Source organism: Acomys minous (genome assembly GCF_964271855.1).
Source record: "Acomys minous genome assembly, chromosome: 13".
Lineage (NCBI taxonomy): Eukaryota > Metazoa > Chordata > Mammalia > Rodentia > Muridae > Acomys > Acomys minous.
This window is the reverse complement of record NC_140495.1, coordinates 108,993,623-109,258,425: the sequence shown is the minus strand read 5'-3', so window position 1 is coordinate 109,258,425 and position 264,803 is coordinate 108,993,623. Positions and strand designations below refer to the sequence as shown.

At 51.8% G+C, this 264,803-nt stretch overlaps 5 protein-coding genes and 1 long non-coding RNA gene across 19 annotated transcripts; 3 read left to right on the top strand and 3 right to left on the bottom strand.

Moving 5' to 3' along the window:
* The first annotated feature begins 16,322 nt into the window (after positions 1-16,322).
* Positions 16,323-27,451, top strand: SNRPC (small nuclear ribonucleoprotein polypeptide C). 2 transcript variants are annotated; one of them, XM_084752143.1, is made up of 6 exons: positions 16,323-16,467; positions 16,762-16,804; positions 18,628-18,736; positions 21,704-21,793; positions 22,996-23,100; positions 27,123-27,451. In XM_084752143.1, exons 1-6 carry the CDS (start codon positions 16,460-16,462, stop codon positions 27,245-27,247), a joined length of 480 nt encoding a protein of 159 aa, XP_084608269.1. In that variant the 5' UTR covers positions 16,323-16,459; the 3' UTR covers positions 27,248-27,451. The 2 variants fall into 2 exon arrangements, with proteins under 2 accessions (XP_084608269.1, XP_084608270.1); XM_084752144.1 differs by lacking the exon at positions 16,323-16,467 and adding an exon at positions 16,491-16,579.
* Positions 27,452-31,287: 3,836 nt separating this feature from the next.
* On the top strand, positions 31,288-74,067 carry BLTP3A (bridge-like lipid transfer protein family member 3A). Of its 2 annotated transcripts, XM_084754169.1 has the most exons (21): positions 31,288-31,600; positions 51,356-51,518; positions 51,614-51,652; positions 52,164-52,255; positions 54,849-55,038; positions 55,298-55,438; positions 55,898-56,068; positions 56,865-57,057; positions 59,142-59,228; positions 59,755-59,925; positions 60,335-60,474; positions 60,924-61,065; positions 61,528-61,721; positions 61,876-63,326; positions 64,484-64,680; positions 66,848-66,999; positions 67,093-67,243; positions 67,896-68,155; positions 69,590-69,698; positions 69,819-69,919; positions 70,272-74,067. In XM_084754169.1, exons 1-21 carry the CDS (start codon positions 31,557-31,559, stop codon positions 70,395-70,397), a joined length of 4,314 nt encoding a protein of 1,437 aa, XP_084610295.1. In that variant the 5' UTR covers positions 31,288-31,556; the 3' UTR covers positions 70,398-74,067. The 2 variants fall into 2 exon arrangements, with proteins under 2 accessions (XP_084610295.1, XP_084610296.1); XM_084754170.1 differs by lacking the exons at positions 31,288-31,600; positions 51,356-51,518; positions 51,614-51,652; positions 52,164-52,255 and adding an exon at positions 52,262-53,754.
* An 876-nt stretch (positions 74,068-74,943) lies between these two features.
* TAF11 (TATA-box binding protein associated factor 11) lies at positions 74,944-81,858 on the bottom strand. Its single transcript, XM_084754186.1, has 5 exons — positions 81,391-81,858; positions 79,345-79,493; positions 76,923-77,010; positions 76,324-76,420; positions 74,944-75,450 (listed from the first exon to the last, which is right to left on the bottom strand). The coding sequence occupies exons 1-5, from the start codon at positions 81,700-81,702 to the stop codon at positions 75,320-75,322; spliced, it is 777 nt and encodes a 258-aa protein (XP_084610312.1). The 5' UTR covers positions 81,703-81,858; the 3' UTR covers positions 74,944-75,319.
* A 1,309-nt stretch (positions 81,859-83,167) lies between these two features.
* On the top strand, positions 83,168-238,225 carry ANKS1A (ankyrin repeat and sterile alpha motif domain containing 1A). 8 transcript variants are annotated; one of them, XM_084754171.1, is made up of 26 exons: positions 83,168-83,494; positions 143,121-143,201; positions 144,815-144,971; positions 146,919-146,981; positions 153,204-153,500; positions 154,168-154,243; positions 154,461-154,562; positions 154,657-154,758; positions 157,756-157,952; positions 160,923-161,015; positions 165,523-165,643; positions 180,811-181,382; positions 213,023-213,089; positions 217,766-217,872; positions 225,764-225,862; positions 226,207-226,359; positions 226,970-227,077; positions 227,988-228,152; positions 229,292-229,417; positions 229,671-229,742; positions 230,067-230,153; positions 233,332-233,469; positions 233,901-234,071; positions 234,334-234,432; positions 234,848-234,945; positions 236,132-238,225. In XM_084754171.1, exons 1-26 carry the CDS (start codon positions 83,298-83,300, stop codon positions 236,133-236,135), a joined length of 3,552 nt encoding a protein of 1,183 aa, XP_084610297.1. In that variant the 5' UTR covers positions 83,168-83,297; the 3' UTR covers positions 236,136-238,225. The 8 variants fall into 8 exon arrangements, with proteins under 8 accessions (XP_084610297.1, XP_084610298.1, XP_084610299.1 ...); XM_084754174.1 differs by lacking the exon at positions 234,334-234,432 and having other exon boundaries at positions 83,169-83,494; XM_084754177.1 differs by lacking the exon at positions 236,132-238,225 and having other exon boundaries at positions 83,175-83,494; positions 234,848-236,123.
* Positions 121,542-132,109, bottom strand: LOC311581693. The gene is made up of 3 exons (XR_014773849.1): positions 130,823-132,109; positions 130,198-130,724; positions 121,542-127,426 (listed from the first exon to the last, which is right to left on the bottom strand). It is a non-coding gene; the product is annotated as an uncharacterized lncRNA (long non-coding RNA).
* An 8,940-nt stretch (positions 238,226-247,165) lies between the features above and the next one.
* Positions 247,166-258,108, bottom strand: TCP11 (t-complex 11). Of its 5 annotated transcripts, none has more exons than XM_084752318.1 (10): positions 257,814-258,108; positions 256,473-256,661; positions 254,080-254,152; positions 252,502-252,622; positions 251,341-251,561; positions 250,413-250,549; positions 249,675-249,889; positions 249,404-249,585; positions 248,217-248,380; positions 247,166-247,577 (listed from the first exon to the last, which is right to left on the bottom strand). In XM_084752318.1, the coding sequence occupies exons 2-10, from the start codon at positions 256,645-256,647 to the stop codon at positions 247,345-247,347; spliced, it is 1,521 nt and encodes a 506-aa protein (XP_084608444.1). In that variant the 5' UTR covers positions 256,648-256,661; positions 257,814-258,108; the 3' UTR covers positions 247,166-247,344. The 5 variants fall into 5 exon arrangements, with proteins under 5 accessions (XP_084608444.1, XP_084608443.1, XP_084608441.1 ...); XM_084752317.1 differs by having other exon boundaries at positions 257,836-258,108; XM_084752315.1 differs by lacking the exon at positions 257,814-258,108 and adding an exon at positions 257,494-257,662.
* Positions 258,109-264,803: the final 6,695 nt, after the last annotated feature.

The following is a 264,803-nucleotide window of genomic DNA, read 5'->3' as shown; positions in this document are numbered from 1 at the left end:
TTGTGCTTCTGTGACGAGCAACCCCACCCCTGCTTCGATTGGAAACCAGAAGTCGCCTCAGGGACAGAGAGCGGGGCAAGGTCAAAGTGCAAAGGGCAGCACAGAGGGGGCTCTTGCTGCTCGAGTCTGAGAGGACTTCTTCAAACCAAACCAAACCAAACCAAACACTTTGCCAAAGGGGCGCGGCCGTGAAGGCGTCGTCCAAGGCCTCAGACTTGAGCTTCTCATGACTGCTTATGTTATTACGCAACCTTAGCGTGGCGTCTTCCGAAAATAAAGGCGGCCTCAGGCAAGCAGCATCTGTCCCCGGTCCAGAGGAACACTCCCCTGGCTGCCCGAACCGACCCTCGGCAAAGGCAGGTCAGCACCTGACAACTGAGAGAATCTCGTTCTGTCGTTAAAATGCTAGACGAGGGTGGTGGCGCACGCCATTAATCCCAGCACTCGTGAGTTCGAGGCCAGCCTGGTCTACAGTGTGAGAGTGTGAGTCTGGGACAACCAAGGCTAAACCAAAAAAAAAAAAAAATCAAGACAAAACACGAGCCGGGCGTCGTGGCGCACGCCTTTAATCCCAGCACTCGGGAGGCAGAGGCAGGTGGATCGCTGTGAGTTCGAGGCCAGCCTGGTCTACAAAGCGAGTCCAGGACAGTCAAGGCTACACAGAGAAACCCTGCCTCGAAAAACCAAAAAAAAAAAAAAAAAAGACAAAACACGAATGTCTACTGTATGTATCTCCTTTGAGGTCCCATTTGAAGAAGGATTAGAAAGCTGTGAAGTGACTCATCTGTTCATTCTTGTCACCACATTTTGTTTTTGATTTGTGTTGTTTCTCTCAGTATCACCTGTTACCAGATACAACTAGGTCTGGAGATGGGGGTGGGTAAGAGCCGATCTGCACCCGTTTGCCAGCAAGCGTGAGGACCCCAGATCCAGAAATCAAATACAAGACCTGCTTGACAGCCTACGGCAGGTGGCACAAGTCTCACCCATTTTTACTCATGAGAAGGCAGAGGCAGGCAGATCTCTGTGAGTTCAAGGACAGCCTGTTCTACACAGGGAGGGCCAGGTCAACCACACTTGTATAGGGAGATACTTTAAAAAATAAATAAATAAAATGTCTTAACTGAATGAGACAGTACCACAGAGGAAGTCACTGGACTGAACACCATCCGCTGGCCCTAACATACTTGGCTCTTGTGAGCCCAGGTTTCATTCCCAGCATGGAAAGTACCTGCAGTGAGATGGCAGCGGGTAGAGGCACAAGCCACCAAGGCTGACCACGTGCAGTGAGATGGCAGCGGGTAGAGGCACAAGCCACCAAGGCTGACCACGTGCAGTGAGACAGCAGCGGGTAGAGGCACTAGCCACCAAGGCTGACCACCTGCAGTGAGACGGCAGCGGGTAGAGGCACAAGTCACCAAGGCTGACCACCTGCAGTGAGACGGCAGCGGGTAGAGGCACAAGCCACCAAGGCTGACCACCTGCAGTGAGACGGCAGCGGGTACAGGCACTAGCCACCAAGGCTGACCACCTGCAGTGAGATGGCAGCGGGTAGAGGCACTAGCCACCAAGGCTGACCACCTGCAGTGAGATGGCAGCGGGTAGAGGCACAAGTCACCAAGGATGACCACCTGCAGTGAGATGGCAGCGGGTAGAGGCACAAGCCACCAAGGCTGACCACCTGCAGTGAGATGGCAGCGGGTAGAGGCACAAGCCACCAAGGCTGACCACCTGCAGTGAGATGGCAGCGGGTAGAGGCACAAGCCACCAAGGCTGACCACCTGCAGTGAGATGGCAGCGGGTAGAGGCACTAGCCACCAAGGCTGACCACCTGAGTCTAGTCCTGACGGAGTGGAAGGAGAACACTGACTCCCACCTATTCATCCACCCACACAAATAGATGACGATGGTGGTGGTGTGTGTGTGTGTGTGTGTGTGTGTGTGTGTGTGTGTGTGTGTGTGTAGCAGGCAACAGTGGATGACAACATGTATTCAAATGCTGGCTGTAGGACCTGTAAAGAGCAAACAGGCAAGGATGGGATTTCCTGAGGCTACTAGAAGACCTGGCCCCGGCTGGCTGGTTGTCCAGAGGGTTTGAGGCAGTGAGCTTTGAGAAGCGTACAGCTGTGAGGGCTTGCCTGGTCTTTGAAGCCTTTTAAATTTTATTTTCCCCATCCTGATGACTATTAAAAATAAAAATAAAAACTCAGATAAGGGGCTGGAGAGAAGTCTCAGTAGCTAAGTGCACTTTGTGGTCTTGCAGAGGACCCAAGGTCGGTTCCCAGCACCCACATCAGCCCTCTCACAGATGCCTGTAGCTGTTAGCTCTAGGGAACCCAATATCATCTTCGGGACTCTGCAGGCCCCTCCCCTCTACACAGGTACACACACACACACACACACACACACACACACACACGAATAAAAATAAATCGTAACAAAAACATACATAATTTTAAAATAATCTTAAAACATTATCAATTTAGCCAGGCGTGGTGGCCCACGCCTTTAATCCCAGTACTGAGGAGGCAGAGGCAGGTGGATCACTGAGTCAACTAAAGCGAGTCCAGGACAGCCAGGGCTACACAGAGAAACCCTGTCTCAAAAAAAAAAAAAAGTCACCAACTTTTCTTATTTTCTTATCTAACAAACGCCAAAAAGAAGAAAACCAAAATTCAAATCAAAAAAGGCAAAAACAAAATCCCCAAGGAAGCTCTGATTTATTATGATTGCTGGGATTACAGGGGTTTGTCACTATGGCTGCTGAAAGGAGACTCTTGTTTAAAACCCCTTTAATCCCAGTACTCAGGAGGCAGAGGCAGGGGCATCACCTGAGTTTGAGGGCAGCCTGGTCTACAAAGTGAGTCCAGGGCACCAAGGCTGCACAGAGAAACCCTGTCTTGAAAAACAAAACAAACAAAACCCCCGTGTCCAGGGGCCCACTGAAGTCAGCATGTCCGGGGTGACGCTCAGGCATCACCTGGCTATTTGCACCATATTCGGATTTGAAGATCTGTACCTTAAGCAAACTCAGTTTGCTCAGTGGTTCAACCTCATTAAAGATTAACAAGTTACACTCTGGTTCCACTGGTGTGTTGAATTGCATCTATCTCACACAAGGCAACTGTGAGATGACAAGGAGCAAAACTCAGGGTGATCAAAATGAAACTCTGTGTATTTCTAACATTGGCAGTGCATTAAGATCCTTCAAAAGGCCGGGCGGTGGTGGTGGCACATGTCTTTAATCCCAGCACTCAGGAGGCAGAGGCAGGTGGATCGCTCTGAGTTTGAGGCCAGCCTGGTCTACAAAGTCAGTCCAGGACAGCCAAGGCTACACAGAGAAACCCTGTCTCGAAAAACCAACAACAAAACAAAACAAAGATCCTTCAAAACCATCTACTCCAGATTGTCCATTCCTCAGTTGTGTTTTCTTGGGAGATAAAACACCGAGTCGGTACACAGATGATGACTTGGCATCACACCACACGCAGAGGATCAGGGTGTAGGCCAACCTTAAATGCTTAGCAAGGTCTAGGTGAGCCTGGGTTACATAAGAACTTGTCTCAAAAAAAAAAAGCCAAAAGAGAAGCCGGGCATGGTCGCGCATGCCTTTAATCCCAGCACTCGGGAGGCAGAGGCAGGTGGATCTCTGTGAATTTGAGGCCAGCCTGGTCTACAAAGCAAGTCCAGGACAGTCAAGGCTACACAGAGAAACCCTGTCATCAAAAACAAAAACAATCCGGGTGTGGTGGCGCTCGCCTTTAATCCCAGCACTAGGGAGGCAGAGGCAGGTGGATCACTGTGAGTTCGAGACCAGCCTGACCTACAAAGCAGGTCTAGGACAGCCAAGGCTACACAGGGAAACCCCGTCTCAAAAAACCAAAAACAAAGGCCGGGCGTGGTGGCGCACACCTTTAATCCCAGCACTCGGGAGGCAGAGGCGGGCGGATCGCTGTGAGTTTGAGGCCAGCCTGGTCTACAAAGTGAGTCCAGGACAGCCCAGGCTAACACAGACCCTGTCTCGAAAAACCAAAAAAATCAAAAACAAAAACAAAAGAGAGCCCCATAAAGTGACACACGTGTAACCTGAAAGGCTGGAGAGTCTGGGATTATAGGCTAGCCTCAGCTACACAGTGAATATGAAATTAGCCTGGGTGGCATGAGACTCTGCCTCAAACAAAACCAAACTTAACTAAAGCATATCACTGGAGCCAGACAGGGGAGCTGACACCTGCAATCCCGGTGCTAGGGGCTGAGGTAGGAGCACTGCTATTGTTCAAGGCCAGTCTGGCTGCAGAATGACCTGGAAGACAGTGTGAGCAACACAGGACTATCTCAGTAACTGGAAACAAGGGGCGGGGAAAACCCGAGCTCCAGGATGACAGAGAGAATTGGGAGGACAAACAATAAAAGAGAGCACCCATGACCTCTGACCTCTGAGCACCTTGCACAGGCACATGCCCCCTTGTACACACGCATGAGCAGGTGCGTGTGTACACCAATACATAACACACACACATACACCACAGACTTTTTCACTGTGCTGTGTGATTGTGTGTGTGCACATGAGTGCGTGTCTGGATGTCAGAGGAAGACTTTTGGGAGTTGGTTTCCCCTTCCCACTGTGGACTCTGAGGCTCGGGCTGTAAGGCTAGTACAGAAAATGCTTTTACCTCCCGAGCCATCCCACTGGCCCTGGAAATTAATCTTTAAATGGGAGAAATGAAGAGATTTGGAAGGATAGATTACAAAATGTTAACGGTACCTCTTTCCAGGCGGTGAGATTAGAGGGCATGTGCATGCGCACGTGTGGTTTTGAGGCAGGGTCTCACTGTGTAACCCTGGCTGGCCTGGGTCTCTTCATGTAGACTATACTGGCCAAACACTCACTGTGCGGCCAAGGATTTATAGGCATGAACCACACATGATTTATTATATCCTTTTGTTTTGTTTTAGTTTTGTGGCAGGGTTTCTCTGTGTAGCCTTGGCTGTCCTGGACTCGCTCTGTAGACCAGGCTGGCCTCAAACTCATAGCGATCTGCCTGCCTCTGCCTCCCGAGTGCTGGGATTAAAGGCGTGGGTCACTACACCTGACTATTATATCCTTTTTATTGAAGGTTCATTTCTCCTCATTTTTGAGAGTTAAATATAGCAACACACACATATACTTAACTTTCCAAATTATTTTTCTCATAATAAATATAGTTTGAAAGCCAGATGTGGAAGCACAAGCCTTTAATCCCAGCACTCAGGAAGAAGAGGCAGGAAAATTCAAGGCCAGCCTGGCCTACAGAGCTAGGCCAGGCCAGCCAGGACCACAAGAGAAACCCTGTCTCAAAAAACAAACAAACAAACAAACAAACAAACAAAAAGAGTTTGACCTCTCCAGGAAAGTCCCCGAGGTCTGCTGGCTTTTAGCAAGGCTGTGTGTACAACCCCTGTAGTCACTCGGCTCCAAGAACACATTCTGCTTGCCACAGAGTTCCCCAGGGGTTTTCTCTGACCTCAAGGTCCTTTGGGTCACAAGCAAGTGAACAGAGAGATCACAGATGGGGAGGGAGCACCAACACATGTGGGTGAGCCCCCAGATGCAGAGTCGGGACCAGTTCCAGCGTCTCTCTGTTCTGCTGTTCTTTCTAAATTGGAGAAGTCCAGGTTGAGAGCTACTCACCGACTCTCCCCCATCCTGGAAACCAGAGAGAAATCTGAATCTAAAATTCTAGCACTATAGACACTATACCATTGCCTGGGTAAGCAGACCCGTGGAGTTTTACTTACTAGTACTTATATTGCTTTTTTTTTTCTTCTTTCTTTCTTTCTTTTTTTTCTTTTTTTGGTTTTCAAGACAGGGTGTAGTCTTGGCTGTCCTGGACTCACTCTGTACACCAGGCTGGCCTCGGACTCACAGAGATCCACCTGTCTCTGCCTCCCAAGTGCTGGGATGAAAGGCGTGCGTCGCCACCACCCAGCAAATTTACTTTTTAAAAAGTATTGATTAACATTTTACTTCAAATTGTTCACATCCTAGTGTATGAAGGTACCTGTTGCCAAACCTTGATGACGAGTTAATTCTCTGGATCCAAATGACTCCTGAAACACACACAATAAATAAGTTTTATTTATATATTTATTTGTTTCTGAAGCAGAGTTTCACTGTTTGGCCCAGATTAGCGTCAAATGCTAACTCTTCTGCCTCAGCTGTCTGAGTGCGGGGATGACTGGTATGCCTCCATACTTGGCTAGTTAAGAGCAGAATAAATTGTATTTATTTGGAACTATTTAGGATTATAATCCAGAAAAACCCAGATTCAAGCAATCTTGAGAACATGCTCTAAGCTTTTACAAAATGTATGGGGTTTTGTTTGTTTGTTTGTTTGTTTGTTTTTTAAGCTTTTGCCACTTTAAACCCCAAAGGCTTTGGAAATGGCAGCACTTGTCAGTCAGTAATGATTGGTGCTGAGGAGGAGGCTGTTTGCAGGAAAGGGACTGGGTGTGCTTCGAGTGTCCCGGACGATCGGGGATCAAGTCCATGCTACAGGAGCTCATCAGAGGGCAGTGATGCTTAAAGCTTCTGTCTGTGCATGCTCGTGTCCGTGTGGGAACAGATATCGGAAGAGCTCATAAGAGAGTATTAGGTCCCCTGGAGCTGGACTTACAGGCACTTGTGAGCTACCTGGTGTGGTGCGGGGAGCTGAACTCTGGCCCTCTGCATGAGGACAGGAAGTGAGAACTCTTATGACTGAGCCACCTGCTCCGATTTTCTGAGACAGTCTTTTGTTTTGTTTTGTTTTTTTGAGACAGGGTTTCTCTGTGTAGCCTTGGCTGTCCTGGACTCGCTTTGTAGACCAGGCTGGCCTCGAACTCACAGCGATCCACCTGCCTCTGCCTCTCGAGAGCTGGGATTAAAGGCGTGCGCCACCACGCCTGGCTTCTGAGACAGTTTTATGTGGCCCAGGCTGGCCTGAATCCTTCTCAGTCAGGATTCTTCTTGATCCTCCTAATTGCTGGGGTTCCACGTGTGTACCCGACCACGTCAAGGGTGACGCTGGAAACTGAGCCCAGAGCATGCTAGGCAAGCACGCCTATGGAGTCTCCAGACTCCATACACCAGCACACATACATGCTGTGAAGAATAAATGGGGAAGTTAGAACAAAACCAAATCTGGTTCGTTTGGAATGATTCGTCAGGTTCCCCCAAAATTTTAGAGGAAATTCCAAAATATAAAACGCCTCTGCAAAGCCGTCCCTGCTGTCACTGATGTCAGGCTGTGGCAGTGCGAGCGCCAGGAGCTCCTCTCACACCAAGAGGAAGGCAGGCAATTTCACAGTGTCTGCAGCTGCAGGGACAGCTAGGTCACCCAGCTGAGGGCCTTGTCTTCGATAAGGTGTGCTGAGTCACCAACCCCCAGAGTCTGGGGTGGGGTGGGAGGTGGGGTGGGGGGGAGCTGCCTATGCTCGTAGATCTGATTCAGGAACATTCTCCCCTCCCTGTTACCTTCTCCAGCTTCGGTCTCACTTTTGCTCTGTCGAGGCAGTTTTTAGAAGATGCTGGTGACAACTTTGAACTGTTATTGTCTTTTGTTAGAAAAGGGAAAGGAAGCCGGATGGTGGTGACGCATGCCTTTAATCCCAGCACTTAGGAGGCAGAGGCAGGCGGATTGCTGTGAGTTCGAGGCCAGCCTGGTCTACAGAGTTAGTTCCAGGTCACAGAAAAACCCTGTCTGGAAAAATCAGAGAGAGAGAGAGAGAGAGAGAGAGAGAGAGAGAGAGAGAGAGAGAGAGAGAGAGATGGCATCCTGGATGGTGTGAGGGGCAGGGCTGTGGGGAGGCAAGGAGAAGGGGCTCAGGAGAAAGAGGTTTCAGAGAACTCTCCAGTCAAAGGGAAGTCTCAGACCTTGACTTTTATAGTCTTTCAGCGAGTGTCAGGAAGTTCCCCACCGTGTGAGAGAAGCATGGAGGAGCCAGGTACGGGGTAGGACAAATTAGAGGGTGTAAAAATCAGCCTGCCACAGTTCCCTTGCTCTGGGTGGGAGGGGGCAGCAGGGGTGGGGGGAGGGGGCAACAGGGGTTGGGGGGGAATGGTTGATTTCTTCAGGCTGAGATCTGACTGCTTACCTTACATAGTACTCCTGTGATCTAACACATTTTGGTTTTGCTTGTCTTAGGTTTTAAATAATAGCTTTATGCAAATAAGTTCAATAGATAGCTTCTTCCTATACCAAACACATCACTGCAGTCACTTTTATTATTATTTTTTGTTTTTGTTTTTTTAAAGATTTATTTATTTACTTTATGTATATAAGTGTTCTATTTGCATATGCACCTGCAGGCCAGAAGAGGGCACCAGTCACATTATAGATGGTCGTGAGCCACCATGTGGTTGCTGGGAATTGAACTCAGGACCTCTGGGAGAGCAGTCAGTGCTCTTAACCGCTGAGCCATCTCTCCAGCCCCCTTTTTTAGTTTTTTTTTTTAAATATTTATTTATTTATTATGTGTACAATGCTCTGCCTGCATGTACACCTGCAGGCCAGAAGAGGGCACCAGGTCACATTATAGATGGTTGTGAGCCACCATGTGGATGCTGGGAATTGAACTCAGGACCTTTGGAGGAGCAGTCAGTGCCCTTAACCTCCGAGCCATCTCTCCAGCCCCTTTTTTAGTTTTTCTTTTCTTTTCTTTTCTTTCTTTTTTTTTTTTTTTTTTTTTTTTTGGTTTTTCGAGACAGAGTCTCTCTGTGTAGCCTTGGCTGTCCTGGACCCACTTTGTAGACCAGGCTGGCCTCGAACTCACAGCGATCCGCCTGCCTCTGCCTCCCGAGTGCTGGGATTAAAGGCGTGCGCCACCACGCCCGGCCCCCTTTTTTAGTTTTTCAAGACAGGGTTTCTCTGTGTAGCCTTGCCTGTCCTGGAGTCACTCTGTAGACCAGGCTGGCCTCAAACTCAGAGACCCACCCACTTCTGCCTCTGGAGTGCTGGGATTAAAGGCGTGTGCCACCATGCCTGGCTTCCTCTTTCTTTTTAAAATTTTATTTTCTTTCCTTTATTATTTTTGGTTTTTCGAGACAGGGTTTTTCTGTGTAGCCTTGGCTGTCTTGGAACTCACTCTGTAGACCAGGCTGGCCTCAAATTCACAATGATCTACCTGCCTCTGCCTCCTGAGTTCTGGGATTAAAGGTTTGTGCTAACACCATGCTGAAAGCTTTTTTAAAGGACACAAAAGAAGGAAGTCTAGTTCTTTCCCTGCTTGCTCTGGCCCTCGCCAGCAGGGCTGTTCCTTCCCCACTGGTGTTAGAGCCCACATGGAGAGTCCAGTGTACACTAAAGAAGACAGAGACACCCGGAGACAGCCATCCTCCTGGACTGAACCACTACTTGGTTCTTGGAGCCATTGTTGGATTAGCTGAACCACAGTCTGTAAGTCATCCTAGTAAGTCTCAGAGAGACAGACAGACAAAGACAGAGAGAGATCCTATATGTTCTATGCCCCACAAAACCATGACTAATGCATCTGAGAAGAGGGAACTGCAGGGGAGGAATTACCAAATCCAACAAGTCAGAGCGCCCTGTGAGCATGTCTGCCAGAAATGGCTTCAACTGATGGTTGATATGGGCAGGGCCAGCCCGCTGTGTACAGCACCATGCTCAGGCGGCTGTGCCTGGGCTGGTATAAAGGCCAGCAGCTAGCTGAGCATGGCCAAAAGGAGGGAGGAGGCCCAGGAGCAGTGTCCCTCCATGGTTTCTGCTCCAGGTTCTCACCCTGAGCTCCTGCCCTGACTTCCCTCCATAGATTGATCTGGAAGCATGTTTGAAATAAAGCCTTTCCTTCCTAACCCTGCCAATGGGAGATGTTTTCATGTTCAGCCATAACACCTAGTGATGGTGGTATATATTGTTGTTGTTTGTTTGTTTGTTTGTTTGTTTGTTTTCGAGACAGAGTTTCCCTGTGTAGCCTTGCCTGTTGTGGACTCCCTCTGTAGACCAGGCTGGCCTCAAACTCACATCGATCCACCTGCCTCTGCCTCCTGAGTGCTGGAAATCAACATGTGCACCACTGTGCCCGGCTGGAACTCACTCTTTAGACCAGGCTGGCCTCGAACTCAGTGTTCCACCTGCCTCTGCCTCCTGAGTGCTTCGATGAAAGGCGTGCGCCACTACCCCCGGCAGCCTTGCCTCCTTTTATGTAGCCTATCTGTTGACCAAAATTTTAGAACATGCTCAAATTGCCACTGCCTCAGCAGTTTTCCTACAGTTCATTTCCAACTGACATCTCATGTACACATTTTCCATTTTATTACATCACAAATTTTTTTCTTCATTTCATTTGATTTTTTTTTTTTGAGACAGAGTTTTGCATAGGTCAGGCTGGCCTCAAACTTGCTATATATAGCTAAGATAAGTTTGAAGTCCAGAGCCTCATGCCGCAGCCTACCATGTTGTGGAAGAACAGTCATCACCTTGCTGGCTGAAATACTTCTTACATGTGTGGATGGCGCGGGGGTGGGGGTGGGGGGTTGGATAGCGATCCTGACTGTAATCTCTTTCCTTTTGCTTCTCCTCTGAGCAAGACTACTAACAAACCCCCAAAATACCAACCCCACCTCTTGGGGCCATAGCATTTATGTGCCCTCTGAAAATTTCCCGGAATTCCAAATGTCACACAATCACAGAAAACTATCTGCAGCTGGCAAGACCACGCCTCTGCTAAAGTATGAGGCAAATCATAGTCAGCTGCCGGGAAGCAGCTCCATGTTCCACACCTGGGATTAAAACAAAAGATATTCTCATAATATTTCTCTGTGTATGTGGGGGGGGTTGTTTTGTCTTGCTTTGGTTTGGTTTGGTTTGAGACAGGGTCTCTCTGTCTAACAGCCCTGGCTGTCCTAGACTCTATCTGTAGACCAGGCTGGCCTCAAATTCACAGAGATTCGCCTGCCTCTGCCTCCCGAGTGATGGGATTAAAGGCGTGTGCCACTACGCCTGGTTTATTTCTATGTTTTTGTTTAAAGAAACCAAAATTCCAGATTTGTCACTACACCTGGCACCATTTTGTTTTAGTTTTCCTTGGGAGGGCACAAATGTCACTGTCAGTTATCACAGAATATGGGGGCGAGTTTCCCACATCTCAGGAAATCTGAGCGATCAGCCTGCCGGGAGAGCAGTCATTAAGCCCCGCTGTGGGAACACTGCGTTTGTGATCCTGGTGTCTTCCCTGCCCAGTAATTACCACTGTGTTTGCCTCAGATCTGCCCATAATTGGAAGAACACTCTGCACACTCTCCTGCCTGGGTTCTTTCATCTAGCTTGTTTACAGAAGTTCATCCGTGAGAGCTGTGCAGGATACCCCACACTTGTGATCCCAGCACTTGGGAGGTGGAGGCAGATCAGGAGGAGTTGAGGCCAGTTTGGGCTACCTAGGAAGCTTGAGACCAGCCTGGGTTACATGAGACCCTATCTCAAAAATAAATTCAATGAAGCCGGCCGTGGTGCTGAATGTCTTTAATCCCACACTAGGAGGCAGAGACAAGAGGATCTCTGAGTCCGAGGCCAGCCTGGTCTACAGAGTGAGTTTCAGGACAGCCAAGTCTACACAGAGAAACCCTGCATCAAAAACAACAAGAGAGCTGGGCATGGTGGCACACACCTTTAATCCCAGCACTCAGGAGGCAGAGGCAGGTAGATCGCTGTGAGTTCGAGGCCAGCCTGGTCTACAAAGTGAGTCCAAGACAGCCAAGGCTAACACAGAGAGACCCTGTCTCAGAAAAAAAATCTACTTTTAATTTATGTGTATCTGCTGGGCACAGTGGCTCATGCCTGTAGTCCCAGCACTCAGGAGGCAGAGGCAGGCAGAACTCTGTGAGTTCGAGGTCAGCTTGTGCCCAAGCTGGCCTGTAACTTATTATGTAGACCAGTTGGGCTTTGAATTTACAGCAGTCTTCCTGCCTCAGACTCCCAAGGGCTGGAATTACAAGCGTGAGTCACCATGCCTGTTTTTGTGTTTCTTAGGGTTAAAGTTCCAGGCTGGTTTTAGTACTTCCTTTCCCCAACAAAATAAGCCCCAGGTGTCATCTGTAGAGCCTGCGTTACAGGTGACGGCCCATCCTGGCTTGCCCTGTAGCATGTGTCCACACAGTAAGGCAGCCCTGCGGATTCCCACGTGGCAAAGGTTCGGTGGTAGTAGTGGACAGGGTTCAAGGAGCCAGCCTAGGAGAGCTGCTGTGCTGCAGGATGAGGTGGCAGTCGGCCGAGCCGTGTGTGTGATGCAACTACTCAACAGCCTCACAGTCACGACCAGGCACGTGCGGTGTCTCTCCCACCATTTCCTTTTCTTAGCTTTTAAATTGTCTCTTCACATTTTTTGCCCTTTAAATTTTTTTTCTTAAAGATTTATTTATTATGTGTACAGTACATGTATACCTGCAGGCCAGAAGAGGGCACCAGATCTCATTATAGATGGCTGTGAGCCACCATGTGGTTGCTGGGAATTGAACTCTGGACCTCTGGATGAGCAGACAGTGCCCTTAACCTCTGAGCCATCTCTCCAGCCCCCCTTTGATCTTTAATTTTTGTGTACATGTCTGTGTTTGTTTGTGTGTACACCACTGAGTGCTGGGGTGTGTTTAGGCCTGAGGTCAACCTTGTGCCATTTCGTGGTTGGTATCCACCTAGGCTTTTGAGGCAGGGTATCTCACTCTGGCCTGGGCCTCACTGACTCAGAGTGGCTGGCTACTGGACTTCAAGGATCTGCCTGTTCTGTCCTGGAACAGGGAGCACACTGTCATGCTTGGCTCTTCACGTGAGTGCTGGGGACAGAGCTCAGGTCATCCTGTCTGCATGGAATCACAGGGCCACAGATGCCTCACACTCCCTGCTCCTTTTTGTTTGGAGACAGGGCCTGTAGCCTAGGCTGGCCTTGAACTCCTGCCTCAGGAACTGCCCAGTCACTTAGCAAGCACTCATCCACGTTAGGCCCGTGGTCTCATCCGTGAGGGAGGCAGTGTGTCTGCGGCTACCCCTCGGGGCTTTGAAGGCCCCACCCGAAAGACCAATGCTCTCCAGCTGCAGCAGAGGCGGTGTGAGGCCACATGCAGGCTGGGATTTGGGAAGCTCTCTAACACCAGCTGTTGTGTGCTCCAGGGAAAGGTTAATGCTGGACTCTGGCTATCTGAGCTCATGTCCTGGCATTTTATTAACTTTGTAGGGGTTTTTGTTTTTTGTTTTGTTTGCAGATTATGTCACCTCTTTGGTGCTCAGTTTTGTTACCAATGAAACCTTCAAAGTCCCATCAGATAAAAATGAAAGCTCCTTGTCTTGTTCTGATGCCAACTAGGGGCTTAATAATTGGTTTCTTTTTTCCCAAGAGCCAAGACCCCAGGGCCACAGAGTGAGTGTGTGAGTGTGTGTGTGTGTGTGTGTGTGTGTGTGTTTCCATCTAACACTCCCAGGTCTTGCTGGAGTGCTACCCCACAACAAGGCTGTTCCTGTTCCTGCCTTAGCTTTCCAGCAGGGCACCCCTTGAGCTAGACTGAAAATATCCCGGGCTAGTAAAATCAGCTCCGTATCTAAAAAGAGACATCCCATCAGTGAATAACAAGTTCTTTTCAGTAGGCCATTACTCAGAAGCTCCTGCTAAACCCGTTCTTCTGCTTTGGACATTAGCTGCTGCCCGGCTTCCTCCTGCTGTCAAAACCTGTTGCTCTGATAGCTTTAGATTAATAAAGAGGTTCAAAGGACAACTCACTCTCCAGGCCCCGCGACTTCAGCCTTTTCTGGTCTTAGCTGTAAGCTCTCTGCTTACCAGGATGGAGGCAGGACACATACGTCTTTATCTTCTTCTCGCTGCCACTCAGTAGCCACCACGTGGACACGGTAATTGTGGTACTAGTTTCCCTCCCCTCCCCCACAATCTCATGGATCTTGGGCTGCCTTTAATATTTGTTTGTTTGTTTACATGTATGGATGTTTTGTCAACATGTATGTCTGTGCACATGTGTGCCTAGTGCCCAGAGGCCGGAAAAGGGTTTGGGATCTCCTGGTATTGGAGTTATATACTGTCTTGTTGTTGTTGTTGTTGTTGAGACAGGGTCTCTCTGTGTAGCCTTGGCTGTCCTGGACTCTCTTTGTAGACGAGGCTGGTCTCGAACTCAGTGATACGCATGCTTCTGCCTCCGAGTGCTGGGATTAAAGGCGTGTGCCACCATGCCCTGCTACAAACTGCTTTTTTTTTTTTTTTTTTTTTTTTTTTGGTTTTTCGAGTCAGGGTCTCTTTGTAGCCTTGGCTGTTCTGGACTCACTTTGTAGACCAGGCTGGCCTCGAACTCACAGCGATCCACCCAACTCTGCCTCCCGAGTGCTGGGATTAAAGGCGTGCGCCACCACGCCCGTCTAAACTGCTTTTTTTTTAAAAAAAAATTATTTATTTATATATACAGTGCTCTGCCTGCTTATACCCCTGCAGGCCAGAAGAGGGCACCAAATCACATTATAGATGGTTGTGAGCCACCATGTGGATGCTGGGAATTGAACTCAGAACCTCTGGAAGAGCAGTCAGTGCTATTCACCACTGAGCCATCTCTGCAACTCTACAAACTGTTTTTAAACTGCCACATAAGCTCTGGGAATTGAACCTGGATTGTCTTGAAGAGCTGCCAGTGCCCATAACTGCTGACTCTTATTTTGGCTTTTTGTCTGTCTGTTTGTTTTTAAGACATGGTTTCTCTGTGTAGCCTGAGCTATCCTGGAACTCTCTTTATAGACCAGGCTGGCCTTGAACTCACAGTGATCTGCCTGCCTCTGCCTCCTGAATGCTAGGATTACAGGCATGTGCCACTGCACCTGACTTTATTTTGTCTTTTGGAGCCAGAGTTTCAGGATGTAATTTCCACCTCTGGCTGACCTGGATCTTGCTATGTAAACCAGGCTGTTCCCAAAGTTGAGGCAATACTCCTGTTTCTACCCAGGATGCTGAGGCTACAGCTGTGTTACACACCAGGCACTACATTCCGTAATTTAGGATTGGGGAGAGATATAGGAGATTGAGGTTAGGTCCAGGTTATTTTGTTATTGCTTTTCAGGGTTTTTTTTCTTTTTCTTTTCTTTTCTCTGTGTAGCCTTGGCTGTCCTGGAACTCACTTTGTAGACCAGGCTGGCCTTGAACTCACAGCGATCCACCTGCTTCTCCCTCCCAAGTGCTGGGATTAAAGGTGTGTGTCACCACCGCCTGGCTTGTTATTGTTTTTCGAAACAGGTTCTCACTATGTAGCCAAAGCCACACAGAGAAACCCGGTCGCAAAAAACAAACAACCAAACAACCCCCCCAAAATAAAATAAAATATAATAAATAAAAAACAAATACATAAGTAAATAAATTGTAATACTTGGACTTATTACCTGTACTCTTCAGACGAGGGAACTAAAGCTCAGAGGGAGTAGCACAGCTAGGAAGCAGTGAGACAGGTTTTAAAACTCGGCATCCTACTATAAAGAGAGAGATTTTACAGGCACGAGTATTTTGCTTGCATGTACACTGGTGCCTGCGGAAGTCCTGCGAAGTCTGAGGAAGGTGTCGGAGCCCTGGCAACTGGGTTTTGGATGGTTGTATGCCTTCCTGAGGGCGCTGGGAGAGCAGCTAGTGCTTAACCTCCTGAGTAGTTTCTCCAGCAAGAGTCGGTGACGAAAAGCAGGTGACGTTTGGTTATATTGCTTGAAAACCACTAGCGTCTGTCTTCCTTAAAGCTGAGCTGCCCTCTTCCCCGCTGCATTTCCCTAGCACAGGACTTTGATCCACTACCCGCTGATTTGATCGAGTTCACCTTAGTGCTAATAAGGTCTTTGAGATCGAGAACTTTTACCTGACTTGGTTCTACTGTTTTCATACAAAGGCAGCGGTTCTCAGCTTGTGGCAGTCAAACCCTTTCACGAGGGTCACCTAAGGCCACCAGGAAACACAGATATTTACACTAGCATTCACAACCGTGGCGAAATTACAGTTATGAAGTAGCAACAGAAAATTTCCCCCCTTGGTTTTTCGAGACACGGTTTCTCTGTGTAGCCTTGGCTGTCATGGACTCGCGTTGTAGACCAGGCTGGCCTTGAACTCACAGCGATCCTCCTGCCTCTGCCTCCCGAATGCTGGGATTCAAGGCGTGCCTACCACGCCCGGCTTGGGAGTCACCACAACAGGAAGAACTGTATTAAAGGACCGCAGCATCTGCAACGTTGAGAGCCAATGGCCTACGGTGATAGAACCTTTTGTTGAAAGACCAAAATAGCGCAGTTCCGAGAGCGAATAAACAGTGAGTGTGGATTGAACCTTATGGGGACCCGTCCACAGGAAAGCGGAGACCCGTAAGCAGAAGCCCCGCCCCCTCGTCTTTCCGTCTTCCGCCCTTGTCGGCGCGGGCTGTGTGCGTCATTTCCAGGCGGCTCGGAACTGGGCTGCCAACGGCCCGCGGAGCAACATGCCGAAGTGAGTGTGGGCCTGAGATCGGGCGGGCTAGCGGGGGCCAGTCGCGGCCTCGCGAAGGTGGCGGGCCGCGGGCTCTGGCTCCTGAAGCTTCGAGGGGAAAGCGAGCGCCTTGGTGAGGTGCCGGGTGGGAGACGGGGCTCTCCGGGCGCCCCCTTCAACCAAGTCCCGGGTTCTGTCAGAACGCTTTGTTTGACTTGGAGGCTGAGTAGTTTGGGTTTTTTGTTTGTTTGTTTGTTTGTTTTCTGTTTTTGTTTGGTCATCTGCTAACTGTTGACATTTCCCTTATCGTTTCAGGTTTTATTGTGACTACTGTGATACGTATCTTACCCATGATTCTGTAAGTGGCGCGTCTTTTCATAGTCTTCAAACGCCTGTGTGAAAAATAAGATTTTTTTTTTCCCTCTTTAGGTCCGGGTATATGCTTTATAGCCTGCTGGAAATTTTATGACAACTGTTTGTAGAAAGTAATTAGGAGGCATGTATTTTTTTATTTTTTTTTACACCCTTCCAGTCTTTGTAATAGGAAGATATTTTCAGAATGGTAAAACTTTAGCAAGTTTGAAGGTGGAAACATTTGCATGTGCAGAAACTGCGTGTGCTGTAATCTCAGTACTTGAGAGGCTGAGCCAGGAAGGTGCCAAATTCCAGGTCAGTCTAGGATACGTATAGAGGGCTTGCCAAATAACCCCCCAAAATCCAGGAATGTATCCCTAAAACTCGGATACTTGATTATATCACATTATTCAAATATTTGGTTAAAATAGAAAGAAATATCTTTTTTTGTTTTTTTGTTTTGTGTTTTGAGACAGGGTTTCTCTGTGTAGCCTTGGCTGTCCTGGACTCACTTTGGAGGCCAGCCTGGCCTTGAACTCACAGTGATCCACCAACCTCTGCCTCCCAAGTGCTGGGATTAGAGGTGTGCGCCACCACCCCCGGCGGAAAGAAATATCTTAGTTTATATTAGCGCAGCTCCACCCTCAGCTTCAGTAGGATCCCTGTTTACCATTGATCAGCAAGAGCAATAGCTGCAAGAATCCAGTGACATGTGGGAAAGAGAAAAACAAGCCAGCAACAAAACTAGGTGTGGTCAGTGGCTGGCTCAGGCCTGTTTCCCCAGCGTCCTGAGATGGGTATGGTTGTGAGCTTAAGGCTGTGGTGGGAGACCCTACCTCAAAAAAGTAAACTCAAACCAACTTTTTAGCTTCAACAAAAGTTGGTGTTACGGTTTTAATAGTTTGAATGAAAATAAATCATTTGTTTGTTTGTTTTTAGAGACAAAACAAGGCAGCTCTGGCTGTCTTGGAACTTGATTTGTAACACAGGCTGGCCTGGAACTCTTAGAGATCCACCCGCCTCTGCTGAGTGCTGGGATTAAAGGTGTGCGCCACCACTGCTTCCTGGAGTCTTTACTCATTTTTGGACAGTGCCTCATTATGTAGCTGTGGCCGGCCTAGAACTTGTGATGTAGAGCAAGCAATTGTATCTCTGTGCCTGAGTGCTGTGTGGAAGCCATCCATCACTGAGCCTGGGTCTGAAGTCCTCTGTTCTCATAAGTCATGTTGCTTAAGTGCAGTTAAGCTGCTCCTTTCCCATAGTGCAGTTAGGCTGTTCCTTTCCCATAGAGAAACCCGAGCTGTACAGTAGCTCTATGATTCAGACCAAGGCTGTGCACACTTTTTCTTACGGCAGAATGTTGTGTTTTAGATTGTTAAATGTGGGGTCTTTATAATATTCAAAGTCTGTCATTGTAGAGAGATGCTCTAGACAGTCAGGAAATGCATTTGTTGGGCTGCTGGGCTGCTGGTTGGTACGCTGGCCTCTGCTGTAGGCAGTAAATCCAGTAAAGCTGTACACTAAGGACAGTGTTTAAAAGGCACATTAGCATCTTAGCCAGGCTACCCACAAAAAGGCAAAGCCACAGCGGGGCAGAGCAGGGCGCAGTGCACATGCCTTTAGTCCCAGCAGAGGCAGAGGCAGGTGGGACTCTGTGAGTTTCAGGCCAGCCTGGTCTGCAAACTGAGTCCAGGGCAGCCAAGAGCCAAGGCTACATAGAGAAACCCTATCTCGAAAAACTTAAAAAGAGAAAAAAACAACAACAAAAAGCAGCTTTTAATTTTGGGCTTTTGTTTCGGTGTCTGATGTGACTTTTCTGTTTTACAGCCGTCTGTGAGGAAGACACACTGCAGTGGCAGGAAACACAAGGAGAATGTGAAAGACTACTACCAGAAATGGATGGAGGAGCAGGCCCAGAGCCTGATTGACAAAACAAGTATGGCTCAGCCCTGCTCCTGACGGGATGCAGTGCTCCCGTCGCTTTCATCCTGCCTCTGTTTTCCACAGCGGCCGCTCTGTGGATCCACGGGGCTGTGGGCTTGTGCTGAGTGAGCAGAGTGGGAGGCAGGCGCCTGGTTCTGCAGGGATGAGACCAGTCAGGTGCAGCCTGGTTAGGCCGAGAGGTGGGGACAGAAGATGGTGCTGCCCAGGCTTTTCCTATTACTGGCAGCATTTGTAGCACATTTATGTGAACATGCCTTTTCTTTGAAAAATTGTGATCCACAATTCTGAGAAGACTTTTCCATAATGATTGCAAAGGGTAGGGATGGGTTTGCCTCTGGCAAAGAGAAGTACATATCTGGCAAAGCCCGATGTGTTCTAGACTGTTGATTGGGATAGTCTGTGTTTTGTATCCAAAACCCTGGCAAGACTTTATATTTACTTTAAATCATGGAGGTGTGTTTCAAACATGGCTTTTTCTAAAAACTCTTCAAGTTTCATGTGGCACAGATGGGCCTTCAACTCGCTAGCTGTGATGGAGAGGGACTGGGCTCCAGGTCCTCTTGTCCTGGCATTATAGACACGTGCCTGGTCTGTCTGTCTGTTTAGATGGTTGGTGTCTCTGTCTGTTTCTTTGCATGTGTGGGTTTCTGCCCACGCATGTCCAAGTAGAAGTCAGAAAAGGTGTCCTGGGTCACATTCTCTATTTTTCCTGTTGGAGAAAGCATCTCTAATGGAGCCGTGGCTGCCCTGGGGTGTCTTACTTAGACCAGGCTGACTGTGAACTCTGATCCTGACTGCTGGAACTAAAGGCACTGTCCCCGTGCCTGGCCTCCGCTCTACCTGTCCCCGTGCCTGGCCTCTGCTCTACCTCTCTCGGCCTTATTCCCATGAGACAGGGTCTTCCATTGAACCTAGAGCTCGCCATCTCAGCAAGCTGCCTGGCCAGTGAGCTGCAGTGCACCTTTGTCTGCTCACCTCACTGGAGTTACAGGCAGGCAGGCATGGGGTGTCAGGATTTGAACTCTGGTCCTTATGCTTGAGCAAGAACTCTCATGCACTGAACCATCTTTCCAGCCTTGTTTGCATATTTTGGAACTTCTGTCAACCATCTTGTCTCACATTAGAGGTGACAAATCCAATAATGCCACATACCGGGCTAAGAGAATTCTTTAATGGTAGTCACGTGGAGCAGGGGGCGCCAACGGAAATGAACTGGCCTTGTCACGTCCATAGTTCAGTAGACATGAGTTTGCTGCTCACTGTACCCTTCACTTTTTACAGGCGACTGTTCTGTGTAGGCTGTGGACAGTGCTGTTCTGTGTAGGCTGTGGACAGTGCTGTTCTGTGTAGGGTGTGGACAGTGCTGTTCCATATAGGATGTGGACAGTGCTGTTCTGTGTAGGCTGTGGACAGTGCTGTTCTGTGTAGGGTGTGGACAGTGCTGTTCCATATAGGATGTGGACAGTGCTGTTCTGTGTAGGCTGTGGACAGTGCTGTTCTGTGTAGGGTGTGGACAGTGCTGTTCCGTATAGGATGTGGACAGTGCTGTTCTGTGTAGGGTGTGGACAGTGCTGTTCCCTATAGGATGTGGACAGTGCTGTTCTGTGTAGGATGTGGACAGTGCTGTTCCGTATAGGATGTGGACAGTGCTGTTCTGTGTAGGGTGTGGACAGTGTTCTTCCGTATAGGATGTGGACAGTGCTGTTCTGTGTAGGCTGTGGACAGTGCTGTTCTAAGTGGAAAAGCCCTGCACAGAGAGAGACCCCAAGGGCCAAGGCTCTAGCCATAGTCTGGCCTCCATTGCTTTAGTGGATGAGGTGGGTGGGTACAGGCAGCACTGAGCTGGGTACTGGTTTCCTGAGAGTGGGGTTTGTTTGCTTGTTTATTTAGGGTGGTTTTGGGGTTTGGGGCCAGGTCTTATTTGGTCATCTAGGCTGGCTTTGAACTCCTAAGCCTCCTGCCACCACCTCCCCAGAGCTGGGTGACAGGCTTTTGCCACTGTCCTATTTATTTGACTCTTATTTTCACTTTCTTTTGTTCTGCATCCTGTGGTCTGAAGGAAAAGGTTGATTGTGGTAGACTTCTGCCGAGGTGATAATCTCCTTCAGTGTAGTCTTTTGTTGTCAAATATTTGTTTCTTCCTCATCTCCTGGCTTAGTGCATTTGTTTGCAGAGGTATACAAGGAACGTGTACTGTTTTCACTCAGGATGCAGGGAGAGGCATGTTTTAAAGCCTGGCCTTTGGGCATGGATTGTACATTTTCCATGGCTTGAATTGGTTATAAGTTAAGTTTTTAAATGTAAAGACTGGCCTCATTATATGCCTGTGTTGTTCTCCAGCTGCTGTGCACGGGCCCTCCAGCTGCTGGGCACGGGCCCTCCGGCTGCTGTGCACGGGCCCTCCGGCTGCTGTGCACGGGCCCTCCGGCTGCTGTGCACGGGCCCTCCGGCTGCTGGGCACGGGCCCTCTGGCTGCTGGGCACGGGCCCTCCGGCTGCTGGGCACGGGCCCTCCAGCAGCATCTCCTACATGCTGGGCTCAGGGGAGCCCCACGGTCCTTGCTCACACAGTTATTTTAGCCATAGAAGTGGAAGTGCAGCTGGGCGTGGTGGTGCACGCCTTTAATCCCAGCACTCAGGAGACAGAGGCAGGCGGATCACTGTGAGTTCGAGGCCAGCCTGGTCTACAAAGTGAGTCCAGGATGGCCAAGGCTACACAGAGAAACCCTGTCTCGAAAAACAACAACAACAACAACAACAAGAAATAAAAAATAAAAAGTGGAAGTGCAAGTAGCTAGTGTAACCATTGAATATCACAGTGATTTTAAAGTTGTAGGCCAGTTAGTGACTTTAGAATAGTTGGTGGAGTGAAGCAAATATATTTAAAGATTTCAAAGAAAGAAGGTGGTTATTTTAATAAACTAGTTGCTGCATCTCACCCATTATTTTGTTTTCTTAAGCCGCTGCGTTTCAACAAGGAAAGATCCCCCCAGCTCCGTTCTCTGCTCCTCCTCCGGCAGGGGCCATGATCCCACCTCCCCCCAGCCTCCGTAAGTTTGAGACTTTGTGTTAAGGTGTGAAACTGGTCAGATTATCCCTCGATTAGATTAATTAGCTTGCCGCGTGGTTGGCTTCTAAACACCTGCTGACTGACTAGGTAGTAACTAATTGAAAAATGCAACTTCATTTTTCTCTGTTGTTTGAGTGTAAAGAGTGCACATTTTATTGTGTTTTGGTTTTGGTGTTTTATTTTTCAGGACAGGGTTTCTCTGTGTAGTCCTGGCTGTCCTTGGATTCGATCCGTAGACCAGCCTCACCTAGAAGTCACAGAGGTCTGCCTGCCTTTGCCTCCTGAGAACTGGGATTAAAGTCCTTTGCCAGTGCACCCAGCTGCTTTACTGTGTAGCACAGGCTGTTGTTTTAAAAGCCATTTTTTCCCCCTGCCCTATCCTTTATTGATGAGTTTGAAGCCAGCCTGGTCTACAGAGTGAGTTCCATGAGAGCCAGCATTACACAGAACAAAAGACAGAAAAACAAATTCTCTGAGACTTGAGTGAAAGAAGGCTGTGAGCTGCCGTGTGGCTGTGGGATTTGAACTCAGGACCTCTGGGATCAGCCAGTGCTCTTATTGCCCACGTCATAGTTCTAGCCCATGGGATTTGTTTTTCTGTTTTCTGTTTTTGTGTGTTTTGTTCTGTTTTTTGAGAGATTGCTCTGGGTGTCCTGGCGGTCTTCGACTCGCTTTGTGGACCAGTCTGGCCTTGATCCACCTGCCTCTGCCTCCTTAAGCGCTGGGGTTATAGGCGTGTGCCACCATGCCCCGCTTATTTGTACATTTTTGTCTAGCTTGGCTTGTTATTTCTTTTTTCTTTTTTCTTTTTGGTTTTTCGAGGCAGGGTTTCTCTGTGAAGCCTTGACTGTCCCGGACTCACTTTGTAGACCAGGCTGGCCTTGAACTCACAGTGATCCGCCTGCCTCTGCCTCCCGAGTGCTGGGATTAAAGGCGTGTGCCACCACGCCCGGCTGGCTTGTTATTTCTTTTACATTTTGTTTTGTTATTGGTGACAGGGTTTCTCTGTGTAGTCTTGTAGCCTGCTAAGTACACCACGACATGTTATGTTTGTGAATAAAGGACCCTAGGAAGTTTATTATTTAAGAGTTTGGACCATTAGTGAGAGCCCCCTAGCTTCACTGAGGAGATGAAGTGTCAGCATGCGAATCTTTTAACCACAGCTTCTTTCGTGTGTTTCAGCGGGCCCTCCTCGTCCTGGCATGATGCCTGCGCCCCACATGGGTGGCCCTCCCATGATGCCCATGATGGGCCCTCCTCCTCCTGGGATGATGCCTGTGGGACCTGGTGAGTGTCACAGTTCACTGTGCAGTAAGTTATGTGATTAAGGGGCATTCATCATTGTAAGTATTGCAACTGTGAATTTGGTCAATCTTTTTCCCGCAAGACAAGATTTCTCTGTGTAGCTTTGGCTGTCTTGCACTCACTTTGTAGATCAGGCTGGCCTCAAACTCAGAAGATCAACCTGCCTCTGCCTCCCTGAGTGCTGAGATTAAAGGTGTGCGCCACCACCACCTGGCTGGTCAATTTTTAATGATAAAGCTTTGGTTTGTGCTACGGAAAGCAGGACGAGGCTGCCCTTCCTGTCCCTGCCTTGTGTTTCCTTGCCTTGGTCCGACCCTGGTCATCTTGGAGGTAGAGGAAAAGGTTTCTCTGTTTTGACTTGGTGCAGCGCTGCCTCTTGTTGATTTACCCTCAAGGATGGCCTATACCTTATCAGTATACTAGAAATCATTGTCTTAATAGTTTTCTTTGCTTGTTTGTCTGTTTTTGTCTGAGACAGGGTTTCTCTGTGTAGCCTTGGCTGTCCTAGATTCACTTTGTAGACCAGGCTGGCCTCGAACTCACAGCAATCCACCTGCCTCTCCCTCCCTGAGTGCTGGGATTAAAGGTGTGAACCACCACTACACCTGGCTTCTTTCTGTTTTTGAGACAAGGTCTCCCTTTGCATCCTGCCAGTCTGTCCTTGGTCTACAGATCCTCCTGCCTCTGCCTCCTTCTGCCCAGAGTTCTTTTATTTTTTATTTTTATTTATTTATTTTTTAGAGATTTTATTTATTTATTAAATATACAATGTTTTGCTTGCATGTAACACCTGTAGGCCGAAGAGGGCACCAGATCTCATTATAGATGGTTGTGAGCCACCATGTGGTTGCTGGGAATTGAACTCAGGACCTCTTGAAGAACAGTCAGTGCTCTTGACCTCTGAGCCATCTCTCTAGCCCTTATTTTGTTTTTCTTTTTTCTTTTTCTTTTCTTCTGCTTTTTTTTTGGAGACAAGGTTTCTCTGTGTAACAGCTCTGGCTGTCCTGGAACTCACTCTGTAGGCTGGCATCGAACTCACGGAGATCCACCTGCCTCTGCCTCCTGAGTGCTGGGATTAAAGATCTTTTAATATTAAAAGGAAATTTCTTTGTGTGCTCGTGGGCACCCACACACCATAGTGTGTGTGGAAGTCAAAGGGCAGGTCATGGTGCTGGTCCTCTTCTGCCACCTATGGGTGGAAGGGCCCATTTCAGACACATGCAGGCTCTGCTGCTGGCTGGGCCAGCTTACTCTTGCCTGAGTGGGGCAGGATGCGGGTGGGGGCTTTGTTTTTCTGGTGTTGAAGTCTTATTGTTGTATCCTTGGCTAGCCTTGGGCTCAGCAGGGACCTTCCTGCTCCTGCCCCCGCAGTGCTCACACAGCTTGAGTTCCAGTTTCCTTGAGGTGGATGGAGACTGCAGTGTGATCTGCTCCCGGTGGTCGGTCTCCTTGGCAGGGAGGGAGTTCTGCTCTGGGGACCTGCCCCGGCCCTCTCCTGCTGCTTCTGCACGTGGCTGAGCATGTGGGAGTCCTTCCGACGCTGTCAGCTCTCAAATGTGTAATTACAGCAATAAAGATGGCAGGCATCACTAGCTAGGTTTGGAAATAATGAGTGACGCCTCCAGCTCACCTGGAGAAACAAGGTGCATAAATTAAAGCAGCTTTCTAGCCAGGAGTGCTAATCACAGGATGGTATAGATATTATTTAGAGGTCTGGGAGAAAATAGAAATGCAGATTTACCAGCAGTCTTAGTAAAGTTTTTTTGTTTTTGTTTTTTTTAGATTTTATTTGTTTATTGTGTATAGTGTTTTTGCCTGCCTGTTTTCCTGCACTCCAGAAGAGGGCACCAGATCTCATAGATGGCTGTGAGCCACCATGTGGTTGCTGGGAATTGAACTCAGGACCTCTGGAAGAGTAGACAGTGCTCTTAACTTCTGAGCCATTTCCCCAGCCCCGAGCATGGCAGCTCTTAAAAAGGGAAATATTTAATTAGGGCTGGCTTACAGTCTCAGAGGTTTAGTCCGTTATTATCATGGTGGTAAGCGTGCAGTCAGACATGGCACTGGAGAAGGAGCTGATGGTTCCACATCTTGATCTGCAGGCGGAGGAAGAAGGGGATTCTCTTCCTCAGATAGCAGGAGGAGACTGTGTCACACTGAGTGTAGTGTGAGCATAGGAGAGAAGCCTACCCCACAGAGGCACACTTCCTCCAACAAGGCCAACACCTCCCAATGGGGCCACTCTCAGTGTGCCAGGCATTCCCACATAGTCACATCACCACACGGGCTGAGGAACTCAAGACCCAGCCAGGCGATGTCGATGGGGACACAGTCTCACTGTGTAGACCAGGCTGGCCTGCAACTCACAGACATCCACCTGCCTCAGCCTTCCAAATCCTGGAAGTAATGCCATGTGCCACTATGACCTGCCTATTCTCTAAGTCAGTGTCACAAAACAACTTATTTAGAGAGTTTAAAGATGTTGGAAACTGCTGGTTGGTGGTAGTGCACGCCTTTAATCCCAGCACTCTGGAAACAAAAGCAGGTGGATCTCTGTGTTTGAGGCCAGCCTCTGAGTTCCAGGGCAGCCAGGGCTACACAGAGAAACCCTGTCTTCAAAAACCAAAAATCAACAACAACAACAACAACAAAAAGTTGGGAAGCAGGGTTGAGTGAGATCTTGGAACGAAGTCTCATGGTAGGCATGGCGGCCTGTGCCTGGAGTCCTTCCTGAGTGACCTCCTTACTCTCCAGGAGGGCTGTGTGAGGCACGCCAGGCAGCACAGCAGGGCCTGTTTTATTTCCATGAAACAGTACCAACATAATCAAATAATAGGAAGAGGGAAAGAAGCTTCCAGAGGCCTACCCTGCTGTGTTTGTTTAGAGGCGGAATCTGAAGATATGGATGGCCACCACACACATTTTTACCACTCTACATATTTTTCCTTTTTTCTAAGACAGGATTTCTCTGTGTAACAGCTCTGACTGTCCTAGACTTACAGACCAGGCTGGCCTCAAACCCACAGTGACCCCTCTGCTGCTTTCTGCCTTCCGAGTGCCGGGATTAAAGGCGTGCGCCACCATGCCTGGTGATAACATTTTTATTTAATTTTATTTGCATTGGTGTGAGGGTGTCAGATCTCTTGGAACAGGAATTACAGATAGTGAGCTGCCATGTGGGTGCTGGGAAGTGAACCCAGGGCCTTTGAAGAGCAGGCCGTGCTCTAACCACTGAGCCGCCTCTTCAGCCACACACACGCTTTTGGTTTTTTCTAAGACTTTATATAGTAAAGCTAAAAGGCAAGCGGAACCTAAAACTTAATTAGCAAATCTGAATTAAATCCACTGTGGAGAGAAAAGAGAATATTCAGTCGTCCAGTTTCCTGTAAACACACTTAACAAGTGTGAACCCATGTGTGTACTTCAGAGTGCTGTTGACACTGGCCCTTACTGCTTCTGTGCCTGTTGTGGTCTCTCATATTATCTGATTGCTGAGTGTTTGTGTGATACAGCTTTCCATACATCAGCCATCTTCCTGTGGTGGGGAGGGGTATGTAGGATTTAGAAAAATCTTGTAACCCAGGAACCCTCTGTCTCCTCAGAGTGCCAGCATTGTAGCTTGTCCTCCACAACACTGAATATGGTTATATCTTGAGCTTCTATATCATAGGCCTTTAATCAAAATAAGTTAAGAAGAAACACTTTGGAATACTGTGATGCATCTAAATTTCTGTGTACTGCACCCCCAACTTATTTTTTAAAAAATTGTTAAAAATGTTTTGGTTTTTCTAGACGGGGTTTCTCTGTTTAGACTTAGCTGTCCTGGACCCACTTTGTAGACCGGGCTGGCCTCGAACTCACAGAGATCTGCCTGCCTCTGCCTCCCGAGTGCTGGGATTATAGTCATGAACCACCATGCCACACTTTTTAGGTTTTAATTGAAGTCCTATACTCCTGTGTCATGAACGTTGCTTCTCACTCCTTTTCCCCTTGTTTCTCTGCAGCTCCTGGAATGCGGCCGCCCATGGGAGGCCACATGCCCATGATGCCTGGGCCTCCAATGATGAGACCTCCTGCTCGCCCCATGATGGTGCCCACCCGGCCTGGCATGACTCGGCCAGACAGATAAGAGCAGAAGGGCCCTTTATCAGTTGTGTCTTTCTTGTTCTGTTTCCCCAGGAGATCAAGGTGCTGAGCCTGAGTGTTTTCTAGCTGCATGACAAGTAAACTTCCCCTTCCCAACAGAATAGTTTTGCAGGGGAGAAGTGGTATAAAAAAGGACAGTTTTCACTCATTGTGAATGTGAAAATAAAGTTGTCAACTGTTTTGGTTACCAGTGTGTCCTGTCCCTTTTCCTTCCTTCCAGCTGTGTTGTGCTCGCCTGTCCTCCAGCGCGTCCCGCATGGGACATGTGTGAGTGATGGTGTGAGTCCTGAGCTCTCCTGCCTTTGTTCACTGCAACAGGACTTTGCATTCTCAGATAGGATTTTCTCTTTCTTTTAGGACAAGGTTTCTCTTAGTAGCTTTGGCTGTTCCTGAACTCAATCTGTAGATCGGCAGGCCCTGGACTGACTGCTTTTGCCTCTTGGGTTCCGGGATTGAAGTGTGTACCACCACTGCCTGACTTTACCGGTTTGAGACAGATTTTTCTTTTTTCTTTTTTTTTTTAGTTTTTCGAGACAGGGTTTCTCTGTGTAGCCTTGGCTGTCCTGGACTCACTTTGTAGACCAGGCTGGCCTCGAACTCAGCAATCCGCCTGCCTCTGCCTCCCTAGTTCTGTGATTAAAGGTGTGCGCCACCATGCCTGGTGTTGAGACAGATTTTTCAAGTGGCCCAAGCTGATCTCAGCCTGTGTCATGGAGGACAAAGCTGACATCATCATACTTGCCTCGGACAGGATTTTGTAAAGCCCAGGCTAGCCTTGATACTAGGATTATGGGTGTGTACTACTTTGTGTGGGTTGAACATTAAATTTTTAGAAATTCCATATAATAGCCAAACAGTGGTGGTGCACACCTTTAACCCAGCACTGAGGAGGCAATGGCAGTTGGATCTCCTGTGTTTGAGGCTAGCCTGGTCTACAGAGTGAGGTCTGTTCTTTGTTTCCTGAGGTGGGGTGTCTTGCTAAACTCAGAGCTCAATGGTCTGGTTAGGCTACCTAGTCCGCTTGGAGTTCATTTCCAACGAACAGGCACAGTCGGCCGTTACACCTGTCCTGCTTTTGTGTGGGTGTTGGAGATCCAAATTCTGTCGTGCTTACAAGGCCACCACCACCTAGCTCTGGCACTACTTTTAGGCTAGGCCACCCACACTCCGGACACTTCTTTGCCAATTATGCAGTTTTTTGCAGCGCAGAAGGCACCTTGAGATCAGCCTGCTTCAGAAGCCAGCTGTCATTCCCCAACGCTGAGAGTCAAGGGCACTATTTATACTCCGCACAGTACACTATCTGTGCAGCGCCTTCTCACACCTGTAGTGTGCTGTATGTCATCAGTGCAGTGCTTTCTCACACCTGTAGTGTGCTGTATGTCATCAGTGCAGTGCCTGCAGCGCCTTCTCACACCTGTAGTGTGCTGTACGTCATCAGTGCAGCGCCTTCTCACACCTGTAGTGTGCTGTACGTCATCAGTGCAGTGCTTTCTCACACCTGTAGTGTGCTGTACGTCCTCTGTGCAGTGCCTTCTCACACCTGTAGTGTGCTGTACATCATCAGGCAGCGCCTTCCCGCATCTGTAGTGTGTGCTGTCTTGGTCTGGTGTTATGTGCTGTCTAGGCTTGCTGGGACTCTGCCGCTGCCTGGTTACTCATCTGCAGAGTTTCATAACCATGGATGAAATACAGAGTACAGACAGCTGGTTGTGATGGTGTGTGCCTGTAGCCCAGCACTTCATGGTCTGGAGTGTGAGGCCAGCCTGAGCTACAGACTAAATTGTATTTGGTTTGGATTTATTTACTTGGAGACAGTCTCACTATGTAGCTCTGGTTGGCCTGGAACTTAGAGAAGTCTGTTTGCTTCTGCCTCCTGAGTGCTGGTATTAAAGGCACATAGTGCCATGCCTGGCTTTAAATGTGTGTGTGTGTGCATGTGTGTGTGTGTGTGTGTGTGTGTGTGTGTGTGTGTGTGTGTGTGTGTGTAAGGCACACTGCTCTCAACTTTCTCATCTCCCTGTTCCAGCTTCTGAATGACAGCTCTCGATTTGGGATTAATAGATCTGGGACTTGGGACATTTGTAGTTTAGAAATGCTGTTAAACATTTTAATATAAGTTTTTAATTTTTTCATATTATTAATTTTATGCCCATTAGTGCTTTTGCCTACATGTATGTCTGTGTGAGAGTGTCAGAAGCCTTGGAGTTACAGATGGTTGTGAGCTGCCATGTGAGTGCTGGGATTTGAACCCAGGTCCTCTGTAAACAGCCAATGGGGCTTGGGGATTTAGCTCAGTGTGTTCAGGCCTCAGCTCTGGGGGGGCAGGGGAAGAGCAGCCAATGGTCTTAATCTCTGAACTATGGCTCCAGCCTTTTTTCTTATTTTTTAAGATAGTGAGCTTGTCCTTGAGTTTGCTATATCGCCGAGGATGACCTTGAGTTTCTAATAGTCAGCTTCTGCCCCCAGGTGCTGGGATTGCAGAGTGTGCGACCACGCCCAGCCACTTAGGGCTCTTAAACGCTTCTCCCTCCCCCCCCCCCTCGCAGAGGTAGAGGGAGATTAATAGGGAAAGGGGTTGTGGACCTTTTCACAAGTAGTTCCTTGGATTCCATTGGATACCCAGCCATCCAGTCAAATAGCAAACACCAAACAGCAGCACACATCGGCAGACACATCAACAAGACACCGCTGAATTGGCAGGAGTCAGAGGAAGCTGCCAGAATCAGCCAGAGTACCACAGAGATCCACCTGCCTCTGCCTCCCAGAGTGCTGGGATACAGGAACGTGCCACCACTCCCGCCACCACGCCTTGCGGGCACTGTCCTTGCTCTTCAGGCTTTGAGGCTTTCCTTTGGTACTGCAGACGGAGCTCAGCCTTACACAGGGTGCCTCCTTTAGTACTGCAGAGGGAGCTCAGCCTTACACAGGGTGCCTCCTTTGGTACTGCAGAGGGAGCTCAGCCTTACACAGGGTGCTTCCTTTGGTACTGCAGAGGGAGCTCAGCCTTACACAGGGTGCCTCCTTTGGTACTGCAGACGGAGCTCAGCCTTACACAGGGTGCTTCCTTTGGTACTGCAGATGACGGAGCTCAGCCTTACACAGGGTGCCTCCTTTGGTACTGCAGAGGGAGCTCAGCCTTACACAGGGTGCCTCCTTTGGTACTGCAGACGGAGCTCAGCCTTACACAGGGTGCTTCCTTTGGTACTGCAGATGACGGAGCTCAGCCTTACACAGGGTGCCCGAGCCCTAACTCTGAGCCATGGCCTTCAGCTTGAGATTTCAATTTACAAGTTGCAGAGCCATCCAGAGGTTGCTTAGGCTGACACCTGCATGTTTTTATTTTTAAAATATATTTTATTAATTTATTCATATTACATCTAAGTTGTCATCCCATCCCTTGTATCCTCCCATTCCTCCCTCCCTTCCTCCCATTTTCCCCTTCCTCCCCTCCCCTATGACTGTGACTGAGGGGGACCTCCTCCCCCTGTATATGCTCATAGGGTATCAAGTCTCCTCTTGGTCATATTTTTATTTTTATTTATTTATTTTTAAAGAGAGATGCTGTTTTAAAAAAGATTTATTATTTATTGTTATGTATACAGAGCTCTGCCTGCAAATACACCTGCAGGCCAGAGGAGGGTATCAGATCACATTATAGATGGTTGTGAGCCACCATGTGGGTGCTGGGAATTGAACGCATGACCTCTGAAAGAGCAGTCAGCGCTCTTAACCGCTGAGCCATCTCTCTAGCCCCCATATTTTTATTTTTAATTTATTTTTTGTAGACACGGTCTCTCAATGTAATCCTGCCTGCCCTGTTATATACTCCCTATATTGACCAGGATGGTCTCAAACTCAGATTTAGCTGCCTCTGCCTCCTGAGAGTTTGTGCCTTCACCCAGCTCCTCGCACGGAGAACCCACCCGTCATCGCGCAGGCCCCGCCCCTCGCCGCCCCGACTTTCGCCTCGTGAGCCTCCGCCGCCCCGCCCTCACCCGGTGCGCCTGTGCCGCCGCGCGCGTCCCCGCCCCTCGCCGCGCGCTTCGCCACGGGGAAGCCGGGAGGGCGGCGTGCGGTCGCGGTGGTCCTCCGCGGGAGGCGGCGCCGTGCGCGCGGGTGGGTGGGAGCGTGGCGGAGCTCCGGACGCTGCGGCAGGGGCGACAGAGTGCCATGGCGGCCGCGGGGACTACGGTCGTCGGTGCCCGCGCCGCGGGGAGGTGATCCTTTCCAGCACTGAGGAGGCCACGGCTGCCCGGCCGCCTGCCGTCCTCGCGGGCCGCGGCTGCGGCATGGCCGGGATCATTAAGAAGCAGATCTTGAAGCACCTGTCCCGGTGAGAGCGCCACCCCGCGTACCGGGTTCCTTCCCGAGCCCCCGGGCTCCCCTCAGGCCGCGCTCGCTCGGCCGGGCGGGCGGCTCCGGTGCAACTCTCGCCGGCCGTTGTGAGCGCTGCGTCGCGCCCGCGCCCGGGCCCGGTCTCCCCCCGTCCCTGCGCGCTGGTCACCCGGCCCTTTCCCTCCCTGACCGGCGCGGAGCCCAGCCAGGCCAGCCGGTTCCTCCGGAACACCGCTGCGCAGCCCTCCGGGCCTCTTCCCGCCACCCGAGCCGCGCCCGGGGCTGCGTCTCCCACGTCCCCCTTAGCTAGCAGCGCCGACCCTGGCTTTCTTCTTCTTCTTCTGTGGAGCCAGCTCCTCCTCCTCTCCTGGCTGACCCTGTTGCATCACCCTTGAAAAGATGTTAGCCCTTCACCCAGGGCTCGCCTTGCGTTGTCCTTTCGGACCTCCCTCCTTTATCTATCCGCTTTCTTCGCATTACACGGACTAACTGGAGAAAGGTCAGTGGAGGTGGGGATAAAGTTTCAGCAAGCTTCCCTTTAAGATGTCATGGAGGGTTTTTTTTTTTTTTTTTTTTTTTTTTTTTTTTTTTTTTTAAATCAGCCAGTGTCCGCTTGTGCGCTGTAGTCTTCTGTTAAGCCAGTTCTGTCGGCTTGGTGTTTGGGACCTGAGAGATTGGTTGGCCAGACCAGACAACTTTCAGTTATACTTGAAGGATTCCTGCTCACTGCTCACTACGGGATGATGGAATTTGCTAGAACTGGTGGCTGCAAAAATTGGAGCTAGCATGCAATTCGTTTTCTCTCCTTTTTCTTTTCTTTTTTCTTTTTCTTTTTTTTTTTTTTTGGTTTCGAGACGGGGTTTCTCTGTGTATCCCTGGCTGTTCGTTACTCTCTTTGTAGACCAGGCGATCCTCCTGCCTCCCAAGTGCTGGAATTAATGGCGAGAGCCACCACGGCCGGACTTTCTCTCCTGGGACTGGTGGTGGTTGTTAGTTGAGGTGGTCTCAGTAGCTATAGTGATCCAGGGTTTGACTGCACAGTGCCTAGTCGTGTTCAAGAGGGATGGGTGGGCAGGTGTGAGTTGCCTGCGCGGGTGCGGATGGGTAGGTGGCCAGCCCACGTCGTGGAAGCCCAAGGCTTGGGTTGAGGCGTCCTTTCACCTTCTCATTGTATGTGGCAAAAGCGTGTGAGACACTATTCCCCACCAGGTGTTCGGCATTTCCTGGGCGACACTGGCTTCTGTGATCTTAGGCTTTTCCAGCTGGATTCGCAGGTACGGCTTTGGTTAGGCACCTTACACACTCCTGGGCCTGAGGGCTGCTCCTAGAGCAGTTACTTTAGGCATCTTCAAACAGGGTGGAACTAGTCTATGCTGCAAAGGTTATTGTAGACTGTTGTGGGGGCCGGTGCCTGCGGTCCTAGCATTCTGGGAGGAGAAGTGAGGTTCTGGGGCCAGTGGGACTACAGAGTTGCCAGCCGACTTTCACTGCTCGGTGCGACAGTCTAAAGAAGTTAGTGGGACGATCACATGATTTGCTGTGTGTAAAGACTTGAGAGCCTCACAGAAAGTAAGCACTCGGTAGGACACAGGGTATTTTTATTTTGGGTCAAAACTTGTGTGACAGTTTAGTACCATTCGTAGACCTGTCTAGAAAAACATCATATATCTGACAGTTTGTCATTTGCTTTTTTTTGGTTTGTTTCTGTTTTTGTTGTTGTTGTTGTTGTTGTTTGGGGGGCAGGGTCTCTCTGTGTAGCCCTGGCTGCCCTGGAACTCCCTTTGTAGACCAGGCTGGCCTTGAACTCACAGAGATCTGCCTATCTCTCGAGTGCTGGGATTAGAGGCATGCGCCACCACGTCCTGCTATTTTTTTGTTTTTCCAGACAAAGTTTGTCTGTGTAGCCTTGGCTATCCTGGACTTGCTTTGTAGACCAAGATGGCTTTGAATTCATGAAAATCTGCCTGCCTGCGCCTCCCAGGTGCTGGGATTACAGCTTGCCACCATGCCCGGTTTATATTGACAGTTTAAAGAAATGATTATTTCACAGCTGGTGTGATAGTACACGCCTTTAATCCCAGTACTTGGGAGGCAGAGGCAGGTGGATCTCTGAGTTCGAGTCCAACCTTGTCTACAATGTTCAGGACAACCAAGGGATACATGAAGAAACCCTGTCTTGCTGGGCAGTAGTGGCGCACGCCTTTAATCCCAGCACTCGGGAGGCAGAGGCAGGCGGATCGCAGTGAGTTCCAGGCCAGCCTGATCTACGAAGCGAGTCCAGGACAGCCAAGGCTACAGAGAGAGACCCTGTCTCAAAAAAAAAAAAGAAAGAAAGAAAGAAAGAAGAACAAGAAGAAGAAGTTATTTGTTATTGAGTATGTGTGTCTTGTGGGTATGCAGGAAGGTGCAGGAGAACCAGTGTTTATGTGGAGGTTTCGGGACAACTTTGGGGAGTCAGTTCTCTAATTCCAGTTTTACGTGGGTCCTACGGGTCAGACTTGGGTGACGCGCGGCAAACACTTTTACCTGCTGAGCCTTCCTTTCTTTCTCGTCTGTGTCTTGAGACAGTGCTTCCCTCACTTTGTAGCCCAGGGTGGCCTGGAGTTAATGAACTTCTTGTCTTAACCTCTCGAGTGCTTGAATAATTGGCTCTTGCCACCATGCCTAGCTTCAGGTAGTGTCCGTTCGTCCTTCCTTCCTGCCCCCCACCCCCCCTTCTGTAGAGGAATGTCAATTTAGAACATGGCTGCTCTGGGAAGAGATCACATTCAAAGACCTCCTAGGTCTATTTAATGGGTCTGGAATACAAACACGCCTTTAATCCAGGAGACAGAGGCAAACAGATCTGAGTTCAAGGCCAGCCTGGTATAGAACAAGTATCGGGTAAAGAAAAGCTTAGGTCCGGGCATGGTGGCACATGATTTTAATGCCAAACGAATGTAAAGATAGTTTGTAGAAGGAAGCACCCATGTTTGAAAGTGATGTTGAGTTGAGAGGCAGAAAAGGTGACGAATCAGAAAAGATTTGACAGATTAGGATACGCCTAACTCTTCCAAGAAGAGAGGGGAAAAGGAAGCTACTTAAGAGGCAGTTTTACCAGGACAGAAATAGAGAGAGAGCTGGCTAGCAGAGAGAGAACTCAGGTGAAGACTGAAGGAGCCAGAAGATTAGAGCAGATTGCTGAGTTAGTTTGAGGCAAAGCAGAGCAATTCCAGGCTGAGAGAGAAGCCAGATTGGATAAAGAGTTTGAGTCAGAACAGCTGAGTCAAACCAGCCAGCCCAGAGCTCAGAAAGAACAAGAAAGAGTGAGCTCATTAAGCAGTAAGTCTCAGAGGCTGAAACAGTCTAGGCCTAGGTTAGACTGTACAGAGGCAAGAAGCTTCCAGAACTAGGCCTAGGTTAGCAGGAGGAGGCAGTGAGCCTCCCAGATAACAATTGAGCCAGGAGAATAAAATTGCTTTTACACCTTTCTTTTCTTTTTTCTATCTCCCCCCCCCCCCATTTTCAAGACAGGGTTTCTCTGTGTAGCCTTGGCTGGCCTGGACTCGCTTTGTAGACCAGGCTGGCCTCGAACTCACAGCGATCCCTCTGATACTTACCTCCTGTGTGCTGGCAGGTAATTTCTTTCAGAAGTTTTTGTGAGAGTTGTGATTGCCTAGCGCACACACCTGAGTCTCTCACAGCATCCTGGGATAAATGACTAATCCTTGCTGTAGCCCAGTTCTTGGCCTCGCCTCTCCTTTTCTCTTCCCTCTTCCCTTCCCCCCTCTTTTTTCCCCCTTTTCTTTTCTTTTCCTTCTTTTCTTTGGGCACAAGGTCTCAGTATGTGTAGCCTTGGCTGTCCTGAAACTTGATATATAGACCCGGCTGGCCTCAAAGTCACAGCGATTCCCCTGCCTCTGCTTCCCAGGTGAGGATTAAAGGCGGCACCACTATACCTGGCTGCAGCCCCTCGCTTTGTCCTGAGCAGGCGAGCCTAGCAGGGCTGTGTGACTTGTCCAGAGGATAAAGGCGTGTGACAGCCTGCTTTCTAACCCTGGGTCACTTCCCCTATGCACACACGTGTTCTGTGCACCTTCTGTGAACATGAGCTTTTAGTGATATGATACATGCTGAAGCCGTTGTTATTTTTCCAGACATGGTGTCATGTAACCCAAGCTGGCAACAAACTCTGTCTTCAAGTTCTGGGAGAAGAAAGCCTTTTTTGTTTTAAGTACAGTAGGAGTAGTATGCCGTTTCTGATTTCCTGGGGGTCAGGGTGAGGAGGAAGAGGTCATGTTTAGGCTGTGACTTCAGGCCCCCCACGGAGGAGTAGGCTGTAGATCTGGCTGGAAAGGCCGGATTACCAGGGCCTTTGTTTACCCTGGACTCAGTGCTCAGTCGCACGTGACCTTGATATGTTTTGTTTTCACCACCACAAGCAAGAAAGGAGCTGCAGCTGTGTGGCCTGTGAGGCTGATGTGAAGGAGGAAAGCTGGGAAGTGTGCAAGGCTCCTGCGTGAACCGTGCTGGGTGTGTGCCACTGGCTCTCTACGCTGGGTGCCGCTCTGGCATTGGCTCTCTACGCTGGGTGCCGCTCTGGCACTGGCTCTCTATGCTGGGTGCTGCCCTGGCACTGGCTCTCTACGCTGGGTGCTGCCCTGGCATTGGCTCTCTACGCTGGGTGCCGCCCTGGCACTGGCTCTCTACGCTGGGTGCCGCCCTGGCACTGGCTCTCTATGCTGGGTGCCGCTCTGGCACTGGCTCTCTACGCTGGGTGCCGCTCTGGCACTGGAAAGGTGGCTGGGATTTAGTGTCTATCAGGGGTTTCACCCACGGTTTGGATGACTTGTCCAGTATGCATATCTTTAATGCCCCAGTAAATGTTCATTTAAATGGACCCATTAAAAGAGCCTTACTTAGCAAGTGAAGTAATTATTTATCTAAAACATTGTCAGAATTATGTAGGTGTGGTGGTGTGTGCCCAGAATCCCAGCATCCCAGCACTTGTGACATTGGGGCCAGAAGGTCTTGGATTTAGGGCCAGTGTGGGCCATCTATTGTTTCATAAATAAATGCTAAATTAAATTTGTCACTAAATTAGGCTCTTAGTGTTTGTTTTTGTTTTGTTTTGGTTTTTTCTCCCTCTTCTTGGGAACCCTGCCTGTTCAGCCTTTGGAGCATTGGCACTACCTGCGTAACACCACTCCTTTACTAATGGCCTTGAATCATGCAGGTAGGAAGATGTGTGACAGGATGTGATGTCAGTCAGGGCTCTGCAATGGAGAGGGGGAGAGCGGACAGGACAGCTCCATCCAGCTCTGCCACTGTTGATCAGGCATAAGAATACAGAAGAGGGGGCAGGAGAGATGGCTCAGAGGTTAAGAGCGCTATCTGCTCTTCCAGAGGTCCTGAGTTCAATTCCCAGCAACCACATGATGGCTCACAACCATCTATAATGAGATCTGGTGCCCTCTTCTGGTGTGCAGGTGTACATGCAGGCAGAACACTGTATATGTAATAAATGTTTAAAAAACGAATACGGGAAAGTAATAGGAGCTAGCAAAATATGTCTGAGGATGAGGTTGTCACAGTGCCTGACATGTAAGTAGCTTAATAAAGAGTAGTTGTACCAGGTGGTGGTGCACCCCTTTAACCCCAGCACTTGGGAGGCAGAGGCAGGTGGATCACTGTGAGTTCGAGGCCAGCCTGCTGAGATAGTTCTAGGAGAGTTCCAGGACAGCCAGGGTTATTACACAGAGAAACCCTGTCTCAAAAAGACCAAAATAGTAACAACAACAATAATAAAATAAGGACTAGTTGTAAAATAAGCTCAGAGGAGTTGGGGATAGGGTCGTAGCATAGATGGCAGAATGCCAGCTGCCGCTTTCAGAAACTCATTGAAAACTTTAGTTATTTACTCTGAGTGACTACAAAACGTCAGTCTGGCTTTTTAGAAGTAAGTGCTGGAATTCAGAGGTGTAGGAAGTGTCCGAATTACTTTTGGAGACAAGAAAGCCTGACTGGGTTGAGCTGTTGCTGTTCCTGGTCATGCCTGGCAGTGCTCCAGAGTGTCAAAGCACTGCAGGGTCTTAGTGATCACCGGGGCCACCCAGCCCACCGCTGAGCCCCTGAGCGGTGCAGGCCCAGGTCTCAGAGGCCGCCGGGCAGGCAGTGAGTCCGCTTCCTGTGCTAGACTCGTGGTAACACTCACGCCCTGTCCGTCTCCTTCCTCACCGTCTAATGCTGCTTTAGAATAAACCACTTGTGTTTACTCAGCGAATTTAAAGAGTCGTCCGTAATAAGCATCTTGCAGTCTTGTGATAACGGTTTGGTTACTAGTCTGGGCTTTAAGCTCACTGTATAGAGGAAGCATAGAGTTGGCCAAAGTCACAGCTTGGAGCCGCTGTGACGCTCCGCGGGGGTTGCTTGGTTCAGACTGAACGCAGCACCCCGAAAGGCCCCTGGTGGGGAGCAGGTCCTCACACTGGCCCAGCAGCTCCCGAGCCCTCATCTGCCTGCTTTGTTACGTCATCTTGCTTGTGTCACATGGCAGACTGCACCAGTGTATGTTACTCTGGTAATGGGGATATAATTTAATTTCCTTACGCTTGCTGTTGCTGAATATTATGTGTTTTCCTAGTTAGAGCCATTATGAATAATAGTGTGTGCCTGTAGGAAAGTTCTAGGACACGTCTTCTGGTGACAGATGAGCACACACCTGTTAGGAGTCTCTTTAAGAGCAGGGTTTTGGCCTTTTGGGTTGTAGACCATGTGTGGGTTTTCCTGAGTGCATCCTACATGACGTGCTAACTGGCACACGCCCACGATGGAAGAGTGTGGGGATTTGGTTCTAGGTTCTGTGGTAACACTCGCTTATTTCTGTTTTTCACTGGGGCCGTTCCTGAGGATGCATTAATTTCATTTTGAAGAGCTGGATGTGATGGCTCCCAACAATTAGGAGGCTGAGGCAGGAGGATTGCCTGCAGTTTCAAAGGCCAGGCTGGATTACAGTGTGGGGCCTTGTCTCAAAACCCACAGGAAACAAAAAGAAAAAGAAAAAAAAAAAGACCAAAACCAAAACCCTTACTTGTGGTAAAGCCAGATGTGCTCTTTGTTCTCAGGCTCTGTGTGTGATGCCAAGGACGGAGCTCTGCATGGAGTAGCACATGCTGCCAGCGAGCTGGGCTCCCTCGGCTCTGTTCAGTTTCAGAGAACATGTGATGCCATCAGAATGTCAACTTAGAAAGGGACAGTGAGTTAGGGGCATTTCTAACCATTACACGAAACATGTCTGACTAGGATTGGATGCGACAGATCTTTGAGCAGGGTTTCTCTGTGTAACTCTGACTGTCCTGGACTCACTTTGTAGACCTGGGCTGTTCTTGAACTCACAGAGATCCGCCTGCCTCTGCCTCCTGAGTGCTGGGATTAAAGGCGTGCGCCACTGCTGCTGCCACCGCTGCAGCCACCACCACCCAGCCCAGGCTTTTGCTTCTTTTAAAAAGTACGTTATTTGCTGGCCAAGGCGGCGCACACCTTTAATCCCAGCACTCGGGAGGCAGAGGCAGGTGGATCCCTGTGAGTTCAAGGCCAGCTTGATCTATAATGAGAGTCTAGGACAGCCAAGGCTACACAGAGAAATCCTGTCTTGAAAAACAAAACAAACAAAAAAATGTACTTATTTTAATTTTTTAAAAAAGTTATTTTTTTTTAAATCGTATTTCTTTATTATGTGTAAGGTGTTCTGCCTGCAGGTACAACTGCACACCAGAAGAGGGCACCAGATCTCATTATAGATGGTTGTGAGCCACCATGTGGTTGCTGGGAATTGAACTCTTGACCTCCGGAAGGCGAGCCAATGCTCGTAACCTCTGAGCCATCTCTCCAGCCCAATTATTTTAATTTTTAAGATAAATTATAATTTTAAATTGTAATTATGTCATTTCCCCCCTCTCAACTCTTCTGGATACCCCCAGCCTCTTCATATGTTTTTTCTGCGGAGACAGGGTTTCTCTGTGTCGTCCCTGCTGTCCAGGAACTCAGGCTTTAGACCAGGCTGGCCTCAAACTCACAGAGATCCGCCTGCCTCTGCCTCCAGAGTTCTGGGACTAAAGGCATGCACCACCACGCCTGGCTGCTTAAACTTTTCTTTTGATGGCTGTTTCTTTGAGACAGGGTCTTGCTATGAGGCTGAAGCTTGCATAGAACTCTTATATAAGACACACACACACACACACACACACATATTCTTATTTATAATATATGTTATGTGTATATAAGGTTCTTATATTTCTGCCTCTGTTCTCCACCCTCTGGACTACTAGCTGATTAGGGAGATTGAATCCTTGGGGCAGGGTTGGCCTTCACTGACAGGAGAGCCAGTTTCTCTTACTTGACTCTTTCTTGGAGACCACTTGACCAACTGAAACAACAGTAACCAGGAGCAGGAAGAGCAGCAGCCTTCCTCCTCCTCTTCTTTGGAGTGTCCCTTGGTGCCGCCCCCCCCCCCCCCCCAGGGAGAATTCCAAACTAAACTATCTGCAGCTGGCAACGTTCGGGCCCCTGAGAGTGCATAATCACAGTCACCTGCTGAGAGCTAGCCTCGTACCCTGCACCAGGGATTGGAACAAAAACATGCTCACAGAATTGAATTGGTTTTTTTGTTTGTTTGTTTTTTTGAGACAGGGTCTCTCTGTGTAGCCTTGGCTGCCCTGGACTCGCTTTGTAGACCAGGCTGGCCTCGAACTCACAGCGATCTGCCTGCCTCTGCCTCCCAAGTGCTGGAATTAAAGGCGTGCGCCACCACGCCCGGCCTTAGAATTGGGGTTTTAAAGAACCTTACACTCTGACTACACACAAATCTTGGCATAGGGGCCTCGCTGCTTTTTTCTGGAACATTTCCTCCTAAAGCAGACAGATTTCTGGGTTCAAGGCCAGGCTGGTCTAGAGAGCGAGTTCCAGGACAGCTGGGGCCACACAGAGAAACCCTGTCTTAAAAAACCCAATATGTTTATTGTAGAGAGTGTGTGCTCACCAGCATGTATGTGGAGATCGGAGGACAAATGTGCGGACTCAGTTTTCTCCTACTTAATTTGGATTCTGTCATCATCCTTGTGTGACCAGTATTTGACAGAAGAGCCGTTCCTCCTGCCCCAATCATATCTGCTTTCCCTTTTTCATGTTCCTGTGTGTGTTGTGTCCCTGTGAGTGCATGACTTTGCATGTGTGTGGCAGGGATATGTACTGTGTGTGATTATGCGTTGATATTGACGATGATTCTTCATTGTTATTCAGACTTACTCCTGGAGGCGGAATCTGTCAGTCAAACTCAGACCCCCAAGTACAGCAAGTCCCAGTGGCCAGCTTGTCTGAGGCTGCCCTGCTTCCACCTTCCGAGGCTGGAATTACAGGCAGCCTGCCACTCTGCCTGGTGTTTACATGGATTTCGGTGTAGTAGTAAAAGGGCTATTAATATCTACCACTAATGCATATAATACATAATTTTGACAGTTTTTTTTAAGCCACTGTCATATCAACAAAAGACACAGACACCTGTTAGATTTTGAATATGCTCATACACTGGAACTGGGCGGGCTGACCCCTCAGCTCACACAGGAACTGGGCGGGCTGACCCCTCAGCTCACACAGGAACTGGGCGGGCTGACCCCTCAGCTCACACAGGAACTGGGCGGGCTGACCCCTCAGCTCACACAGGAACTGGGCGGGCTGACCCCTCAGCTCACACAGGAACTGGGCGGGCTGACCCCTCAGCTCACACAGGAACTGGGCGGGCTGACCCCTCAGCTCACACAGGAACTGGGCGGGCTGACCCCTCAGCAGTCTTGCTGTCTCCCAGCCTCACACCCAGGCCATTTGCTCTAATCATTCCTAATTGTGCTACTTTCCATCTGAAATCAACTCAACACTCGCGCGCGCGTGCTTTCCATCTGCTGCGTCCCTCCAGCCATGGGAGGCAGGCTCCTCCTGGCCACTTGCTTCTCCCTGCACTGACCCCTGGTGACTCTGCTTTCTTCCTCTCCTCTCTCTCCCCTCTTCCTCCTCCTGTGGTCCACTGTCCTCCTCCAAGCCCTCAAACCTTTGCTCTGCCTTCCTCAGTTCTGCCCAACCCAGGTATGTGGGCAACTTTATTTAGCCAGTCAGGGATAATTTGGGAGGCAAAGTTACACAGCATCACTTTGGTTATGTGAGGATTTGCCCGTAGAACAGTAAAGAACCCTGGGTGAGTGAGTGAGTGAGTGTGTGTGTGTGTGTGTGTGTGTGTGTGTGTGTACACGTACGTGTGCACTCGTGCACAGTTAACATCTGAATACATGGTGGCTCCAGATTACCCACCACCATCTGTGCTCTGGCCATTCTGCTTGTGTGGCGAGAACTTTAACCACTGGGTAACCTCCCAACATTACGTTTCTAGACATTTAATACAGAGTGTGGACGAGCGCTTTCTCAGTGTGCTTAAAGATGGCCGGCAGCCGTGGCAGGAGCCGTGGGGGAGACACCTTAGCACAGGTGCATCTTAGTCCCTGTGCTGTTGCTGTGAGGAGACATTATGACTGAGGCAATGTTTTAAAAAACAAAATCCCAAATCATTCAATTTTACCAATAAAGACTCAGGAGTCAGATGTTGAGGTGAAAACCTGCTAGTTCAGAGAGGCAGAGAAAGCACCAGCTGACCTTCCTCCTCAGCTCACGTCCCAAAGGAAAAACTAAAAACCAAAAGCTTGCTAGCTTAGTTGACAGCCCAGGAGGAAAAGCCAAAAGTTAAAGACCAAAGAGCTAAAAAGCTCTTTCTTCTCCATGCTGTCTTAAATACCCCTCTCTCAGAGCCCCTCCTTTCTACTTAACCCCTGTCAGCTGGTTTCTTGTTCTGCCTCTTAACCTCAGGTTAACTTTATTTTATTTTAAAGATTTATTTATTTATTATTATGTATACAGTGCTCTGCCTGCATGTACATCTGCAAACAAAGGAGGGCATCAGATCACATTATAGATGGTTGTGAACCACCATGTGGTTGCTGGGAATTGAACTCATGACCTCTGGAGGAGCAGTCAGTGATCTTAACTGCTGAGCCATCTCTCCAGCCCCCTGAGCCATCTCTCCAGCCCCAACTTTATTTTAAAAGATTTATTTATTTAATGTATGAGTGCTTCATCTGCATGTACACCTGCAGGCCAGAAGAGGGCACCAGATCTCATTATAGTTATGATCCACCATGTGGTTGCTGGGAATTGAACTCAGGACCTCTGGAAGAGCAGTCAGTGCTCTTAACCTCTGAGCCATCTCTCCAGCCCCCAGGTTAACTTTATGAAATCCTGTGTACAGAAAGTTCTGGGATTAAAGGTGTGTGCTAAGGCTGAACCACACCAAGCAAGAAACAGGTTTTTACAGTTCACAGTCTCTGAGTACATAGTGGGATCACCTATCCTGCAACAAGGCAACTCTTATAAAAGAATACAATTTAATCGGAGTCTTGGCTTACAGTTTCAGAGAAGTAGTCTGTTATCATGGCGGAAGCAGATGGGCTGTAGCTACCTGTAATTGACAGCTTAACATCCTGATCCAGCTAGCAGACAGAGAGAGACAGAGCAAGACAGACACACACACACACACACACACACACACACACACACACAGAGAGAGAGAGAGAGAGAGAGAGAGAGAGAGAGAGAGAGAGAGAGAGACAGAGGGAGAGGGAGAGGGAGAGGGAGAGCTCGTGCGTGAGACAGAGAGACACTTGAACCTTGCCTGGCACTCCCCAGAGACATAGCTTGTTCTGTAAGAACACACCTCCTAATCCTTCCTCAACAGTTTTGTCAACTGGGACCAAACATTCAAACATATGAGCCTATAGGGACCGTTTTCATTCAACACCACAGGGTGAAACAGCCAGACTGTATACACTTGCTTGGTCCCTTAGAGAATTTCCTTAAGCATTAGAGGGCGTTTAGTTACCGTCACTTCACAGAGCCTGGTTAAAGAGTCATCACTGAGAATGGTTTTAATCTAGCCCAGCTCCTTCTGCCATCTGGGTAGTGGTCCCCTCAGCAGAGGGGACCCTGGGAGATAAAATGGCTTAGTAGATAAAAGTACTGACTTGCCACCAAGCCCGGGGACCTGGTTTTGGTGGGAGGAAAAACAAAAACAAACAAACAAAAAGAAAAAAAAGCCTCACAGAAATAATATGTTTTGTTTTAATTTGAGGTGTGGGGGCATGGGCCTGCTTTGGCCTGTCCGCCACAGCTGACGATGCTTTGCCTTGTGCACTGGCAGAGCTGTGGTTTTGCCAGCTGCAGATAGTTGCTGTGAACTTTTGGGAGGATACATAAATGCTAGGCCCCCGGAGGCGGGCTTGGCTGTGGTTTATTACTTGTGCTCAAAGAGGAAACAAGAAGAAAGAAATTAGATTCAGGGATTTCCCCCGCCCCCAACTTCTTTCTCTTCTAACTAGTGATAAAGGGGTAAAACCTGGGATGGGAAGAAAAGAACCCACACAGGCAAGCTCTGGAAGGCTGAGTGTGTGCCCGATATGTGCATGTGGAGGCCGAGCGCAGTGCTGGCTGTAGCTCTCCCACCTTATCTTTTGGGAAAGGGTCTCTTCTGAAGCTGGACACCTGTTTGTAGCCTGTCTGCCGGCTAGCCCCCAGGATCAGTTCCTCCCCGCTTCCCCCAGGTGCTGGGGGTCCAGGTGCCACGGCAGTGCTTCGCCTTTCTGTGGTCCTGGGGAATCTAACTTGGCTTCTTCTTCTTCTTCTTTTTTTAATTTAAAGATTTTATTTATTATGTATACAGTATGATCAGATCATATTACAGATGGTTGTGAGCCACCATGTGGTTGCTGGGAATTGAACTCAGGACCTGTGGAAGAGCAGTCAGTGCTCTTAACCACTGAGCCATCTCTCCAGCCCCTAACTTGGCTTCTTACATGTGAACAACAAGTACTTTACCAAATGAGCCCCCTCCTTGAACAAAATTATAGCACATGGAGTCCGTGAATTTAATATCACACATGCATGGAGAGATTTGCTGCACAGCAGCAGATAATAAAGCAAGACAGAAAAATCTTTGAAGAAGTAATGGCATTGGGGATACGGCCCAGTTGATAGAGACTTTGCCTAACATACATGACGCTCTGAGCCCCATCCTTACCATCACATGCCAGTGACCTTAGCACTCAAGGAAGGAGGTTCAGAGCCCAGTGTGGTGGCGCACATCTGTAATCCCAGCACTCAGGGGAGGCAGAGGCAGGCGGATCTCTGAGTTGAAAGCCAGCCTTGTCTACAGAGTGAGTCTAGGACAGCCAAGGCTACACAGAGAAACCCTCTGTCTTGTGGGGGGGCACAGGGTGGGGGAGCAACCAAATTTAAATTTGGACAAAGGCTCTCAATAGGCATTTCTGCAAAGAAGACATGCGTATGACCAATAAGCACAGGAAGGATAGACCAGGCTGGCCTCGAACTCACAACTGTTTGTTTGCCTCTGCCTCCCAAGTGCTGGGATTAAAGGCGTATGCCACCACTGCCCTAATCCCAGCCCTTGGGAGGCAGAGGCAGGCAGATTGCTGTGAGTTCAAGGCCAGCCTGGTCTACCAAGTGAGTCCAGGACAGTCAAGGCTACACAGAGAAACCCTGTTTCGAAAACCAAATGGGGGGAAAAACAACCCAAAACCCTTCGGTTTCCTAACATTCTGTTAGAGTTTTGCAAGGATGGTTGACAGCCTTTCTATTGCCTCTTTGGCAGATTGCATTTCTCTGGCAGAGATGAAGGTGATCAGTCTGTTTTCCAACTTGGTTTCCTCTCAGCCTCTGTGTTCAGTAACAGTAACAGATGGCCTGAAAGTGTTTCCTTGCACACTTGACCGGAACAGACTCCAGGCTGCGTAATACTGTGTTCAGTTAGAACACAAGTGCTGGATCAGGTCAGCCAGGGGCTATGGAGGACGGAGATGTACACGGCAAGGCTCCGCTCAAGAATTCAAATTCCTGTTGTTCCTGGAGCGTTCTGTTGGCTCCTGAGGCTGGCGCGGGACTCTTCGCCTGTCTAGTCTAGCCGACTCTGTGAAGGGCCTGGAGTTTGCCGTGAACGTTTCCGTGTCAATACTGAGAGAGCCCCTTGGACTTCTCATTGCATTCTTGAGGCCTCAGTTCAGCAAACCTCTGGCACCCCCACCAGCCCCCCCATCACATAACATAACATAACAGCTGTCTCCATAGATCAACTTTTAAAACCTATTCTTTTTTGTTTGTTTGTTTGTTTTTTTGAGACAGGGTTTCTCTGTGTAGCCCTAGCTGTCCTGGACTCACTTTGTAGACCAGGCTGGCCTCGAACTCACAGCGATCCGCCTGCCTCTGCCTCCCAAGTGCTGGGATTAAAGGCGTGCGCCACCACGCCCGGCTTTTAAAACCTATTCTTTATCATTGCTAAAAGGTCCAGGAAATACCAGTTTAGAGAATTTTTTTCATTCGTTTGTTTTAATGATAGTACCATTGTGTAGCCCTGGCTGGGCTGGAACTCACTATGTAGACCAGCCTGCCCCTGAATCTGTCTGTGTCTGCTCCCCGGTTCTGGGATTAAAGGTAGCACTGTGTTCTGGCCCTAAGGGTCCAGCCTGGGGCTCCATGTTTGCTGGGCATGTGCCTTACTTGTAAGGAATTCTCGCTGCCTCTTTGGAGAAACTTCTAAGATGGGATCTGTTTACTATTGGTGAGGAAGATGAGGTTCTGCATTGCGTACAATATTTCGGTCAGTGCCAGACTAGCCATGTAGTGTGCTTATATCCTCCAGCCTAGGTGTGCAAGGTGCTGGTCTACCTAGATTCTTGTAAGTGCACTCAGTGAGGAACTTGCCTGGGAGCACATCACTCAGCAAGTGCTGCACGCTGCACAGCCACCACTGCGGTCTGCTGATGTGCTCGAAGACTGCTGAGGAGGTCAGGGCCCAGCATCTTACACCCGCGAAGCAAGCACTCTGCCGCTGAGCTAAAGCCCACTCCCAACTTGAAGAACTTAGAGAAGCAGAGTCCACTTCTGATGTGCGATGCGTGCTGTTTGCTTTCTACTGCGTTAGCCGGCTGAAAACATGGCACCTGCGCGGTCACCAGCCAGCACCATGGTGGGGACTGGGGGCTGCTGCTGGCAGGGACATGAAGACGTTCTCAAGAAGAGTCTTGCTAATTCCACTGGGTTGGTGAAGTTCAGAAATGTTTCTGATGATACTATACCATAACTTTCCATAAAAATTGGAATTTGGGCTGGAGAGATGGCTCAGAGGTTAAGCATACTGACTGCTCTTCCAGAGGTCCTGAGTTCAATTCCCAGCAACCACATGGTGGCTCACAGCCATCTATAATGAGATCTGGTGCCCTCTTCTGGCGTGCAGGTGTACATGCAGGCAGAACACTGTATACATGATAATAAATAAATATATGTTTTAAAATTGGAATTTATTCCACTTACACAAGCTCCACAGGCTATGGTGACTGCAAACGGGGAGATCCTAACCCTTTAGGGTTTGTTGTTGTTGATTTTTAAATTGAGTTCTGGGGGTTGAACTCAGGGCCTTGGGTATGCTTGGGAGGTTGTTTCTGACTAGCTACACCCCCAAGCATCCTCTAACCGTTTCTGAGAGAGGCTTCTAAGTTCATACTGTGCCGGGAACTGAGTGTGGAGGTGCACTCCTGTGATCCCAGCACTTGTTGGGCTGAGGCCGTAGGGTCATGAGTTCAAGGCAAGCCTGGACTTTATAGCAAGACCCACTTTCTGGAGCCCAAATATGTGGGAGGATGTGTAACTGTTAGAGACAAGTGTGTCCTTGTGTTTAAGGATGAGCACCCACAGGTCGTGGTGCTTGTGTGGTGGGTTAGTAAAGGAGTCCAGCGTAAAGCTAGGAAGACCTGACGTGAGATATACACGACTTCAGCAGACTCGTTATAAGCCGTGAGATTGAAGCTGCTCTTAAAATATGTATGTGTGTGTGTTTGTGTTTGTCCATGTATGTGAGTACCCATGGAAGCCAGCAGTGGGTGCGGGGTCCCCCTGAAGATATACAAGCAGTTGTGAGCTGCCTGACACAGATGCTGGGAACCGAAATTGGTCCTCCATACAAGTATTCTTACAAACGGAGGCATCTTTCCAGCCAGCTCCAGGAAATGTCTTGTCTTGTTTTCTTTTCTTTCTTTCTTTCTTTTTTTTTTTAAAGATTTCTTTATTCGATATACAGTATTCTGCCTGCATGTTACACCTGCAGGCCAGAAGAGAGCACCAGATTTAATCGTAGATGGTTGTGAACCATTATGTGGTTGCTGGGAATTGAACTCAGGACCTTCAGAAGAGCTGGCAGTGTTCTTAACCTCTGAGCCATCTCTCCAGCCCTTGTTTTTTTTTCTAGACACGGTTTCTCTGTGTAGCCTTGACTGTCCTGGACTTCGAAGACCAGGCAAGCCTGGAACTCACAGAGATCCGCCTGCCTCTGCCTCCCGAGAGCGCTGGGATTACAGGCGTGCACATTTATTTTATCTCAAACAGATGTTTTGGAAAGAACACAATGTAGAAATTAGGTCTTTAGTCACCTCCCGCGGCCTCCTCCTCACTGTCTTCTTTATAAAAGGTCTTCCTACGTGGGCACGGCAGCACACACCTGCCGTCCCAGGACTCAGGAAGCCAAGGCAGGATTGCCACTGTAAGAGGGACAACCTGTCCTGCTGGCCGTCATCCTGATTTTGTCGGTGCTGAGAAAGGTGGCTAGAGGAGGGAACTTGGTCCTGTGAATCCCTTGCCGTGTGTGGCGTGGAGGAAGCGTGCAGGGCCGCGTGATGGCAGGCACGCTGCGCTTCCTGGTCTGCCTGCTCTCCCTGGCAGCCTCCTCCCTCAGAGGGACCCGCTGTCCTCCCCTGCTTTCTCTTGTTCTGTTCTTTAGGAAGTGTTCAAGTAGACGGGCCTTTTCTCACTCCATTTTTGTTTGCTTGTGGCTAGGCCATCATTTCAGGGAAAGAAGGAATCCTTTTCCCACTGTGGCAAGCTGGTTTTCAGAGGAAAGGATCCATTAGTAGAAAGCTGGTCTCTGGTTTAAAGAACAAAGCTGGTTCATACTTTGTTGGTTTTAAAGAACTGTTTTGTTTTGTTGATTTTGGTTTTTTATTTGACAGGGTTTTGGTTTTTTTTTTTTTTTTGTTTAACTCTGGCTGTCCTGGAACTCACTCTTTAGATCAGGCTCGCCTTGAACTCACAGAGATCTGCCTGCTTCTGCCTCCCAAGTGCTGGGATTACAGGTGTGCGTGCATGCCTGCACACACACATGAGGTTTAAATAAATTAAAATCGTCCTGAGACTTTCTTTTTCTTTTATTCTGTTCTGGAACTAAAGGGAAAAGCTGCCCTTGGCCCTCTGAAGCTTTGCTGGGAGGCTGTAGCTGTGGTGAGAACGGTTCTCCCATGTGTTTACACCGTCAGTGGCAGTCCCAGACGTAGGACCAGCCTGTGACCTTCTTCATGAGTGGGGGATTTTGGCAGGTGGTGAAGGTCATGAAGGGCCCAGGGCCTGGCAGTGCACTAGGAAATGATTCTCTTAGGAATTAAGTTGGTTTTGGAGACAAAGGCTGCCGAAGTGTGCCGACCTGCTCGGGTCTTCTCTTTAGATGTGAGGTTAGCTAATGGCTCCTCGGAGAGGGGACCAGGTGTAATCCCCCTTTGCGTGTCTGTTCTCGAAGCAGGTGGCGGAGTGTCAGATAAAGCCTGTCTGGGCATGCACTGCCCTCCCTCCGGGCTTCACCTAGCAGTGGTCAGCATGGCAGTAGTCATAGTTTGGGATATCATTTTCCTCAACTTCAACGTTATTTAGAAGCTAACACAGGCTGCCACAGTTAGATGGATGCTTGCAGACGTAAGACACAGAGTGAACGCAATGGTTGAAACACTTCCATGCCCAGGGCCCACAGGAGTGTGTGCCGTGCCTAGTTGGGTCCTTTCATGAGTGGTTGATGCACTCTGAGCTTGGGGACTGTAACTTCTGAAGTCCGTGGCAGACAAGCCTGCTTTCCGTCCTGGAGGGAGACCCTGCTTCATCCCTCGCATCTGCTCTGCACACACGGTCCTGACAAGTGGCTTGAGTGAGCACTGAGTAGGGCTACATACTCTTGGAAGCACAGAATAGTACCAGGGACCCTAGGGGACTAGCTTCTCCAGCGCCGTGCGCACATAGCGGGAGCTGGTGGGGGCTTTAGAAGCCTCCTGAGCAGCTGTCTGTGGTGAGCAGCAGGCCTGAGGCTCCGTGCAGCTGGAGCCTCCTGCGGCCCCCTTGCCTCGGCCCCTTTGCTTTGCTCATCATGCCAGTTTGTCCCTGTGAATTCCTTTATGTCCTGTGGTACTGTTCAAACCTCAGATCAATAGTATTCTACTGTGTCACCATTTGACCCAGTTGCTTGCTTGACTCTAGTAGGTCAGTAGCTCTTCACTACTTGAGCCTAGCAGATCCTGGTTCTGGAAAGTCGTTGGTTGAGTCTAATTTGCTATAAGTGGTTGGGTCTGCCGGATAATTGATTGTAATAGGTGGTTGACTTCTCCTTCTCCTCCTTCTTTTTCTTCCTCTTCGTCCTCCTCCTTTTTGTTTTTGCTGTTGTTGTTGTTGTTTTGTTTTTGAGGAAGGGTTTCTCTGTGTATCCTTGGCTGTCCTGGACTCGCTTTGTAGACCAGGCTGGCCTCGAACTCACAGTGATCCACTTGCCTCTGCCTCCCGAGTGCTGGCAGTGGGTCTTTACTGGTGGGTTCTAACAGGTCAGTAGTGGAGACTGTAGCCTGGGGAAAACCACAGCCTTAGCACACAGTCAGCGTGGTGCCCCAGTGAGGGTGGCACAGCTGGTGAGCAGGGGGAATTCTGGTTTTCTTTTTTTTTAAAGATGTATTTCATTATTTGTGTGTGTTGGTATGTGCATGTGTTTGTGGGTGCTCTTCACGTAGGAAGAGGGAAATAACGGGTAGTTGTGAGCATTTTGATGTGGGTGCAGGGAACTAAACTCCAGTTCTCTGAAAGCATTTTATTTTATTTTTAAAAAATATTTATTTACTTGGTATACAATGTTCTGCCTGCGTGTAACACCTGCAGGCCAAAAGAGGGCACCATATCTTATTGTAGATGGTTGCAAGCCATCATGTGGTTGATGGGAATTGAACTCAGGACCTTTGGAAGAGCCACCTCTCCAGCCAAGCCAGTTCTCTTCCTGTGTGAGCTGTGTGAGGCCACTGGAGGGGAAAGATGCTTTCCTTGGAGCCTGGTGACCCATGCATGATAAACTGACCCCCGACCTTCATATGTGTATCATGGCATACTTGCCCAAACACATGACTTATGTGCACACATGCTAATAAATAAACTAGAAGAGAAAAGCGCTAAAGTGTCATCCACAGTTGTTTCGTGTTTCTATTTAGTTGCCCCCTTTTGTCTTCTGTCGTCTGGGGCTGGGTGGTGTGCATCCCAGGCTGGCTTCAAGCTCTTCATGGCCTTGATCGTCACCAACACTCCTCAAGTGATGGGGTCACAGCTGTACACATGCATCTGGCCTGGCCGCTCTGTCTTTGGGGACTTGGATGTGGGGAAGCCGTATTGCTACCCCTCCAGCAGTTTCCTCAGACTCCCCACAACATTGTCAGTAGGACGGGGACGGGGACTGTCACAAGGAGTCTCATCTCATGCCTCCATGGTGGAGACCGTGCGGTGACTGACAGTTGCTGTGGAAACAAGGGTGTTTTACTCTCACCCTTTGCAGGTTCACGAAGAATCTTTCTCCAGACAAAATCAACTTGAGCACCCTGAAGGGAGAGGGCCAGCTGAGCAACCTGGAGCTGGATGAAGAGGCTCTGCAGAACGTGCTGGAACTGCCCACCTGGCTAGCCATCACCAGGGTCTACTGCAACCGGGCCTCCATCCGCGTGAGCGTGGGTCCCGGTGCTGTGGCTGCCGTGAGCCTGAGGCTTGTTTACTTGAGGGGAGGCGTCACAGGCCTGTCTTTGCTTTCTTCTTTCAGATCCAGTGGACCAAGTTGAAGACACATCCGATCTGCTTGGTAAGGGCCTTTTCTACTTGAAAGTCATCTTGTTCTCTTGTTTTGTGAGACAAATGGCCTCACTGTGTAGACGAGGCTGCTTCAGACTCCCAAGATATCCCTGCTTCTGCCTCCAAAGCTCTGGGATTAAAAGAGCATGCCCAACCGCCTGGTGTTTGTTTGTTTTTTTAATAATTAAAAAAAAAATTGTCTATTTTGTGTTATGTGAGTGTATACCTGCAGGCCAGAAGAGGGCATCAGATCTCATTATAGATGGCTGTGAGCTGGGAATTGAACTCAGGACCTCTGGAAGAGCAGCCAGTGCTCTTAACTGCTGAGCCATCTCTGCAGCCCTAAATAATTTTTTTTTTTTTTAAACTGCTTAAGCTCTATCCTTAAATTTCCTTTGGGATCCAGACAGGAAAGCAGCAGTGCGGGCTGTGTTGGTTCTGGTGGCTTGTAGCGCTGCTGTCTTGCTGATGGTCTGTGATTTCTGTGTGGAGACACTCAGTTCTCTGTATTTTTTCTTCAGTGTCTGGATAAGGTGGAGGTGGAGATGAAAACCTGTGAGGACCCGCGCCCCCCCAATGGGCAGTCCCCCATCGCCCTTGCTTCAGGACAGAGGTTAGTTCTGTCAGCCCAGGTGGAGAGGAAGGATTGATTGATTGTCATGCACTGCAGCCCAGGCTGGTTTCAAACTTAATGATCTTCCTAATTCAGCCTTTGAATGCTGGAGTTAAAAGTGTGCCTCACTTTTCCTGAATTAAAATAAAACGTTCGTTACTGAAAAGTTCAAACATAACAACTAAAAGCAGATAGACTAGGATATCAAACCTCATGTTTCAAGTATCAAACCTCAACAATTACCAAAATTTTGCCAACTTGTTTTTCCTCTGTACCCCAGGATTTGAAAGCAAATCCCAGATGCCATATTGTACCCATGTTACTTACAGCACTATTTACATTGGGGGCACAGAGCTTAGCACTGAGACTCATCTGTTATATGGTGTGATACAACCCTCCCCCAAGCCCCCGAAACGTCTTAGGTAGTCCAGGCTGCCTTTGAATTCACGGTTGTAATTCAGGCTAGCCTTGAACTCCTGATCCTTCTGCCTCTCCCTCCCAAGAGCTGGGATTACAGGCTGTGCCACCATGCCCGCCCAGGTTTCCACTCATCTGAAGGTCATTTCATTTGTCCTTTTTGGCCTATGGGACTATCCAGATGTGCTTGTGTGTGGTGTGCTGTTCCTCTGGATAAACACTAGATGATAATGGTATGGGAAAGTTCAACTTTGGAAGAAAGGGTCAACTTCTGAGTGGCTTACGGAAGCTTATGTGCTTTTAACGTGTTGTATGCTTTTTTCATGTCCTATATTCACATTCTTTTGTGGGTGGGGACAGGGGCTGCTTCTTCCCTTTCTAAAGGAATATAACCTCTCAATTTTTTTTAATTTTTTTATTAATTTATTCTTGTTACATTTCAATGGTTATCCCATCCCTTGTATCCTCCCCTTCTTCCCTCCCTCCCATTTCCCCCTTATTTCCCTCCCCTATGACTGTTCCTGAGGGGAATTACCTCCCCCTGTATACGCTCATAGGGTATCAAGTCTCTTCTCGGTAACCTGCTGTCCTTTCTCTGAGTGCCACCAGGTCTCCCCCTCCAGGGGACATGGTCAAATGTGAGGCACCAGAGTACGTGAGAAAGTCATATCCCACTCTCCACTCAACTGTGGAGACTGTTCTGACCATTGGCTAGATCTGGGTAGGGGTTCCTCTCACTTTTTTTCTTCTCTTTTTTTTTTTTTTTTTTTTTTTTTTTTTTTTGAGACAGGGTCTCTCTGTGTAGCCTTGGCTGTCCTGGATTCACTTTGTAGACCAGGCTGGCCTCGAACTCACAGAGATCTGCCTGCCTCTGCCTCCGGAGTGCTGAGATTAAAGGTGTGCGCTACCATGCCTGGGTTTTTTTTTTTTTCTGTTTTCTCTTTTTTTGAGGCATGTTTTCACTATGCAACTGGCCTAGAACTTGCTGTCCTCAAACTTGCCGAGACCACGCCTGTCTTACCTCTTGAATTCTGAAATTAAAGCTGTGCTGCGCTGGTGCATCTCCCCTTGAAGAGCTGCTTGTAGGTGCTGGGGATGCTCAGGGGTGAAGTGCCTACTTTGACGTGTGAGGCCTGGGTTCCCATCACCGGAACCAGAAATGCTAGAGGGTTGGGGGAGCCGGTGTGTCCCAGACCAGGCTGGCCTTGAACTCTCAGCTATCCCCCTGCCTTTGCCTCCCCAGTGCTGGGATTAAAGCTGTGTGCCACCCCTGCCTGGCTCTAGATTTTTTTTTTTTTATTGTTATGAGGAAAACTGATTCCAGAATTGGTTGTACTCAACAGTCCCTTGGCCAAGGCAGCAATGCAGTTTACTACCAAACCCTTGTGGATGGATTGAGGTCCTTGGATGCCTTCCGGTCCTTAAAAAATAAAAATAAGAAAGACAAAAGAAAAGAAATTCTGCTTTGAAGACTGTCTGTTTCATTGAAGTAGGAGGAAGACTTCTTGGGAAGAAGGGTTCAGAGGAGGGGAGTAGCGGGGAGAAGAGAAATACATTCAGCACAGGGATGAGATTTCCAGGCGTCTCTCTCTTTGTCTCTGTCTCTCTGTCTGTCCGTCTCTCTCTCTCTCGCTCTCTCTCTCCCTCCCTCCCTCCCTCCCTCCCTCCCTCCCTCCCCTTCTTTCTCCTTTCTTTCTCTTTGCCATTTCTGGCTTCTCAGGGAAGGGCTCTCGTGCCTTCATGAGGCAGCGTGGAGGTGGGAGCATTCTTGAGCAGAGGTGATGCTATTACCCCCACCTGCCCGTATTTCTTTTATCTTCCGGTTCCCTTTTTATAGTCTTCTGTGTCTTTGAAGATTTTAGAGAAACTTAGAGGCTGAAGAGTTGGCTCTGAGGTTAAGAGCTCTGGCTGCTCGTAGCAGATCTGAGTTCTGTCTTTAGCACCCTTAGTAGTTGTTACCGCCTGTAACACCAGTTTGAGGAGCCAACTCCCTCTTTTGGACTCTGGGGCATGGCAAGCATGTGATGTACACACATACATGTAGGCAGTGCACTTACATAAACGGAGTAAAGAAAAACACCAGCCAAACAATTTAGAGGCAAAGAGCAAGAAGGAGAGAAGAAGGAAAAACAAGCAGTCGTGTTCATTGTGGTCACTGTCCCCTCGCTCGTTGCAGTGAGTACGGCTTTGCCGAGAAGGTGGTGGAGGGGATGTTCATCGTTGTTAACTCCATCACCATCAAGATCCACTCCAGGGCCTTCCACGCCTCTTTTGAACTGTGGCAGCTCCAGGGTTATAGTGTCAACCCCAGCTGGCAGCAGAGTGACCTGCGTCTGACCCGCATCACTGATCCCCTCCGAGGAGAGGTGACAGCCTTAGCATTCTAAGTGGGGTGAATAAGGGGAGGGGGAATACGGAGTAGGAGAAACCCCTAAAGGACGCTGTTCCTGGTTGGAGCTGTCCCCACTCTTGGGAAACCCGGGATCCTTTTCCGTTGCTGTTGCCGCTCAGTTACGGACCCACTGCCTTCTGTCGTTAGCCGAGAGCAGTGGCTCGGCCCATAGCTCTCCTGTCTCCTGTCATCTTGCCCGCAGAATCAAGGGATTGTACGTTCCTTCCTTCCAGGTTTTGACGTTTAAGGAAATAACTTGGCAGACGCTTCGAGTTGAGGCAGATGCCACAGAGAATGGCGAGCAGGACCCAGTCACCACTCCGTTGAGGCTCATCACCAACCAAGGCCGGATCCGGATAGCCCTCAAGAGAAGAGTGAGTGTGTGCTCCCTGCCGTGAAAACTCAGGGTAGCACTGGTGCTCTGCCACTGTCCTCAGTGTTGCTGGCCCCAGCCGTGGGAGAGCAGCTTCTCATCGTCCTGTTTGGTGCTTTTTTGTAGTCACGGAAACCTGAGTTAGTCTGTAAGAAATAGGCTTTCCACATGCTTGATAGTTCTTTCTCACTTCCTGGAAGGCAAAGATCTGCCTGGGAAGCCAGGCCACAGTGTCTTTGAGGCCTTGAGAGACGCAAGGTGCTAAACTGTGTTCTCTGAGCCGGGTGTGGTGGCACATGACTGTAATCCCAGTACTTGGGAGGCAGAGGCAGGAGGATCTCTGTGAGTTCAAGGCCAGCCTGGTCTACCAAGTGAGTCCAGGACAGCCAAGGCTACACAGAGAAACCCTGTCTTGAAAAACTAAAAAGCCAAACCACGACTATGCTCTCTGTGCCCTCAGACCAAGGATTGCAATGTGGTTGCCTCCAAGTTGACCTTCCTGCTGGATGACCTGCTCTGGGTGCTGACTGACTCCCAGCTCAAGGCGATGATGAAGTATGCAGAGTCGCTGAGCGAGGCCATGGAGAAGTCGGCCCAGCAGAGAAAGAGCCTGGCGCCTGAGCCTGTGCAGGTTAGAGCTGAGCTGTGCCAGCGATGCCGGCGGCGGCGGCACTCAAGGCTTCTGGGCGGCTTGCGGGGCTCACCACATGTGGAGGCTTGTGCCTGGCTCTCTCACTGGCTCCCTCCTGTACATCAGATGGAGTGCTAGCCTCTGGACAAGGGAGTGGCGTGAGCCTTTCCTTCCAGCCCTTGAGACTTACTGTCTTAGAGGACAGACAGTTGACAAGTTGTTCATGTGTGGTGTGCCAGGTGCTGTACCAGGCAAACCCTGTATCAAGAGCACAGAGAAGGGGCGCTGCCCACCCAGCAGGACAGTGCACTTAACTCAGGGAGGACGTTCTAGACGAGGTGGCCCAGGTCAGTCCTGTCCTGGTAGGCAAGAGCGAGGAGGGCATCTGAGCCTGAGGACACACTTGGATACTTCCTAGACTTGTTATGGGCGGGCTCCACGGAGATTGAGTTGCTTTCTTGGGGTGGTGCTAAGTGAGAGGCCGGGCAGCAGTTAGGAGATAGAAGGGACGCTCTCAAGTTGTAGACCTAGGCTTACAGAAAGCATCAGGAGGAGCCTCTCCTTGATATCTGTCTTTATTTTTCACTTTAAAGAAAATTATTTTATGTTCACTGGTGGTTTTGCCTGCTTGTATGTCTGTATGAGGGTGTTGGGTCCCTGGGATGGGAGTTACAGACAGGTGTCAGCTGCCGTGTGGGTGCTGGGAATTGAACCAGGGTAAAGCACCCAGGGCCCTCAACACTGAGCCATCATCTTTCCAGCCCCTGACTGACATTTCTCTCTCTGTCGCATGTAGATCACCCCTCCTGCTCCCAGTGCCCAGCAGACCTGGGCCCAGGCATTTGGTGGCAGCCAGGGGGGCAGCAGCAGCAGCAGCAGCCGCCTCAGCCAGTATTTTGAGAAGTTTGATGTAAAGGAGTCTTCCTACCACCTGCTCATCTCCCGCCTGGACCTGCACATTTGTGATGACAGCCAGGCCCGAGAGCCAGGTACCACGAGGCCTCAGCCCGCTGGCTGTACGTCACTGTCTACCTGCGCAGAGCTTAGGATGAAGGTTTTTCTGCAGATGCTGTGGCACTCAGCCTTCAGTTAGCTCCCGTCGTCTCAGGATTGCATGGGAGCCAGCCCTCCTGTGCTGTGGTAGCTCTGTCGGCAGGAGGCAGTGCTCTCCAGCCTGCAGAGTGTGATGGGGCCACTGGTACACAGTACCCACTTGGTACACAGTACCCACCTGGTACACAGTACCCACCTGCTAATGCGGATCTTCAAGGACTGAGCCCAACTAGACTACACTTTGCCTATCCAAGTCTCTAGAGACATGCTGGTGGAGGCCAGAGGCTGAGAACCACTGGTAGAGGGCTCTAGGGACCTCAGAGTTTTCAGGTTCTTGCCTCCTTTGGAGGTGAGGGGACTCCAGACCTTGTATGTATACTAAACAGCCCCCAGCCCACCCAGAGCCAGAGTGTTCACAGCTTTGAGTTGTTTTAATGCTCTTGTGATAGTCAGATGTGGTGGTGCACACCTGTGCTCCCGGCACTCAGGAGGCAGAGGCAGCCGGATCTCTGAGTTCGAGGCCAGCCTGGTCTACAGAGTGAGTTCTAATACAGCTTGGGCTACACAGAGAGACCGTCTCAATCCTTCCTTCGATTATATGTATTGTACTTAGATGTGTACGGAGGTTATGTTAGTGGCATACTTAAAATAGCCTCACACATGCATATTTATATTTATTCAGAATGATTGACTTTGTTTTTATGATCCCTGCAGAAGCCAGTAACCTTTGGCTTAACTTCTTTGAATATTCTCATTATGAAATTGAGTGGCGTCATTTTTGCTCATTCATCTCAAGGCCGTTGCCAGGCTCAAGTGTGATGAAAGTCGGCTTCGGGGCCGCAGGCAGCCGCTGGTTTGATTTTGGCTCACTGCTCACTCCTGAGCACTGTCCTTGCCTTTTACTTGCTTACACTTCCTCTTGCTCACGTGCGGCAGCTCTTCCTCTTGTGTTGGCTTTTTCCGCAGCCTGGGTTTGTTGCTCCCTCTTATTTCCTGACTTGTTTTGGTAGTGTTGGGGTTGAACCCAGGGCCTCATGAGTGCTGTGCGTGTGCTGCTGTGTGTTAGCTCCTGTAATGAGACCAGGGTTCAGTTTCAGGGGAACACACTTTTTGTCGTTTTCTTCCCGGGCCACCAGGTAGCGCTGCCTCTCCTGTTTGCTCTTCCTTGGTCTTTAACTGACTCCACTTCCATTTTAAGAGGAGACATGAGCAGTGACAGTGGACATGGCTTTCCCCGAGAGGAGATGACTGTTAAAACAGTCATCTTGTGTGGTCAGTCATTTCTTTCCAGTGTTGTTTAGGGGCTTGGAGTGTGGCTGTGGCCTTTGAGCCCGGGCGAGGCCACGCAGTGCGCATTTGTGTGATCCCAGTGCTCTGGAGGCTATGGCAGAAGCAGCGCCATGAGTTTGAGGCCAGCTTGTGGCACCACCCTGTCTCAAGAGCACCCTCCCCAAATAAAAAGAGCGCACTAGGGTAGTTGTGCGCCTCAGCCTTCTAGCGTGGAAGCTGGGCGGCAGGGTCTGCAGTTCAAGGTCACTCTTAGCTATGGATAGGAAGCTTGAGATTAGTCTGCGTTTCATGAGACCTTGCCCAAAACTCAACACAGATCCCCAAAACATTATTAGTATTTATAGGGTTAAATTTAAGTTAAATACTAATAGCTTCAAAACAACTAATTTAAAACAATTACTCTTTCTTTCTTTTCTTTCTTTCTTTCTTTTTTTTTTTTTGGTTTTTCAAGACAGAGTTTCTCTGTGTAGACCAGGCTGGCCTCGAACTCACAGTGATCCACCTGCCTCTGCCTCCTGAGTGCTGGGATTAAAGGCGTGCGCCACCGCGCCTGGCTCAATTACTGTTTCTTATCAACACATTGTATTCCTGTTGGCATGTGAAGCCCAGACAAGGGCGCCTCAGTGAAGAGCACTGGTTACTCCTGCGCGAGGTGGGCTCCCTAGGGCTCACGTGCTGCTTCCGAGTCTTTGTTCCTCCAGAGCTGCTCAGCTGTGTCTTTCTTTCATAGGCGTCTCTGCAAACAGACTGACGGGTGGCGCCATGCAGCTTACGTTCCACAAGATGGCGTTCGACTACTACCCTTTCCACCGGGCAGGTCAGAGAGCTTTAATATGCTCTGGCATGGTCCTGGATGCCGAGGGTGGATTTCTCCATTCATATCCTGACCAACCAGCAAAAGGGTCCTAGTACTGCTGCAGGTGCTCAGAAGGGTGCCGGAGTGTCTTCATAAGACGGCACCTGCGAGTCCCTCAAGATCACTAGGTCTAAAACCTTTCTAGGGGCTGGAGAGATGGCTCAGAGGTTAAGAGCACTGGCTGCTCTTCCAAAGGTCCTGAGTTCAATTCCCAGCAACCACATGGTAGCTCCCAACCATCTATAATGTCATCTAATGCCCTCTTCTGGCATGCTAATATGTACATGCATTAATAAATAAATCTTTAAAAAAAAAAAAACCTTTCTGGAAGCCCATCACCGTAACTTAGGGATGAGAGCCGCAGGCCACCTCAGAAGCACATGGCATCCTCAGTGGGCACTTCTTACCCTGGGAAGGTCTAGGAGAAAACACTGGACCTCTGGACAGTGGTCTTGTGCAGAAAAATCTTTTTCTTCTTTATCCCAAGGTGACAGCTGTAAACACTGGGTGCGGCACTGTGAGGCCATGGAGACCCGCAGCCAGTGGGCCCAGAAACTGGTGACAGAGTTTCAGAGTAAGATGGAGAAGTGGCAGGAGGAGACCCGTGTGAGAGCACCGTGGCATCTGGGGGTGGAGTCTCCCTTCCGGAAGAAAGCAGGTGGGTTTTGGGGACCTGGAGGATTCTGGCTGACAGGGTGTGACTAGCTGATGGAGGTGACGTGCTGGAGTGCTTTTCACTGTATCTCACGGGCTGATGCCAATGGCAGGTTTTTGTTTTTTCTAGTCAAGGTTTCTCTGTGTAGCCTTGGCCGTCCTGGACTCACTTTGTAGACCAGGCTGGCCTTGAACTCACATCGATCCACCTGCCTCTGTCTCCTGAGTGCTGGGATTACAGGCGTGCGTCACCATGTGGCCATTGTTTGCAGTGACAGCTGCAGCTAGAAGGCAGTCGTTAGCAGGTGGCGACTGTCACCAAGTCCCACCGAGAGAGTTGAGCGCTTTGCTGCTTCATGGCATTGATAATCTTGGGTTTTACTTCCTGAACTTGTTTAATACTTTTCATTTAGACTCTTTCTCTGGTCCTGGAAAGATCCCTCTTGACAAAAGCGCTGCTCAGGGCCGGCAGGCTGCCTCTGGGCCTCCATCGTGGAATCGCTTACGTTCTAGCTGCCTGGTCGTACGAGTCGATGACCTGGACATCCACCAGGTGAGGACACAGGGTGACATTCCGGAGGGGGTGGGGTAATTAGGAACAGCACGAACCAAGATGTAGCCTGGTGGCCTCACTTCTGAGGAGATGGACAGTTTGGTCAGTTTCTGTTGGGCAGGGCCTCTGAGAAAGGCCTTGGCATGTTCTCAGAGTGCTGCATACAACCCCTGCTGAAAACAAGGTGGACTGGCTCAGGTCCCCCATTGCTTTGGAGGTGGACGAAAGAACTCAAGGCCACACTATGCTACCAGCCCATGCCACCTGAGACCCCTCCCCCAGCCAAAACAGACCAGCAACTGCCTGAAAGTGCCTGGAGTGTGTGTGGAAAGCAAGCTCTGTCCTCCCCTCAGGGAAGGATGTGGGAGCAAGGCAGGGGATGTGCTCCTCAGAGCACAGTCTGTTCCAGGGGCCGGGCCATGGGCTCACGGCGACTTGTGGTTACTTAGGTCTCCACAGCTGGACAGCCAAGTAAGAAACCATCCACTCTGCTCTCCTGCAGCCGCAAACGCCACCGCCTCCCAGCTCAGGCGGCTGCCGTCCACGTGCAGTTCACGGAGTATTACTTCCCGGATAATCAGGCTCTTCCAGGTGAGGTCTGGGCTGGCCGGTCTTTCTGTTGATGCCCTCCATCCCTGTCAGCACTGAGGCCACTGAGCAGTCTGCTTGTGGCTAGGGCTTGCCTGTGTTAAAGTTAATTTGCATGTCTAAGTTAAAAACTCCGCCCTGAGGCTGGGGCTCAGTTGCTGGACTCTTGCCTGAGATGCACACCTAAAAATCTCAGCACTCCAGGAGGTGGAGGCAGGGGGATCAGGAGTTGATCGTCTTTTGAGGCCATCCAAGGCTACTTGGTGAGTTTGAGGTCAGCCTGGAAGATGTGAGATTCTGTCTCAAAAACAAAACAAGTAGAGCTGTGCGTGTGCAAGGCTGTGTCTGCCGTGCCGAGTACGAGGCTGTGTCTTTGCTGTGGTGATAGTGAGACATTAGCTGGTGAGTGAGCGCCCGGCTGCCGCTGCGCTTTTACATGGCAATCCCTGTTTTCTCTGCTTCCAGTCCCCTGTCCCAACCTCTACATCCAGCTGAACGGTCTGACGTTTACTGTGGATCCTGCCAGCTTGCTCTGGGGAAACCTCTTTTGTTTAGATTTATACCGCAGCTTGGAGCAGTTCAAAGCTATCTATAAGCTGGAAGGTTCAAGGCAAAAAGATGAGCATCTGGACATTCGACTGGATGCCTTCTGGCTGAAGGTAGGGACGGAGAGGCCCTTGTCACTTGGTGGACACAGCGACATTTCCTCCTTGGCTGTGATCTGCATCCTGCTGTGTCCATGGTAGAAGAAAATCAGCGACAGGTGCCGCAGGTGCTCCGACGTCCTTAATGTGTTCCACTTTCTCTCTGAAGGTGAGCTTCCCGCTGCAGAAGAGAGAGCAGGCAGAGCCACATCGTCCCCAGGCTCTCGTCCTCTCCACGTCGGGCATGGTTGCCACCAACACGCGGCAGGCCCCGCACTGCGGCTGTCCTGACCTGCAGAGGCTCTTCCGGGCCTTTGCTGCTGCCGAGTTCTTTCGCTCTAGTTATGGCCACTTCCCCAAGGTTCCTGGGGGCTTCAGCCTTCTGCACATGCTCTTCCTGCACCACGCTTTCCAGACGGAGTCCCTCCCAGCCCAGCCCAGCTCCCTCCATCCTCAGAGACCGGCAGCATCCCAGGATCTCTGGTCCTTGCACTTTACCCAGATCTCCTTGGACTTTGAAGGCACAGAAAACTTCAAAGGCCATACCTTGAATTTTGTGGCCCCCTTCCCCTTGTCTATTTGGGTTTGCCTTCCTCTCCGCTGGCAGCAGGCCCAGGCACGGCGGCTCCTTTCGGCCTCAGAGGGGAGGCTAAAACCGTCGGCCAGTTTTGGCAGTCCTGTGCGCTCTGAAGCTCTTGCTCCCGAGTCTGTGTCCCAGCAGAGGTCAAAGACTGAACGGGATTTGAGAAGCCTCTCAGGTTCTACAGAAGAAGCCCCAGAGGTTCTGAGAGACTGCGATGCTGGCGTTGACCACAAAGGGCGTGTGGCCGAGCTGGAGGACGTGGCAGACGTTCATATGCTTGTTCACTCGCCTGTGCATGTCAGGGTGAGGCTGGACCACTACCAGTACCTGGCCCTGCTCCGCCTCAAGGAGGGGCTTCAGGGGCTTCAGGAGCAGCTGACCAAGGACACAGAAGCAGTGACTGGCTCTGCCTTGCGTGACCAGACAGCTTGCATCGGTGTTCTTTTCCCCAGTGCTGAGGTGGCCCTCCTCATGCATCCTTCCCCTGGGTCCGCGGATGCTGACGCTGCGGGCTCGGATACCACCAGCCTCATAGACTCAGAGCTGTCTCCGTCAGAGGACCGCGAATTGAAGTCTGATGCCTCCTCAGACCAGGGCCCAGTAAGCCCTGAGAAGGTCCTGAGGGACAGCAGTGTGGAAAGTGTAGCAGCGTCCCAGGAGAGGCTGCATGGCGACGGAGAGCCACAGGACTTGGGTCCACCTGCCCAGCAGCCGGCAGGGAAGAACCACGAGGCAGTGGAGGCTCTACAGGCCAAGAAGCTGAGCAGAGCGCAAACTGCCAGCTCTCCAGCTGCCGTGAAATCCCCGGCTGACAGGGATGCTGCTCTGAATGGACAAGGCGAGCCCATACCTTTGAGAAACATTGAGGGGGAATTGTCCAGTGCTATTCACATGACCAAGGATGCCACCAAGGAGGCCCTACATGCTACCATGGACCTCACCAAGGAAGCCGTGTCCCTGACTAGGGATGCCTTCAGTTTAGGTAGAGATCGAATGACCTCTACCATGCACAAAATGCTGTCCCTGCCTCCTGCCAAGTGAGTCATCCTCAGCCGCCTTTTCCTGGCCTCCCTGTTGCTTTTTTCTTTTCTTTTACTTTTGTTAGTTTGTTTGTTTTGTTTTTCTCCTTAATTTATTTTATTTTCTTTTAATTTTATTAATTTATTCAGATTACAACTCAATAGTTATCCCATCCTCCATCCATCCTACTTTCACCCTATTTCCCTCCCCTAGGTCTATGGCCGAGCGGGACCTCCTCCCCCACTGTATGGTCATAGGCTATCAAGTCTCATCTTGGTAGCCTGCTTATTCTTTCTTTGAGTGCCACCAGGCCTCCCCACCAAGGGGAGGTGGTCAAATATGGAGCACCAGAGTTCATATCAAAGTCAGTCCCCGCTTTCCACGTAACTGTGGAGAATGTCCTGTCCATTGGGTACATCAGAGTAGGGGTTCGATGTTTACTATTGTATTGTCCTTAGTTAGTGCAATAGTTTGAGCAGAGCCCCCTGGGCCCCAATCCACCCATCATGATGTTCTTCTTGTAGGTTTCTAGGACCTTCTGGGTCCTTCTATTTCCCTATCTCCTATATTTCTCTTACCTCTTTTTTTTTTTTTTTTTCAAGACAGGGTTTCTCTGTGTATCCTTGGCTGTCCTGGACTCACTTTGTAGACCAGGCTGGCCTCGAACTCACAGTGATCCACCTGCCTCTGCCTCCCAAGTACTGGGATTAAAGGCATGCGCCACCACTCCCAGGTGCTTCTTTACTTTTTAAAGATTTATTATGCCCAGCGCTTATTTTATCTTAATTTTAATATTGAGTGCTTTGTGTGCATTTGTGTCTGTGCACCATGTGGGGACAGCATCTGAAGAGGCCAGAAGGTGTTGGGCCTCTTGAAACTGGCTTGAGCCGCTGCATGGGTGCTAGGAACTGAACCCAGGTCCTCTGGAAGAACAGCCAGTGTTCTTGACCACCGTGCTGTCTCTCCGCTCACTTCTGCAATCCCGGCACGCTGGCAGTCGAGAATATTGACATGAGTTTGAGACCCTGTCTCAAAAAGACTCCACGCCCCCCACCAAGTTGTGAAAAATTTGGTTGCAACCCACATGGTCTGCTAGCTGGAGCCGGCTGGGTGGAGAGCAGACAGGTCTTCACCGCTGAGTTCGTGGGGCTTGTTGATTCCCTTTTAAATACAGGGAAGCCATGTTGAAGCCAGATGAGGCGGTGGGGACGCCGGTGAGTGGGGGCGCGGCCCGGCTCCGGTTTTTCTCCATGAGGAGGACAGTCTCTCAGCAGTCATTTGATGGTGTCTCGGTGGACAGCAGTGGCCCTGAAGACCGGATTTCGGTGGACAGCGACGGCAGTGACAGCTTTGTGATGCTCTTGGAGGCTGGTATGTGGGTGTCAAGCCGCATTAGTGCAGAGAGGGCTCCCTGGGGCTGATGCTCACAGCAGCGGGGCTCCAGTGGGCGGGGCTCCAGTGGGCGGGGCTCCCTGGGGCTGATGCTCACAGCAGCGGGACTCCAGTGGGGCTGGGGAGGAGGGAATAGGCATTTCCTCACCAAGACAACAGAGAGATTTAGCACATTTGTGGTGATGGATTTAGTTTCACATTTCCTAGGTTATTTTTATATTTAATTTTTTGAGTTTTAACAGGGGTGGGGGGTGGAGCGTCCAGGGTGTCTCATGAAATCCACGGTAGCCTTGAACTCCCTAAGTGCTGGGATTGCACACATGTGCCATCTCTCCTATAGGCTATCATTTAATACTTAACATTTTTCACAGAAAAACACTCAAGTAAAGAGGTGTTTAGTCCCAGGTCAGCTGACCAGGGCTGACTGTGACTGCGGTCAGTAGCACACGCTCGCTGTCTGGGCTTGCTTTCTTCTGCCTGCATATTTTTCTTTAGTCTTGAAAGATTTATTTATGATGCTTAATTTATTTCTATTAATTTTTATATTCACTTACGTGTATGAGTGTTTGTCTGCGTGTGTGAAGGTATTCCGTGTGCATGCCTGGTGCCCTGGGGAGCCGGAGAGAGTGCGGGATCCTCTGGAGCGAGAGTCAGGGGCCACTGTAAGCTGCTGGGTGGTGCTGGGATTCGAGCTCAGGTCGTCGGCAAAAGCAGCAAGTGCTCTTTTCCAGACAAGGTTTCTCTGTGCAGTCCTGGCTGTCCTGGACTCACTGTGTAGACCAGGCTGGCCTCGAACTCACAGACATCCTCCTACCGCTGCCTCCCTGAGTGCTGGGATTACAGGTGTGCGCCACTGCGCCAGGTTTGCCTGTGTATTGTTAGAAAATAACCTGAAGTTTTTGGTCTGTTGATATGATTAACTTAAATTTTAATTATATATATATAACTATATGTAGAATTATATATTTAAACAATATATAATCATATATATTAAGTGTCATATTGTCTCAGGTGGCAGGTGTTCTGTACACGGGCACACGTATGATCTTTATTCACTGGACGATGGGCACGAGTTGGTTGTGTGACTTGATAATGGTGGCTAGGCTGTTATAAACATGGCACAGATCCTTGACGACACGGCTGGAGTTCTTTTAACATGCTGATACCTTGTGGGCGCTCTTACTTTGGAGAGTTGCTGTGTCCATGTGCCTGGACTGGTGCACTTTGTTCTGGGATGGAGTCGCTCTTCTCCACACTCTTCTTTCTTCCCTTCTTCCTTCTCTCCCATCCTCCCTCCCTCCGTTCCTCCCGCCCTCCCTCCCTTCCTTCCCCTCTCCCTTCCTCCCTCTCTTCCTCTCTTCCTTCCTTTCTTCCTTCCATTTTTGAGACAGAGTTATGTTTGTGTTGTAGCCCTGACTGTCCTGAAACTCACTCTGTAGACCACACTGGCCTCAAACTCACAGAGATCCGCCTGCCTCTGCCTCCCAGCCAAGGGCTGGGGTTACAGGCGTGCGCCACCACGCCCAGCAGTATTGGCTTTAAAAAAATGTTTATTCATTTTTAATTTTGTGGCTGTGTGCAAACTGGTGCCCTCAGAAGCCAGAAGAGGGCATTAGATCCCCTAGAGCTGAAGTTACACGGTTGTTAGCGGTGGGTTTGAGTCACAGTCTCACTGTGTGGGCCAGGGTGGTCTCCAGCCCATGGTCCTTCCTTGGGCTCCTGTGGGTTTGGATTCTAGGCATGTGCTACTGTACTGCTTGCTCCTCTGTTTATGATTTGTTTACTGCTTAGTACAGTGAACCCCAGACCCTGGGTTTTGGTGTGTGTAGTGTAGACTTTCCTTTCCTTTCTAGTCCAGGTATTGTTCTTGTCCGTCTATACCATACACTGGTTATCTGTTGACCACCAGTGGACACACAGGTCGCTTCTATTCATAGCTTGTATTAAATTTGACCAAATACAGTCTTAAATTTTTTTCCTAAATACAGTATTGTACTTAAAAAAAAAAAAAAACAAAAACAAACCAGAGTCCTTAAATCCGTCAGCTCTCCAGTTTTCAGACCTTCAGTTGTCTTTGTTTCTATAGTTGTTGCTGGTCTTAGAGGTTGGATGTGAACTGAGTTGTTTCATTGCTTTCTTCATGCAGAGTCTGGCCCAGAGTCCGTCCCACTAGGATCTGTGACAAGTGTCTTGGATGAGAGTGGTGCTCCAGGGAGCCCTGTTACGGATAGCTGTGGCCAGGGGCTTCCCGACAGCAGCAGCTCAGCGTCAGCCAGCGGTGACCTCGCTGTTCACTCGGTCAGCTGCCATGCTTTCTTCTCTGCAGAGGGGAGGCTCTTGGCCAGGCACAAAGCTTGGGACTTAAAACTAAGGGAACCTTTTTTTTGACAGGTGTCAGTTCTGGTCCTGAAGGTGAAGGAAGTGTCCTTTGGGATTGAGGTTCGTGGTGAGGACCTGACAGTCGCCTTGCAAGCAGAGGAACTGGCCCTGCAGCAGCTGGGCACCATGGGACTCTGGCAGTTTCTACATGGACAGTGCCCAGGTACTGACGACAGCGGGAGAGGTCAGCCCCTGCCCCTGGCGCTGCGCCATGAGGACCACTGCTCTAGTGCCGAGCACCTCTCTTCTCTAGCAGCTCTTGGGAGTATTTACTCTGTGACATCCTTGTCTCTGGAGGCTCCGGAGCTCTTCCTGGACATCACACTCCCTGTGGAGTGTCTCTCCTCACCTCCAGGCCCCGCCAGGCTTAAACAGGAGGAGTGGCCTCTCCTTGGAGGAACTTCTGCTATTCAAGATCACTCTCTTTCTTTCTTTCTTTTTTTCTAGACAGGGTCTCTGTGTAGCCTTGGCTGTCCTGGAACTCACCAGGCTGGCCTCAAACTCACAGAGATCCGCCTGCCTCTGCCTCCTGGGTGCTGGGATTGGAGGGTGCTGGGCCAACACCTCAGTTCTTTCCTATAAACGATCATTTATACTTTACGAGATGGCAGGAAAAATCTGGCTTATGTTACAGGCTTCATTTAATATTTTAGAAGATCTCAAGTAGATACAGAGAATAACAGCACTGTGGCAGTTGCTTGCTGTGGGGTTGCATGTGCTAGCGCTCGCTGGCACAGGTTATCATGAGTGTTGAGCGTGGCTGAGGTGTTTGCCTTTGTCCTGTGCTAATGCTGTCATCGCCTCTTTCCCCAAAGGAACAAGCTTTCAGGAGCCCTCCATGAACAGCGGCCGCTCCAGGCCTGCCGTGGGGCTGCGCTTTGAGGTGGGGCCTGGTGCAGCTGTTCACTCCCCGCTGGCCACACAGAATGGCTTCCTGCGGTGCTTGCTTCGGGGCTGTGACCTGGAGCTCTTCGCCTCGGTGCTCAACGGTCTGGGGCCTTTCTGGGAGGACGAGGAAGCCCCAGTGGTGGTCCCGATGCAGATCGAGCTCCTCAACTCCAGTGTTACTCTCAAGGTGAGAGGGACTCTGTAGTGACAGTGTCTTCCTAAGCGAAGAAAGGTGGCTTGGTGCTCTCTGCCAGTATTTCAGTAGCATGGAAATGGGTGCACGGAAAAGCCTAAGGTGGAGCAGGAAAATGGCTCTGCTGTTAAGGTGGAGCAGGAAGATGGCTCTGCTGTTAAGGTGGAGCAGGAAGATGGCTCTGCTGTTAAGCGCTTGCTGTTGGAGTGTAAGGGCTCCAGTTTAAGTTGTTCCTCATAAGTTAAAAGCCCCTTCTGGCAGGGAGGAGACATTTCAAGGACTTCATGGTCAGTGAGCTTCAGGTTCAGTGAGAGACCATCTCAGAAGTAGGGCTGACCGGGCCTAGAGTGGTACCTCAGTGGTTAAGAGCACTGGCTGCTCTTGCAGAGGACCTGAGTTTCTTTCCCAGCATCCACATGGTGGCTCATAGTCACCTATTACTGCAGTTCCAGGGGATCTGACACCATCTTCTGACCTCTGCAGGCACCAGGCATGCATGTGGTACATATGCATACATGTATGTAAAACATTTATACACTTTAAAAAAGTAAGGAGGAACATGATTGAGGTACGCCTTGGCGTCCACATGCCTGCACACACGTGAGCACATGAGTGTGAACACAGACATTCACAAAGCCTAGGTTATCTGTAACCCTCGTTCTGTCCTTTTAAAACAAGATGTATTTATTTATTATGTATACGGTGCTCTGTCTGCATGTACACCTACAGGCCAGAAGAGGGCGCCAGATCCCATTATAGATGGTTGTGAGCCACCATGTGGGTGCTGGGGATTGAACTGGAAGAGCAGTCAATGTTCTTAACCTCTGAGCCATCTCTCCAGCCCTCCCCACCACCCCTAATTCTGTCTTTGACATGTAATGTAACCATGCCAGGCTCCTGGTTTGTCTGCCTCTCAGTTTCACCATCTCTAGGATGAGTGAGGCTTGGTTATGCCTCTTGTACCTTCCAAGAATGTATGGGTGAGTTAGCAGAGTGGTTCAGAGTTGGTAAACAGAGTTGCTTCCAGCCTGAGGACCCTGTTTCATACCTGGGACTCACATGCTGGGAAGAGACCCTCTTCCCACGAATTGTCCTCTGACCTCCACATGAGAGCCTTGGCATGCATGTGTGTACACACACACACACACTCACACACACACTCACACACATACACACACACCCTCACACCCACCCACCCACCCTCACACACACCACACCCCCCCCCACGCGTACCCTCACACACACCCACACACCCTGACACACCCACACACCCTCACACACACACGCACACACACACACGCACACTCACACACAATAAAGCATGTCTGGAGAGTCAGTGGCATCCAGCTGCCTGTGCTGAGTGGTAGAAACATGGGCATGTCGCTCTGAGCTGCGTAGGTCAGTCACATGGTTCCTCCTGTCCCTCAGGATGATATCCCTCCCATCTATCCAACGTCCCCCGGCCCTGTCCCCATCACTTTGGCGATGGAGCATCTTGTGCTGAAGCGGAGTGATGATGGCGTGTTTCATCTTGGCGGTGAGTTGGGCCTCTTGGCTTCTCTGCTCTGCCTCCTCCAATAAGTCAGGAAGCTAACCAGCAGGAACTGTCTGGCTAGTGGCAGGTATTTTCCACTTAAAATGGTTATTTTTTCTCCAGCTCCTGCTCAGGACAGACCATTGACTGAAGTATGTGAGAAGCAGCAGCTCCCAAAGGAACAGCTGCTCCCGGTGCCCACAGGACAGGGTGTGGTAGGCCAGGTGAGGCCCTGACTAAAGGAACCTGTCTTCAACACCTCGGGGCTGTACTTGTGGGAGGTCTAAAAGGTCAGCAGGTGTGAACAGGTGTGAGCAGGTGTGCAGCAGGTGGTTTGGGCTCCTGTCACCAGCAGCAGCTTCTGGCGGAGACGGAAAAGGCTATAGGCAGGAGCAGGCAGGGAGTGGCCATGCTGTGCCTGGCTCTGCAGCGGATGAGCTCTGCAGAGGGAGTTGGGCCTGTGGGAGCCGCTTGAGCCTTTCTGATCATTGTCCCATTGGCGCTTGGTTCTGTTGAACTCTCCCTCCCCGCTGAGCTTTTGCTGTGTTCCCTGATGCTGAGCTGTTTATCCGTCAGGGAGAAGAGCTGCCCACCCTGCAGCAAGAACTTAAGGACACCAAACAAGCGCTGGCCGCTGCCAACCAGGACAAAGAAAAACTTCTCCAGGAGATTAGGAAGTACAATCCTCTCTTTGAGCTTTGACATCAGCTCAGCTGGCTGTGCCATGGAGAGACCATATCACCAGCAACAGCGCCACCTAGGACAGAGGTGCCGAGGAGCAGCGGGCTGGGAGCCTGCTTCCTGAGCTGCTGGCCTGGGTGGAGGACAGGGCAGAGCATGGCCGCCTCCAGGAAGTGGGATGGCTGTGTCCCTAGCACTGCGCATGCCTTGACTTTCCGCAGCCTTGTAGCCTTCTGCATACTACGCTGTGGGGCAGGTCACCTCCTGGTTTCATGAGAGTGGTGGTTGCTGCCTTCATGGTCACCTGAGTCATGCACACAGCCACCAAAGATCCTGTGTCCCAGCGCTTCCTATGGCATAGGTCCTCGGCCTTTGGAGTAGATGAGGAACCACCCAGCCTCGGCGGTTGGGGCGGAGGAAGCGCGTCATCAGGGAGACATGGACTAGCCTGTCTTGGAATGGGAGCTAGGCTCATATCGCTTGGCTGATATTCCCGGGTCACGCTTTCCTGTTGATTCTTCCTTGTGATGCTTTGACTGCCTTGGCCAGAGCATACTTCCCCGAATGACAGGTCGTCTGAGATAAATCAAAGAAAGCCAGTGTTCGGCTGCTCCTGAGGGCATGGTGGGGTTAGGGTTCTGCCTGTCTCCACAGCTGTACCTGACAGGCCCTTTCCTGTCTGTTCCTGCAGTTCCTGGGCATCTGCTTTCCCAGCACTGCCCTCTGCCTGGGCTGACATCAGCACCTGGTAGTTGGGGAGCTAAGCGTCAGTCTAACGACCCCGCTGAGTCGTAAGCACCTCAGTCGCTGCCTCGTGCCCCTCTGTTACTATGGCTTTTAAAATCATGTGATTTCAACTTACATGAAAACAGAACCAGAGTCCTTGAGTCTGTCTAGGTCTCCTTCTGACTGTCCCACTGTGTGCTGTTGATGCCACTGAAGCACCCTCCCCTGCCTCCTCCCCAGTGCTCTGAGGGTAAGAAGAAAAAGGGACGAGGCTGCATTTGTTCAGTCCTGCAGGACTCAGGCAGCTTTCAGAACACAGCTTCTCACAGGAGTGCAGTTTGTTACACTGAAGAGCTACAGTGCGGACTCGGGAATAGCATCTTCTGAGACTGTTAACAGGCCAGTCTCCCGTATTTCAGATTTTAATAAATGACCTAGAGCTTTAAATGAAGTCAAATGTTGCAGCTTCTAGGCCAGAAGAGAGAAGGAACCAACCACAAAGCCACAGAAGTCACGGTGGGCAGGGCTGTGAGTAACCAGCATGACAGTCAGGGGCTGGGGTGTGAGTGGCTTTGGCGAGGGCCCGGGCTCATCCCCAGCATCAGCACCACAGGACAGAAGTAAAGACTGTGCTTGGGCTGATAATAGTACCAAGAATTACTCAGGAACGAATGCAGAGCCTTGCAGAGGGAGGGGTCAGCGCCATGCTGCAGCCTGAAGCCTGGCCATGCTGCCAGCATCGTTAGGGCAGCCATGGCGCCATGCAGCTCCATGGCAGTGACTGATGCAGCCATTGGGCAGGGTATGGAAAAGGGGACGGGGATTCAGAACAGCGAGAGTAACCAAAGGTGGCTGCAAGGACAAAAGCTGAGGGGAGCAGCTGGCTGCATGCTCAGTCACAATGGAGACCCAGTCTTGAAACATTAGCTCTTGGGCTTTGTCACTGCCTCAGGGAAAAAGGAAGCACCTTTAGCAAAGTCAGAAACTTGAAGTGCTTGGAGAAGTGACCGTGTTTCTAACAGTCTTGGAGAAGGGAGTGTCAGTAACTAGAAAATAGAATTATGCAGCTTCAGAATCATTTGATTTTTTTGTTGTTGTTGTTTTTGTTTGTTCCTTTTTTGGGGGGGTTTGTTTTTGTTTTTCAAGACAGGGTTTCTCTGTGTATCCGTGGCTGTCTTGGACTCACTCTGTAGACCAGGCTGGCCCTGAACTCACAGAGATCCACCTGCCCTCTGCCTCCTGAGTGCTGTGATTAAAAGCTTGAGCCACCATGTCTGGTTTTGAATTGGTTTAAAATCACATCCCTTCCTATTTTGCTCACCACATCCCTCTGGCATCTCCCAGTACTCATGAGATGTCTAGCAAACACGTGGTGCACTTTTCTATAAAGCTTGCAGGAGAAACACTTTGTCAAGGATAATGCCTTAATGGCCGGAATGCCAGATATTTGAGCTGAGGTTGTCTGGGGTTCTGGTCTGTGTGCAAATGGAAACAGTTTGGCTTCCTTTATGTGGTAGTGGCTTTGGCCTTTTGTGCCTTGAAGCCATCCCTCAGGAAACACGGTTAGATTATTATCCCATGGGATTTCGATAATGCCATCTTTTGTAATTCCATTCCTCTGTTCATTGGGGGATGACTAGGAGAGACTTTGCCATAATAAAACTGGCCGTGTGAATCTTCAGGATTAGGGTAAAATAGGATGAAGAGTCGGGCAGTCCTTTTGGAGCTTTGTTGTGAAGTTGTAACACGAAATAATACCTCAACAAAACTTCTGGGGGGACCGCAACAGTGCGCCTCGGAGGCTACAGCCGCTGCTCATCGTCCTGTCTGCGTGAAGCCCTCGATATAGCTGCGTCATCTGTGATTGTCTGGACTTCCTGTTTACATGCATGTGCTGGGAGTATGCGCTGGAGTCCTCTCCTTGGTCCACAGAAGTGGCTGTCAACCTCTCTAACCTGTTTTCGGTTTGCTGGAGCGATTAATGGAGTCTCTCCTGACGGAAAGCCAGCATGGGTTCTCTTGCCTCCAAGAGCAGCAGTCATGAAGTTTTACTTCTCTGCCCAGTATGCTGTAAGCTTCACTTCTGTGTTCTAGAAGACCGTTCCTGTGGGACAGAGCGGGCTGATAGCACACCTCACAGACCCTGTAACTCCCTATCTATGTTACTTCATGTTAGCTTTTCCTTAGGGGCTCAAGAGATTGAGCACTGCAAAGGCAGTGTGACTTCTCCTGGGTGGGAACTTCACATTTCAAACCTGTTTCTAACATGAGTGATGACAAGCCACAATGAAAACTGTTTACTTCCCAAGCTAGCATAGTAAACATCTAGTTAGGACTCTACAACTGTGGCTCTGTCACTCCTGGAGGCAACACACAAGCCTTTGGGTGATGAGGCCTTGCCCAGGTGCCACCACATTTTCTACCAGGCTGTTGAGGAAGAGGCATTTGTCCTCATGGCAAGGGAAATGCTCTTAACCTAGAGCAGGGAGGCCTTGCTAAGTGGCTAGACTTGGGATCTGGGCTCCCTGTCGTGCTGCTGTGTCCTGCCTCATCCTGTACCCTTTATCAGCGTAGGTGCAGCTCCTCTGCGGTAAGACTTTCCTATTAAGAGTTGAGAAGAAAATGTTTTGTCAGTTTACTAGTTCTTGGTGGAGATTTAACTTGGTGGGTTGCTCCACTTCAGTGTCTTCTGCATTGGCAAAGCCAATCAGCTTTAATGTGAGCTACTACAAGTCAGATCTTTCCAGTTCCGTCTGAGCTATTTCCCTAACTCAGGGTGCTAAAAACAAGAGACTTGCTCCTCAGGGAAGCTTGAGGAGAGAAGAGCTTCTGATGTTTCTCCCCGCCGCAGCCAGCTGGAGTCCTGGTCAGCACTGGGGAATCTCAAGATTGCAATATCTAATCACACCCTGAGCGTACTGGTTCTGTGAACCAACTAAAAAGCAAATTAAACATCATTACTAAACAGCATTGGTCCTCGTGTGTACTTACAGGAACTGAAGCAGATGAGTTTCTATATGTTCTTGTTTTGTTGTTCTTTTTTTGCTATGTACCCAACTTGACCTCAAACTCAATTCTCCAAGCCAAATGTGGGGTTTATTACATAGCTGGAAATTGTGCTGCATGCTGGGGATGTGCCGTGGTCGTGCGCACGCTCGCCTGGTGTGCATGCATGGAGACCCTCAGCCCCGGTGATCGCAGTACTGCATAAGCAGCCGAGCATGGGCACACCATATGATTCCAGTACTGCGGAGTGAAATTGTTCCTTGGCTTCATAAACACATTTTTGGTTTTCTGCACGTGTGTGGAGATGTGTCATGGGAGTCTGTGTCTGTGAAGGTCAGAAGAGGTCCTGCCTCCACTAGAGCTATGTCACAGGAAGTTGTGATGGCCTGATGACAGGGCTGGAAACCTAACATGGATCCTCTGCTCTGAACTGCTGAGCCTTTTTTTCCAGGTCCAAGTTTAGGGTTTTTGTGGATATGGGAAAGGTTCACTTTTAGTAAAAGGGGCCAGGTGTGGTGGCCACCCCCAGCACTCTGAACTCAAGGCCAGCCTAGTCCACCTAGCAAGTTCTAGACCAGCCAGGGCTAAATAATGAGACCTTATCTCAAAAACATTTTCCTGCATGAAAAAGCTTAGTGCTAGACATAGCAGCGCTTTGTGAGTTTGAGGCCAGCCTGGTCTAGGACAGTTAAGTTCCTGGAGAGCCAGAGCTAGAGATTCTAAGATGCTGGGCGGTGGTGGCATAGGCCTTTAATCCCAGCACTCAGGAGGCAGAGGCAGGCAGGATCTCAGAGGCCAGCTTGGGTTACACACAGAAACTGTCTTGGAACAAACAAAAAACCAAGGCAAGTTTTATTTGGACACTGGAAGAATGACGACTTTTGTCTGCAACAAAATAAACTTTTCCATACATGTTGGAAAAGCTGTGGTATGACTGTCCTCGCGGTAGGTAATCACAAGCCAGGCTTCATGGTGAAGTCGCAGAGCCGTCTGTCTGGTTTCTCTGTGAAAGCATCTCGCTCTCCAGAAGATGCTAAAGGCCTTGTATCTTTCTTCTTCAAACTAGCCAAGACACAGTGGAGACAGTCTAGGATTGAGTGAAGGCAAGTCTGAGCCACACTGTATGCCTTGTAGATGTGACACTAAAATCAGCCTCATGCGTCCTTGGAGCCGCAACAACTGGGAGAAGTCTGGGACCTTTTCAGTTAGAGTTAGAAGAAGATGATTTTCTTGTGCTTTGAGTTGGGGATTTGCCCCTTGGACTTCAACCTCCGCACAGCCTCCCTCATGTGCTTGGGCTGCAGGGGAGGGGTTTCTCCCCACTTTTCGCACACATCCAGGGCTAGCGTGGGGAAAGAAGAAAACAACATCTCATAAGATTTTACTAATCACAAGAGTATTTGTTCTGGCTGTTGTGAAATTTGCCCAAGAAACAAACCAAGATGTTTTCCCTTAAGAGAATACTATAAAGTCAGGCGTGATGGCGCACGCCTTTAATCCTGGCAGAGGCAGAGGTAGGAGGATCTTTGAGTTCGAGGCCAGCGCAGTCTACAGAAAGTCCAGGACAGTCAGGGCTGCAAGAGAAACCCTGTCTTGCAAGAAAGAAAGAAAGACTCACACACACATACACAAAACAAAGTAAGGAAAGAAAGCTAGCTAGCTATAAGCCAGGTGAGGTGGTGCACACCTTTAATCCCAGCACTCAGGAGGACCTCTGAGTTCAAGGCCAGCCTGGTCTACAGAGTGAGTTCTAGGACAGCCTGGTCTACACAGAGAAACCCTGTCTCAAAACAACAAAGCAAAAAGAATCCAATAAAGCACATCACGCTGGCTTTGGTTATATCCCAAGGGTCTGGATGACGACAGTTTAAGAACAAATGGCACCACAGGACAGATGATCAGTGAGCAGCGGCCAGCTTTCCTCCCTGACCGCACTCTCAGTGGGACACTGCTGTCAGACCAGTGAGCAGCAGAGGCACAGCTGGTTTTGCCACCCTGGGCTAAGGAAAGGGATTTCCTAAATGGTCTCACCTCATCCTCCCCAGCCCCACCCACCCAGCAACAAAAATGACAGGAATAGCCACGCTCCCCTGCAGACAAGGCTCATCAACCTCCAGTGCAGTCGGGACTCCCCACGGACTCTTGAATGCCTTCATACAGACATTCTTGACAGGAGACCCCGTGAGAGCAATGCGGAAGAACCAACGCTACTCACCTTCTTCTACCACCTCCCCGACAAAAACTTTAGAAATACCAGACATGGCAATCACGACATTCTGAGACACAGAGGTGCCAGTGATGGACTGGATTAGCTTGGAAGAGAAAGAAAAGACAGCCTGTGTTAAAACAGTCAGTAGCCGGCTCTGGAGTGCTGTCGCAGTGAGTGAGCGCCACACTGAAGGCTGAGTGCTAAAATTGAGACTATTAAAATGATGGCCTGGGTCTGGAGAGGTGGCTCAGTGGTTAAGGAAGCTTGCTGCTCTTTGAGAGGACCAGAGTTCAGTTCTCAGCACCCATATTGGGAGGGTCACAACCACTTATAACTCCAGTCATGGGGAACTGATGCTCTCTTCTGGCTTTAATGGGCACCCACACACATGTGGTATACACTCACAGACACATCAGTAAAAAACAAAAGTGCAATCATTCTAAAACCCCAAGGGTTAATGTGTGTTATGACTCGCTGTACATGACATAGAAGGCAGGTGTTAGCCAGACAGTGAGAGGGTTCTCTCCCTCCTAGCAATCTCGGGTGCCTCACTTGAGAATGCTGAAACAACAGGGGAAGCCAGCGCACACACAGTCCATCCTTACCCTTTTAATGGCTGCCTTGGGGAACGCTGACCGGCGGTACATCTCATAACGGTTCAGCTGCTCCTCAGAGAAAGAAGAGACCAGGATTCTAGACAAAGATGAGTGAGTAAGTTGGTTAATGAGAATAAATGCTAAAGGAGTAAATCAATAAAAACAAGCCAACGACAGGGCGTGTTTGAAGGAGTCAATGCTTTATGCTGAGTGTTCATGAGGATGTCATCACATGTCCACTCCTGAGGAACTTTGGAAATCCAGAGGAAGAGGAAACCCAACTTCCTTTCATTAAAGACAGAAGCAGCTGGATGTGGTGATGCCTGCCCTCTCAGGAGGTGGGCCACCTTGCTCCTCCTAAAAGACAGCAATGTGTGGAGAAACATTCTATGCTGACTGTACGTCACACAGAAGCTTATGTTCAAATCAGAGTTCTTCAGTATTCAGCTTAGAGGGAAATATTAAAAATATGTAAAGTCTTTAGAAAGTTTTTGAGACATGATATACCGCAGGCTAACCTCTCAAATGACGTTATCAAGGATAAATTTGAACTTCTGATCCTCCTGGCTCCACTTTCCAGAGAATGGGACTACAGACGTGTTACCAAATCTGGTTTTACTCAGAGCTCTAGCCTCAGCCCTAATACTTTTTATTTAAATCATTGAATTTGGCCTAGCATAGTGGCACAGGCCTTTAATCCCAGCACTCAGGAGGTGAGGCAGGTGGATTGCTGTGTGTTGGAGGCCAGCCTGTCCAGGACAGCCAAGGCTACACAGAGAAACCTTGTCTTGAAAACAACAAAAAACAAAAATACAAAATTATTGAATCTGTGTGGTGTGTGTGTGTAAGGGGACACCATGAGGAACACAGAGTCTGTGTGGTCTGTGTGTGTAGAGGGGACACCATGAGGACAGACAACGTGAAGTAGTCAGTGTCCTCCCATCATGTGGGGATTGACCTCAGGTTGTCACACTTGATGGCAAGTACACTTACCTGCTGGGCCACATCACTAGCCCTAAATTCCTCAACAACAACAACCTTCTCATGTGAGTGCTTGCTTGTGTGTCTGTCTCTGCACATATGTGTGCAGGTGCCCATGGAAGCAGAGGGGCGGGCCAGGTCCCCCGCACTGGAGTTAGAGCATTTTAAAGCAGCCTGATGTGAGTGCTAGGACCTGGCTGGTCCTCTCTCAACCCCGAGCAGTCTCTCAAGCCCTCTGTATTCTTTATAGTTAATTCTTTTAAATAAATAAAAGATGGCTGAACCAGTTTTAGAAGATGAAGCAAGGTCTTAATAGGAAATTCACAAAAATACCAATGGCCAATCGGGCTGGAGAAACAAACAAACAAACATTACATATTACCAAGGAACTTGAAATGATTAACTACAACAGGATCACAGACAGGACTACAAGAGAAACAAAACAAAAAAAAATCACACCTTCCATAAATCTGGAAGTATGTTGAAAAGCCTTAGAAAGCACGCATACTAGTGTTTATACAACTAGTTCCAGCACTTGGGGGGCAGAGGCAGGTTGATCACTGTGAGTTCGAGGCCAGCCTGGTCTACAAAGTTTGTCCAGGACAGCCAAGGCTACACAGAGAGACCCTGTCTGGGGGTGGGGTGGGGGGGACCCACCACCACTACCACCACCACAACAAATACAACTAGTTTATCTTAGAAAGAAATGGATAAGATGTAAAGATGTGCCCAAACATGTAACTCAACATTGTTAAAAGAAACAAAAATGTAAAAACCCTGACCAGAATAGAGGGCTTCACAGTGTAATTCAAGAACAGGTGCGATGCAGTGCAGCCAGGAAGCACTAATATTTATGCGATTCTGTCTGCACAAGCACATCCCAATAGCTTCTCTTCCTCCACCCCCTTTGGGGCAGGATATTCTGCGTTATTTGCAATGAGCCCATATTATTGAAACCAGAAAATAAAATCAAGCTTTTTGAAGAAAATAATGAGTTTGTTGTATTATTATTGATAAGGGAAACACTGACCAAATGTAATATAAAGACAGCATTTTGAAAAAGAAATTATTTAATACCCTTACATTTATGTATTTATTGTGTAAGGAGCATGCCTGTGTCAGAGGACAAATTCCAGGAACTTGTTCTCTCCTTCATGAACTCCATGTGGTATCCCAGGATGAAACTCAGGTCATTAGGCTTGGTGGTAAGCCCTTTCACCTGGCATCTTGCTGGCCTGAAATTCTATGCAGGCATAGTGGTTCATGCCTGTGATCTCAGCACCAAGGAGGCTGAGGCAGAAGGATCAGAAGTTCAAGACTAACTTAAGCCTCAGGAGACTCTATCTCAAAAGCAAATGAGCAAAAAAGGTAAGCAAGAGTGGATGTGCACCTGAGTTAGAGCCCTGACATGGGGACAATTAGTGACTCATAGGGACAATTAGTGACTCACTGCATCTTCTGAATCTCATCTTCGTCCACTTTCTGCTTCTTCTCCTTTTTTTCCTTTGTGTCTAGTTTGAGTTTTTTGGCTGCAGGAGTAAGTAGTGATGAGTCTTCCCTCTCAGCGGCTGTTAAATCTGAGACGTCCTGACTCTTGAGCTGGGAGGAAGAGGGATACAAATTCTCATTACATATTTCGTACACTTTTCAGGCTTGGGCAAGGCCAGCCCAGCAAACCTGTCTATGCAGTAGCTGTCTGGTTCTAGGCACTGCCTACACCACCAGCATATGAAGCCATCTAGCTCTCCTTTAGAGTCCAGCCAGGAGAGAAAATGAATAATCCTGCTTTCCAGTTTAGCCATGATCACATAGAGGTCCTGTATCTGCTTACCACAGTGAGGGGAAAATGCCAACGATCCAAATAGCCGCTCTCGTTTGGGCCCGCGCTCTGCCCTCGCTGCAGGTGTCAGGGCAGCCTTCCTCATACGGCAGCATGTCTGTTCTTGTTTTCTCTACTGGTTCATGACGTCTTTCCCGTTGCTAGATTGGAGACTTTTTTTTTTTTTTGAGACAGAGTGAGTCTCTCTACCTTGTTGTCCTGAAACTCTCTATGTAGAACAGGCTGCCTCCACCTCCTGAGTGCTAGGAGCAAAGGCTTGCACCACCACGCCCAGTTTGGGAACTTCTTTTTCTTTTGTAATTGAAGACAACATCTCGCTTTGTAGCCTAACCTGGTGGCGGCCCAACACTCCCTGGTCTCCAGTTTGTGAATTGTCCTGCCTCAGCCTCCTTGCTGGGATTATCGATTTGTACCACCATACCGAGTTTAAACTAAGAACCGAGAGATGGCTCAGAGGTTAAGAGCATCGGCTGCTCTTACAGAGGACCCGGGTTTCAGTACCAACACCCATATGGCAGTTCACAACCACTAGTAACTTCAGTTTCAGAGGATGTGATGCCCTCTTCTGATTTCCACAGGGACCAGTCACATACATGGCAAACAAATACACCCAGGCACCAGCACTCGGGAGGCAGAGGCAGGCGGATCGCTGTGAGTTCGAGGCCAGCCTGGTCTACAGAGCGAGTCCAGGACAGCCAATGCTACACAGAGAAACCCTGTCTCAAAAAACCAAAAAAAAAAAAAAAACAAAAAAAAAAAAAAACCCAAAAAAAACCCAAAAAAAAAAACAACCAAACAAACAAACAAAAAAAAAACAACCCAAAAACAAAAAACAAAACAAAACAAAAAACCTCATATAATAAAAAAATTTAAGTTATGCATGCATCGTGTGTGTGGATTTGCAAGTGGAAACCACAGGGCAGCTTTGTGGAGATGGTTCTCATCTCCCTTCATGTGGGCTCTGGGCTCAAACTCCAGTTCCTCGGCTTTCACAGCAAGCGCCTTTACCTGCCGAGCCATCCTGCTTGACCTAAGCTAAAAACTTTCTGAAGATGTTTATTACTTACATTTCTCTTCACATAAGCACCTATATGTATTGTATTCATGACAAGTGTAATCCAAACTGTGTCCTGACCAACTTGCTGTAAAATCTTAATAACATCAAAACTCATTAATAAGATTTAATGGTTCCTTTAAAAAGAAATTCATGCCAGGCAGTGGCGGCACAGGCCTTTAATCCGAGCATTTGGTAGTCAAGCGGATGTCTGAGGAGGCCAGCCTGGTCTACAGAGTGACTTCTACGACAGCCAGGGCCACACAGAGTGAACCGTGCGGAAACGGAGCCTGAAGAACAGAGGCTCAACTAGGCTACGATGCTTAGCTTTTTGAAACGGCACTGCCGATGGTTTTGATCAGGCTCCGAAAGCCCTGGAATTTAACCCCCAGGACACTGGTTCGACGTACCACAACTGAGCTCGGTGCTTGGCGGCCAGGACTAAGCGCCACCTACAACATCTTCCTGTCCCCTCCACGGCCCCTCAAGGTTGCACACTAACAAAGAGTCGTAACGAATCCTGGTTCTCCTAGCTTTGGAATCCGGGAAGCAGTCAGAAACGCAACCCGGGAATCCTTCAGCCTGGCCAAGCTCGCACCTACCTCGCTGTCCTCTGCCGCGGCTTCTTTCAAGTCCGCGTCTCCATCCCGGTCCGTTTCCTCCGGGATCCCCTCAGTGTCGGCAGCCGCCGGGGCCCCAGGAGTAGCCCTCATCTCCTCTGACTCCCCTGGCTCTCCGCCTTTGTCTGTGGGCGACTCCCCAGTGTTGTCCATCGCGGTAGAAGCGGCCCAGAGGCGATGGCAGCACCGCCAGACTGAGGAGTGAAGGACGACTAGCTGGTCCGTAGAGCTGGTGCTTATGTCTTGTCGTCGCGCCGAGATGACGTCACTCCCACCGGTCCTCGGATGGGTCATTTTCAGAAGTGCGTTGACAACTCAAGGGATTCATTTAAATTGAATTTGATTTAGCGAGAAAGCAATGTAGAAACGTGGATCTTCTGCTTTAGTGAAGAAGCGTCCTTGAAAGAGCGCATATCCGTTTGCTGAGAGGCCTCTTTTCCTTCTCCTTTCTAGAAATGCAAGGAAATTAATTCTCCCTTAACTTGACTCTTTCAGCGCAAAGTCTGGGACACGAGAAAACTTAGCCTGACTGTTAGCTGCTGCTTTGTACTGAACAACTTCCAGCAGGGACCCAACCTCGTATTTTCCAATTCACCAGGGAGTCGCTACGGCTTCCCTTCTGTTCCGCAGGCATCTCTAGCTGCAGCAGAACGTATCCAACGCTTTCAGTCAGCGCCTCAACCATTGGCTACCTGCCTCGAGTCAGAACAGGGTTAGTAATATCCGGAGAAAAACCAGAAAAAAAAAAAAAAACAGTCGCCCCTTCCCAATTACATCCCCCGCCCAGTCCACTAATACTCAAAATTGGGACTGGTTTCCCAGAGCTGACTTTTAAAATATGTTTGTTGAATCTCACGACAACTAAGAGGAAGGTCTCTTCTGACCATTTATTTCACTTGAAGAACGAGGACACTGCTTTAAATTTTTTTCTTAAAAAAATGTATTTCATGTGTATGGGCGTCTTGGCTGCATGTATGTCTGTGCACCGCACGCTTCCTCGGTGTCCTGGAAGGACAGGAGGGGGTGTTGGTTCCGCTGTTGTGACAGCGTCGTGTGGGTGCTGAGAATCAAACCCAGATCCTCTGACAAAGCAGCCAGTGCTCTTAACCCACCTCTCCAGCCATTCTCGGCCCCTCCTTTTGAGATAGTGTGTCACTATGTAGCCTTGGCTAGCCTGTAACTTGCTTTGTAGACCAGGCTGGCCCTTAGACTCACAGAGCCGCACCAACTTCTGCTTCCCGAGTGCTGGGATAAATGGCGTGTGTAGTACCGCCCGGCCAACTGCTGTTTCAAAACTCTCCGGTCTTCCCACACGGAGGCACCAGGGGGCGGGATTTTTCATGTCTGCGTATTCCGTGTTTAATCTAGGCGTCTTGAACAGAATTGAAAACACAGGTAAACGTTACCAAATTTCTTTTTGTTTCTACAGCGCCTGGACAAATCACAGTATTTCCAGTCCCATGAGGTCCCACACCTTTGGGAAGGAGAGCACTTGAGGAGGCTCCGACAGGTGGGGCGCGTGTGTTCTCTCCCACCTGCTGAAAGGGCGGGTGCTCTGGGCGGGGACCCCATCTCCGCCGCAGGTCTCCGCTTCGCGAGCCTTGGCTAAGCTCCTAAACCTTCAGTCACCTGCACGGCGGCACGGAGCCCCGCCCACTAGGTGGGCAAGGGGGCGGGGCGCGGGGGCGCGGTGACGCGTGACGCCGGATCCCGGAAGTGACGCGCCGCGGGGGGGGTAGGGAGGCCAAGGAGGCGGGGGGGCGGGGGGGAGAGGGGGTGGCGTCCCCGGCTGGTTTGAGGGGTTCGTTGCCCGGAGACGGAAAGTTTGGGAGCCGGAGCGGGCTCTGCGCGGCCCCGGGTGGGGTTTCCGAGGGGTGGCGGTCCTGGGGATGGGGAAGGAGCAGGAGCTGCTGGAGGCGGCCCGCACCGGGCACCTCCCGGCCGTGGAGAAGCTGCTGTCCGGGAAGCGGCTCTCCTCCGGCTTCGGCGGCAGCGGCGGCGGCGGCGGCGGCGGCTCCGGTAGCGGCGGCGGCTCCGGGGGCGGCGGCCTCGGATCTTCCAGCCACCCGCTCTCCAGTCTGCTGAGGTGAGTGCGCACGGCGGGGCTCGCAGCCTGGACGGCGCGGGATCCCTGGAGAGGTCGCGGCTCCCGAGGCGCGCGCGGCGCAGGCCGGGCTCTCGCGTCTGGCGTCGCCCGCTGCGGAGAATGGGGGGAGTGCCCAGGTGGCAGCCCGCGCCGCATGGCACAGCTCGGCATCACCCTCGCCTGCCGTGGGGTGCCAGCTGCCGCTTCTCACAAAAGCCACTTGAGAGCAGACCGAATTCGCGGAATCCCTCTCACACCCTGCAGGAACTCCCACGCCGTGTAGAGCCTCGCGACTCCCCTGCCGGAGCACGTTCTCGTTTCCTTCTCATAGGAACTTGGAACGTTTCGCCGGGGTGTGTTGGGACCCGGCTTTTGTTTGTTTTTTAAATTGCTTCTGCATTGAGCGCGCACGAGGTGTTCAGTCTTTGAGCCCCCCTTGCGCCTGAAGCTCAGTGTTCCGTTTCCGTGTAGTCATTCTCGCTGCGTTCGTCCAAAAGGCATATGCTCGTTTCCCCTGGGGACTTAATCGGTAAGAAACCAAGGGTTGGAAATACTTTCTTGGGGGAACTGAGGTGCGTTCAACTTTCTGAGATCTGTGAGACACTTGGATCTGGGGCTGCAAGGCTTCGGTGGTGGTGGTTGGGGGGGACGACGACGGTCTTTGTAGCTTACAGGGGAGATTGGAATGCTCTGTCAGAGAGCCCAAAATGTGTTGGTTCAGCAGCGCTTTCGTAGCTGTTTTCTTTTCCTTCCTTGTTCTTTTGAGGTTTTTAAGAAGTGGAAGTTCACTTAGAAGTGACTGCGTTAGCTTTTGTTCCCTATCAGTTCATGTACCTCGGTGTGAGTGAGCTTGGTGAGCTTCGACCCAGGAAGCCCAAGTGTTCAGTACTGAATCTCAACCCTCAACTCTTCGGGGAGATTTTAAAAAGCACTCTGGAGTCCCCCTTCCTCTGCCCTCCCCAGGACTCAGGGTTACAGCCACTGTCGTTGGCTTTTTTTCTTTTTTCCTCCTTTAAACGTGGATGCTACCTCAACTTCAGGGGTTCCTGTTTGCTGAACAAGCACTTTTCGGACAGAGCCATCTTCTTAGGGGATGGTCAGTTTCTAAATAAATTGGTGATCCTCACTGTCAGTGGTTGGAACTTCAGAGTACAGATGTCGCCCTGGCATGGTTAGAGGTCAGAGCCCTCAGGGGAAGGTGCTGTGAAGGTTTGGGGGTAGGTCACTTATAGTGGGGGATGTTCCAGGGCAGCACACCCTCATCAGGGGCAGAGAAAGGAGACCTATTTGCTGCTCATGGCCTTCTCGGGGAACTTCTCGCTTGGGGGCTCGAGTAGTGGGGCGGTGGGGGGGGGCGCTTAGAGGTAAATAAGAATGTATCCACTAGGTCTCCCCTAGTGACAGTCTTTCTCATGCTGTGTTAATGCCTGGAGACAGTGTCACAGGGTCTCCTAGTTAAGGTCACCGTTGCTTCAATGAAACACCATGACCAAAAGCAACTGGGGGAGGAAAGGGTTTATTTGGCTTGCACTGTCACTGTCACACCACAGTGCACCACTGAAGGAAGTCAGGACAGGAACTCAAACAAGGCAGGAACTTGGAGGGAAGAGCTGATGCAGAGGCCGTGGAGGAGTGCTGCTCACTGGCTTGCTCCTCATGGCTTGTTCAGCGAACCCAGGACCACCAGCCCAGGGATGGCCCCACCCACAGTGGGCTGGGCCCTCCCCCATCGATCACTAATTAGGGAAATGCCCTACAGCCAGATCTTATGGAGGCATTTTCTGAATTGAGGCTCCCTCCTTTCAGGAGGCTCTAGTTTGTGTCAAGTTGGTCTAAAACTAGGCTGCACACAGGTGTTCAGTAAATAAACACGGAACACATTGTTTTCTTTTTCTCTTTTTTATTCAGTGCCTCACTATGTAGCCATGGCTTGCAACTCATTATGTAGACCAGGCTGGCCTTTAACTAGCAGAGGACCCCCCCCCCCCCACCTCCCAGGTGCGTCACTAGACCTGGCCACTTTTCTTTTTCTTTTTTTCTTTTAAATTCCACCTGTACTCTTTTAGCGTCCTGTAGTTTTTTTTTTCTCGAGACAGGGTTTCTCTGTGTAGTCTTGGCTGTCCTAGACTCGCTTTGTAGTCCAGGCTGGCCTCGAACTCACAGCGATCCGCCTATCTCTGCCTCCCGAGTGCTGGGATTAAAGGCGTGCGCCACCACGCCCGGCCTACGTCCTGTAGTTTTGCTGTCTGAGAGGTGGGGAAAAGCTACCCACATTTGGAAGTCCCTCTCACTGGGGGACCTAGACTGTCCAGCATCCTTACTGGTACTCCCTCAGGCAGAGGAAACACTGCCCAGAGCGAGCTGCTGTCTAGGTAAGCGCGGTGGTGAGGTCTGTGGAACACACTGGTTTTACTTTGGTGTGTGGATCGGTGTGTCCATTCCCGAGGGTCACAGAGCTGCTGGACCTGCCCCCCCCCCATGGCTACAGATGCCAATGGGCGTCCCAGTCTCCCAGGCCCCTGCGGCCCTTGTTGCAGTGGGTGTGTGTCATCAGTTGAGGATGACCAATGACCCTACTGGAAGGCTGGGGCCTCGTGGTCAGCGTGTGCCCTCTCTAGGGTTGGTGAGTGAGTCCTTCATGTGCTGAGTTACTGTTGCAGCCTGTGGGCCCGTAGCTGGGCGTGCTGACCGCGTCTCAGCAGATGTACCCTCACCTGTAGCTTCAGTGAGCCCAGATAGATGTACCCTCACTTATAGCTAAGTGCAGTAAACTGTAGCCTACCTTTCTCCTGAAGCCTAAGGATCTTACAGCTGCAGTGAGCATAGATAGATGTTGCATACTGCTTCTGTGTTTGTTTCCTCATGTGTTTATGACCCCCTTCCCTGATCATTACACAAAGGGTTTGTATGTATTCTGTGTGTGTGCATGCATGTGTATGTGGTCAGACAGTCTCTGGATCCCTCCTGTTTGCTTCTCCCCCGGCCCTGGGGTGACAAGCAGACTCCACCACTCCCGGCATTTTTATAATGGTTCTGGGGATTGAACTTGAGTCCTCATGCCTACAGGGCCGGCACTTTCCCAGCTAAGCGATCTCCCTCGTGTGTGTGCTGGAGTTACAAAATGCTCCCTTCTCTCCCCGCACGCCTGGTCTCTCAGAACCATCTTCTACTCGGGTCTTAGCCTCACACGGCCGGTGATGGCCCTCATACACAAAGATCTTGCCAGCTTTTAGGGTGTACATGCTGCCTGTAGTGGACAGCAGTTCACTGTCCCATCCTTTGTTTGCCTGCCTTTCACAGCTCATCTCTTCGGTCTGTTTGCTGGCTTGGTTGTTACTGCTGTTTGTTTGTTTGTTTGTTTTGTCAACTGACACAAGCTAGAGTCATCTAAAAGGAGGGAACCTCAATTGAGAAAAGGCCTCCTGATTGAAGGGCACGGGCCCCGTCCATTGTGAGTGGTGCCACCCTGGGCGGCGTGAGAAAGCAGGCTGAGCAGGCCACATGGGACTGGCCGGTAGGCAGTGTTCCTCATGGCTTCTGCTCCAGTTTTCCTCCATGTCCATTGCCTTGACTTCCCTCGGGTGCAAATGTGACCTGAGAGTTCGGAGCTGAAGTAAACCCTTTCCTCGCCAAGTTGCTGTTGATTATGGTGCCTGTCATCTGTCACCCTGAGGTTTTTCCTGTTGCAGTCCTCGTCCATTGAGAGTACATCTGAGTCATAATGTCAGCCAAGAAGACCCCCCACTAGAAAAGTGTTTTCAGACACCGTGTACTTACTGTCTCCCCATGCAGCACAGAGCACTAGATAGGTCCTGAATTCACAGTCTGCTGCCATCAGTGACCACCACTTAACGTGTAGACATTAACTACTTTGACCCTTACTCTCCGTAAGATAAGGGTACTGTTACCTGCCATATAGATTCTGCCCATATAGATAATAAATGCGGTGAACACACTGCACCCACTGTGAGCTGGCCTCGGGTCGTCACGGCCTGTCATGGTACACTTGCTATGTGCAAATACTGTTTCATTCTAAGCTTATTCATTTATTTTAGAGACAGGATCTAATGTAGTCCAGGCTGGCTTTGAACTCATCTGTAGCCAAGGATGACTTTGAACTTCTGATTCTTGGTCTTCCAAGTCCCGAGTGCTTTGATTTCAGGTATATTCCACTTAGACACATTTTAAATGGTGTCCTTTCATGTTTGGTGATCTCTTCTTTGAGCAGTGGCAGGTTAGAAACAGTCAGCAAGGGACAGGCCCTGATCAGGCAGACATGGGAATGCCATTCGTTGACTGGGTGCCCATCGTCTGCTTTGTTCAGGCCAAGAGATTGTGCACTGTGAAATTATCTCATCTAGCGTGTAGTAGGTGCCATGTGAGAATTAACCCTCCTGACGCGTGCGCAGTTCGCTAGTAGAGTTTATAGTAGTATAGTATGCATGTGACAAACTGACAAAGTGGAGTGTGCTCCTGCCTGCCCCTGGTTGTTTGAAGCTGTGGAAATGGACGTTTGCAGCTCTGCACACCTGAGTGGGCCCACAGCGCTGTCCTGCTCTGTCTTAGTGCTGTCTGTTAGGAATTTCAGCTAGTAAATAGAGATTATGTACATAGATGTTTAATCTTTCTATCCAAAATGGTGCAAATATAATTTTTGTTACTTTACGAATACTCAGTAGGTTAGCTCGTTCTCCAGAGTGTCCAGTGCTACAGAGATCCTGCTCTGCACGGTCTCTTCTTTGTGTGGTACGCGTTTTCTGTTTCATGGATCCACACCAAGGCCTTCGAGCAAGGGACAAGAAACCTTTAAACTTTTTATTGGGTGTGTTTAGCCCTAAGCACATAGCAGACATGAAAATTTCCTGTAACAGCTGTCTGTGTTTAGGCTTATAGTGAAACTACTGATGTCCAGGAAAGTGATTTATGTCTGAGAATACAGTAAGATTTAGGTTAAAAGGCCAAAAGGTCAGTGATGAAAAGAAACTTACCAGGTAGTTGCTTAAAACTGTAAGTTAGTCCCATGCCGTGGGTTGACGTATGTGAAAGGGACAGCTAAGCGAGGTCCATGGCAGTCAGACAGGGCCAGTCAGAGGTGCTGGTCACGAAGGAGGCTCTATCTCGGCTCTGGGCAGTTCTGTGGTCACAGAGGCTTGCTGAGGAAGTCCAGGAATCTATGGGCAGTATCTCTGGATATGATTTTAAGCTCCTTTTTACTCTACTATCTTGTGAAAAAATAAAAACAAACAAAGGGGAAAATCCCACAAAGGACATGAAATGTTTCCCAGGGGAGGCCAGAAGAGGGGGCTGGATCCCCCAGAATTGAGTCACAGGTGGTTGTGAGCCACTCTGTGGGTGCCAGGCACTGAACTCAGGTTCTCTGCAAGAGCAGCCAGTGCTCTGAATGACTGAGCGGCCTTTCTGTTCCTAAGAACTTCGTGCATACTTTTTTTTAAAGTGTGGTTTTGTTGTCTGGCAGCCCTCTTCCCTAATTTTGTAGTTGCTGTAGGGTATGGCCTTCTCTAAAGGAGAATGGCTACTTTGTTCAAAACGACAAAGAAAAAAGAAAACAAAGTAGCAATTCTGGCGCTGTGTGCTACTTTACCTCTAGGATCTCGGCTTGGGAACGCAGGGCAAGGCTGGAGTTGGCTTCTGCCTGTCCCGCCCGGGCTTGACTTGGATCTTTCCTAGGAGAAAAAACAATTTAGCAAGTGCCACTCTTTCTTTTTTCTTTTTCTTTCTTTTATTGAGACAGGGTTTTTCTGTGTAGCCCTGGCTGTGCTGAAACTCACTCTGTAGAATAGGCAGGGCTCAAACTCACAGAGATCCACCTGCCTCTGCCTCCCAAGTGCTGGGATTAAAGGCGTGTGCCACCAGTGCCCTGCTGAGAGTACAGCTCTTACACGGAGGAGGACAGTTTGCAGCAGAAGACAGTTTGTTTTTAGTTAAGGCTGTGCTCCCCCTTTCTCCAAATCCTCCAGTGGAGCTCAGTTTTCCCTGCACTAGCCTCAGAGGGTGAAGAGCTGTGTGAAGTGTGACCTGTGTCCGGGTCAGCCCCTGTGTCCGGGTCAGCCTCGGCTGTTCACTGTCAGGAGATAGCAGGGACCAGAACCAGCAGAAAGGGAGTGGCCCTCTCCAGATTATTTTCTCTCCCAGCAAAGATCCAAGCCCAAGATCCTCGGCCTGGCGGGGGCAGGCAGACCCTAGCCCCGCACTCCACTCCCAAGCCCAAGATCCTCGGCCTGGCGGGGGCAGGCAGACCCTAGCCCCGCACTCTACTCCCGAGTCTAAGATCCTCGGCCTGGCGGGGGCAGGCAGACCCTAGCCCCGCACTCTACTCCCGAGTCTAAGATCCTCGGCCTGGCGGGGGCAAGCAGACCCTAGCCCCGCACTCCACTCCCAAGTCCAAGATCCTCCATATGAAGTAGATAAAGGTTTTTCTCCAGAAAACCGCCTTCAATCCGCTTCCCAAGTTTGCTCACGCGGAGGAGCTGTGAATTTGGGTTTTCAAGAAGGAAGGTCCAGATCATTTCTGCCCTGCTTTTGGTAGGAAAGTGAATACTGGGTTCCATGGTGCACAGACACCAAGGAAACCCCAAAAGTAGGCAATGGAGGACTTGTTCCTGGGAGCCACACTGCCCGTCAGGTAGGAGAAAGGGCTCCTTTTTGGAGCATCCTGGGAAAATGTTTCCCACATTGATTCTAAAAGATTATGGGGAGATTTTTCTGTGGTGTAGAAAATTACATCGTGTAATATGTTGCACCCATAGAGCATCCTCAAATAATTTTGGTGTGGTTAGAGTTAGTGGTGGCAGCCCAAGAAATTATATGGTAGGGCTTCCAATTTATCCTTCCTCAGTAATTTATAGATCAAGCTCATTTAGTTTACAAATCAAAAAGGAGCTTTTAAAATAAGTCTCTTGTCTGTCTTAAAGCCAGCTGTATCTGCTGGCCCTGTCACTGCGGTCACTGAGCCAGTGGGGGAGGATGTGACCTATGGGGACAGAGCTGCCTTCAGGCCGCTGCCCTGGAGCTCAGGACATCAGTCACAGCTTGTGACAAGGCAGGTCAGGAAGTTTCTCCAAGCCTATGGTCTCATAGGTAGAGTCTGCCTGGGCTGGTCTCCATCTCTCCAATGTCAGATGAGTCAAAATAAACTACGCAAGGCATGTATGGCCTAGCGTGTGTCCAGAGGTTATAGACTGCCGCTGCTCGGAGCATCCTTGGGAGCCACTTGCGTCCACCTTTGATGAGCTGTACCGACGAGCGTGCTTGTGAAGGACTTGTCTTTCACTGTTGTCATTTTAACTTTATAGTATGTGACAATACCAGCTCCTGATGCTTTCGCAGGAGACGGCTCTCAGTCTACACCCCCAACAGCATCTCTGCTTCCCAAGCGCTGGGTTTAAAGGTGCACACTTCCATGCCCATCCTAGGAATCTCAGTTTTAAAACACCAGAGTGGCAGGTCTTCCATCCCTTGTTAATGTTTGGAATTGTGGGCTTTGGGGGCTGAGGGGTGTGCTGGCTGGCTTTTATGTCAACCCGACACAGGCTAAGAGTCGTCTGGGAAGAGGGAACTCAACTGGAAAGACCCTGCCATCAGACCGGAGGCTTCTGTGCTGCATTTTCTTGATTTATGATTAGTATGAGAGGGGCCTAGCTCGCTGTGGGGGGGGCACCACCCTGGCAGGTGGTCCTAGCTCGCTGTGTGTGTGGGGGCACCACCCTGGCAGGTGGTCCTAGCTTGCTGTGTGTGGGGGGGCACCACCCTGGCAGGTGGTCCTAGCTTGCTGTGTGTGGGGGGGCACCACCCTGGCAGGTGGTCCTAGCTTGCTGTGTGTGGGGGGCACCACCCTGGCAGGTGGTCCTGGGTTGTATTTGAAAGCAGGTTGAGCAAGCCAATAAGCAACATTGTCCATGATGTCTGCTTCAGTTCCTGCCCTGACTTCCCCGATGATGGGATGTGACACAGAAGTGTAGGCTGAGATAAAACCTTTGCTCTCCAAGTTGCTTTTGGTCCTGGTGTTTATCACAGCAATAGAAACCCAAAGAAAGGCACGGGGAGAGTGATGTAAGCCCCTTGGTGGACTGTGGCGTGGCTAGGACAGTATGTTTCTGTGGTGAGTCAGCCTGTGTCTGTTCACACTGTCACAGGGCCTGCAGCTCACTGGTGCTGGCGTAGGGAATGTGAACCCACAGCTTATTTGTGTGTGCTCAGTTGTTAGTTGCCTGGTTATTTCTAGACAGGATCTCACTGGAACTCACTGTGTAGATCAGGCTGGCCTCGAACTCACCAAGATCTGCTGCTGTGATTAAAGGCATACACCGCTGTGCTTGGCTGAGACCTCTTTTTAGTTTGAGGAGTGTAGACCCCTGCTTTATTGTAGAAAAATCTCAAAACACAAGAACACCCACACAGTTTTGGGTTTTTTATAATCCTACCACCCAAAGCTGTGACTGTTGCAATTGTCTGTGCATACTTGGACATTTTTTTCTGGGCAAATCTTTTTTAAAAATGGAAATGACATCATTCTGATAATAACTTGTGTCAGACTTTAACATCACATGTTATGAAAATGTCCTTGTCATTTTCTATACTCTCGCCTTGTTTTAAGAGCCTTGTAATGTCTATGGTATTTAGGAAGTGTCATTTAACTCCTTGCTGGCAGTGGGATATGAGGGTTTTTTAATTTTTCTGCACTTAGGACAGCTGTGATGAAGATTTTTGTTAGGTAGGTTTAAAACTTTGAAAAAAAACTTGTTACATTAATGTTATTTTTATTTTTTGAAAAGATTCTCTTTTTATTTTATGTGTTTGGGTGGTTTGCCTGCATGAATGTCTGTGTACAGTGTGTGTGCAGAGGCCAGAAGAGGGTGTCAGATCCTCTAGAAAATGGAATTACAGATGTTTGTGAGTCATCATGTAGGTATTGGGAATGGAACCTGGGTCCTCCAGAAGCACAGCTAGAGCTCTTTACTACGAGCCATCTTTAGTCCATGTTTTTATTTTATTTTAATTTTTTTGGTTGGTTGTTTTCTGAGACTGGAATTCTCTCTGTAGCCCTGACTGTCCTGGAACTTGCTCTGTAGACCAGGCTGGCCTCGAACTCAGAGATGCACCTGCCTCTGCCTCCTGAGTGCTGAATTTAAAGGTGAGTACTACTACCACCACCTGGCCTGTGTTTTTATTTTATTTGTTTGTTTGTTTTTGCTTTTTTAAGACAGGGCTTCTCTGTGTAGCTTTGGCTATCCTGGATTTGCTTTATAGACCAGGCTGGCCTCACTCAAACTCACAGCAATCCACTTGCCTCTGCCTCTGCCTCCCGAGTGCTGGGATTAAAGGCCTGCGCCACAGTGACCAACTCAAAGAGCATCTTGTAAGAGCAGGGACTCTCCTTCCACCATGTGGGACCTCAGGCTGTGCGTGGCGTCAAGCAGCTTTACTGGCTAAGGCGTATCTCTGTCCCTAGCATAGGGTGTTGTGGTGTTTAGGGTGTCTGTCTGTCTGTCTGTCTGTCTGTCTTCCTAAATGTGTGTGTCATGTGCCTGTGCCTTTGCAGAGGCAAGAGCATGTGTGGAGCGTCAGTGGCTAAGAGTTCTGCTGCTCCTGCAGGAGACCCGGTTCAGTCCTCAGTCCTCACACCAGGCAGCTCACAGCCGCCTGTAACCCTAGTCCAGGAGACCCAGCACCATGTCCTCGACTCCTAGGACTGCAGTCGGCACCTGTCCCCACGTGGACATACACATGTGCTCATGACGAATCAAAAGTGGGTTCTTGTTGTTTTGCTTTGTTACGAGAAAGGGATGTTGGGTCTCTTGGAGCTAGATTTACAGGGGTTTGCAGGATGCCCAGCTTGTTAAAGTCAGTGCTGGAATCTGGACTTCAGCCCTTAGGATTAAAATTTTTCTTTTAAAATTATTTTATATATATATGTGTGTGTGTGTGTGTGTGTGTGTTTGCCCTCATGTATGTATGTCTGGTGTACCACGTGAATGCCTGGTGTCCATAAAGGCCTTTGGATCTCTTGGAGTGGGAATCAAAACTGGTGGGAGCCATCATGTGTGTGCTGAGAATCGAACCTGGGTCCTCTGGAAGAGTAGCCGGTGCTCCCAACATCTGAGCCATCTCTCCAGCCTGAAAGTAGGAGTTTTAATGGTCAGCTTAGGGCTTACGCATATTCAAAGGCAAAACGCTTAGAAGAAGGCCGCGAGCAGCAAGCACAGAGGAGCACACTCTTCCAGCTCTCCCTGAGTGCTCACGGAGCACTGCGTCACAGGACGAAGCTTACATTTTCAAGGCAGGAAGTGTTTAACTAGGACAAATAAAGTAATATTTTAAAAATTGCTGTCCTTTTAAATTTTGTTTATTTATTTACTTATAGAGACAGGGTCCCTGTAGCCTCCAACTCACAGAGCCTGGTATTGAACTTCTGATCCCCTGCCTCTATCACCCAGGTGCTGGGGTGTCAGGCGTGGGCCGCTGTGCCTGTTCACTCATCCCTTCTTTTGGGTGTTCAGGGCTTTCATTTTTACATATCTGTGCAGATTCCATATACATTCCTTTCATTGTATAGAAAGTTCAAAGTTTCAAGGGGCACATTTTATTTTCCCCACTAGAGATGGAGCCCACGCTCTCACGCGTTCTCGGCCAACACTACTGCTGAGGCCCATGCCCCACCTAGGAGCCCTTTATTCCAGCTAGAGACAGGCTTGTGAATGCTGCTCTGAGTGCTGAGCAGGGGGATCACAAAAGCAAGGCTTCCTGGGCAACTTAGCACGATCCTGCCACTAACTGAGAAATATAAAAAGGGCTGGGAGTGTAGCTCCTTGATAGAGTGCTTGCCTAGGCAGCATGCCCGAGGCTCCACCCTCCAGCAAACCAAAGACTTAAAAATGGAAATTGTTATTCTTGTTTGTGAGGAGATGTGTAGAGTGGTGTCACATCACCAGGAAACCTAGCCCGGTTTATTGGGGACAACACTTCTACCATACACCAGTGCTTGGTAGGGGCAGAGGTCTGCCTGTACCCCAGCCCTGTTTGTCCACACGGAGCAGTCTTTGTTCAGTTCCCTTTACCTGAGCAGTCATTGTAATTTCCTTTCCCTTTTTCTTCAGCCCTGTTCCTTCTCCAGTTTCTTTTTCTGCAAGTTAAAGTTGAGCCCTATTTATAAAAGTCCTGTAGCAGGCAAGCTCACAGGCCTGCTCGGCCGGCCACTTCCTGAGGAGGAGGAAGACTTGTTTCCCGGTGTTTCCTCTTACGTCTTTACTTACTTTGCGTTCGTTGTGCTATGGCCTCACAGCCTGGAACGTGCTGTGCAGCTGAGGACGACTGTGGACGCACCCTCCTGCCTTCACTTTTTCAAGGCTGGCATTACAGGCGTGCACCACCACTCCCAGCCTTAGCTCTTCCCTCAGCCTGGAGAGGAGCCCAGTCCTGGTTTTTCCCCATCCATGGACGTCTTGGTCCTTGGGCTGAGCATGAAGAAACCGGTCCATTGTTGACTCTTCTCACTGGGTCTGCTGGCTGAGTGCCCTGTGGGTGGTCTTCTTCCCAGATAAGACTTGATGCAAAGCCTGGCTCTTCCTGCACTGTTCATGGTTGTCAGCTCTCCTGACCACTGTAGGTAGTTGTGTCAGCAGATAGGCGTGTACATGTGTGTGTGTGTCCTTTGCATTCTTTATGCTTGCCTCTGCATCACTATTTATAGTTCACCTGCTCAGTCGTTGTTTCCACTTTACAGATGAAAACAGCAAAGGTTAGAGGGGGTTAAAGTTGGCCAGCCCAGGCCGGGCGGTGGTGACGCATGTCTGTAATGCTAGCACTGGGGAGGCAGAGGCAGGTGGATCTCTGAGTTCCAGGACAGCCTGGTCTACAGAGTGAGTCCAGGACAGCCAGAGCTACACGAGAAAACCCTGTCCTGAAAAGCAAAACATAATGAAACAAAAACAACAAAAAGTTGTCCAGCCCAGAGCCACAAGGGAGAGGGGCAGAAGCAGGAGTCCCTGCAGCCCCTGAACCCTGGACCTCAGCACTTGTTAGAACACTTGGAGACTTCAGTAAGGCTTGATGTACTTTCCTACAGCAGTTGCTTTTACATACCTTGCTCTGTGCCATGTATTTCCAGCAACATTCATTCTCATCAGCTCTTTGGGAAGGCGGGTGCAGTGCAGCCAGGTCGCAGGCTGCTGGGAAGGGCGGAGCTTAGAGCTGACCGCAGGTGGACTGGCTCCAGCTTAGTTACTGAGCACCTGGGAGGCCTTCCTCTTCCCTAGACTGGGACTCAGAATCCCTGTGGACCACTTTGATTACGTGAAATTAGGTCAGCTCATTTCTTCCTATTCATTGCCTTTTGTCCAGAATATGGGAACATTGGATGAAGTGATGTCCGTCCCTGGACACCAGCTGACCGTGTTTTTGAGCGTGTGAGAGATGTTGCTCATGTGGCTCATGACGAGGGGACACCTCTCAGAAAAGTCTTACCTTCCTCACAACAAGCTCATGGAGTCATGAATCTTACCTGTGAGAAAAGGCAGAGTCTTCGGTCAGGCAGAAGCGGCACACTGCTGTGGCCATAGTGGGTGCAAGGGCGTGAGTCTGAACGACAGGCTGGAGGTCTGTGACTTTGTGCTCACATCCATACACTGTGCTTGTGTGTGCTCGTGTGCACACATACACTCGTGACCACGCCCTGCTGGCTCTCGTATGCGTGCGTGTGCTCTTATAGCCAGACTTGTGTGTGCTTATGTCCAGCCACGCTTTCGGCTCTCCCGTTTCAGGGCCCGCCCGCCTTCTAGTGCTTCACGACTAGACCTCGGGTTCTCAAATTAGATTGTCCAGAAAGTGATTTGCCGAGACTCTGAGCTGCCTGGGTCACATGACTGTGGCTCATAGTTGAAGCCTGGAGTGCTGAGATGGGAAACTGTTTTCCATAATCCTTTGTGTTTTAATCTTCAGTTCTTCAGTGAGAGCATTAGTGTCCATCATACTGATGAAATTCAAAGAGGCCAGGAGATGTGCCTAGGACTGCAGCCCTCTTCCCCAGTCTTCGGGGTCTGTTGGGTGGAGAGCCCATGGCTGCTGGAAAAGACTGGCCCAGAGGCTATGAGGCAGCCCCTGGGTCCTGTGTAGCGAGCAGTCGTGGGATGCACTATTACTTTACCAGCAATAAGCACAGCTCAGATGTGGGAACTGGCAGAGAGTCTGGATCTGTCTCTTGTAATCTGTCGCTTTTCTGTAATTGTCCATATAAGATCCAGCTGGAGACTCGTTTCCGTGCTAGTCACTCCTCAGCTGCTCATTTTGCCATCATTAGCAGACGCAGCACAGACTTTCAGAAGGGTTTTAAGTAAACAGCTCAGTATTTATGGCTTTGCTTTCCGGTGGTTAGCAATATTCTCTCTCTCTCTCTCTCTCTCTCTCTCCTCCACTCTCTGTCTCTCTGTACACCCTCTCTGTCTCCCCCCCCCCTTTCCTTCTCCTCCTCTTCTTCCTCCTCCCCTTCTTCTTCTTGAGACAGGGTTTCTCTGTGTAACTGCTCTGATTGTCCTGGAACTTGCTTTGTACACCAGGCTGGCTTTGAACTCACAGCGATCCACCTGCCTCTGCCTTCCAAGTGCTGGGATTAAAGGCGTGCGCCACCACTGCTCGGCTTGCAGTATTCTCTTTTTAAAGATGTTTTCAGATAGGGTCTTATTGTTGAGCCCTTGCTGACCCTCCCATATCCTACTGTCAGCCTCTCCAGAGTTGGGGTTATAGGTGTGCATCGTGTGTGTGTGTCCGTCCTGTGGGTATGTGCAAAGTTGTACTGATTGGTTTTGTGTCCACTTGACACAAGCTAGACTCATCGGAGAGGAAGACGCTTCCGTTGAGAAAATGTCTCCTTGAGATGCGGCTGTAGGGCGTTTTCTCAATTAGTGGTCAGTGGAGGAGGGCCCAGCCTGTTGTGGGTGGTGCCATCCCTGAGCTGGTGTCCTGGGTTCTATAAGAAAGCAGGCTGAGCAAGCCATGGGGAGCAAGCCAGTGAGCAGCACCCCTCCATGGCCTCTGCATCAGCTCCTGCCTCCTGGGAGGGCATGGGAAACATGAGCCAAGCCCTGCTTGGCTTCCTGACCTGACTTTTCGTGGTGATGCGCAGTGATATGGAAGTGCAAGTCAAATAAACCCTTTTCTCCTTAACTTGTGTTTTGGTCATGATGTTTCATCGCAGCAATAGAAACCTTAACTAAGCAGTTAGCCCCAGGAGTAGGTTTAACCACGCAGAACAAGACTGCCTGGGCTTTGGGACCTTGTCTTCACCACCTGCTAGTTGAAGATATACATAACTTTCTTAGGTTTTCTGTCTTAGTTCCATTGTCTATAATAGAATTTCTCAGCCAGGTGTGGTGTGTCATAATTCCAGAACTTGGGAAGTGAAGGCTGCAGGATCAGGAGTTCAAGGTCATCTTTTGCTACATGGTGAATTTAAGGCTATCCTGGGCTGCATGAGACCCTTTCTCCAAAATAACCAAAAAAAGAAAAAAAAAAAAAAAGAAATCAAAAGGAAGAGCTCTCCTAAGAGACTGTATGGAGGGTCAGTGATGAAATATGCGTAGCAGGGCAGCTGAAGACTGTTACTGTTTACACAGAGGAGGTCAAGTGTGCTGGGTGCGCAGCCATTGGTTGTGGGTGTGACTTGTCAGTGCTGAGGAGTGTGGAGGAGGAGGTGGCTGTTGGTCGAGGGTAGTCTGGAAGCCCTTTCCTTTTCTACCATGCAGTGTTCTCTCAAGAGGTAGAGTTTGGACCCTGCCACTGCAGCATCCAGACAACTGAGGGGATTGGGTGGAGGAGGGAGGGGCTGGCACAGGACAGACAGGCCTGCGAGCCCAGCCAGCGCGGTGGAGGCTCCTGACTAGCGGAAGGGAGGCTGCTGGTTGAGTGGCCTTGAATGCTAGGCCTCAGGGAGTATAGCTTGGGGAGAACTGAGCAGTTAAAACAGTCTCAGCAGGATTGTGGATTTCTCTGCCCCTGTTGTTGGGAAAGACGCACTGTAACCACGTGATCATGGCCCTAGTAACTTTCTGAAGTAATTAAAAAAACTTTTTTTTTTTTTTTTTTTTGAGGTAGGCTTTCTCTGTGTAGCCTTGGCTGTCCTGGACTCACTTTTTATACCAGGCTGGCCTCGAACTCACAGTGATCCACCTGCCTCTGCTTCCCAAGTGCTGGGATTAAAGGCATGCACCACTGCTCCCGGCTTAAGTAAATTTTATTTACCAAAGTGCTGTATTAAGAGTTTCCTCGGTGCTGTTGGGACGTCGAGAGGCATTTACTGTGTACACTGTTCTGCGTGCTGTCATCCTGGGTATGTGTCCACAACCTACCACAGAAACATGCTCAGGCCAAGATATTTCCAGCACATGGTGTGGACTTGATTTCCAAGCTTATCTTATTATTATTTTATTTTGAGGGTTTTTTCGAGACATGGTTTCTCTGTGTAGCCTTAGCTGTCCTCAAACTCAGAGATCCACCTGCCTCTGCCTCCAGAGTGGTGGGATTGGAGGGGTGCGCCACCACACCTGGCCTGTCTTATCTTATTTTTAAAAATCTATTAATTTATTTCTTTTAGTGTGTATAGGTGTTTTGCCTGTGTGTATGTATGTGCACCACTTGTGTGCTTGGTGTTGTCACAGGCTGGAGGAGGACATTGGATCCCTTGCCTAGAGTCACAGATGGTTGGGAGCCACCATGGGAGGGCATGGGAAACATGAGCCACTGCCCTTAGCACGCACCCTCTCTCCAGCCCCGTAGCCGTGGCTTTTGCGCTGCCTCTGGCTCGCGGTGCAGCTCAGTGGTAAAGAGCATTGACTAGCATGCACGGTCCTGAACTGGATGCCCGGTGCTGCAAGAGAAAAAGAGGTAGAGTGCAGTTGAGGACGCGAGTAGTGCACGTGTAGATCCGTGTACTCCAGAGTCCACTCCAGCACCCCAGCCCAGAGCGCCTCCCTGAGGGAGCTGCTGTCTTGTCCTCTGGCCCTGGGGGTTCTCTAGAAACATGCCTGTTTCTCCACCATGCACTTAGGTCTGTGCAGTCCAGTGGATGGGGGAGGGGAAGGTCTGCATGTGCTGACACATTTCCAGGCACATGAGGTACCTGGAGAACACCTTGTCCTGGGTGTATGTGACTGTTCAAGCGCATCCCACCGTCCATGCCTCCTTTGCACCCAGCTTTGTGTCCTGAGCAGCCAAATACAGAGCTGCCTTAGAGCCTCTCCCAGTAGCAGCAGTTAGCACCCAGCCTGCGTTTCCAAGTGCAATGTTGATCAAAGCTCTGGCCACTCTCTGGGGAGGTGGGGGAATTGTGCTGATGTGGAGCCAAAGGACAGTTGGCAGTTTCCTTACTTAATGAGTGCCTTGCTTGTGCCAGATCACCTTGCTGGCTGGAGGAGCCACAGAGAGAAAGCCAGGGCAAGAAAGAGGGGGGGGGGAGGGAAGGAGGGAGGGGGGGAGAGAGAGAGAGAGAGAGAGAGAGAGAGAGAGAGAGAGAGAGAGAGAGAGAGCAGTGATCCTGCGCAGTAGAAGTTTGTGGAGGGGCTTCCTTCCCTTGGGAACAGGAAAGGCCTGGGACAGTCTAAGGCAAAGGAGCTGCCCCAGCCGCAGGGGAGCAGGACACACTGAGAAGCTGTGAGGCCATGAGGGCAAGGCTGAGCTGTGGAGTATGGCGCGCGGCAGGAGGCAGAGCCGAGGCGGCACGTGAGCACCGTTGGCGCTGGGTTTACAGCGATGGCGATGATGGGCACCCAGGTCAGGGAGATGGAAAGGGTTTGTGGGCAAGATGCTGACCGCCCTGCTGGAGGCATGAGGACGCCAGGCTAGAGCATCGCTCGGGAGGAGGAGCAGCGGCCATATGACTGCAGTTTGCTTTGTATTGAGAATTCATTTTCAATGACAACGTTGGTTGCAAAACTGCAGGGTGGGATTATGGGAAGGTCTGAGTTTTTGTGGGTCATAACTGGAACAAAATTCTTTTCCTTCTTGAGGGGCAGTTTTTGCTTTCTTTTTTTAAAAGATATTTTATTGTGCATAAGTGGTTTGCCTACATGTATGTCTGTGTGAGGGGGTCAGAAACTCTGGAACTGGAGTTACAGACAGGTGTGAGCTGCTTTGTGGGTGCTAGGAATTGAACCCGGGTCCTCTGGAAGAGCAGCCAGTGCTCTTACCGCAGAGCCATCTCTCCAGCCCCTTCGCTCTTGTTTTCAAACCCCTCTTTTAGTTTGCCACGCATGGGAGTTTGTAGATAAGCAGGCCTTCTACTTGCTACATAACCCAGGCTGCCTTCAGACTCACAGAGGTCCTCCTGCCTCTACCTCCAGAATGCCGAGATTACAGGCGTGTGCACCACACCTGGCCTAATGAGAACCTTCAAGCACAAGCGAATGAATCAGTCTTTCAGTTTGTTTTGGTTTTTTATTCTTTGTTTATTATGGCTACGTATAAACAATCTTCCTGTGGCTATTCCACAGAGGAGCCGTGTGGGCCCGTGGCCGGCCTTCCCTCACCTATGTCAGGATGTGGCATGGCTATTTGTTCACTGACAGGGAAAAGCCTTGTGAGCGCTTCCTGTGCAGCGGCTTTGCGTGTGAGCTTCATCAGGCGTACAGCTTGCCCTGTCTCTTCTTTGGTCTGAGCTGTGCTGGAGCAGCTCTTTCCTCACACCCAGGATGACAGCAGGGTGGGAGTGGGGTCCCATGCTCCCAGCCTCGTGCCAGACTTATAATGACCATGCAGGTGGCACTGACGACATCTAGAAAAGGCAAAACTAGGAGCAACGGCTTTGGACCTGGGTTTGGTTCCAGTACCCGTGTCACTTGGCTCAAACCACCTGGAACTCCTGCTCCAGGGGTCTCTGGTGCCTTTGGCCTCTGTGGGCACCTTCTCATACCCACATAGACACATGTACATGTAACTAAAAACATAAATCTTAAACAAAAAACACCAAGCCAGGTGTGATGGCACATGACTCTAATCTCAGGAGGCAGAGGCAGGCAGGTCTCTGTGAGTTCGAGGCCAGCCTGGTCTACAGAGTGAGTCCAGGACAGCCAGGGCTACACAGTGAAACCTTGTCTTGAGAAAAACTAAAACCCCCCCCCCCAAAAAAAAACCCGTAGTTTTAATTTAAAAAAGAAAGAAAACAGGCAAAAACAAGTCCCCAGGACTTTGTGATCTGTGATCCTGAGTGTCCTAACTCTGAGAGGCCACAAGAGACAGACCAGACCCTTCATGTGGAGGGTCATCCACATTTGACATCTCTCTATCCTGTCACCATGGATCCCTGATAGTTTAGAATGGAGGACAATGCTGTGCAGGGCTGAGAAACCTCAGTCCAGTAAGTAGGCCAGTGTCCACAGAAGCCCTGGGGACAGGCATGTTTCTTGCCTTGGAATCTGTATTGTGTGCTGAGGAGTCCCTGGCGCTCTAGAGCATGGCTGTGTGCAGAACGGTGAGCGCCATTGCAGCAGCGCGTGTCCTTGTCTACTCAGGGTCTTTATCGAGTTGTGCATTGCAGGGAAGCAGGCATGCTACATGAGTGGCAGGGATAGAGCTGGTGCGCTCAATATGAGTTCCATGTTGTGATAAAACTCATAAGCCAGCATCTTTAATGACGAGCGTGTCAGGGTTTCATGGTAATTAGGGTGTCCTAAGTAAGTAACTGCGGTGTGGCCAGATCACATGTTTAGGGTGTCGGTGTGGCCAGATCGCATGTTTAGGGTATCGATGTGGCCAGATCGCATGTTTAGGGTGTCGATGTGGCCAGGTCGCATGTTTAAGGTGTTGATGTGTCCAGGTCGCATGTTTAAGGTGTCGGTGTGGCCAGGTCGCATGTTTAGGGTGTCGGTGTGGCCAGGTCGCATGTTTAGGGTATCGAGGTGGCCAGATCGCATGTTTAGGGTGTCGATGTGGCCAGATCGCATGTTTAAGGTGTCGATGTGGCCAGGTCGCATGTTTAAGGTGTCGATGTGGCCAGGTCGCATGTTTAGCATGTGTCGTTCACTTACTGTTCCTCCTGTACCACTTGTTAGTGTCAGTATTTCTCTGCTCTGGGTGTAGACTGGTCCCCCTCTGAGCATGACGCCTCAAGGGCGTGGGTGGGCCTCAGTCCCATTCTCACATTAGTGTCTCCCAAACCCTGGCTTCTGTAAAAGCTTAAGGTGTTTAGTAAATTGGTGCTGCAGACTCTGAGACTATGGCCCCTCCAGGGGTAGGACAGCATCCCGGTTGGGGAAGAAAGGCCCAGCATTTTCTTTTTTTCAAGAATATTTTGGCTGCATGCGTGCGTGTGTGTATATGCACCACATGTATTTGGTGCCCTCAGAGGTCAGTGAGGTGGTAGGATGCCCTGAGACCGGAGTTACAGGCTGTCATGAGCCACCATGTGAGGTGAGTGCTGAGACGGAACCGAGTCCTCAGCCAGGTGTGGTGGCTGCCGCCTTTAATCCCAGCCCTCGGGAGGCAGAGGCAGGCGGATCGCTGTGAGCTCAAGGCCAGCCTGGTCTACAAAGCGAGTCCAGGACAGCCAAGACTACACAGAGAAACCCTGTCTCAAAAAATAAAAATAAAATAAAATGAAAAACCAAACCAAAACAAAAAAACTGGGTCCTCTACAAGGGCAACAACTACTCTTAACCACTGAATCATCTCTCCAGTCCAAGAAGCACCCTTCCTTCCATCTCCGAGAAGGCGTTGCAGCATGTTTTGTGGAAGAGGTGGGTTGGGATAGCTCAGCAGCTAGAAAGGCCTGGGCAGCATCTACTTACAGAGCAGCCTCGAGGGATTCTGTCACATGGTGCTGAGAGGATCATTGAAAAGAACGTGATAAATTTTGGACTGAGAAAAAAATCATTTTGAGTAGTATTTTTGCTTACAGTAGATACCTTCCCAGTCATTCTCAGCTCTGTTGAGAAAGGGTCTCTCATTCATCCTGGAGCTCATGGATTTGCCTAGGCTTGTTGACCAACACGCCCAGGGATCCCCTGTCTCCGCCTCCCCAGTGCTGGGGTTACAGGTCCTTGCCACCAGCCTCAGTGTTTTTATGTGGGTGCTGGGGACAAGCTCAGGTCCTTGCATTTGCATGGCAAGTACTCTACTGACTGAGCCATCACCCCAGACCCTACTTACTTGCCTTTTAAGACATGATTGCATATATCCCAGGCTGGCCTTGAACTCAGGGTGTAGCTGAGACTTTGAATTTGTGATCGTCCTACCTTCACCTTCTGAGTGCTGGGGGTTGAACCCAGAGTTTTGTCCGAGCTTGAGTATTTTGACATAGCTTCCTCTGTAACCCAGGCTGGCCTTGAACTCATGTTACAGGCTTCATCACCATGTTTGACCTGAGTAACACTTTGACCCATCTTTGTGTATCTGTGGCATGTAGGGTAGCAGTGGGGCATTTGCTTCCCTTGTGGACCTGGTGGCTGAGGGTGGACTGTCTCATTTTATTGAGGGTCAGGACCTGTCATGTGACTTACTAAGGTTGGTTTCCTCTCCTGTACTTTATGGAAGCCGCTGGCTTCTGCAGAGCGAACTTTACCCTTCCTTCAAATGGTTTTGATGTAGTTCTGTGTGTTGGGACCTGTCCTGGGCACCAGACACAGACCAGTCATCATCACGGTAGTTGGGCTGGAGTACTACTTTCCTCAGCCAAGTGGTGGCGGCGGAGCGCACCTGTAATCCCAGCACTCAAAAGTCAGAGGCAGGCAGATCTCTGAGTTCAAAACCAGCTTGGTCCACAAAGCGAGTTTCAGAAGAGCAGGCTACACAGAGAAACTCTATAAGAAAAAAAAAAAAGATAAAAAGTAATAATATACTCAGGCTTGGCAAGATGGCTTAGCAGTCACAACCATCAATAACCGCAGTTCCAGGATCTCCAGGCCCTCTTCTGGCTCCTTTGGCACCAGGCACTCATGTGTGTTGTGTACATATACACAGGGAAGCAAAATACTCATACAAATAAAGTAAGTCTAAGCAAAAACAAAACACCAAGACATAAACAGTATTAATTAAAGGTTCACACTTTGACAAAACATCCCTTGTGTAGTAAGTAACTTGATTAGCCTGGGGTGATGGAGTGTTTACTGTTGGCTTTTTAGTGGTGGTTTGTGTTTGCGGTGCTGAGATGCTAGGCAAGCACTCCGGCCCTAACCTACACTTCCAGCCTCATTGTCTACTTTAAAGTTAGTGAGGGACCAGGCTGGCCTCTGCCTCCCAAATGCTGGGAATTAAAGGTGTGCCTGACCACTGCCTGGCAAGTATCTGTTTTTTGGTGTTTTTTTTGTTTTGTTTTGTTTTGTTTTGGGGGTAGGGGGTTTCGAGACAGGGTTTCTCTGTGTAGCCGTGGCTGCCCTGGACTTGCTTTGTAGATCAGGCTGGCCTTGAACTCACAGCAATCTGCCTGCCTCTGCCTCCCGAGTGCTGGGATTAAAGGCCTGTGCCAACACTGCCCAGCAAGTATTTGTTTTTAAAAAATTCTTGCCAGTGCTGACTAGACCAGGATGGGGAAACAGCGACATGCTGCCATTTTCTCATGCTTATTTCTCTTGGTTCAGTTTTCTTAACTAATATATTTTATTACAAATTTATTAACTGAGCGTACGTCCCTTATAACCCGACTAACCGAAACAACAGGAAAAGAGGATTAAAGAATAACAAAACCGTAAGGATATCAGTTCCGAGGAACGATGCTTCTGGTGTAATCAGCAGGATTTCTTCTGCTGGAGCCTGGAGCCCTGAAGCCGTCCCTTGAGTGGTTCTTTCTAGGAGCGTCTCGAAGTGTAGCAACGAACAGCCAAAACTATCCCAAGTCTCCAAAGGCCCCGCCTGCAGTTCTGGGCTCATTTATATATCTCCTCCCAGAGTCTGTTCATGGGATCTTTTCAGCTGGCAACAATCAAACTCCCGCACGAGGTGGTTTGTTTTCTAGTGGATTAACCTCACCTGTTCTCACAAGACTGTTTCCCCATCCCACACTTGGGATCTTAACAAAAACAGATTTATCTTTCCTTCATATTTCTACCCTTCAGGGTGCAGTAACCACTTCAGATTTTTCTTTGAAAGGCATCTCCCCTGTGTCACAGCTCTGCCCAGGTTAAGAGCTTTAGGAGAAAGCATTCCTCAGGTGAAGAGACCTTAGTGCTGTCCTGTGGCCGCTGGACACAGGCCATCCCCGGGCTCCCGCTCCCCCACTGAGTCAGTATGTGGTTGTTTCTTCCTGATATTCTAATAAGGGCTTCTGGGAGCAGCAGAGCTGCCTGGGTGGAGAACGAGACTTAGAAATGTTGCCTGCTGAGAGCCGTCCATCGCATGCCTCTGGCTAATTGCTTAATGCATTAGAGTTTAAACATGTGGTTTATGTATTATTATGTGTGGGGGGCGTGAGTGTGGGAGCCAGAGGAAAGTTAGTGACGTTGGTCCTCTCTTCCACCTTTCTGTGCTCTTTGGGGTGGAGCCCAGGTTGTCAGGCATGCTCAGTAAGCAGCTTTACCTGTCCAGCCACCCCACTGGCTTTCCCCCCTCCCCCGATTCCCCCCCCCCCTCGCCCGCTGTGAACTGGGCCTATGCCTTACCCTAAAATGGAACCTGTATAGTAGCGTGTGTATAGTGTCCTTCTGTTTGAAGTGGAAAGTATGAGCTCTTTACATACTTCCGGGAGCGTTTGCACACTGGCTCCCTCCAGGGCAGTGGTTCTCAACCCGTGGGTCTTGACCCCTTATATATAAGATATTTACATAACTGTTCATAACAGTAGCAAAATTACACTTATGAAGTAGCAGTGAGAATAATTTTATAGTTAGGTCACCACAACATGAGGAACTGTACTAAAGCGTGGTAGAACTACTGCGCTGAGGTATAAACGATGATTTGCTCCCTGTGTTCCTGCCCCCGAGGCGCTGCACAGTTAGGATGTCCTCAGACCTGCCGTGAACAGTGCGTGTGTACACGCTTATCTACAGCACAGGTCTGGAGTTGGTAATATGTTGGGAAAAGATCCAGCTTGTACAGTGGTCTGTCTTCCTTCCTTCCTTCCTCCCTCCTTCCTTCCTCCTCCCTTCCTTCTTCCTCCTTCCCTTTCTTCTTCTTTCCTTCCTCCTTCCTAGGCAGGGTCTTGCTGAGTAGCCTGGCTAGGCCATAATTCAGAACACTACTGCAGTGTCCCTCCCAGGTTCTGGGATGACAGGGGCTGTACGCCTTATGGTCACACGATTTTCAGAAGTTTTTTCTTTGCTAAGCTTGATGGATGATACTGTGGAAATGAGACAAGAGTGGGGAGGTGGCTCATTGTCGGGAGAGTACGGGCCCTAGCTTCAGCTCCTCAGCTCTCATGTTGAAGCCAGGTGTGCTGACATGTGCCTGTAATCTCAGCATCGGGGAAGTAGAGGCAGAGGCGCCGTGGCTCTCACTGGCCGGCAAATCCAGCTCCACGTTACCTAAATGGCCCTTTCTCACAAGCAGTAGGTGATGAGGAATTTAGGAAGACATCCAGCATTAGTCTCACCCACACATGCAGGTGCACACCAACACACACGCACACACAGACACATACCACACACAGACACACACACATGAGAACATGCACATGAGAAGGAAAATATGACAGTGAAGTGCAAGGGAGCTGGCCTTAGTTCCAGCCTCTGCCCCTTCTCTGCTTTGCCTGGGGTCCACCCCAAAGGCCGAGCAGTCATCCCTGGCCTGGCCTGGCCTCTGAGCGTGGTTCTGCATCCGGGAGCCTAGGAACGCCGATGAGGAATCTAGGGGAAAGGCTGTCAGGGGGGAGGGATGTTGAGCACGGGAGTCATGGAGTGTTGCAGTGTGAAGCAAGTCTGAATCACAGCATGCTTTTTAGTCATTCATTTTTATTTTCTTCTTTTCTTTCTTTTTTATGGGTGGGGGATGGTTTTGTAAGACAGGGTTTCTCTGTGTAGCCTTGGCTGTCCTGGAACTCACTCTGTAGACCAGGCTGGCCTCTGCTTCCTGAGTGCTGGGATTACAGGTGTGCGCCACCCCACCAGCTTTACAACATGCTTTAAAAACAAAACAAAGCATTATCTTGTGTATTATATATTGGCGGCACACACACACCATGGCATGCATGTGGAGGTACACACACCATGGCATGCATGTGGAAGTACACACACCATGGCAAGCATGTGGAAGTACACACACCATGGCAAGCATGTGGAAGTACACACACCATGGCATGCATGTGGAGGTACACACACCATGGCATGCATGTGGAAGTACACACACCATGGCATGCATGTGGAGGTACACACACCATGGCATGCATGTGGAGGTACACACACCATGGCATGCATGTGGAAGTACACACACCATGGCAAGCATGTGGAAGTACACACCACATTGGCAAGCATGTGGAAGTACACACACCATGGCAAGCATGTGGAAGTACACACACCATGGCATGCATGTGGAGGTACACACACCATGGCATGCATGTGGAAGTACACACACCATGGCATGCATGTGGAGGTACACACACCATGGCATGCATGTGGAGGTACACACACCATGGCATGCATGTGGAAGTACACACACCATGGCAAGCATGTGGAAGTACACACACCATGGCATGCATGTGGAGGTCAGAGGAGAATTTGCAGGAGTTTGTACTTTTCTACCATGTGGGACCCAGGGACCAAACTCAGTTAGAAGATGTGGCAGTCCACACTTTTACCTGCTGAGCCTCTCACCAGCCTGCCACAGCATGCCTTTTGTTTCGTTTGTCTTTTCAAAACAGGGTTTCTCTGTGTAACATCCCTGGGTGTCCTGGACTCACTTTGTAGGCCAGGCTGGCCTTGAACTCATAATGATCAACAGCATTATCTTTTAGTCATTATTACTGAGTTGAGCTGTGAAAGTGAAGCTGCTTTGGATTGAAGTCGCTTCCTCCGTTGTTGCCAGGCAGTGTGCATTCAGTGATGCCAGGAGGTGCTCACTGGTGAAGGAAGGTGCTTGTCACCAAGTCAGGACCTGAGTTCAGATCTCCAGACCCAGTGGAAGGAAGCCTGGTGTAATTCCAATGATGGGAGGCATCAACAAGAGGGCTCTGGGAGCTCACTGGCCAGCCTAGGGCCTAAGACAAGCTCCAAGTTCTCTGTGAGACCCTGTCCTGAAAAAGCGTGGTGGGGAAGGCTGGCTCCACCTGTAGCACTCCGGAGGCGGAGGCTAGGACTGCAGGTACGTGGCTAGCTGTGAGTTTAGGGCGGCCCTGGTTGTATAGCAAGTTCCAGGGTAGCCAGGGCTACATGGTGAGATGCCATTTTAACAACAGCAAATGTAAAAATTAATACAACGACTCCCAGGATCGTCCTCTGGTACACACACATGCACGCACACTCTCTTTCTTCTGTAAAGTCTGTCTTCAAAATGATGCAGAGAATCCTGGCCTCAGAAATTTACATCAACAAGAAGCGAATTGCCAGGTTTTCCAGATGTGTCTCATCTCAAGGAAACATTTCCTCATTTGGTCTATTGGAAAACGTTTCCTTTGCTCTGAAATATGCTCTGCGCCCACGTAACTTAAAAATAAACATATTCTGGCCATTCAGAGTCCCATCTGCATTGGGTTTGTGACGCTGTGTAGTTCATCTGGGAATTGCACTGCATAAAAATAAAGGCAGTGATCCACGTCCTTTGACTCTAGAGCTTGGAGACATTTCCTTAGGTTACTTGGTGTGTCCTGGGTCTTCCCTTCACTCTGGTTGATGACTTGCTATGAGCAGCTCCAGCCACAGCGTCAATGCTGCCTGGACCTCCCGCAACCTGCTGTGCTAGGAGTCTCTGCTGGAGAGAGACTAGTCCTGCTGTAGGCTGTTTGGCTGTGTAAAGGTGGTAGCCAGTGTCTGAGGGGGCCCGGGTTCTCTTAGGAGCCTGTTGTTAGAACAGAGCGAGGCTGAGCCCTTCCTTGCCCCCTGGCAGCCTGTCTCACGTGATTTCTCCTTCACACACACTCTTGTCATGTTGCTGTCTGTCATGAGGGCCTCGCTAGAGCCCTGCTGATGCTAGCCCATTTCCCTGAACCTCCAAGAATGGTAACTAAACAAACAGTGCGTTCCTTGTAACGCACTCAGCCTCAGGCATTTCCTTACAGTAACGACAGCCTGACAGAGTCATCATCCTACCTTGCCTGTTGTATTAGAGGAAATGGCTCCTGCTTAGGAGAGGCCTTTTCCTCGGTCGGACAGATGCAGGTCCTTCCATGGACAGTTCTGTTTTGGAGCATCATTATCTTAGTCAGGGTTTCTGTGGCTGTGATGAAACCCTAAAACAACTTGGGGAGGAAAGGGTTGGTTCAGCTTAGGCTTCTACAACACAGTTCATCATCGAAGGAAGTCAGGGCAGGAACCCAAGCAGGGCAGGAACCTGGAAGCAGGAGCTGATGCCGAGGCCATGGAGGGTGCTGCTCACTGGCTTGCTCAGCCTGCGTCCTTATAGAACCCAGGACCAACCAGCCCGCAGAGGCCTGGGCCCTCCCCCATCAATCACTAACTTAAAAAATGGCCTACAGGCTTGCGTACAGCCTGAGCTTATGGCATCATTTTCTTAATTAAGGTTCCCTCCTCTCACGATGACTTTAGCTTGGGTCAAGTTAACATAAAACTAAACAGGACAAACATACAGTGCTCTGCTTGTTCATTTGTTGGTCCAACAGCATCCGTTTGCTGCATCTTACTCGGGTCTCCACCGCACCAGTGTGGCTGGAGGGGAAGGAGGGGGAGCAATCTCAGCAACCTGCTGGCAGCTTTCCTTACCTGGGCATGGAAGGACAGAGTTGCTGGGGCAGATGACGGAGTGGGAGGGTCTGTGGGGAGGGGGTGGGGGTGGTTGGTGGCTGGCCCTGGGCTGAGGAGGAGGCAGCTGCAGGACAGTAGCCTTTCCTTCCAGCGCTTTTCATTTTGGTAACTTTTTTCTTCAAACCCGGATGAACTCTGCTGCCCCACCGTGAGTTCCAAATGGCCTGTTGAAATTCCTACCGCCCCTGAGAAGAGAGAATTACAACTGTGTGAGAAGAGTTGGCATCGCAGATGAGGTGTGTGCGGTCCAATCTTATTCCCTGTTGGTCAGTTGGTTAGTCTGTCTTTTTCTGTCATGCCCCCTCCCGCCCCACCCCACCCCATCTTTCTCTTTACAGGGTCTTATCCAGTCTAGGCTCCTCCAGTACTCTGTGTAGCTGGCCTCCAGTGCGTGAGCTGTCTTCCTGCCTCAGCTTCCGGTGTGGTGGGACTTCAGGAGTGTCATGAGCAGGATGCCTTTCGGGCATGTGCAACTAGTTAGTCAGGGTCCCCACGACGCCCAGTGCTGCGCCTGATAGCCAGACCCCAGTGATGTCAGGGTCCCCAGGACACCCAATGCTGCGCCTGATAGCCAGACCACAATGATGTCAGGGTCCCCACGACGCCCAATGCTGCGCCTGATAGCCAGACCCCAGTGATGTCAGGGTCCCCACGACGCCCAATGCTGCGCCTGATAGCCAGACCCCAGTGATGTCAGGGTCCCCAGGACACCCAATGCTGCGCCTGATAGCCAGACCCCAATGATGTCAGGGTCCCCACGACGCCCAATGCTGCGCCTGATAGCCAGACCCCAGTGATGTCAGGGTCCCCACGACGCCCAATACTGCGCCTGATAGCCAGACCCCAGTGATGTCAGGGTCCCCAGGACACCCAATGCTGCGCCTGATAGCCAGACCCCAGTGATGTCAGGATCCCCACTACACACAAGACTGCCCTTGATAGCCAGAACCCAGTGATGTCACTCACTCAGGATAACCAGACAGTCCTAGAACCCGATGACACCCACTAGACAATGTATAAGCAAGAACCAAGAGCGATGCCTTGCTCTGCAAGATGCCACCTTGATCTGCCCTGCCCTGGAGAGTCTCCCCCAGGATCCTGACCCTCTAATCAGAGCCCTCTGCTAGAGACAGGACCTGACCTCCAGCTAAGATGTGTCACACAGATGAGTGGCCTTGGGGAGACAGGCTTAGGACCACAGTTAGGAAATTAGAATGTGAGCCTTGTGTGATGCCCCTCGGCATAATAGAATATAACTTGTTATGCTACCTTCCTGCCCGTGACAGGGGTGAACCTTGTGACAGTGTGAACCTCCACGCCTGGCATAAGGCTCTTCAGTTTTTTTCAGCAGGGAAGGGACATCTTGTTAATGCAGCGTGCACACCTGTGGCCCTGGCCTCCCCTCTAGACCTAAGGCTGAGAGGGTCTTGGCCCCGCTGCCCATGGCTGCCCTAGATAGAAAACATGGAGCCTGGGGGCTGTTGAGGGACTTCGGGAGCTTAGGACTGTGGCCTGGAGAGAGGGGACACTTGCACACACTGATGAGGCTCCTTTGCTACTTAAGGGCTCCACAGAGTGCCCTTCCTGTCAGTCTTCGCACCACCCACCCCTGAGGGCAGCTCCCCACTTCTGCCATCTAGAGACCCAGTTTGACCACCAGGACATCAGTGTTGGGGCTTCTGATGTGGAACTTCTGCCTGGAAGTCAAGGGCGTCAGGCCCGACAGGCGAGGCTGCAGTTCCACACTAAGGCAGCTGAGGCTCGAGAGGCGCAGTGCCTGTGGTGGCTAGGAGTTTTGTTCTTGAGCCAGGTCCCCTTTAGCGGGAAGTGTACAGCACCTTGCCTTAGTGTCCTCACTTTCCAGCAAGTCACCTGCTTCAGCACTTGATGTGAGGAGCCTCATGTGGCAGGGCTTCCAGCAGAGCCTGAGGCCTTTAATTTGCCATCAGTTCTGCTGCTGCCCTGCTGTGCTTGGGAGAAGACGCTAGCCAATATGGCTGCCACCCAGCAACCCACCCCCATCCCAGTGGCCTCTGCACTGAGGTGGAGGGAACACAGCCCCAAGCCTCTGGGTCTCTTTCGTAGCAGCCATCCCAAAAAGCACAGTCTCAGTCCCAAAGGCTTGCTGCTTCCTGAATTAAAGGTGTTCTGCTGCTTGCTTGCTTGCTTGCTTATTTTGGTTTTGTGAGACAGGGTCTCTCTGTGTAGCCTTGGCTGTCCTGTACTCTCTTTGTAGACCAGGCTGGCCTCGAACTCACAGAGATCTGCCTGCCTCTGCCTCCCAAGTGCTGGGATTAAAGGCGTGCGCCATCTTTCTTAATTGTTGAAGTAGAAAGGTGGATGAATGTGTCCGTTTTTCAGATTACCATGGAACTAGGATTCCGATTATGGGTCTGATGCCTTGCTCCTATGTCTTGGAGTTGATACTGTTTTTAGAAGTTGGTTGCCGGGATGCAGATGGAGTTCGGTGGTAGAACACCCTCGGGGCTTGTGCAAGGTCATGGCTTCCATCCTCAGACGCCACAGTAATGGAAAGAAGGACGCAGCCCTAAGAATCAGCTGTAGTTGGTGAGCTGTGCGGCTCCGGTCCTTTGTGGGACACTTAGGAGTCAGTCCCTGGGTGTTTCTAACAGGAAATTAAACCCTGTCTCAGGGCGCCTTTTCTGGGACTGTGGCCTGCCTTCCTGTGTTCACAGCTCTCCTCACTGCGCTCCCTGTCACTGTCCATGAGATGCAGCAGTGTGACCTGAACATAGCAGGGGCCTCCTCTGGACCTGCAGCTGAGGTGAGAACCTGGCGACAACCTGGCAGGGGGCCTGTGCGCCTGCCCTGCCACCCAGAGCCTGCCTGTGCCTCGCACCATTGCATTATGTTGCGCGGCTATCTCCTGTTTGCTGTTCCTGTCCATTTTAGCTTCTTGCCCCCGGCCCCTGGTTTTGCACAACAGTGTTTCCCTGTGTAACCTTGGCTTTCCTGGACTGGATTTGTAATCCAGGTTGGCCTCGAACCACCTGCCTCTGCCTAGCCGGCTTCTTGAAGTATGTAGAGTCTGTGTCTGTCTGAGTCCTCTCCTCATGGTGGGTAGGCTGTTTCCTCCCATGTGCTGGAAAGTGTTGGGGGGGGGGGTGCCGCGCTTTTCCCGCTCGGCTAAATCATTACTGAAGAGTGGGTCTGCTTGCAGAGTGAAGAACTAAGAGGTGGCCGGGCGCGGTGGTGCACACCTTTAATTCCAGCACTCGGGAGGCCGAGGCAGGTGGATCTCTGTGAGTTCGAGGCCAGCCTGGTCTACAAAATGAGTCCAGGATAGCAAGGCTACACAGAGAAACCTGTCTCAAAAAACCCAAAAAACTAAGAGGTTCAAATTGTTTCCTTGTCGTCGTCCCCCCCCCAACCCCACCCACCCACCCCCACCCCCCGCGGCCAAATTAAGGGAGGTTTTGAAGAGGGTTTGAAATGACATCCAGTCAGCCTGTGTGCCAGGCTTTAGTCAGCTCTGCAGGTTTGTCCTTATCAATTCCTCTGCCGTAGGTGTTGCTATGCTGGTTTGGGAGTATATACGAAGTAGGCTGTGGTGGCAGCTATAATCCAGCACTTTGGAGAGCAGAGACAGGAGAACCAGGAGTTCAAGGTCAGCTCTGTTGACATGAGAGCACACAGAGAAGGCCAGTACCCTCCCACCCCACATCCTTGCCGGCCACGCTGCAGCCCTAGGAAGGAGGACGCAGGCTCTGCCCTGGGTGTCTGCTTTATGGCACCCTCCACCTTGCTGAGGACTTGGCGCTAACTGGTTCTTTCTGCCCACAGCTGCTGTTGCAGCCTTGAGCCTGTGTCGTCTTGGGAGCTGTACAGACTTCAGGCATGCTCTTTGGAGGGCCTGCTGCTCTCTGCAGGGAAGGTCTGCTGTGGCTGGGCCTGGTCCCTGCAGTTTCAGTAGCAGGGATGGTGGGCCGCCATACCCTCAGGATGCGGACAGCCAGCCAGCGAGAGTTGTGGGAGGAGCGACAGCCCAGGAACATCTATTTTCATGACTTCTTCTCCCAGAGTTAAAAATAGTTATTCTTGCCTTGTGGGTGCCCCCTGTCCTGCCCTGCCCCATCTCAGAGTAGCACAGAGGACACACAAAGGCTAGTTTGTGTCAGACTTTCTGTCAGAGTACACTGTTGGACAAAACTTGTTTCCTTCTGAATGTTTTTCAAGTAACAAAACAACAAGGTAATAGGAACTAGGGTTTACTGTGACTGGCTAGTTGGTCAAAATGACACAAAGTCTGTTTTTCACTCATGGATCACTAGAGTCCCAGCCTTTTAATGTCTTTATGTTTTAATTTTCTATTTGCATTACAGTTTTTCTGTGTCTTTTTTTCCAAATAGGACCTCAAGTAGTGCAGGGTGATCCTCAGCTCTTGGTCCCTCTGCCTTCACCTCCCCAAGCAATGGGACTACACAGACCTTCTGATTGTATGTTTTTATCTTACTTAATTTTTCGAGACGGTTTCTCCGTGTAGGCCTGGCTGTTTTAGAGCTCTCCCTGTAGACCAGTCTGGCCTTAAACTCAGAGATCCACCTTCCTCTGCCTCCCTAGTGCTGGAATTGAAGGTGTATTCCAACACACCCAGCTTGTTTGCATATTTTTAAGAAAACAAACAGTTGAAGGCAGGGCTAACCTCTGTTCTTAGTGGCACAGGAACAACCCTCCATGAGACGTGTCTGCAGCATCCTCAGAGGGCTTGGGGTGCACAGCCTGACCAGCTGCTTTGTGACCCCCTCGGATCTGTCCTATGGCTGCTCTTCTACCTTAAAACAAGTGCTTGGCACTGTAGATCCCGAGACTCATAGTGTCATGTCCATGTACATGGGGTGTATATCACGTGGGGACACTCGCATCAGTCTGGGGTTATCGAAAGGGTGCTCTGGCTTTTCCACAGCCTTGTTGCCATGGTACTTGACCCTTCCCTACAGCTCCCTGGAGGAGGAGGAAGGCGGCTGTGTGGGCTGCCGCTAGGCACCAGACCTGGCCTTGGCTAGGGGCTTGGCCTTGCTTCCAGCTGTCTGTCACAGAGTATTCTAATGTGCAATGTGGGGCGTGGCTCTGGGTGGGGGAAGCATGGGCCTCTTATTGAGCAACTTATGATCTTGGTGCTCCACAAGCAGGTTTTAATTACTGGGTCAGGATTACAGGATTACAGAAGGCATGGGTTTGGCACTAGGTTGTTCCTGCTTTGTGACCTTGGGTCAGTTAGCCTGTGACTCAGTTTGTCTCCTTGGAGATAATTACATCAGTTGTTGTAAGCCAGTCAGTATTGCTGCTGTTAGCACATCAAGTGTGTGGACTTAGAGCACCTGCTGGAGGAGGCGGAGCAGGAGGGGAGGTCGTGTGTGGGCAGGAAAGGCATCTTGCCTGGGGCTGGCAGTGGACTGGAGGGGCGAGTTGGTGGAGAGGACATCTGGAGATGGTGTCCAGGCAAGGGGCGCTGTGCACGGTGCCAACCGGAGGAGGGCCTTGGCACAGCTAAGCAGCACGGGAGACCCACAGGGGAAGGGGAAGCTACACTGGGTGTGTGGTGGAGGACAGGCACTAAAAGTCAGCTTTTGCAAGTCTGTGCTGCCATGCAGCCTTGGAGCTGAGCTAGTTGGGGGCTGAGCAAGAGAATTAGGAGTTCACGGCCAACTTGAGTAACTTAAGAGAGACTCAGTTTTTAAAATGAAACTGGGGTTGTAGCTCGGTGACAGAGTGCTTGCTTCCCATGAGAAAGGCACCAGGTGGATCCCCAAAGCTGAAAACAACAGTGGAGTGCCACTTAGAACATTGGGGCTCTAAGCTTGGAATGGCAAAAGGATGTGGAAGAGGGCAGTGACAGGAGGAGGCCGCCAGGAAGCTGATCTGATGGTCAGGAGTAAGTGACAACTATGGGGGAAAGAGTATAGCTTTCAAACAGCACCACATGGACGGGGTTTGAGGACTGATGAGCCACAGGGGGACGGTGCAGGTGCTCCAACTCCAGATCCACACAGATCACGTGGGGGGGGGGCAGAGGGAGGGGAGGAGAGGGGACAAGTTCCTCAGGTGTTCCTTAGACCGAGTGGACGCGTCCCCGTCTGAACGGGCTTCTTTGGTCTGTAGCTGGACAACGTAAGCAAAAGAGCTGATGTCTTCCTTGGGCATCCAAACAGCACACAGTGTCTGCATTCTGGCTGCTGTCCGTGCCCATGCTGGGAGTCACTGCGCCTCCAAAGTCTTCAGGCAGAGGCTGCTGCACCTGCGCGGCAGGCCTGGGTCTAGGCGTCCTGGTCAGGCTGCTGTTGGGCCCTGGTTGTGATTACATTAGGGACTGAGAAGGAAGAGGAGAATGGGGCTTGATAGCCGCAGCCTTCTGGGGTCATTGGAGGGACTGGGGCTTCATGCTTGGGATGGCGCGGTCAGGAGCGAGGCCAGGAGCGCTCTGTCCCAGGCGAGCTGCGCTGGTGTGATAAGGAAGCACTGGCCCGGGCACTTTGGCACGTGTGCTCTCCCAACAGGGGAGCTGGGCTGCGGCTGCATCCAAGTCCATGTCTCTGTCTCACTGTTATTACTATTTTAGAACAACCCCTGGGCCCTGGTTTTTGTTTGTTTGGTTTTTTACTCATTGTTTTGTACCCCATACTGTATGTCATGCCTTGGGCATCTGGTCTTCACAGCCACCTCTCTTGTCTCTCTCCCATTTGCTGTAGGCCCATTATTTTCATTGTTTTGTGTTCATTGTACATGGTCCTATGTTACTCAGGGGGGCTTGTTTTTGTTTTTTTGCAGGGGGAGGGGTGGTTCGAGACAGGGTCTCTCTGTGTAGTCCTGGCCGTCCTGGACTCACTTTGTAGACCAGGCTGGCCTCAAACTCATAGAGATCCACCTGCCTCTGCCTCCTGAGTGCTGGGATTACAGGTGTGCGCCGCCGCTGCCACCCAGCTACCCAGGGCCTTTTATACAGACTCATGCGTGCACTGAGTGCTTGTTTTGCAGGCGAGGAGACTGAGGCACAGCGTGGTGAAACAAGTGGTGCACCTCTAGGGGTCAGGGGACAACCTACAGGAGTTGGCTCTTGCCTTCCACCATGTGGCCCTGGTATTGCACTCGTGTCATCAGGCTCGGTGGCAAGTTCCTTACCTGCTGCTGAGCCACCGTCATCTCAGCAGCCCCTGATGCCTACACTGTAAGGGTCAGAGCCTGGAGGACCCTGAGTCAGGCTCATGGCCGGAGGATTTGGCATTAGATGAGCCTGAGCTAGCTAGATGAGGAGATCACATGTCCATTGTTGTTGTTAATTCATAAGTATAGCCCATAAGGAGTATTATCGGGCCTGTAATTATGGCAGTATTTTCTAACCTGCTAGCAATCAATGAAACACAGACACCTGCTATATTTTAAAATAGGCTTAATTAACCTGGGGCAGGGCAGATATTAATGCCCTAACCGACTTCCCATAGTGGGGCAGGTATGGGATCCCTGCCATCTGCTTCTAATAATGTCTACCTCCCATCCATAATCCCAAATACTTGCTAATTGTCATCATCTGGGCCAAATCCTCCATCCACGCCGGCCACGTGCTTCTCCTCTGCGTCACCCATGACTCCGGCCTTCCTTCTTCCTGCTCTTCTCCTGTCTCTCTCTTTCCCAAGCTTCTCTCTGTCTCTCCCAGGCCTGGAACCTTAGCCACACCCACCCCGTTTGCCCTGCCCAGGTGTGATGGCTTTCTATTGGTCAAACAGGAACAAGGTTTAGGCAAGGTTACAAACATTTTGGGGTCTGTGAGCTCATTTGGGCAACAACAAGACCAGCCCCAACACTCCACAGAACAGAGCAGCAGGGAGAAGATCCTGTACCTGAGTAGGTGGTGACGCCATGCTCAACCTGGCCCCCGCCCCTCCCCGGCACATGCTAGGCCTGCAGCACCTAGCTTGACTGCAGCCCAGCTTCCATTCTGCCTTGGGTGAAGGAACTCCTTTGAATGTAGTTTCTTCATGTGTAGAACAAAGGGCAGTGGTGGCGCACGCCTTAGTCCCGGCAGAGTCCGCTGGCTCTCTGGATTTGAGGCCAGCCTGGTCTACAGAGTGAGTCCAGGACAGCCAGGACCACACCGAGAAACCCTGTCTCAACAACCAGAAAAAGAAGGAAGAGACGAACGACAGTGGAGCTGGGGTGGATGCGCTCGGATCCCTCCTCACCAAAGCCTCTGGGAGCCAGGGCCACTGTGCTTAATCAGGTGATAGCTGGTATTTAGGTAACGGCGTATTGTGCATCGGGTAGGGCGTGCGTGCGTGCGTGCGTGCGTGCGTGCGTGCGTGCGTGCGTGCGTGTTTGTGTGTATTGCTGGGAATTGAACCTAGAGCCTCACACATGCTAGGCAAGTACTCTACTTTATTCCCAGCCACCTCACCCCTTATAACAACTTTTGAAGTCACATACTGCAGTGTTTGCCTGTGTCCAGACACAGTTCTGTATAGCATACCCACAGATGTGTACAACCATCACCACACTCTAATCTTTAATCACTCCTACAAAGAAGTCGTGTGCACTTAGGGTTCACCTCTCACTTTCTGTAGAGCCTCCCCTGTAAGCCGCCATTATCTCCTTGCTGTGTGGGGTTGTGCTTCCTGCGGGCTGTTCACAGTGCGCACACCTGTAGGACGCGGCCTCTGTGGGGTATCTGTTACTCAGTGGTAGGTGTTTGAAGCTCGAGGTGGTGGGTCGGGATGTATTCGCACTTCTGCATTGTCAGGCAATGCTGTGTTGAGTTGATACTCGCCCCTTGTTCACTCTCATTACTCAGTGAACATTTAGGTCTTGGGGTGTTTGACTTATTCTGACTAATACTGCTTTGAACACTGGTACTCAGGGTTTGTGTGGAGGTATGCCTGCATTTTTCTAATACTGAATTGCTGAATATATTGTAACAATATATTTAACTTTCTGAAGACCTTCCAGGTTTTCCCCAAGTGGCTTCATGATTTCTTTGTCCAGCAGTCTGTGGGTCCCGTGCCCCTGCTGCCTCACACACTTGTGACTGTTTGTCTGCTTTCACCTTAGCTGGCTTTTTGTTTCTCTCTCTCTCTCTCTCTCTCTCTCTCTCTCTCTCTCTCTCTCTCTCTTCCCCTACAGTTCTTGAGACAGGGTTTCTCTGTGTAATATCCCTGGCTGTCCTGGAACTTGCTCTGTAGACCAGGCTGGCCTTCAACTCAGAGATCCACCTGCCTCTGTGCTGGGGTTAAAGGTGTATGCCTCTGCCGACGGCTGCTGTGGCAAGTTTGCATGCTTATACACTTCTCCCCATTAAAGGTGAGCTCTTACTGCCTTCCCCAGGATGACGCTAAGCTTCCCAGCCTCAGTGCCTGGCATAGCTGGAGGGACTAAGTGGTCGTGTACAGTGATTTACAACATTTAAATTCCCTTCATAGGCAATGGTACCAAACGCCTTTTCACAGGCTTACCGGCCATTTACATAATGGAATATAAATGGCTTTTCAAAACTATCGGCCATACTGAACATGGTCTACCTCCCCCCTCCCCTACTCCCCCCACACAGGGTTTCTCTGTGTAGCCTTGGCTGTCCTGAACTCACTTTGTAGAACAAGCTAGCCTTGAACGCACAGCTATCCGCTGCCTCTGCCTCCCGAGTGTTGGGATTAAAGCATGCGCCACCATGTCTGGCCTGGTCTACCTTTTAATTATTGAGCCATAATGAGTAGCTTCTTTTTGAAGGTTTCATTTGACAGTCTGGAACTTAGTTCATGTCACTGGTCATTCCACCACTACTCTGTAGTCTACCTATGCCTGTCTAGGTAGATGCTTTGAAACCCTCGATCAGCAGTGGAAGCATAGGAAGAGGTGGAGTTGGGTGGCAGAGGGTCCTGCACAGGAGACAGGAGGTAGCTGCACGAACTGTGCATGGCAGAGCCACACGGCCTTCCGAAAGCGCAGCCTTTCCTTTAGACATTTGACATGTTTGGATTGTCTGATTTTTTTCCAGTTCTTTTGTGACTTTGATTGAGATCCTCCAAAAGGCTTGTCAAGGCTTCTGTCTTTGAAAAACGTACTGACAGATTGGATTTAATGTGATATTTTTCAGGGCTGGGGATGTGGCTTAGTTGTAGAGTGCTTGCCTCGCTTGCATGAACAGCTCCAACTTAAGTGTCCAGCCCTGAGACTACAGCAGCTAGGCACCCATAGCTCTCGTCACTTGGAGTGTCACTGTTCCCTTCGAGTTGGGTAGGCTGGAGCTGGTGAGGGCTGACCACTGTGGCCCTAGACCAGGAAACTGCAGCTGCAGGAGAAAGTGCACACACAAGCAGCTGAAACCTTCCCTCTGTGTATCATAAGTGCAACTCTTTTTCGGAGAGCTGAGGAGGAAGGAAGCCTTCCTTTGTTCCCAGCACACATTCAAACTAGGTGGCAGTGGGTTTTCACCACTGCTCTCTGGAGCTTGCCTGGGGGTCTGCTGGGCTTCGCTTTAGCCTCACTGAGACCCATGCCTGGTTACCAGCTGTTTTCTCAGTGGCAGCCGCATGGAGCTCAGGGGCCTCGCCTCCATCCCTTTCACTGGGCCTTCTGCAAGAATAAAGTCCTTGAAGCTTTGCCACCCACCTAGTGTTGGAAACCAGGGCTCATGACAAGCTGGCTCTGCTCCAGGCTGCCCTTGGTCTTATACTATGAGACCTGTTTGTTTTGGCCGAGATGTTTAAAGAAAATACCATTCGCATCCCAGCCGGAACCAAACAGTCCTGCCTTGTTCTCTCGCACTCCCACCCAGCCTTCCTATCTTCTTCTCTTCCCGTGGTTGCTCAGATCTCTTTCCTCAGTTTCTCCCTCCCTTCTACAAGCAGTGGCTGTGAGAGGAAGTTTTATTAGTTAGAAGGTTTGATTTCATTTTTTTATTTTTCTGGACTGGCGTAGGGGCTGCCCCCCATGTGTGTGTGAGTGTGTGCATATGTTTGCATAGGTGCATGTGTGCCTTTGTGTATATTCCTCTTGTCCCTGGTGTCCAGTGATTGGAGCAGGCTGCCCTGCCTCCTGGCTCTGTGGATTCTGTGGAGGGAACTCGGGTACTGTGTTTGCAAGGCAAGCGCTGTACTGACTGAGCTGTCCCCTCAGCCCTGCATTCCACTTTTTAGTGTCTTTAGTTTTCACATCAGACACTGATTGCCGTGATGCCAGCTTGCAATAAAAACTGCTGAGAGAGAGAGAGGGAGAGAGAGAGAGGGAGGGAGGGAGGGAGGGAGAGAGAGAGAGAGAGAGAGAGAGAGAGAGAGAGAGAGAGAGAGAGAGAGAGAGAGAGAGCGCTCCCCCAGACTTGCTGATGTCAGACTTTTGTAATCGCAGTGACTATGAAAGAAAGTGAGGACTGGGGCAGCATGTGAGCTCCTGTTCCTGTAGCCTTTGTGCTCTTCTGTCTTTAAACCCAGAGACACGAGTGAGTCCAGGACACCCAGGACTACACAGAGAAACCCTATCTCAAACCAAATGGGGGAAAAAACCTCCTAAGTATTACACTTTAGAACATTTAGTAGTTTTTCCTTCTTTCTTTCTATATGTGTACACACACACACACACACACACATACACACACACACACACACACACACACACACACACACACACACACGTTGTCCTGGTCTCACTTTGTAGACCAGGCTGGCCTCGAACTCACGGAGATCCGCTTACTACTGCCTCCTGAGTGCTGGGATTAAAAGTGTGCGCCACCACACCTGGTTTATGTATTATTTTTTGAGATGTGTCTCACTGTGTAGTCCAGGCCAGCTTGAACACTTTTATCTTCCTGCCTGAGCACCTCCTTAAAATTGTTTTTAGATGGCATAAGGGCCCAGGGCACTTATTTGGGGCTCTTTTATTTGATGAGTACAGTTGTTTCACAAACAACTCAGAAGATGTTGGAATAGTCCAGTAGAGACAGAAGTATATGTTCGCCACCAGCCGGCACATTGCAGAGCAGTGATTGACCCCGGTGTCTTGAGAGTCCTTCCTCCGGGGCAGGCCCTTCATCCCACAGGCTGCAGCCAATCAGAATGCATTTCTTTCATCTTGTTGCTGTGTGCATTTAGCACATATTTCATTGTGAACTTGGTTTGTTTTAGCAGTACCCTGACCTGGGCTGTGGTGAAGTCATTAGCTGCCTTCTTTTGCTTTCAAGTGGTCAGGGCTGCCAATGGTCGCCATTTATTCACATGGTTCCCCAGCCTGCTTAGAAGATGGGCAGAAGCCAGCCCCGGCAGAGCGGGAGCACCAGGACATTTTCCTCCTGTGGCCTCTTCACCCTGTGTCCCAGCATGTAGGGAGTGGCTACAGCTATGTGAGGTTTGGAGGAGGCCCTGTGGCTCAGGCTGGGGTCTGCCATCCTGGTCCAGAAGACATGGCCACAAACATTTCCAGAGTTGGCAGCTCAGACTGTTCAGTTGCTTTTTGCAACAAGAGTAGTTGCAAGATCAGCAGCCTGGGTGTAAGCAGGGAGTCTGCTGATGAGGGCATTGTGTCTGCACAGTGGGCTCCATGCATGCATTGGGCTGGAAACAGCGCCTGGACATGGAGCTGAGGCAGAGCTGCAGCGTGTGCCCTTGGCTGGCTGGGTGAGTGGTGCAGCTGGGCACCTTGGAGGTGAACGGAGTAGACTGCAGTGTGCTGTTTCCTTCTCTCTTGCTTGAAACATGTATTCAGTCAGCATGCAGAATGTTCTAGTGTGTTCAGAAGGGCTTCTGTCCTTGAAGCACCTATGGAAATCTGCACATAATTTTGGATGAAAACCAGAAATGTGACATGATTCAATTTGCATCAGTCTGTAGAATAGAGGAATATATTTTCTGATGATTCTTCATAAGATTGCCTTTTGTACATGTTTCATACAAAATCAAATGAACTAAGATAGAAATGTTGATGATTTGAACTTTTCCTAAAATATAAAACCCATTTAAATTAAGTAATATGCCTTCTTGGTTAGAAAAAAAATTCAAGGAAGAGAGAGGGCAGGTAGGAACAGGAAGATATAAATGAAGGAATAACATTCTGGATGTAATCTGAATAAATTATAATAAATTAAAATTAAAAAGTCAAACTATAAAATTTATAAAATATCCTTATACTTTGGATCCCTATAACATTTTAAGAAATTAAATTATTTCTCTGTACATATACAAATAGTCTGTGCTTGTTTCAGTGGTGACACCTGGCCTGCCTCTATGCTTTTTATACTTAATGCATTGTTGATGTTTTTAAGTGTTATGATTATTTTTAACTGTGCATTCCTGTGGACATACATGGAGACCAGGGGTAGTGTATCTCCTAAGCTAGAGTTACACACATTTGTAAGCTGCACAAACATGGCCTCCCAGAACCAAACTTTAGGCTAGTCTGTGTTCGTAACTGCCGAGCCACCTCTCAGCATCTTGTATTGGTTTTCTTTAAAAATCACGAGAAGCTGGACACAGTGCTACATGCCTTTAGTCCCAGAACTCAGGATTATTTTCTTTTTTGAAAAGGATCTGACTATGTGGTCCAGGCTGGTTTTGAACTCAGGGCCATCCTCTTGTCTCAGGCTGCTCAGGTGATGGGATTACAGGTGAAGCCTTTGCCCCGAGCACTAAAAGTCCTTCTTTAATAACAGATGGGTCAGGTTCTCTGATGGTGACCATCCTGACTCAGCTCTGAGATCTGACTCAAGCTGCTCCTATAAGGAACCAGGCTAGCTGAGCGTGGTGGGCTCTCTGGAGTTCATGCCCAGGAACTACCTCAGTCAGTCAGCATTTATGATAAGTCTCACAAAACAGGACAAACCCCTTTCTTTTAAGTAAGTTTATAGTTTGTGTTGGGCCAGGCTCATAACTGTCCTGCATGGTGAAGACGGAGGGTCCTTAGAGCTTAGTGACCAGCACCCAGCCAGGCAGGTGAGCTCAGGGTCCAGCAGGGAGGGTCCTTAGAGCTTAGTGACCAGCAGCCAGCCAGGCAGGTGAGCTCAGGGTCCAGTGGGGAGCCTTGTCTAAACAAGGAAGAGAGCGTGAGGTACTCAGTGTGAACCTCTGGCCTCCACACACATGCACACACACATGTGCACACACACAAATAGACACGTGAACATTCCTTCTTCCACACACTAGTATATTTGGGAACAAATATTGATACATTTTTAGAAGATTTATTTTATCTACAGACAGGGTCTGACTCCATGTGATCCCTGGTTGGCCTGGGACTCACTGTGCCCACCAGGGCCTCATGCATAGAGATTGCCCACCTTCTACCCACAGAGTGCTGGCGGCATTAAAGGTGCGTGCCACCACACCTGGCTTGTCTTGTTCCTATTTTTAAAGCTTTTGTTTTGTGTGCATGTGCACCATCTGCTGTGTTAGGACTTCCACTGTTATAGCTGACGTGGTGAGGAGGACGCCCACACCGTGCCCTTCTCTTAGGAGAGCACGCAGCTTCTCGCCATGAGGACGTATGGCAGCAGCGTCTAGACTCATTTATAAGCTTATACTAACATTCTGTTGCATTCATTTTATTTTTATTTATTTATTTATTTTATTTTTTGGTTTTTCGAGACAAGGTCTCTCTGTGTTAGCCTTGGCTGTCCTGGACTCACTTTGTAGACCAGGCTGGCCTCGAACTCACAGTGATCCACCTGCCTCTGCCTCCCGAGTGTGCATTCATTTTAATTGTGTATGTGTATAAGTGCATGTGCCAGTGTCTGCATGGCCAGAGGCACTGCATCTCCCTGGGGCTGGAGCTATCAGATAAGGGGTGCTGGGGACCCCACTTAGGCCCTCCACACAAGCAGCGCTCTTCCTGTTTCTCCAGCTCCCATTGAGAACTCTCCCACAAGTTAAGGAGGTTTCTTTCTAGTCCTTATGTTCTGAAGATGTTTGTGTTGAATGAGTTTTGGGTGTCTCGGGGAGCAAACTCAGGTCATCAGCCTTGGCAGCAAGCCTCTCTACCCACCCACCCGCCTCGCCAGCCCTGTACTGTGGATGTTGATACTGGACCTACAGTTAAATGCGCTCGCCATGGTGTGTAATTCTGTGTTTGATTGGCTTGCCTCTTGTTGCTGATTTTTATATTCATGTCATTGCAGATAGTGGGCCCTCATTTCCCTTTCTTTTCTTTTCTTTGAGACATGGTCTCACTTTGTACCCCAGGCTGGCCTCAAACACACACACCCCTGCTTCACCACAGCACCGTGGCTGCTGTTCTCCTTTCTTCTAAATTGCTTTATGATTTGGACATTAGAGCGCTGCCAGTTCTACAGCATGAGTTAGCTGTGTCCTCTCTGCTTCCCTTTTCTGGAAGGGAGGACAAGCAACTAGTACTATTTCCTCTAAATGGTCAGTAGAGCTTTCTGAGGCGGGCATTTGCATTTTGTAGAGAGAAGGAATGAAGTAGATCCAGAGGATTCATATCTGCTGCTGCTTCAGGGAACCTGGAGGCTGAGGCTTCTAACTCTAAGGCATTCGCTCACTTCCTGGAAGTTCCTCGGGTGTGGGATAGCTGGGTATCTCACTCGCTTATCTTACCGGCTCTTCTGTCTCTGAGCTCAGTGGCGACCTCTGACTCCTGCTCACTAGTGTTCAGTTGTGGCCTCTGATTCCTGCTCACTAGTGTTCAGTGGTGACCTCTGATTCCTGCTCACACTAGTGTTCAGTTGTGGCCTCTGATTCCTGCTCACTAGTGTTCAGTGGTGACCTCTGATTCCTGCTCACACTAGTGTTCAGTTATGGTGACCTCTGACTCCTGCTCACTAGTGTTCAGTTGTGGCCTCTGACTCCTGCTCACTTGTGTTCAGTGGTGACCTCTGATTCCTGCTCACACTAGTGTTCAGTTGTGGAGACCTCTGATTCCTGCTCACTAGTGTTCAGTGGTGACCTCTGATTCCTGCTCACTAATGTTCAGTTGTGGCCTCTGATTCCTGCTCACTAATGTTAAGTTGTGCTTTCATAGTCAGCCTGGACTGTGTTGATCAGATTGAATGTTTTCTGTTTTCTCAGAGCAATAATCTGTAGCGTGGGGTTTTGGTTCACTTATAGTTTACACTTGGTCTTAGCTAAAAGGCCAAGGCGTGATTCATATTATAGTTTAGAATATAACGTGTGGCTTTGAATTGTTACTGTTTCTAACCAGCAATTGTTAGACTGCTCTTAAAGGCGCACGCTTCGCAGCCAAGACAGACACATCATGAGGGCTTTACGGCATCCATAGACTTCCTTGAGTTGTCACAAGTTGTTTTGTTTTGTTTTGTTTTAATTTTTATTTTATGTGCATTGGCGTTTTGCCTGCATGTATGTCTGTGTGAAGGTGTCAGATCTTGCAATTACAGACAGTTGTGAGTTGCCATGTGGGTGCTGGGAATTGAACCCGGGTCCTTTGGAAGAGCAGTTAGTGCTCTTAACTGCTGAGCTATTTCTCCAGTCCCAGGTTTTCAGACATTTTATGAACCTACACTTAACTAAGTCTCATGCCGTAGATTGAGGTACATTGTGAGTGGGAGGAAGGAGTACAGAGTTAACAAGTCAGCAGAGAGCATCCATTCTTGTTCCCAGGATGCCTCTGTGTCCTTGTGGGGCGATGCCACACCACTGAGCATGTTAAAGTTTGTACACTGCAAATTCTTATTTCCCTATTTGGCACCTGCTGTGACAGTCTAGTCCACAGAGGCCTGTTGCCCTCTTGTGTTTCCAGTACAAGTGCCACCGTCACTGGAGTTTCTTCACCTGTCCAGCCTTGTCAGCGTGATGAGCATCCCTCGGTCCTCACACCTGGAGTTCCATCTGTCCCGTGTTGGATCATGACCACCTGCCTCCTGTAAACTTACAATCTGGAGGGAAAATAGCTATTTGTAGGGACACATCTACCTGGAAACTGCTTTCCTGTCTTTGCACGTGACGGCGTCTCTCACGCCTCCACTAGCAGATGCTGCCCACCACGTACTGCTGCAGAAGCGCGTCTGCCAAGCCTGGCCATGCAGAGGAGCGCTCGCTCTAGAAGTGCCGCTATTCTTTTGAGGAAGCTTGATGAAGAATTTGACAAACAGCAGATTCGGGCCACTGATTAAAGACAGATCCTGGGGTCCCTGAAACAGACAGGACCCGGGATTAAGCTAAATTTAAACACATCACAAATAAAGACAAAGCGAGCCAGAGGAACCTGGACTTGGTTAAACCAAATCCGGTTTTGTTGTTCCAGAGTCATTTGCCTTGTTCAGCTGTTTTCACTAACGGAAGTTACAGCTAAGATGACTTAGTAAATTATGGAGAAATAACTTATTGAAAAAGTAGTTTAAACAGAAGAGCTTAAGGCAGCAGAATCTGTGTAACCTATTCAGCTATTTCAGGAATAAATGCAGCGTGTAGCAAGGAAACAGCCTGCCGCGGGGCCCTTGGCTTCCCGGAAGCAGCGCAGAGGTGGGATGGGGGCGAGGGGCTGGCACTTGAGTACAACACTTGATGAGAGCCAGGTGCCAGGCAGCCAGAGCCAGCTCTCTCTGGGGTTCCTGCTGCACATCCGCCGAGCCCTGCAGCTTTTTCTAAGAGCCCAAAGACATTCCCTGCCCGCCCCTTTTGCTCTTCACAGCCCCAGAAAGCTCCTCACACCTTCTCTTCAGACGTCCCCTATAGTAAAGGGTTAGGCCAGAGGCTCCCAGCCTTCCTACCACATCCGCTCGCACACGCAGCCCTCAGGTTGGTTGTGCAGACCCAGCCGTAAAGTCGTTCTTGCTCTAACTTTATAGCTAATGTTGCTACTGTTATGATTCGTGATGTAAATGTCTGTGTTTTCCAGTGGTCTTAGGTGACCCTGGCCCCCCCCCCCATGGGGTTCTGACCCACAGGTTGAGAACCGTTGAGTTAGACTGGTGTAAGTCACATCACAAAGTGAGAGGTCAGAGGTGGCTGCAGGCAGAAAGAAATTCACCTCGTGTAATGGGAGGAACATTCCTGAAAAGTGAGAAACCTGCTTCCAGTTGCTCGGCCACTTAACAGCCGCCCTTGCTGTCCAGGGTGGCCATTCCCACCTGTAAAGAGACTGGACAGACATCTTAAGTGTCAGGGATCAGGACCGAATGTGTGCAGGTCTAGAGAGCTGAGCACCCAGCGGCTAACAGCCTGCACAGCAGGATAATGCTGCGGTGGGGGCCTCAGAGGGAGCGTGAGATTTCACAGTGTGAGCTGAGTGGGGAGAGCTGCATGCGGAGACACAGGCACCCAGTGCTGATTGGTAGCCGTGAGCGTGGGCCTGGGGTGCTGGCCCTGAGACACAGGCACACAGAGCTGATAGCCATGAGCGTGGGCCTGGGGTGCTGGCCCTGCTGGTGGCAGGACAGTGCTGGGTTGGCCGTCCTTGTGTGCAGGCTGAAGGGCTGTTCCGTAGGGCAGCCCAGGAGGCTCTGAGCAAAACTTGACTGGATGAGCCCTTGACATAGTAAAAACTTCTGGAAAATGTTTCTCGGTTGTTGACTTGAGGCAGGTGCAGTCATTTTGGGGGTGATTCAAGTAAGAAGGTGACTTTGAAAACACAGATGAAAAAGACAAATCTGTGAGCTGTCTCAGGAAGGGAAGCATCTCCGTCAGGTTTGGGCACAGTGGTGGTCTGAATCAAAGTGGCCTACAGGCCCCTAGTGAGTGGCACTGTTAGGAGGTGCGGCCTTGTTGGAGTAGGTGTGTCTGGCCTGGTTGGAGGTGTGTCAGCAGGGGCAGCTTTGAGGTCCCAGATGCTCAAGGCAGTCTCAGTGTCTCACTGGTGCCTGCCGATCCTGATGTAGAACTCTCAGCTCCTCCAGCAGCATGCCTGTCTGTGTGCGAGTGTGCGTCCCACCATGATGACAGTGGACTAAACATCTGAGCTGTCAGCCAGCCCAGTTACATGGCTTTTTGTTTTAAAGTTTGCCATGGTCATGGTGTCCCTTACTAGGACAGGGTCTCCCTGCTGGCCTGCCATTCACTTCTCCTAAGCCCAGTTGTCTCTCAGTTCCTGCAGGGACTTCTCAGATCCACCAACCTGTGAACTCACTGACCCACATGGTTACCTCCCCTTTATCTGAAGTCTCCAGAGCAGGTGTTGCCCACAGCCCTTGAGACTCAGGTACTCCTTTGAGACTCAGGTACTCCTTTGAGACTCAGGTACTCCTTTCAGAAGAGTGGAGAGTGATGGATGCTCATCCTCTAGGGGCTGCAGATCAGGGACCACAGGGGCCTTTAGAAAGGCACAGACATAACTGTCCCCTGAGCCCTTTTCGGTGCCTGCTCTCCATGGCTCATACCCGGCAGCCTGTCTCTCTCTGGACTAGACCTGGCTTCAGGTGTAGAGGGTGGGGCGGGAGGAGAGGGGACATAGAGACAGGTGTACATCGGGCATCACTCCACATCAGCAAACACTGCAGCCTGCCGACGGCTGGACGGGCGTGGAGGCATCTAGGTCAGGATGGAGCTGGCCTCGCAGGATGCTGAAGGCCTTAGTCAGGGACCAGAAACTTGCTCAGGTATTGGGGGTCAGCCTAATTAGCAAGTTTCTTTCTTAACCTGAGCTGAGCAGGCCTAGGGGGCTCTAAAAATAAACGTAGAATCCAGTCAGGGAAGAGACCACAGTGCATGTTTTACACAGGAGTAATGCACGCCTCATGCCCGGAACTGGTCAGGGCCAACAGTGTGCTGTGTTGGCATGAGGGAGGTTCACTATCCACACGGAGGCAGGCGCCTCCCATCATGCAACCAAGCTGCTGCCTCCCGTCAGCACACTCCGGCCTTGACTCACTCTCCACTGATACAGTGTTTACACGTATTTAAACACTAACGTCATTTAAAATGCGTGCACTCCCATTAGCATCTACTGTTTTGTTTTCACACTTACCATCCCACTTCTTCAATACAGCAACTCCAAGGGCCATGTCGCCGTCGGCATGGGGATCTCAGTGCTCAGACGAAAACCGCCCGGCAGTTTGCATCTGATGTGGTAATCCAGCATCCGGTGGGTGTGAGCAGCGACTTCAGACCTCTGCCATCCGCCTGGTAGCCACAGTCACAACCCTACTGTAGCTGTGGCACTCAGGAAGTACCTGTGGTGTCTGCAGGACCTGGTGTCTGACACTCACTTTAGACGTGCTAGTCCTGTTTGCACGAGTCATTTCTATATTGAAAATTGTCATTTTAACTTCCTCCAGACAAGGTTATTATCTGACTACTTTAAGAGTACACGGTCAGCTGATACCCTCCATCATAGCACTGGTTCTTCTTAACCTAAAGTCACGACATCTGCCAGCTGATTGGTTTTCTGGACACATCAGTGGATCTCCGCCACCTCCTCGTCTCCTGTGGGGTCCAGTCTGTGCCGCCAGCACATGGCTCTCATCCTCAGCACTCCGCAGCTTTCCCAGGGCTCTGGAGAGAAGCAAAAAGAACAAGATGGGAGGACAGAGGAACTAGCAAGGAGAGAGCACGAGCTAGAGGAAGGAGGAGGGACCCCCCCCCACACACACCCGTTGAGGAGGCGTGTCCTGAGCTGTAGGGGTGAGGGGAAGGAGGGACCCCCCCCTCCCCTGCCTGTAGCCAGAATGATCAGGAGGTGAGGGCCATCCTCAGTTACATGCTGGGTTAGAGGTCAGGCTGGACCTTGTTTCCCAAAAGCCTTATAAAGCAATCAAGCACGCAGAACAGTGGGCACTCAAGTCCAGCTGGGCAGTGGTGGAGCGTAGGGAGCGCTGGGGCGAGGTGGGCCTGCCGCACACAGCCAGGCCGGGCTGCTCTTTCTGAAGCCGGGATGGCTTGGCTCAGGATTTATGGTCACCTAAGTGGAAAAGGCTGCGCCCCTAAACCGGTGACTAAGACCACTGGGCTTGTGACGAGTCAGAGTAAATCATTCTCAAAGCTCTCAGGAAGATTGGCGTTCACTGACTCGAGACTGCTGTTCTGGCTAGCACCTCACTGTCACGAGTTTGCGACGTGCGCAATAGTGTTTACTAATAGTTAACTTAGAAGAGGCTGGATGACTCCTTATAAACAGTGCAACACTTGAATCTCTCTGTGTGTGCAAATGCAGTGCTTGTACACACAGTAGTGTGGAGAGGGCATGTGCTTGCCTTCGTGAGAGGCTGGAAGAGGACGTCTGATGCTGATTCTTCCTCTGTCACTGTCTCCCTGAACCTGGGGCTGGGCTGGTGGCCAGCACGCTGCAGGACTCCTGCCTCACCGGCCCTCCCAGGGCTGTCCAGGCCCTTTCTAGCTGTCCATAGGTGCTAGGTCCTAACTCAGTCCTCATGCCTGCACAGGGCGCTCCTGCCATGGAGCTGTCTTTTCTCCTCTAACTGTTTTGTCATTCTTTTCTGAACTTTATATTTTATGTGTATGGGTGTTGGCTTCCAAACATACGAGTGCCGGGTGCCTGCAGAGCCAGAAGGAGGTGTCTCCTGGAACTTGAGTTGTAAACAATGCGATCCACCATGTGGTTGCTGGGAGTTGAACCTTGGTCCTCTGAAAGAACAGCCGGTGCTCCTAACCGCTGGGCCATCTCTCCAGTCCTCCTTCTTTAAATAACTGAGGTGTTGAAGGTACTCAGTACAGCACTTCACTGGCAGTGAAGATACAGTGGTGAATAAGATTCCCCGGGCCTGCCCTGAGCTCCTGTGGTCTGGTGAGAGAGGCAGTCACAGTGGTGACCTGCTCTGCAGTGAGGTGGTCCTGAGGGTGGCTGAGTACAGTGACCCTGCTCTTTATGGGGAGGCCTGGCTGACCAGGGGAAGCAGCATAGGGGCCCTGAGGAGGCGCTTCTCCTGCCTCACCCTGTGCTAGGGTGGAAGAGGCTGCAGGGGTGTGGCAGGGAGAAGCAGGGGAGAGTAGGTACTCTGAGAAACACAGAAACCTGTGCGCCAAGCATCTGTTGAAGTTGTTGCTGACCCCTCACTCTTGTGTCCCTCGGCGTCCTAGTGCGGTTCCAGTCAACCACCATGGCACCCTTGCTCTCTTGGCAGGAGGTTCCCGTTTGCGTGTGTCTTTTAAATCAAACCCTCAGAATAAAGCAGTGGCTCCCCTGACCCCCAAGCTGCTGAGCACCCTGGCCAAGGCAGGCAGAGTCTGCTGTCTCGGCACACAGCAAGTGAAGACATGGAGGAGCCACACTTCGTGTGTGAGCCCTGGAGGCCATTCTCCTGGAAGGAGCAGACACTTGCCTGTGTGCAGCTGTGGACCAGAAACTCTGAATGTTTGAAGGTCATGACGTGTTGCTGGGAGAAGTTCAGTTACATCAAAGATAAATGTTCCAAACAACAGTGTGAACCAGTGGGGAAGTGTGGCTTACAAAAATGTGTTTAGCGCAGTAGGAGGCTTCCGGGGACTCACCCTGTGGTGTGTTCTCAGGCCGCCCCGTCTTCTGCTCCAGAGGCACAGCAGCTTCCCTCCCCATCACCGTCAGCAAGCAGGGCACAGGGAATGGTGTTTCCCTGCCTGACCCCAGAAGAGGCACCAAGAGTTTCCACATGGTCCTTGCTCCCCAGAAGCCTGTCAGTGTGTGCCATGTCTCCCCACACTGCCAGCTGGGAGTAAAGTGCAGAGCAGAATGGATGTCACCCATGTGTCTGTCCTTCGGCCCGCCTTCCTCCACCAGGCTGTGTGTGCACAGGTGAAGTGGGCACAGCCTTTCTCTCTGTGTTGTTTGCCTCTGGAGGGAAAGACCTTCAGCATTGGCGCTGCCCGATAAATGTCGGCAACAAAATACACAGCGCAGCATGCCCAGGCAAGCTGGCTTTACACCCTCTAGCTGAGCAGGCAGCCTCAGGACTCCTCAGTCCTCTGTCCCCCGCCTGCCAGCCCTGTCCTCCCTGCTGCCCTTCCCACCACAGTGCAGCCGCTGCCCTAATGCTCTCCCGCTCCTCCTCCTGAGCTCAGAGGTGCGTGCCACCACTGCTGGCTTTTGCAGAGGGTCTGGGAACCTGAGCTCGTTCCTTGTACTCGCAGAGCTGTCAGTCCAGCCTGCTCCTCTAGACGAAGTTCCGCTTTGCTCGGTGGTCTTGGCTATGGAAGGGGAGGCCGTAGCTCCTCCCTTGTCGCTGCCGTGCAGGTGTTGCTGAGGTGGTCCTGGTCGTTCATCTGCTGAGCTGACTAGAATGCAGCACTCCTGCTTCTTTTTCCTGTGTGATTCATTAATGACCTCGTGGTTTTCTGAGTTGACTTCCAAAACCACGGCCATTGTAGTTAAATCCCTTCAGAGTTCCCACATCCCAGGCCGGAGGATGTCACTATCTGCGGCAGGCTGTGCCCCTGCCATCCGTGGTCCTCCTGGTTAATCTTGAGGCTGGGCCTGGTTTCCTGCATACCCAGCTTACCCTTTCTCATTGCTCGTGTGTGTGTGTGTGTGTGTGTGTGTGTGTGTGTGTGTGTGTGTGTGTGTGTAAGTAGCTCTAACTCTCTTCCTGAGAAGGTGTGGAAGATTAACTTTGAGATGTCAGACATCTAAAAGTGTCTTACACTGAGCACTGACAAGAGTGTGTCTGCTGGAGAGGTCCAGGCAGGGTGGGCCTTGTTCGCATGAAAAGTTTAGAGGCATTGTCCTCGGACTCAGGCCTCCCAGAAGTACTGAGAAGAAATCTCACATTGAGCTGCTATTTTCTCTCTAGAATCTGGGATAGCCTTGTCCTATGTATTCAAAATCCAAAAGTGAAGGAGAGATAAACCTGGTGTTTAGGATCCCAAGTGTGGGATCGGAACAGTCTCGTGAGAGAACAGGTGAGGTTAATTCACTAGAAGAGCAACCACCTCGTGCAGGAGCTTAATTGTTGCCAGCTGAAAAGACCCCGTGAACAGGCTCTGGGAGGAGATATATAAATGAGCCAGAACTGGCAGCAGGGCTTTTTGGAGACTTGGGATAGTTTTGGCTGTTCATCGCTGCACTTCAAGACGCTCCTAGAGAGAACCGCTTGAGGGAAGACTTCGGGGCTCCAGCTCCTGCTGAGGTTCTGGGTTCTGGGTACCCCAGGTTCCAGCAGAAGAAATCCTGCGGCTCACACCCGGAGAATCGTTCCTCAGAACTGATATCCTTAAGGTTTTGTTATTATGTCCATTAATCCTCATTTCCTATTGTTTTGGTTAGTCGGGTTATAAGTGACGTAGGCTCGGTCACTAAGTTGTTAATAAAATATATTGGTTAAAAAAAATTGAGCCTACACAAAAGCTCTGGTCAATAAATAAATATCTACCACCACCAACAAAAACCCAAAAGCTCTGTGTGCATGCATGCATGTGCTAGTGTGCGTGTATGCCTGGGGACTGAATCTGGAGCCTTGGCATGTTGGGGTGCAGTCCACCACTGAGCCAGAGCTGTCTTCCTTTTATTCTTTGTGTTATGTAGAGATAGAGTCTCGCTGTGCAGCTCTGGAGCTTGCTGGGTAGAGCTGCTGGCCTCCCCAGCTCAGTGCTGGGATGCACCACCACTCCCGACCAGTTTTTTTCTTCTTAGGTTATTTCTTTGTGTCTTTTTTCTTCTTCTTCTAGAACTCTCAAGTCTTCTTCTGGTCTTTCCTATTTCTGTCTTGTTTTTTTTTTTTTTTTTTTTTTTTTTTGGTTTTTCGAGACAGGGTTTGTCTGTGTAGCCTTGGCTATCCTGGACTCACTTTGTAGACCAGGCTGGCCTCGAACTCACAGCGATCCGCCTGCCTCTGCCTCCCGAGTGCTGGGATTAAAGGCGTGCGCCACCACGCCCGGCCTTGTTTTTTCTTTCTGATTCTTTTCAGCTTTGTCATTTGTGCTCTATAGTTTAAACTTCTGCAAACGTTTCTAGTTTCCAAGAACTTTTCACTGACTGTTTCCTGTTTTTCTTCTGTCTTGTTCTGTGTGATGTGTTGTTTTTGAGGGTTTCTGGGCTCCTATCTGTTTGCCCCTGTGTCTGGTGCTGCCCCCCACACTGAAGGCTTCCTTAGTGCCTAGGATCCCTGGCTGTTGTCTGTACTTGCGTGAGGCTGAGGCTAAGAAGCTGACTGGACACTGTGCAGGGGCTAGGAGAGCTTGTCAGGGATACTCCATATCGTGATACAGGCTAGAAGACCCTCCCAAATCTGCCTCACTGACTTTACTATGGAGTCACTGTGTCTCCAGCAAAGAGTCTGGCAGCTTCCTGTTTGGGTTTGGAGAGGGCCAAGTGGGCCATGGGGCAGGATCTTACTTTGAGGTGAAGGCTTCCCCTAGGAAGATGGCTCAGTGGGTAAAGCCCTTGCTATGCATGTACGCAGACCTGAGTTCCAATCCCCAGCACCACGTAAGATTTGGGAGTGCTGCTACACACTGCAGCTGTAGGGCCAGACACGGGGATGCTGGGGACTCAAGGGCCAAGCAGCCTAACCAACCCTGTGAACTGCAGCCCCAGTGAGAGAGCCTGTCTCAGAGGAGCAAGGCGACAAGCAAGAGAGGAAGACGCCCGATGTGGGCCTCTGGTCCTGCGTGCACATCAAGCCCGTGAACCTGTGCGTAGAAACACTCGTGTTCACATGAGATGAAGGACCTTTCCAGCTCCTAGCTTGCCTTCTGTGTGGGACCACGCTTTGCATGTTCAACATGTGTGTGAGTAGCCCCCTAGCCAGCCCTGCGTCACCTCACCTGTCCCATTAGCCCAGGCCTGCGCCTACAGGTGGGACTGCTGCGAGGACTGGGGGTGGAGAGGCTTTGAGGCGAGGGTTGGAGCCCAAGAAGGCCCACACCTGCGTGTGTTTCCTTTCTCTCTTCACGTCTCTAAAGGTGGGTGCATCCGAAGCGTAGGACAAGGCTGCTTCAGCACTTGTGAAACGTCTCTTGGTGCACATCAGACCCTCAACCCTAGTGCTGTGAATCTGGCTCAAGTTTCTGGAAATTTCAAATGATGAAGGTCTTGGGGGGCCATCAGTATGGTGTGCCAGCTACGTGGATAGGGGTGAGCTTTGGAGCCAGGCTGCTGAGGATGGAGACCCTGAACCTGGGCGGCCGCTACCCTCAGGATGCTAAGGATTCTGTCCAGGACACACAGCCTCCACGGAGCCTGCCAGCAAGTGGCTTTGTTTAGCAGTGTTCTGGGCTGCTTTTAGATCCGGCCCTCACCTTCCTTGTGCTGTGTTGTGAGTAAGCAGCCCTCCAGGGCTCACTGTTTGAGGACAGCTGCATCAGGGAGGAAGACCAAGGTTTGTAAACAGCTCTTTTGTTGAGCTGCCAAGAAGGAAGGACGTTGGGTGGAGAGGACGCTGCGGCCATCCTGTCCAGAGCTGAACTCCAAACAGGGCGACCACAGGCCTTTTTCTGTGTTGGAGTTTGTTTGCTTCATCTGTTCCCTGGACCCCAAACTCTCTAGGTCAGAGAAAGAGGGATGAGGTAGTTTTGAGGGAGGTCAGTGTAGTCTTGAGGAGCAGGGGGATGCTGGCGGGCTCTTCGCCCGCCCAAGTTCAACAGGAGGTAGCTGGCGCCTGGCGGCTGCTGCGCTGGTGTGGCTGTGCGACGCCTTGTTTCCAGTTCCCTCATTGCATTCCAGTAGGACCCAGAAGTCACCAGTTTGGCCTGTGGCTCACTCTGGCACGCTGATGGCCACATCACCTACTAGACACCCTTGTATCATTAGCGTTGTCTCTTCTAGCATGTCCAGGCGCCTCCTTTCCACCCGCCTTTTATCATCAAGTATAATCAGACCAGGAAAGGAACCAGTGTGGTGGCGCACGCCCACGGTCCCAGCACTCTGTGAGTTCGAGGCCAGCCTGGTCTCCAAAGCGATTCCAGGACAGCCTGTGCGGCACAGAGAGACCCTGTCTTGAAAAACCAAGGGGGAGGGAGGGAGGGAGGGAGGGCAGGCGGGCGAAATGGCTAGGAAAGGTGCTGGTGGTCCTCATGTGGAAGGTGCAGGGGGGTCCAGACTTCAAGGTGGAGCATGTCAGCTCACTCAGATCCCACTTTCCTCACTTCCTTGTAACTCACTTTTAACTGGCAAGTATGACGTGGGTGGATATTCATGCTCCAGTGAGGTGAAATGTACACATGGAAGGACTCTCAGGGCCACCCGAAGCTCCACTTCAGACAGAGATGTGTCTGCATCTGAGTGAGTTGGTACCGTGTGCGCCCAGCCCATTTCATTGAGCATAGTGTCCTCCATGCAATGACAAGATTTCCTTCTGTTGCAAGGCTGAGTAGCATTCCGCTTGCTTTCCCTGCTCATCTGAAATGGGCCTCCTGTTGGTTCTGGGTCTTGGCTACTATAACAGCACTAAGTGCAGGGCAGTCAGCACCCTCTGTTCATTGCTTTGGCTTCTATAACAGCACTAAGTGTGGGGCACTCAGCACCCTCTGTTCATTGCTTTGACTACTATAACAGCACTAAGTGCGGGCACTCAGCACCCTCTGTTCATTGCTTTGGCTTCTATAACAGCACTAAGTGTGTAGCACTCAGCACCCTCTGTTCATTGCTTTGGCTTCTATAACAGCACTAAGTGTGGGGCACTCAGCACCCTGTGTTCATTGCTTTGGCTACTATAACAGCACTAAGTGCGGGGCACTCAGCACCCTCTGTTCATTGCTTTGACTACTATAACAGCACTAAGTGCGGGGCACTCAGCACCCTCTGTTCATTGCTTTGGCTACTATAACAGCACTAAGTGCAGGGCACTCAGCACCCTCTGTTCATTGCTTTGACTACTATAACAGCACTAAGTGCGGGGCACTCAGCACCCTCTGTTCATTGCTTTGGCTTCTATAACAGCACTAAGTGCAGGGCACTCAGCACCCTCTGTTCATTGCTTTGGCTTCTATAACAGCACTAAGTGCAGGGCACTCAGCACCCTCTGTTCATTGCTTTGACTACTATAACAGCACTAAGTGTGGGGCACTCAGCACCCTCTGTTCATTGCTTTGGCTTCTATAACAGCACTAAGTGTGCAGCACTCAGCACCCTCTGTTCATTGCTTTGGCTTCTATATCAGCACTAAGTGTGGGGCACTCAGCACCCTCTGTTCATTGCTTTGGCTTCTATATCAGCACTAAGTGTGGGGCACTCAGCACCCTCTGTTCATTGCTTTGGCTACTATAACAGCACTAAGTGCAGGGCACTAAGCACCCTCTGTTCATTGCTTTGTGGAGATGCTCATACACAGTGGTGGTATTGCTGGGGCATGGTATACTTCTAGCATTATGTTTTAAAGACATCCATATTGTTTTCCACATGGCGGAGTGACTTTACACTCCCACCAGCAGTGCCAGGAGTGTTTTTTACGTCCTTGACAACTCTTATGGTTCTTGTTTTTTGTGATGACTGTTCTGAAAGACACAGAATAATGTCACATAGGTTCAAGTTTGCACTTCCTTAATAGTTCGTGACAGTGAACATTTTTTTCGTTTACCTGTTCACCCCTATGTCTTGTGTAAAATAGCCTGGTATCCCAGCTTTTGATGAGGAGGAGTTCCAGGCTATGCTGGGCTGCATGAGGCCCTGTTACAGTAGTAAAGACATGTTTTCATGTCTCTTCTGTTTCATTGCAGTCAGTTGAGTCCATGTGTGGTTCATGTGTCAGACTGTCTTGGGTGTGTGAAGTACAGGTGTTCTCTCACTGACTTAGGCTCGTTCTCTGCTGGCTGTTTCTGTGGCTCCTTACAGTCATCCCTTACATAAAGCTCCCTTCTGGAGGGGCCTTCACCCCGTGCCTTTGCCTCCTTATGGAAGCCCTGGGTGTGATAGCTCAGCACGACTGCTGACGTTCTGAGCGCCACGGCATGGTACTGCGCCAACATGGAGGTCCTGGTCACCATTCTGCAGTGCCCCCCGAGGTCGCCATTGAGAGCAGCTCTTTATGAACACAATTCTGCGTTCACCCACTTACAGAGCGTGTGTCCTGTGTTGGTTGAAGTGGATGCTTCTCTGGTGCCTTCAGCTTGCTGCGCTTGGGTCAGGATGAACAAGCCCAACTTTCCTCTTTATTGTTAATGGCTGGGGCATGTTTTGTTCTGTGGGTCCACCAGCATTAACTGCGTGCCGGCTGCTGTGCTTGGGTTTGTAGACTCTCACTCGGCTAGTGAAGCGATCCTATGTAAGCATGCATTTTTCTGCACATGGACAAATGTTTCTGTTGGACAGTTGCCGGGCAGTGGAGTTGCTGGCTCAAAGTGAATTCTATTTTTAGTTTTCAGAAATGTTGCCAAGTTGTCTTCCCAAAAGAGTTTACTAACTTCAGCTTATACCAGTGGCGTGCTGGTTCTCACGAACACTTGATCATTCCTTTTGTTGTTGTTGATCTGATAGGTGTAAAATCAGTCACAGTGGGCATACTTTGTGTTCTTTTTGCCTTTTAAGATGATCTCATAAAGGGGCCAAGAAGATGGTTCAGGTCAGTAAAGTGCTTGGCATGCAATCATGTGACCTCTGGGTTCAGTTCCCAGCACCTACATAAGCAGCTGAGGGTGGAGGGTTGACAGGGGCCACTGGGCTTTGTCGGCTACCCCAGCTGCCTTAATCACTGAACTTCAGATCCAAGTGAGAGAGACTGGGTCTCAGGAAAACCAGGTAGACAGTTCAGAAGGAAAAGACTGAAGGGTGACCTCTGTGTCCCCTCCACAGTGACCTCTGTGTCCCCTCCACAGTGACCTCTGTGTCCCCTCTACATTGACCTCTGTGTCCCCTCTATGTTGACCTCTGTGTCCCCTCTACGTTGACCTCTGTGTCCCCTCTACGCTGGCCTCTGTGTCCCCTCTATACTGACCTCTGTGTCCCCTCTACGCTGGCCTCTGTGTCCCCTCTACGCTGGCCTCTGTGTCCCCTCTACGCTGGCCTCTGTGTCCCCTCTATACTGACCTCTGTGTCCCCTCTACGCTGGCCTCTGTCTCCCCTCTATGGTGACCTCTGTCTCCCCTCTACGTTGGCCTCTGTGTCCCCTCTACGCTGGCCTCTGTGTCCCCTCTACGTTGGCCTCTGTGTCCCCTCTACGTTGGCCTCTGTCTCCCCTCTACATTGGCCTCTGTCTCCCCTCTACAGTGACCTCTGTGTCCCCTCTACAGTGACCTCTGTGTCCCCTCTACGTTGGCCTCTGTGTCTCCTCTATAGACTTCTCAACAGGCCCATGGGATTGTTCATGAAATGCCAGTACTTGGGAGGTTGGGCAGGACTGTGAGTTTGAGGCCAACCTGGACTGTGTGACAAGAACCTGCCACCACCCCAGCCCCCCCAAAAGAAAGCAAAAGGGGGAGAACTCTCAACTCTGACAGTTAGTTGATGAGATCTTTCCTTACTTCCTGGGGCTGGGTTGATTTGTGAGGGATGAGGCTTTTTTCTTTCCTGTCACGTCATTAAACTTTAGGGTGTTTTGTGGTGAGTAAAGTGCTTGTTGTGTGGTAGGCCACAAGTTGTTCTTGGGCTTCCACAGGTGTGTGGTGGCATGCGTGCCCCCAACCTTCAAGTTAATTAAAAATGCACTTTTTAAATTAATGAACTTGATCACCAGTCCACTGTCCTGATTATTTTGTTACGGATTCTATTTGGACAAAACCTGCTGCATTTAAGACTTTGGCTGGTTTTGGCCCTTGTTAGGGTCTTGTCTCTGTCCTATTCAGAGTGAGGCTGGGGGTGATGGGCTGCTCTACCTGTGCTGTAGTTACTATGGACCTTGGTTCCAAAATGTTCCTGTAATGAAGTTGCTGCTAGCACCCAGGCTTGAAGGCTCCTCCCAGATGGTTTCACTGTGGAGTCCTGAGTCCCAAATAAAGATCGAGTATGCTGGAGAGATGCTCATAGCTAAGAGCACCTGCTGCTCTTGCAGAGACCTGTGTTTAGCTCCCAGACACATGCTGGCTCTCAACCATCCCTAACTCCAGTTCCTGGGAACCTGATTCCCTCTTCAGACCTTCACAGGCACCAGACACACAGGTGGTCACAGACATGCATGAAGGCAGAACACAGTACAATAAAAACAGTTCTAAAATAATACAAGTAACGATGTTTGATAGTAATGAGTAGACAGCAGCCCAGTGTGTTCCTGACCCTAACTGAGCACAGGCACTGTGCAGGTGCAGAGGCGCTAGACGGCAGAGCACGGGCACTGTGCAGGTGCAGAGGCGCTAGACGGCAGAGCACGGGCACTGTGCAGGTGCAGAGGCGCTAGACGGCAGAGCACGGGCACTGTGCAGGTGCAGAGGCGCTAGACGGCAGAGCACGGGCACTGTGCAGGTGCAGAGGTGCTAGACGGCAGAGCACGTGGACTGGCCTCACACACAGAGATGTGAAAAGTCAAGTGTTATGTTCAGAGCAGACACAGCCCCACAGAGTGTACCAGCCTGGCTCTCACGGGTGGCAGCAGATAATGTCCATCCAAAAATGAGGGCAGCTTAATATAGAAGCTATAGCAACAGCGTGTTTAGTGCATTAGACATGGAAGCTGGTTATTTTTACAGATGCAGAAAATGCATTTCATCAAACAACTATTCCTGATAACACTTTTAAAAGAGCAGGAGGAGGCCAAGCATGGTGACGCACGCCTTTAATCCCAGCACTTGAGAGGCAGAGGCAGGTGGATCGCTGTGAGTTTGAGGCCAGCCTGGTCTACAAAGTGAGTCTAGGACAGCCAAGGCTACACAGAGAAACCCTGTCTCGAAAAACCAAAAATAAAAATAAAAGAGCAGGAGATAGCTCAGTGACAGAATGACTGCCCAACAGAGTAAGACCCTGGGCTTGATCCCCAAAACCATAAAGCATCGAATGTTAGAGGGGTGCACCTCCAGCCATCAGGCCTCTGCTGCCTGGTGGTTGATATGAAGGCCAGAGTTTGGGCTGTGAGAGTTGAGTGAGGTGACATTGCTTCCCTGTTACGGTGTTTCTCCTGGAGCCCTGGAGGTCCTGGACTCACTCTGTAGACCAAGCTGGCTTAGAACTCAGAAATCCACCTGCCCCTGCCCCTGCCCGTGCCCCGAGTGCTATGATCAAAGGCGTGTGTCACTATGGCCAGCCTTACGCAGCCAGGCTCTAGACCATATTGTGAGTTGTAATAAGAAGAGGCTGTGCATGTTCAGTAGAGGCAAGTTTTTATGCCTGTTTCATGCCACAGTAGTTGAACCTGTGAATGTGGACCCTCATTTCCCTCAGCCAACTAACACAGTCTGATTTGTGTCTCACCTCGTGTGTCCTGGTGTATTTTTGACACTGTTGGGTGCTGCCTTGGTCTGCGATCTGTACTGAGGTAGCCCCTGGCTTCACTCAGCACCCATGTCTGGCTGGGTGGTTTGGTTTTGTGCTGTTTGGGTGATCTCTGTTAGTTGGGAACACTCAGGGGCCTAAGTTCCCAACTGAGTACGTGATGCAGCCAGCATAGGAGGGCCAGCAAGTGTAGCCTTCACATTTGGCTGCTTGCTCAGAGCATTTTACGTACTGACCACTGCTATGCACACGAGCAGTCTGTGCAGGCTTCTGAGCACTGCTGTACACATGAGCAGTCTGTGCAGGCTTCTGAGCGCTACTGTGCATGTGAGCAGTGTATGCAGGCTTCTGAGCACTACTGTGCACACGAGCAATCTGTGCAGGCTTCTGAGTACTGCTGTGCATGTGAGCAGTGTGTGCAGGCTTCTGAGCACTGCTGTGCATGTGAGCAGTCTGTGCAGGCTTCTGAGCACTACTGTGCACATGAGCAGTCTGTGCAGGCTTCTGAGTACTGCTGTGCATGTGAGCAGTGTGTGCAGGCTTCTGAGCACTGCTGTGCACGTGAGCAGTGTGTGCAGGCTCTGGTCTGGTTATCTACTGCACCATTAGCCAGCCATCTCTGCCCTTGTTGTGACTTCAGCCCTTTGAAATCTCTCTCTTTTTCCTGCCAGCATGTGGAGGGGGCCGAACGTGAACTGCGTGGATAGCACCGGCTACACTCCACTCCACCATGCTGCTTTGAATGGCCACAGGTAAGCGCCAGGGCTCCTCCCCTGCCCACCCTTCAGAGCCCAGCTCAGGCATCTCTCTGCCTCCTGTGAGGCAGCTAGGCAGGGCACTGAGGACAGGAAAATGGACTGGCACAGTCCATGCAGACACCAAGTTTCAGTGAGTTGTGTTCTTTTTCTACCCTACTCCCAGAGAAGCCTTTAGAGAAAAGTGATTTCACTTTTTCTCCTGATGGTCTTTTCCTGTCTGGAATGCTCCAGTGTCACAGTGGAGGTAACTGTGAAGACCACACTCAGGACCCTACAGGTGTCCATCCCTTGATGAGCACACAGATTGAAGGGCCGTGAGAGGCTGGTCTCCTGTCAGGGCAGTTGTCTCGTGCACTGTCCCTCTGTCTTCATAAGATTAGCCTTGTGAACACAGCGAAGCATTTCCAATAGAGAAGACACAGATGTATATGTCCCACTTAACCCTCTTAAATCTAAGCAGCTTATTAGAGCTTGAGTGGGAAGTATATGTGGGACATTTTCTGCAGAAGACGGGCCCTGGGGATCTGAGAGTCCCCTGCTGAGCGGCATCACAATGGGCTGACACCGAGGCCTCCAGCGCAGTCAGGGAACGTGGAGTGGGTTTGCCCAGATATGGAAGAACAGAAACCAGGGGGACCGAAAAGATGGTTTTGAGGGTTGGAAGCAGAGCGAGCCCAAGGGAGAAGAGCTATGTGGGTGTAACCTGTGAGCCGGATATACTGTCAATGTTCGGTGTGTGACCATCTTGATCGACTCCATTGCTCCCACACTGAACTTTTTTCTCAAGTTGAATGTGAGCCTGGGTCTTTTCTAAAACACCTTTAAAGGTAAAATCCAGGCAGGATAGTGGTTCCCGGGATAGAGCACCTACTGCATGTCCCGTGACCGGAGTTTGATCCTGAGATGCACATGGTGGGTGTAAAGAAATGGCTTCCAAAATTGTCTTCTAACTTCATGTGTGCTCCAGTGGCACAGGGTGCACAAACAACGAGACAAAAGAAATATATTGAGACCTTCTCAAGTGGTTGGGAGGCCGGAGTTAACGTGACCCCTCACATGTGGTTGTTTGTTAGCTGGGCTCCTCTCTGGGGCCTGTTGGTGCCTGGGGACAATTACACCTGTGTGTCTACTTAACTAGCAGTGTCATCAAGAAGAAAGCCAACGAGGGGCTTCTTTTTGGAGCTAGGAGATGATGCTCTGTGTGTCCAACTTAGGTTTGGGACATGGCCCTTGCTCTGCCCTCTTCCAGTTCCCACGCCCCCAGAGCACTGCAGTAGGTGGTGAGGAGCACCAGCTGTTTGGGTTAACTGCTTTCTTGTCAGTTCTACCCTGACAGCCATTTAAAGATTAGAAACCAGGGACTAGCTCACAACTTAGGCAAGGGGTCCAGATGCTTTCCAAGTAGCAGAACCTGATGGGGCCTCAGGAAAGGCCTGGGAAGGTGAGGCATTGTTCATAGCCAGTCAGCCACCTAGAGGTCACGTGAATAGCTGTGGCCTTAGAAGAAGAAAACCTGACAGTGAGTCTGGAGCCGGAGCCGTCGCTCTGCAGTGCACCCACGGGAGGACTCTGGTCCTACAAGCTCACGGATGATTTTTGCTTTCTAGGGATGTGGTTGAGGTTCTTCTGAGGAACGATGCGCTGACCAATGTTGCTGACTCGAAAGGCTGCTACCCATTGCACTTGGCAGCGTGGAAGGGAGACGCCCAGATAGTGCGCTTGCTCATCCGCCAAGGGCCCTCGCACACCAGAGTCAACGAACAGGTCGGGAGAGAGACTGTCCTCCTCCCTCAGCTGTGGCCAGACTGTGCCTCATGCAGTCACGGGGACACCTCAGGGTGTAGTTCCTCTGTCCCCTGACATGGCTCCCTGTCAGGAGTACTGGGGAGACCATGTTCTGGAGAATGCATTTTGGTTGGTTTTGTTTTGGTTTTTTTTGAGACAGGGTTTCTCTGTGTAGCCTCGGCTTTCTTAGAACTCTGTAGACCAGGCTGGCCTCAAATTCAGAGATCTGCCTGCCTTTACCTCCTAAGTGCTGGGATTAAAGGCATGCGCCCCCTCGCCCAGCCTGGAGGGTGCATTTTATATGCAGTTGACTCAGATTTGTGCTAGAATTTTCACACGTGCACACATACATCCACAGACTCACAGTAAGAAAGCTAATGCAAATCTTTGGACATGATGTAGAGTTAGTTTCAAACATGAGCAATAACATATTATATGTGCATATGCCGTCACATGCACTGTTCCCAGTGTCGGCCAGCATGGTGTGAGCTGGCTTGCTTTACACACATCAGGATGTGCAGAAGTGGAAGTATTTGTGCTAGTGCTGCAAAGAAAAACCATACAGATGCAGGTCAGAGGTCATCCAGTGGGAAGAAAGTGTTTCCCATGGTGTCCTCCAAGGCTACTTCAAGAGTGAGCATACTTTGAAAACCCTCACAATTATTAGAAAATAGGAAGGCAGCATTTAAATAAAAATATTTAGCTGGGTTTTGGTAACACATGCCTATAATCTTAGCACTTGGGAAGTGGAGACCGACGAATCAGGAGTTTCAGGGTCACCCTTGACTGCACAGTTGGAGGCCAGCTGGCCTACAAGAAGCCGAGGCAGAAGGTTTAGGAGTGCAGGTGGCCCTAGACTACAGTATGAGAGCCTGCAAGGGACAGAAAGGAGAAGAGCATCGACAGACCCCTTACAGGTCTCTGCACCCGAGCACTCTGAGGGTGACCTCTTGCTTCTCTGGAGAGACAGTTAGGAAGGCTCCTGAGACCCCACCTCCAGTTTGGGTCCCAGGATGCAGGTCCACAGGGTGGCTCTTTGTTGGTCCTGCTCCCTGGTCAGTGAGTGCAGGGCTGTCCTGCTCAGGCCCAGCTCCAGGAGCTTCTTCCACTCTACAGAGCAGAGTGGGGTCCTCCTCAGAGCTTAGCACAGCACCTGGCAAGCCCACCTGTCAGCAAGGCCACACAGGTGTCCACCGAGCTACCACAGGGGGCTTGGCTCTGAGGAGGGAGGCCGTCAGGGTTCCAAGTGCTTCCATTTGGAGACAGGGTGTAGGCAGCGAGTGGTCCTGCCAGCCTGCCACTCCCTCACAGGCGGGCTTCCGGGTAGATAATAGCAGGTGCTCAGACCAGGCTGGCAGGGGGTGGCAGCCTCTTAGGCTTGCCTCCTTAGAACCTGAGTGCCATTCTCCTGATGAAACCACAATGTCTCCTCTGAGCGAAGCTTGCTTATGACTAACACTCTTCAGTGTTGAAGAACTGGCCACCCAAAGCCCTGCTCACCTCAGCAACCATTGCTAATCCTGTCTTCGCCTACTTTTGCCTTAAACACGGCTGCTTGGGCTTTGGAGGCACTCGAGTGTGTTAGCCTGTCTTGCCCACAGCTGCCTCCTGCCTGGGGGAGGTCAGGATAGGTGATGGCAGCCCGGAGCTTGAGTGTTGCCGGCAGTGGCTGGTCAGGATGTCCAAAGTAGCTGAAAGAATCTCATGGATCCAGGCAGCGACAAGCGCTGCGTTGGTTGGAGGCGACTGAGGTGGCTCCGGTGGATGAGTGGATTGGCTGAGCCTCCTGCAGCTGCCCGCGCTCTCGCTCCGGCCAGCGCCCTGAGCTCGGTTCCGGGAGGTCTGGCACTGGCCAGGGCTCCATGTTGCTTTGATAATGTTCCATGCATTCTATCATCACATTGTCTTTTCCTCTCCTTTTTGTAGAATGCTCTTGAGATCAAAGAACTCAAAAAGTACGGCCCCTTTGACCCCTATATCAATGCCAAGGTGTGTACATCACGGCAGGACTCCACGCCATCCGGTTTCCCCGTGCCGCCCCTCCGCTGTGGCCCTCTGTCCATTTCCCAGGCTCCTCCTCTTCATCACCTCAGCTGCCTGCTTCAGCCCATCTGCTTTTGGCTTGTCTAGGGAAATCACAGCACGGTGGGCCGAGCTTTAGCTTTAAAGCTTTTGTGATCCTGGAAAGGTTGGGACATCTGAAGCAGCAGCAGGAACCAGGCCCACACCCCACGCCTGTGTGCACTTGCGACTTGTGAGGTCCATCAGCCCAGTCAGCTCACTTCTGAGTCAGCACACTGCTTAGATGCTCTTCTTAAAGGAAAAGCCTTTTCCCTGTCACCTGCTCTCCATGTTTCTTTAGAGGTAGAATCTGACTTTGGGTTTCCGTAGCCACATGGCGGTGCTGGGACAGGGACGTAGGTGGCCGCACTTCATTCTTTTACAAGGTTTGTGCCTTTCTGCTTGGTGCTCAGGCCAGTCTCCAGCATCACTTCTCTTACTGCTTTGTCACTGCTGACCTGAAGAGCCGCAGAGCACTGCCTGGTGACTGAGAGCAGAGGTGACTGGGGTTTACTAGACCTGCACTTCCGCCACTATCTCACTAGAAGGCAGCTCCATAAAGAGGTGGAGCTTAGTGGGTGGAGGAGGCGGCTTCTCCTCACCCTCACATGCTAAATGTATAACCCTGAGTTTTACTCTCTGATGAAGTTTGGGAGGGTGTGTATGTACGTGTATTTTTCTCTCTGTCTCTCTGCTCCCCCGTGTGCGTGTGCGTGTGCGTGTGTGTGTGTGTGTGTGTGTAGGCCAGAGGTCAGTGTTGAATGTCTTCCTTAGTCACTCTGTTTTAATTGCAGGGTCGGTCACTCTTGCTGCTTGGCTCCCCCCAGGACTCCCCAGGACTCCCTCCCTCCCTGGTGTGGAATGCCCACCGCCACATCCTGTTGTCTGTGTGGTGCTGGGAGTCCCAGCCTGCACGCTTGTGTTTGCCGGCAGGCTCTCTAGCGGCTGAGCTTCTCCCGGCTCTGAAGGTTGTTCTCTGGTGTAGACACTAATTGTCCTGGTTAGTGCTTTGTGCTTGCCCAAGGTGCAGCTGACCTGGGGAAAGGAGGCACAGATGACAGCCAGGATGTCATCGCTTTCTGCGTCTCCTGGGCTAGTTTTGAAGGCTTTGGAGAAGAGAGTAGCTGTTGGGCTTCTGCCGGTAGAGACTGTGATCTGAGGCTTGCCAGCCAGGCCTGACTCTGAGTTCTGGGCTGATGACTTGAGTTAGCCATGTTTTCTCTGAGCCTCGCTTTCCTCTCGTGTAAGATGGGATGTCAGCAGCTTTGTCGCCGGGTTCTTCTGGAGTCATGTTCATAAAGGGAAAGTGTCTGGTAGCTAACCGTGTGTGAGATGCTCTGCAACTCCTGTGCAGGTCTGCAAGGCACCGTGTGCTGTGTTCGCAGTGCCACGGTTGTGCAGGGGAACATTGTCCGCTGTGCTCAGGCTGTGGTGAGTCGAGGAGGGCCTGAGGTGGCTGTCTCCACTTGTGGTGAAATTGTCTTCTAAAGCTTGGATCAAAGCCTGGGTCTTTGATTCTTGAAAATGCTTTCCTTATCTCTTGACTTTGAGAACAGAAAAGAAAAAGTCCAAGCCAGTGGACGCTTGTGTCTGGAAGTGAGTCCTGCCCTGAGCTCCCCTGCTCAGGTGATGCACACAGCACTGAGGGCCGAGCTGGGTTGTGTGTGCTGAGGATGCAGGCCCTTATATAGTCAGTGTGGTCACATAGCCCTAGGTTTTGTCCTGGCTGAATGGGGTGTGACTAGCCTGGATCTAGCTAGGAATTGCTTTACTAAAAAAGCTTATGTGAATGCTAAATCCTGTCTGACTTGAGTACAAGCTTAGAAGTCTCAGGCACCATTTCAGGAGCATTTGGATTTCCCAAGCTCTCCTGTTCCCTTTCAACCAGTCATTACAGCCAGGACAAATGAAAGTGAGCGATGTCTACAGGGAGCATGGGAGGTGTGCACCTCTGTAGGCCAGCTTCCCTTCAGCCTGACCATCATAACGGAGCCAGCATGCGTTAGGGTGGGAAGGACCTTGAATGTGACCTGAGTGCACCAAGCACCAGGAGCTGTACAGGCCTTCCCACTGGAAGGACCCTCGGCTCGGATGACCGCGCCGTGGCTGCAGTGTGCACTTCTTGTGCAGAGCTAGGACCATCCTGCCCTTTGCTTTTCTCCCTCCATACACAGCTAGAGCCATGGTTTGGTGATGCATTTGAGATTAAACTGCTGATATCTTGCTCTAAAACTCTTAGATTTAGTGTTAAGCAGCTTTTCAACTGAAACTGAGAACAAAGATTCCATCATAAAGCTGAATGTTGTGAGGCACACCTGCAGCCCTGATGCTCAGGCACAGGCAGGCGCCCCCTGTAAGTCTGAGGCTAGCCTGTGCTCCATGGCGAGTGACAGACAGGCCAGGGAGCATGGTGGGAACTTGTCTGAAAACAGTAAGGAGGCGTGATACAGACTCTAAGCTCAGAAAGGTGGACTTTGGTGGAGCGAGCTTGTTTCCTGATGCGCCCCACTTGTTCTTCCTGCTCCTTCTCCCCACACACAAACCATGCTGAAGCTGCTGCTCTCATGGTCAGATTCAAGTCACATGCGTGTGGCAGGAGTGCACACAATGGAGACACATCCGAGTATGACCTTAGGTCACAAGGCTGTCTCCTTGAAGACAGTAGTGACTGCAGGTGGTTTCCTTCCTTAGCAGGATAGGGACTGAAGATGCAGCTTAGGAGAGACTTGAGTATCTAGGTAAGCACTCTGCCCTGAGGAAAATACCCCCAGCCCTTGTTTTGAGACACATTCTGGCTATGAAGTCCAGGCTAGCCTTGAACTCACAATCCTCCATCCTCAAACTCTTGAATGCTGAGATTTTATGTGTGTCCACCATGCTAGCAGAATTGTAAACAGCAACTTTATGCGCGCTTACACTCTTTAACAGCTCTCTTGGCCAAATGTGAACTTGGGCCAATTACTGTTATTTTAAGCTCTGCATAGTTCCTAAATGAGTCTGGTTTGAGATGTCCTGGTCTGAGCCAAATTCCTACCTGGAGGGATCCTTGCTGTTAACCTGAGCAGATGGGATTAATTACTGCCCGGTGCTTGCCTCCTGGCTGCTGGTTGCAGTTCCGCACACTGGACTGGCACACTTTGCCCTGCACTTTGACTGCGATGTCTTTCTGTGCACTTTGGTCCAAGTTCTGCACTGCAAGAGGGAGCTGAACTCTTCTTTGCTATCGTTGGGTCAGTGTTTTCCTTTCGTAATTTTGGTCATACAGTGTTGCCATTCTTCCTAGCGATGTTTCTAGAACCTGCACCACAGTTGCAGAGAGCTAAAGCTCTGACTCCTTAACACAGGCCTCTGTCCACAGGGGACACCTGAGCCCGGCTGTAGCTGGATGTTCCCGACAGGTTCCAAGAGAAGATGACTGGACTATTTCTGTAGGATTTTCTCTGCTCACCATTGAATGTGTTTATCTGTGAATCCCGTGTGAACTGAAGTTCAGTGGCGCCTGCAGAGAGGAATAGGCCCCGTTTTTCTTAGACACACTGACTCTAGTAGAGAAAACTTAATTTCGGTAGGAATGAAGGGTTTGTGGGAGGCTTTAGTAACAAGTTCAAGGCTAGCTTGGACCACGTGGCCTCCCCCCAGTTCACGTGGCCTCCCCCCAGTTCAGAGTCTCAGGAAGCTGGTTAGTGTGGTGGTGCTCAGGAGAGGTGAAAGGGAAGGGTCCCCATGCTGCAGACCAGAGTCAGGGCTTCTCTGTCTAACTGAACAGCGGTCAGCTCCGAGGAGCGAGGAGAGCGTGTAGCTGTGGCCAGTGCTCAGCTGTGGTCAAGAAGGCTAACCCACCCATGTCTGGCAAAACCGATACTTCTGCATATGCCAGTGAGGTGTGGTTAGATGGTGTTTAAAGCCAGGCAGGCGATGTGCCAGGGCTGACCAAGATTGCACCTAGCCAAAGCCAGCAGGCCAGCGAAAACCACAGGCGAACCTGAAAAGCACTCCCTGTGCCTTTCCGCTTCAGTGTGGTGGTGAGATGCACTAGGGATAAACCAGTGTGTGCTGAGCACCGTTCTGCCACTAAGCCACAGTTCCCGCATGATCTCCCCTCCCTCCCTCCCTCCCTCCCTCCCTCTCTCCCTCCCTCCCTCTCTCCCTCCCTCCCTCCTTCTTACCCCCCTCCCTCCCTCCCTTGCTTTCTGAGTGGTTTACTCTTCAGAGCTTTATGATTTTTTCAGTCCTTAAGTCACAGCTTTTACAAAATCCAGGTCTGATGGTTTCAGGTGTTGGGAGGCACCGCAGCTATAATGGTCAACATGCTTTACTGGATGGGGTTTTAGTGAGAGTAAGCGACTTCTTGGCCCTGGTTGGCATGCACAGTGGAGGTGGAACACTCAGAGACTCTTCCTCAATGGTTTTGAGTAGCTGTGTTTTTGTCACAAGGAAGTGAAGTGACCCTTGGGCCCTGGCTTGGTAGGAGGTGGCCGTGAGCTGTGGGCACAGGGAGCCCGTGAGTTCGCTTTCCATACAATGTTTGCCCTTCTTCTAGACCTCCAGGTTCCTTCTGTGGCCAGCATGGTGCCGGAGGCCTGTGGAGGCTGCGTCCTGTGGCTGCTCTGTGGCCTGCGTGGTGCCGGAGGCCTGTGGAGGCTGCGTCCTGTGGCTGCTCTGTGGCCTGCGTGGTGCCGGAGGCCTGTGGAGGCTGCGTCCTGTGGCTGCTCTGTGGCCTGCGTGGTGCCGGAGGCCTGTGGAGGCTGCGTCCTGTGGCTGCTCTTGCTGGGCTGGGCTGGCTCTCTGGTTCCTCCGTGTGCATCCTGTGCAGTGTGTGTGTTTATCTCTGCACGTGTTCCTGCTGCCACTTTTCCCAACTTGTTTTGGTTTGAAGCACTTCTTTGCTGTTCCTCAGGCCGCTTGGGGCCTTGGACTCAGCAGTTCTGGATCTTTCTCATTCGTTTTTGTGTAGAGAGAGAAAAAAACAAAAACAAAACCCACCAAAACTGTGCAGTCAAAAGCAGATGGAGTGGAGACGAGTCTGGGTAACTCCTCATCTGTTCCTTTCAATGTCACTAACATATTAAAACAACTGTAGATGTAGTTAATTTTTAACTTTTGGTGGCTGAAAGGTGCACAGTATTGACTTAGGACAGGCGCTCTCAAGCCTTGACTTCCTCAAAGTAGCAAGAGCTGCCTGGGTAAACTGAGGACTCTGAGACTGTTGTGAGAGCGTGGCTCTCATCAGCGCCTCTCTGCCAAGCAGGGCTGTAGAAATTACCTACTTGAGTGCTGTGTCACCAGTCTCAGTGGAGCACGAAACTGAAATGACTCGTATTCTGTGTTTGACAGTTAAAAAAGCCCAGAGTTCCCTGGTCTTACCCCAGACTCTGATTCCTTGAGACACAATTGGTAGGAGAGGCCCTCAGCCTGTGAGCTGAGTGGAGGGCAGGGCTGCTGTGGAATATTTTGCACCTCTCACATCAAGCATCCCCGGGCCCGAGGCTTCCTTATAGAAGGAGGCTCCCCCGTGTGCCCACTGTCTTATGCAGTAGAAACTGCGTGCATTGTCCCCTGTGTCCTTTTGCAGTAGGCATGGGGCAGGACAGGGTCCTAAGTCTCCCTCAGGCCTGAGCCTGGGCGTTCTTCCTCGGGAATGGCTGCTGGCTGCTACCCTGACAATGGTTTGCGGTGTGCTGCTTTGTTTCTGTCCCTGCTGGGTTGATTTGCATGCAAGAAGCCACGCAGATGACAGCCTCTGTGTAAAAAGCTCGCGTGGAAGGCTATGGGTGGTGAGCGAACCCAGAACCGGAGCCACAGCGCTGACAGAGAAGTGCTTGTAAAACCAGCTGAAGTTTAACATGAGGCAGTGGCAGTGGCAGGGTAGCCATGTGTGCCTAGTCCCCGCGGCCCTTCTCAAGTGCGCAGATAGATGCAGGCACCCAGAGTCGTGCACGTGCTCAAGGTGGTCCCCTCAGCAGGGACTGGGGCAGGTGGGGCCAGTGGGAGCAGTCAGGCCTGAGTGTGGAGGGCGGGGCCTAGATTCTGACGTAACTTCCCAAGTATTGCTGCTGTTCTTGTCTTAAATTTCAGTGGTTTTATGGGCGACAGTCCAGGCGCTGTTAGTCCCTCCCCACACCTTTCTGACCCGCTGATGTTGATTCTCAGAACAACGACAACGAGACTGCCCTGCACTGCGCGGCACAGTACGGCCACACGGAGGTGGTGAGGGCTCTGCTGGAGGAGCTCACGGACCCCACCATGCGCAACAACAAGTTCGAGACGCCCCTGGACCTGGCGGCGCTATACGGGCGGCTGGAGGTGGTGAAGCTGCTGCTGAGTGCACACCCCAACCTCCTGAGCTGCAGCACGAGGAAGCACACGCCCCTGCACTTAGCGGCCAGGAACGGCCACAAGGCGGTGGTGCAGGTCCTGCTGGACGCTGGCATGGATAGCAACTACCAGGTAGCAAGGCAGACATCTCTCCGGGCACTGGTACAATGCTGCCGGGCTGCGTGTGTTCAGCACGTTTCACATCACAGTTCACGTCACATTCATATGCTTCTGTTTGTCACCGTGGTCTGTTATGACATTTCAGAGGCAAATGAGCTCAGTTTAGTGGGTCTAGTGTTTTTTCTTGCTTCTTTTCAGGGTGTGACATATAGTCACTAAGCCTGAAAAGAAGTGCTTGTGGGCCATCTCAAAAAAGAAGGGCTCTTTACCTGCCTGAGCCTGCACTCCCGGGGCCTCTGCACTGTCCAAGCCTCCACAGCCAGTGCCGCTGAGCAGGCCTGTTAGACTGCTTCCATCAGTGCATCCTTAAGCCTGGTGTTGGCTCTCCCCTTGGGCCACTCGGGTCTTCTGTTCCCTCTCCCCAGGGAGGTGGAGCACGGGCAAGTTTCACTGATCACCATCCCTGCAAGCAGTAGGGATTCACACACACCCTGGCCCTCTGTAGCACACAGTGGTCTTGCTATGTGCACTTTGTTGGACTACAAGAAATGTTGAAGATGAGCCCCTACCCCAGGCGCTGTGTAGCTTAGTTGCCATCCTTCCTTCTCCATGTCCCATTTGTCATGTGACACAGCGACCGCTCTCATGACATGCTGCTGCGCTCTCGTTTGCCTTCCAGACGGAGATGGGCAGTGCTTTGCATGAGGCTGCTTTGTTTGGCAAGACCGATGTGGTGCAAATCCTGCTGGCGGCAGGTGAGGTCGGCAGCTGGTCCCATGTGCCGGGCGGTGTCTGAGCCCCACGGATGTGTGTGGTTAGAGGTGGGCAGCTTGGTCCTGGACCACCGGGCTGTGGACAGCTGTGAGTGAGGGGTGCTTGTTGTGCTGCTTGAGAGCTATGGAGTCCTTGGACGTGCCACCTCAGGGGCTGGCCTCAGAGTGCTCACCCCCCGGTCCCTGCTGTCCTCTCTAGGAATCGATGTCAACATAAAGGACAACCGCGGACTGACTGCCCTGGACACTGTCCGGGACCTGCCGTCTCAAAAAAGCCAGCAGATAGCCACTCTGATAGAAGGTACGCGTCACCGTGCTCGCTGCGCAGGGCCCAGCTGCGCTCACCACGGTGCTCCGAGTTGGCTGCAGCTTCTTTTCACTATCTTTCCTTACAGATCACATGACCGGAAAAAGAAGTGTGAAAGAGGTGGCTAAGACCTCCACAGCCCAGCTGCCTCTCCTCTCCGGCACAAACACCACAGCACCGATGTCTCAGGGTGAGATTCCTCGAAGCCTGAGGAGGGCTGGTCGTTCTGAGTTTTGGGGATTTGGTTTCTGGTTTTTTGAGACAGGGTCTCTCTGTGTGCTTCTGACTATGCTGGAACTCACTCTGTAGACCAGGCTGACCTCCAACTCACAGAGATCCACCAGCTTCTGCCTCCTGAGTCCTGGGATTACAGGTGTGCACCACCACGCCCAGCTGAGCTAGTCATGCTTGAGCAAAAGGAAACGTCTCAATTCAAGTGACACCTGCAGGGTTGTCAGGACTCAGGCGGCTCAGTCATCCCGTGCTGCCTGAGATGTCAGTGAGTGGAACCAGGTAGCTTTGCTGTGGGCATCATCTGTCCTTCTTTTCTCTTTTAATTTAAAAAAAAAAAATTAAGCCAGGCATGTGCCTTTAATTTCAGCACTTAAAAAACAAAAGCAGGCAGCTCTGTGAGTTCAGGGCCTGGTCTACATAGCTGGTTCTAGGCTAGCCAGGGCTGCCCAGTAAGACCCTGTCTTAAAAATAAAATTTTAAAAAGCAAAACAATCTGTATATTTTATGTATATGCATATGACCAGATATGCTCAGTGCATACATGCAGGAGCATGTATGTGTGTGCCGGGTGTGCTCATGTCCACTTGCATGTAGGAGTGAGGTATGTGTGTGCCCAGGTGTGCTCATGTGTACTGTACTGCATGCACACAGGAGTGTGTATGTATGTGCCCAGGTGTGCTCATGTGTACTGCATGCATGCAGGAGTGTGTGTGTGCGTGCCCAGGTGTGCTCATGTGTACTGCATGCATGCAGGAGTGTGTGTGTGCGTGCCCAGGTGTGCTCATGTGTACTGCATGCACGCAGGAGTGTGTGTGTGTGCCCAGGTGTGCTCATGTGTACTACATGCATGCAGGAGTGTGTGTGTTCGTGCCCAGGTGTGCTCATGTGTACTGCATGCACGCAGGAGTGTGTGTGTGTGTGTGCCCAGGTGTGCTCATGTGTACTGCATGCAGGCAGGGGTGTGTGTGTGCGTGCCCAGGTGTGCTCATGTGTACTGCATGCAGGCAGGAGTGTGTGTGTGCGTGCCCAGGTGTGCTCATGTGTACTGCATGCAGGCAGGAGTGTGTGTGCGTGCCCAGGTGTGCTCATGTGTACTGCATGCAGGCAGGAGTGTGTGTGTGCGTGCCCAGGTGTGCTCATGTGTACTGCATGCATGCAGGAGTGTGTGTGTGTGCATGCCCAGGTGTGCTCATGTGTACTGCATGCAGGCAGGAGTGTGTGTGTGCATGCCCAGGTGTGCTCATGTGTACTGCATGCATGCAGGAGTGTGTGTGTGTGTGTGCCCAGGTGTGCTCATGTGTACTGCATGCAGGCAGGAGTGTGTGTGTGCGTGCCCAGGTGTGCTCATGTGTACTGCATGCAGGCAGGAGTGTGTGTGTGCGTGCCCAGGTGTGCTCATGTGTACTGCATGCAGGCAGGAGTGTGTGTGTGCGTGCCCAGGTGTGCTCATGTGTACTGCATGCAGGCAGGAGTGTGTGTGTGCGTGCCCAGGTGTGCTCATGTGTACTGCATGCAGGCAGGAGTGTGCGTGCCCAGGTGTGCTCATGTGTACTGCATGCACGCAGGAGTGTGTGTGTGTGTGCCCAGGTGTGCTCATGTGTACTGCATGCAGGCAGGAGTGTGTGTGTGCGTGCCCAGGTGTGCTCATGTGTACTGCATGCAGGCAGCAGCTCATGGGAGTTGGACAGATGGTTGTGAGCTGGGAACTGACCCTTTACAAGGACAGTGAGTGCTCCTAATCCCTGAGCCCGGCTCTCCAGCCCCAGGACTGCTTTGTTTGGCCTCTACTTCTATAGGGATGTGTAACTGACAGGATCATCTCATGGTCCATTTAGATCTTGGTTTGGTGTTGCTTCTTATCCCAACACACATGACATCGCTTTGGGAACAGCTGGCTGGTTGTTGTGTACATGGCAGTTATGGCAACAAATGGTTGGTGTGAAGATGGCCAGGTGGTAGGTGGCCAGGTGGTCGGTGTTCATCATGAGTTTGCTGAGAAGCCTATGATGTCATAAATGACAAAGACAATAAATCCTAATTGACAATGTCCCCCACATGCAGATAGTAGTAAACAGTAGAACAACATGAAAAGAGGGGTCGCAACAGAGTGAAAGAAGGAGCACCCCCAGGTGCACTGCGCACACACAAACGCCCACGCCCATGCATGCACGCAGTCGCACGCACGCATGTGCACATGAACGTGCATGCATGTACATACTAGCACACACATGAACGCACGCTGCCCTTGACCTTGGACTCTGCCAGCAGTGGGGTTGATCTTTCACTGAGCCCTTAGCTTTCAAGGAGCTCACACTGATATTTGTGACAGCTCAAGCCACGCAGAGATCCCGTCTCTGACGGTGACTTTGTGGTCACGGTTGGATCCTGGTGCTGAGGAGACAGCCATTAAGTCATACAGCGCCTCATTTCAGAACGGCTTTGCTTTTCCCAAGTGTTTGCAACTTCCATTAAAGCATTAGTGTGGGCTCCGCGTGCAGAGGGAAACCCTGTCTCAAAAACAGAGGTGGAGGCTGGGCATGGCACACACCTTCAATCCCAGCACTTGGACAGTAGAGGCAGGCAGATGAGTTCAAGGCCAGCCTTGTCTACAGGGTGAGTCTGTGTTTTAAAAACAACCTAATTTAAAGCACTGCTCTTTGTTTTCAGTTGCACTTTGCTACATGTTCACACAGCATTGAGAGAGTGGGGAATTTCCCTTTGCTGGGAGTTGGACCCAGGGCTGTGCGCGCTCGGTTCGAGTTCTGCCACTAAGCTTCTCTCCTCTGTGCCGAGTTAGAGAGACCAGTCCCTGTCCTTAGCAGAGCCGTCATTTTCCACTGGGTTAGTGCTCCTCAAGGGCCATGCTGCAGAGGAATCCTTGCTTGGCTAGAGTGTCGGGAACCAGGGCTCTGCCCTCTTCACCGATGGCCTTGTCCTCTGTCCTCTCCTCCAGGGGATGTGGAGAAAGCAGTGGCTGAGCTGAGCGTTGATTTTGACACACGTGCTGAGGAGGAGGGTCCCTACGAGGCGCTGTACAACGCTGTGTCCTGCCATTCCTTGGATAGCACGGCCAGCGGGCGATCATCTGACCGAGACTCCATGAGCAAGGAGGCCGAGGCCACAGGAACAAGAGCTGCTGGAGTGAGGCCTGTAAGTGGCCCAGGCCTGAGCCTCCTGGGCACTGTGGTGGCAGCTGTGGGGTGCTGGCAAGTCTGGTACCTGAGCCTACCTGCTGTTGGCGGATGGGGGTGGGACAGACGGATTTCTTCCTGTCTCTCCTGCTCCGTGTGGTAAAATTACAGATCACGCTGAGGTGGACATTTGGCCAGTTTGCATCTCCATTCTCCCACCACCTTAGAGCAGATCCGAGTCCTTTGCTCTGGTTTAGCCTTGGCTGCTCAAGCCTTTGGGATCTTGCTGAGCGTGGTTTGTTTTCTCTCTGGCGAGCAGGAGGACCCAGTGACAGGAGTTCCCCCGTCCTGCTTGCCTTGCCAGCTATGCGAATGGGGTGGCCCTGTCCTGAAGAGAAGTACACAGACTTAATCAGACTGTGTGTGCACTTATCAGACATTATGTCTGGTGGGCGGCTCCTTGTTAGCCCTATTGCAGCTCATGAGGACAGCACCATTTCTCCTCGTGGTGGGCCCTCCTGCCTTGCTGCTGCCTCGTCCAACACTTGCTTTTACTTCCTGTCTTGTTCATGGGCCTTAGCACTCGTGACTTCCCCTCCCAAAGTCAGTACACCTACAGCTCTGACCCACTTTATTTCCACTTGTCAGAGTTCTCAGACCCTGATGTTTGTGTAATCTGCCCATTGCTGACAGGATCCCAGTGCTGGCCACCTTGCCTTAGACTTGGGGGGCATATGAGTTGGGGGATTTGCTTATGTGTTTGTTTTTCTGTTGGCCTTCCCTCCCTGCCTAGTTCTGGCAGGGCACAGGTCCTCCTTGGCTGCTCTGTGGCCTGGGAAAGGCCTAGAACTTCATGGGGTGTTCTTTGCTGGTGGCCTCCTTGCCCTGCTGCACTGTCTGAGTGTGGGTTTCAGGGTTCTCTCTGGTTTATGGCAGCCCAGCAGAGTAGGTGTGAGCAACCATTGCGGCACGTACACTCCATGGGAGTCGGGTGCTCGCCTGCTGTGACGAGCACACACTGAGTAATAATACCCTGTAGCTGTGGACAGTTCCAAGTCTTCCCTGTTGGCATAGGTGTCTCCCAGTAGGGGGCGCTAGTGCCTTTGCTAGGAGCCACAGTGTCCTGCAGTGAGCGGTTGTGCTTAGGCCAGAGCATGCTTTGCCGCCTGTGCGCAAATGTTGTAGCCATTCTTCTTGTTCTCTGACGCCTGGCTCACTGTGGCCAAGACCTCAGTTGCAGGTGGATGGCACGGTGATGGCAGCAGATAGTCTGTGTGTGCCCCAGACCTGGCTCAGAGTTGGCACCTCAGAGAAGGAGAGGCCCGTGGGTGCTCTGGTCTCCTTCTGGTGTCTCCTGTGGCCCTGCTTTCTCTGGGAAGGCTTATGAGGTGGGCCATCCCTATTATTTCATCTCCTGCCGCACTGGTGTCCCGAGGCTGCTGGCTTCGTGATGGGTGAGCGCCTGTCCCTCTGTGCATGGTGCGCTGAGTAGGCCTGTTCCAGGCCTCATAGAACAAGGAGGAGTGGAAGAGGGAGCCCCGCCCCAGGGAGCACCCAGTCCAAACAGCACTGGCTCAGCAAGCACATCAAGTTGTCCTAACATTGCTGTTGATCCAGCTACCTCTGGAGGCCCCTGGAAGGACTAAGTGACGGAGGCTGGTGTGACGCAGGCAAGCATCTTGAACAGAAAGGTCCTGTGTGCCAGAACCCATTACAGCTGACTTTGCAGATTTCTCTGGGAAATCGCTACCATTCCACGTTCCAAACCTCACCTGCGTTAGCAACATAGAACTGACCTGGGGCCAGCCCGGCCCAGCTCCCCTGGGCAGGGGCCCCAGCACTGCAGAAAACGGTGGGAAAGCACAGGTGCAATGGCTTCCCAGCCTTCGGCCGTGCCACACAAGGGTCCTCAATTGTCTAACACTGGTTCACCTGTTACTCTTCAGTGAGTTCCTTGCTGTGGGGTAGGGTTCAAACTACAGCCCGGTGACAGGAACCTGTGTCTTTGAAGGTTTGTTTTAGAATCTAGCCACATGGACCATTTGCCTGTAATCGCGGCAGAGCTGAGTGAGAAGCCTAGTATAGTTGCTTTTGGTCCTTTCAGAACAAGCTTGCCCGTCTCTGGCCTAAAGAAACTGGTGCTTGTGTTCCTGCAAGTGGCACACAGGAGCCCCTAGAACCTTATACTTATACTTATTATTATTAATATTATTATTTAAAGAGGTGATTAAAAACAAGAGAAGTGCTGGACATGGTGGTGCACACCTTTAATCCCAGCACTCAGAGGCAGAGACGGAGGCAGGCAGATCTCTGAGTTTGAGGCCAGCCTGGTCTACAGAGAAAGTTCCAGAACAGCCAAGGCTATACATTGAGACCCTATCAACAAACAAACAAACAAAAGACCCCACAAAAACAACAACCAAGAGCTGTTTTGTTTTCAATTGAGGTAACCTCACATTCCTGGGCTCACGCTTCCCCAGCCTTGGCCTCCTGACTGAAACTCCTAGTGTTAGATTGATGTGGGCTCCTTGGCTGATGAGTGGGGACAGTCACTAGCACAGCGCTGGGGCCTGACTGAGCACACGTGCTCCCACTTTGGCAGCTCTGCCTGTTGCTTCACCAGGAGGCTTGGTTCTAGAAGAGATGGGTCTTTTAATCTCATGTTTCTTCTTTTCAGTGGGCACCGAAAGGTGAGCCTCTGCTTTTTGTTTTCATTGTTTTGTGTCTCAGATTCTTGTGCCAGCGAGGCCACTGTGAGCCTTCTGTGCTATTCTCCTCCAGGCCTGGTTGAGGAGGGAGGTGTTTATGATCTTTGCCTCAGACGTCAGAAACTCTGGCTCTCCATCTTCTCGGGGACTGACCTTAACTTTAGTGTCAGGGGAAATTCTTTATATAATTCTTTTTATTCCTAAGGACTAAAATAAGAGTAAACCAAAAAGACAAAAACTTGAAAAAGAGAGATAGTAGACTATTTATTTTTATTCTGCAGAGGGAACGTCCGCCGCCTCCAGCAAAGCCGCCCCCTGACGAAGAGGAGGAAGACCGTGTAGAGAAGAAGTATTTGCCACTGACAGCCTCTGAGGTAAAGGCTTATGGGTTATCCCGTCGCTGGCGTAGCGTTTGTTAGATGGTAGATGAGTGTGCTCAGAGGAGGCTTTGTTTTCTCCTTCCTTTCTAAGGTTCTTTGTGTGTGTGCGTGTGTGTATGTGTACCACACGCCTACCTGGTGCCTGTGCAGGTCAGATGAGGGCATCAGCTCACCTGGATCTGGAGTTACAGACAGTTGTGAGCACCATGTAGGTGCTGGGATTTGAACCTGGGTCCTCTGGAAGAGCAGCCAGTGCTCTTCACTGCTGAGCCATCTCTCCAGCCCTGAGACTGAACCCAGAGGCTTGTGCATGCCAAGCAAGTACTCTTCCACAGAGCCATCCCAGCCTATGTTATTTCAGGGGAAGAGGGTTGTTGCATTTGTGTGTGGTGTGAGCCATATACTTAAGTGCATGGTGTGGGTGTGTTCAGCCATGCACCTTCAGGCCAGCCTCTGAAGACACTGAACTGTGAGTGTCTTCTTTGTCTTCCTGCCACGCCCCATGGGAAGCACAGCCAGCTGTTGTCTGGCTGGCCCAGCTGGACAGTCTGACTTTCTCTTTTACATCTGTGTTGTGATTTGACACAAGGCACCAAGTGTCTTGTCCTTGCCACTGTATGAACAGTACCACGGTGTCAAGGTTTGGTGGCTGGGCTCCTTTCACCACTTCCTGTAAAGACTCTGTCTGGGCATGAACTAGGTCACAAGTGACAATTAGAAAAGATAGAGGCAGGCTGGAGAGATGGCTCAGTGGTTAAGAGCACTGACTGCTTTTCCAGAGGACCAGCAACCACATGGTGGCTCATAACATTTATAATATGATCTGATGCCTTTTTCTGGCATGCAGGTGTACATGCAGACAGAGCACTCACATAAGTAAATAAAATCTTTTTTAAAAAAAAGAAAAGATAGAGGCATTGGGTCTAGTTAATTTTGCTGTGTGATATTCATGTTATTTTCAAATTTTTTTAAATAATAAAGTTTATAAAATTAAATTTTAAAAAAGACATAGGATATATATGCTAAGGGTGGGAAGGAAAGGGGTGGTTATTTGAAACAATCTGCCATTTTAAAAAATATTTTTATTATGTTGTAGTGTGTGGGGTCAGAGGACAGAGTTCTTTCCTTCCATCATGTGGTTCGGGGGACTGAACACAGGTTGTCAGGTGTGGAAGCCATCTCACACGTGGGGTATCTGTGTGTGTGAGAGTCATCTTAGGAAATGCTTCCTAATGCCTGGCGTTCTAGTCAGCTGACCCGACACAGCTGGTTTTGGAACCATGAGACTGGGAGCGCTGAGCTTGCTCTCTGCTATTATGGTGGGCACGAGCATTGAGGAGATAGGCGCTGAGTCTTCCTTCTCTTAACGAGCCAGGTGGGGTTTTTAGTCGTGCGTTTTATGCACATGAGTGTTTTCCCCTGCATGTCTATCTGTCTGTGCATCACATCTGTGCCTGGTGTCCTGAGAAGCCAAAGAGCCCATGAGATCAGGTGGAACTGGAGTTACAGAGGCTTGTGGGCCAGCTGCGGGTGCTGGGGCCTACCCTCCCGGCCTTGCGCAGGAGCAGCGGCCAGCTGCGGGTGCTGGGGCCTACCCTCCCGGCCTTCCACAGGAGCACTGGCCCAGCTGTGGGTGCTGGGGCCTACCCTCCCGGCCTTCCACAGGAGCACTGGCCCAGCTGTGGGTGCTGGGGCCTACCCTCCCGGCCTTGCGCAGGAGCACTGGCCCAGCTGTGGGTGCTGGGGCCTACCCTCCCGGCCTTCCACAGGAGCACTGGCCCAGCTGTGGGTGCTGGGGCCTACCCTCCCGGCCTTCCACAGGAGCACTGGCCCAGCTGTGGGTGCTGGGGCCTACCCTCCCGGCCTTCCACAGGAGCACTGGCCCAGCTGTGGGTGCTGGGGCCTACCCTCCCGGCCTTCCACAGGAGCACTGGCCCAGCTGTGGGTGCTGGGACCTTTGTCTCCAGCTCTCTCAAAACTTTAGAACTAAACCTCATACTGAGACACTGATATCATTTAACTCTAGAGCATTTTATCTTGTTTGTGGTACAGAGAAGAGTCAAGCCTGCACCTCTCTGGTGCTGAGAAGGCTTTATGACCAAGCCAAACTTGAGGTTGTGTGTTTGTCACTCATGTGACCCAGTGTTTGATGGTGGGAGAGTTTATTCAAGTAATGATCCCATCATGATGTCAGACATGAGACCACACACACACACACACACACACACACACACACACACACACGAAAGGTTTACACCCCTTATGCCTCATGATGGGCTGCCAGCTGCCATGGGGGTAGCCATGGTCTCCTCAGTCATGGGTCTTCTCAGCCACCCCGTACCCTAGCTGAATTCTCCAAGGCACGGTTGGGTGATGGCTACTGGCAGCCCCTCTATGGGCCAGCAGTGCTGAAGAGCAGACAGTGCTCCTGGAGGAGGGGAAGAAGATCTGGGAGCACTTTCGGGAGAAACGGGACTGCCACTGTTGCCAGGGCTGCCTCTCTGGGAGGAGGATGGCTGGCAGAAAAGGCCAGTGCTGCCTGTGAAGAACAGGTGGGAACTAGCGGGAGGGGCTGGAGAGGGGGCAGAGGGGGAAGAGGGCGGGAGTGCTCATTAGGCACCTGGGGAAGGAAGACGATGCAACTTGGAGGGAGGAAAAGTGAGGCCAGTCTGGATTAGAGTCTGTTGAGCTGTGTTGAATGGCCTTAGCTTTGCTGTGAACTTTGAGTGACCTCAGACAGCTCCCCTGCCCTTCCTGAGTTTCACTCTGACTGTGCCTGGGGGCCTGGCCGTGGCGGCTGATAGGACTCTGCTCACACTTGTCCTGCCTGGTGGACTCACGTGCCGCTGTGAGTCTGCTTCCTGCCCCGCATTGCTCACCTGTCGGTTCCCCATCAGGGAAGCCTGCCTGGGCCTGGGTGAGAAGAAACACAGGGAATCAAGTTCCCAGAGCTCTGCCTGGGATCCTGTGTAGCAAACCTGCCGAGCACAGCGTCCTCTTAGCAGAGCCTGTGGTGTTGACAGGTGTGAACTACTTAGTGGTCCCTCTTTGCACTGTCCCTGTGATCCTCTGAGAGAGACTTAGAATAATGGCTACCAGCACAAAGAGCCTTGGGGGCCAGATGGCTGGCTCTGCGGCCAGCTGTGCTCAGAGCTCTAGAGTTCAAGACTGGGAGTGCTGCCCTCTCCTCAGGAGAAGCGCGTAAGAGGTGTCTGTGTGTGCAAGGAGCTCTGCTTGTCGGCTCTGCTGCGCTGTTAGGTGAGAGTCGTTCCCAGGCTGTAGCCATCACTTCAAACAGCTCTGGGAGTTTGTGCTCTGGCTTCACTGCTGGTGTGTGATTATTCAATGACCAGAATTACTAGAGCAGGATCTCCATGCCCACCACACACTCACATGTGCGCACACACACACACACACACACACACACACACACACACACACACACACACACACATGCGTACATACACCATGCCTCCAGCATTGTGGTTTTACCATCTGGGCTCCAATGCCGAGGCTAGCCCCTGATGCCCACCTAGCTGAAGCCCTGTAGCTGATGTGGCTCCTGTATGGGAGAAATCTGCCCTGCCCAATAGACAGCTGCTGTGCCCCAGAATCCACTCCACTGGTTGTGACTCTCAAGACTGGAGGGGATGGAAGTCACTTACCCTGTTTCAGGAGCTAGCTTTAGGGCGCCCATTCCCAAGACTCTAGGATCCATGAAGAGGTGGGTGGGTTGCTGTGAGTTCAAGGCCAGCCTGGCATACACAGTGAGTTCTAGGCCAGCCAGGGACAGAGCAGGGAAGCACGGGAACGCCAGTGTGGTTTAGAACCTGTGAAGTGCTCAACACCAGGAGAGTTTTGTTTGCCTTTGGGGAGGATTTGTGCGTGTCAGAGAAGCAGCATGGAGAAACAGGACAAGTTACGGTGTAGCTTAAGTAACTGCTAGGAAAGTGTTCTCCACAGAAAACACTAGAGAGAGGGAAGCAGAGGAGAGAGGCGTGGATTTTACCTCCTTTTGAAGGATAAAGTGGGGCAAAAAAAATGGTTCAGTGAGTCAGACTGGCAATTTCATATACAGGAATTGTCTTACCTGCCTCTGGGTGTTTTATAAAGAAATGAGATTTATTCGGCTCACAGCTCCACAATTCCAAGATAAAGCAGCTCTGTCTGTTCATTAGGTTCTGGAGAGGGGAGTTTGAGCTGCGGGGCAGCACGGCAGGTGTGTAGTGCCGCGTGAGCTACAGCTCCGCTCAGGAGTGGGTCCGTTGAGAGCGGCACTCCTAAGGACCATCCACGCGCCACACCTCGCCTCTTCCAGGGTCCACTTCCCATCCTTGCCGCACTGGACACCAGGCTCCCAGCACGGTAGCCTTGGGCGTGCGCCAGAGCCTGCCTTCCCTTCCCTCCCCTCCCCTGTGCCCTGCGGTGCAAGGTGGTGAGACGTGGAGCTGTCTTGCATACCACCTGTTCCCAACGGGTTCTGGGTGTTTCTATCTCCTAGGGCCTGGCTGTGAGACCCAGGGTTCAGAACAGCGCCTCCCGGGAAGAGGAGGAGCACCCATATGAGCTGCTGCTTACAGCAGAGACCAAGAAGCTGGGAAGCATGGACGGGAGGACTAAAGGTATGCCCGCCTCGCCCCCTCGGCCCGCCTCACCCCTGCGGTGTAGGGAAGGATGGTGGAGAGCAGGTGCTGCAGCTGTAGGGTCTGGAGTGTGTGTGGAGAGACCTGGGGTCATCCTGGTTCAGTACCTGGACTCCATGCCTCTAGCTGGATGGGGTGCTGAGCCAGGTTAGGGCCCCCGGTGACAATGTGGGAGAGGGACAGGAAGCACCTCTATGTGACGAGTTAGAGCCTATAGTATTAGCCTAGCAAACTAGGTGATAGCATTGTGGCCTCTGTGGGTCCTGACCTCAGGGCGCACACAGGTGCAGTGCTTTGTGTGTGCACCTGCTTGTAATGTTCGTGTGGTATTGGCAGGATCCGTTCTGGATATATGTTCTGGCCCTGCAGGGGAGGGGCAGTGTGCGAAGGCACCAGGCTGGCTAGTCAGAGTGTCTGAAGGGGGCCTTGCCTGCCCCGCTCCCCACTCCTGTAGCTGTGGGGTACTCCACTGTGCATGCCTAGTGTCTCCTGTTGGTTCTGTCAGCTCGCAGTCCCTAAGTCCCCTGTGTTACCCGTTGGCCAGATATGCAGCACACTGCCTCTTGTCCTGTTCAGAGGTCTCCCTTGGGCATGGAGGAACTTTTTGGTCATATTCATGGTAGTTATTTTGTGTCGTGTAGTTTCCATTTGGAACTTTTCTAAAAAGGCTGTGATTTAGATGCAGTGAAGTTCCTCAGTGTTTGTACACAGTGTATGAGTTTCTGAAAAAGATGTAATTGCCCTCCATAGCTAAAATGGAGGAATGTCTGAGCACAGTAAGGAGTCTTCCTCTGTCCCTCTGTGTCCCCTTGCCCACTGCCCTGGAGACAGTGCCTCTGAGGGCAGGGCAGGGACTGGCCTTTTCCACATGTTATGTGAGTGGAGTCACTCGGTGTGCACCCGACTGCACTGCACACAGCAACCATTGGTGCTGCCTTTCCAGTCATGTGTCCCGTATCATTGCTGGGCTATGTCCCTTTATAGAGGTATACATACCTTGGTCTGTCCATCCCCCCCCCCCACGGACACTCGGTCACTTTCAGTTTTCAACAGTTGCAGGTAAAATTGCTTTATGTTCCCACACAGCTTTTCATATAGTGTGGACATAGGTTCTCGTGCGCTGGGTGAACACATGATTGTGGGGCAAGGGCTCCGGGCTCACGGCAGAGCAGTGCTCTTAAAGAAGCCGCTCAGCCACGTGCAAAGTGCCACACCGCCCTGGCCCCTGTGCAGTGTGCCGTTTCAGCACCAGGTCTCTTAAGCTTCGGCTATCAAGGAGAGCTGTGGCCTCTGCCTGCGGCTTTATTGCCTTCCCCACTGAGTGACTGTGTGGCTCCCAGTCAGGCCTGCTGCTCACTTCACAAGTGGCTCGGCTTGCGCTCTGTTGCCAAGTTGTGAGATCTCCATGTATTTTTGACATAAATTCTTTTTTGTCTTTTTGAGACAAAGATGTAGCCCCGACTGGCCTCAGTCATGGCAGTCCCCTGCCTCAGTGCCGAGTGCTATGATCACAGTGTGCTCATTTTTTATCATCATCATCATCATTATTATTATTCATTTTGAACATTTGTTTTTGTTTCTTATATTTTGAGACCGTCTTATTATTATAGTCCAAGTTGGCCTTGAACTCTCAGTGATTCCCCTGCCTCAACCTCCCAAGTGCTAGCCTGATCTGTGCCACCCTACCCCGCTGACTTCTTCATTGAACGTGCTTTTTTCTCAATTTGTGACCATCTTTACGGTGGCTTTTGAAATCTTAATTTTGGAGAAGTTACTTTGTTCTTTTCTGATGGATAAGATCATAAGTTATTTTGGTATATGTGTGTATGGGTTGTGTGGGGGATGTGTGTGTGAGGGGGTGTAGTGTGTGAGTGTGTGGATGGGTGTGTGGGAGTATAAATGTGTATATGGATGGGTATGGGGTGTGAGTGTGTGCATGATGTATGTGAGAGTGGGGGGGTGGAGTGGGGTGGGGGGTGCCTTTCCTGCGTGTACATGCACATGTGGGTGGGTGCAGAGACTGGAGTTGGTGTCAAGTGTCTTCCTCAGTTGTGTTCTACTTATTTATTTACTTACTTTTGAGACTGGGTCTCACTGGGTGCCCCTGGCTGTGCTCGCCCACCCCCAGCTGCTGCTGTAGCCGGGCACACCACACTTGGCATTTTCTAGCTCGTGCTCAAGATTCTCACTCGGGTCTTGATCTTATGCAGCCGACACATTACACACTGAGCCATCTCCAGCCCCTCTGCCATTTTTTCCTTGTACTTTCTTTTAGAAATATTCTAGCTTTAAGTTTGGTACTTAAGGATGTATTCTGTTTTGAGGTAACTTTTAAGTGTGCATATCCTGCTGTGTCAGCTGCTTGCTGAAACCTCTTTTTCCTCATTGAATTACCTTTGTAATGTTGCTATTACTCAGGAAGTCTTGTGTACTCCGGTTCTGTGGTCTCACCTTTTACACTCAGAACCAGTTGGTTTCCACCCACGCTCCTGCGGGTGCATTCTTGATCTAGCATATTAGATTAAGGCATGATCTAGGCATAATAATCCCAGCACTCTGGACACCGAGGCAGGGGGACCACTGTGAGTTCAGAGCTAAAGGTCATGTGAAGCTACAGTGTGGGCCCTTTTCTAAAAAGACCATGGAAATTAACTTTGGGCGAACAGGGCTGTGCGTTTGAAGATGGCGCTTCATGAAGAAAGAGGGTGATTCTTTCAGGCGCCTTATGTGGGTTGCCCACACATAGCCGGCTCAGAGTTTCAAGTTAGGGGACAGAAGACACTGAGGCTGCCTCCTGGCTGCCACAGGCCTCACTGGAGCCTCTCTGCCCCAAGCTCAGGAGTTTACCCACTCCTGGGGGCTTCGAAAGGGGACTTGCACTCTCTCACCTGCCCCTCTGCTCCTTGCTGCTCTGCCCTGCTTGGCTGTTGAGAGTGTGCGCTATGGGCAGCCTGTTTAATTGAGCCATAGTGTGTGGCACCCTGTCTGCAGGCTAGCTCTTTGGCGTGGCTCACTGGAGCCTTCAGACAATGGGGTGAGGCATTCACTGTGAAAACAGGCTTGCTGGTTTCTCAGAGGCCTGAAGGTCCTGTCAGCGAGTGGAGGCCACTGGCGCGGAAGTGAGGCAGTCCGAGCCTGCTGTGGGTTAGTTCATGCTAAGTCCTTCTTCCCTCTCCATTAACGCCATTACTGTACGCCATTTATGAGTGAGCTGATCTGTCTCCAAAGGTAATGTTTATGTGAGCGTTAATGGGACAGCTTGAGCCTACTTTAGTCTGTAGTGTGGGGTGGAGCAGGATAGCTTTTGAACTGCCTTGTTAATTAGACTGGTATATACCCACTAACAAGAAAAAGAAAGCAGCCATTACAAAAATAGATAGTGTGCTAAGGCTCCACTTGCCTCTTTGTTCTTGGCTGCGTTGTAAGGGCGCGGCCCAGTCTGGCCGTCGCTGTCTTCATGCGGTGGTGGTGGCTATGAAACAGTCACACTTCTGTTTGACTCACAACAGAATCACGTGTGACAAAGGACCTTGAGAACTTTTAAAATATACTTCATTTGTCTGTAGATCATGGTTCCAGTTTTGTCTGGTTCTTAAGTGTCAGCCTATTCTTTCTTAATCCCCGCTAAATCTCTCAGTTTTCATTTCCAGTTAGTAGATGTACATGTCACTGTGGTGGGGCCACCCAGAGAGTGGACTCTGTAGATGGCTGGTGGCTCAGACATAGTGCGCCCCTGGTGGAGGACCCACTTCAGTCCGCTCACAGCCATGTTATCCCGGTCCAGGGTCCAGTGCCACCTTCTGGCCTTTTTGAGCACTTGCACACACATGGCATACACTCTTACAGATACATTTACAGATACAGATATAAATTAAGAAACAGTTCTTCAGCAAGTGCTGGGGAGCTAGCTCCACCGGACATACCTTGCAAGGAGAAGTACCTGATTCTGATCAGCAGAACCCGTGTAAAGATGCCAAACATGGAAACATGAGGGTTTTCTTTATTTCCTTTCCTTTATTTGGGGAGGAAGGTTGCAAGACAGGGTGGCTCTGTGTGGCTCTGGCTGTCCTGGAACTCACTGTGTAGACGAAGCTAGCCTCAAACTCACAGAGACCCACCTGCCTCTGCTGAAATTAAAGGCATGGGCTACTACTGCCTGGTTGATAACATGAATTTCTAATACCAGTCAATACCAGAGAGGTAGAAGCAGGAGACCCTCAGCCAGCCTGGCCTAATGGTGAACCCCCAGGTTCTGTGAGAGACCCAGTCTCACAGGATCTGAATTGAAGAATAGTGCCGAGGTTGACTGCTGGGTGTCAGCGTGAAAAGACATGCCAGCACATGTGCTTTAAAAACAAAATGGGGCCAGAGAGATGGCCCAGAGGTAAAGAGCACTGGCTGCTCTTCCAGAGGTCCTGAGTTCAATTCCCAGAAACCATATGGTGGCTCACAGCCATCTATAGTGTGATCTGGTGTCTGGGTGAGTTGGTGCATGCATACTGTAGTCCCATCGCTTGGAGAGCACAAGCCAGAGGGTCTTTTAAGTCTGAGAGTTCAGGAGCATCCCAGAAGTAACAGACTGAATGCCCTCGCCCATCTCGAAAGGAAAGATAGAGAAAATGGTGCCAGGAGAAGCACTTCTTGTAAATACATGCAGTGTGGCGCAGTGGCCCTGAGAGGGGAGCTTTGACGCCGTTCACTGGGCTGGGAGGGAGGGTGGGACTAATGTGCAGGCAAGGCTTCCTGTATCCTGGCTGCAGCCTCCGAGCAGCCATCACACTCCATCCAAGAGAGGAAGAAAGCAGAGGCAGGGAAGTGAAGCGACAGACTGCTCTGGGAGTGAGGTCCAGAACTTGTGAATAGCCTGGCATTCAGTGACTGTAAAGTGCTAAGAAACCATATGTGATGTGTGTGTGTGTGTGTGTGTGTGTGTGTGTGTGTGTGTGAGTAACCTGACATTTAGTGACTGTAAAGTGCTAAGAAACCATATGTGATGTGTGTGTGTGTGTGTGTGTGTGTGTGTGTGAGTAACCTGACATTTAGTGACTGTAAAGTGCTAAGAAACCATGTGTGATGAGCTCTGTGTGTGTGTGCAACAGAGTCAGACACTTACAGGGAGGCACAGACTACACACACAGAAATGGCTCAGTCACACTGGCCCTCAGTCCTGGAGAGCAGGAGTGTTGCGTATGCCACAGCACAAGAGACTTCCCACCAGAAATGCTGTTCACGCCCACAGAGATGGAAAAACCCAGCCATAGGAGAAAGCTCCAGCAGATCCATGAGGCAGAAAACGCATGTGCCCAAAAGGCCAACATGAGTATGTGTGCATGTGTATATGTGTGAGCAGCCTGACTTTCAGTGATTGTAAAGTGCTAAGAAACCATGTGCAATGAGCTGAGCGCGCGCGCGCGCATGTGTGTGTGTGTGTGTGTGTGTGTGTGTGTGAGACACTGTGCACTGGACATTCAGGTTTGATAGCACAAGGGCAAGGAGGCCTGAGGTCACCCCACCCTCACCACTCTTGGGGGCTATGAAGTGGTGACTTCACATGAGCCACATGTGGTGGCTGATCTGAGGACCTTGGTGCATGGGAACACCACACAGTGCTGCATGGTGTCCAGGGGTTCCCAGATGCGGGCAAGAGGTGTTCCTGAGAACCAGGACTCAGTACGAGGACTCATCTTTTCTGAGGTGAGGCCCCGTTCTCTGCAGTCCTCCCTCGGCTCCTGCAGAACAGCCCAGCCTCTCCACCTTGCTCGGCATGGCACCACTGCTGTTGGCTTAGTCAGATCTCAGAAAGAGAAGATGGTGCCTGTGTTCAGTCCCCCATCTTTACCTGAAAGTCCAGGCTGGCTTTTCATGGCAGAAGCTTGCTCACCTGCGTTTATAAACAAAGAGCTTGGCCGCTGACTCTCACAGGCAGCAGCTTCTCCCCACCTCTGACTGAGGTTCTTGACAATGCCAGGCCTGTGGCCTCCTCCCTCCTCCTGCTGCTGTGCATCCGCTCACTTTCCCTGATCGAATAAGCCTTCCACAAAATGTTTTGATACATATATGTGTGTGTGTGTGTGTGTGTGTGTGTGTGTGTATGGACATGTGTGATAAATACGGAAAATAGATGAAAGGGGGCAGCGTATATTAAATTCACATGAAAGCAGTTTTTTAAAAACAACTTGATATTCAAAAGTGAAGCAAATTATGTTCACATAAGAGATCAGAGCTAGCTCTATGAAGAGAGTGTCTCAGCCAAGCCCTGAAACAGAGTTCAACTTGATAGGCCAGACGGATGGAAGCCGATCAGAGCTTCCAGGCAGGGGTGTGGCACACAGAGTGGGTGGAGGGAGGAGGCGGGGAGTAGCCGCAGCATGGCCAGACTCCAGCGTGGCTGGAACAAAGAGAACCTGTCATGGAGTGCTGGATCTCAAATGTCAGTCTTGACTCCGGAGACACAGCAGTATTGTGGAAACCTTAGGGATGGTGGCAGCACGGGAGCCACACTCTTTGAAAGGCTCGGGAAAGGCTGGGGGCAGGGATGGCTCGCACCCAGGGACCTTCATGTGTCTCTGTTGTGGGTAATTAGAACCTATCCTGAAGGGATGGGAGGAAGTTAGGGGATGAGGAAGGGGTGGGGTGACAGGCAGTGCTGCCAAGTGTGGTTGTGCCGGGGCGGGTGCTGAGGGTGAGTCCAAGGTGTCCAGCCTGGCTCACAAAGTATTATGTAATGTAACCAGAAATGGAGAATTGGAGAAGCCATGAATGAGGGGAAAGTCCGCTAAATTTGAGTGTCCTGTGTTCTAGGAGAAAGCGTGGGGAAGTGCCCGTGACGGCCGGAAACATGGCTCTGAGGCTTAGGAGAGAGGCTCAGATCAGAGGCTGGGTGAGAGGGAGGGTCTAGGAAGACTGGGGAGCTGAATGGTCCCAGCAGAACTGAGCACAGGGCAGGGCGGAAGTCTGTGCTTTCGGGGACCTGTTGCTTCCTGGTATTCAGGGCCCAGCTGGCTGGTCACTTTCAAGCCATTAGCACAGGAAGGAGAAAGTGCTTTAAAAATAGCCAAAAGTTACATGTGCCTCCTTGGCAGTGTGCTTATGCTAAGGAGGGGGGGTGGCAGATTTGAAAAGGACAGCCTTAAACGCAGGGTGCCAAGATAAGACAGGGTCACAAGCATCATACGCTCTGTATAGCAGAGAGCCACTGCCCTAAGTAGCAGCTGCAGCCCTTGTCCAGGTGGCTGAGATTCCAGGTCAGGAAAGCAAAGGAGAGCGAGCATGGGGCCATTAACACAATGCCCAGTGGCACTGAACTACAAGATGAAAACTGGAAAACTGACAGGCGATCGGAAAGCCACTGGCAAATCCTGACAGGGCAGGTGCTTCTCTGAGACAAATGGGAAGAAATTAAATTCTTTGGGTTTTGTCATGGTGACAATTACATGGAGCAGTTACAACCTCTGGGTTGCAGTGTTCTCGGAAGACCGTGTTGTCCTTGAAGGTGCTGTGGGTAAAGTTACAGTTGGAAAGAACAGAAGAGACAGTCACTTTGGTGGTGACATCAGTGTTCAGAGAAGAGGAAGAGAGAATTAAGATGGCGGAGCCAGGCATGGTGGCGCACACCTTTAACCCCAGCACTCGGGAGGCAGAGGCAGGTGGATCTCTGTGAGTTCGAGGCCAGCCTGGTCTACAAAGTGAGTCCAGGACAGCCAGGGCCACACAGAGAAACCCTGTCTCAAACACCCCCCCCCCCAAAAAAATAATTAAAATGGCCAGGCCAGTTGCAGGGGCTTGTGTTTGAACTCTTACTTGCTGCTTCTTGGTCATTTGCCTTGTTGAAGCTTCGGCGTCTGTAAAGCAGGGACCAGTGGTTGTTGGGAATTCTAAGGTGCCATGGACACAGAGAGCAGAGCTTCCTAAAGGGAAGTCGTGGGAGTAGAGCTTACCAATTAGGGAGGGAGCCAGCGGGGAGAGCAGAGGGGATCTGGGGGAGCCGAAGGGTGAGGTGAGTCTATGGAGGAATGCCTCAGTTGTTTCTTGAGACTCCACAGGCTCAACACTGCAGCAGCTGCAGGAGAGAAAGCAAATGGCTCTGAGTACCAACATTAGAGCTGGCCCAGGGCCAAGGCCAGGTGCCGTCAAGGTAGCTGGAGAAGCTAGCAGAGCAGGAGCAGCCTTATCCAGGCAAGGCTGGTGATGGCGCGGGGGCGGGGTCTGAGGGGCAGGGGGCAGTTAGTGAACAGCCTTTTCAGGGGGAACTGGCAGCGTTCGTGCTGGTGAGGTCACCAGGACCAGGTGTGGCAACAGTCCTAAGCCCCAGGGTTGAGGTATATCCATGGGCACCCAGGAAGGTAAAGCTGGTTAGTACGGGGCACCTAGACCAAGTCTCAGGGCTGGGCTTCCAACATTTGGCTTTTTTTCGGCCTGCTTGCAGGACCACTTGGAGGAAATCCCTTCACAAAGTCTGGGAAAACAAACCGACCTCTGTGTAGGGCTTGTCATGCCGAGGAGTTTGGAGATGGCTGTCCATAAAGAATGACAGACATGGCTAAGTGCCTGCCTAGGGCGGCACCATGCAGACCATTTCCCTACATCTCAGCAGCCTCAGTGTCCCTGTATGACAGGGGCAGGAGCTGGTTCGGTGGCAGAGCTGCCACTTAAACCCTAGTCCACTGAATCCAGCCCACGTCTTTACCCATGAGACGAGGATCACTTCATCAGAAACCCTGATGAGTCACAGGACTGGGAGGGACCACAGCGACGTGATGCAATCACAGAGTCATAGCTGCGTGTCTCAGTCCTCATGCGTCCCAGCTGTGCATGCCCTGAAAAAGATCCAAGAGGGGGCGTGGCTGGGATGGGCTGTGGCCTGGACCCACTGCAGTGGACTCTCTCAGCTCACAGTCTATAGTGTGACCATGTCACCTGGTGGGGACCTTTCTCCTGGAGAAAGCTTGTGTGTGTAGCCTTGTGTGAGCACCTGTGGTGTGGGGCACTCAGAGAGCCCTAGTCCTAAGGACAGAAAGCAGGACAGTGTGGTAGCCTGGCTCAAGTTAGCCCCTCACATGAGCTCCATTTTCAGCCCTAATTGAAACAGGCATAGGTTATTGGAAGTATGCAAACATCAAAATCTTATTATTCCAAACTCCTTGAGACCCTTGCAGAGCACCAGGGTAGTTGGCATGCAGCACAGAGGGCCCCTTGCTCTACAACTCTCACCGGAGTGGACATCAGCAAAGTGAACAAAGGTCAGAAGTCGCCCAGCTGGGACTTGGCACTGTCCTGCTAGGGAGAGCACTAGCACTGGCGTGTGGGAGCGGAAGAGGCAGCCCCGCCTCCCTGTGCACACCCTGTCTCCCACAGGGCTGGCTGTGGGAGGTGAAGGGGAGGCACTGCTCTCTGCTCCTCCAGAAGCTCTGGGCGGGATTGGGATGTTGCTTCTCTAACCTGGGGCGTCTTCACATCTCCTTCCAAGCCCAGTCAGAGCCCACCACCCCAGAAGCCTTCCGACTCACCCCAGCACACGTCTCCTTCCTCGGACCGTCGGGCTTTGCCATCCATTTGAACTTGTCTCCCTTTCCCGCTCTGAGGCAGGCATGGCTCCTTCATCTCCATGTCACCTGGGTGCGTGCACACTTAGGGACAGTGAGTGGGGACAGGAAGCCAGCCGCTTGGTCATGGAGCAGTCTGAGGGTCATGGAGATGCTCAGAAGAGTTTTCCCTGCGTTGTTTCATGTGTGCTGCCTTTGCTGATCTTTGTGAGGGGCAGGCCTGTGGAATCTTTATTTTTTAAATCTTATTTATTTATTTATTTTGGTTTTTCAAGACAGGGTCTCTCTGTGTAGCCTTGACTATCCTGGACTCGCTTTGTAGACCAGGCTGGCCTCGAACTCACAGTGATTTGCCTGCCTCTGTCTCCCGAGTGCTGGGATTAAAGGTGTGTGCCACCATGCCTGGCTAATCTATTTTATTTTATTAGGGTTTCCTATGATCTCTTTTTCTCTATTCCACCCCAATCCCTTCTAACACCCCAGCACCAGGTAGGAAAGAAAGAAGGCTGTGGGAAGGGCCAGTTGTCTTTAGCTACTTGCAGCTGGTTGGGGTCACTGGCCTTTTGTTTCAGGATATCTCCAACTTCTCACCAAACTGCATTAACAGCAACCAGGGGAGCAGCAGCAGTCTCTCTTTCTCCTGGCTCCGGCATTTACTCCCTCTACAGAGTCCTCAGAATTAAACTGAGTGCCACAAAGCCCCTCTCAGAGCTCACACGAGGCAAATAGCCTGCTGTGACAGTCTGAATCAGCCCCGTGTCCCACCCCTGGGATTAAAACAAAAACATGTTTACATATAACATAACTGAGGGGTTTTGTTTTTTGGTGGTGGTGGTGGTGGGTTTTTTTGTTTGTTTTTTTGTTTTTCAAGACAGGGTCTCTCTGTGTAGCCTTGGCTGTGCTAGACTCTCTTTGTAGACCAGGCTGGCCTCGAACTCACAACAATCCTCTTGCCTCTGCCTCACCAGTGCTAGGATTAAAGGCGTGCGCCACCACGCCCGGCACATAACTGGGTTTTTTAAGACACCACTACACAGAGGTGGCCCATGTTACATATGAGCAGTGTCTCAGTGGAGCTGTGGTGGCAAACAGACACGGTCAACATCACCAAGCTTGGGGCACCCCGGGCATGGATCTAAGCATTTCCCATGCCGTTTAATTCTCTCAGCAGTTCTGTACAGCTGGAATAATAATACACAAAGATAGCAAATGATGTGTGTGGGATCTCTTCTGTGACTCTGTATTATGTTGTTAATAACCTGTCCCTAAGGCTACACGGTGACCTGCCTGAACACAAGGAAACCATCAAGAACCAGGCATGGTGGTACACACGTAACCCCAGCCTCCAGGGGATGGAAGAAGAAGAAAGGTAGCAAACTCATGGCACCTGGGGACCGCAGCAAGACCTGAGCATGAGCCAGGCACGGAGCAGTCATTTGCCGTCTATTATGTCGTGCAGGAGTGCGTTGAATATGTTCCTCTCTGGGTTTTTCGGAGACAGGCTCTTGCTGTGTAGCCTGACTGACCTTGAATCGGGAGCAGTCCCCCTGCCTCAGGATGCTGAGCTGAGTCATAGATCTGAGCCATGTGGTGCTTATCCAGAGCCTTCAACTTTGTGTACATGTTCCCCATTGGTGGCCCAGTTTGGGAAGCTTAGGAGGAACAGCCTTGTTGGAGGAAGTGTGGCACTAGGGTTAGTTTTGAAAGTTTAAGATTCTCACCATCTCTCTCTGCTCAGTGTTTGTGGCTGAAATTGTGAGCCCCTTGGCTGCTTCTCCTGGGGCCTTCCTTGTTCATGGTGTGTGTTTTGTCCCAACAATAGGAAAGTAGCTTAAGCCACGGTGCTTAGGGTAGGTTCAGTTTTAGGAATGAACAACACGCGAGCTTATTAAGATCCCAGTTTCAGGCAAGCAGAGCGCCATACGGTTGTAGTCTGAGCACTGAGCAGCTGGATGGTAAGTGTGCAGCCAGTCTGGACTACAGAGCTCTAAGTTAACCAGGCTACCTAGCAAGACCCCATCTCGGTACACAAGAAGGGAGAAAAGGACAGACAGGCACACTAACGTTCTTGTGCATTGAGGTGTTCTTGAGGAGCAGAGGTCTTTCCTGGGGAAACTCACATAACTGACCATTTGCAGGTTACGCTTTGTGTGACTCACAGAGGTGCTGCCTACACCAACCTCTGTCCTACGGCTCCTCTGCCACGGCCTTCCCCGGCCTCTCTCTCTGCTGCCTCCTCTGCCCACAGCCTTCCCCTGGCCTCTCTCTCTGCTGCCTCCTCTGCCCACAGCCTTCCCCTGGCCTCTCTCTCTGCTGCCTCCTCTGCCCACAGCCTTCCCCTGGCCTCTCTGGTACTCTTGGCATCTGCCTCCCTTTCTTCGTTGGTGGCTGGCATGAATGAGCAACTGTTTGAAGGCCTCCATTGTCAGCCCCACCAGCAGCTAGAACATTCTGAGATCCGGTCAGAGGGAGCCAGGCGGTCCTTAGTTCTGGGCAGTTTTCCTTCTGTTGTTTCTTCACCACCCACAAATAGTTAACAAAGAACCTGGAAGCTGCTGCAGAGGAGCAAGGCCCTATGTTCCTGCTAGCCAGGCCCCTTCCTGGATGCCACCAGGGGTAGTGCAGCCTGGGCAGGAGCTATGGGCAGTCGACCAGTCACAGACTCTGCTGCTGTGAGTCTCTCCGAGGAAAGCACTGTTGCCCTGAACCTCCTTTAGACAGCCACGTGCTCCCTTCTCTGTGGCCTCGGCCACGTGCTCCCTTCCCTGTGGTCTCAGCCACATGCTCTCTTCTCTGTGGCTTCAGCACACAGAGTCACCAGGCAGCTTTGTTCTGGCAGCTGGTTGTCACAGTGGCTGTTTGCAGCAGTAAAGTCATGGCTTCCTCAGGCCCCAGTTGTGCTGAATGGAACTCTCGCTGTTCTCTCCCATTCCAATTGTTCATGCCTTGTCCACTGCTCAGGACAAAGAGCTGAGAGTTTCAAAGTTCCAGGCCTGAAGATGTAGAGGAGAGAGGGAGGCCCTGAGTTCATACTTCTGGTTTCCCATGGATTAGTGATCTGAGCCACAGTGAGTGCGCTAGTTGGCTGCCCCTCCTCTGCCCTGATGACCTGCCTAGAGCAGGCCTGAAGTAGAGGCCTTCTCAGAAACAGCAGCACTATGAGACCCTGATATCACCCTGTGGCATCCTGTTTTAGCACCCTGTGTCATTTAGTACCCCAGCTACCCTCTGTGTTGTGTACTGGGCAGCTGCCAGTGTATAAGGAAGGAGGAGTACAGTGGGGCGCGCTCTGCCACAGAAGAGGCTCCGGGCAGCACCCATGGGGTAGATGCCATCACCGCCTGTGGGACTGGGAGTCTCACTGTTGTAGTGGGAAAGGGATTTTTAAGCACCATGCAGTGCAACCTGCTGTTTTAGATGCAGAGGCTCAGCAAGATGATGTCACTACAGCTAAGGCCACAGCCAGAGAGGAGCAGCCAGCCCCTCCTCCTGGTGACAGTTTGCCCAACCCCCTACCCTTGGGCGTGTGTGTTGGGAGACCACAGATGGCTCTGTGAAAACACTGGAACCACACGCTCATTTCTGGGGTACCCCCACCTCAGGAACAGTTCTTAAGCTGTTTGGAACCACACAGTTCTGGGGTACCCCCACCTCAGGAACAGTTCTTAAGCTGTTTGGAACCACACAGTTCTGGGGTACCCCCACCTCAGGAACAGTTCTTAAGCTGTTTGGAACCACACAGTTCTGGGGTACCCCCACCTCAGGAACAGTTCTTAAGCTGTTTGGAACCACACAGTTCTGGGGTACCCCCACCTCAGGAACAGTTCTTAAGCTGTTTGGAACCACACAGTTCTGGGGTACCCCCACCTCAGGAACAGTTCTTAAGCTGTTTGGAACCACACAGTTCTGGGGTACCCCCACCTCAGGAACAGTTCTTAAGCTGTTTGAAACCACACAGTTCTGGGGTACCCCCACCTCAGGAACAATTCTTAAGCTGTTTGGAACCACACAGTTCTGGGGTACCCCCACCTCAGGAACAGTTCTTAAGCTGTTTGGAACCACACAGTTCTGGGGTACCCCCACCTCAGGAACAGTTCTTAAGCTGTTTGGAACCACACAGTTCTGGGGTACCCCCACCTCAGGAACAGTTCTTAAGCTGTTTGGAACCACACAGTTCTGGGGTACCCCCACCTCAGGAACAGTTCTTAAGCTGTTTGGAACCACACAGTTCTGGGGTACCCCCACCTCAGGAACAGTTCTTAAGCTGTTTGGAACCACACAGTTCTGGGGTACCCCCACCTCAGGAACAGTTCTTAAGCTGTTTGGAACCACACAGTTCTGGGGCACTCCCCACCTCAGGAACAGTTCTTAAGCTGTTTGGAACCACACAGTTCTGGGGCACTCCCCACCTCAGGAACAGTTCTTAGGCTGTTTGGAACCACACAGTTCTGGGGTACCCCCACCTCAGGAACAGTTCTTAAGCTGTTTGGAACCACACAGTTCTGGGGCACTCCCCACCTCAGGAACAGTTCTTAGGCTGTTTGGATGGGTCCAGGAACTGTTTGGTTCTATGCGCATAGAGTAGGTACAGTTTACAGAGACAGCAATCCCTGAACTGCAGCCAGGGGACCTGCTGCTGGGTGTGGTGGTGCCTCTGCTGATGGCATGGGTGCCTGTGTCCCCACAGGGTGTCCCAGGGTGCCTCTGATATGAGATATGGGCTTGGCCAATTATTTACGATACTTCAGAGCAGAGGTTTTTGAAAGTGTGGTAGTAGCTGGCCTCGGGAATTAGCAGTGTCAGATTTCTAGGGTGTAAGGGGGGTCTCCAGAGAGCAGCAGCTGTCTCCTGGCTTGACAAGCTAGACTGTTTCTTCTTCCAGTGGATCAGCTAAGGTTAAACTTAAACAAATAAGAGCAGCTGGGAGGCCTTGGCAGGAGTGAGGCGCACACATTCTCCAGGGAAAAAAAGGGGGGGTGGGGGTGGAGGGAGTTTGTTCCTGCGGAAGGACGGACTGACGGGTGTGGATGTGGCTCTGAGTGGCCTGGAGGAGAAGGAAGCAGCTACTTCCCCGCTGGCGTGTTTTGCACTCTAGCTAAGGAATTCCAGAAGTTGCAGGTGGTGATCAGGGCCTCCCTCTTCCCCTCGCTGCCTGCCAGAGGAAGGGAGGGTGGGCAGCTCTGAATAACACTGGCCTTTATGGAAATGGATCCAAAGGGCTGGCGCACACTCGCTGTCCCTCAGTCCGTCCTTACTTTGTCCTCAGTGCGTCCTTTCTGCCTGTAGTTAGCCCTTCTCCTAGCCTTATATAGCAAGGTCTGCTCCGTAATGCGAACGGAGATCTAACAAGAGGGGTGGCTGCCAGACAGCAGTAAGCAGGCCAGCGCTTGGAATGTCTTAAATGCTCTGACTTTGGGTACAAATTGAACATGAACAATATGAAACTGTTTTCTCCTTCCTCTCTTCTCTCCTCTCCCTCCCCTCAGCCGGCACAACCCCTCTCGCTGTCTCTGTTGAGAATTCTGCTCTGCCATCGCTTGCTGCATAGGAATTGTGTTGGGTTTTGCCACGTTTAATTTTTTATTTCTCTTTGTCCACTCCAAGACCACAGGCAGAGCAGCAGCAGCCGGAGCCAGGACTCTGTGGAGGGGCAGGACGGGCAGGTCCCGGAGCAGTTCTCAGGTCTCCTCCACGGCTCCTCCCCAGTGTGTGAGGTGGGGCAGGACCCTTTCCAGCTGCTTACTGCCCCCAGCCAGAACCACCCCGAGTCGCCCCAGCAGGACGCCTGCCACGAGGCCAGCATGCAGCTGGAGGAGCTAGGGGTGCAAGGCGCTGGGGCCCCGCAGCCTGGCACCCCGGACCAAAGCAAGAGAGCGGGCTTTGCCCAGGGCAGCAGAGCGCACCTCAGCACGTTGACTCGCACAGTCCCTCTGCACCCTGCTGGTGCTGAGGAAGAAGAAGACAGGACTGGGGCCAGAAGCCGAGCCCCTCCCACCGGCAAGCCCAAAGCCGAGCTCAAACTCAGCCGCAGTTTGTCCAAGTCTGACTCTGACCTCCTGACCTGCTCCCCCACGGAGGACGCCACGATGGGGAGCCGCAGCGAGTCTCTGTCCAACTGCAGCCTCGGGAAGAAAAGGCTTGAAAAGTCGCCTTCCTTTGCCTCAGAGTGGGATGAGGTAAGTCTGCGGTGATGTCACAGTCACAGAGAGCTCAGGCCTGGCCGAGCTGGCTGTAGCCCACCCCAGCTGCCCGTGTGCTGGCTTCTGGGACCAGGATGTGGGCCAGGGCTGCCCCTGCCCCGAGCACTGTGCCAGGAATGTTTCTAATGATAGTGACTGGTAAGCTCCAAGGAGCCCAGGTCCAGGAGGATAGGTCCCCAACAGTTAAACCTAAGGGTGGAGGCCCAGCAGAGCGGGGCTGAGGGAGGAACAGTTCCTAGAAATGACATGTGTTTGGAAACATTTGGAACCCATCTGCCTGTCTCACTCTGAAGTTACTTCAGACGAGCTGTGGCACTTCCTGTGAGTCCTCAGGGAGGCTGAGGGAAAGCCAGGCCTAGCAGGGGCAGCAGGTGGGGCGCGGGGAGAGGCTTGCCGCATCAGTCCCAGGGGACGGTGTTCTATTCTGGGTTCCTCCAGGCTGTTCTTGCTATGCTCTTGAGACCCAGAAGCCTCTCCCAGCAGATGCGTGCAGCCTGGCCTGCATTCCCAGCAAACACGGCCGAGAGGGACCTAGAGTTCTTCTCTGCAGTGTAGCTGAATGTGTGGCGGTGGGTGGGCTGCTCCCCCAGAGACCTTCGCAGGGTCTCACTGGGCAGAAGAGCATGTGTCTGAAAGACTGGGAACTGCACCGGGAATGTTAAAGTGCCCGCCTCACAAGCTGCCTGCTGGCTGGAGCTGCCTTTGACGTGGACGTAGCCTGTGTCCTAGGAACAATCTTGGGATGCATTTAGCTCTCTAACAGGAGAGGACAGTACAGCTGCCATGTGCATGTGAACATTCTGTAGCCCTTGGCCCAGCCCAGCTTGATGGGGCTGCTGCTGCGAAGTTATGTAAAGCAAACCCAGTGTGGGACAGGGTGGGGCGGCTCCTCCTGCCCCTTATCTCCAGATGAGACCAGGCTTCGGACTGTTCAGGCAGACACAGGAATCCTGTGCAGAAGACTTTTCATTGCTTAGTCAAAGCATTGGTGGACCTGTTGGAGAGAGGTGCCAGGCACTGGAGGGAAATCCCTGTGTGAGGCTGCCCTGGGGCCCTAGGGGATCACGCCACCGAGTGTGTGTAGATCCCCCTGGGAGCATCTCCAGGATAGCACAGGAGTGGGCTGAAGACATAGTCGGGAGCAGGAAAGGGCAGACAGGAGCCACACTGTGGGAGAGCGCTTCCAGAAACACCATGTTGAAGTGGAGTTAGACTGCAGTTAAGGAACTAGTAACTCCTAAGGGGGGATTGGGTTCCTAGAGTGTGCCAGTGTGGATGGGGTAAGAAGACAGGGTAAAAAGTAGACTTGGGCCAAATAGAGAGAGGCCTTGGAGGTGAGGCCGAGAGCTGGGAACTGTGTGAGGACTATTTCAGAACCGCTCTGAGGGGCTAGAAGGCAGCTAGGCTGTGGTGGAAATCACCCCTTCATCACGGCTCCCTCTCCGAGGTATCCATCTTCCTTTACACTCACTCAGGTGTGGTGCTGCCAGGCAGACCTAGGTACGCTCACCTTGTTCCTCTTCATGGAGAGTCAGCCAGGTCGCCGAGGCAGCTTCCCTCTTTGTACACAGTTTTCTCTGCTTAAAACATGGTGAGGTTCATGTGTTGTCACCACCTTTGCAAATGTGCACACACACACACACACACACACACACACACACACACACACACACACACAGAGCTCTTTTCAAGATCATGTTCCCCTGTGTGGCATAGGCTAGCCTCAGATTTTAACGTTTGCCTGCCTGCTGCGGCCTTAAGTGCAGGGATCATGGGCTAAGCCCACCAGGCTGCGCTCTAAAGCGCCAGAAGCACCGCTGTGTCACACAGGCTTGGTTTTGTTTGTTCACTGTTTGCTTGTTTTGTTTGTTGATCAGTCTCATCATGTAGCCCAGGCTGTCTCTGAATCGCAGTCCTGGTGTTATAGATAATGCACTACCATGCCAGGCTACACTGCTGTATTAAATCTGAAAAAGTATGAAGTTGGCTGAGCCCTTATTGGAAAGAACACTTGAGCCTCGCTTATGAAGTCGGAGGTGTGCTGGGGTAGTCTTGCGACAAACCCTTGTATGCTGTGCTGGGCATGGTCCTGTGACTGTCGTGTGCAGTGCAGAAGATAGGGCGCAGCCAACTTGTCTCTGAAGCCTGCCAGGGAGAGGGAAAGGCCCCAGGCAGCTGTGACCCCAGCACAGGTGGAGTTGCGGTGAGTCTGGCTGCACTTCTAGAAGGCAGAGCACAATGGAGACGTTTGGGGCCTGTGTAAATCTGGCCCTAAGGCCAGGGCCACCATCCACTCCACGTCACGTGGATGCTCTCCTACATCTCACGGTTATTGTCTTTTATTGTGAAACAGTCCCAAAGGCCTCGCTCAGTTCCTGGCTTGCCTAAGGAGGAAGCAACATGGCAGATTCTAACATTATCACTTGCCTGGAGCGCTGGAGAAAGGGCTGAACCTAGACTGTCTTTGGATCCCAGGAAAGGCTGTAGTGATGGTGCACCATCCACAGGTGGTGGCCAAGTGACTGGGACACAGTGCAGTTCAAGCCCTTTGTGTGACTGTCTCCCCACATGGCTCCTCCCCACCACAGAGAGAAGGGATGCGCGCTGGCCTCGGAGAGCCAGGCAGACACTGCTGTTGATCATGGAGGAGCTAATGGGCCTTCTCTTCTGAGAGAAGAGGCGGGGGAGAACTCGGCTCCTTGCATTTACCACACGCATCTTACATACTGTGGCCAGGAGAGCTGGCTAAGTGATGGCTGGGTGCCCCAGCTGGGAGCATGCTCCGCTCATAGGTTTGGGGTCCTGCTGCTGCTCCAGGCCTGGGGAAAGTCCGCCTCCAAGAGAGCATGCGTTAGCGACACTGGCCTTTTCCTTCTGTCCTATTGGAGTCTTGCAAACAGAAGTAATGGAGTCTGCTTACTAAAGAGCTCTCCCTAAGAAAGCCTCTGAAGCCAAACTCCAGGAGATGTTTTCTGAGTTCTTCAGCCAAGTCAGAGCATGTTGTCTTGACCCCTGTGCTTACTGGAGGGTAAACTGAGAAGCTGTGTGTGAAAAGCTTCCGGTGTCACAGAGAGGGGAAAAGCACACATACCCCCCACCTAGATGGCCTATGTGAGTATTTGTTACATAGCCAGTGTTAGATTGTTGTTCGCCACTTTCTAACTTGTTTTCTCACCTACTAGCTACACACTGTAGTCACCTTTCTGTGACAAGTAAGACTTAGAGATGGAGCAAGGAGTCTACGCCAGGACCCCATACATGCTAGCCAAGTGCCCAGGGCATTGCTGGGCTTCCTAGATGCTGTCAGCCATGTTCCTCCTACCCTTCAAGCCTGTTCCGTCCCTCAACCCTTGTTAGCCTGCCCCGTGCCCTACGGTGACAGTCCCAGGGAGAGCTGGGCTGTCCGTGTTCCTTTAGTAAAGGCTTCTGTCCCTGTGGGGGGCCTTTCCCAGCAGCCGTTCTAGTCTCTCCTTTACCCACCCGCATGGGTTCCCTGTGTGACTTGTCCCTGCGGCCTACTTTCTCCTGAGAAGCTTTAAACCGATGCTGTTGGTGTAAGTAAATGCTGGCTTGTTTTATGTGAGCATCTCATTTGGTAGCCCACGCTGGCCTTGAGGTCACAGCAGTCCTTCAGCCTGTGACTTCCTGGGATTATAGATGTACGCCACCATGCCCAGCAGTAATGTCATTATCAAGTCTCTTCAGTGAGATGTGACATCTTTCTCAACTGGGCGCCCTATTTGTGTCAGCCGTCAGCAAGTTTGGATGGTTTAGTGCAGGAGCTCAGCTCTAGCAAACTCCCCTTTCTTTGCCATGCTGGAGTGTTGAGGGGGTGGGGGTGGGGGAATCAGAACCCAAAGCTTTTCCCACTTCTGGCCATAGGAAAGGCTCTGTGCTCTGTCCTACTAGGGTGGTTAGTTTCAGAGGCGTGCTCCTGGACCGCAGTCTCCTAGCCTGTCCCCTGCACACAGTCAGAGATGCAGCAGCAAAGGGGAGTGCCGCCAGAATTAGATGCCGTGCACACCACAGTCTGTCAGCCAACCCTCCCACATCACGCAGGACCCGAGGATGCTGGAGCCGCTTACAACCTATTCACGCACTCCTGAATGCGGGTCACACCATTGCTGGAGTCCTCAGGGTGCCTAATAAAGCTGCTTGACTCTGTAGTGTGGACAGTGAGAATATAAGATGCCAACTTTTTTGTTTTTTTTTTTTTCAACACAGGGTCTCACTATGTAACCCTGGCTGTCCTGGAATTCACTCTGTAGACCAGGCTGGCCTTGAGCTCACAAAGATCAGCCTACCTCTGCCTCCCAAGTGCTGGGATTAAAGGTGTGCGCCACCACCGCCCAGCTATAGACATCAGCTTTTATTTTGCGTAACTTTTCACTTTGTGATTGGTTGAACTGCATGCAGATGGAGGACCCCCGAATGTGAAGGCTGACTCGAAGAACAAAAGTAACTGCCTGGTCAGGTGTGGTTAGGTGCATAAAAGTCTGCGAGGTCAGCTAGGTCCGCTTCGGGCCTCATTTTGGAAGGGATTGGAGATTGTGGAAGAGAAGCCCACAGAAGGCTGCTTGCCCACTTAGCATAAACATCTGAGCAGGGACACTTGGCTGAAGGCTCAAGTGATAGATCTGTGTTTTGTAGTCAGTGTTCATAAATATTAAACAAGTGGGGGACGGTGGAGAGCAGGACCGTGCTCTGTATGCGTGCTCAGAGTGGCTCCTCCGAAGGCATGTTCATTTGGGGGACACTGTGCTTTAGTCAGGATCAGTGGCTGAGGGACCCTCGGCCGAGTCCCTTCTTGAGAGGTGAAGTGGTCGCAGGAAGCGTACCATTCCAGTCAGAGTCCGAGATGCTCCTTTTCTGTCCTTTAGAGCCAGCATGATGTCATCAAGAGGGGACGTGATTGGTGCAGCTCCACAGAGGCTTTGGCTGCCTCAGCCCCTGAGAAGTCAGGAGACAGTGTGGGTGCACACAAGGTCTGCGCTTCCACCCATGAGCCTCCGCTCACCACAGGCCTGTTGTAGTGCGCATTGTCCCCTGGTATGTAAACTGACGTGCTTTATACTGGGCACAGCCTCCCACTCTAAACAAGAATGTGGCACTCCCAGCCCTGGGGACAGTTCGGAGCCTGGAGTGTCTATTTAAGTTGTTTCCTGGCACACATTGGAATCACAGCCTTACCCTCTAGGGTCCCACTGGTTTTGGGTTTGAGGCATTTGTTCGCACTGCCTAGGTCAGTCACTCTGGTGTCCAGGCAGCTCTGCGTTTTGGTCTTTGTGTCAGATCTAGGAAGTCTTGTTAGCCAGACTGACGAATGCTTGTACACACAGCCTTGTCAGTCTATAGACTGAGCATAGACAGACAGTTGGCTTCCCATGGCCTTCCTGGACCATCATGACAGCATGCTAGGGCAGCAGGGAGCTGGGGACGGGCCTGGGAAGTGCCCCTCACTGCAGCCCCTAGCCTGGACGTTTGGGCTTGCTTCAATAAGTTGCAGGCTGGTCCTCTTGCCTCCTGCCTCTGTCTGCCTTGTTGCCCCCAGCCCTGCCTCCCCCCTCCCTGCCCTCACCTATGCTTTCCTACTCCGTTTCTGTTCATGTCCTCTGTGCAGGGCAGGACAGTGCAGCCCTCCGCGCCTCCTTCCTTCCCATTCCTTAGCCCATCGTAAGGGCTTTTCTTCTGGTTTCTTTTTCTGCATTTGTAGCAATGTCTTCTCACGTTTGCGTTCTTGAGAGGCATTTATGCCTCCCATGCTCTCCCACAGCACCTCCTTTATAAGGGACTTAGTTCCACTCACCCGCAGCCAGAGAGCAGCCAGCGGGCACCACTGGGCACAGCACACACAACAGGGCAGAGATGTAGAGATTCTGTGGTGCTGGTGAATTTGTGAGTGGTGTGTGTGCATGCACGTGTGCGCATCAGTCAGAGAGGGGCGTGCATGTACATACATGATCACTGAAAGTACAAACCTCACCATGTAGCTCTGGTTGCCCACACAGACCAAGATGGCATCAGACTCGCCAAGATCTGCCTGTCCCTGCACCTCAGGTACTGGGCTTAAAAGTGTGTGCCACCATGTGGGGTTTTGAGAGTTTTTTTGTGGGGGGAGATTTATGTATATGGACGTTCTTTCTGCTTATATGCCTGGGTACCACATGCATGCCTAAAGAGGTCCCCTGAAATTGGAGTTAGTTTGTAAGCCATCACATAGGCACTGGGAATTGAACCCAGCTCCCCCAGGTCCTCTGGAAGAGCAGTCCACACTCTTAACCTCTGCGCCATCTCCTGGCCCTCCAACATTTTCTTTTTTTAAGCCAAAAGTTCTGAGGCTGCATGAAAGTTGGTAAGTGGACAACAAAGTGTGATCTTTACTTCAGCGCTGAGTCACCAAAACACTTTATCTGACCGTGGGGGTGGGGGTGAACACGGAACAGTGCTTTAGGGTCTTACCATGTGGCCCAGACTGGCCTGAGATCAGCAATAGAATTAGAGGGCTACATCGCCCTGTCCAGCTTTCACTTTCTAGGACATTCTTTATAGCACCAGCAGGCTGTGGACAGGAAGGTTCTGTGTGATTTTGTCAGTGGTAATTTGCCTTAGATAATTCTAAACAGTTGCAGCTGAGACACAAGAGGAGTCTTTTTATTCTGGGTTGTTTTTTTTTTTTTTCTTTGCTGTTTTTCATCAGGCTGGTTTGTTGAAAGCCTGCTGTGTCCTCAGCTCTGCTGTAGATGTGCAAAACAGCATTGCTCAAAAAGACCAAGCCCCTTGCCAGGCGGGACAGAGAAGGGAAAGCGGAACCCAGCAGGTTTGATAGTGTGCTTGGTGCTAAGTGGTGAGAGAGCTCCGCAGGGGAGAGCAAGGCTAGCTGAGGGAGGGACGACGCTGGCCTGTGGCATGGCAGGGCAAGGAAGCCAGCAGCATTACCCGGCTACTTCCTGTCCATCTCTGCTGTGAAATCCCACCCTCCACTGCATTGTCACAGGGATGGCCCCTGTCACTCAGCTCTCCTTCCTTTTCTGTCCCTCACTGCAGTATTTGCTGCCCGCCTGTGCTCGTCCTGTTTGTCTGGTTTGGTTTGGTGCTTTTCTTTTAGACTGTGTTGGTGCCTTTTAAATACCCACACATCCTATTTCTAAGTTGTGGAACTATAATGAAATCTGAATTCCTGAAGCTTCCTCAGGGTGGGACCCCCAGGTGACTGCCAGCATCCGTATCTCAGAAAGGAAGTTCCCATGAGTGGATCATGTGATCAGTAGATATAAAACCTAAATTCTAGGATTCTAAGACAAGGGAAGGGTTCAGAATTACTAAGACAGAGATCCAGTGGGAGGAGCCAGTGGGAGATCAGGTGTGAAGGGAGCCCCAAGGTGGTGAGTCCACCTGCAAGAGGCTCTGCCACAAAAAGCTTTCCTAGCGTGTCTTACGTATGTCCCTCCAGGAGCCTGGCACATCATCTTACATGCATCCCCTGGAACATGATACATTTTGCATGCACACCCCCAGGAGGCTGGCCATGAGTGCAGTTTGCCACCGCCAGTTGCAGAGTGAGATATGGGGGCCTTGCTCATCCTCTGGCCTGGGTGGAGTTCTTAGGGACCAGAGGTGAAGGCAGAAGAGGATGCGTGTCCACAGACAAGCTTAACACGGCAGACAGTGAGGGGGTGCGCCTCCAGGAAAGCAAGTCCCAGAGCTCATTTCGGCTCCCTTGGGAGCCCAACCCCCAGAGGCAGCACGGAGCCCTTTCTCCCCCCCCCCCCCCCCCACCTGTCTCAGTCCCAGGTCTCAGCTCCCTATGCGGAGCAGGCTGCCCTTCCAGCTCCGGTTCCTCTGTAGCTCTGCTCCTGCTGCCTTTCCCATGATGTCCCCTTCTGCGCCACCAAGGCCCCCCGAGCCGCTGGGAGCTACGTGACTCCTCTGTGTCTCACAAGCACTAATGGGCCAGTGTCTGGCACCACGGGACCCACCTGTCCATAGCTGAAGGGCAGCCTGATTGTCTATCTGGACAGGTGGAAACTGCCGGAGCTCAGTAGGGGCTTACAAGTGACAGTTTGCCTGGCAGTCTGTTTCTGGCTGTCCTCATTTAAACAGCCAGGAAGCCATTTAAACCCAGAGAGCCGTGTGCTTTGTCTAAATGTTCTTGTCCTTTATCATTTTCTTACTTCTTTGGGGTTTGCGGGGAGGGGTGTTGGGACAGGCTGTCCCTCGCAGGTCAGTCTGGTCTTGGAGCTCTTGGTGAACCTTCCTGGGTTGAGGGTTACAGGCACACACCCTGCGCCACCTTTTTTCTGCTTTGATTTCAGCAGGATGTGCTCCAGCCCAGTGAGGCCTTGTTCCTGGAGTCCTTACCGGAAACCTCTTCCATGCTACCACCAAAACAGTGTCCTGGAGACGTTTCTCCTCGGCCACCAGCCCTGCCCACTGCACAGTAGAGAACTTTCCGAAACCTAGTGGCGTGGCGTGGGTGTGCCTGTTGTCTTCACACTGCGGTTCAGGATAGAACTGCCCAAGCCTGAGTCTCAGAGGGAGTTTCTGAAAGTGAATTTTTTGTTTTTGTTTTTTGAGACAGGCTTTCTCTGTGTGGCCTTGGCTGTCCTGGATTCCCTCTGTAGACCAGGCTGGCCTTGAATTCACAGAGATCCTCCTGCCTCTGCCTCCTTGAGTGCTGGGATTACAGATGTGTGTTACCACTGCCCAGCTAAAAGTGGAATTTTATATCCTGTGGGATTTTTTTTTTTAAATACCTGCCAGTGGTCAGAAAGAAATGTCTTTTTTCCACTGTTCTGGGTCTTACTGTATTACCCAGGTTGACCTTGGATGCTCAACCCTCCTTCCTCAGCCTCCTGGGTCTCTGGGAATACAGGTGTGGACCACCACACCACACATTCAAAAGTACTGAACAAGGAACATGGCTTGAGAAATAAGTCTTCCCTGGCCTTCTCATAGCCCCAGTCCCTCCCTAGTCATGAATTAACCTTCCAGGAATAAGTTGCACACAAGCACCTCCCACATTGTCAACATTTCTCTCTTTTTTTTTTTTTTAACATTTTTCTCTTTAAGATGAAAAAAAGTGACACCATCTTGTGTGTACTGCTGAGATCTTTTTCATTTGATAATAGATTTTTGATGATTATTACTAAGAGCATGCAGAGCTTCGTCGCGGGATCCTGTGGCGCACACTGTGACTCACTTCAGACGGTTCTCGCTGATAGACTATGGTTGTTGCGAAGCTCTTGTTAAGAGCCGCAGCCGCAGGCCCTTGTGCAGCTTCCGGAAGCTCAGCGGCTGAGCTGTGTTAAAAAGCCTCTCCCACTCGGAACACTCAGAGAAAGCTGTTTTCCACCCTGACACACGGCCCCCAACCCTTTCAGCACTTTGGTTAGCAGATTGGCCGTCTTTTTGGTTTTGGTTTTGTTTTAAAGACAAATATGTAGCCTGTCTTTGAGCTTAAAATGTCTCTTTACAGGCACGTGCCACCACTCACAGCTCAACACTATCTTGGTAAAGCTTTACAATATGTCTCATTATGAATGAAGCCGGCATTTTTTCCATTTGTTTAAAAAACAGCTTAAAAACAACAGCAGCAGAAACTTCAGCCAGCTGCGGTGTAGCATGCATCTCAGCCCCTGGGAGGTAGAGCATAAAGACAAGTTCAGGGTCATCCTCAGCTAAAAGTAAGATCAGGCTAGCCTGTGCTACGTGAGACCCTATCTCAAAAGCAAAAAGTAAAAACAAGAACCAGTTGTTGGCTAAGTTCCTTTTTCTTTGTTTCTTGCTGATGAAGCCCCTCTCTCACTGACTTGAGGGAGCTCTGCCCTCTCTCGCTGACTGGTGGGAGCTCCCTGTGCCTGAAGGGATTGGTTCTTCACAAAGGACTCCAGCTGCTCTTTGGGTTTGTGTCTCATGCTGGCAATGGAGCCGGGGCCTTGTGCATGCTGGGAAATGCTCCGCTGCTGAGTGGAGCTGGAGGCTCTTGGTGTCCACACCCCCATTCTTTTTTTCTTTTTTTAACATGCAGAAAAAATTTTAATTTTTTGTTTATTTTTGTTGTTGCTTTTTCAAGACAGGGTTTCTATGTGTAGCCTTGGCTGTCCTGCAACACACTCTGTAGACCAGGCTGGCCTCGAACTCAGATCCACCTGCCTCTGCCTCCCTAGTGCTGGGATTAAAGGCGTGCGCCACCACCATGTATGGGTGAGGGGAGGGTAACATGTGAATGCAGATACTGCAGAGACCAGAAGAGGGCAGCAGATGCCCTGGGAGCTGAAGTTACTAGTGGTTCGGGCCACCTGATGAGAGAGCTAAGAACAGCGCCTCAGTCCTCCGCCCCCAAATGCACATCTTTATGTGGTCATCTATCTTGTGTTCAGTGGTCTGGATCTGGGTCTTTGGTTAAAAAGATCTTCCCTATGCGATGTTTTCCAAAAGCAGCATTGATTTTCTCCTGAGCCTTCTGGCTTTGCCTTTCAGGCTTCGGCCTTGGTTTCTTCTGCAGTGTCTGCTCCTGGTGAGCTCTGTGTTGGTCTGTAGCAATGATCTGATCCAGTCCACGACTGAGTTCGGCTTTCCAGGGGAGGAGACACGAGTTTGGCAGCTGAAAGAGCTGGCCTAAGTGCAGGAAGCGGTGCCTTCAACAAGGTTGATGGGTAAAGTTCACTGAGCTAGGTTTAGTTTTCAGTTGCTCTTGTTTCAACTATCAGAGTACTTTTAAATGTTACGTCTGTTTAGTGAGGATGTGCGCTCCCCTCTGTGGGTTCTGGAGATGAAACCCAGGAACCACCTCACCAGCAACACCCCCCCCTCCCCCGGTCTCAAAGCCTCAGCAGCGCGTGAAGGAGGAGGACTCTGAGGCGGGCCCTGTGCGCAGCTCTGCTCCCAGTCGCCATGAGGCTCAGCGTGTGTGCACTTGCTGCTCACTTCATTTTGTTTGTCAGTTTGTGGTTTGCAGAGTGAAGTAGTGATTGGCATCAGATTCTCAAGGTCAGTACAGCGCTGGCCCCTCGTGACAGGCCCGCTGTGCTCTCTGAAGTACCTGCAGTGTCAGCTTGGGCACTCCGCAGTTTCCTTTCCTCTGCTGTGTCTTGTGCAGCTGCTCTGCCCCATCTACCTGACCGAACTTGCGCATGTCTCCCTCTTAATGTCCTCAGAAATTAAGAGACCAGTCTGTCAGGGAGCTCAGTCCCCAAGGGACCATTCCCAGCAGAGCTACAGGGGAAGGAAATGCACATTGCCATCCTGGTTTTTAGTTGTTGGTTTCCTTCCTTCCTTCCTTCTCTAGTGCTGGGGCATCGAACACACACACACACACACACACACACACACACACACACACACACACACCCATCACTGACCTACAGCTGTGGCCTCCTGGCAGTCTTTTAACTCCCCCTGTGACTCCTACCCAGGAAATATGATGGAACCTCTTCCATTGCCGCCACATTTGGCACAGTCCACACAGGTCTTCCTTGTGTCCCACCACATACCAGCAGCTCTGGCTGTTCTCCCTAACTTGAACTTGGCCTGCTCTGGCTATCTCAGGCAATTTTTAGCAGCATTGTCACCCACCATGACCTTTGTACCAATTTTTCATTTGAAATCAATAGGACAGATGAGGGCTGGGTCAGCCTTGGTGGTACAGATGCCCTGAGCAGGTCCTGGGGTCACCAAGGCCCAGCACACCAAACCTTTCCACTGTGTGTCACTTACCCAGGTTTCCATCCGGCATTTCTTCCCCTTCCTCTCCACTCCCCTCTTCCTGGATTGCCGGGACAAGCACAGCCTCTCAGAGGCTGCTCCAGGCTCTCTCACCGCGTTCCTAGCCATTTCACATCATTCCTCCAAGCTCTCAGGCTTCCCAGCCCACAGCGGCCATTTAGAAATCAGGGCCAGCCTGGTCTACAGAGGGAGTCCTGGACAGCCAGGGCTACACAGAGAAACCCTGTCTCAGCAAACAGATAAAATGAAGGAAGTCGGAGTCAGTGGTTAAGGACCTGGAAGGAAGGACGGGAGGGACACTGCATGTCCACTGCAGCCCCTCTAAAGCTCCCAAGGGCTGGCCTGGGTGGGGACCTGCTTCCTGAGGGCACTGAGCCTTGAATTTGCGTTTTCATTTCCTAGTCGTAAGTTTTGCCCCTTCATACCACAGCACAGGTTATAAGCAAAGCTGACGTCCGACGTCAGGAGAGGTGTGTGGCTAACGTATGGGATTCTCGTGTGATTTCATAGGCTCACACCTCTCTCCCTTACTTTAAAGTTTAAACTGTTTCACTCAAACATACTGGCTTGGGAAAGGGAGATTGAACTGTACATTTAAACGTCTGATTACGGTTTTGTTCCTGATCAGATAGGGCCTCACTCTGTAGCCCTGGCTGGCTTGGAAAGCCATCCCAAGCCTGGCCTGGGATTCCTGACATTCCTCTGCCTCAGCCTCTGAAGTGCTGACGTTAGCCTCCATTGGAATAATAGGTTTTCGGTTTTTGTTTGTTTGTTTGATTATTTGGTTTTTTGAGACAGGGTTTCTCTGTGTAGCCTTGGCTGCCCTGGGCTCCATTTGTACACCAAGCTGGCCTGGAACTCACAGTGATCAGCCTGCCTCTGCCTCCCGAGTGCTGGGATTATAGGCATGTATGCCACCACACCCACCTGGAAGAATGAGTTTTAATCTAACTCCATTCTCTGCTCTTTCCCCATTAACAACATACACACAGAAAGAAGTCTCTGGAGAAAGTTCTGTTTTCAAGGACCCAAATGTAAGTCCATAGCAAAAATGAGTTTGGCACTAGACTGGAAGGCGAAAGAAGCCAGTGGTGTGCACTTCCTTGAGAGAGACAGGCCAGCTCCTGCACTGGTGACTTGTCTGTCCCCATCAGTCCCCCAGAACTCCAGCTCAGCACATCCCTGAGGTGGCGCCCTGTAAACATCTGTGAATAGCTCTTTAGGAGTGTAGTCAACAAAGCCAGGGTTCACGCCACTGACATACATGATGCTGGTCGCATCGATTTGTTTAAATATTTCAAAGCCTTTTTTAAAAAATTAGAGTATACTGCTGATGAAGAAGTCAGGCTTGATAACTGTCCCTTGGTGTGTGAGCTCAGAGGTCTGGCCTCGCTCCATGCAGGCTTGCTTTTTCTGTGCTAAATTCCCCTTGAAGGTACCGTTTGATCTGGGCAAGAACTGCTGTTCTTACCGTGAATGTTGAGCTCGGCGATGGATGCATTCACTTCAGCCCTGACAAAGAACTCAGTTAGAATCTGCCCTTGAGGGCAGGAGAGATGGCTCAGAGGTTAAGAGCATTGTCTGCTCTTCCAAAGGTCCTGAGTTCAATTCCCAGCAACCACATGGTGGCTCACAACCATCTACAATAAGATCTGGTGCCCTCTTCTGGTGTGCAGGCACACATTTGGGCAGAATACTGTATATATAATAAATAAATAAATCCTTAAAAAAAAAAAAAAAAGAATCTGCCCTTGAGGGCGTGATTGAGGCTGACTGGTCCTGTCAAGTCCCTCCTGCCCTGGTCTACTTCCCTGGGTAGGCCTGGGCAGGCTGCCGCTGCACCGCTCCTGAGAGAAGTCAGCTAGGGCACCACTGTTCCTCTGTCCACAAAAGAATATACACCAAGTGTGTCCTTCCAGCCCTCAGCCCCTTACCTGCTTGGTAAGAACAGCCCCTTGCCGTGTCTCGGAGTTTACTTGGCCTAGAGGGTGTCTGCAGGGAACTAGTTGCTGTCTTACGGTCTTTCTGCTGCTTGCCGCTGCTTTCCTTTTTTAAGGAGAAAGTCCTGTGTGTTTTTCACCCTGTGGCATGTAGGCCAGCTGTGGGGAGGTCCTCTATTTGACTTCTCCCTGGAGTCAGACCTGAGGCACACTGGGAAGCTGGATGGGGTGGGAGAAGGCGGCCCCCAGCCCCACCAGCACGTCTTTCAGACACACGCTAGTGGCATGATGGTGAGCTGGTGTGCATGAAGGTCACTTGGTGCTTGGGTCAGAGTGATAAAACAAGTAAATGACAACATTCCCAGATCAGGCCCAAGCCTCGGGAAGCTCTTTCTGCGTTTGGGAGCACATGTGCTAGTCACGTCTGTGCTGTGCCCTGTATTTCCTGTTTAGACTATATTTTTTTTTGTCCTAACTGAAACACATTTCCAAGCCAGGCGTAGTGACAGACACCTTTAATCCCAGCGCTCAGGAGGCAGAGGCAGGCGGATTGCTGTGAGTTCAAGGCCAGTCTGGTCTACAAAGTTCAGGATAGACAAGGCTACACAGAGAAACCCTGTCTCAAGAAAGAAAGAAAGAATGTGTGTGCACATGTATGTTGATCTAGAAGAGGAAAGGAAACTTCACACATCTGGGCTGAGATTGTTGGAGGCTAACAAAGCTACACAACTGAGTGGAAGGAGCAGAAGTGAAGCAGAGCATGACTGGGGGTGCGAGGGCACCGGGCACACAGGCTGGGGGTGCGAGGGCACCGGGCACACAGGCTGGAGGTGTGAGGTCACCAGGCACACAGGCTGGAGGTGTGAGGGCACCAGGCACACAGGCTGGGGGTGCGAGGGCACCGGGCACACGGGCTGGGGGTGCGAGGGCACCGGGCACACAGGCTGGGGCTGCGAGGGCACCAGGCACACAGGCTGGAGGTGTGAGGGCACCAGGCACACAGGCTGGGGGTGTGAGGGCACCAGGCACACAGGCTGGGGGTGCGAGGGCACCAGGCACACAGGCTGGAGGTGTGAGGTCACCAGGCTTAGCCTCGACCTTGGATTAGAGGTGCGAGGTCACTGGGCACACAAGCTGGAGGTGTGAGGTCACCAGGCACACAGGCTGGAGGTGCAAAGTCACCAGGCACATAGGCTTAGCCTCGACCTTGGCCTCCGCAGCTAAGACAGATGCTCCAACCTCAGCTGGTGTCTTAAAACATAAACAAGCAGCTCAGCTGACACTGGCTGTGGGGAGCCCCAGGGACTCGTTGCTATGCTAGGAGGTAAGACAGGCTGGCTTAGGAACACTCTCCCTGAGTAACAGGCACCAGGGCGCTGGCTGGCCTCCCTGGAGCCCTGTTCTCAGCCTCGCTGCCAGCGGCTGACCAGGCTGGGACAGAACCCTTTCCTCTCAGCAGGTATTTATGGATGCCAACTCTGTGTCAGGCCGTGCAGGGTGCCTGCGGGCGAGGGGTGGAGATGACAGACACACTGGTGTGCGGGGCTCATCCTGGGGTCCCAGAAGGAGCTTTGCGAGCGGGGCTGTTCAGGAGGGCGAGGGTTTGTCTCCCTGAGCTTCTGTCTGACTTGGGTTTGTTGTTAGGTCAACAAGAATAGCTTTACGGGGCTCTTTTTTAAGGCATGCTAGAAAAGGGTGGGAGTCAGGTTGGCCAGCCCTGAGGACTCTGCTTTCACCCTTTCAGCCCCATTTGGTCTTAGAGTATGTGTCTGTTATGACAGAATTCTCCCCTACCTGAAGCCTGGCTGCTCACTGCCCAAGGCTGGCTCTCCTGGGCCTTCTGAAGAGAGCCACTCTCCTTTCTGTCCTCGGCCCACAGACTTATTGTCATCCACGGGTGTCATATCCCCTGCAAGGTCAGGGCTTGGTGGCCTCCTGCAGCCGCAGCCCTCACTGACCAGTGGCTGGATGCCCTTCACAGGTGGCTACTCCACCCGTCTGCACTCCTGCCTGCTTTGCATTCCAAGTAGGAGGGCTCATTTAAAACCCGGTTGAGGTTACCACAGCTTTCAGTCCTAGTGTGCAGCCAGGTTTCCCTTCAGCGGTGCTGTGATTAACTGTCGGAGTATGCCAGGAGAGGGCCAGTTAAGAGCATGACCTCACGGCCGGCACTCCTGCAGTTTAGGCAGCCGTTGGCATAGTAGTGTTGTCCCACCTTGGCAACGCCTTTAATTGGCAATCATTGAACCATGGTGGACTCCAGCCGGCCAGGAGGGTCCTCGGGCCCAGACACCGGCAGTCCTTGGCCTGCCCACCATCATGGTTGGCTGGTTGCAGCAGGCAGCATGTTTCTGCAGCTCTGCTTTCTGAGCACAAGGACAAGACGGTCTTAAATACAAGCAAGGACGTGACCTCAGAGTCTCACCTGACCTTTGACAGAGCCTGGGTCCCTGTTGCTTAGCAACATCATGGCACAGACAGGGCACTTGTTGAGTGCATGAGTACTCCCAAGTCTCCTGACGTCTGCCTGAGTGGCAGAGGTGTTCTTACCTTTCTTGGTGCAAGCTATCATTGTCCAAACCCAGTGTGAGCCAGTGACTGCTGTACAGGGCAAGCTAGTGCTGCCTGTTTCTCGGTAGCCTGTACAGTGGTCACCCTGTGTTGTCACACAGAAGTGTGGTGGGAGGCCAGCGCCATAGCTCCACAGACGTGCCATGGGGAGTGCTCCTGCTGCTCTCGTCCTCCAGGCTTGGGAATCTGGGCCGCAGCGGTCTTCTGGCTCTGAGCAGCCCTTTGAGGAGCTCGCTTCAAATGCTTAGGGCTCAAGCACCCTCCACACTGGTTTCATGCAAGGTTTAGCCAACACATTTAATAGGCATGCCAGGGTAATTAGTAGTTCACACGTGCGGCAGCCATGAATGTCCAGCAAGTCACACTCACATTGTAGGTTCACATCTTCCTACCTTACCTGGGCTCTGAGTGGCTCTGGCTGTCTGCTAGCCGCCCACACATTAATACTCACTGCACTGGCATTTTGGCTCTTGTTCCCCTGTGAGCACCTCTTAGGTCCAGTCTTCCAAAAGCAGAAGTTAAATGCAAACTGCCCATCTGGAGGTAACTTGGAGGGGGCAGATAGGAGCTGAGCAGGGGAACCTCCTGGGAAGAAAACTATCCTGGGCTGCAGGGCACAGACCTCCTTAAACTCTGGGGTTCAGCTAGAGATGAAGGCTGCAGTGTGAAATGCTCCCCTAGAGGGAGGCAGGACAGGTCACTAATACTTACGTGGTTGTTGTTTTTTGAGACAGAGTTTCTCTGTGTAGCCCTGGCTGGCCTGGAACTCACTTTTTAGACCAAGTTGGCTTCAAACTCATAAAGACCCACCTGTCTCTGCCTCTAAAGCGCTGGGATTAAAGATGTGCGCCACCAGGTCACCAATACTTAAGATGTCCCCTTCCAGGAGCTACTGGGGTTTACAGTTGCAAGGACAGTGTGAGAGACTGTGGGAAACCGCTCAGTGACCTGCTTCCAAGGCCTCTCCTGTCCTGTGTGCTGCCTTTGGCTCTTGGGAACACTGGCACTGCCCTTGTGCAGAGGAAAGCCTGCTGCAAACAGCAGAGGAGCTGAAACTGCCTGGGCGACAGGAGATACACACACACATTGTGAGAGCATCCTGGCCCCCGGGCTCAGTGAAGAAGAACACAAACTGAGTAGTGATGCTGCTGGCATCGGGGCCCTCTCCTCAGGAGAGGTGGAAAGGGGAGCAGAGGCTCTGGTGACAGGGAGTAGGAATCAGAATGGCTACCTGGATCCTCACCAGCAAAGTCACCAGTTCATTGCCTCCTCCCCGCCTCCTGTCCCCGCCCCCGCCCCAGCCCAGACTCCCATCCACAGTGGTTGTCATTGCCCCTGTGCCAGTCTCCCTTGAGGAGGTGCTCTGACGTCTTACATGCCTGCCAGACTAGTGAGGACGGAGCCTGGCCTCCACCCTGTGCAGCTGGGCCACGGCAGAAGAGAACCAAGGTTCTGTTAAGTCTTTCCTTCCCGGTATTTGGGCTCAGCTGCTCTTTCTCTGATGAAAAGAAAGGCATGGTTCACTTGACATTCTTTTTCTTCATCTCGATGTTTTACTTTGGAAGTTACAGAAATAGTTCCATAGTTCCAAAGGACCAAATAGTCCTTTGTTTGGTGCCATTCCCTAGTTTGTGCCTGTGGGGCAGTGTCCCATAACTGACAGACACATGCCACAGCAGCATCCTACACAGAGCACTGGAGTCAACACAGAGGTCTCCCTCATCTGGCTTCAGGTTTGTACTTCGGTCCCGTGCGTCACAAAAAGTTGATGGCCTTAGCATTCCATACCTCCCGTTAAGTATACTCTCTGTTGAACTGTGACATACTGTGCCCTGGCTGGAGGCCACCCCGTCGGAGGTGTCTTTGCCCACTCTTTGGGGGTGGAGAGGAAAGGATGGCAGTGCCCACTGGTCTTGCCCACTTGTGGATGTTCAAGCATGGTATATGAGTTAGTGTCGGGCGCTGGAGCAACTTCCACAGATCAGGTGACCTGTAGGCACCGAAGGGTCCCAGATGACATGACCAGCCCCTTGTGAGGGTTCTCCTCCTGGGTTTTGGATACCATACTCCTGTGGCAAGGCCTCAGTGCCACATAGTGTTTTCACCTTTGGGCGGGGCCCCAGCATCTGAGTTGGAGGGACACCATTCAGGGTGCCTTCACCAGGGGCTGTTCTGTATCTGCCCCTCCCTGTCACAGAGTCAGCGGGGGCTGGCCGAAGGCAAGAAGCAAGACTTAGCCAGTGCACCCAGTCCACCTAGTCTAAGCTACTAAGCAGCTCTGGGTCTCCTCCTGCTGCCCTGATTGATCTAGAGACTCGCAGAGTCCCTGCTCTTCACCCCACAGGCGTCCCTCCTGTGTCCTCCTGTCCGCCTGCCCTCACAGGCGCATAAGAAGGAGCCTACACCAGTCATCTCATTTATTCCAGTGTTGGGGAGCAAATGGGGTGGGGTGAAGTGTAGAAGCTTTGTGCCTCACAGTTTTGACTAGAGCCATCTGTTTATTTTCAGCCCTGGAGGAGGGCATGTGAGATTCTGGCATGTACACGTAGCCTGCGCTCAGAGTGAGTCTGTAGACGCCTCCTCCAGCCTGCACACTCACCCTGCACCAGCTCACGTACAGTCGTGCAAAGGGACATCTCAGAAGGCACGCTGCACCCCAGTTAGCAGCAGAGCTGGCAGGCCCACGTGACAACCTGGGCCTCTGTGAGATCCTTTGTCTGCACTTAGCCAACAGGCCACCTGCCCAGTCTTTCCCTCGTCCCTGTTGCCCTAGAACAGGGAGGGAACAAAGCTGCCTGAAGTGATCACACGTTTCCCTTCTAAGTCTTTATCGATTATTGGAACAAAAGTAGGAGACAGAGAAATTGGTGGAAATCCAATAAATAACCAGAAGTGGACTCTTCTAAGATTAGGAGAAACAGTAAGAGAAGCAGCTGTCCTGGCTCTTGCTCTGGCATTGATAAGCTGGGTCTTTCCTGGCTCCTCTGGCAGATCTTCTCTCAGGGGCAGAAGCACCCGTCCTTGTCTGAAGCCTGCACACACACACACAGCCTCTAAGGCCTGGCCTTGGCCCCGAGCCATGCTTACACTACAACTGGGCTTGAGGGCAAGGCTGCTGCTGGAGCTTCACGCAGGCTGAGGCTGAGAGCGCACTCAGTGCGTGAGTAGGGCGGCCTAGGGTCTCCAGACCTGGGGAGCACTCTCAGTGTGCGGGTAAGGCGGCCTAGGGTCTCCAGACCTGGGGCGCACTCTCAGTGCACGGGTAAGGCAGCCTAGGGTCTCCAGACCTGGGGAGCACTCTCAATGCACGGGTAAGGCGGCCTAGGGTCTCCAGACCTGGGGAGCACTCTCAGTGCACGGGTAAGGCGGCCTAGGGTCTCCAGACCTGGGGAGCACTCTCAATGCACGGGTAAGGCGGCCTAGGGTCTCCAGACCTGGGGAGCACTCTCAATGCACGGGTAAGGCGGCCTAGGGGTCTCCCAGGCCTGGGGAGCAGTCTCAGCGTGCGGGTAGAATGGCCTAGGGGTCTTCCAGACCTGGGGAGCACTCTCAGCATGTGGGTAGGGCAGCCTAGGGGTCTCCCAGACCTGGGGAGCACTCTCAGTGTGCGGGTAAGGCAGCCTAGGGGTCTCCCAGCACAAAGATGGCCTCCTGCCTTTCCCTGGCCTATGTGCTGCTTAATGTCCTTCCTGAGAAAAAGGCTGTTTCATAGTCCCACCTTGCAGCTCCCTTGACAGGTCTCGGAGCCTTTCTGAGGGCGCCATGTATCCCTGTGCTGCTTTGTTAATGGGAAACCACAGAGAGCGGCCAGTGGAGCTGGCTTCCCGAGCTCCCTGTACAGGCTGCCTTTCTTCTGGCCTCAGTCCTTCTGCATCCTCCCATTCCCTCAGCCATATGTGCTCCCAGCGCTGAGCTGTGGCTCCTCCACTCGTAGGAACCCTGTGTTCTGTACCAACACTGGCAGAGGTGGCAAATGAAGGATGGTGGTGCTGTGAGGAAGAGCAGGGAAGGGTGTGCGGTGACGGCTGTAGGTGGCCATCGGGCACTGCCGTGGAAATCATGAAGGCCTGCTGTGCTGATACGCAGCTGGGAGTCTAAGAACCTTCTCTTTCTTCTCCTTGGACCCCCAAGAGGAAGGGCCTCAGTTCTCGTGGGCGTCACTGTGAGCTCCTGGCAGAGCTCCTGGGAGTGAGGTGGTGAGGAGGCAGCTGGAGCATCCCAGGTGGGAAGACCCACGTGCTCTGCTGGGAAGGTCGGAAAGGCCAGGCCCTGGCTGTGTGTCCCGCCAGGCTAATAATCAATGAAAGCTTAGCACACTGTTCAAGCAGGATAGGAGGAGGAGGAGGAGGATGAGGAGGAGGAGGACGCCGCCACCGCCGCCTGGGCTTCCTAAGAAAAAGTGAGCTCGGAGCGCATTTGATGACGGAGGTGTTTGGGAAGTTACTGTTGCCCTGTTTATGAGGCTCCAGCTTCCGGGGATTTCTTCTGCATGTCCCGTGTTTCATGGGAGCTTCTAGCACAGCGGCTTGCATGGGGGCTCAGAGATTAGTTACAAGCCCTGTTAAAGAAGGATGTCGTTTGGTTTTTGTTTTGTTTTTTGAAACAGTGTTTCTCTGTGTAACAGCCCTGGCTGTCCTGGACTCACTTTATAGACCAGCCTATTTTCAAACTCACCAACTCACTGAGATCCACCTGCTTCTGCTTCCAGAGTGCTGGAATTAAAGGTTCAAGCCACCACAACCTGGTGTCATTTGTTTTAAAGGATTTACTTTGAGCTAAAGGGGTGTGTGTCCCCTCTGGAAGGGAACCTGGTCTCTCTGTGGCTCTGCTCAGTTTGTGTTCTCTGCCTTTCTTGGTGATGAGTGCCACATCCATGATGCTCCATTGACTGCTGTTGCAGTTTGACTTTCTTATAAGTAAAGCCAGAATGAAGTCACTTGGGAACCAGTCTTGAGTATAAATTTTCATAACTTCTCAAACTATACTTAATTCAAAAACACATTTTCAAAATCTGCCCATTATTGTATGTCTTTGAAGTATCTACCTGGATGTCACAGAAACAGCATATTTGCTTGTTTCGTTACTTTTGTAACATTTAATTACAGTTTCTTTTCTTTCTCCCTGTGGGGGTAGGGCTGGGGCTGCAGATCACATATGCTAAGTAGTACTAGCTATGGTCCAGCCCTAAGTTTCACTTATCCATGTAAGCTTAGAAATGATCTTGCTGTAGCCCATGCTGGCCTCAGATTCTCCAGCCTCCTCCTCAGCCTTCCAAGCTCTAAGGTTGTGGGCATACCCCCGCCCGCCTCCTCATTTTCTTTCTTTCTTTCTTTTTGGTTTTTTTTTGTTTTTTGTTTTTTGTTTGTTTGCTTGTTTGTTTTTTGAGACAAGGTTTCTCTCTCTTTTAGCCTTGGCTGTCCTGGACTCACTTTGTAGACCAGGCTGGCCTCAAACTCACAGTAATCCCCCTGCCTCTGCCTTCCTAGTCCTGGGATAAAAGGCGTGCACCACCACACCCCGGCTTCCGGCTTCTCATTTTCATCCGCAAACGTGAGCACCATTAACAGATTCCCAACTCTCTTGACTTGTGGGTGCTGGATGTTAACCTGCAGCTGAGAGCCTTGCAGTGCCTTTCATTTGCTGACGAAGATCATGCTGTGGTGTTAGCTAGTCTGCAGGTCAGTGAGGTGAAGGTGGCCAGGGGCTACAAAGCGGACGCCAGCGCACTGTGCCCGTTTCAAGACTCGCTGTGCAGCTCTTGGAGGAACTCATGCAGGCGTGAGGGCAGGAGGGCAGCCTGCAGTCCTACCCTCCGCCCTGCTGGAGCTGCCCCTCAGCTCCTATCAGGAAGCCCCTCCCTCACAGGGACGGTTTGTCCTGAGTGGAGAAGGCACCACCAGCTGTGTCCAGGAAGTGAGCTATTGTTCACAAGGGCGGGAGCACTTTCTTCCCTTTCCCTCTGGTTTATCTCCACAGGACCTGGCTTTGAACTAGTTTTTAGGTGGAATTCTGTTTATTTTAGAATGCAGTGAGTGTAAACCATGGGATTATGGCGGTCTTCCTCTTCACAGTAAGCGGAGGGAGGCGTGTCAGGCAGCTCCCCGCACACGTGGTTCCAGGGATGTTACCCAGAGCAAGAAGAGTGGCTTCAGGTGGGCACAGAGGGTGGCTTCTGCTCAGGTGGGCACAGAGGGTGGCTTCCGCTCAGGTGGGCACAGGGTGTCTTCAGCTGAGGTGGGCTGCAGAGGGTGGCTTCTGCTCAGGTGGGCACAGAGGGTGTCTTCAGCTGAGGTGGGCACAGAGGGTGGCTTCCTCCCAGGTGGGCACAGAGGGTGGCTTCCGCTCAGGTGGGCACAGGGTGTATTCAGCTGAGGTGGGCACAGAGGGTGGCTTCCGCTCAGGTGGGCACAGAGGGTGGCTTCCGCTCAGGTGGGGACAGAGGGTGGCTTCCACTCGGGTGGGCACAGAGGGTGACTTTCTCTCAGGTGGGCACAGAGGGTGGCTTCCGCTCAGGTGGGGACAGAGGGTGGCTTCCACTCAGGTGGGCACAGAGGGTGACTTTCTCTCAGGTGGGCACAGAGGGTGACTTTCTCTCAGGTGGGCACAGAGGGTGACTTTCTCTCAGGTGGGCACAGAGGGTGGCTTCCACTCAGGTGGGGACAGAGGGTGGCTTCCACTCGGGTGGGCACAGAGGGTGACTTTCTCTCAGGTGGGCACAGAGGGTGACTTTCTCTCAGGTGGGCACAGAGGGTGGCTTCCGCTCAGGTGGGCACAGAGGGTGACTTTCTCTCAGGTGGGCACAGAGGGTGGCTTCCGCTCAGGTGGGGACAGAGGGTGGCTTCCACTCAGGTGGGCACAGAGGGTGACTTTCTCTCAGGTGGGCACAGAGGGTGACTTTCTCTCAGGTGGGCACAGAGGGTGACTTTCTCTCAGGTGGGCACAGAGGGTGGCTTCCACTCAGGTGGGGACAGAGGGTGGCTTCCACTCAGGTGGGGACAGAGGGTGGCTTTCTCTCAGGTGGGCACAGAGGGTGGCTTCCGCTCAGGTGGGCGCAGAGGGTGGCTTCCGCCCAGGTGGGCGCAGAGGGTGGCTTCCGCCCAGGTGGGCTACAGAGCAGAAGACAGATGATGAGTTAGCTCCTGCTCACATTTCCAAGGACTGGGCTAGGAGGCCTTCAGGACTCACTTCCTGCTCTGGCCTGAGGAGGCCCAGGCTAACCCCCCCCACCCCCAGGATGATGCCCAGACCCCTTTGCAGTAAGGGTCACAGAACCTGGTCTTCTCGACTGATGACATTTAGGAATAAAGGAATTACACCAGGACACAGGCCTCGGGCACCCTTTCTGGAAAAGCAGGCTGCTCTCAGGTCTGTGCTCTCTACAGCAGCTAAGGCTTTCCCAGCAGCCTTCAGAGAAGGAAAGAGCTGAGCATGCTGGTACATGCCCTAAAGCCTAGCACTAGGGAAACTAAGCAGGAGAATCATGAGTTTGAGGTTAGCTTGGGCTACATGGTGACCCCGGCTCAGGGGAACAGGGAGCGGGGAGACAGTCATCGGCCATGCAGTGATCCAGCACCTGAAGAATCTGTTGTGGTAAAGCTCAGAGCGGTTGATGGTTTCTCCAAGATTCCGCTCATGCATGGCATGGAGAGAGCAGAATTTGAACTCAGGATTTTATTCCCACGCCTGATTTCTACCTTTGGCGATGTCCATCTGACCTATCTGAAATCCTGCCCTGAGCTTCACAGAGCATAGCCTAGCCCCAAATAAGCTGGACACGGGTCAGTGGATAATGCTCAGTCAGAGCCACAGGTTTTAAGCTCTGGGAGCATGGATGTTGCTGCTGGCCAGTCCTGTGCATCTCCTGGCCGAACTGGCAGGGTGCAAGGCTTGAGCTGTGATATTTCCAGGGACACACAGGCTCCGGAAGCCGGAGCGGGCTATCCCAGCATGCTCTTCACACACCACTGCTAACATATCCCGGGAGTGGTTGCACTTCTTTTGGCTTTGGTTTTGATTTTTCATGACAGGGTTTCTCTGTGAAATCCTGGCTGTTCTGAACTAGATCTGTAGACCAGGCTGGCCTCAAAATCATAGCGATCCGTTGTCTTCTGCCTCGTTGAGTGCTGGGATCACAGGTGTGCGCCACCACACCCAGCTTCCCAGGGGTATTGAGGCCCCGAGTCTGTTGCCTCAGGCTTGAGGGATATGAGTGTGTGCTCCTGGCCACGAGTTCCCCCAGGCTGCTCGCTCTGCTCACGCCACTCAACTCCAGTGGCATGTGGTGGGCATGACCAATGTCCCAGGTTCTGGTTTTTTTAGGACACTCGTAGCAGAGTGGCCTGCAGGGCCTGGGGTTTGCCTGGTTCCAGATGGAGACAACAGCACAGACTGTGGAGAGCCCTCAGCCTGAGCCGTGTGAGGAAGGACAGGGAGGCCAGCTCCCCACATCTTTATCTGTGTGGCCTCTGCTGGGCGCAGCTTTGGTTATGCCATGTTGAGCATAAAATTCCTCACAGATGAAAAGCAAACCTGTGTTGGGTGTATAATTTGATATTTTCTAAAAGATTTGCTCCTGAAACCTTTTTCCGCAGGATTTTTATGCCGTAGTTTAAGCTACAGAAGCTTGAGTGGTCACAACAGAGAGTGTCTGGTGGCCAGGACTGAGGCCTAGATTCTGTGATTGCTGTTTGACTCAGCCTGCTGTGCATCTTAGCCCTCCATCCCTCTGTCCACTTAGCAAGACAGGTTATTTTTGGTATGTCTCTGGGTAAGTTGCAGGCATAAGTACATTTCATCCCTAGACTTAAGAAGCTGTGTCACTAACTAGAGTTCAGTGCTTGTTTACAGTTGGGCCAGGAGGGGTGGGTGGTACAGACTCAGGGACGTGCTCACATCATAGATGTCATTGCATAAGCTTTGACAGACGCCCACATTGTGTAACCCTAGATTCCATTAGGACGCGGAAGATCACTGTGACCCCAAGACGTTCCCTCCTGCCCTTCCCTGGCAGTCCCCACCCAGCCCCACCTAGAGTCCCCCGGGCACCTACTCCTCTGGCATTTTCCTTGGCAGTTGTTTGCCTGATCTATTGCTTCCTCTAAGTGAGTGTTTAGCAGTGCAGGGTGTGCCCTTGTGTGTGACGGGAAGACTTCAGGATGAAAATAAGGTTTGGGGTCTGTCAGCTTCCTGTCTTCGACTTCTTCCTCTGCAGCAGTAATTAGGGGTGGTGTGCCCGGAGGCCTTGGGGAGGCTGATGGGTGCTTATCATCTGACTGCCTGGACTACGGACAGCTGTTGGCTATAGGCCTGAGGAGCAGGTAGACGCTGCACCCACCCCTCCTCCACCACCACAGCTCCACTGTTGAGGGGCCAGGCCTGGGCGGCAGCTGCTGCTGCTACTGCTGCTGCTTTCCCCAGCCTCTCCTTAATCGCAGCACACACACAGCAGTCCTGGAGGAAGGCTTGGAGAGGGAAGGAGACACTGGAAGCAGGGTCCCCAGCCAGTCAGGGGCCTGTGCCCCGGACCTTAGACTATGTGATTGTCCTGTGTCCCTCCTGCATGTGCCAAACACTAAGCATAAACTGGACCAGAACCCAAATACGAAGTCTCATTAATCTTTTAGATAGTTGACCCCCTTTTTAAAGCCAGTACCTGGCACATAACCCAGAGTTACGTGCTGAGCCATAATAAAGTTAATTGGAATCTAGGTCTCCCAGGTTTTCTCTCTTTCAGCAGTTTCCCGAGACTTTGAGTCAGAGACTGCTTTCAGGGTGGGTTGTCCAGACAGGAGGAGGCCACTTGGCAACGGTCCTGTTCCCTTCTCCCATCATGCTCCTGTCACAGCCACATGTTTCCTTTTGCTGTGACAGGAGCGGCTTAGGAAAATGAAAGGTTCCATCGGCTTACATTCTGACGGTGCAGCCCGCCGCTGTAGGGCCGCTGGTCACGCTGCTCACAGTCAGGAGGCTGAGACAGGCTCGTGCTGAGGCCGCTTCCTCCTCGTTCGGTCTCTGGGCACACCCAGGGGTGTCTTTTCACTTAAACCTCTCTGGAAACATCCTCACAGAAATGCACAGAAGTGTGTCTCACGAGACTCCAAATCCAGTCAGACTGACCAAGAACTTAGCCGCCTCAAGCCTGCCCCTGGTGGAGAAGGGACCCAGTTGGTGGCTGTTGGAGTGGAGGTACTCCAAGGCTGCAGGAGCCACTCTGTGTCTAGAGCAACCACAGAGGGTGGCTTTTTTATTTTATTTTATTTTATTTATTTTTTGATTTTTTTTTCAGGGTTTCTCTGTGTAGCCCTGCCTGTCCTGAACTTGCTTTGTAGACCAGGCTGGCCTCAAACTCACAAAGACCCGCCTGCCTCTGCCTCCCTGAGTGCTGGGGTTACAGGCGTGCGCCACCACACCCCACTTGAGGGTAGGCTTTTTGTAGGGCAGGACAAAGCACGTTTGAAATGAAACAGCTCTGTTATCACTTAACCCGGAAGAAAAGGGACCTTGAGAGAAGGCAAGCAGAAAGGGAAAGTAAGTTGGAGTGAGAGGATACCACAATAAATATGGTATCAATCTGGGTACTCTCCTGAGATGAGACAACGCTGAGGCTAACAGTCGGCTGTGAGGAAAGTTGCCCACTGTCCCTGTAGCTGCCAGTCTCTGCCTGAGAAGAGCCCTTAACCCACTGGCCCATCTTTGTTCTTCCCGACCAAGGAGCACCCTCCCTCCCCTGCTTCTCCACGACATTCTGGCATCTTCTAAAAGCCGTTGACAAGATTAGGAAATCAGGACAAATAATGTACTTCAATCCATCTTCGTCTTTCCTGGGGCTTCTACGCAACTCAGTCTGGAAGGGGGAGAAAAAGATCGTGTAGCTCTTCACTGGTGACCCTTTTTCAGATAGCAAATCAGCCCACTCAAGGCTGAGTGCCTGACTGATCGGAAAGGCCACCAAGCATGCGCAGGGGGACCATACGTTCTCAAGAGGCTCTTAGAAGCAATTGAGTATGCGCAGGGGGACCATGCGTTCTCAAGAGGCTCTTAGAAACAATTGAGCATGCGCAGAGGGTACCGCGCGTGCTCAAGTGGCTCCTGGTCTATGAGTGTCGCTGATAGCATCTTTAGGGTTCCCTGACTGCATCAGTGGTCACATGACAGGGTGGGGCAGGCTGAAGCGTTGTTGCTGGAGCCTCAGCATCTCACACCCCCAGAAACACTGCCAAGCCCATCCTGGGAGCAGGTCATGCTGCTGTGCACTTAAGAATCTTCCCAGGGGCTGGAAAGATGGCTCAGTGGTTAAGGGCACTCACTGTCTGTTCTTCCAGAGGTCCTGAGTTCAATTCCCAGCAACCACCTGGTGGCTCACAACCATCTATAATGTGATCTGGTGCCCTCTTCTGGCCTGCAGGTGTACATGCAGGCAGGACACCGTATACATACTAAATCTTAAAAAAAAAAAAAAAAAAGACACAGGGTTATATCTAAAGTCCTGAAAAAGGCCAAAAGGCCTTCCCCTTTGATGGTTCTCAGCATCACTCAGACACACGGTTAAAACTGTCTGACTACTGGAGAATCCCAGGTGTGCAGGGGGGGTGGGGGGGGGGACAGCGCCATAGGCAGCAGGAAGGAATGGGAGATGTAGCCAGCCCTTCTGCCCTGCTGAAGTACCACCTTTAATATTCCTACTTGCAACAGGAGGGAGGCAGTTCCTCTCCTCCCCTTAGAGCCCCAGCTGCCTGCCGGGCCCACACCAAATGGGAGCCTCTGGACACAGTGTTGCCCAAAAGGGAGGTTTCCTGTCACAGGCCTCCAGCGTGCACTGGAAGCTGTCCTCACCTCACACACTTCTTGGCACATACAACACTCCACAGTGGCTGGGTAGGCCCACTTCCCACATGCAGCTGCAGGCATCCAGGATCCTGGGGCCTGTGAGCAGGCGTGTAGCCCGTGTTTGTTCCCAACCCTTTGGGGAGTGCACTTCATGATGCCCTGGCATCCTGAAAACTTGCCCAAACGGATCATTTCCAGTTTTTGTTTGTTTGTTTGTTTGTTTGTTTGTTTTTAAAGATTTTTATTTTATTGCGTATACAGTGTTCTGCCTGCATACCAGAAGAGGGCACTAGATCTCATTGTAGATGGTTGTGAGCCACCATGTGGTTGCTGGGAATTGAACTCAGAACCTATGGAAAAGTAGACAATGCTCTTAACCCACTGAGCTATCTCTCCGGCCTGTTTGTTTGGTTTTTGATAAAGAGTTTCTCTGAGTAGCCTTGGCTGACCTGGAACTCACTATGTAGACCAGGCTGGTTTCGAACTCACAGAGATCCGCCTGCCTCTGCCTCCCTGGGCCCCAAGCTAGTAGGCACTGGCATGCCCTTCAGTTCCTCTGCACACTAGACTCTTCAGCTTGACCTGGCTGTGGCAGCCTACAGAACAGTAGAAAGTTTGACACAGCATCCTGGCAGTGTCCACAGCGTAGGCTCATAGGTGGGCAGTGGAAATGCTGGCTTGTGCTGGCCTCCAGGCACATGTGGGTGGTCCTGGGGACCAGCAGCACTCCTGACGAATGGCCCTCTGGGAGATCTCAGGAATGAAAGAATAGGCAGGACCACCACCCACTTCAGCACTTTCCACCCAAGGTTTGGAACGTGGCCTTGGAACAGGCTTTCGTCACTAGGCCTAAGTAGTGGAAGTGCCTGTCGTTCATTCGTTCACTTAGCTGCCGTGTGTCTGCCATGCCCAGGAGATGAACTGCACTTGACTTCACTCCCGGGGAGCCTGCATGGATGCTCCCATCTTCCCACGCTGGCACCACCCCAGGAATGCAACCTTCTCAGAACCCTGTGTAGGGAAAACTCCCCACCCTGAGCGCCTCTCTCTCCCTGCGGACATCCAGGAAGGGAGAAGGACGCGGAGGCTTCCCTGAGGACCTCTCTTTGCCCAGCTCTGAGGCTTCCATAATAGGATCCTGCAACCCAGGCCTTGAGACCTGGGCTGGGCTGGGCGAGCCTCTCCAGGAAAAGAGGGTGTGGTCTGCAGGAGGCGGGTGCCCCTGTGTTGAAATTACAGAAAAGCTCTAACTCTGAAAAGGCAGACGTCACAAGTAGACGCTGTGCAGATGGGATGAAGTGACATGGTGTGTCTGTGAGCACTGTTTCTGGGCAACATCTAACAGAGTTGGCTGTGGATGGGAGGAGGGATTCTGTGACCCGCCACTGGCTGTGTCTACACGTGTGTCAGTGCAGCAGGCACTCACATGCCTTGTCACCTGCACACGTGGAGGCGGGCGGACTTCTTTAACGCAGGATCCCTTGTGTGCCGCTGCGCACTGAGGCTCGCTAGCCTGTAGGGGTTCTTTTGTCTTCCTCGCCTCTCACAGTCCTCGCTCAGGTTATAGGTGCAGCCACCACGTTTGTCTTCATGAGCATTTGTGGGGCCCTCACTCAAGGCCACACATCTGCATGGCCAGCACTACCCACTGAGCTGCCTCCCCAGACCGTGCTGCTGGCTCTGCTGTGTGTTGCAGGGTAGACGCTCTGTAGATTCACAGAGTGACCCCACCAGTGTGCTCGTAAATGTGTCCAAAGATGCGTGTGGAACAGAACCCACTGCAGCCCCTGGCAATGAGAAAATACCCATAGATGCCCCGGGGATCTGTTAAACATGCGAGAACCACACTGACCCTCGTCCATTAAACTTCTCCATGGACTGGGAAAAAGGCCCAGGGCGTGGCTCGTGGGAAAAGCAGTATTTGTGGAGGGGAAAGCTAGGGCCACCCTCGTGTTTGCCCCAGTCTGAGACATCACCTAAAAAGGTAGGGAGAACAAGTAATGGGAGGCAAGCAGGAGGAGCACTGTTCCCTGGTCATCAGGGACCAGGCGCAGTGCTGCACTTGGGAGGTAGAGACAGGAGGACCTCTGTGAGTTCTGGCCCAGTCTGGTCTCTACAGTGAGTTCCAAGCCAGCCAAGGCTGCACAGAAAGATCCTGTCTCAAAAACAAACAGCAAAGGAACAGAAGTCAGACTATGCCCTGAGTGGGGTGGAAGATGGCTCAGGATTTAAGGGCGCTTGCTGCTGGCAGGCAGCCTTTGATTTGATTGCCGGCACCCATGTGGTGGCTCAGGGCTGTCTGCAACTCCAGTTCCTGGGCATGCTGTGCCCTCTGCTGGCCTCCACAGGCACCAGGCACCTCTGTGGTGCAGGCAAAACACCATGCACATACAAATATTTATTAAGCTTCAAATTTGGGCTTTAGTAAGCTGGCGTCTTCAGAGGACAGCAGAGGTTCGGTGGGCACAGTACTTTGCGCATCTACTGTGAGCCGTGTCACCACTAGCTGCTGTGTGAACTTGGTATGTTTTAATCCACACAGCCCTTGTGGGAGGCATACCTACCTGATCTATACACTTGCGTCCCGGGCTGTAGGGGGGGAAGGCCTTTCCTTTCCCGTCTAGGCACCCAAAATGGCCAGAGACAAAGGGAGGGGTGCATGCGGGTGGCTGTTTACCACAGGGGCTGTGCAGACCTGGCCTGGAGCTGCCTCTCCAGCAGAGACACCCCTTCCCCAGCCTGCTGTCCCTCTGTTGTGTCCCTGTGCTCTTCTGGGTGTCAGCTGCATGCCCTGTCTGCCAGCTGGAGGCCAGCTGAGAGTTGTTTTTCTCCCTGTCAGGCCCAGGCTCCTTACTTGCACTTAGGGGGGAAAAGCGTCCAAGCCCTGGTACAAAAGGTCTCTTTTCCCGTGGCTTTGGAAGAAGCTGTGAATGAGCTCATTATCACCGCGGCCCAAACGGGAGGGGGGGCAGGGGGGAGGGCAGATGGGGCAGCCTGTAACCCAAGCCAAGCTCTGAGACAGGTGGTCCATGTGGGGGGGATGGGGGGGCAGCCCTAGCTGTCTCTGTGGCCCAGGAAGGGCAATGTCAATGTCTCTCTCTCTCCACCCATTACTTTCAAAGCCCCATCTGGCCTCCCAGCTGCAAAAGAGTTTCTTTGCCCCACCTCCGGGTGCTCCCCTGCACAGGTGGTCGACCTGCAGCAATGGCCACTGCGCACCTGTATTGTGCTCGAGGTTGGCCCAGCGTGACTCTAGGCACTTGGAGCATAACAGAGAGTAGAGTTGACGCTGCCCTCTCAGGGGACCTAAGTTCCACCGTCAGCAGTGACCGTGTGCAGACTGCTAGGACAGGGAGTGGGGACTTCCTGGTCAGGAAAGGGGTCACATCTTTACCTCAGCCCCACACTGTTGCGATCTGGAGCCCTGCAGAGTGACTCCCCACCCCTCCCTGGGCCGAGTTAGGCCCTGGGAAGACAGCCAGGTGGGACTGGCCTTGAGCTGGCAGTGCTGACCCCAAGTTGACCCCTCTCCTGTTTTTCTTCCTTCTGTTTCAGATTGAGAAAATCATGTGTTCAATCGGAGAAGGAATTGACTTTTCTCAGGAGCAGCAGAGGATCTCAGGTACTATCTTAGTCCCCACCTCGTGGCACACAGACCTCGCTCTGGCTCGGGCGGCCTCGGGTTTCCCTCTGACCCAAGACAAATGCTTGTAGGAGAAAGGGGGGCAGCCCAGGCCCAGGCCCTGCTCTGAACCTTTATTTTTGGGGAGAGGATGCTACATTTTGAAGGCAGTGTGTGAGTTGAATTTGTGGCTGCTCATTAGGACAGGGCCGTGCTGTTGAATGCTTGTCTGTCATGCATCTTGCTTGTCATGTAGACTTCAGAGTGGCCCCAAACTGGAGTTCCTCCCACACTGGGCCTCAGTTCCCGAGGTGCTCTGGCTCTAGCTGGCCATGAAAACATGGCCTTGTGTGCTTTGTTGACCTGGCAGTGTGGGGCAGACAAGAGCTCTCACTAGTGAGGTGCCCTGAAGAGGGCATGTGTGTCTTTCCTTGCCTGCTCCCTGCGTCATCGCCGGCATTACCCAGCTCACCCCCATTTTGATCCGTCTTTTCATCCTAGCCGTTAGCGTAAGGTCTACCTCAGTTTCCTTTTTTTGTGAAATGGACCATCAATCACACCAGGTTTCTTTCTCAGGAGGGATGTCCTTAAAATGCCTCTGAGCTGGTGCTCACAGCCCCCAGTAGAGTCCTGATTCCAGCCCCAGAACTATGGCATCCGAGAGGAGGCCCAGCCTCCCTTTCTGATCAGGGCGAGGTCTGTACCTCCCTCTGCGCTGGCCCTGCAGCCTCCCTGCTGGCCCTGCAGCCTCCCTGCTGGCCCTGCCAGGCGTCCTGGTGGAAGAGGATTGCTGTGTGCGCTGGAGGGAGGAACACAGCCTGGCCTCTGCAGACACACTGCCCTGGGTTCAAGTCCCAGTTCTAGATGCAGAGTTCAGGGCGACTCATTCATCTCACCGGAGTGCCAGGTTCCCAGCAGCACCACTTGATGGCTCGCATCATACATGAGCAAGCCCCTGAGGGAAAGGAGCACACATCTGCAGCAGCCACACCCACCTCTGTCTGTGCCACTGAGGAACTCCCTGGAACTGGCGCCTACCCCCTCTGCACTCAGCCTTGCTGCCTGGTACTTCCTTCCCGCAGCCCCATTTCTGGGTTCTAGCTGTGGGACTGAGCTCCCATTCATGCCTGTCAGTCTTGGGTGACTGCTGCAGCTGACAGAGAACCCATGGCTCCCTCTCCAGACCACTGCTTCCACTCTGCCCGGCGGCCGCTACTCTGCTGGCACACACAGGTCTTTCCAAGGGTTGAGCGTGTGTGGAGTATGTTTAAGGCTGACAGACCCATGCCACGGTCATGGCTGGCCCAAGAGCTTTGAGCTTTGTTGTGGCTTGCTCTGCTTTCCTGTGCCTTGTCTAAGGACCAGGAGCCTGAGCCGCCATCGGATGCCAAGCGGCTGGAGTCAGCAGACCACTGCCTCTGAATCTAGTCAGGCCTTCTGGGAAGAGCCTGGCCTTGAAGGAGGCTATGCTGTATTCTGCCCTCTCTGTCACCGTGGGGATGGTGACAGCCTGGCTGTCCTGACCCCAGCACCTGGTTTTGTATGAGAGCTCACTCTGCTGAGCCACCTTCTACACTGCAGCGTAGGGACACCCAGGATGGCAAAGGTGTGTGACATGCCACGTGCAGAGTCCCAGGGTATGTGGTTTGTACCGCTAACTGGCCGAGACGCCTGGAGAGGCTAGCTGAAGCCACAGCAGGATCATTGTGCATTTTTACTGGTCAGTGTCAGAGCATATCAGGTCAGCTATGGAGGGTCGAGGAGGAGACTCCCGGGCTCCGGCACTGGCAGCTTGGGAGGAGGCTCAGCTCCTGGCAGCAGATCCCGAGCCAAGCAGCAGCTGCTCAGAATGGCTGACTGGGCACAGGGCACAGGGTACTGGAAGGGAAGGACCACAGTGCTGGAGTCCCAGCCCTGTTTGGGTGCTCAGGATCCCCTGGGCTGTCCACACTGGAGCTGGATACCCAGGTCCCCGAAAACAAATCTCACAGCTACATGATGCCTCTGCCGACTGCCAGAAGATAGCCTGGTTCTCCTCTGTGTGTGTTCCACAGTCACTGTTGAGTAGCTGCTGCATGTAGTCTCCTGGGGCCTGGTGTCTCTGGACATGATGCCTATGTGTGACCTATTTTTATTTTTAAGATTTATTTATTTATTACATATACAGTATTCTGCCTCCATGTGTACCTGCACACTAGAAGAGGGCACCATATCTCATTACAGATGGTTGGGAGCCACCATGTGGTTGCTGGGAATTAAACTCGGGACCTCTGGAAGAGCAGCCAGTGCTCTTAACCTCTGGGCCATCTCTCCAGCCCTATATGTGACCTATTGAGATGCAGGCGCCTCCAGCATGTTCACAGAGTGATGTGTGGTTCTTGTGTATCCGTGACCTTTGCTGTCCCTCACTGGCTGTACTTGCAGTTAATCTGGCCCCCCCTTAGCTGTCCCCTGCTGAGGACCCTGTTCTAGCCGTGGACTTCTCCCCGAGCCCGGTGTTCTCATCTAAGGAGCATCAGGTGTGGTAGCCGAGTAGGACAGTGCTTCCTAAAGTGGCAAGTGGGGGTTACTTAACTGTGGACTGCGTTGCCCCTTGGTGCCTCACCCTGGCTTCCTCGAAACTGCCAGCCCAAGTTACAGGCACGATTTGTCTGTGCCCTGTAAGAGGTTCCCAGCGCCCGAGCTTGAGATGAGCCCCTTGTGCCTGTGCCTGTGACTCCCAGGCAGCCTGTGTCTCACCCTGCCTCCCCTCCCCAGCAGCAGCAGCAGCAGCTTCTGCTCCGATGTCCGATCCCTGATGTATTTTCCTGAGCGTGGAAGGGGGGAGGGTGGGAGGGAGGAAGGGGAGGGCCAGACATGAGAGTGAGCAAGGACTGTGGAGCCGGCAGTCGGCAGCCAGCAGTGTGGAGCCCCGGAGCCTTTAGACAAAGCATTGTGCTGCGGCTCTGTACGCGTGCACATCCCCCGGCAGCGGGCTGGACCACAGCTGTCCAGCCTTGGGATTGTTACAAGCAGGAATGAATCAGCAGCTGGGGCTCCACAAGCGGGTGAGCATTCAAGAGCCGGCTGCGTAGGTTCCCGGAGCCGACTTCCCGTTCAAGGGCAAGTCTGGGAGCCCCCAGACTTGGCGTTTCGGAGCGCTGCTACAGCCTGCATCCAGAGACTATCCGGTCACTAGCCACCGTCTGCTCTGCGGAGGACAGGAGACGAGTTGGAGGCTGCCACAGTTGGTCAGCAGGGTCCCTAAGACAAGCAAGTTGGCCTTGCCCTGCCTTGAAGGGCAGAGACCGCCAGTGACGGCAGGATGACTTTCACCGTGTCAGAGGAGAATCCCGGGAGGTGATGTCTCTGTAGCTGGTCCTTCTTTCTCCCGCCTTGCACCGCCCTCTCTTTCCCACCCCCCCTCCTTACCCTCCCTTTACCTGTTCTTGCTCCAAGAACCAAAGAAGTAAGGTGGGGTGTGACGGCATCCAGCTGAGAACAGCTGAGGGCTGCCGGGAAGGACTGAACTTTTGTCCTCCCTGCACTGCCACGATCCTGCCCTGACCGCAGAGCAGGGTGAATAAAGGGTCCCCTCACCGGTGCGTCTGTAGAGATCGTGAGGCCGGAGACCCTGGGAAGAAAGCTGTGTGTGTCGCTCGGCTAGAGAGCAGCCCAGTGAGAACAAACAGGCTGCTGGCTCCTGACGGACAAGCGCTGCCTCTCTCTTTTATCTGCTCGGCTTTTGTCTTCTTTGACCAAGAACTGAGCAGCCCAATTGCTGTCTGCCGAGCAGGTGGGCAGGTCACAGGAACCACCTCCGAAGACCGGGAGAGTGAACACCATGCTCCTGAAAGCCAGCCCGGGCCAGGAAGGCAGCACCTCAGTCCGGGAAGCACCCCGCTTGCCGGCCACACAGCCCAGTAGAAGACCATGCCACTGACCCGGCAGAGCCACACCTGAGCATCTGCCCCACTCAGCCCCCTGGCCGTCCTGAGCTGGGAGCACAAAGAGCTGGGGCCATGGTTTGCTTATTCCGGGACTGCTGGGGGAGAACAAGTAAAAGTCCCTTCGCCCCCCCTGCCGCGCTATGTGCTGCTTGTGTTGCATGTGCCGGGGCCCCATGAACAGCCGCCGCCGCTTCCTTCCCGGAGCCCTCACTGTGTGCCTGTGTCCCTCAGCTGCATGAAGACTCGTGTTCGCTCCTGACCCACGACACAGCCCCGCAGCAGCTCCAGAAGTTGCATGGATGAGAGGAGCAGCCAGGCTGGTGGGCGCTTAGGAGACCTAGTGTCGCCCTCTAGTGCCTGTGGGGCACAGACTTTCTGCAATCCCTCTGTGTGGACGCTGATGAGGAGTTGACCCAGAGACCACTGGGGGTTGGCTCCCCCTGACCCCGGGGCAAGACCGTGCATGTGCAGCCTCGGCCCTGGCCCGGGGCAGCTCATTCTGTGGGGTGTGAGTAGGCAGCAGGCAGCAGGCAGCAGGCTGGCTCATGTGCAGTGCCAGGCAGCTCTGTCCCTGCCTGTAGAGAAGACAAGCTCTGTGCCCGCTCTCGCTCTCTGTCCATAGTCTGGCTGGCTGCTTCATGGTAATGACTATGATGTGGCAGTGCCATCTGTCTTCCTCTGAGTGCCGCTGCTACCGCCTTAACGGATTCTCCCTTCTCAAGCGTCTGCCGATTCCTCTCTCGTCAGGTTCTCGGGCGCTGGAGCAGAGCGTCGGGGAGTGGCTGGACTCCGTCGGCCTGCAGCAGTACGAGAGCAAGTTGCTGCTGAATGGTTTTGACGATGTCCGCTTCCTGGTAAGTGCCTCAGGCCCTCCGCTGGCCAACACCGGGGTTGCTTGCTGGACACTGGCCTCCCCAACTGACCTGGCCCAGGGGAGGGCCAACAGAGGGACGTGGGTACCAGGAAGTTAGCTGAGTGCCTGGTGCCAGCTTTGCAGACGCTGCTGGCCCTACTACCCGTGCCCCAGGTGCCATTCAGGTGCCGTGCTCTCAGGAGGGTCCTGAGCTAGACCCTTGCCCCGGTCCCCAGCAGCTCAGGTGATAGGGCTGCCAGGTACCCCATAGGCACTCCATGCCCCGTGTCAGCTGGATGCCAGGAGTTCCCTTCCTTTTGAGAACTTTGCTGTTGTCTCAGTAGCAAAGGCTCCTTCCTTCCAAGTGTGGGTGAGGCCGGGGCTTCATCTGTGCCTGGCCTCGGCCGACGAGGGAATGGCCCAGTGTCGGTGTGGGTGCTTTTCTGAGGTTCACTCTGCACTCACAGAGAACCCAGGAGTCAGGGAAAACCAAGGCCTCTCCTCTGCTCCCTGGGTCGAAGGGACTCAGCTTACACCCTGGGCTCAGGAGCCAGTGGTCCCACTGTCAACTGTCTCCTAGAGGCCTTGCCCAGCGTGTCCTCGTGGGTCATTCAAGGCAGAGCCTGAGCTGAGGCATGCGCGAGAGCAGGCCTGTGATGTCACAGCTCATGTCCTTACTGTGGGCTGGGTGCCAGCCTCAGCAGTTGATGTGTGTGAGCTCTGACTCTAAGCACCCTCAAGGTGTGTGCTGATGTTGCCTGTTTCCCGAGTGCAGGCTGTAGGGTGCCGCAGAGTGGTTTGCTCAGGGTCACACTGCTGGTAACTGGCCAGATGAGAATGTCCACTTGGGAGTTCCAAGGCAGGAGGCCCCTCTCTGAGCACTGTGTCCCCCAGGCTCTCATTTGGGGGGTGTGGCAGAACCATCTATGTGCTGCACACCTTGGTAAGCACAAACCCCTCTGCCCTGCTCCTCTAATTCTCTGGGATGCCTGTCCCCTCCTCTCCTAGTCCTGGGGGGGGCGGTGGGTTCAGGCTGCTCCTTGAAGCAGAACTCGCTCACTTGTGCCCACTTGCCCTGCGCCTCATCTGAGCGGCCATGTTTGTGGAGCTGGCACCGATCCCAGCCTGCTCTCTGTCTTGGTGGGACTAGTGGGCTTCCTGTCAGCACAGGGTTTGGTGTCTTCATGGGGATCCTGTTTGTGGCTTCTACAACAGACCCAGTGGAGGGTGCCTTAACCAAGCCTTCGCATCCTCAGGCAAGTCTGCAGAGCTGCCCTCCCATGGCCAGACTTAGGACTGTTCTTGTTCACATCTTCAAAGTCTACTTTGTTTGTTTGTTTGTTTTTTGCTTTTTCGAGACAGGGTCTCTCTGTGTAGCCTTGGCTGTCCTGGACTCACTTTGTAGACCAGGCTAGCCTTGAACTCACAGAGATCCGCCTCCCTCTGCCTCATGAGTGCTGGGATTAAAGGCGTGCACCACCACACCCAGTCTGGTCTACCATTTTAAAGAGCAGTTTGTTTTTCCTTTCTAAAACTTAAGGGCTAGGGGTCTGTCTGCGGTTCCTGGAACCTTCTCATTCACCTTGCTCTTAGGGGAGGAGATGGGTTTGGTCAGCAGGAAGGATGGCTGGCCCCGCCTCTAGGGCCGGGGGCCTTCCCTTCTAAGTGCTCCCTTTGCTGTGCTGCTGGCAGGATCTGCAGACACCACCTCCTGCACTCCAGTGCTCCAGAGGCTGAGCCTGAGGATCGGGGCACAACCCTGCTGAATTTGGAAAGGGTTAGCTTCCCAGCCCTTGAACACTCTCAGGACTCCCTGATCCTACCTGAGACCCAGACTCAGGTAGCTCAGAGCAGGTAGCTGCCATGTTGGGCGAGCACAGCCCTCAACCAGATGCAGAGTCTGTATGAGAATGACCCTCCTCCCTGGTGCCAGCAGCTTCCTTCCTCTGGGGCCTCTTTAGTCTGAAGCATCTTCAGAGGTGTCCACCAGAGGTGAGCTGAGTGTACCTGAGTTTGGTATGTTGCTTCAGGCATCTGGAGTGGTCTGAGTGGCCAGCACAGCATCCTGGGTAATTGCAGTAAACTGCTAGGTGGGCTTAGGGGTTGATTTTGCCAGGGGTGTGTTCCCAGCCCTAGGGCACTCCCTCCGCAGGTGGTCCTGGTGTAGCTCATCTCCTTTTGGTCCAGAAGTTTCACCTCGTTCTGAGACTCCCTGCAGATGTTCTAGTGGTGGTCTCCCAGGTTCTCTGTTGTCTGGGCTTGGTGCTCTTAGCCCTGACCCCACAGCAGCAAGCAACCCTTACAACCTGAACTTCTTCTAAAAACCTCTTGGCAGAAAGCAAGGGTTAGGCCAAGGCTATGAGGGTGTCCGTGAGCTCCCTGTGCTTTTGGGGCCTCTTGGGGGACCCTAGCCTAGCACCAGGAAACCAGGCAAGGGACTGTGGCTGCCCTGCCAGCCAGCAGCCCCCACACTGGCCGATTCACCACAGACCATGTCCACAGGAATCGGGCTTTTTTGAAAGTAAGGGGCAAACACATTTGGCCAACTCAAAAGGAGGGCATTGGTAGCTGGCACACCTGGGCAACTCTCTGACCATGTCGTGGAAGTATTAATGGCATAAGTGATGTGGCCCTGAGGCTAGAGGATTGTGACAGATGTGAAGACACAGAGTAAAGGAAATGTTCGTGTGAGGCTGCTGAGGTCACAGGAGTGTGTGGCCCCTATTGCTCTGTGCGTGGGAGCTGTGAGGAGTGACAAGGTACGTCTGCGGTGATCTCGGGTCTTTTGTGCGCATAAAGATTTTTTTCTGTCTTCTGCTGTGAATGACTGTGAAGTCAGAACAGCAAATTCTGCATGTGTCGGAAGGGACCTTGCGGTCTAGCTGGAGCTGAGAAGTTTAGGAAGCAAGCTGCAGCATGATGGTGCAGCTGCATGCTAAGGCCTAAGAAGAGGCTCTAGGCACCGCAGGAGCCACGGTTACCACGCTCTGTGGACATGGGACCCAGAGCACAGGCGGGAAGGCCGCACAGACATCACTCCAGCCTTAGATCTGTGCTTACCAAGACTAGAGAGGACAGGCAGGTGACAGGACGTTGGCTTGAGAACAGGGCCTGGGGAGGCCGGGGTGTGAGCCTGAAAACCATTCGAGGGGACACCCTGTGTTAAAGAGCCTTTGACCTGTGGCTCCCGCCAGGCAGAAGGCCTGAGTCCAGGTACACCTTGGCCTCCGGGGGTGGTTGGGGGCAGTGCCAGGGACAGTGGGTGCTGGGGTGGTGGGTACGGGAGAATGGCTCCAAGCGGGTGAGAAGCACACGGAATGGGCAGGAAGCTGCTGCTTATGCTGCAGATGCGAGGCCTCCTGCTCCTCCATCCATTTCCTTCTCCACTGGGTTCGGCCACAGGGTTCCTGTCCGCTTCTGCAGCTGTTGGTCTTCATTCAGGAGAAAGCTAACAAGTGATTGGCTGTCGGTACAGCTAGGCCAGGAGCCCCTTGGTTATTAGCTTTCATCAGACTGAACCCCCGGCTCCGACGGTGCCCCATCCTGTGGGCGGCTTGTTCTCCTTCCGTCCCACGGGCCACTCCACTTGCCCTGTGGGCTGGAGTCCTGGATCTCCTGCCCTGGGCCCTGTGCTCCCCAATCCTGTACTGACAATTCCTTCAGCTTGACAGCCTTGGGGGGGGCGGGGTGCTCTGGATCCGAGTTCCACCCATCCATGCTCAAAAAGGCTGATGAGGGAATTGCAGGGAATCTGTCCCTCCCCTTTACCTTTGTCTGTTTCTGGTCCACGGACCACAGCCAACCTGAGCAGGGCTGCTGCCCGGATGGATGCCTTGCAGCGCGCAGCCGCCCTCCAGCCTCAGCCGCCCATCTCTGCACAGCACTTTGTGAGCCAATTGCTGGGCTGCAATTTTCTGTCCAGTTGACATGGGGCCCAACGTGGGAGGATGGGTGGGGCCGAAGCGTAGACAGGGGGTTCTCAGAGAAGCCTTGTCCTGCCTTCTGGGCTGTCAGGCTTGTCTCTTGAAAGCTGAGCTTCTCAGGTGGCCCAGCCACTGACAGGCCCTTGAGCTGACACAGCCTTGGGGGCGCTCTGGATGCAGGCTTCACCCACTGGCCCTCCAGAAGGCTGAGGAGGGAAATTCAGGGAATTTGTCTTCTGTATGCTCTGCGGCCTGGCATGGAGGAGAGGCTCACAACACCTCCACAGAAAGGCAGGTGTAGTCACCATGAAGCAGGTAGAGAAAGCTGAAGAGAAAAGTCCATTCTGCTTAGTGGTGAGGAGCTCGGTGAGGACAGTGTGTTCTCTAGGTTCCTCCCAGACGCTGTGGATGGGGTGATCCTCCCCGCTCAGCCTGCCAGCGAGGTGTTGCTTACCAATGTCCTTCATGGTCCGATGCACTCACACAAGCTCTGAAGGGAGCTCTGAGGGGAGATGGCAGCCGGGGAGCAGCTGTCACTGCGTGGGGGCTGAGAGGCAGTAGGGTGGTACACACCTTCCAAGGCAGCAGTGGCATCTGCAGGGCTGAGCCGCTTTTGCCTGCCAGTGTCCGAAGACACTGCACATGTGTAGCCCAGGCTAGCCTTGAACTCCTGAGCCTCTTGCTTCTGCCTCCCGAGCGTTAGGATTACAGGTGTGTGCCATTTCGCCCATCTTGTGTGAGGCACGGTCTCATTCTAGCCTGCGCTGACCTGGACCTCACAGTATGTGACCTGCCTCAGCCTCCTGAGTGCTGGCTTCCAGGGTGAGCCCCCTCAGCCAGCATTGCATGCTCTCCCACCTGCATCTGTATGTGTCTCTGTGCACTCTCTCACATGTACACACACACACACAGAGAGAGAGAGAGAGAGAGAGAGAGAGAGAGAGAGAGAGAGAGAGAGAGAGAGAGAAGCCAAAGAACAACTCTAGGGAGTTGGGTTTTTTCCTTCTCCACAGGGTCCTGGACCTGAGCCAGCTGCCAGGCTTGCCAACAAGCATCTTTACTCTAAGTCATCGTGCCAGACCTGGTGGTGCATTTCTTTAATCCCAGGACCCCAGAGAGGGCTGGAGAGATGGCTCAGAGGTTAAGAGCACTGACTGCTCTTCCAAAGGTCCTGAGTTCAATTCCCAGCAACCACATAGTGGCTCACAACCATCTATAATAAGATCTGGTGCCCTCTTCTTACGTGCAGCTGTACATGTAGACATACATAAATATAGATGTACATAAATAAATAAATCTTTAGAAAGAACCCCGAGAGAGGCCCAGAAGCAGCTGTCCCAGAACTACAAATATAATTTCAGGTTGGTGTGAAAGACAGCTTGCCAAAGCAGCAGACAGCTTCTGCCTGGGAGGGAAGAAAGCTGGTCTGAGGGATTCACTGTAATGGAAGTTTTGGTTTCTTTATAAACTCAGTTATGTTATGCAAATATGTTTTCATTTTAATCCCAAGTGTGAGACCTTGGTTTGGGCTTTAGTTTGTCCAGAGCTGATAATTGTCTCGTGCGGGGCGTGGTCTTTGCCAGCTGGTAAGGACCTGACTCCTGCAGCAAGGAGGAGGATGCGGTCTAGGACCCTGAGGAAGATAAACAGAAGAGCCTGGAGAGAAAGGGGGTGGCATGCTGTGGTGGCGTGGGACATGTAACAGTTAGGAGAGACCAGAGACAGACAGTGTGGCGCCTGGAGAGAAACATTTCAACACAGCAGCTCGGAGGAGACTGCTTGCTGCGTTTGTGTTGACAGAGATTGGTATTGCCCCAAAAGAGCCCAATTGACCCTAAACATCCGGGAGAAGTAAAGGGGTCTGTGCCCCCTCTCCCCACTAACATTCTTTCTCTTACCCAGGGTTAAGGGGTTGCTGGAAGGGATGTAGAGACATCAATACCCCAAATAAAATAGAATTTAGAAAAGAAATGTCAACACATCACTATATAAAAAAGAAAATTTCCATGCTTAAAGATTAACCTCAGAATGGGTTCTCAAGCCTGATACACTGAGATGCCCCACGGGAGTTGATGCTTTCAGGTGTAGAAAGGAGGGTTTTACACAAAGCCAACAAGGATGTCAGCTAGCCAGAGCATCCTCTGAAATGGTACAGTGATAATCTCGATGTGGGGTGACCTAGAAGCTGGCACTAGGCTTTGCACATGGTGGGCAAGGGTTGTGCCCTGCAGCCAAGGACAGGTGGCTGAACTAGCCTACTCACAGAGAAAGGTCTGTCCCCTCACTGGAGAACATGGAAAACCAAGCCGGGAAGGCCTGGGAAAGAGCGCCTGCAGCCAGGAGGGTTTGTGTGCACAGCATGCAGACCATGGGACAGGGACCCCCTGCATAGAAGCCTGAACAAAACAAGAAGACACCATCCCTGCCTGGGACACAAGCTCTGTTCCACTGAGAATGGTGTCCCTGAAACAGCAGCCACAGGCTGCCTATTGCTCCACAGTGCAAGCTCTGACAAGACAGGCGCGCACACCCTTTAAGCAAGGGGTACCCTCTGCGGCTCCTGCCTAGCAGGCGTGATGCCTCGGGGTTCTGGTGGTGACATCTGAGTATAATCTAGAACTGGGCTTTCTTCCTTCAGGCACTGGGAGTGAGCATGCCCTCACCCATGGGCTCCATTGGCTCAAAGAGAGGCAGCTGCATCGGTGGCCTGGTCTGGCTAATTGGAAGCAGTAGGGAGCAGTGTTGACAACAGTGTCAACTGCTGGTATCAAGGTGAAGCAGGCTGGCACAAGCCTCATCTCCCCCAACTCTAGCCTCTAGGAAATGGCAGCAGTTGACTCAGGAAGAGATGCTGTGGCAGAGGGGGCAGGAAAACCGGAGGACTTGCTCTTAAGCCTTACTCTGAGAGCTGGGGTCATTGGGCAGTGCTAGCCTACCGTGCACAAGGCTCAGACTTCAGCCTCCAACACCATGAAATCCCAGCATGGGCTTGCAACCTGTAACCCCTTCACAGGGAGGTGGAAGAAGAAGCAGAGTTTAAGATACGCTTTGACAGCCGGGCATAGTGGTGCACGCCTGTAATCCCAGCACTGGGGGAGGCAGAGGCAGGCAGATTGCTGTGAGTGCATGGCCAGCCTGGTCTACAAAGAGAGTCCAGGACAGCCAGGGCTACATAGAGAAACCCTGTCTCAAAGAACAAAAAACAAATGAACAAAAAATTACTCTCAAACTCTCACACCTGGGCATAATGATGCCTGTAATCCCAGCATGACAGAGACAGAGGCAGGAGGATCTCTGTGAGTCCCAGGCCAAAACTACATAATGAGAGAAACCTGTGTCAAAAACAAAACACAAACCTCACAAAACTTCGCATGGCTGTTACAGTGGGACAGCTTCATGGGCTACAGGTGTGGAGTCAAACTGCTTGGTTTGGGATCTAAGCTCTGCCACTACACATATGAGTTCTAGAAGATTCTGATGGCCAAGTGCATCCGTTTTCCCATCTGTGTGACCAAGATTAACAAATGCTAACATCATTGTGATTGCCAAGTGGGAAGCAGGCATGTGGCCTACCAGCCGTCCCCACTGCCCCTGTCAGACCCAGCCCAGCAGTTCTGCAGCTTCTCCACCCCGGCTGCTGTGTTTGGATAGTGGAGGTCACTGAGAATGTTGAATAAGGCTTAGCTTGGACCCCTGTATCTTTAGGGAGCATTTGTCCACCCAAGCTTAACAATGGCTGACTAATGTATCTGTGGGGCACACAGAGCCTGTCCCCCTCCCCACCCCCCACCACCGAAAAGATGCAAAAGGGACAAGAGTTCGGTCCCACGCTGGTCCAGGGGCCTGGTCTTCCGTCTCACTGTAGTGCCTATGATAGAGAAAACTTCGGTGTAGAGTCATGGCATGCTGACCTGACTAGACATCAGGTGTCAATGCAGGACAGGCCTAATGTTTTCTTCTCTCTCTCAGGGGTCTAACGTGATGGAAGAGCAAGACCTGAGGGAGATTGGCATCAGTGACCCGCAGCACCGGAGGAAGCTGCTGCAGGCTGCTCGCTCCCTGCCCAAGGTGACCACCCTGGGCCTTGGCTCAGGCCAGGGCTAGTACCATCTTCTTGGCCAGTGTCCCCTTGACCTTTCACCCAGAGCTCAGGAAGTGCCCACTTCATAGGCATGCACTATATTCTTGTCCTCATGAGCCTGTGGCCTCTTAGAGTTCAAAGAGAAGCATCCTGTCACCCTCCTCTCCATCTTGCCTCACCTGCTAGCCCCTCCTCCCCAGACTCAGCAACCTCTACCTCAGCAACCACAGGCAGTAATGGCCTGTGCCAAGTGGGGGCTCAGGGTTGCCCTTGGTCCCCCGGTTCTTGTTCTGTGGCTTAGGGATGCCATTTCTGCCTCATTGTACCACAGGTGAAGGCTCTTGGCTATGACGGCGTCAGTCCTCCCTCAGTGCCCTCCTGGCTGGACTCTCTGGGGCTGCAGGACTACGTCCACTCCTTCCTGTCCAGTGGCTACAGCTCCATTGACACTGTGAAGAACCTCTGGGAGCTGGAGCTTGTCAATGTGAGTGCACCTGGGAGGCCAGGGCAGGAGGGCAGCTGGGGCTTGTCAGTGTGAGGGCACCTGGGAGGCCAGGGCAGGAGGGCAGCTGGGGCTTGTCAGTGTGAGGGCACCTGGGAGGCCAGGGCAGGAGGGCAGCTGGGGCTTGTCAGTGTGAGGGCACCTGGGAGGCCAGGGCAGGAGGGCAGCTGGGGCTTGTCAGTGTGAGGGCACCTGGGAGGCCAGGGCAGGAGGGCAGCTGGGGCTTGTCAGTGTGAGGGCACCATGGGAGGCCAGGGCAGGAGGGCAGCTGGGGCTTGTCAGTGTGAGGGCACCTGGGAGGCCAGGGCAGGAGGGCAGCTGGGGCTTGTCAGTGTGAGTGCACCATGGGAGGCCAGGGCAGGAGGGCAGCTGGAGCTTGTCAGTGTGAGGGCACCTGGGAGGCCAGGGCAGGAGGGCAGCTGGAGCTTGTCAGTGTGAGTGCACCTGGGAGGCCAGGGCAGGAGGGGAGCTGGGGCTTGTCAGTGTGAGGGCACCTGGGAGGCCAGGGCAGGAGGGCAGCTGGGGCTTGTCAGTGTGAGGGCACCTGGGAGGCCAGGGCAGGAGAGTCTGCTGACCGCTCCTCTGCTTCCAGGTCCTAAAGGTTCACCTGCTGGGCCACCGCAAACGTATCATCGCGTCTCTTGCAGACAGGCCCTATGAGGAGCCGCCCCAGAAGCCCCCGAGGTTTTCCCAGCTAAGGGTGAGTTCAGGGAGTGGGGAGGGTCCATGAGGACACTTTGTGTTTTTGCCTGGTAACACCACATCTCTCCACATAGCAGGTAGCAGCGCCTGCCCTCCCCACTGGCTCACACATAGGAGGATGGTTTCTGTCCTTTGTCAAGTGATGCCGTTCATTTGTAACCCAAGATGGCCGCTAGTGAAGGGCCACTTTAACTATGGAAAGAAAGTTAACGGAACCATCCCCAGGCTGGGGCCACATCTAGGGCATAGACTCAGCTCTGAAGAGGCCTTTCCACAGCTCCAGTCTGAGACACACTGGGGATCCCTGGGCCCACCCCAGTGCCTGCCTCAGAGCTACAGTTAGAGACCTGCCGCTTTACAAACCTCATGGCTGTGGCTTCCTCAGACCAGCCAGCCCCTGACAGCCAGCCTAGCGCTACTGGTTGGGAGCTCTTGAGCTGTGGTAGAACAACACGTGGCTCTGTGCTGGGCAGCGACCTTGTGAAGCCCCTGCTTTTACACTTGAGGAAGCTGAGGCAGGCTAGGGCTACAGCCACATAAGGTATCTCGGCTCCCAGGGCTGTGGGGATGTTTTCTACTGGAGGAGCTACTCTGAGGCTTCTCCTGAGAGGGGATTCCCTCTGCGTTGCTGATGGGGTGACATGTGGCAGACAGTTGCACTTGTGATGAGTGTGAGAGTGGCTTCTGCCCTCCATAGGACAGGCTATCAGGACTTGTTGGCCTCTAGGAGATTTGCTTCTTCCCTGGACCAGGCAAGGCCTAGCTGCCTCTGCCCACACCAGCTTTTGGCCAGCGTGCTGCTTATGTGCTGTTTGCCCCTCAGCCCCTGCCTCTGTGTGCCACCCTGGGCAGCCTCAGAAGAGCTGATACCCCCAGCCTGGGGATTTCACCAGTTTCTTACCCAACAGTGCCAGGATTTAATGTCCCAGACATCGTCCCCGCTGAGCCAGAATGATTCCTGTACAGGGCGGTCGGCAGACCTGCTGCTGCCCTCGGCAGACACGAGCAGGAGGCGTCATGACAGCCTGCACGACCCCGGCGCAGCCTCTCAGGCAGAGCGCTTCAGAGTCCAGGTGAGCAGGAGGGGTCAGAACCCACAGGGGCCACTGTGGGGGTGGGGGTGGGGGGCACAGCTGTGGGGGCGCAGCTATGGGGGGTGGGGGCGCAGCTGTGGGGGTGGGGGCGCAGCTGTGGGGGTGGGGGCGCAGCTGTGGGGGGTGGGGGCGCAGCTGTGGGGGTGAGGGCGCAGCTGTGGGGGTGGGGGCGCAGCTGTGGGGGTGGGGGTGCAGCTGTGGGGGGTGGGGGTGCAGCTGTGGGGGCCGCCTTTGGTGCCAGGAGGCAGCGCCACCTGCTCTTTACCCCTCCCCTAGGGCCACATGGGCCTTAGGCCACCTCCTCACTTCTCTCCCTTTAGACCTGGGGCGTGGCCCTCGCTCATACCCACAGCCATCCCCTTCTCTCACCCATCTGGATCCCCAGAATGTCCTTCTCTGCCTCCGCGCCTTTCTTCTTGTCCCACCCACCCACCCCGCAGAACCACAGCCCAGGTCCTCAGGTGCCATGCTATTGCTCCCCACCTGTGGCCACAGCTATTTCATGCTTCGCTGAGCCACACCAGGGCAAGGCTGCTGCCATCTTACCCTCTGGACTCAGCCTTTGGGCCCTCTGGTCACCCAGTCATCCGGTGTCTGTCCTCCCGCCTTGCCAAGCTCTGGTTCTGCCCCTTGAAGCAAGCTGCCTTCTGGGCCCCAGACTGGCAAGGGTCCCTTCTCTTACGGGAAAGCTGATGCCTACCACCTGCTCTGACACCCTGCACACATCCCAGGTCACTAGGTGCCTCCCTGTCCCCTCCTACCACCCCAGCCGCTAGTAGAGGGTCCCTTTAAAATGCATCCTTTGCCCAGATCCTGAGGAAGCCAAGGACTGGGGTCCACGGCTTTGGCCTATGTTCTTTATGTTGAATGGTGCCCCCAGCTGTGCTCCCCACACATTTACACCTGTCTCAGATGCCCGGTTTTTCTGGCTGTGACACCCTGAGAGCACCTCCCTTGGCCCCCTGCTGCTCAGGCACACAAGTGCCCTGCCCTCTGCACTTGGCTCCTGCCCTTGCTGAGGTCACTGGCTTGCCCACTCTTTGTGTGTGTTAAAGGCAGACAGTGAGTTTCTGAGCTCCTCCAGAGCAGGTGAGCAGTATCTGACTGTGTGTCCACAGGAGGAGCCCAGCGAGACCAAGCTGACCCTCCGTCCGCCCAGCCTGGCTGCCCCCTATGCTCCTGTGCAGAGCTGGCAACACCAGCCGGAAAAACTCATCTTTGAATCCTGTGGTTATGAGGCCAATGTGAGTGACTCTTGCCCTCCCAAGATGGCCAGCCTCCCTCCCTGCCCCTTACCTGGGCCTCTGCAGGCCCTCAGACTGTTCACAAGGCTGGACCAGGACCCACAGGCCAGTCTCTGCAGTGCTAAGGGGAGGGACACTAGGCTGAGGATAAATCAGGATCACTCCATCTAACAGCAGGTGGTCCCACGTTGGTGAGGCCATCCTATACAACAGCAACAGTGTCCCCAAACCCACCCTCTGCCCGTTCCCACAGTATCTGGGCTCCATGCTGATCAAAGATCTGCGAGGGACAGAATCCACTCAAGATGCCTGTGCCAAAATGCGGGTAAGGGGGCTGGAGAGACGGGCCAGCAGTTGACAGCACTGGCTGCCCTTTCAGAGAACGTGGGTTCAGTCCTCAGCAACCACATCGGCAGCTCACAAGCTTCTGTAATCTGATGCCCTCTTAACTGCCTCAGTGGATAGCTGGCAGGCACACACGCGGTGTGCTGACACAGACGCAGGCTGAGCAACCGTACACATAGCATGGAAAGAAAGGGAAAGCTGTGGGTAGGTGGGAGGTGGCTGGCGGGCACAGCAAGTGAGTGGCCCCCCACACCATGGAGGGGTGGGAAGGCTGTGCTCTCAGCCAACCCCGCGCTTCTTACAGAAGTCGACGGAGCACATGAGGAAGGTCCCCACCATCATCCTGTCCATCACATACAAAGGCGTCAAGTTCATCGATGCCTCCAACAAGGTACGCTGCCCCTGAGGACTGCTGGCAGGTGACAGACACCGTGTCCCCTCTGACGTGATAGCTGAGAGAAAACAGCCTAACGGTTTCAGAAGGGCCAGTGCTTGGCTGCTTGCCTCGTAGTTTCTGGGTCTGTGATGGACAGTGCACCAGGCAGGAGGAGGCCTATGTGGCAGAGGCTGTTCACCATGCTGCTCAAGAAGCAGGGAGCGGGTGCGGGAGGCCAGGGACAGGTCTCTAGTGCATCCTAGAATAGCACCACCAGCCGGGACCAACCTGCAGTGCGTGATCCTTTTTCAGGGACACTGACCCCTCATTTCTTCACTATAATATTCTGCCCCTGGCTCCATGGTGCATGGCCATCTATAATATAAATGCGTCTAGTCTACCTCCAGGCACCTCAGATCCCTCACAGGTCTAGCACTTTCCAAAAGTACAAGTTCAAAATTTCCTCTGAGATTCAAAACTAATGGTTTTGTAAAAAATTTATTTGTTTGTGTATTTTATGTATATGAGTGCTATTTTTCATGTACACCAGAAGAGGGCACCAGATCCCATTATAGATGGTTGTGAGCCACCATGTGGTTGCTGGGAGTTGAACTCAGGACCTTTGGAAGCGCAAGCAGTGCTCTTAACCTGAGCTATCTCTCCAGCCCCAAAGCAAATGTTTTTTTAGACAAGGTCTCAGTATGTAGGCCTGGTTGGCCAAGACCTCACTGTGTAGACCAGGCTGGCTTCAAGCTCACAGAGATCTACCTGCCGCTGCCTCCCAAGTGCTGGGATTACAGGCCACCATGCCCAGCTTCAAAGCAAACAACTGTGAGCCCTGTAAAAATTAGACATTGGGCTGGAGAGTTGGCTCAGCGGTTAAGAACACTGACTGCTCTTCCAGAGGACCTGGGTTCAATTTCCAGCACCAGCATGGCAGCTTGCATCTGTCTGTAACTGCAGTTCCAGAGGATCCAATGCTGTCTCACAGATACACAATCAGATAGAACACCAATGCACATTAAGTAAAAACATTTTTAAAAATCAGAAGTTGGGGTTGAAGAAAGATTTTAAGTGGGTGAGGGCACTGGCTATTCCCCCAGAGGACCCGGGTTCAATTCTCAGCATCCACATTGTGGCACAAAACCTGTCTATAACTCCACTCCCAGGGAAATCTGATGCTTCTACAGGCAGCAGGTACACATGTGGTACACAGACATGTACACAGGCAAAACTCCCATACACATAAAAATTTTTATTGTATAAAGAAAAATCAGAAACTAAATTACATGCTCCCGAGATAACAAATGGCACAGAATAAACACTCACTGTAGAAGGAGGAAATAAAATAGCAAGGAAAGACCAGACCAGAGTGGGCCAGAGCCCAGCTAGGTGAGCAGTGCTTGTAGCCTGTCAGGCACCCGGACCTGTGTGTGGTGCTGTGAGCGCCAGTGGCCTCGGGAAGCGCACCGGCCCAGCTCTGGCCTCTTCAGTCTCGGTGGCTCTGGCCACTGCTCCCAGCCTTTCTTGGGAAATGTCCATATTCTGAGCCTCCATTGCTTTCACCTTCACAGTCTCTCACATTCCCCCCAGAAGACTCCCGGCGCCACACACTGTTGGCTCCAGGCCTTCCTTTTAAATTGGAGTGCAAGCCTTCAAGACCCTGTATCTTCTGCATCCTTCATGCCAGCAAAGCTAGCACCACACAGGCGGGCGGTACCAAGGCCTGCCATGTACTAGGAGTGGCCCTCCTGGCCGTGCTGTGGCATGCATGAGTACTGGGGTGGGTGAGCACTGTCAGATGGATCCCAGAGGACACCTCCCTTGGCCTGTACAAGTGGAGCACCCTGGGGAGCAGCTGTTCTCCAGGAGAAGGCTGCCTGATGGGTGGGGTCTGCCCAATGCTTGAACCGTCTCCAAAGTCCTCTTGTCCCTGTTGCTCCAGTGCATAGTGTTTGTCTCCTTGTAAGGCGGCTACTGTCTTCAGAAGCCACGTCGCCCTTGAGCCAGCTGCATCCGGTGGTTCCCACCAAACTGCATGTTCTCCCGTCTCTTTGCCTTGCTGCTTGTTTCTAGTCTCCCCTATAAACCCGACTGAAACAATGACAGCCATACTCGCTCCTGAGTGCTGGGCATCTCTGCAGCCGCCTCCACGTGGGCTCGTGGGTCTGCCATCTTTACCCTCAGCTTCTTAGTCTAGGCACAGGGACACATGTACCCAGTTCTTTGTCACGGTGTGACATGAATAGCCCAGTTCCCAATACACACCACCTTCCCACCAGACCCTCGTGAGCCCAGTGTCCCCGCTTGCTGAGCTTCCTCCAGCATTTCCCATCAAACTCTGCTGGCAGCATCCTACTCTTTCTCTATCCCAAATTTTCAAATTTGTCCACAAATATCTTTGCAAGGGTGTGAGGCCCGCGTGGCCAGGTTAGTCGCTGCAATGGCTCCCCTTCACCTTACCTTTTCACTGCTGTGACCAAGCGCCAGAGAACCAACTCAAAGCACGGAGGGTTCGTCTGGCCTACGTTCTCCCAAGTTGTGGCCCGCAGCCCTCTGGCTTTGTGTCTAAGGTGACTCAAGTCACAGAGGTGGGAGCACGTGTGCGAGGAAGCAGTGAGGAGGGACCAGGGCCCTGAATAACCACCAGAGCTTGTTCTCTGATGCCCTTCCTCTGCCGGTGCCCACCTCCTTAGGTATCACCACAAGCTGGGGAGCAAGCACCCAGTGTGTGAATCCCTGGCTCACTTCATGTGCAGAGGGCAGCAGTGGAGCCCGTCTCACTGGGACTCCACCTCCCTATCTGCCCATCCCAGCACAGGTCCTTGTCCCGGGATCTGGCTTCTGTCCCAGCTGTGGTGACAGTTGCTTTTCTCCTCCTTGGCACAGGCCTTAATGGTTTCTTCACTGAACCATAGGCCACCTGGGGTGCACCTGAAAGCCATCCTTTGCCCTCCTGTGTGTGTGTCACGGGGGGGCAGTGGGGTGGGGGGAGTGGGTAGATGGAGCATGCGTTGGCCTGGGAACATTGTGCTGCCTGTTGGCCATGGTCAGGGCTGAGGTCCGGCACCTACGTGAGCAGGCTTAGACACAGTCCTCAATCCCACTGAGGAGAAAGTGGGTTTTATTTGATGGTAACCCCGGAAGGTGCCCTGAGGGAACCTTGAGTTCCAGAACACATTTTTCCTGGCAGAATGTCATCGCTGAGCATGAGATCCGGAACATTTCCTGCGCCGCGCAGGACCCAGAGGACCTGTGTACCTTTGCCTACATCACCAAGGACCTGCAGACGAGCCATCACTACTGCCACGTTTTCAGCACAGTGGATGTGGTGAGTGTCCCTGTGACAGCAGCAGGCAGCAGTGACATGGCACCCTGGGCCCTGGTTACCTAGCTACATGTTTCCTGGGTGGGACAGGTTCCCTCGGTTGCTTGTCAACCCACTGCCTCAGCTCCCCAAGCTACTGGCAGCGGTACACTCTGTCCTCAGCACTCCTTGAGTGAGTCACCAGTGTCCAGCCCTCTGGGGCTGCCTCCACACACAGGCTACAGGATGACCTTGTAGCCCTGGGCCGTGGCAGCTCTGTGGTCTAGAAGTGTTAGCTCTCCTTTCCCCATCCGGGGCTTGCTGCAGATCACCTGTGGCTCACAGAGGCGCACACGGTGTGAGGTGATCACTGTGCTCCAAGTTCTCTGCTCCTGGGGAGGCGCGCAGGGGCTGCTGGAGGCTGCACTGTTACCTGGCCTTCTGCTTCTTTACAGAACCTGACCTACGAGATCATCCTGACCCTGGGGCAGGCGTTTGAGGTGGCCTATCAGCTGGCCCTCCAGGCCCAGAAATCCAGGACCATGGCGGCCCCTGCGGCTGCGATGATTGAGACAAAATCTTCCAAACCGGTGCCTAAGCCTCGGGTCGGCATGAGGAAGTCTGCAGTACGTGGTCTCTCATCTACAAGGCACCCCAGGGCCTGGGTGGAGCTGGGCACATCCAGTGTCTTCCCACTGCTTGGCAGCTGCCCCAGGAAAGCAGCCCACTTCCTTGAGTCCCCCTTCCCCGTCCCCCCTGGGCTCTTCTGGCCTGAGAGCAGTGTCTTCCCATGTGGGGCCTGGCCCGGTCATTGTGGGGCTGCCGCGCATGGCTGCAGCACCCAGTGACATCCCTGTGTCTGTCTGTCTGCTTTGCTCTGCGCCCCAGGTGCCGACGCCCCCCGATACTCGCTGTTGTTACTGTCACACCTGCACCACCCACCGTCCTTCCTACCTACCGCTGCCGTCTGTTAGTCCTGGAGTCAAGGTCTTTCCGCCTCCCACTGTCTTGTGTGTCATGCTCCCTGAAACACCCGTGAGCTGTCTCATGCCTTGGTGGCCTCATGCTCTGCCTGTGTGACACTCTTTCTTTCTGGAGATGCCTCCCCTGTGTGCTCTGCCCTTTGTCTTTGTCATGTGCCCTCCGCCCGCCAGAGGGACCCAAGGGCTGGGGCTGCTACCCAGTTACCCCTTCCCGCCCACCGTGGCCGCACTGTGGCTCAGAGCCCAGAGCGTCAGCTCTAGTGGGGCAAGGCTCCTTCAGCTGAACAGTCCCCGGGAGCTGCTGAGGATCCTCCCTGGACGTGTCCGTCCCTAGGTGCTCCATGGAGGGGCAGGTGCGCTGGGCCCCAGTATAATGGCAGGCTTGGAGTCCTAACCCTACCCCCTCTCTTGTTTGACAGCTGGAACCACCTGAGACGGACCAGGAGGCGCCGTCCCACGCTAGTGTTTCCTGGATTGTGGACCCCAAGCCAGATCCTAAACGGAGCCTCAGCACCAAGTATGAGACCACTATCTTCTAAACAGCTGCCCTGTCTCCACTGCCCCCACTGTGCCTTTGCCACCCGATCTTCTGCTGTCTCAACTCTCCTTCGCTGCAGCCACCGAGGCCCCACCCCCTGGGGCCTGCCCTCCTGGCAGCAGCTCTAGACACTCCCGCACTCACAGCTCCTTACACCACCCACACTGTGAACCCTCCCCCTGGGCTGAGGACAGCTGGGGGTGACTTGCCTTTGAAGGGGGCCTCCTAGGCACCAGAAGGGCTCTGAGGCTCCCAAAGCCTCTGTACCAGGCACTGTGAGGTGAGGGGTGGGGGCTCACTCTGCAGTACCACAGTAGCTCCCTCCCAGGTCGCTCTCCTCTCCTGTCCTGGGTCACAGCTGGATGCCAAGAGCTACCAGTTGTCACCTTTCCTGACCCAACCACCACTGTGATTGCCCAGTGCCTGGATGCTGCTCTCAGGTGCTGGTTTCTCTCCTGGTCAGGCCCGGTGATAAGGTTTCGCCAGGGACAGACTTTCTCTAAGGGCAAAGGTTGGTGCCAGCTACACTGTTGAGCACATGTTGGCTGTGACACCAGAAGCTGTGACCCTCCTCCAGACAACAGGTTCCCAAGGGGCCCGTGTGTGCTCAGCCCCGTTCTGTGTTGTGGGCCTGGTTCTGGAGTCCAGCTCCCTGAGGCGTGCCCTGCACACAAGTGCGCCTTCTTCCTTCTCAGAGTGGAGCTGCCTCGGACAGGGCAGAGACTGAGCAGCTGTGTTCTCATGGTTCCTGTGGTGGTGGGGACCTGAGACAGCCGCCGACCAGTCATCCCCCCGCACCCACCCAGCACCTAGCACCATGGAGCTGAGTCTTGGAGGAAGCCCCACACGCCCTGTGTGGGAGCATCAGCCTAGGTGTCAGGAGACGGAAGAAGTGATGGCTGCGGCTGTGCTGCGCACAGTGTAGTACACAGTGAAGAGCCCCGAGTCAGGCAGCACCCAAGCTGTGCGCCAGGGCCAGCCCTTCGCCCGCCTGCCTTCCCTTGTGCCTTCCTGAGCTGAGGGGCCAGGAGTAGCAGTGGGCTGTGGGCTGTGGAGGCTCAGGGGAGGCAGGGCCCTTTTGTGCTGCTCTCTGTCCTTCCGTTTCCTCCACCTTGCGCAGCCCTTTGGTTAACTCTTTCCTCCCTCATTGTTTGCTTCTGCCAAGCTGAGCCACTGAGGAGCCACGCTGTGCTGCACAGGCTCCGGCCCCAGCACGGAGAGCCTCACCGCAGCCCTGAAGACGCAGGCTGCGCGGCCTGGGCCTGCCACCATCCACAGAACTAACCCTGCCCTGGAGGCAGCGAAGACACCAGGCATCTAGCTGAGGAGACCGAAACTCTGGATGGCCGAAGGAGTGGCCTGTCCAGGACATGTGTTTTTAATAGGAAAAGGAATTTTTATATATAACTTTTTAACACTTGGCTCCAGCCTCTTGGTAAAGCTGCCAGTCTTTAAAGACAGGAACTGAGACTGGCCAGAAACTCTCATGAGCCTCTGCCTTCAGAACGGGCTCTCAGCCTGGCCAGAGACAGGAGGGCAGGGTCTGTGGGCGGCTTACGGCAGAGTTGAGGCTTCATTGTCTATTGAGGTGATATTTGAGCCAGAGCAGAAGTTGCTGGGGTTCCCAGTGGGGATGACTGGGTAGTTTGTGGTGCGGGGGACTCCTTGCTGCTCGCCTGTCCACATAGCACTGCCCAGGCCACCCAGCCATGTCCACAGGGAGAAGTGGCTTTGTTTGGGGCATTAATGGGAATGTCAGCTAAGACTGCAGCTTGCCAGCTTGGGGCTTATGTGGCCTCAGTGATTGTTTGTGACTGTTGTGTTCTGTGTTGCTGGCTGGACACATCTGTCCTAGATGTAGAACTAGTCAGGTAACACTCTGATTTCCCCCACTATGGTATTGAGGACAAGGTGGTGTCCCTTAAACTCTTCTGCTAGCTTGCTTTGCTTTTTTAAAGTGACTGGGGTGGTAGTCACCCTCCTGGGCTTAAGGAACAATGAGGGGCAGGCCAGCCAAGCCTCTCCAGCATAGGGAGCAGAGAGAGAGAGAAGCCCTCAGCCCGAGGGTACGTCAGCAGGCCTCAGGCTCGCCTGGCAGCGCTCTTTCAGCTCTGGCCACGTGCGGGGGAGCCAGCTCTCTTGGGCACCTTCACCTAGTGGCTGGTCAGAGTGGAAAGCAGGGTTTACCTCTGCGAGGCCCTCAGGCTTTGGCTCTGTCTGCTGTGCGTTAGCGCCCAGCAGGTGCCGCCAGGGCACAGCTCCTCTCTGGGAAGGAGCCTGGAGTCTCCCACTGCTAGGTACTGGGTTAGGTAGTTACTTCCTGCCTCGTGCTCCACCTCTCGAGAACCCAGAGAAGATCCTTGAGCCCCTCCCCCTCCCAGAGGTGAGCACGCTCCCGGGGGGGGGGGGGGGGGGGGGGGGCCACGAGGCCTGGGGAGCAGTGCAGACACTACAGTGAGCTCAAGCTGCATTGTGTTGTAAAGCCACAGGCAGACACTTCTTCCCCTTGGCTGCTATGTATTATTTATTCAGGGTGATTTCTACCAGAGTCTTGTCTGCTCTGTCGCTTTCAAGATCGGTTTCTGAATAGTCAAGAAATCCCTCTCCTCCTCCTCCTCCTCTTCCTCGGGTGGGTCTCTCCTTTCAGGACAGGTGTGCAGTGGAAGGGTCTGCCTTTAGCAATTGTGTGACTCATGTCCTGTGACAACCAAGGCTGTGCCTGAACTGTGAAGGAGCCATTCTGATGAGAGTGGTAAGATGTGCCCAGTGCCCTCACCCCAGTGGCCACAGGCTCCCTTACTTGCCTCTTGGCTAGCCAGCTGCCCTGAGCAGGAGACCCGCTCCTGCAGGCCCTGTGTCCGCCTCTGAGGTTGCCTGTCAGGGAGTTCTTATGAAGCCTTCCGTGGGTTTGAGCACTCACCACATGGCTGCAGTCATCAAGACGCTTGTGAGTTGCCCAGACCTGCACTGCAGGCCACGGGAGTTGCTGTTCATGGCGGACAGTGGGACTGGACTGTAAGAAAAATGTTATTTAATCTTTGTTTCCATATTTTGATACTTGAATGACTCCCCCTTTGTTTTACTGTACATAAAATTGTTAATCTGTCTGATTTTGTTTGAATTATAAACACCTTGTGGTACCAAACATGAGCAACTGTGCGACAGCATAGACTGACCTCACTACAGAGTGTGCATATCCTGGGCTGCCGGCTCTGGACAGACTGAGCTAATAAAGGAGAGCGGTGCAAACCAGCCATAGCTCTGGAGTCTCTGCGTTGGCAAGCTGCTTTTCTGGTGTTAAGTGTGGGCACAGGCTTGATGGCCATTGCGAGTCGGGGACACGTGTCCTCTGCTTGGCATAGACAACAGTCTGGGATCTGTTTAGCATTTTTCATCAGGCTTTTTTGTTTGTTTTTGAGACAGGGTCTCTCTGTGTAGCCTTGGCTGTCCTGGAGTCGCTTTGTAGAGCAGGCTGGCCTTGAACTCACAGAGATCCGCCTGCCTCTGCCTCCTGAGTGCTGGGGTTAAAGGCGTGCACCACCACGCCCGGCTTTCATCAGGCTTTTAACAGTCAACCCTGTCTGAGGCAGGATCCCCAGGGACATGGCTGTGAACAGAGAAGGGATGCATGGCCACAGATGGGTCTTCACTCACAGATGTCCTTGAGCATCTCTGTGACAGAGCACGGGGTCTAAAGCTCAGAGAACTGCTCCACCCCAGGTGCCTAGTGTTGAGCATGCATGGCTCTCTGCGCCAAGCCTCTATCCCAGGCTCTGTACTGTAAAACTCCAGACCCGTTTTCTTGTTCTTAGCTGTGTATAAAACTAAGTCTCTCTGCATAGCAAAGTGAACCCACTCATAAAGAGGAACAACTGGAAACAAAATCTGTACTACGTGAAACAACAGCCGGGTAACAGCGGGCACGAGGAACCGGGACAGCTGCTTCTCCTTTCTAGTGCCGTCTGAACCCGGGACAAATTAACAATGGCGCAAAAAGAGCCAAGCAAAAGCCATTCTAGATCAGCACTAGCAAAGAGGCAGGAAAGCTCTAGCCTTTACTCTCGCTGCATGCCACAGGGGAGCCTGGTTCTCCACGTGCAGCTGTATGACGGGTGCCCCCACCCAGCCGTGAGGAGCAGCTGCAGCCAAGGGAGGAACCAGGCTCTGCACAGCATGGCTGCAAAGGCGCCACATCACCTTCTCTTGCAGAGTAGTGGCCAACAGCAACAGCTCAAACAGGGTCTAGAACCAAGACCACTTGTCAGTCCCGTGTCCTGGCACATGGCTGCAGTCAGCTTTCAGGAGCCAAGGGCAGGAAGGTCGTGGGTTCACCGGGGGGGGGGGGGGGGGGGGGGGGGTTGTAGGCGCCAGATGACCTGGTGAGACTGTTTTTAAAAGGAAGATTACTACTAAATAAATCACAATTTTGACAAGAGACCTGCTGATAGCCGAACAAACCTGAAGACAGATAAACCCAAAGAAATTTTTGCCAGGACACCAGCATAAGCAGACTTCTGAAAGGAAGGATAATTCTTGAGCCTAGCAAGAGAAGAGGTGGGGCTGGGCGTGGGGGCACACGCCTGTGATCCGAGCACTCAGATCCACCTGCCTCTGCCTCCCTAAGTTCGAAGCCAGCCTGATCTACAAATTGAGTCCAGGACCGCTAAGGCTACACAGAAAAACATCTTAAAAAAAAAACAAAACCATAAACAAAGAGGAGGTGGGGAAAGGCAAAGAACCTTACCAACACACAGGGAGAACACTTTGAGTGGCAAGGGCTCCTCTTCAACCCATGGGCCTTGGGGGCACATGTCTCTCTCGTAACCCCACAAGTTAGGGAGCGAAGGCAGGAGGAGTGCCGTGATTTGGGGTTGCTCTGGGTTATATCGAGAGTTCCAGTATGTTTCTGGGCTAGAGTAAGATCCTCCCACAAAATGAACATGGGAGGGGGGAGGGAGGGAGGAAGGAGGAGCTCTACCACAGTGAGAAAAGAATTGGAGTATTTGTAGGTGAAGCAAAAGAAAAGAGGCTGTCGCTAGAAATTGACCCTAAAAAGCTGGAGGGAAAGTTAGGTGAACAGAAACCTCGGCACAGTGGGAAGGTCAGACACAGAAACATGCTTTAACACGAGGCTTCTGCGTTCAGCTTTCCTGGGTATAGATGCAGCCAGTGACAGTGACAAAGGGGTTTAGAGAAATATTGAAAGATGATAAAGTTTCTGTTGCCTGCACTGGTATAGGTGGTAACTGTGACAAGTTATATACAAACTCAAGATTACTAAAAAGGAAGCTATGCAAAGAGAAGACACCACAGAAAAAGTGGTTTATGTGTAGCCAGAGCACTGGGTGTGGTGCACACCCATAATTCAGCTCTTGGGAAGATCACAAATTCAGGGTTAGCCAGGACAACACCAAGACCCCATCTCAAACGCCAACTAATGCTCCAGCATGCAGAAACAAGAGAAAGACGTAAAATACCTGAGGAAGATTTGGGTTTACAATTTCCTAAGAAATCCTGCTATCCCGGCTGCCGGTGCCACTGCTCCAGGTGAGGTACAAGGTACAGGATGGTCGCCCCAGGTGTAGGCAGGCGGTACGGCAGGGTTGCCCCAGGTGATGGCAGGCGGTACAGCAGGATTGCCCCAGGTGGAGGCAGGCGGTACGCCAGGGTTGCCCCAGGTGAAGGCAGTTAGAACAGCAGCCAGGAAACCAAGGAGAGCAGAGGAAGGGGCCTAGCACAAGGTATGACCCAGTTGTCTGCTTCCTAGGGTCACAGGCCTCACCTACCAAAGTTCCCAATCTCTCCCAATAAAGCCATCAAAGTATTCCTTTCTCTGGGGGTGTTCAGGGGTTAGGCCAGACACCTCATGATCCAGTCACTTCTGGATGACTTAAGACAAGAACCTGTTGGAAGATGCTTTGTATAGACCCATACAAATGTCAGTTGTTTTCAATTGTCAACGAGCGGTAAGCCAGGTGTAATTACATACCTGTAATCCCAGCACTAGGGAGGCAGAGGCAGGAGGATCCGGAATGGAAAGTTGCTACACACCAAAACCGAAACCAGCCTGGGTAAGACCCAAATAAAAACACAACAACAATATACTGACACTGTTTTGAAACACCAGAGAAGAGGGCAAGAGAGGGAATACAGGATCTGCTGAGGAGATTTTAAAATAGGCTCCAAAGGGGCTGGAAAGGCAGCTTGGTGGTTAAGAGCACTGGCTGCCCTTGCACAGACCCAGGTCCACTTCCCAGCACCCCATGGCAGTTCACAGCCACTGTGAACTCCAGCTTGTGGGGGATCCAGTGCCCTCTCCTGGACTCGCCCAGTACTGCATGCACACAGCACACTACAGAGAAATGCATCCTTTCCAAGTGATGTGATCCCAGGCTGGCAGTGCAGCTGGATGGAAGGGCACCTGCTCTCCTGTACCACAGATACACTGGACGCACAGATGGAGCGGCCGCTGTACCCGAGGGACTCATCAAGGAACACCCAAGGCATGCTGGAAATAAAAGGATGCAGAGGGAGCTGGTTAAAGCAGGCTCTCTTGCCACCAAGACTGACCGCCTGAGTTCAAGACCTGGAACCCAAATGCTGGCAGGAGAATGGAAGCTGGAAGTTAACCTTTGACTTTCACAAGAAACCATGTGCTCACACACGCATGCATGCACTCGCTCACACTAAATAACCCTAAAGGTAGGCAAAAGCTCACAGCATGAAGATTATAATGATGTTAACGTGTGCATGCCACCCAGCATGACTGACGCTGCGGGATGAAACCTGTCTGACCTGGGTTTAGAAGTTCATAGGAGGCGGCTCTAGACCACAGCTCTCTTCTTCCGTTCTTCCCCACCCCATGTGCACAAGCATGAGATTCCCCCCACCAAGGGAAAAATCTTTTGAGTCAAGGAAGGAAGGCAGAGCCCCAACCACAAACTGGCCCAGGCCGCCCTTCACCCACGCCTTCTCTGCCTCCAGCACAGTCAGAAATAAACTTACGTTAAGACACTTGGCCTATTATTTCTGACAAATTGGGAGGGAGACTCCTTTTTTTTTTTTTTGTACTACATATACTGCAATTGTTAAATAAATCTGGATTTTCATGTGTGTGTGTGTGTGTGTGTGTGTGTGTGTGTGTGTGTGTATGAGAGAGAGAGAGAGAGAGAGAGAGAGAGAGAGAGAATGCCATGTGTATGTGTGTAACCTGCAGAGACGGAAAGAAGGCATTGGGTCCCCTGGAGCTGGAGTCACAGATGGTTTGTAAGACACTCAACCGCCTGGCTGCTGGGAAACAAAACTCAGGTCCTCTGAGAAAGCAGCAACCACTTTAACTGCTGGGCCGTCTCTCTAGCCCCTGAAGATCAATCTTTTAATTTATTTACTTATGGGTATGAGTGTTTTTCTTGCATGTGTGTTTGCACACCGTGTGCATGCCTGGTGCCTGCAGAGGCCAGATGAGGCCATCGGGTCCCCTAATGCTGCAGCTAAGAGAAGGTCATGAGCCTATGTGGGTGCTAGAACACAAACCCCAGTCCTCTGGACTAGCACCTGTGCTTTCGCCATCGGAGCCCTCTCTGCCTGCCGCCCTCATTTTTTAAAATTATGCTAAACACGTACTTTTCGTCACTCCCTAAGCAATGCAGTAGTTATTTGTGTGATATTTACACTGTAATAGGTACATAACAGTCGTCTCAATGCACACAGAAGGATGTGTGTAAGTTATATGCCGTTCTTATTCATGTATGGACGGGCGGTGATAGCACACACGTTTAATCCCGGGAGGTAGACGCTGGAGGATCTCTGTATGTTTGGGGCCGGCCTGGTCTACTGAGAGAGTTCCAGGACAGCCAGGGATACACAGATAAACCCTTTCTCAATAAACAAACAAGCAAACATTAAAGGCAACTACACTGCTGGAGACCTCCACACCAGTTACCAGCCACTGATAAGGTAGGATGTAGGCTGCAGACTCCCAGGCTGCCCCAGCCAGCAAGAGCAGACTGCATCCTGTCTCCAGTGCCCGTGAACCACACACCAAGAGAGAGAGGGCTCCAGGCCACAAAACAAGCCTTTAAAAATTCAGATTTAACGAAGCCAGCGTGGTCTACAAAGTGAGTCCAGGACAGCCATGGTGACTCAGAGAAACCCAGTCTCCAAAAAAAAAAAAAAAAATCAGATTTAAAATTGTAAAGAATGCATCAACCATGGTAGAATCAAAGAAGAAATCAATAGCAGAATAGAGGGGCAGCCTGTGAGGTGGGAAATAAGGCAGAGTGAAGAGGGATCTCCAGGGAGGGCCGAAGACGGCAGCTGCTGGAGAGAGTTGTAGCACTAACCCCACACGGGGAAAGACAGGTTCAATCTTCCGGTACAAAGCAAGATGTGAGGGAACAGACGGCAGGGCAGTGAAACCAAAACGGGAAAAGTCTAAAGTCAGTGGCACACAACAGAGCAGCCCCAGAAAGTTCAATAAAACCGGCAAAACCTATAGCAAAGCCGAGGAGAGGAAATGCGCCGCCAACGTCACAGGCAGTCACCTCACAGATTGAGGGGGAGCGAGCCTTTACACCTGCAGAACCAAGGCCATCCATGACCCCTCCCAGGGCACGCCCTAGTGGCCAAGACCTCTCAGGGGTATAGTGAGTGGGCACCAGCTGTTAACTGGCCCTTTGGAGGTTATTCAAGCCCTGCTCACCAGCATCAGAGACAAACGCTCAAGCCCCCATGGCCCTCTAAGGGAGAACCACACGCACCCTGTCTCAAAAAAAAAAAAAAAAAAAGCAAATAAATGAAGAAGAAAGAAAGAAAAAGGAAAAGACAAAAAAAAAAAAATCAAGCGAAAGTCCCCAAAGCCTCCCCCCCCAATTAGGAACAAGGAAAGGATGCCTGTGCTCCACCACTTCGCAACAGGGAACTACAAATCCTAACCTGATCAACCAGGCAAGAAGACAGCATAGAGGCAAACTGGAAAGGAAGACGTCAGACTTTTTATTCTGGAAGCCCACGTGATCCTGTGTAGAACAATATCACTTCCCACACACACGTGGGCATGCACCTAACCCAGCAAAGCTCAGGAGCAAGATCCACAGGCCTACCCCTGCGCGTTAGCGGCGGAGCAGAAGTCACCCACTTCTACACTTGCAGCAGCACCGGAGAAACACTTCGGGACAGTCAGAGCCAAGGACATGTGACATCTGTAAAACATACGGGCTAGGGGGGTGGGGAGCTCGGCCGTGGCATGCTTGCCTAGCCAGGGCAAAACACAGGTCCAGTCCCCAAGATGACCAAAAAATAAAAAAGGTGGCAGTACAGTGTAAGGCCAGACATAACAGTGCTGAGAGAACAGTCCTCAGATACACTCAGTGCAGTCACCTGTTCTTAATCCAAACTACAAGGGCTGGAGAGATGGCTCAGCCGTTAAGAACTGGCTGCTCTTGTTGAAGACCTGGGTTCCATCCCCTGCACACCATGGTGGCTCACAACCATCTACGACTCCAGTTCCCGGGAATCCGATGCCCTGGACCCATCTCCTCAGACACTGCACGCATGTCCTGGACTCACTTTGTAGACCAGGCTGGCCTCGAACTCACAGTGATCCGCCTGCCTCTGCCTCCCCAGTGCTGGGATTAAAGGTGTGTGCCACTGCACCCAGCCCACATACATTTTCTTATTCAAATAAAATTTTAACTTACTCTCAACTACCTGTAGCAGCAATGGACAGGCTAACACTAAAAATCTACCAAGGCGCAGGACATAATCACAGTAATTAGTCCTGGAAACAGGCCAAGCCGAAGAATCACACTTCTCAATTTCAAAAGCTAATTACAAAGCTGTAATAAATGGTTAGTATCCTGGCTTAAGGACAAACATATGGACCACAGGACTGGAAAGGCCAAAAACTGGCTGTAACGTTGCGGGCCCACCATCACAGTGCTGGGCAGGGCAGAGCCCTAGCCCTCTGGAGCCTGAGGCTTGACTACAGGTTCAAAGCCAGCCTGGGCACTGCTAACATCAACTAGAAAACAAGAATATAACTTGCAGCCGGGCATGGTGGCGCACACTGTAATTCCAGCACTTGGGAGGCAAAGGCAGGCACATCTCTGTGAGTTCAAGGCCAGCCTGGTCTACCAAGCAAGTTCCAGGACAGCCAAGGCTACACAGAGGAAACTCTGTCGTGAAAAAACCAAAAAAGCAAAAACAAACAAACAAACAAAAACCTATAAACAAACCTCCCCTGAAAAAAGAAGCCATCAGAAAACTACATGCTATGTTTCTATATATAAAACATCATTTATATAAAATATTTACATAGGGTCTGGAGCAATGGCTCAAAGATTAAGAACATTTGCTGATCTTGCAGAGGACCTGAGTTCAGGTCCCAGCACTCACACGGCAGCCCATGACCATTGGCAACATCACTTGTGGAGGTCATCCTCCTCTGTGGGCAATGCATGAGCTTGGTGTGCATTCCTCACGCAGGCAGACCACCACACAAGTAAGCAGTGTTTATATAAAACACAGCTCCCACTGAGACAGAGAGCTGAGCACCACCTGCCTGGGTTTTTTTTAAATAAAGATTTATTTATTATTATGTATACATTGCTCTGTCTGCATGTACACCTGCAGGCCAGAAGAGGGCACCAGATCACATTATAGATGGCTGTGAGCCACCATGTGGTTGCTGGGAATTGAACTCAGGACCTCTTGAGGCACAGTCAGTGCTCTTAATCATTGAGCTATCTCTCCAGCTCCTCACCTGCCTGGTTTAAAGGACAGAGAGTAGGGATAACTGACTACTGTCGTCTTTTTTGTGGTCACAAAACTGGATCTAAAGTCATGCCATGTGTACAACATCACGGGCGAAACCATAATCTCTAACGGGAAACTCTATACCCACCACACCTAAAAATGCAAACGCACGCCTGGGACCCCAGCCCTGCGGAGGCAGAGGCAGGCAAGCCTCCCAGTTCAAGGCCGCCCTGGTCTACAGAGGGAGTTCCGGGACAGCCAGGACCACACAGTGAGACCTTGTCTCCAAGCAAAGGAACAAAAAATGCCCTCAAGCCCATGGGCAACACAGAATGGTGCTTTAGCTGTGTAGAGATGGGGTTCCTGCTGCTTCCCCGGGGAAGAACATGGAGGAAAAAAAAAATCAAAATTTGTATGGTGTGGGTTGTTACTCCAGACAATCGTGAAATCGTGATGGACCAAGGCACTTGGCAGCCCAAATGTGCGCTTCTGGAAACTGAACCGAGTAACTGCAGCCTGTTTGTCTGAGCGCGTCGCTTTCCTGGGCCTCCACTGAGGCTGTACTGTCACAAGACTGAGAACTCTGGGTCACGGATCTAACAAGGCTATCAGTTAGAAACACACTCCGGCCAACAGATCTCAGACACCCCCTTGTGTTGTCCCCAAACTGTGTCTTCCTCAGCTCTCTCCAGCCTCTGGAAAGGGGGCCACTGCTGGCTTGAAGACACACAAGTCCCTCTCTACAAAAGGACCAGCTCTGAACAGCGCACTCTCCTCACAAAGCTGGCTGGGACCGGTGTGCTCGTAAGCCACCATGACAGCAAGGTGTGTGAGCCCAAGTCTTCCCTACAGTGCCCCACTTGATGTGGGTCTGGTGCAAGGGGCACTCATGGCCCAACCACCCACACTAGCAAAGGGAGGGGAAACGGGGTCGGCTCCCATCTGAGTTCACGCACGCACGCACGCACGCACGTGTGCGTGAGTGCCATGGTTAGCGGGTATTCTACAGTTTAGTGATGAGACCACAGAAAAACTAACTGGACCAGGGGATGGGACCAGGGCTAAGCAGAGCTAAATGGCCCAGCCCCAACTCTACTCAGCCTGAGGCAGTGAGAGAAGACGGGACCTGGTGGCTATGGGTGCTGCTGGCAGCCAACATCATTTTCCTGCAGTACCTGCTCTGGAAGAGGCTAGGGCTCCTGCTGTCCCCTGACTTCCTGCTGTAGCACCTGAGGCCTCCAGGGGACTCTCTGCAGTATCCTCTCCTGGCTGTCTGGGCAGCACTAAGGTTCCAGGAAAGCAGTTTACCCTTACCTGACCACAGCCAGAGCACCCGGGCATCTTGGCTGTCATCTGTCACCTGCGCGCACTGGGGGGGGTGCGGGGGGGGGGGGCACAAGGCCCCGAGAGGGAAGCACTGCGGAGTCACAGGGCCTGGCCTCGGTTTGCTGTTCAGGAGTTTATTAGAGAGCGGGTTTGGGCCAGTTGGTGTTTACAAGCTGTGCTGGCTGCAGGGGGGAGAGGGGACTCACTGCTCTGCAGCTCACTGGCGATGCCACCTCAGGAACACCCAGGGCCTCTCTCCCGGGTCCGTGATGCCAGGGCTCCGAGCTGACGACGCCCTCAGACAGACCCCACTTTCGTTGTCAGAGTCTGGGCGGGGCAGCCGAGCGTTTTCAAGATGTCTGTGTAGTAAGGGCCAAACACTTGCTGATTGTGAGACGTCAGGCTGACAAACTTCTGGCCCAGTTCTGCCAGCTCCGCTTCAATCAGGGTGAGGCCTCCAGGGAGGTCCAGGAGGGACCGCTGCACGCCCAGCACCAAGCAGCACTTGAGGAACAAGTGGATGCGCTGATCTGAGCAGGAACAGAAGGAACAGAAACCAGATGGGCTGAGAGGTGGGGGTCCCCCCACTCTGCCGCTCTGAGCCACTCTCACAGATGAGAACCGGCCCCCCTCGTTCTCACGGGCGCTGGGTTCCTGGGCCTCTAAGTACTGGAGACTGCTTCGCATCAGGGTGTGGCTCACACTTGTAATCCCAGCACCCAAGAGCCAGAGGCAAGGGGAAATAGCAGGAGCAAGGCCAGCCTGAGCTACATATGGTGTTCCGGGCCAACCTGGGCTACACTGTTCGATCTAGGACTTGGTGTTGAGGAATCTTCAACTGATTCTTCCGGTGGCTTGAAGCTGGGAATCAGTTGGCCAGGTTCCAACACGGGACTGGGGCCCGTGCTGCAGAGAAAGGCTCTCTGAGCTAACCCAGCGGGTTTCCTGCTGGCCGGGGCGTGTGTGGACCGCACACAGAGAAACAGCAGTGAGTAGCATGACTCACAGGTTGGGTGGACAACACTCCTGTGTGCAGGCCTCCCAGAGGACCAGAGTGAGTCCATCTTTGACAGGAAAGGAGTGTAGTTTCAACCTGGAAACCCGTATCCATGGCTGTACCGCCCCACCCCCACCCCCTGCAGCACCCACGGGCATGCGGGTGTGCTCACCAATGACGCTGCGGACACAGTTTTCCTTCTTGGCAATGTTCTGTAGCTGCCCTATCAGGGACTCCGTGTTGTCGCTGCTCAAAGCAGCAAGGCCCATATTCTTGAGGCTCTGGTGGATTTCCTGGGTCACCTGCTCAGTCACAGTGTGCATCACCTCCTCGGGGCTAGACCACAACACAGGTTAGTTGGCACCCAGTAGGAGAGCAGGGTTAGCCAGGCACCCCGGTAGGTAGCCTCTGCAGAAGCATAGAAACTACCAGGGCGCCTAAGGCAAAGGAGGCCAAGGACTTGGGGAAGGTTCCAGTCCCACCTCTCGCTCTGCCCTCCTGTCAGCACCAAAGCCGGACAGATAGGCCCCACACCCTCCCAACACCAGCTATCTCTGTAAATGGTGCTGTGTACTGAGGAAAAAAACAAAAACAAACAAAAACAAAAAACAAAACCTCTTAGCACTGAAGAACAGCCTTGCTGTCCCCAGGACACACCTGAATGTGGCTTTACAAAGACCTTTCCCCAGTGTCACACCCTGTCACTTGTGTTCTTTGGGCCAGGATCAAGGCTGTGGCCTCAGCTACACCCCTTGCCCAAATGTGCTGTGTCTTCTGTCCCCTCTGTCGACATCAGCTGCAACTCAGCACGTGTACAGTCAAGGCGACTGATAGGCACTGGCCGGCACCATCACCCACCCAGCAAGAGGCGGCCCTGGGCACAGCGACCTTTCTGGAAAGTTCCCCTTTTTTTGTCGTAAGCCCCAGTATCACTACAGAAATAAGCTGACACTGTAGATGTTCCAGAGGGCCTCTCTCACTGTGGCCTGGGGCAAAGCAATAACTCATGGCCTGCCAGTACTCAGGATGCTTTGCACCATCTACGTTTGTGTGCGCCCACATACTCAGGTACCACCGGGTGGGGTGGGGGGTGTCCGCGGCTGATGTTGCTTCTTCCTCTGAGTCTCTACACAGTCCTAGCTGGCTGTGAACTCACAGAGACCTGCATGTTTCTGCCTCCTGAGTGCTGGGATTAAAGGTGTGCAACCACAGACAACTCATGCCCGGCTTTTTTCCAAGTATATTGGGGATACATGCAGGTCACGCTTGGTAGGCTAAGCCCCTCACCAACTAGGCCACTGCCCCCCCACCCCTCCCCTCCTTCCTATCCTTTTAAAAAGATGTCAGTCTGCAGCTCACCTGGAGTTGAAGTCTTCCACCAGGGACTTAGTTATTCGTTTCAGTTTATCCACAAACTGGGGCGAACCGAACAGAACACTGCCAGAGAAGCTGCTGGCCACCAGCAGGACGGAGGCCAGGATGGTGAGCTGGCTCAGCTGCGACTCCAGCTCCTGTAGCCGAGCTCTATCCGGCAGCAGAGTCTGGGGACGCGGGGGTTGGGGGGGGTGGCATCAGAGGGGTTCTGGCCAGAGCTCAAGGCTGAAAACAAGGAAAACGCCCCCACTCCTACCTCAGGGAACTCTTCGTCCCCAGGGTCACACATGAGGAGGTTCAGGAACCCCTGGGACAGCACCATCGCAGGACTGAGTGGCTCTGGGGCAGCCGCGTCACTGGGAGATGGGCCAGCTGCGCTGGTAGAGTCCGGGGAGTCATGGCAACTTGCTGTGGAGCTAGTGAGCTCTGCAGCTGCTTGGGTGAGCCACTTGGTGGTGTGGTCCAGGAGGTCTGCAACAGGAGGTGGGTGCAAGCATCTGACCTCCAGGGCTCGGGGCATTCTCTCTAGCCAGTACTGTTCCTGTTGAGCCTGGTGGTGCCCACAGGAGCACTGCTGTGACTTTGGGGCCAGCCTGAGCTACATAACGAGTTTCAGAATGGCCAAGGGTAGAGAGTGAGACCATATATTTTAAAAAAAACTAAACTAAGGGCTGGAGAGTTGGCTCAGTGGTTAAGAGCACTGTCAGCTCTTCCAAAGGTCCTGGGTTCAATTCCCAGCACCCACATGGCAGCTCACAACTGTCTGTAACTCCAAGATCTGACACCCTCACGCCGATGTACATAAATTTAAATTAAATAAAAATGTTTTTTAAAAAAACTAAACTAAGTCACCACGTTTCAACGTAAAAAGCATATGTTTCTGGTTAAGGAGCCTGGCTCCTTCCCTGCCTCTTTGTCCCTTCAGGAAGGTCAGGAGCAAGGCTGCGCCCTCCTCTGCCCGCATGTCATATCATATGTCACACATCACACGTACTAGGCTCCTTGTTGAGGCGCTCCTGGAACTGAGCCCGCTCAAACTGGATGGAATGCTCCTGCAGCTGGGGCTGGAGGCTGTGGATGGTGTAGTTCACCATGTCTCTCTTCATGAGTCCCAGGACTTGGAAGATCCCCCTAACGCACGAGAGGAGAACCCCAGAAGGACCACTGAGGCACGCCACGCTCCGAAGGACAGCCAGCCAAGGCCAGGGCCCACGAGGGGGGTGGGGGGCGGGTTTCACCAAGCCCGTCCTGCTGAGAGCTGGCTAAGGCGGCGCACAGGGAGGGGCCCACTGGTGGGAGGAGCCCAAGAGGTTAGTGCCAAGACGGCAAGGCCTGCAAGGTCCACAGGGCAAGGCTCTAGGGAAGAAACAGCAGCCGTGAGCACAAGCCAGCGTCTAAGTGGTGACTCTCCAGTCAGGCAAGGAGTGGTGCTGTCTTTGAATTTTATTTTTTTAAGCGTTATTTATTTATTTATTATGTATACAGTGCTCTGCCTGCTTGTACACCTGCAGGCCAGAAAGATGGCACCAGATCCCATTATAGGTGGTTGTGAGCCACCATGTGGTTGCTGGGAACTGAACTCAGGACCTCTGGGAGAGCCTTAACCTGTGAGCCATCTCTCCAGCCTCATCCTTGAATTTTTACTTGAAAACACTCAGGAAGACCTGCCGCCGCCGTCCCCAACAGCGCGTGTGAACCGGTTGGGGAGCGATGGCTCACACGCTTGGTTCTGTCTACAGTCATGTTAAGTTATGGACGATGACCCAAGGGTCCTTGATGGAAAAGTGTAAACAGGCCAGGGAGGACTAAAACAAACAGGGCCAGGGAGGACTACGCCAGGGACTAGGGCCGCCCCAGTGTCCGCCCGCCCCGCCCAGCTGGGAGCCCGGGGCGGGCTAGGGGACTGTCATCAAGCGTCATACCTCAGCAGCCGGACGGGATCCGCAATGGTTTCCAGTCTCTGCACGGCCTCATCCCGGACCGGGGCGCACAGCAAGACCATCATGTTGAGAATGTACTTAGAGAGGTAGGTGACATTCAGGTCCCCACAGTCCGCCTGCTGCTGGAGGTAGTCCATGTCCAGAGCCTCCTCGATCTCGCTCCTCAGGCGGCTCTGGCGTGGCAGCAGCAGCGACAACAGGATCTGCCAGGCCGGACAGAAGACGGTATCGACCTGCCCGGTGCTACCTTTTCCCCAGCGTTCAGCCTTTTACACACACCCCAGCCTCTGCCTGCTGCTGACCAAGAAGTTGCTGCAGACATGGCATGCTAAGCTAACGGAGCCAAGGGCTCCACAGAGCACATGGAACGCAAGCAGAGGGGAGACAAGGCTCACAAGTCATGGCTCAGCGGTTAAGGGCACTGGCTGCTCTTCCAGAGGTCCTGAGTTCAATTCCCAGCAACCACATGGTGGCTCACAACCATCTGTAATGAGATCTGGTGCCCTCTTCTGGCCTGCAGGTGTACATGCAGGCAGAGCACTGTATACATATAATAAATAAATACATCTTTAAAAGAAAAAAGAGTTCTTAGCTCCTAGTACTTACTCACACCCACCTATAACTCCAGACCGGGGGCTTTAGTGCCCTCTTCTGGCCTCCCTGGGCACTGCATGCATACGGTGCCCAGATACACATGCAGGCAAAACTCGATACCGATAAAATAAAAATACTTTTTATTTATTTATTTGTTTGTTTGTTTTATTTTTTTCGAGACAAGGTTTCTATGTGTAGCCTTGGCTGTCCTGGACTCGCTTTGTAGACCAGGCTGGCCTCAAACTCACAGCAATCCCCGTGGCTCTGCCTCCTGAGTGCTGGGAATAAAGGCATGCATCACCACACCTGGCAAAATTACTTTTTATCTGCTTGTATTTTTTGTGGTTTTTTTTTTAAAGACAGGGTTTTTATGTGTAGCCCTGAAACTTACTCTGTAGATCAGGCTGGACTCAAACTCAAGAGATCTGCCTGCCTCTGCCTCCCAAGTGCTGAGAATAAAAATAAATCTTAACTTTAATCCCAGCCCTCGCTCGGGAGGCAGAGCTGGCCTCAGGACCTCCCTTCTCCAGGTGAAGACGGCTCACTCACCTCCTTGATCTCCTTCAGAAGGTCAAGCGCACAGCTAAAGTCCGGGGGCACAGCTGACAGCTGCTCTTTCAGGTGTTCCCAGAAGTCGTTGGGCATCGTGTCCTTGCCCTTGGCTTCCAGGCTACGAGGAGGTCAGACACACAGAAAATTCACTCAGCGAGAAAACGTTCCAGGCTCAGAATCTAAGCCCCAAAGAGAACACCAGGAGCAAGGCATGGGGTGCAGCTGGGCCGACTCACTGAGGGCTGCTTGCGATGTCAAGGCACCCTCAAAAACAGAAGCAAGCCCAAATCTAGCAGTGAGCCTGCCTTACATGTGTGACTTGCAACTGTGTGTGTGCACGCGGTGATGTGCACAGCCAAAGGTTTGTCACTATCTTCTTTCACCCATAAAATCCAGGGAAATATTCACTCCCCACCCCCTGCTTTTTTTTTTCTTTTTTGGCAACACTTGAATGTAGCAGACTCCTCCAAACCAATCAGGCTTAAAATTGGCTCAGGGCTGGAGCAATGGCTCAGAGGTTAAGAGCACTGTCTGCTTTTCAAAAGGTCCTGAGTTCAATTCCCAGCAACCACATGGTGGCTCACAGCCATCTATAATGAGATCTGGTGCCCTCTTCTGGTGTGTAGGTGTACATGCAGGCAAAACACTGTATACTTAAATCTTTAAAAAATAAATAAGTAAATTGGCTCAACCTAGTGCGGTGGCATTCCAGCACTCGGGAGGTCGAGGCAGGCAGATTGCTGTGAGTTCGAGGCCAGCCTGGTCTACAAAGTGAGCCCAGGACAGCCAAGGCTACACAGAGAAACCCTGTCTCAAAAAACCAAAGAGAATATTAAAATAATCTCCACACTCAAGAGGCAGTGGCAAGAGGACCAGCCTGGGCTATATGAGGCCCTATCTAAACAAAACAACAAATACAAGACAATAATTCAATATAGAAAGGAAAATCCTTTCAACAAACACTGTTAGAATAAACTGACACCCACATACAGAGAACTAAATTTAAACATTAGGTGGGCAAAAGGCATTCCGTGTTTGGACTGTAAATTTTTATTTTGTTTTGTTTTTGCTTTTTTGAGACAGGGTTTTCTCTGTGTAGCCTTGGCTGTCCTAGACTCACTTTGTAGACCAGGCTGGCCTCAAACTCACAGGGATCCACCTGCCTCTGCCTCCCGAGTGCTGGGAGTAAAGGCGTGTGCCACCATGCCCCGGCAGTCAGCACGCTTTTCAAGGAGACATACATTGGCATTTTTTTTTTCTTTGCTTGTCTGAGAGAGGGCCTCCCTGACTGGCCTGCAACTCACTACGTAGACAAGGCTGGTCTCCACCTCAGAAATCTGCCTGCTAGGATTACAGGGTGTGTGTGTGTGTGTGTGTGTGTGTGTGTGTGTGTGTGTGTGTATGACGTCACACACAGTTGAGCTTATTGTTTATTGGGGAGGAACACACCTGGGCACCAGGGGTTAAACTCAACTTGTCTGGCTTGGCAAGCGTTCTCTGCCCACTAAGTCATCTCCCCAGCCCCTAGAGTGATGATGTCAGGGAGCCAGATGGAGACAATGGAAAAGCCAGTACCTGCTAGAAGACAGACTCTTCTCTTCCAAGTGGCAGTCGAGCTTGGAGACTTCATGGCCTCTGTCCGTCAGACCTGTAATTGGAAGGACTCCTGGGTGGACATCGGCCGACCCACAGGAGCCTGACTCCACTCAGGGTCACTCGCCTGTAGGCCCCAAGGTTATCTCAGAGTCCACCCAGCACGCCAGGCACTCGGACTTCCCCAGGGGCGTGCTGGAAATGCACGGAGGACTGAGGGGCAAGGCAGGAAATGGGGCCCATTAAAAGATAAAGTTGTCTTAGGAAAAAAAAAATCGCAAAGCTACAAGGAAACAACTTGTGGTTTGCAAAAAAATAAAAATGAGCCAACACTTGCTTGTTGAGAGGGTTTTCTTCCTGTGCCTCTGAAGTGCCCAGAGGGGCCTTCCCTACAGCTAGCACACAGGCACTCATGTGCAGCACCAATGTTACTTGGTTTCCTAAGATAGTAGCGCCCAGGTTTTAGGATTTCATAGATAAGTAAAGATTTAGCATTAAAGACCACAACTTGGGCTGGAGACATGGCTCAGAGGTTAGGAGCACTGTCTGCTCTTCCAGAGGTCTTGAGTTCAATTCCCAGCAACCACATGGTGGCTCCCAACCATCTATAAAGAGGTCTGGTGCCCTCTTCTAGCATGCAGGCACACATGCAGGCAAAAACACTGCTCTATAAATAAATCTTTTTTTCTTTTTTAATTATTTTATTTTTGTACATATACATTTATATTGTTACATATATATACAATAGTTTACCTATGGCAAGAAGAACCATGACACAATCAGGAATTATATAAATGTTGCATTCTTAGTGTTTTGGCTATTTGTGTTTGACAACCTTGAAGAAGACATCTTTCCTATCTTGGTGCATCTAAAATTCTGAATGTAAATTACGTTTTCATCACATATGGTCATTATCAACTTAGATGACCTACTTAGACCTAAAAACGCTTTAACCCCTAAACAATTAAGCCTCACTGTAAAACTAAGCTACCTGGTCTTCAACTCCCTCAGACACTTGAGAAGGAGTAAACTTGATTATCTGAGTATCTCAGGAGTGCAGGTTGGTAGCTTTCCAAATGAAAAGATGACAGAGACAGTTTTCTACCTGGATAGTCACCCAAAACTCTACTGGGATCTGGTGCCCTGTTCTGGCCTGCAGGTGTACATGCAGGAGAGCACTATATACATAATAAATAAAATCTTTTTTTAAAAAGGTGAACTAAAAAAAAAAGTAAATTAGATACTGGAGACACAGCTGAGCGGGTAAGCTATTGGCTGCCCTCCCACATGGACTGGTTCATCGCTGGCACTCACAAATATCTGTAACCCCAGCCCCGGGGGACCTGACGCTCTGAACACACAAGATGTGCAGACACATATACAGGTGAAACACTCTCCCACATAAACAAATCTTAAAAGAAAAAAAAAAAAGGTGAAGTGACACTGTTCCCTTCATTTTTGCAGCACTTCTGAATTATTCCAGCCAAAATGTCTGGTGCAGCGCAATCAAATATGGCCGGGTATGGTGGTTCACGCCTTTAATCCCAACACTCGGGAGGCAGAGGCAGGCGGATCTCTGTGAGTTCGAGGCCAGCCTGGTCTACAAAGCTAGTCCTGGACAGCCAAGACTACACAGAGAAACCCTGTCTCAAAAAAAAAAAAAAAAAAAAAAAAAAAACAAGAAAGAAAAATAAAACGCAATCAAATAGGTAAAAAGACTTAACTCGTTACTGCTAAACGAGAGGTAAAAGCAAACTTCAAAGATAGGCCGAGCTACCACGGCCTCAACAAGAACTTGACAGCAACGAAGCGGCCACAAGTTCCACAGGGACGCGCTCCACAAGAGGCCTGACATTCGGGGCAACTAGGAGGGGCTCCAGGAGCGGAGAGAACGCGTGACTAAAATAGGATTCTTAAAAATCCAGATCGCCCCAAAAAGAAAACTGCACTTCCAATTTTTTTATACAGGAATTTGATTACACACGCAGGTATTTTACCCATGGTCTTAAACAACCCCCGTGGGAACTGCTGTTGCCAAGCCCCGACTTTCAAGAACCCCGCTCGCCCCAGGTTCCTACTTACTGATGAACAAACCCCGCGCACCTGCGTCTAGTCTCAAGTCATTTTGTTAAGCAGCAGCGACCCCGCGTGGCTACACTAACTGCAGAGCGTCACGGGCAACCCACGGGCAACCCTGCAGCATCTGAAGCCAGGGTCCCCGGGAGGCTTACCTTGCCCCAAAGCCCACAAACCCACCGCCCGGGCGACCTCGGGGTCCCCCGGGGTGGCTGGAGACGGTGCCCCATGCGCGACCCCGGTGAGCATCCGCGGGGCTCGGGCCACCGAGGGTACCACGCCCGCTGCTCGGTGCTTACGGGGGAGGGGTGGGTTGGGGGCGGCCGAGGTCCCGCGGCAGTTGGACCTACGCGATCGGTGGCCCTGGGCGCCGCTCGCTTCCTCCCTGGGGTGTCCCGCGCGGGGCTCACGGGAGGCGCCCTCTGCCGCCGCGCCGGGCTGCTTTCGGGCCGCCCTCTCCTTCACGTCCGGCATCTCCGTGGTGGTATCTGGGCGGGCCACAGAAGTTGGACGCTCTTCAGGGCTGGAGGGACCCAGCGCGGCGCAGGGAGGAAACTGAGGCAGCAGAGTCCGCCTATCCCCCTCAGCAGAGGTGGACGCCACCCTGGGCCCGCGCCATCCCCTTCACCCCTTTCCCTCCTCACCCCCTCTCCACGTCACCACCTCCTCTCTTCCCCCTTCACCACCTTTTCATCCCTCCCCTCCTCTTACCCTCTCCCCTCCCCTTTTCCTCCATCCCTTTCCCCCTCTTATTCCCTTCCCTCTCCTTTCTTCCTCCCTGGTTCCCCTCTGTCCTTCCCTGTCCTCCCCTTCTCCCTCCCCATCCCTCCCCTTCCTCCTCTCTTTCCCTCCCTCTTCCTCCCCTCCCCTTTCTCCTCTCACCCCCCCCCCCTTTTCTCCCTCCCGGCCCCTCTCCGTCCCTCCCCTCCTCCGCCCTCCCCGTCCCCTCTCCCTTCCCCGTCCCTCCCCTCTCCCGCCCTCCCCGTCCCCTCTCCCTTCCCCGTCCCCTCTCCCCTCCCCGTCCCTCCCCTCTTCCGCCCTCCCCGTCCCCTCTCCCTTCCCCGTCCCTCCCCTCTCCCGCCCTCCCCGTCCCCTCTCCCTTCCCCGTCCCTCCCCTCCTCCGCCCTCCCCGTCCCCTCTCCCTTCCCCGTCCCTCCCCTCTCCCGCCCTCCCCGTCCCCTCTCCCTTCCCCGTCCCTCCCCTCTCCCGCCCTCCCCGTCCCCTCTCCCTTCCCCGTCCCTCCCCTCTCCCGCCCTCCCCGTCCCCTCTCCCTTCCCCGTCCCTCCCCTCTCCCCTCCCCGTCCCCTCTCCTCGGCTCACCTCCTCCTCCGCGGCCCGCCCGCTCTGGCTGGCTGGGTGGCGTGGGGCGGGTGGGCAGCGCAGACTCAACCACCCAGGGGGGCAGGGGCGTGGCGGGGGCTGCGGGCTGCGGAGCTGGGCGGAGCCACTGAGCCCCGCGTCGGGCGGTCACGCACCCCTTATCCTCACCCCGCGGCCCGGTCAGGAGTGGGAGCGCCCGGCGTCGGAGAACAAACCGCTCAGGTGTCCTGGCAACGCGGCACGAGCGCAGCCAGCCCTCCCCAGGTGCGCGGGCGAGCATCGCGACCCGCACGGAGCACCTGCGGCCGTGGGAAACCCACCTGCGGTCCCCGCCGCCTTTACCTCTCTGGTTCTTGGAGCTCTTGGTTGTCAGGAGCTAGGGCTCGGGGCAGACTGCGGAGCACGGACGGGGGAGGTGGCCTCGAACTTGCGACCTTCCTGCCTGCGCCTGCCTGAGCGCTGGGTCCCAAGAGTGAAGCGCCTATGCAGTGCTGGGCATGGAAGGGGCCTCAGGGACTCCGAGCTCAGTCCCCAAGCCCCCAGAGTCTTAAAAAGCACGGAGGGTGGGTCATGGAGACTGGGCTCAGCCGTTAGGAGCCCCGGCGTTCTCCCGGAGGACCAGGGTTCGATGGCGATCACAGCCGTTTGTAACTCCGATTCCAAGGGATCGGATGCCCTCTTCTGGCCTCCTGGGGCACTGCATGCTTATGGTGCGTTTCCATCGATGCCGGCAAAACACCCACACCTATAAAATTAGGTCTTTTGTCTTTTTTTTTTTTTTTTCTTCCCATACAAGGTTTCTCAGTGTAGCCCCAGCTGTCCTGGAACTCGCTCTGTAGACCAGGCTGCCTCTGCTGGGATTAAATATGCGGGCTACCATGCGTGGTTTATACAGAATATGTTGGCAGTGCCCTACTCCTCTTGTACCCCGATCCTGGACTGGGGAGCAAATGTGGAAAGGACATTTTCTCCTTCACGTCCTTTCTCGCTTCCTCACCTCTTCCGAACTCTGACTTGAGGCTGGTCAAGGCCTGCTGGGAAGACACAGTTCAAGGGCAAACTAAGCAACTTAAAATTTAAACAAAAGTCTGGCAGCAGATGCAGTTTAGCAGTGACGTGCTGGCTGTGTTGGAAGGCCCAGGCTCAGTTCCCCAACACCACAGGATCATCTTTTTAAAGGGGTTAGGGCTGTAGCTTGGTTGGTGGCCCTGAGTCTCAGCAATGCTTAAATCAGGCATGGGGCCGCGTGCCTGTAATCTCAATATTCAGAAAGTGGAGGCAGGAGGATTAGAAGGCGACCCATGAGTGAGTTTCCAGGCAGCTTGGGATAAAAAAGAGACCCTAAACCGGGTGTGGTGGTGCACGCCTGTAACCCCAGCACTCAGGAGGTAGGGGCATGCGGACCTCTGTGAGTTCGAGGCCAGCCTGCTCTACAGAGTGATTTCAGGATAGCTAAGGCTACACAGAGAAACCCTGTCTCGAAAAACCAAACAAAATAAAACAAAAAGAAGAAAAAAGAGAAACAAACTAAAAGGGAGTGAAAGGAGAAACCAGCAGGCCACACGCTGGAGTCAGCTCGCAGTCCCCTGGCAGGGACTCAGGCTCAGCAAACCCTTCTCAGACAGACACGCGTCTCCGCCCAGGGGCCTCTGCCCGGCTGGGCTCTTGCCTTGTTAACATGGAGTGGGAGTGTCACGAACAACTCATAGTTGTGAAGCAGAAAACTGTGAAGAGAGACTGAGGTGGTTCTTTTTTTTAAGATTTATTATGTGTATAGTATGCATCAGATCACATTATAGATGGTTGTGAGCCACCATGTGGTTACTGGGAATTGAACTCAGGACCTCTGGAAGAGCAGCCAGTGCTCTTAACCGCTGAGCCATCTCTCCAGCCCGAGACTGAGGTTTTTACACCATGAAGTTCATGAGATTAGCCAGGCGGGGTGGCATTCGCCTGGAATCCCAGCCAGAGGCAGGCGGATCTCTGTGAGTTCGAGGCCAGCCTGGTCTACAGAGTGAGTCTAGGACAGCCAGGGCTACACAGAGAAACCCTGTCAACTAACTAAATAAATAAAAATCATGAGACTCTGAGGCTAGGAAAACAGGGCCTTTCCACACAGCACCAGCATATGCTGTCTTATCTTCCTTGTATGCTGAGCCCCGTCCTCCCATCGTGCTCCCTGGCATTTCCCTCCCGATTGTCCGCAGTGATGTCACGCTGTCCCACTGTCACACAAGGTAGTTGGACTGTGCTGCTGATCTCTCTTTCACAAAGGCAATGCAGGGCCCAGAAGGATGGGACCCAAATGGCAGCCTACAAATGCCTGATGCCTCCTATGGCCTCTCAGGGCCCTTGCATACACTTAGTGCACATAAGCACACAGGCACACACATGTGCCACGCATGCACACACAGAAAAAAATAATACACACTGGAGAGGTGTCTCAACCTGCTGCTCTGCCTAGGACCAGGGCTGGGTTGCCGGCACTTACATGGCGGCTGTCAATCATCTGCAGCTCCAGCACCCTCTGGGGGCATCAGGCATGTACATGTATGCATGGATACATGTTTATATACATATATGCATGCATACATACCGGCAGAACAAAATATTAAATTTTAAAACCTTTTTTTCAAGACAGGGTTTCTCTGTGTAGCCGTGGCTGTCCCAGAACTCACTCTGTAGGCCAGGCTGGCCTCGAACTCACAGCAATTCACCTGCCTCTGCCTCCCTGAGTGCTAGGATTAAAGGAGTGCGCCACCACTGACTGACCTATTTGAGTATTTTAATGTCAAGGAGAAAAAAATTATTTTGCTTGTTTGTAAATAATATAGCACATTTTGCTCTCTATAAAAATAGCATGGCAGGGCTGGAGAGATGGCTCAGTGGTTAAGAGCACTGCTCTTCCAGAGGTCTTGAGTTCAATTCCCAGCAACTATATGGTGGCTCACAACCATCTATAATGTGATCTGACACCCTCTTCTGACCTGCAGGTGTACATGTGGGTAGAGCGCTGTATACATAATAATAAATTAACTATTTTTTAAAAATAGCATGGCTGCTGGGCAGTGTGGCGCACGCCTTTAATCCCAGCACACGGGAGGTCAAGGCAGGTGGATCCCTGTGAGTTTGAGGCCAGCCTGGTCTACAAAGTGAGTCCAGGACAGCCCCAAGGCTACACAGAGAAACCCTGTCTTGAAAAGCCAAAATAAAATAAAATAAAATAAATAGCATTGCTATAAAGACCTTCCCAAATGTCTGAACTCTCCTAGGGATGTCCTAGTATTAATGAAATAGCTATCTCTGTAATATCTAAATTCTTGGGTCAGTGAAATAGACTAATGGGCCAAGGAGCCAGCTTCAGTCCCCGGGACTCCTGTCAGGGAAGGGGCAGCTGGCTGCCACAGCCACCCTCTGACCGCTACACCTGTGCATAGCGGGTGTGCAGCCGTACACACACACACACACACACACACACACACACACACACAATTAAAAATGTTAAGATCTAACCTCTCTCAGAGGGTTATGGGGAGAAAGAGCAGCGGGCACTCGGCGAGGGGGTGGGGGTGAAGCGAGCCCAGGGGAGCGATGGATGCAGCAGGGGGCCGCAGCCTTTGCACGATCCTTATCACCCACAGCGATCAGAACCAGCCAGGCACAAGTTAGAGGGACCAGGAAGATGAGATCCGCCCTCCTTCCATTCGGGGGTCCGGGTTAATAACTGATGTGTTGCTTAATGATTCACTCGGTGCCTTACATTCCAAACGCAAACGATCGATCGTCACGCGACCGTACCCAGGCAAACAGGCAAGAGAGGGCATCACGGTGGGCTGTGCCCACAAGAGGCGAGGCGAGAGCCTGCGTGGACAAGGTCCTGACTCTTGGTCATAGGCGTCTCGTGAATCCACGCTGGCCGCGCTGGAGTCCGCTTAGGAAGCTGTGACATCCAAGGAGATCTAGCACATGGTGGTGCCCCACACTCACACTGGTGAGCACCACAGCAGGGGACAAGAGAGGCAGGTCAGCAAACAGGGTGCGGTGTTCCAGGTACTCCAGTGAGGTCAAGTCTTTATGGGGGCGTGGGGTCCCAAGCGCGTAAGGTTTCCCATAAGGCCCTTGGTCTTTCCAGGCGCGGCTCTGGTGCTGCCTGGCTTGCCCTTCACCTCCACCGAGTTTTCCATGTGTCTGCCATCTAGCAGGGATGGTCCCCCACCTCAAGCCTGCTCAAGTGCATAAACTCGGAGGCCCGGAAGGGATTTTCACGCGCAGTCTAAGGCGGGAAGTAAAAGCCCTGCTTGTCCTCACGGTGATGTGGGCCCACGCTGTCCACCCCAGCGCTCACCTGGCTGACTGCGGCAGGGTCTTCGTAGTTCAGGCTCAGACGGAGCTCACTGCTAGTCCAGGTTGGCCTTGGTCCTCTCCGATGCTCGAGTCTCAGCTCCCGAGTGCTTGGGACTGCAGGCACGGGCCTCTTCACCAGACTCAGGGCTCACTTTCCATCCTACAACACCATTTCACTTCCCTAGTCATAATCTCTCTGATTGAGTTTATCTGCTGAGACTGGCTCTCTCACTCTGTAGCCCTGGCTGGCCCCTTACTCAGTATGTAGCCCAGGTTTCCCTCAAACTCGTGATCCTCCCAACCACACCTGCCTTCCACATCTGCTCTGCTACTCATGTCCCACCCTCCAATTATTTGACAATTTTTGTCCTCGAAGGAAGGGTTACCTGCATTGGCTAGAATGCCCTGTACCTCCTTGTGTCCTCACATGCCAGTTTGAGAAACAGGCATTAAGATATTTCAGTGTAGCCGGGCGGTGGTGGCGCATGCCTTTAATCCCCAGCACTCGGGAGGCAGAGGCAGGAGGATCGCTGTGAGTTCGAGGCCAGCCTGGTCTACAAAGGGAGTCCAGGACAGCCAAGGCTACACAGAGAGACCCTGTCTCAAAAAAACAAAAACAAAACAAAACAAAAAAAGATATTTCAGTGCAACTGGAGAGATGGTTCAGTGGTTAAGAGCACTGACTGCTCTTCCAATAGGACCAGGGTTCAATTCCCAGCACCCACACGGCAGCTCACAACTGTCTGTAACTCTCTGATACCGCACACCAACACACATAAATTTAAATAAAATAAAAAAAAATTTTTTTAAAGATATTTCAGTGCAACCCCAGCCTGGTGGCTAATACCTTTAATCCCAGGGCTTGGGACATAGAAGCAGGAAAATTAAAAGTTCAAGGTCATCCTTGGCTATGTGGAGAGTTCGAGGTCAGCCTGGGCTGCATGAGAACCTGTTACAGAAAGAAAAAAGAAGAAAGCAAGAGAGGGGGCCAGAGTGGGGGGCGGGGAGGGGAGGGGAGGAAAGTCGCAAATGTCAGACCTCTGGGGCTACAGTATGCCCCAGCCATTCCCCTACACGTGTGGGGCTGAATCTAAGCTAATCTCATTGGTAAAATTCAGTCCTGTGCACACCACCTCTGAGAAGCCAATTATACTGAAAGTTCATCTAATCCCCAAAGACGCTCTAAAAAAAAAAAAAAACTGGCTAAAAAACCAAGATGGATACCAGGTGAGGTGGTGCACACCTGTAATCCCACAGGTCAGGGAGGCTGAGGCAGGTGGATCTCTGTGAGTTCAAGACCAGCCTGGTCTCCAAGACAGCCAAGGCTACACAGAGAGACCCTGGCTCATAAAACAAAAACAAAAAACCAAGAAGACCAAGAAAGGGCTCCACATGGCTAAGAGGAACACAGTAGCTCAGATTTTAAAAGAAATCCCGGAAGCAAAAACCAAACAAAGGCAAAAGGCATCTAATTTTCCTAAAGCCGCTCTGGGCTCCAGACCGTGAACAATTGGGTTAAGGTCACCACCAGTTTATAGACAATTTCAGCTAAGAACGCATAGTTCCGTGTGTTTACCGGGTGGTGTATAGAGCTTCGGAAGAGCAAATGCTAATAGTGTAAATAAATATTTACATTTTCTGAAGGAAAACAGTGCAAATGATACAGTAAAGGCTCAAGTTAAATACAGGCCAAGCCCATGAGGCCCACTAGGAGATAAACAGCGGACGAACAAGCATCACACACAGGGCAGGGCGGGACATTTAAATGGAGCCAGTACGTGTAAACCGGGACTGACTCCCCCGGGGGCCTCCCTTACACACAGGGCCCCACGTCCAAACGATTGGTTTTAGTCCCTTGACAAATGTGTTTTCTTCCCGCAGAGCCCCCAGGGTTATGAGAAAGGCTGATGTAATCTGGGGTGCCCTGGAGGTAACCTTTAAGAGTTAAAGGGAAGGGTGGTGGGTGGGTAACCATGACAGGTCCTCCAGAGGAGGCTCAGAGTCAAGGAAAAGGAAGATACTGGAAATTGCAATGACCTACCGCCTGCTTCTGAGGTCTTATTTCACCAGCATTCAAGGGGCTTTGCTTGTCCCTACCCCAGGGCCTGACCTAGAGCACACTTCCCCAGCTTGCTGGCAGTGGGTGTCACTTACAGGCCTCACCTCCTCAGAGAAATCCCCCGGGTCTGTGATAGCTTTCACCTTCTCCAGAGCAGCCAGTAAAACTTGTAACAACTCTGGAAACAGAGGCAGGCGGATCTCTGTGAGTTCAAGGCCAGCCTGGTCTACAAAGCAACTCCAGGACAGCCAAGGCTACACAGAGAGGTCCTGTCTGGAAAAACAACAACAAAACAAACAACAACAATTACAAAATAACTTGTAGCAAACACAGGCTCGCTCCAGTGGTGAGTCTTTACTGAGGTGGGGGGTGGGGGCGTGACAGGAGCCCTGTGCAGGGCCCTGTGATGCTGAGGTCCCCTCCACTGACCAGAAGGGGGCAGCAGAGGGCAGCAATAGTGTCACAGCAGAACTTGGGATCCCCACCACCACCTCCCTTTCTTGCCCCCTCCCTCCCTCGCTCTCCCTACTCCCCCCCTCCCCTCTCCCCAGCGACCCAGGCTCGGCAGCAGCCACAAACACCAACTTGAAAAGTTCTCTTAGCTGTGTCCCCAAAACAATTGCTCCTTGTGCCTGGGACACGGGCACAAGTTACACACTTAAGTTGTTCCCAAAGAACCATATTCAGTTGGTTTTCAACTCTGAGGGAAGTTGGCAGCCTCTTTGTGGGTTTAAAAAAAAAAAAGTTTAGTTGGAAGGACAATTAAACCTTTATGGGCCCCAGAATGTACCTAACGCAGACATAACTAATGCCTTCGTTTCTGCCCAATATGCTTTCTGGCAACGGGGAGATTTTTTTTTTCTTTTTTTCTCTCTCTGCTGTGGCAGGACAGGTCTGAGATCAGGTC

Excerpts from the sequence above, each read along its gene's own strand:
- SNRPC (XM_084752143.1), top strand. Across the intron at positions 16,805-18,627 it reads CGTATCTTACCCATGATTCT|CCGTCTGTGAGGAAGACACA; the intron begins GTAAGTGGCGCG and ends TCTGTTTTACAG. Across the intron at positions 21,794-22,995 it reads CCCACCTCCCCCCAGCCTCC|CGGGCCCTCCTCGTCCTGGC; the intron begins GTAAGTTTGAGA and ends CGTGTGTTTCAG.
- BLTP3A (XM_084754169.1), top strand. The coding sequence starts at position 31,557 with ATGGCCGGGATCATTAAGAAGCAGATCTTGAAGCACCTGTCCCG. Across the intron at positions 60,475-60,923 it reads ATGACCTGGACATCCACCAG|GTCTCCACAGCTGGACAGCC; the intron begins GTGAGGACACAG and ends GTGGTTACTTAG. Across the intron at positions 69,699-69,818 it reads TGGCGTGTTTCATCTTGGCG|CTCCTGCTCAGGACAGACCA; the intron begins GTGAGTTGGGCC and ends TTTTTTCTCCAG.
- TAF11 (XM_084754186.1), bottom strand. The coding sequence starts at position 81,702 with ATGACCCATCCGAGGACCGGTGGGAGTGACGTCATCTCGGCGCGACGA. Across the intron at positions 79,494-81,390 it reads CCGCGGCAGAGGACAGCGAG|CTCAAGAGTCAGGACGTCTC; the intron begins GTAGGTGCGAGC and ends TCTTCCTCCCAG. Across the intron at positions 77,011-79,344 it reads GATGAGATTCAGAAGATGCA|AATCCTGGTCTCTTCTTTCT; the intron begins GTGAGTCACTAA and ends ATCTTTGTCTAG.
- ANKS1A (XM_084754177.1), top strand. The coding sequence starts at position 83,298 with ATGGGGAAGGAGCAGGAGCTGCTGGAGGCGGCCCGCACCGGGCACCTC. Across the intron at positions 143,202-144,814 it reads GCTGCTTTGAATGGCCACAG|GGATGTGGTTGAGGTTCTTC; the intron begins GTAAGCGCCAGG and ends TTTGCTTTCTAG. Across the intron at positions 181,383-213,022 it reads TTGCCTCAGAGTGGGATGAG|ATTGAGAAAATCATGTGTTC; the intron begins GTAAGTCTGCGG and ends CTTCTGTTTCAG.
- TCP11 (XM_084752318.1), bottom strand. The coding sequence starts at position 256,647 with ATGCCGGACGTGAAGGAGAGGGCGGCCCGAAAGCAGCCCGGCGCGGCG. Across the intron at positions 254,153-256,472 it reads CCCCAACCCACCCCTCCCCC|GTCTGACGGACAGAGGCCAT; the intron begins GTAAGCACCGAG and ends TTCCAATTACAG. Across the intron at positions 247,578-248,216 it reads CTGTGTCCGCAGCGTCATTG|ATCAGCGCATCCACTTGTTC; the intron begins GTGAGCACACCC and ends GTTCCTGCTCAG.